We start from the raw sequence: 288358 nt of genomic DNA, 5'->3' as shown, positions 1-288358 counted from the left end.
GTCTTTCCGTTTTTTTCACTTATCAGATGTGCTATCTCTATGGTGAGTGTGTATGGATCAGATAGTTCCTGATAGTCTTGTTTGCATAGCATGACCTCATCTCTCCCAGACCATGCCCACTGTGTGGAACAGGTGAGCTCACTGACGCAATGGCACGCCCCTCACAAGCTCCAGGGCAGTCAGTGCTTCACCCCGGCACCAGCTGACAGTTCAGGGAGAACTGAAAAAGGAGAAACACTTCACTCCTATGGAGAGGCCTTAACCTGTGAATCTGTGTGATGATCTACAAAGACTTCTTGTTCTTCAATAGCACTAAACTAGTAAACTAAGCTGAGCGATTGCATGTGTTTGTGGCAGGTTTCCTTAAACCTGGCAGCATGCTGTGGAGGTCCTGTACACCTGAATCCCCTATACCAGGACACCTGCATCCTATTTGCTGTAACCTGTGACAAAACAGATACTGTAAACTGCAATGAACCATGACGCTGGACACCCTTTGTGTAAAACCCATCCTGTTCCTTAACCTGCTTGTGCATCATTGGAGTCCCCTGTTACACAAGGAACCTTGTGTTAACAGATGGGACAGCAGCACAGTGCCTCTAACCTTAACTGTAAGGGAAAACTGACCTTGTTTTTCCTTTTCAACCCGCAGACAAAAATACTATCAGCATATAGCAGAGATACTATCCTTTTCCCTAGTCTAATGGCAACCCTTGACTGGTCTAACATCACAAGTACAGTAACATTCAGACCTCCGTGTCGAAGCTTTTTATTGAGAGAATGATGGAACACAGCCACAGCAGATCTCACTGGAACTAATGCCTACACTTTGTTCTGTCTGCTTGATCTCTAAACTACACAGCACAGTTTCAGATGGCTGAGAGACAGATGGCTGGAAATCATTGTGATTGCATCCTAGTCTAGTGCAGTAAAAAAAAGAGGTAATGGTACTGTTAGGTACTCGGAGAAAAATAGTTTGATGCACTTTGGCTAGACACAAGAAAAAATAACTAAATGTCAATGGAAGTAAAATAGTGTTCAGTCCAGAGCTATAATAATAATAATAATAATAATAATAATAATAATAATAATAATAATATTAATAATAATAATAATAATAAACTTTATTTTATATAGCGCCTTTAAAGGTGGCTTCTCAAAGCGCTTTACAGAATGTCAACAATAATAAATAAAAATAAATAATAAAACACAATTACATTATACAGAGGAGACCGTGGATGGTGGTACTAAGAAAAGCAGAGGGGTGAAGAATGGAACCAGTTAAGTAAAGGCTTTTCTAAAGAAGAAGGTTTTGAGTCTGGATTTTAAGGAGTTTAGAGAAGGTGACTCTCTGATCCTTGGGCAGAGAGTTCTAGAGCTTGAGGGCCTGGTCACTCATACAATGTAGACGGGCTTGGGAGACCAGAATTAGAGGAGTGAAGGTTGCGAGGTGGGGAGTAGGGCGATAATAGTTCAGAAAGGTACTGAGGTGCCAAGCCATGCAGAGCCTTATAGGTGAGCATGTGGATTTTAAAGTCTCCAGGATAGGAATAATGTGATCACTTGTACTAGACCTGGTCAGGGTTCTGGCTGCTGAATTTTGGACATACTGCAGTTTGTTCAAAGTAGATTTAGATACCCCAGCGAGTAGAGCATTACAGCAGTCAATTTGAGAGAACACAAGTTGATCAGCTTGATCAAAGATGTTTTGACAATATTCTGCACATGTGGGTCAAATGTTAAGCCAGAATCGAATATCACCCCAAGGTTTTTCAATTTAGACTGAAGCTCAAGTACAGAACGATCTACAGATAGGGTTACGTGATTGGCTTTACAAAGTTGATGGGGGGTGCCAATAAGCATGACTTCAGTCTTGTCACAGTTAAGATGAAGGAAATTTTGAGTCGTCCGAGTTTTTATGTCAGAGATGCAATTAGAATAGAGACAGCCACATCAGTGTCAGGTTTCGTATGGGTGTATATTTGAGTATCATCAGCGTAGAAATGATAGCTGAGGCCATGTGATCTTAAAAGCTGACGTAAATGCTGAAGAGCAAGGGGCCCTAGTATTGAGCCCTGAGGAACACCAGACTTAACAAGACCAATTTCAGACCTATACCCATTAAGAGAGACAAAGTGACAGCAATCAGTGAGGTAAGACTTGAACCATTTGAGAGCAGTGTCAGAAACTCCAAACACAGTCTCAAGACAAGAAAGTAAGATGTTATGGTCAACAGTGTCAAAAGCAGCACTGAGATCAAGAAGGATGAGTATAGAAAGAGAACCAGAATCAGAAGCTATTAGAAGATCGTTAGTGACTTTGATCAGTGCAGTTTCTGTGCTGTGAAGTTGATGGAAGCCAGATTGGAGGGGTTTGAAAACATTATTTGCCATGAGGTAGTTACAGTATGTAACTGAAATGTGACAGCACATTCTAGAATTTTTGCAAGAAAGGGTAAGTTGGAGATGGTGCAAAAATTGTTAAGATTGTCGAGAGCCATGTTAGGTTGTTTTGACACAGGGGTAATGGCAGCAGTTTTGAGGACTGTTAGTACAATGCCAGTGCTCAAGGATTCATTTATAATATTGAGGACAATGGGACAGAGAGAAGAGAAACAGGACTGAAATAAAGTGGTGGGAATGGGATCTAAAATAGATGTGGGTTTCATGTGTGTAACTAGTTTATTGAGGGATGCTGAGTCAAAAAGAGAGAAGCTGGAGAGAAGTGAACCAGAAAAGTTGCATAAGAAGGGAGGAGGTATGGAAATTATATGCGTAGTGGAGAGAATGTGATGCCGGATATTGTCGATCTTGGAGCTAAAAAAATCTAAGAATGTGTTGCCAAGTTGTGATGAGGCAGGCAATGTGGTGTGGCAGTTTGGCTTTAGCAAGCTGTTGATGGTAGAGAAAAGATGTCTGGGGTTGTTATGGTGATTTTTAATGATGTGAGAGAAAGTAAGAGTAAGTGGTTTCCACTACCTCTGGTGGATCTGGTGTGCATGAAGCAGCTATGACCTCTGCTTCATGCACACTTTAAAAAGCTAAGCGCCCACATTCTCACAATTGAAGATAAAGAGGTGATCTCCCAGATCATATTCTATCTGGCAAATCAGTCAGCACATTCAAATCCCATCTTAAAACTCCAGCTTCATTCTGTTTAAACTACTGTGTTAATATTTAGTGTGTATGCTTGCCTCTTTCATTTCACTGCAAAGTACCTTGAGGTGATGTATCATGAAATACAATGTAAAATATAAAGATATATAGAGGCAGTATGAATGTCTCCCACATTAAACATTAATTTCCCCAACACCTTTTTAACAAAGACAAACAAATTTCACAAAAACATCTCAGGATGCAATGAAAAGCTCCATTATTCTTGCCTGAGCAGATCTCTGTCCTTACAAAGCCTGGCTCAGTTCAAAATTGAAACCTGTCTGATCGCCCCTATTGTCTCTCAGGGCATACCATTTCTTGGTCAAGACATTGGATGGGAAGTCTGTCGAATACTGTCCTTGTGTTTGTAAGGGAACCTTTTGAGAGAGCCTGCACAACAAAATGAAGCACAGGGGTGTATATTAAGGACAAGCAACTAAAAGTTGAACCAGGATGAACAAAGGACTTTTATTGCTATTTCTCAGATGGAGCCCAGGCATGAACTAGTGAGGCTGCTGACTCAGTCTTAAGTAGCCAGAGCTGTCAGCCCCAGGTGCCTGATTGGCTGACTGATCATTGTATCGAGAACAAAGTATTACATTGATGTGTCTGTCAATCAGGAAACTTCAGGCAGACCATATCTAGATAATTACTGTACGTGCCCCTGATTAAGGGCTGCCAAAGGACCATCTGAGCTGCACGGAGGTATGCTGAAAATATTGGTTGAACTTAATGATTCAATCTTTAGCATTTTTTTCTGTATTTTCTGTCATGCCCTGCCAATGAGAAACTGATGGTTCTCAATCAGCCTGGCTAAACAACAGCCCTCCTATCAGCACAGACGAAATGGAAACAGCCTACGGGACTTCTCCGTAGGTGCCATGTCGGGCCCTTGTCGGGCCAGCTGCTTGTTCTTTTACGGAGGGAGTTTCACAATGGCAACAGCAGGGTTAAGGCATCAGAGGGAGGACATTGCCAACTCACAGTAGCCTGGCACGTAATAGGGATCACTGCCGCAGAGCCACATCTAGCCAACAAGCAGCCCACACAGCCCTGGTAGAGCTCAGTCAGTCAGTAAAGCGCCTTGTGAGATTCCCAATGATCTCTGACCGACAGTTCCCAACACATGCTCTGAAAGAGACATCTATACATTAATTACATAGTGAAACACAGCCCAGCTCTCAGTATGTACTGGCACTGTCTCATTGTACTAATGTCCTTCTGTTTTAACACAACACTAGCTTGTGTCTGCCAATGAGCACAGCTTTGAGAGGTGTGAAGGCGACTATTGGAGCCAAATGTCAGAACTGTGAACACAACAATCTGATTGGCTTCAGAAGTGTCATCTATTAATTATCAGAAAGCTGCTTGTTCCTTGTAAGGGTCACAGCAACCCAGAGCTTCCTAGTAGTCTTATTTCTGGGTAAAATAAGTCTCATTACCAAATCCCTAACAGAGTTGTAGGAACCACCTACCATCTTGGAGGGACACAATGGGATCCCCAATATGAGTACAGGCCATAGTGCATTTGGGCAAAGAGTCTGAAGATGTATCAGAAAACATGACCCATGGCTGGAAATAATAAGAAAAGCTTTCTTCTTACAAGAATTTATAGGTAAGTGACACAGAACTCATTAGTGCTCACAGATATACTGTCTTTTGACACAGGCTGTGAAAACATGACGATGTCTCCAGCACATATAATAACTAAGCTATAAATATCCTTTTGTGACTGTAATGAGTGTCTGGATGTCTCCTTTAAAGAAGAAGTCTGCATTTTCATGCTTATACAAGCAAAAAGGCTTTGGTTGTACTGAAAGGATAATAGACTGTTAAGAGTTTTAATAACAGCATCTCATTGAAATGTGTCGGCTTACTGAAAAGCTTGGGAATGATGAGAAATTCCTTCATGTTCAGTCTGATCTTTGCCTAAAACCAACAGACAGCAGACATTTAAGTACAGAATTAAAAATAATGTGGTACTTTAGTATTTCCAGAGATAATTCTGTATGGAATTCAATAACACACGTATGGACCTAGTACTATGGGCTAGCTTTATAGAAGATCTTTGGTGACACAGCATGTGGCATGTTTCCTTCATAAAGTCTACAGAATTCTGGAGAATTCTATTATTTGTAAGGGAACTTTCTGTTTTCTCTCAGCACATTTTTCTCAGGAATATTTTATCAGCAAGGAAATATCTGATAGAAAATTAACTGATACTGTGGATCACCAAGGCAGATAAATTGTAGATCAATTTCCTTATAATCTACTGCTACACATTCAGTAATGAATACTTAAATCACCTTTTACAGGACAAAAAAAAGTCTTCTACTTGTGATACCTAAAACTGCGGTGAAAATCTGCAAAATGTAATTGACAAACTCCCGGCTTTGGTGGGTTTGTCTTATTATGCATTCATGCCTTGACTTCGGTCATGGCAAATGATCAGAAGACATTTGCAATGTGCTCAAAGCACAGTCCTGTCCACAAGCCTATGATATAAGGAGTTAACCTTCACAAGAGTATCAGAACTTTAGAGTTACACAAGGCCAAGCTACCTAATCGTGGTGTCTGTTCTATTTTGTGTGTGGTGTTGTATTACAACAAAAACACTACTATCATCACAGTGTGAATGCTGGACATTTTAATATAGCACAGCACTGCTCACACCCCAGTATGACTCCATTATACTGTGCTTTAGATCTTAGAAAGTTTCTTCTACTGAGTCTAGAATAAAATGACACTGAGTGGGCCTCTGTGTAATGACTTTGTTCAGTCTTAAATTTTCCTTGCATTAAATCTTCCTTGACCTCTCTTTAGGTAATGTGATAGCTTAGATGAGCTAGGGTGTCAGGTCTAGCTCCTGACCAGAAGGTCCCAGGTTCAATCAAAGTAGTGGCAAGTGAGGTAGCTTGCTCTAATTCCTTCTTGATGGGTCCCAGGTCCACTCAGTCTGCTTTTCAAATGAGTACCAGGAGTCAATCCTTCTTGGGGTAGTAGGCCAGTCGGAACGTGATGCTGACCATATCACCTCCACCTCCAGTTTTGGATTGTCAAAGAAAAATGGTGGCCCCTTGCCACCTATTCCCCATGGGCCTTTAAGGCCTGAAAAGGGACCTACCTAACTATTTAGCCAATATATAAAAATAGTATGCTTGTCTATAAATGGAAGTTTTCATTTTCCTTATCTAAGTACTAAGCATCATTAAAGCTTATTGCTCATACTCCCTCGTTTGTGCTCTGGACTCTGTTTTCTTCAACACTTAAGTGCAGATTTAAACCATGCGACATTCTGGGAGACCATATTCTCCATGCTGTTGCTCCAAGACTGTGGAATGAGCTATCATATCAGATCTTTTGGGTCAATCAGAGCTTTCTAATCCTGTCTTTAAAAACACAATTAATTCTGGCTAGTTTATGGTATATAAACATGTATTCATTCTAATGCTTTTGCTTTTGTTTTGCAGCAAAGTGCCTCTATACAATGCATCACGGTCGGTACTATATGAACATAACTCATTATATAATTAAAATCTTAATATAGACTATTATTATTCTATCTTCAAGCTAGTTACACTAACAAGATGTAGGAAGCACTTAATAAGGACTGCAAAATGTGAGACACCCATCTCAGCAATTTCCTCTGTATTTCAGTGCTAATGTAGATACCAGGAGATATAGGGTCCCCTGTGACCATTTACAAATGAGAAAAAACTACAGATTTCTGTGTCAGTTCACAGTTATTTTGGAGATAACTGTGCTGTTGTTTTGGAGATGTTATAGGGAGGCTTGGTTCCATTCTCTGTTTACATTTTGCTGCTCATGAAAATATTGTATAAACCAACAGCGTTTGTTTCTAAAGCTATTTGGTAAATTTGCTTATTTTACCCTGTTTCCGTATCCTTAACATACTGTATGAGCTAAGCTATTTAAGACCTTGCGCCTTAGGAACTGGAGAGGGGCCTGAAGGGGCATGATGAGAATCCAGACTGTTTCCTGTTCTTGCCAATTGCTGTTCCTGTACTTGTGTGTTGTGTACACCTGTTCTGCTTGCACTATTTGATGGTTACAGTGTCATTCTAGACATGCCTTTGCTGTGGGTAATCCTGGGGAGTACCGTATGGCACATTATGGGTCTGGTCTGTGTCTCGCTAAGCTGTGAGCCAGATGGGACCCATTAGAGTCCTGGTGATTTGACCCGACGTATGGAATGGTAACAAGACATGGTAAGAATGTATGAGAACCAGAAACCAAAAATAAGCAAGACAGCCACTTGTGTGCACTACAGGGGTTTGGTTAGAGTTTGTGCTTTAATGATAGGGTTCTCCTCAGTGTCTCTTTAGAATTAGGATTTCTGCTGAATGTTTCTCCCACATATTTACCTTTGCAGCCGGGCTTATATTGTGTTGCACTGTGTCTTAATACCAGGCATCTATTCTTCTATCTAGCAAACACTATTCTGCCTCCTCTGGTTTCTGAACCTTATTCCATATATCATTTACCTTTTAAAGTTAATATCATAACTGGTGCACCGAAAACTGGTTAACTGCCCTTAAAACGACACAAACATTCACCACCTTGGATTTCTGCTCAATATCAGTTCCAGTTTCAACACATGTACCCTTCAATCATCACAAACACTCTGTTCTGCTTAAGAAAGAGGAATTTTAAGAAACGACTCAGTTTTGCGTGTGTGGAGTACTTGCTTCCAGTGGTGTGGGGCTTGACAGAGTGGTGAATTAAAAGGATTGAAACAGCTAGATTAACACTTTTCATAATGTAAATCAAAATCAGAAAGAAATGACTTGAGGGAGCCCATAAAAAGCAGTTAATGTTTATCCAATACAGTATGTCTGCAGACTTTTGGCAAGTAAACTGCAAAACTGTTAAGCCTAGTAAATATGATATTGCTTGGTGTAAACAAATTGTTTTATTTAAAAAAAACATTTAGTGTTAATGCAATATAAGTTTTATCTTTTCTGTTTTGCTGTGACTGGATAAAAAAGGCTTGGATAGAAAAGGCTGGGTCTCCTGTCTTGGTCCCCTGGAAAGCACAACACTCCAAGTGACAGAAGACATTAATAATTGCTTACACTTATATAGCGCTTTTCTGGACGCTCCACTCAAAGTGCTTTACAGGTAACGGGGACTCCCCTCCACCACCACCAATGTGCAGCATCCACCTGGATGATGTGACAGCAGCTGTAGTGCACCAGTACACTCACCACAAATCAGCTATTAGGAGGAGCTGATCAGCTATTAGGAGGAGGGAGGCGAGCAGAGTGATGAAGCCAATTCATAGGAGGCCATGATTGGTATGGGCCATTAGGAAATTTGTCCAGGACACCAGGGTTACACCCCTACTCTTTTCAAGAGACATCCTGGGATTTTTAATGACCACAGAGAGTCAGGACTTTGCTTTTACATCTCATCCAAAGCACGTCACCTTTTTACAGTATAGTGTTCTTGACACTATACTGGGGCATTAGGACTCACATGGACCGCAGGGTGAGCGCCCCCTGCTGGCCCCCCTAACATTTGCTAGCACTTACATAGTTTTTCCACGGAGGTCTCCCATCCAGGTACTGACCAGGCTCACAACTGCTGAGCTTTAGTGGGCTGCCAGTTGTGAGTTGCAGGGTGATACAGCTGCTAACGACAATAAATGACTTCTTCTGCTAAATTGTTTCAAGCGTAGCCGTTTCTTGTCTTCCCTTACACACCTCGATTTCGATGTCTTCTTTGATTCCAGGGCAAGGCCTGTGATCAGGCCGTGGGGCGATGGTGGAGCTGGAACAGAGCGAGCTTGCACGAGGTGCCTTACCTTCCTGGGTGATCTCAGTAATGATCCTGGAGGACTTTTTCCTCTTGTTCGGGGCGGGGGTCCCTGACAGAGGCATGGCTGTAGGCTGAGGAAGCAGAGGTGGGCTTGAGCAATGGATTGTGTTTTACTACACATTTTCTCAACAGATATTTATGCAAGCAAATTACTGCCCATATATTGTACTGGTTCAGAACTCTCTTGGTACTCTCTTGTGTTGCTGCTGCTCATAATGTATCAAAGCAATGTATGTGGATTTATCTATTAATCACTTATTTCACTCTCATTAAAATCCCACTAAAAAAGTATTTTAATGATGCCTGTGAACCTGCAGAAAGACCTGTCAAAGAACAGAGCTGCTTGCTCATAATCCTACATTTCAAAGCACAGTCGGTGGTACAATGGAAACAACACTTTTAGACAGTTATTTTTACCTCATGGTCACTTTTTCAATATTCCCTGGAGCCTGCTGTCAGAACAGCACCCACCAAACAAACAAAGAGCCTCCCCCTTGTGGCTGGGCTGTGACACTGCGCTCCACTATTCTGACAGCACCAGCTCACTCGCTTGTAGCCTGTGATCAGCCTGAGCTGTGGCCTACTGCACCCAGAGTGCTCACGTCCAGCGTGCAAATATCTGAATTGACAAAGGTACTTACAAGCAAGACTTGACAACAAAAACTCAAAGAAGACTATTCTCTCATCTCCCAATTTCTAAAATATTTTAAGCCATGATTAGATTTTATGAGCAGTTTCTATTACAAATTCCTTTAATCTTCAATGGGGTGCTAGCTCTTTTAAAAGCCTACAGCCCCTAAGTCTTGGAATGGAGCTGCCTGTTGTGTTTTCCTCATTTAAAATGAAGAAGGGAAAGAAAAAAAATAACCTGGTAATTCAATGACAGTGTTATCTGTTAGGTGTATGCTGCTGTTCAGGTCCATTCGAGTGGATTTGCTTCTGGTGCTGTACGTGTTGCAGATATTGGCTTTGACATTTAGACTTTAGATTATCGTGTTGTTTTCTTTCAGGCTAGAAGACAAAATCACCTTGGCACACCTTCACAGCATGATCTCAAAGTGACCCAGCCTCTCCTACTGCCCTCATATGCTAAGGTTTGAAGGGAATTCAAAGAGCTTGGCAGTATAATCTGTTAAACAGATCTGGGCTTTTGCAGATTCTCCAATGGCATCTTAAGTATTGTATTGCATTGACTTGAAGGTAATTCTATCTTTCAGGGCTATTTTTATACTTTCCCATCAAAGCACAACCTTTTAGCGATATTGATGCTGGCAGTGGACTGACACACACATGACACAATGGGCACGCACACGCAGGCACACACATGCACACACAGACACACATGTTCACACACAGACACGCGGTGTTGAGGATTTGCTGAAATGTCCCACAAAGTTCTGTCGATGAAAAGTGAAAGCCTTACGCAGAATGAAGGCAGGCCAGCTCTCCGGGGCTCAGGTTACCCCAGATGGGTATTCCTGGCTTAACAAGCTATATAAATCTGGAGCAGGGAGCAAAGTGGGGAGGTCAGCAAATTCCCTGCACAGTCCATGCAGTGAGATGAGTCCTTAAAGCGAAAAAACACGTACCTGCAGTCACCTTTCATAAACAAGCCCCTGGGCACAAACCAATATGAAGTAACAGAAAAAGGGTGGCTTTAACACGCTAATGCAGAGCTGAAGCTTGTGGGGTGCAAACTCTCCCTTGGTGTCTTCAGCTGCTGCACTCTGTCATCATCGCAACAGCTTCCAAGACAGCTCAAGCAACTAGTGATCAGTGAGTCTGTGCAGCAGACTTACCTAGATTAAGGAATCCTTGTGTGAAAGAAGGGGCAAAAGTTTTCCTTGAAGTGAGCAGTAAGTCCGGAAGTGCTTGATTCCTTGAGCCCAGTGCGGCTCTCCCTCTACATCACAGGGTGCGTGCTATCCAGGTCTTCGGGGGGTCTGCACAGCACGGAGTGCTGATGTACAGTGCTGGCTGATCAGGAGATGGGCACTTTCTTGCAGATGCATCACAACCCTATATATAGAACAGGGGAGCGAAAGGGAGCTTGAGGAAGCAATCGGCTTGAAGCACTGGAGGAAAGAAAAACTCATTAGTGTGTCCCTTCCCCTTTGTTAATTAACACCCCTGGAGCAGGTTGACATCTCTGTGGCAGAGATAGGGGCCCAACACCTTGTGTTTTCCCTTCTGAAAGGTTTTCCCTTATAACTTGTGCTCTTTACTGTGGTTTTCCTCTGCATGTAACACTTCTACCACAATTCCACTGCTTCCACTGTGCTTTACTACATTCAGGCTCTAGAACTAGTTAATGGTGCCTATACGGTTGTGTTTAACTAATTTAAATGGAGGCATTATCTTCCTCTAATGTTATAGTGCACCATCTTGATCAAAAATATGCACTCCAATGAGATGACGGGATCCCAATAACAAATATAAGCCTCACATGTAAAGGTTATTAACTAATGTATTATTTGTAGTTTATAATGTCTTTACAAGATTTAAAGGAACTGAATCTCTTCAGTCGTAATTAGTAAGTAACAAGCAACCAGAAGAGAACTAAGAGTCAAATACTGTGTAGCCTCTTGTTTGCAGTCTTTCTGTGTCTTAACTACTGGTTTAAACTATACTTCTTTCTTAATTATTCATCTTCCAATTCTACCAGACACTCTTTCATCATGACCATAGTTACAAGACTTTTTCACGTCTCAATACGGTTGTCTTCTGTAGATTAAGACAGAGGGGTGCACTCTGTTATTACTCCTTTCTTCCATTCTCAACACACAGGGCAATCAAATCTAAAGACAATTTTCAGAGACAGCGTACTGTCTTACTTTGACTTTGGGGATTGTGTTCCAAATGGACACATAATTCCTTTACTGAGCCCTTTAATTGGGCTTCTTGCTTTTTTCTGGCATTTCTGAGGCTAGAGTAAGTTACGCAGGGTTAGAAATTAGCGAGAGCTGGGTCTCAACACCCCCCTCAGCTAGGCAGGCTATTTTCGTCTCAATGGCCAGGTGTCCCTCGGCCTGTGAAAAACTCAGGTGCAGACTTAGCCCGGACTTGGGCTCCTATATGAACTGCACATTCCCACCCAGGGCTTACCTTACAGAAAGACAGTAGTGGGCAGGAAAAGGACAGGACACCTTCACAGACAAGCCTCAGAGAGCCGCCATCAGATTGAGACCTTTAGGAACAGCGATTAGTGAGGGGGTAGAAGTGTTGATTTCAGCCAGGATGATAAACACTTCCTGTATCTGGTATTGTGATGTGCTATAAGCTCTATTCCACTTCAGTCTGGTACCTGTAAGCCTTTTTTTCGATATAAGTGGCAGATAATAATAATAAGGGTTAACAAACAACCCAGCTTTACAGCCTCCCTAATCTCAGCACTGCTAGATTGTTGTTTTGTAGTTTGAGAAGGGGAAAACTCTGAAAGGTTAACTATGACACAACAACCACTGTTATCAGACATAATTTGTTATAACTGACATCATTTGATACAGGGCACCATTGGCTTGTTAAAAACTTCTGCAGGGAAGCAACAGTTTGTTCAACACATCTGAAGAAGAGAAACCCAGGACAGAGTGCAGAGTCCCCGTAAAACAATAGCTTGGGTAGAATATGAATATGCTAAATCCTCTGACTGTGTTTCCCCAAGTTATCATGAGAACCCAACAGCCAAGTGAGTGTTTTTCCCATGTCCCATAAAAAGCAGTGGTGTATCTGGAACCTGGGACAGGCTGGAGAAGGCAGTGACACCTTTGCCGTTTTAAAAATGGACCCGAACTGGTCCTCTGAATCACTTTTCTCAGATTTTCTCAGATTTTCATGTTTTTTTTTTAACTTGGAGGCCCTAAAAGGTCAAGAGATGAAGATGGTGATGTCTGGGAGCTCATCACAATCTGAGGAGGGGTGGTCAGCCCGCAGAGATCTCAGGAGCCTGAAATCACTGGTTATTAATTCCTTTACACTCGTCACCCCACCTGGCCTCACTGGGGTTTGGCTTTTCTAGAACTGAGCCAGGAACAAGAACCCACAAGGTCAAGGCCATAAACACCAGGCTCCTCTGGACACTCATTCCGCCACCCCTCCTCACATCTCCGGAGTGGCCTTCTCGCTCTGTGCCAGGAACCCTCGCAGAAAAAAGCACAATCCTCATATAAATAGCTGAAAGTTAACAGCACTAAATATAGGTGTGAGAGCTGGGAGCCCTCACATGGAGTGCTGGTGCTTCTGCCCGCCACTGGGATGTGCTGTGGCACTGTCCCCTCCCTTCACTTATGGACACTGTACCCTATATCTGAACAGCAACACAACCAGCTGTTCAACTGAAAGAGTAATTTCCTTCATTGATTTTGTTATTGTGTTGTGCGACGAAACTGATTTTGAAAGTGCTGACATACTTTTACTTTTAAAATTTCGGACACAAAGTGTGTGGCCCTTGTATGCGTGTGTATCGAGTGTGTTATGTTGGTTTTCCATATTCGTTTTTCAATTTATGCGACAGGTGGTGCACAATTTGATGTGCGAGTTCCCTTCTGCTCTTAAAAATAGTAAAGAGGGACACTCCGTTTGTGAATATCTACCTTAAATAAAACTAAACAAAAACTTTTAAAATACCCTCACATGGATTCCCATTACACAACATTTCATATCTATTGAAAACTAAAAACAATTTGCCCCAAACAAGTTCAATAATAATTCCACTTTAATAGTTTATTTGCATATGAGAGCCGTGGACACTCCAGTGCTTGTATTACTATAACAAAGATTGGATTGCTGGTGCCAGGGAAATCACTGCTTGACAATCAGCAGGGGACAAAAGAACCAGGAACAGAACTGAAAGACTGGGAGGAAGAGTGCTAGGGACTGGCTATGTTCTTTTGTCCAGGGTAGGGGGGTCCACTGGGATTGTTCAGGAAGCTGCAGGGAAAGATTTTTCCGGTTACTGGAGACCCAAACTCCCTCAGCCCACACTGCCGCCAGAGCAAAATGAAACGCATTGCCAGCTGTGCTTGGGTTAATGAGAACAGCTTCAGCAGCAGCATGGGCGAATGACACCCCCCCAGATATAAAGGGCATTGGAGTGCAAAGCTAATCAATCTATCGTGAATTTAACCAGATACATCAGCATACAGCACCACTACAGGAAGCACAAAATTTAATTGCAAGCACCAAGGAGCTTCAGGAGAAGTTATACATATTCCATAGCAATATGGAGAAGTGATTCCAGCTCTGCAAGGTTAAGGGCCCAAGTGCCTGCCGGGGACACTGCTGCTGTAGTCTTGAACAAGGTACTGTACTTCACCCACACTCTCTCCAGTTCCCCTAACTGCACATATGCACCCTAGCACAAGGAGTAACCCTGTGATGGTCCAGCGTCCCATCTGGGGAGGAGTCATGTAGTTTTGTTCTGCTGAGACCTATGAAACCCAGGGTGAGCTCTGAGAGATGAGCTTCTAGGCTCAAGCATGGACTTTACTTACTTCTAGAGCTCCATAGAAGCATGACCCTGTGTGCACCATCGAAAGAGCTATGGGCCAGTTTTAGAACTGGCCTTTAGGAGAAGTCACATTTAAAATCCAAAGGTCACTGGCAAGGTCATTTTAGGTGCTCTATACTTATATTCGTATGTATGTTCCAGACTAACCATTAGATATCTGCATTAGATATTTTACTAACTTTACATTTGTACAGAAGGACAGGTCATATGTAATATGAAAAGATGTAATATGGCTACCAAAATATTGTGACCAAAAGTTGTAGATGAGGCTACAAGACACTAATCCTCTGTGATGATCCACGATCCTCCAACCCTCCGTAACCTTCCACTGCAGTCTTGTCGGATCTGAATAATGTCACCTCCTAAAGTACAGTGTCCTCTGTCACCATACACCTCTGGGGCATTTTTGAATTAATTTTTAAAATTATTTCAGAATTTTGATCTAGGGGAAAAAGCACCACCACCACCACTAGCAGGAATTTGTCATTGCTTTAATCATGCTATGAGATAGAAATGCTGCCTTGGTCTTATGCATATGGCAGTGTCTTTTGACTATTTCCCAAGTTTGGTAAAAATCCAACTGGCTGCCAAACCATGTGATTTTCAAGCCTCAGTTTTACTCAACACTTTCACGCAGCATTTCCGACCAGTGGTATGGATTTTACAGACATTTGAAAAATTGGAAGAACACCAAAATGAATAATTGAATCATAATAACAGTAATAAGCACTTTGCTTCTATTTTTGCCATAATTCATGCCAGCACAACGATAGTCTATGTTTTAAACCAATAGCTCTTTCTGCACATGTGTAAGTTTTAATGTTTTAAAAATTGAGCAGATAGGCAGCTGCAATTTAATTTGATAGTTGAGTCAGGGAAGAATAAATCCCACTATTGACTAATCTTTCCATTCACTTTGACTCCAGGTAATGTACTTACAGGGGTTTCTGAGGATCTAAGCAGAATTAGCCTCTACTTCTTTTTTTACAGCCATAATGCTCTGACGCCGCTCCAGACTCTGACCGCCAGATCAGAGTCTGTAATGCAACAGCGCCACCTTGTGGTTAAAGGTGAGACTTGAAGCGTAAATTGGACATTAACAATATTGCTGAGACCAAACCTACTATGGTCTCCACTAAATATACTGATACCGGACGGCACAACGATAGTCTATTGTTTTAAAACAATAGCTCTTTGTGCACGTGTAAGTTTTACAGTTTTAAATATATAGGTTATTGATTATTTTTGATAACCAAGTGATCTCATAAAAAGAATGTACTCACAATTTGGTAATTTAGTTAAAATTACCAAAATTAATCCATTCAGAAAGAACCTGCATAACTAGCCATTCAAACAGACATAGTTTTAATTAACAGAAGAATGGTGAAAGATAGCCTTGCCCTTTTGCCCTGAATAATGAAGGTGTCCTGCTTACTGTTGGTGTGTTTGAAGGCGTTGAGGTCTGTGAGGGAAGTTGCCCAGAGATTGAGATGTTCATCTTCAACAGTCACCAGACTGGTCCAGAGAATCCTGGAGACTGGCTCTGTGAGGCACAGGCCACAGGGCATCACCCCAGTGCCAGATATACCATGAGGCACTGTAGGCACAAGGCCTAGGGCCCACGAAATTTTTAGGGCCTACGACGGAGGGAAAGACTTGTGACTAACAAAAACAGGCTGAATAAAGATGCTGGCAATTGCTTTTATGTGCTCCAAATCAAAACTCAGACGCTATCTAACAGCTGTTCTAGAAACTAGAAGGATCGAAGTGACGGTCGCTCGACTCGCTCCATCAATCACGGGGTTTAGCATTAGAATACTTGAAAGTGCATCATGTTAATCAACGTAATTCAATTGTTTACCCCTCTTTTTGCCTACATACACCAAACTCCAGAACTGCGGCACCCCACTGTCGCATTCACACTTGGGGCGCAGTGGCCACAGAATGAGAACCTCCAGGAGGAGAGCAGCCCTGTGGCCACAGGACGACTGAAGCTCAGCGTCTGCTGTGAGGCTACCTGTGAGGGTCATGGGGCTGCTGAGAGGTGACACCCCGTCTGAGGCCTGAGAGCAAGGGAGGAATGTTGTACTGTGATACTGTGGGGAAAACAGCAGCTGACACTGATAGGGAGGAAATAGTAATTTCTTAACCCAAGAAGAAAGTCTTATTAAACTTATATTTTCAAGCAATGTGGACCAAATTAATGGAAAATATGTGATTGAACTATTGAGGAATTATGATCATAATGTGGAAAGGGTTAATGTTGATGTTGAACTATATAATAGTTGGTTCATTATATTTTAAACTCTCATTATAACTGTATAATAATAAGAGTTTATAATTTTGGAAAAGAAGACTACAAGGTAATGAGGCAGAGCTCGCACACAGTTCAGAAGTGGGATGGTAGTACTTCAGAATCATAAATGGCTCCAAACTAAGTCATCCCTGACTTGACCCGTTCAATGGAGGGAAAAAACAGAAGGAGGAGAATGTTCTGGAGACTGTGTAAACTGTATAGACTGAGCTACAGACTCAGCTGCAAAAATACATAAATTGCCAGGACAGAGAAGACTGGTGCAACAAGAAATAAAGCTAAGCGTTTTTCAGTACAACAATACAAAGAGCTGTAAAGGTTAATATAATGTTATGAGGTAACACTGAGTTGATAATGGAAGATTACTAAGTGTGTATCTGACGAAGATGTTTGCTATAGATGTTAATAACAGGTCCCACGTCACAGAGTCTGAGGGGTATTTTTAACATTACTGACACCAAGGTTCGGCAGGGTCTAGGACAGCTAAAACCAATAAATCACCGGGTGCCAGTATTTTCAGTATCTTCCCAGTCACACTATGAAGTCAAGGGCTCTGTCCATGGGCCCACATTTGATTTCTGCAGAAGGCAAACTGTGCTTCCACCCTGAAGAGAATGTCCTGAGAGAAAAGTATGTGCTGCAAAACAAACGTAGATGGATGACTGAAAAAAAGAGCTGTGTTAATAATCAATAATTAAGCAAGAGGCTATTGGCTGTATTTATTATGTTTTCTGCTGCCACATGAATCAGATATAACCTCCACAATTTGTATTTCCCCTATCCTGTCTGATGCTGTTTTACCGAGTCTTTATTATCTCCAAAGGGCAATTATTGTTACAGCTGCAGACAATACAGTATAAAGTAAACCCACAAACAAACATTACAAATGTGAATACACAAAATAATTAGTTTTAAGCAAGGTTATAGCCACAGGTATAAATGGGAACTTAAATGTAACTGATAGATGTAGGACAGGCAAGATCAGCACCAATGACTTTCTGACATAGTTTGACATCACTCCACAGTTTGTTCTTACTGCTCAAATTCAGATTCCCAAAACAGCAGATCAAGGTGAAGATTAAAACAGATTCAATAAAAGAATGATGAAACAATAAATGTTTGAACCTTAGAGTGTTTAAACTTCCTTTAGAAAAATAGACACTGTTGCCCTTATTTGAAAATAGAATCAACGTTTGCCTCAAAATTTAGTTTGCAGTCCAGGAAAGTTCCCAAACACATATATTTATCTACATTTCCACTGATTCGCCCCTGATGGACATTTGAGTCTGGGGATCCTTCCTGAAATCCTTCCTGAAATCAATTTCAAATAGTTTTGTTCACACCAAGCGGAAAACACATCTGCAACGGTCCCGTGGCCCCACACATCTCCTTGCAACAAACTGATAAATAACTGTTCAGTACAATTCTTGTGCATTGAGAAACTAACAGTCATTACACTTAAAATGTGATTATTATAGTCTTGTACTGTACTGGTTGTGCTAAGGCAGATTTGCACTTTGATGGGCTCTTAATTGCTTTGGCCTGTCCATCCAAGCAAATTGCCATGGTAACCTTTTGGATATTGATTTATAAAGAACAGAACCAGAGTTAAGAGTCCCACAGGACAGTCACAGTGTATGGACAACAAAGGAAAGAAACCAATTGTTTTTTAACGTTGTTGGACAATCTTTCCCAACTTTTGGAATCTCTAAGTATTGATCCATTTTTCTTACCATTGTAAGAAACCCTTGTCTCAGCATTGGAGAGGTGTACACTATTCCTGTATGTCCCTCAGTTAATAATCCAGTCATGGTCCTGGAGTACCAGTGAGTCTGCAGGTTTTCACTCTGAATTTCTTTAACAGCTTCTTCCAGTTCTTTTGGTGCCCCTCCCTTCAGTACCTGGAATGGACACCTTTCAGACACACCAACCCTTCAGGACCAGGACTGGACACCCTGCAGACACACGGCCCTCCAGGACCAGGACTGGAGACCCTGCAGACACACCGGCCCTCCAGGACCAGGACTGGTCACCCTGCAGACACACCGGCCCTCCAGGACCAGGACTGGACACCCTGCAGACACACCGGCCCTCCAGGACCAGGACTGGTCACCCTGCAGACACACCGGCCCTCCAGGACCAGGACTGGACACCCTGCAGACACACCGGCCCTCCAGGACCAGGACTGGTCACCCTGCAGACACACCGGCCCTCCAGGACCAGGACTGGTCACCCTGCAGACACACCGGCCCTCCAGGACCAGGACTGGTCACCCTGCAGACACACCGGCCCTCCAGGACCAGGACTGGACACCCTGCAGACACACCGGCCCTCCAGGACCAGGACTGGACACCCTGCAGACACACCGGCCCTCCAGGACCAGGACTGGACACCCTGCAGACACACCGACCCTCCAGGACCAGGACTGGACACCCTGCAGACACACTGACCCTCCAGGACCAGGACTGGTCACCCTGTGTCACGTTCGTAACCCCCCCCTCTTAAGGACTCCAGCCCTTCCTTGTTTTCTACTCATCCACCACACCTGCTCCCTGTTCCAACCCCCTTTTTCAGTGCTCCTTAAAAGCCAGGCACTCACTCTATTCCAGGCTCTCCCTTGGTTTCCATACCAGGCGAGTCCGGGACCTGGAAGCGCCTTGTCCTGTCAAGTTTTTAGTTCCTGTTCCGACCCGGTTCCTGTTTTTAACCCTGTTTGTCTTGGATGGACCGCCCAGCTTTGGACTTTTGCCTCCTCTTGGATTCTCCCTTAGACTCAGTTCTGGATCGTTTGCCTCGGCCACACCTTCCCTGATCACCAGCACACCACAGATACGCCCCCTGTTTTCATTCCCGACTTCCGCATTCTTTTTTCCCCGTGTTTTCCTCACTCATCCCCGGATTGTGTCGTCTGCATAGGGTCCGGAAAGAACGCTTTAGTTACACCCTGCAGACTCACTGACCCTCCAGGACCAGGACTGGACACCCTGCAGACACACCAACCCTCCAGAACCTGGACTGGACAGCCTGCAGACCAACTGACCCCATAGGACCAGACTGGACAACCTCCAGACTCACTGACCCTCTCGGACCAGGACTTGACAGCCCTTTGAGCTGGGGACCAGCCAAGTCTGAGTTGAAGGTACCAGCTTGGTCCAAGCAGAGTCTTCTGACGGTGCAGCAGACACATTACACAAGAGATAGAAATTGTTGGAGCTCAATGTAAACTGAGGTGTACAGTTGAGTCTGAGCATCAGTGGTCTGCTGTAACTTTGTCACATGACAAGGTGCTGTTCATGTATGAATCAGTATCCTCCTTGCCTTCTTCTGTGACTTATGCCAGAGTGCACTATTGCAGCTGAGTCATGCCCTGGGTGTGATATGTGATAGAGCAGGTCTCCAGGTACTCTTGGTTTGGTAACCCCACCTGTCAGAGCAGCTCACTTTATAATGGATCCTCTAGAGGATTCTCCAGGGCTTCTCTAGGCTGTGATCTTTAGAGTCTGGAGCAAATGACTCAGCAGGAGTTAACAACAGGGGTTTGTTTCAGAAGCAGGTCAGTGTGTTGTCCAAAACATCAGAGAGTAAAATGACTTGTTTAGGCCCTGTGTTTAACAGGGGTGACCATCCCTGGTCAAGAAGATCTACAATCAAGCAGGCTGTATAGGCTACAATTAAATCATCCATTGCTGGACGGAGGGAACAATTTCATTTTGACAAATTAAGCAATTCAGTATATCTGCTGTGTATTAAGGAGCTGCACCTGTGGCTGGAAGGTTGCCGGGTTGTATCCCTCGGCCGGCAGAGGAAGCCTACTCCGTTGGGCCCCTGAGCAAGGCCCTCAACCCCAAGTGCTCCAGGGGCCCCGTAAAAATGGCTGACCCTACGCTCTGACCCCAAGCTTCTCTCCCTGTCTGTGTGTCTGTATTTCTCATGGAGAGCAAGGTGGGGTATGCAAAAAGACAAATTCCTAATACAAGAAATTGTATATGGCTAATAAAACTATCTTATCTTATCTAAGGTGGAGGTGAATAGAAATATAAGGACATGAATGAGTAAGTGGATCCGGAGGAACAGCACACATTAGAAGATGAGACCAAACACTTAGAAGACACAGGAAGGCAACTGGGTTCCAAGTCTGTTTTTATTCCTCTGTTTTCACTCACCATAAACCTCCCTCCCATCCCCTCCCCTCCTTCATCTCGAATCCCTCGGCAACTCTCACAACTGGAGGAACGCACTGAGTGCTGGCGGATTTATTACGAAGCGTCTTCCCTAAAGCCAGTTTCTACACCACGCAGGGAAACGGGAAGCACAAAGACAACACGCCGGAGAGAAAGAAAAGGCTTAAAGTTTGCGAGCTAGCCATTGTCCTTAAAATGACAAAACAGCACCAGTAACCCTGCTTCGAACTCCCACAACTTCCTCGTTTACAGTACAGCAGCATGGCAGCCAAGTTCCTGTGTCTTCCGATCTAACCTCTGCCTGAGTCCACTGTCACGAGGCCTCATAGCCTCATCTTTCAAGTCACTTACTTCATGTCTCTAAGGGGTGGCTGGGGAGGAATTCTCTACAATCTACAGGAGGCACTCAAAGGAACTCCCCGACAGGAATTATTATAGTGTCCAAAAGACTTGCTGGATATCTCAGTCTACTACTCAATTCTCATGTGTAAAGCTGAACTGCTCTTAAACATCTTACTGTCTCTGATCTAGCTGTAGAGTGTGGATGTGCACCTGTGACAGGTAAAACCTGCAATGGACAAAACTTACTCCATAATGGGATTGGGATTTTTTTCCCCAATATCTGCTACCTCACCACCACGAAAGGTCAGGCGGCCTTCTCATTTTCTTCATCTTCCTCATCCTCTCGTGCTTTTCTGCTGCCTAGAAAATGTGTCCCCTTGGTCTCTCCCACAATGCCACAGCTCACCCTCTGTGTCTTTCACCTCTTAATAAATTACAGTGCCAGTGCCTCACTGCCATGCGTATATAACTCAATTCCACAATTAAAAATAAAAAATACATACTCAGCATCCTTACTGAATTGAACAGTCACTGGTTCCAAGGCCAACGCCAGTCCACTGTTTTCAGTCAAAAGTTACATCATCACAAACACAGCCACCCATGACTGCTACAAAGAAAGAGGCTTGATGCGCTGCAGTGTGCCTGGGTAGCTCATCACGTCAGTTTCTTTAACTAGAGAGAAAAATGACTAGTAAATGCACTTGAGCTAGGGTTTTCCTCAAAACCTTACATTTCTTTATCTTGGGTCACTGTGCTTTACAATGCTTCCAATGGTCTCTGCTACACTGGACTCCTAATTTAAATACATCATTGTAACATAATAAAATGTCTTAGAGTTTTGTTGCACAGTTCCCATACATATTTACCCAGGCAAACAATGTAGTTATCAAAATCTAATGCAGTGAAGCCCAATGATGACCTGATGCAAGTGTAGGAATATGCAATGAAAACAAGGCAAACTTGTACAAACTATGGGAAAGATGCAAAGTCACTATGTAAATTTAATAGAACATGTTTCCCCCAGAGGCATTTCAACCCATGCACACAGGAACAGACTGCACGTGGCAGAAGAGGCTGGGAGAACGAGAGTCTTGCACGGCCTCTTCCTGTACACGGAGCACCGCTCACACTTTCTAACTACCTGCAATAGCTGACAGAGCCCTGGCTCTCTGGGGGTGTTCACAGCCGGAGTGAGGGCTCAGGCAGACTCTCTCACAGCTGTCCAGGGATGGCCAGCGACTGTACTGAAGGAATGCAATAGCCAGGCTGGCACCCTCTGACAGACAGCCTCCTTCAACACCCCAGACAATGAAAAAACAGTTAACTCAAAACCTGTGACCTGGTGCACTCTAATTTGGGACATGTACAAACGGGACCATGAGTACACATGCAGACATCATCTACACTGGGCAGAGTCCTCTAGCTGAGGAATGCAGCCATCACGCAGGCAGCAGTGATGCACGTGCCTGAAGACATGCACTGCTCTTGTGCACGCCCATGCTGCTCATGACCGGGTGTCATTCCTCCACAGTGTGAATTTTCACACTATCCCATAATCCCTCTGACTGTATACCAATCACCCCCGCTCGCATCAGTGATACCACATGCACAGCCTCAAAATCCCTTCGCTTTCACTCTCTCAGGAAGCGTTTTGCTCATTGCAGCCTTTTTGCTATCAGTGCAGGAAACTCACCGAATCCTCTTGGGTGTCGGAATCCTTATACAGTACTAGTTTAAACACCCTCATGGTGCTCTTCTGTCGCTTCGCTTCTTACATGAATAGTCTGCCAGGTGTGTTTTGTGACTGTCTGCTCATGTGTCTGGCTGTCTGAAAAGGCACCCTGAATCCCAGTGAGAAGACACGTTGGTGTGTTGAATGGAGTGCTTTTTGTTCAGTAAAATGTCATCTGCAAGCTTTTTTTAGCAAAAGCTTTCTACGCTTAAGGCATAAACTGGTAAGAACAGAATTCTTAAGGATGTCTCGCAAAGCTAACTATTCAAACAATACAACAGGTTCTTTAAGATGCTTTTTCATAAATTAGTTTTAGCCAGAACCCTTAGATAGCCTGCATAGTGACAGCATACTAATATAATTAATGACTTACTGTTTCCTTATTGGTTTACCTTGCTTTGCTTATGGATAATTTTAAAATGATTAGCTGACATGCAAAGAGGTCTTTGTCCAAACGTCTGCCCCTTGCTTGTGTCTGGATTGCTGGGGTCAGAGGTGAAGCACGACAACAACAACCCCTGCCACCTCTTCTTTATAAGATGTGTTCCGAGACATGTTTGTAAAGAGACATCTGCCAATTTCAAAATAATTTAAGATAATTCTTCCACTTCTAGACAAACTACAGACACAATACAGAATACATAAACCGATCAGAACACGAGTAGGAAGTTATGATGTTTCATTTTGGCTTTGACGGGCAAGTCGAAGAGACCTAAAAGCAGAAAAAAATGACAGAAAATCCCTCCACATGCCTTGAAATCTTCACAGTAAAGGCAACGAGTAAGTCAGAAGGTATCAAGAGACTACAGCAGGACAGTATCACACATTCACATTAGCTAAAGGTGCTGCAGAACAGCTCTGTAATGACTTGCAGTCTCAAACACTCAATCAAAGCTAAGGGGCCTTAGTGAGAGCTTCACAATGGGGTTTTCGGCACTGTCACATAACAACGTGTGTTTACTTGAAGAGTGAGGAGGCATCTGCTCTAGGAAGGCAAGACAGCAATGATGTTTTTCTCTCTCTGACTTGTTTAGGGTTGTGTTGTCTCTCGCTGGTGAATGAAAACTATAATCCTTTCTGACAACCTACTGTATCTCAGTCTTCAAAACAGTACATAAAGACCCACTGTTTTCTCTCCTGTGATTGCAAATATCTAGTACTCTATTCTACCTCATTGCTCCTCATTGCAGCATAATCAATGCTGCCACATTGAGCTAGTTTCCACTTTGTTCTCTCTCCTTTACACGTCATGATTGAAAACAGGGCTCATCCCTTCAAGGTGCCAGACTCAATTGGCAGCCCTTCGTTCTGTTGTTCACCACCAGCCATGGAACAGCCCAAAAGCCACCATTAGGACTTTCAAATCTAAACTGAATACAAACTTTAATACTCTGAATTTTATTGACCGACAACAATAACAATTGCTGGTTGTTATTATGGTATGGAGCTTTATGTCATCTTTTTTATTCTCCCTGTGTAACTGCTTCTTTTTTCTTTAGAGAATTTAGATGCTACACATGAAAGGAATTGTGTGAAATCGTTTTGAACTACCATACAGCAAAAGGCTGTGTAATTGTGGTGTCTGAAAAGTATTACCTTAATCCAAATTCTTTGTTGTTTTTTTTGGAAATACTCTACAGTAAAACAATGAGGCCGCAAGACATCCTTAAACACTTATGAATATGGTGATTGTGGGGTTTTGTAAACTGATCTTCCAAAACACCAGCTCTTCAAGTCTGAATCCTTTCTTACATCTAATGAACAGCAATTTAAATATATTATTTATAACTGCTCAAATGCACAAATGATCCTGAAATCAAAACCTCAGAACACCACTGGAAGAGATACAATACAAAAATGTGAATACAGCGGTTTGTGATTTAGAAATGTCCAGAAATTCAACTCAGAACACAGCCCCAGGGAAAATCAAGAGGAGCTCAAAATGTCTCCGTAGCAGAGTATCCCATCACAGTGCAGAGTCCGTACATTTAAATCTCTCCCATTCAGAATTACTGTCACCCCCCCTGCACCTAATTGTGGATTGGAGTGTGTGTCAAGCAAATTCTTATTCTTATTCTTCACAGTAATACTTCTGTATCACTAACATGCTCAAGATGACAAGCGTCGACAGGTACAGCTCACAACACCAGCAGGCAGCTGATGGTCTGATGTCTCAGTGGATTGTGGGAATCACACACTTGGTATTGAAACTCTAGAAAGCGCACTGGGCTGGGATGGGAAAACACTGCTACAGGACTGCATGTGCAGGCATCTTCAGTAGCGCAGGGCGCCGGGTCTCCACACGTTGGACTGAATCCCGATCTTGGAGGCCTGGAAGCGTGGTTTGGGCACCTGAATGGTGGCTGCGCTGCTGAGAACAGAGGGTCGAGAGGGGCCTAGGGGACTGAGCTCGGGCGTGGTCTGGTACTGCTTGGCCTCCTGGACAGGGGTGCAAGCGGGGGCAGGAGCAGAGGCTGGGGGAGGAGCGGTGGTGGTGGGGGGGGGTGAGAAGGGGGTGGGAGGCGGAGAGCAGATGTTGGAGCGAAACAGAGGCTCTCCCAGGGTGGTGGCAGCACGCGGCGCGATCACAGTGGGCGTTAGCGATGTGGGGACGGACATAGGTGTCGGGGTCGAGAAGCGCTTGATCTCGTACACGCGTGCGGCTTTTACGGGGATCTGCCTTGGCTGCGTCAGGGAGCTGCCCATCAGGGGGGGCGACTGCTGTGCCACCGACGAGCTGCTGCTCCCGAAGCTGAACATGGCTGGGTTTAACTGGTATGGCTGTCTCCTGATGAAATCGATGGCTTTGATCCCCTCCTTCTGCGAGGTCTTTCTGCCGCTCCATGTGCCCGTTTTGGGGGCCTCAGCGGCCTTGGTGCTCCGCTGGGCTCCGGGGGGGCAGGAAGGAGAGAGCAAGGGGTTGTAGCCGATGGGAGGAGGTGCTCGGATGTTGGAGGAGTACTTCCAGTGTGATGGCAGGGAGGGAGTCGGAGAGGGCAGGCGAGGCCTGGCCGGGGAGGCTGGCTGTGAGGTCTGCTGAGGGGAGGTGTCCACCACAAACCGGTCCATGCGGCTCTGCCTGCGTGCAAAGAGCTCTGCCCCCTTACCTCCCAGCTGGGGTATCTCGGGCACGTGAATACGTGGCTTGGGGGCCACAGGTGGCGGCACTTTGTGCTTCTGTGCCTGCATGAAGTTGCAGGCCTCTGCTCCAAGGTTGAGGAAGTCCTCCTCAGGGCCGGACTCAAACCCTGCTTCTGTTACCCCTTTGGGCCTCTCGTCCAGGTTCTGCACCAGGGACAGCAGCTCTGGGTTGGGGGAGCTGCCCTTTTTCTCCTCGGGGCGGCTGAACATGGGCTTCTTGGTGCTGCGTCTCCGGGCCTCCTGCAGGATACCGGTACGGGCCGCCGGCACGGAGATCCTCTGCTCACGGGACACCAAAGCTTCTGTGGAAGAAGGGGCAGAGTAGGCCGGTGGGGCAATGGGGCCGGCCACAGGAGGGGCAGCTGCCGGGGGCTGCAAGCTGGAGGGGAGGGGCGCAGCCGGCGCTGGAGGGGGCGAGAAAGGAGGGGGTGGTGAGAGGACAGACAGAGGGGCCACCGCAGAGGCCGATCGAGCTGGGATGTACAGGGACGCCGTGGAGATGGCCAGCTTGGGAGCAGAGGCAGGAGGAGCAGAGAAGGGGGCAGGCACAGAGGCCATAGAAGAGGGAGGTTGAGAAGGCGTCTTCCTGGCAGAGGTGGGCCGGAAGATGACAGGTGCTGTGGCAGCCCGGGAGCTGACAAACCCGGGTGTGAAGGGTCGGGCAGTTCTGTTCAGCACTGAGCTGGAGGGCAGGTCAGGCAGCTGAGGAGAGGTCACAACCACTGGCTGTCTGACTGGCATAGGTGCCAGATGAGGGGGTGACATCAGCTCAGCACTTCTGCTCTTGGGACTGATGTCTCCATTCATCACGCTGTAGCTAGGGGGGGTTATGGGAGTGGACGGCTGTGTGTTAGGAGTGCCTGCTTCCCGTGGCGTCTGCGCCACCTCTGGCACACTGCCTGTCACAGTGTGCTCCTCTGCCCTCTTTCTTTGCTGCTCAAAGAGCTGGGCACCTCTCCCCGCAGAACCAGGCAGGCCCGGGCTTTCCGGAGCCCCAGGGCTGGAGGATCTCTGGGAAGCAGGGTCCTTTTTTTCCAGGATGTCCAGGTAGTCACTGTCCCAGGTCGTGTCAGCATCGGCAGCCGCAGCAAAGCCATCTTCGTCAAACTCAGACTCGCTGGTGGGGAGGACCCCGTCCTCCTCATCTTCATCGCCCTCCATGTCTGCCCGGAGCTGGTCCTCCTCCACACTGCCGTAGCTGATCAGCGTGTACTTCTTGGCGCGCTGGCGCCGCTTCTTGAACATCAGGACGCCCTTGGAGTGGGGGTTGGGCGCGTCGGTCAGCAGGGAGGCGATGGTGCGGCACTTGGTACGAGCTTCCTTCACCTGCTTCTCCTGCACACTCTCGCTGCGATGCAGCTCTGCAAGGGGAGACACAGGGCAAGGGTCAGGCCTCGGCTTGATGGCAGCAGGGCAGAGCTGGGCAGGTCCGCAGTGACTGACGTTACATTGCCAACAGCTGGGAGTCTCACTTCCTTTTTGTGCAAAACATGAAGATGAATGTCTCTCATCCACCAGAGACGTGAGCTGTTGGCAATGCACCATGAGTCATCAGGGGATTGCCCAGTAAAGAGCTAAAGAACAGTTTTCTGCAGAAGAACAGTTGTGGGGGACACCCTGATTGCTTAATGGTCCCAATTTATATCACACAAAGTGTTTATTATTACCATAGCTGGTTATTCAAGAGTGAGTCGGTGTTTTTCTTTCTGCTCAAAAGACACTTCACAGTCACCCCCAGCAGATCAGTATCTCACTGTGCACAGTCACCCCCAGCAGATCAATGTCTCACTCTGCATGGTCACCCCCAGCAGATCAGTGTCTCACTCTACACGGTCACCCCCAGCAGATCAGTGTCTCACTATGCACGGTCACCCCCAGCCGATTAAGGTTTCACGCAGCAGGAGTGATGAAGGAGAAAAGAAAGAACTCCACCCACCTGTCTATGCACATGTGCTCAAAACAGAGTAAAAGACATGAAATAAGCAGCATGTGATGCTGGCTCAGACAAAGGTAAAACCTGGAAGGCTCAAAGTGCCGTGCAATGGGAGCCTGATTGACCTCCCAGGCGTATCCTCCCATCGCTAGCTAGCGCAGAACTGGACCAGCATTGTGAACTACACCAAATCAAAACACTTGGGGAACAATATTTTCCAATTTTTATAAACCATATAGAAAAGGTGTCCCTGACTGATGCTGATGACCTATGAGATCAGGCTCCAAAAATACCCTTTTTTACACAAGCATCATCACTGTCATGAAGTTCTGATCCTACAGGAGCAGTGTTTTGCACACTACACATTCATCACAATTTCAGCCAGGCTTTGCAGGGAACCAAATATGCCCTCTGAGGAGATCAGCATGTCAGCTGTCCTTCACACTGTAAACGGGCAACAGGGAATCACATAATTAACTCCTTGCAGTAGGAAGCATCCTTCTGAGTCAACGTGCTCCTAGTTGTAGCTGACATTGATGCATTGATACAATATGACAAAAAACTGCAGGTTAACTTAACAAAATACAACAGCACATAATGTGTTTTTAGCTCAGCACAAGGAACCCCCTTCAGTGACAGCTTTTTAATGCCACCTCCATTTTTTTGGATATTAACTCCCAATTTAGACTTCTATGAAGTTGTGGTTTGAGGAACTTTGCTTATTTTTGTCTTTGACTTTCAGCATCTTTCTGGAGAGCGCTCTGGCTGCATAATTAGAATCAAACAGCTGTTACAGATTCTGGTTGATGAATATGGATCTCAATAAATCACATCACTCTTTCCCTATAAATAACTGACCTCATTCATTTCACATTCTTCTGCAAAGTGACCCTCATTGTTTTCCTCTTCCGTTAGGCTGTCTGACATCTCCCCTCCCTTGGTCTTATATGTAGTCTATTTTCTAACGCATTATGAAGGGGAAAACCGGAGAGTTTTTGCCAAACAGTCTCAATGGAATGCAGTGGCAGATGCAAGACTTTGTGACAAGTACAGTGCCTTACAAAAGTATTCAACCCCTTTCACTGAAGCTGCATTTTTGCCAAAATTACAAATGATTTATACAAATGTTTAACTTTGTATAAATATTATTAATCAAAACATGAATGCTCAAACAGATCCGTTTTAAAGGTGGAAGAAGCTGAATGTCAGCAAAAAACTGCTCTGCAAAGACTGTATCGGAGACAAGTTAACTTGTTAAGTGTAAAATATTAGAGCTCTGTAGAGCTGCAGAAATGAGTGCTGGCGCTCCTTGTTCTAACTATATTTCTTACAGATCAGTGCATACAGTAGCTTTGCTTCACAATCACAGCAGCCACACTTTTCAGTAGCAATATTCAGCAAAATTTGAAACTTTTCCCAATGGATATAGATTAACCATCTTGGAGCAGCTTCCTATAACCTAGTAAACTGAACAGTGAACAGTGAACAGAACAAACTGTAAAAACGAAACCTTAAATAAACCCTTGATTCAGTGGCCTTGAAAGAACTACAGGCCCACAGACTCTGTAGCTGAGCTTGAATGAAAACAGAGGTTTAGAGAAACGCTAAAGTCAGAAAGAAAATCAGAATTTTGAAAACGGTCACACTTCTTTAAAACATTTGGAATTAAGATCTCTTTCTTGTGGACACCCTGTCTGAAATTTGTCATTCTAATTATTGCCATTATAATAAGAGGGCATGCTGTGCGTGAATCAGACTTAGACTGATGTGGTTGCTTTCTTTATTTCTTAAGATGTGAGCTGAGACAGGGAATGACTCCACAGCGATTTGGAGAAACCTGAAGGCTCACTCCCAGCTTGTCTTGCAAGCAGACACAAGCAGGCATCATGGAGATGCTTCCTACACTCCTCAGCCAGCAGCAGCCAAGCCAAAGTGTCTCCCAGCTACAGCATCAGCAGACTTCCGAGGACACTCTCGCACATGACCTCACTTTGAAGCCAAACTGAAATCACAGGCTCACCCATTTTAGATATTGTGGAAAAATAATATGTATATTAAATAAAGATCATAATGCAAAACAGGACTATATTCCTAAAGTGGAGAGGCCCCTCCACAGCCAGAAAACTGTCCCTCTGTGTGACAGTTAGACCGGAACAGGCCTGCAATATTCCTTGTTCTAGACCCTGGAGCCCAGACCACAGAAAAAAGCTCATTCCAAGTACCACAGACCAGACACATCAGTCATCAGGCCCTTCTCCGTCCCATGCCAGCAGAGTTCCACAGATATTACAAAGCTGCGGTGTTTACCTGCGTAGATGGTGTCTCCAGCATGTCCACCCTTGTGCGGGGATGTGAAGCTCAGCATAGTGTGCTATGCCCCAGTGCTCCCTACCTTAAATCACTCTTAACACTACACTACTGGAGCCCTTCCAGCACACTGGAGACAGCCCCTAGCCCTAATTCCACAGCCCCCCACCCCCAACACCCCTGGAGGCTACCATACAGCCTTTTAAAGCCCTTTTGTCTAACCACAGGCTTCCAGGCCTAAAGAAACACATTATGTCACTCAGACTATTTTTATCAGGGCAGAGGTCTGCATGAGTGATGGACATTATCCACCTGTCTGCTGCTAAGACATGAGGGAAAAATACAACAAACTCTCAGCCAGGCTCCTCTTCTGACCACCCCCCCAGACTGACCCATTTGCCCTGGGCAGCCCTTGTCTCCCCCTCTCCCAAACCCAGATCCGGGGCAGCCGGCCTGGACAATCCGAGCTGCAGCTCCAGGGGGTGTGTGGTGGATGCTAAGACACAGATTCCACACTGCCCAGGGGTTGGACCCTCAGAAAACCTGACTGATGTGTTACCACGGTAAAAGTGTGGTAAAGCACAGAAGCCTCTAGTAAACAATAAAAAGTTTGGAAACCATGGCAAAGGGAAGCCTAGAAGAAAACTGTGACATTACAGGGCAGGTTTACTAAAATAAATGTTTGAAAGGAACAGCCAGTCAGGCTGCTGAAAACAGGGACACAGGGCCTCCTGTCGACAGAGAGCCAGGACTGACACCCAGCTGGGAGGTGTTTAACAACTAAACTGGGTCTGGATGAATTTTTACTATTTTTACCACATGTGTTATTTTTACCACAATAATCAGAGATCCTAATTTTTATAACATTTTACCATAGTTTGATCTATTTCAGATCTTGCACGCCATGGAAAACTCTTTAAAGTATATACAGTAAACTTGAAACACCACAGGTATACTGTATCTATCAATATATCTATACTCTACGCAAGACGTCCCCTCTGCACACTATGCCTCACTGTCTTTAACAGGTGAGCACACACTATCTGCTTCCCAGATCTTTTATTGATTAATTTACGAGACATGTTTCATCACTGCGGTTGACAGAGGAGAGCAGCTGCAGCTTGCAGTGGTGTAATGAATCTCTCTGACAGGCCATCCCGCCCCTGGGCTCTGCTGTAGCCACTCGGCCTTTCTTTTCTGGGGCAGCTGTCTATCCAGGATCGTGCCCGTCACGGTACACAGTGATATAGGACATTCCCTTTCATTACACAGGTACAGTGTGGGGAGAAAGTAAGTACTGTACACCCCCGGGGGATTTTGTGGTTTCAAAGATTTAGACATATTTGACATTTACCTAATGCTCACCAAGTCCTAGTAGTAGATACCTGTACAACTAAACTCATTTGATAAGTAACACACATAAATTATACTTTTGTATTATTTAAAAGAAACAGCCAGCATACAATATCTTTGTGTGAAAGAAAGCAGACATTTAGTGCTACCACCTCGATTACGTATGTAGAGTGAGGCACGCCAAAACATGTGCAAATAATTAGTGGATCATTAGGAAGTGATTCCACCTGTATATCAAAATAATAAATTTATTAAAAATCTACAGATGGAGGAAATTGAAATTCTACCCAGAAGTGGACAAACATTCTCCAAGATCTGGCCATACAGTATGATGCTCCTAGAGGTCTCAAACCCCCAGGGATCTACAGGCTTCTCTCATGTTGGTAAATGTCACAGTTCATGATGCCACCATCCGGAAAAGACTGAATTAGAATGACTTTCATGGAAGGACAGCCGGGAGGAAGCCCCTGCTCTCCAAGAAGAACATTGCTGCATGAGTTTTTAGGCCATCATGGAAAATGTCATGTATAGGAAAAACCAAACACTGCCTTTGACCAGAAGGACCTCATGCCAACCATCAAGCTTGTCTGGGGTATCATAGTTTAGGTCTGTTTTGCTACATCAGGGCCTGGATGCCTTGCTAGCATTAGGTCTACCATGAATTCCACACTATACTACACTATTCTAGAGGAAACTGGGAGAGCACCAGTCCAGCAGCTGAAGCTGAACAGAAAGTGGATCATAGAACAGTACAATAACCAAAAAACACACAAGCAAATCTGTGATAGAATGGCTACTCAAAAAGAAGAAATTCAGGATATGGAAGTGACCAAGTCAAAGTCCAGACCTAAACCCCATAGAGGTATTGTGGCAAGTGTTTCTTGAGGGGGTGTACTTACCTTTTCAACGCACCCAGCAGGCCACTAACAGGAGGAATCATGGGAATCGCAGTGGCCTGAGAGCCCCTGGCTCATCGAATTCAAAGATTTTGAACTGCATTCTATACGATTACGTATAGAACGCCACATTCTGCAATGAATCTTCCTACTCAGGGCTGCCCTCTCTCTCCCTGGCTTCTGAAACAAATACCCAGACATCCTACTCTAAACTCCTTGATCATGCTGGAGCAGGCGGTGACTCACTGCTGACTGCACCTGTCCCATTTACACTTCATTCACAAAGCCCTCCACACGGCAAACTCCTCTACTATCTTTGCATCATGTACCTTATTCTTTTCGGTGGCCTAGAGCACAAAAAAATGAATTTCTAATAAATGATCCAGTGGTGCACCCATCCGCAAAAACCTTATTCCTGATTGGGCCTAATCCATTTTCAGAAATCACTGAAATGTTTAGTTCTACCCCACATTAAAAGCTATAAAAAACAAGCAGTATGATATGGGTCCTTTCAAGCTCAGCCCCCTTTAACCATCATTAACTGTAATGATCTTGCATACCACAATGATAGAGTGGAGCTCTCTCATTTAAAACACCATGTAAAAAGTCAGCCACCACGTTATATAAAATATTACTGCTCTGAAATCCACCAAGACAAGAGCAAGCAGATACATTCTTGGATGTAAGAAAAAATATCCTACATTCACAGGTGAAGGAACTCAATCTCTTCAGTATTAAACAGACGAGACTACTACGACCAGCTCCAAGTATGCAAATTCCTCAAAGGGAGTGACAAAACTGATTCAGTAGATTTCTTCAGATTCAACAGTGAAATACAAATCAGTTAGACTGGCTGAATGGCCTCTCCCTTGTCAGCTTTCTTATGTTCTTATGTCCCTACACAAGACTTTGTCTTCCATTTCATTTTGAAATTAAAAGAAAGGTTTACCAACGAAAGAACACATTTCACAGAGGTTAGTCACAGAGTGAAACTATGACTGGACAGTAGTCATAATCCAGAAACAAGCTACAGTAGATCCTTGTTTAAAGCGCTGAAAACAGCTTTCTGTCAATGCAAATAAGATCGGACCTTCCTGTATGAAATATTTTGCCTTCTGTTTTCCAACACACTAGAAATCAGTTTTTTGTAGTAAAGTAACAGACCCAGCACATCTTTCTTAAATAAGTTTTGTGTTTGATTCCCCAATAATAACGGTAGTGGTAGTCCAGTCCGTCAGTGTTTGACGGTGTTTCGTCAAGTGATTAGATTGCAATGTCAGCCGGTCGTTATTTATAGCTCTGGCTCTGCAAAACGCCTCCAATACTATCTGCGAAAAAGCCTTTGAGAGGGTACACAGCGCTGGCCGCGTCGCTATCTGATACCAGACAGCAACTGGAAATACCTCTCTCGACTCTCCGAGAAACACTTGTGTTATCTGACTGAATCACACGGTAAATTTAGCCTCGTACTTAAGCACAGCGCTTAAACCACAGCGCTCACTTCCCGGGAGACTCGCTTCAGGAGCCGCGAGAGGCTTGCAAGCAGTTTGATGCACCAGGGCGCTCTGGTACCAGAACTAGCCCGGTCCACTGCGCTTCGTGATACCACGTTACCGGGATTCCCAAAGCGCATTCCTTCAGGGAACTTGCTTTAATTGGATAGCCCTTTTATCGTGTATTTAATTTAATTTTTCTGTTTTGGTTCCTAAACCGCACATGCACTAATATAAAAAAATATTTTTGACCACCCGTGTAACTCTTGAAAGGCATTGCGGATGTAAAGACACACCATGTAAGAGCTTCACAAGCTGTGCGTTTAAAATAGACCCTGGTCGTTGGGTCTTCATCTCAAGCCTCTGAAACTTTCATGTGTGATTTTATGTTTGTTATACATGTAGTATATACAGTGTTGAAATTAATTATGGACAAAGAGGGAAAAGTGGCTAAAAGTTGCAAATTAAACATGTTCAAAATTAAATTAAATGACACCTAATTTAGTGTTGCACTGGCCTCTATACTGTAGGAACAGTGCTTATATTCCTCCTGGGGAGGAAATCTAATAGTTCTTAATAATAATAGCTAATGACGGCTGCTCTTTTGACAGACTGCAGCTCAACATCACGGATTGCCCACTGCAGTGTGTTAGACTGAGGTGGTCAAGACTCAGTACCGCAAACAGTAGGAAAGAGGAGCCTTAGTATTCATTGAAAGGTACCACAATACCAAAGCAACAATAATCTACTGGTAAAATACTTAATCTGCAGGGAGTTAATATGTTTTAGAAATAGATGTGTTAGTGTAACGTTTGTTTTAATTTACACACTCTTGTTGCTAAGGCTGCGCAGCCCCGGTAGCTGCAGTAGTCCGCTGAACTGCTTTCGAGAGCACGTGTCAGCGCCCTCTAGTGACGGGAAAAGGGAATTCAGTTTCCTCAAAGCTTTCTCTTGTGCAGTCGAAGCAATAAGACCGTGAAGCAGAAGCTTTTAACTAAACAAGTAGGCTACTGAGGTAGACCAGGACCTGTGCTCATGAAAAACCTTAATGTAATTTATTAACAGCTGCCATCAAGTTCTGGTTTTCTAAAATCTTGTTAGTTTTTGGGACAGCATTGCGATTAAATCAAGACCTGCAGGGCTTTGACTACCACAGAGACAAGCCCTGCGACAGACTGGTCTACAGCAGGCTGGTGACTCGGTCCCTAAACCTGACTGAAAGACGAGGTGCTCTCGGCACAGACCCGCTGCTTGTTTCTTGTGTGCGTGTTGGGAACTGTAACTCCTTTAACCAGGAGTTACTGGTTAAAGGAATTAACAGACCACAGACTGCCCGGTGTCTTCTCGCTGGGGCACCTAACACCAGTGGTGAGGAGCTCAGCGTTCGGACGACACCTACTGGCTTGCTTGGCCTTGTCCATGTATGTGACGGTCAGCTCTTCGTCCACAGGGTTGTCCACTGGCCCCACCATTGGCACCAGCTGCCTGCTGCCCGACAGGAGGAGGGACACCCCCCGGGCGCGCTCAGGAGACACCAGCGGTGGCAGGGGGTTGGGTGGCTCCTGGAAGCCGCTGTCCACCTCCACGGCTCCCTGCCCATCCCGGGGGCTCTGGTCGTCCGTGCTGGCGGAGGAATTCTCTGCGGAGTTCCCGGCGTGGGGTGGCGTCTCCCCAGGGGGCTGCCACACACAGAAGCTGGTTTCCACGCGCCGGGGCTGGTAAGCCACCTCTTTCCTGGCCACAGCAGGCTGGGGCGCGGCGGAAGTCACCTGGGGCTTCGCCGGTGGGCTGTGCCCTGGGCCGGGGGTGGGCGGCTGCGGGCAGGCCTGCGTGTCGGGGGCGCTGTCGTAGCCACTCATCTCCGAGGTCTCCGCCGGCGACGCCTTGCCAGACGCCTTCCCCGGCGAGGAGCTGGGGCTGCGGCGCTTCTGGCGGCGCTGCTTCTCGTGCGCAGTGTCCGCGTCGCTGTCGGTCTCGCCGTAGTAGGCCTCGCTGTCGGGCGGGGAGGTCAGGCAGTCCCGGTGGGCGCGCTCCTCCGGCAGCGCCTCGGGGCCGCGGAGCGTGGGGGACATGAGTCTGGCGCGGGTGACCTCCGGCCCTGTGGGCTGCGGGGGCGACAGGGCGCGCAGGGCAGCCCTGTACTCCTTGTCGATCCGGGGAGAGGGGGCCCTGGGCACCAGAACCACGGACTGGAAGCCGGTCGGCGCCCTGTGGAGGACATCACAGCAACATGGCTTCTTCAGCAGTGAGCAGCGCACCCGGCCTGTTATATCAAGATTCAAGAGTACAGATCTGTCTACTGGGCACTGAGAGAAGGTTTACTGTCTCACTGGTTTCCCTTCCATGGTGAGTCTCACTCTCACCCACCCCCTGATTTTACTCTCACGGCCTGGATTCAGTTCTCATGCCTTGTGCTGGGCTGCCTCTTCTTCCACCACAAGCTCCCTCTCTGCTCTAGCTCCTCATACCCTCTCCTCCCAGCCTCTCTTCCCTTCCCTGGGAAATCAGTACGGCCCCATTGCTCATCTCCTGCTGCAGTCTCTTCATGACTCAGGCCTGCTGTCCATGGGGGCTTCTCACATCCTCACATCCTGGAGCTGTACTGCAATAGTGTCAGTCAGGAAGTCTAACTCAAGATCCGGGCTGAAACATTGCAGACCTGTTCTAGAAATGTAGTCTTACAATAATTCTTTACACTTATATAATTCTTTTCTGCACATTCCACAAAGTACAGGTAATGGATACTCCCCTCCACCACCACCAATGTGCAGCCCCACCTGGATGATGCAACGGCAGCCATAGTGCACCAGAACTCCTTCCACACACCAGCTAAAGGCTGGGGGGAAATTTGTCCCGGACACCGGAATTTACATCCCTACTCTTTTCACCTTTTTTACAGTACATTGTCCCCGTCACTGTACTTGGGCATTAGGACCCACACAGACTGCGGGGTGAGCGCGCCCTACTGGTCCAGCTAAACCTCTTGCAGCAGGAGACTTAGTTTTTCCCAGCACCTGCATAGCTTCAGTGGATTACCTGCTGTGAGTTGCAGAGTGATATAGCTGATGGCTATCATTTGTAATTTTGTAATTTCACAGCACTATGAACAGTTGTTCATTGTTAATAATTTTTGAACTTACACTCCTTTTGCAAGCTAACCATATAAGACTGAAACTTGCCATGGGTAGAGCTGTACAGTGACAGTGATAATAACAGCCGAGTAGTCCTTACCTCTTGACCCGGATGTGTAGCACTCCTGGACAGCTGTCAATCAGGTTCATGGCCTGGGCATGTGACAGCCCTCCACAGGGCTTCTCGTTGATTGATAGCAGCTCATCCCCCTCACACAGCCCCGCCCGGCAGGCCTTGCTGCGCTTCCTCACCTGTGCCAGTAGGGGGAGACACATACAGTGCACAACCCCTGTTAGACAAGGGCAACATACTGTATAATGTTGGCGATATTCTTGAAGTGAGTATTGTCATGATACATTTACAGCTTAGTTTTCCTAAATGCAATTAATCTACTCAGCTGCCTTCTCAGTCCAATCCAAAATGGACAGATAGTGGGCTCTAATCTGCTTCTCAATTATTTCATAATTATCAGGATCAATGAATGTGCTGGTTACATAAAGAATCAGTTAAATTGGTCAGGACTAAGCGTACCTAGAGTTCTGGGGTAGAAGTTCAATTAGGTATAGTGTGCACAAGTCCTCAGGTAACCTGGGAGATTCAGGAGACACTTTCTGGCTTGCTGATCCTGTCTCTATCCCTGTTACCACTTGGGGAATTCTGCATTGTTTTCCTGGAAATACCAGGGCCTCCGCACTTTCGTTGCCCCTGCCTGTGGAGTCTTACAATCAAAATGGAAGAATCGCCTTTAGGTAGGCATTAAAGTTAATTATGTTGCCAAGCCACTTTTAATTACATACCACAACACTGTCGCTGAGACCAGCTTAAAACCCGCACATCTGACAGAGACAAAATGTTAGCGGACCCATAAAACTAGTGAGACATTCCTGCATAGTGGAGTATGAAGTCAGATGTTTCTAGCTGTAGGAGTTGCTCAGCTGCATCTGCTACAGTCCTGAAATAAAACATTTCCACAGGGGTTTTGCTTTGAAAGCCAGAGAGAAGGAGGCAGAAAGCTTGCTTTGCCCTCTATATACAGACTCTCCAGAGACACTAACAAATGGCTTTGTGTGGAATCCTCGAGTGTGCTGAATGTAAGATGTGCAAATCCTAGCACTATCACCAAGGCACATTGCAATGACATGACACAGTAATTCATTTCAAGCTTCTTTCAGTTGAATAAAATCAATTCAACCACATTTGTTTTCAGTAAGGCACGCTGTTCCCTGTTCCTTACCATTAACCACTGTATCAGCCTATATCACACTATATCAAAGTGTCTCAGCTCTAACAACTTGTCTCCCTGTCTCACTGCTTCATTTCTAAACTTTAGTCCTTACTGCGTCCCTCTCTTAGTTGCTCATTTCTAATCTCAATCCACACTGCCTTCATCTCCTCATTACTAACCTCTAACCCTCACTGCCTCCCTCTCTCATTTCCTTAGCTATAACTTCTAATCCTCACTGCCTGCCTCTAATTACTCATCAGTTCACTAGCCCACACTGCCTCCTAGTGTCCTGGTCCCAGCTGGTTGTCGGAATAAGAAGTGGCCCCATCCTATACCATCAGGATCTCCTAAAAAGGCCCTTGGCCAAGAGCAACAGTTACTGGCTGTATATTTGTATATTGACAGCCCTACAGGTTCACACTACACATTGGTCCCAGAGCTGTTTTGTTTCAGCCACAGATTTGTTTCAGGAACACATCGTTCCAGATGCTAAAATACTGGAGACAAGTACGTTTTCATTAAAGTGCTGGAACATTTGTGCAAATCTGGAGGACCTCCTCATGAGAGACAACTAATAGATGTTCTGAAAAAAAAGATATTCTGTACAACTAATAGCATCTTTAAAACTATGAAACTTTGTTTGTTACCACCTTTAGTGGTTTTAGACTACAAATGAGTTAAATAATTTCTAACTTAGTCGAGGACACTCCTTTATTACTATTGTCTTGTACAATACAGATTCAGTTTTATATAGTGTCAGCAAATGATACCATCAACAATTCACTTTAGAATGTAGGAGTATGTAATTCCTAATTTATTGCAGAAGCTTTGAAATCAATTCAAAAACTTACTGGTAACCAATCCAGCTGACTGTACACATGGGTACTACTGTTCAGAAAGATGTTTGAATAAGTTATCTAGCAGGAGTCTAGGTGACAACGACTTCTTTGCTTACTATATCCTCATGACATTTTACGGGGTTCTGTCTACTGTTTGTTGTCTTCAGATATTCACAAGCACACATCTAGAGTCCATCACTACAGATTCTAGGCTGGGGGTGTAATTTTAGAGAACCTCATGACATATACAGTAGCCAGCGTGATGAGAGAGACACATGTTCAAATTCTGTAAAAATCATATTTCCTGGCAGTATCTTTTCAGCGTTGTTAAATCTGCAGCAGTGGAATGTTTCTCTCACTTGGTTTTAATGTTTATCCCTACTCCAGTACTCCAGGGAGTCAGCCTTGATCTTTATTTTAACTTAAAATCTCAGGGACCTGTCACCTACTGTACATGCAGTAACAGCTGAGTATGTACTTCATGTTTACACTTTAATTTATTTTCCCTATAAACCCCCAAATTTCAGAGCTTCTTCAAAATTAGCAATTCATAGCACAAACTGGTTAGAGCAGAGCCTGCTGGTGCTAGAACTGATAAACTACACCTGCCACAAAACCAAGCGTGTGCGAGAGAGAGTGGAGGGGAAGATAACAATAATGGTACGGTCAGAGTTGACAGGAATGAAAGGAAGAGCAGCACAGCCGATCACTCTGACAAAGGGAGTCGACATGGGCATGTTATCAAGACGGACAAGAAGAGAGAGATAAGGGGACTGTCCTGGCCTGTGAGGAACGCCACGGGGCACGCCATTTCCTGTCTCTGAATGGAGCAGCCATGTGCCGACATGACAGCACCAAGGTGTCACAGACAGTGAACACGTACCATCACTCGGCCTCTGCCCTCACACCCACTCCCTCAGCACATACTGCACCACCAACTCATGACCACAGAGCAGCAGGGCAAATTCCAGCTCTTGCACTGACTGTGGGTGACTTAATTCAATTATTAACCTCCTCACTGGAAATATTTCCAATTATTAGTTTTTACAGATTGTTACGAAAGAGGCTGTCCGTAACCTAACCGGAGCCGTAATCCTAGAATCTAGAATCCGAAAGTAAAAATTCGTCCTAAGCCAGGAAGGTACACAAGAAGAAGTAAACACTAACCGGGAGAAAAGTTCGACAGGTTAACGCAATACTGAATGATGTGGCAAAGGTAAGTTGTTCTAAAATACCGTGAGAGGAAACGGTGTGTCGGAAAATAAGTGAACCAATAGATAAGCTGATTTGGTGTGGTCTACGCCTTCTTCTAAGGCTTGACCAGGAGGCCGGGGTCGTAACACAGATATTTTTAATTTCCTTTACAATGGCGATCTGCAGGAAAGTTGAATAAGATCCAGCAGCTGTAGGCTGCTAGCACCAAAAGCTGTAATTAAAATTAAAGCTGTTCTCGCATAATAGCCCGTATGGGACATTAGCCAGCTGCTCAAATGCTCAAGCCAATCAATTATTTGAAATACTTGACTGACTTAAGGCCATGAGATCGTGATGCCTTTCAAACCACACCAGGAACAGACCTCAACTGCCGGGTATGCTCCATCTTCCCAATACACCGTATGGTATAAGGCGGTTTGGCAAATGACATGACATGACTATATAGTAGACTATTGCTTTCAAAATTGTTATGTTAAAAAACTGGGGTTAAAAAAATACAGAAAAATAAAGAGCAGTATTATCAATAATTAAAAATATCTATAACCCCTAGTTGTTAAAGATATGCCAAGTGTCCAAGTGTTTGTTATAGTTTGTGGGCCCATCAGTTATTTATTTTCTGGCACAGCTCTGGCAAAGGAGTAGATAATCAGAGGTAAACTAGGATAAATAAATATTTTTTTATAATAACACATAATATACAAACTACTCTATTTACAAAACAAGGCATCTCAGAGGCCTACTGTATGTCCTGACATCCCCATAAACCCAGACTGCTACAGTAACTCAGTACTCAGAAATCCTACAGTACGTAATGCCTAAACAGGCCAATAAGACAGTTAATCCTGTGCTGTAAATAAACCAAGAACTAAATCTCTCTTGCTATAAATCCAGATGCTCCAAAGTAAACTGGAATCCATCTCCCTATTTTAAATATGCATCACTAAACTGGAGAAAATGTCTTTAGCCTGGGGATTCCTCATTCCTCATGAAAGAAATCACTGAACATTGTCTCTCAAACCATCTATTGATCTGTAAACACCTCAGTTCCTAATCATTGCTTTGAAAGGGCAAATGTTGGCTTTTTATGATACTTACTAGCCATAAAATTATGGTAATATACAATATTGTAGACATTATATTTTATTTCAGTTATCCAACATGCAAAAACTGGTTTATTTTTTCTTAGATCAGCATAAATCCCCTGCATCTCCACACTCCTGATCCAATCAGTTACACCAGACGAACAGTGACCAATTTTCTCAGCTATGAGCAATTTCTCAGCTCAGAGCTTAGTGAAGTTCTCAGGTACAGCTCTTTACACTCTTTTGTTTCAGTTTTGGGACATTTTAAACCACTACCCTATCTCAGAATGTGCTGGGATTATGGGACCATATGGTCAGGATAGCTATAATGTGCCTCCTCCCCCACACACACACACCTGTGCTGAGCCATGACAGAAAACAAATTCAGCCAAACGCAACTCAGATAAACCCCTTGTGGGAGACAGGTGGTAATCTCTTTAAAAGGGGATGCAAAATCTATTTTTTACAACAGAAAAAATATGTGGATGTCAGATGGAGTGCACAAGGACGGCAGTGGTTGAAACAAACAGCCTGTACACAAAGAGATCCAGGGTCTGCATATGGTATGTCTGAAGCTGGGAAAAAAGTGATCAGGACAGGCTTTCTGAAACAGAGCACTGTTGTTGTGGGTGCATAGCAGTAGTTAATGGACTGTTGTAATGATAAGGGCTCTATCTAAGAACCTAGACACTGGCTGGCTCTGTAGCTCATGTTTTTGTATTATTTATTTAATCAGTATAGTTCAGAACAATTTCTCATTGACAGTTACCATTGATCACCACCAAACTGCAGTGTTTCCATTTGTACAGCACAGAACTTAGGAAGAAATGTAAGTGAAGTGCCATGCTCAAGGGTGCAACAAGTGGCGTCCGACCTGGGATTGGAGTCCATTATTCTCCAACCTTCTGCCCGTAGCCCTAACCATTATAATTACACTTCTGTTGGTGACCTGCTATTTTTTTAAAGCAGGCAAAGAGGAGAAGAGTGTCAGGGTTCTGTAGGACTGGGAGCTCAGCTGATCTACTCCAGTTGTCAGTAGCACTACTGAAATGTTGGAGAGACAAAGTCCAGCTGGAAGCAAAAGCCTTCCTTGACCTTAAGAGAGACTCTTGCGCTTGGCTGCTGCAAGACTCACTGCCCCCGGAATAGCACGCTGATCAGAGAATACGCATTTCACACAGTCAACACTTCTGCGTTTCGGAGGAGTGCGTATATTTACTGTACATGTATTAATATTCTATCCTGGGAGAGGATATGCTGAAGAGGAGATAGGAATCCTAAGAAATATTTGTGTAGTGAGGGCTGCCAAAATAATTAATGTAGAGAAGAACCTCCTCTCTTACAGGCTTCCCTTATGGGTTTGTTCCTTTGTTCTGGATATGCAGGGTGTGTTCTGGGGCTGTGGATTTTTTTTCTCGAGCTCTGGACTGTGTCCTGGAGATCTGGACTGTGTTCTGGATGTTTGATCTATGTTCTGCAGCTCTTGACTTTGTTCTGAAGCTGTGGACTTTGGTCTGAAGCTGTGGACTGTGTTCTGGGGCTCCAGACTATCTTTAGGAGGTGTGAGCTGTGTTCTGAAGTACTGGGGTTGTGTTTAGGAGGATCTCTATACTGTGTTCCAGAGGTTTGTTCTGGAGATCTCAATTTTTCCTTGGATCTCTGGGTTGTGTGTCAGAGCTTGGGATTGTGCTTTGGTGATTTAGGCTTTGTGGATGATTTCTTCTGTATAATTCTACATTTGATCAAAATTCTAAAGTTATAGCAACCTATTCCCATCCTTCCACTTGTTTTAATTGGAGCAAGTGAAGCAGATCTTTAATCATAAGGGTTTTGCTCAAAGGTGGGTTCAAACAAGTAACTGAAAGCTCAATGGGAGGATAAAAGCATGTGATCCCAGAGTGTCAAGAACCAGTGGTGGAGGACCCTGGATGGAGATCTATAACATGGGTCCCCAGTCCTGGTTCTAGAGAGCCCAATGCTCCTGCTTTCAAGGTCTCTTTAAGGCAGCAGCACCTGAAGAGCTGGGAGAAGCTGTTAAACCGGTCCAGTAAGCACAATAATGAACTGTTTGTGAAATTCCAACTAGATTGAAAAACATACAGTACCAGCCCTCCACGTCCAGGAATGGGGACCTCTGGTTTATAATGACTCACTCCTGCAAGTTGAAACCAGACATGTTACAGCCATTTAGCAAGAAGTTGAAATCGTGGCTGACTTCCAGGGGTTTCTGCGTTCATCAGACTCTAAAAGCACAGGATTAGTTCCAGCGGCAGGTTGTAATTTTGTTCCAACCTTTTTTTAAAACCTGGAAGTATAATTTTTCTATTAGCATTATTTTAGATCTGATGCTGGTGTAACAATGACATCTGATCTTGTTTAAGTGAGAGGATTGGTATGCAGTGTTTATTATATTAACTGGGTACTGCAGTTATTACTATGTTCTGCTAAAGGTCATTAAAGAATATTACAATCTAACAATCTGTATTTCTGCCTATTTACATCTATCCTGCTGTATATGATATAATTAGCAGAGATTAAAAAAGAATGCATTTTGGTGTTTTAAGAAGAAGGCTGCATTTTAGATGATGGTGACATGGTAATGATTAATATGTTATTATTCTGTGGATGTATGATCTGAAATGTGCTCTGCTGTGTGGGCAACACTTTCATCATCACGTTCATAGCAGAGAAAATGATAGGTACTGATTTCACACGGTTATGCACATTCCACTCCTGTTTTATTATTTAATCCTTTATTTAACCAGATAAGTCAATTGAGAGCAAACCCTCATCTACAGTGACAACACTCTCTGTCAGCAGGATGAGTATTGTAAAACCACGTCACCATTAGGTAAAACTAGTCTCTCATGCTCCAGCCTTAACCCAGCTCATCAGATCACGTTCCCTGTTAGTGAGTGACTAATGATAGGAAGAGACTGAAAAGCAATTTGCTGGGAACATTTGGCCATTACAAACCTCGCACCTCTGTGATAACTGTTTCTTACAACTGTCTTTATGACCAAAGGTTTTTAGAAGCAAAAATTATTTTGATAAACTTCAACTATCTCTTTTATTAACATTTATGTCAGTGGAACAAGATGTTTTACACCACTCTGAGGTAAAGGTTTGATTTTGTGTGTAGATTTGTGTTATTCAAGAGTCCTTGAATGGTTTGTTATTTCCTATTCATTTTGGAAGGGTTTTGTGACTTGCTCTTCCAAACAGGGGCTCTTCAAGGTAAATCTGCAAGCTAAAATTCTGAAGTGGGGTAAAACTGATCTTACAAATGCCCCAAATTTAAAGGCCATACCTACAAAATTAAGATAAAACATAATATCAGATAGGCCCTTTGTAAAATTATCACAGTAAGAGAGGAAAAAGAACTCAGTATGTCCATTGAAAAACCTGGTTTGGAGAGAGCAGGTCAGATTCGATTAAAACAGTCCACAGATTTGTCTAACAAGCTCTGAGGGGAGGCAGGGTTCAGACAGAGGTCGGAGGACAGCTCATGTGCTTGAAGGGTTCGCTGGGAGACGGTGACCTTTGTCATTCTAGACCTGGACTGGGCGCCAGTAGATGGAAGAGTCAGCCGCCCTGCAAGTGATAACACTGTTCTGGGGATGAAATCACAGAGAGGACCCTCCTGGCTTTCCGCCTCAACACAGAGCCACACTGCACTTCTTAAAGAAGCCACTTCATCACTGGGAAGTACAACTGTTCACTCTGCTCCTTAACAACTCCTGGGTCCTGAGTTCGATTCTGGACTGGAACACATTCTGTGTGGAGTCTGCATGTTCTCCTGTGCTTGTGTGGGTGTCTTCTCACCTTGCAAAGACATGCTGTCTAGCTTACTCAGTGTCTGCGTGTGGATGTGTGCCCCACAATGAATTAGCATCCTGTCCCGACATTCACACTGTTCTTCCTGGAAGAGGAACAAGTGGCTTTCTGCTTGTGAATGGGGCGATAGAACTCATCAGCATAATTTAAACTTTCGTATTGTAGATTAAACAGGAATGTCTGCACTTCTTTCATGAAATAGCCATCTCAGTTTTTCAGAGAACTATCTGACGATTGTTCAAGGCATGGCAGCTGAAGCCCATTAAATTCAGACCTATTTCAGACAGACATTGTTAGAATTACAGAGGTGTCTGCAGCAGTTTGTGAAAGAGGAAGGAGCTGCATATTACAAAATGCAAAAGGCAAAAGAGGTTCAAGTGTTTTATAACCCATTAGGCGCATGCATCACCATAAAATGTGTAATGTATCAGTTGCATCTATCCATCCATTTTCTAAATTGCTTTATCCAGCACAGGGATCTGGGGGCGTCCGGAGCCTATGTCGGCAAGGAACAGGCACTAGGTGGGATACACCCTGGACAGAATGCCAGTTTATCGCAGGTCAGAGACACAGAAACAAAATCACACACATTCACACCAGTGCCAGTTTTCCCAGAAGCAAATTAATCTACCAGCATGTTTTTGGACTAAGGGAGAAAACCTGAGCACCCAGAGGAAACCCATGAAAACACAGGGAGGACATGCGAACTCAACACAGATAACGCCCTAGTGCTGCAATGCAGCGGTGCTAACCTCTGCACCAGCACGCGTCCCCTATTTGATGCATATAAATAAAAGGTCACATGTTAGAAATTCTTTTGTTGAAATGGTTGTGTAATGCACATTATTTTTTATTGAATAAGGTACAAGATATTTTCTCTGCTCTGCCAATCTGTGCTTTATTGACACTCGACCTGACTGCTTTCTATCTGCACTGCTGTCCTGCAGGTACAAACACTGCTCTGACACACACGAGCCTCCCTATGGAACTTTACAACAGCATGTTTGCTCTCCTAGGGTATGTCCTTTACCTGGTAAATCTCCAAATTCCATCGTTGGCTCTGAAAAACGTGTGACTGTCAAAATTCTGACTTTACCAGGTCACCACATTAATAATACAGATGATGGCTGGCTGTAATTGCTGTCAATAAGGCAAGATAATAATCACCTTCTGGCCTGAGGGATTGAAAATCAACCACAAAGAGCTTTTCACCTGACTTCTTAGCCCCTAGCATGTTAGCTAAGTTACTAAAGCCTTACTGATGTTACAGCTAAGTGTAGAGAAATATTTGCTGTTATTATTGCCAATCTCTCTTAATGCCATTTTCTAAATAAATATCTTCATATTTTCACATTGGAAACCATGCTGCATCATATACTGTATGAAGTCAATGACCCTGATCCTTTTAATTTAAGCTTATTATAAAAGATAAGATGCCTCACCAGGGTATATTATTTTAGCTTTTTGTGCTAATGTCTCCCAGCAGACCACTGCAGGTCTCATGGCCTCAGCTCGCCTGGCCACACTCACTGCCCAACAAGGACTTGGTGTCTGGAGCAACGACGCACAAGCTAAAGACCTGGACCAGCCAAAGGAACCAGAAGAACCAGCCGATCGTGTCCGTGCAAAGATACTTCGAAATTGAAAAACAAATCTCGCTGCAGAAATGAGAGGTGCCTCCACTCCACCAGCTTCTCTCTCCCACAGCCTCCTACCTTGGCCACCAGGAGCGGCTTCCTGTGATCGGCGCCCCCCTGCAGCCGAAAGCCCCACGGCGCTCCCCCGGACAGAGTGATCACCGCCTCCTCGACCACCATCGCTGCCCCGTCTCGCCTGCCCCTGTGTGTTTCTCCGTCTGCGTGCAGGCGTCCTCAGTGCTGGCGTGCCATTTCTAATCGTGGGGGGTCTCTTGGTGACCCAGCTGTACTCTGGCTGTACTCGGGTCTGTACCCCAGGCTCTGGGCTGGCACACGGCTTGAGCCTCTCTCTGTGCAGAGGGCTGGGAGAGTTAAAATAGAGAGCAGCTCAGACAAGAGCTGTTAACACTTTGGAATGCTGTGCTGCCTTGGGGGGGGAGTGACAAAGCCCCCCCCCCCCCACCCCTTAACGGCCACACTTGCCCTGTCAATCTGTCCTCTGGTCCTCTGCACTGATAGCTGCTCCAAAAATAGCCCAGCTCCCCGACACTGCTTTGTCTCAGCCCTTCCCAACCTGCAGCTGAAAGAGGGGGGCTATTTTAAGGACGTGATTCTTTTGAGGACTGTCAGGCACAGTAGAACAGCAATGCACGAAGAGATTAAGAAAGACTGGAAAAAACCTCAGTAGTCAGATAAACTTAAATGCCATAAAGAGTCTGGATTAGTTTGGCTGCAGAGACAATGATGTTGAAGCTGGTACAACGGCATATTTCAGGAAACGACTGATTGAGATCCTTAGATCATCCGTCAATTTTCTAACTGCTTTATCCAATTCAGGGTCATAGGGTAGTCCGAGCCTGATCTGGCATGCAACGGGCACATCAGGGATGGGCAGAATACACTCTGGACAGGATACCAGTCCATCACAGAGCACACAGACAAAAACACAGACCAACACACATATACTCACACGATGACCAATTTTCCCAGAAGCCACTTAACCTACCTGCATGTCTTTGGAGGTTGGGAGAAAAGAGGAGCCCTGGGACCCACAAGAACACAGGGAGAATATACAAAACCCACATGTTAATAGAACCACTGTGCCACTAAGCTGCCCATCCTCAGATCAATTGGCTACAGTTTACCGAGGCTGAGTGGACTAATGGAACCTTTCCTTTTTATTTCTTATGTCTTCAGGCAGTGCAGACTGGGCCCCACCAGAGAAGCATGTCTGGCTGCTCTGTTACAGCACCAGGAACCCCGAGCTGCTTCCAGGTACAGAACAGTGAGAGTCTGGAGTCCACACAGACACAAAAAGAAAGAGACAATGGTGAAGTGTGATCTTCTATTACAGACCAGAAATACACAAAATGGAACAAACGCCCTATGGAAGTACCTTCACCGAGAGTTATGTGAAACCATTATCTAGGTGTGAAAAAAAAAACACCCAATGAAGTGCAGGACAGAAAATAGCAATAAAATATTGGCTACACCTAAAAAATAGTAACCAGAGCTCCTACCACCACAAGGCCCTGTTGAGCACAGACAAGAGCCCCCTCAGCCAGTTGGTCTTAAAACTCACTGCCCGGAGCCACATTGACACCAGCCAGCCTCAGGACAGTACAGCTAATACACTGCAAATCAGAGTCAACCCGATCATAGCACAAGTCAAACAATACTACCTCACCCACAACACAAACTGGAATGCTCCCATGATTAAAAGATGATAAACACTACCCAAATATGTTACTCTGACAAAGTACAAATTCAGAACCCCAACCTGATCATAGAAACTAGACAACATAGACAGACATGGCTGCCCAGAGAGAAAAGGCTTAGTGACCACAGCCTGGACATAGAAACTGGATACAGACAAATCTGGTTGTGCAGAGAGGATAGGCTTGGTGACCACAACCTGGTCAGTGGACACAGACTGACCTGGCTGTCCAGAGAGGACAGTCACAGTGGCCGCAGCCTGAACATAGAAACTGGACACAGACAGACCTGGCTGTCCAGAGAGGACAGGATAAGCTCAGTAACTGCAGCCTGGTCAAAGAAACCAGACACAGACTGACCTGGCTGTCCAGAGAGGACAGGCTCAATGTCCTATTATATTGACTTATAAATGTATGAATACACAATTTTTAAAGTTAATATTTATAATCATAACAGAAATGCTCAAACTGAACTCTTTTATGAGGGAATCTGAAGGGGGGTTAAATGTTAGCAAAACCAGAAGATGTCAATATTTGTGCTTAATACAGTGTAGTAGCAGAGAGACTTGAGACTATTCAATATTGTGTGTCACTGAAAGTTGTGGTTTGTTTGGTTGGGTTTAAGTTGTTTTATTTTGGATAATAAGATGCATATACATAGGTATACAAAACATTCTTATCCTTAATATTTAAGATGGAATAGAAATAATAGAAATATATAGAAATATTATCACATGCTGATTTTGGTTTATTTATTGTGCTGTAAATCAGACCCCCCTGGTGCAGGATCAGTGGTGTTCACCAGACAAAATTATTTTTGCCCTGTTGGGAGGAGGGCAGCTGCCATGGCGACGAGTGCTCAGTCAGCCCCTGCTGGCAGGGGACAAGAGGAATAGAAGGCTGATGCCAGCTGGTGTGAGTGGACTCAGAGTGGAGGGCTGTGACATGGGGCCTCCTGAGGGGCAGCAACTAGATTGTGCCTGAAAGGGTGCAGTTACTTCACCCGGTGAATTAAACTTCTGGACTTGGAGAGGAGTGAGCACATTTTGAAGAATCATACATACAGTAACATATGATCACTTTATTGGCCATGTCCAATGTCTTGTATTAGGAAATTGTCTTTTTGCAAACCCCAGTTTGCTCTCCATGAGACACACAGGCAGGGAGAGAAGCTGGGGGTCAGAGCGCAGGGTCAGCCATGTATACAGCACCCCTGGAGCAGTTAGAATTAAGGGCCTTGCTCAGGGGCCCAACAGAGTTGGATTCCTCTGCCAGCCTTGGTGGCCACTGCACCACCCCACCTGGCTCGGAACAGGTTTTATTGGAGACGGGGGTTGGAGATGGTATTGCTGGGGTTGAGCTCGTTTTCCTGGGATACTCTGTGCTGCCTCCAACTGGCTGACAAAGGCATGACTGTATTCATAAGGGTTTTTTAAGCACACTGTTTACTACCATTCCATCTAAAAGGAATAAAATACATCCATTCATTTTCTCACTGCTTCTCCCAATTCAGGGTCACGGAGGAGCCAGACCAGGAGCCTAGCAAGCCAAGCAAGAAGTAGAACACACATGAGTATCTCATTCTGAACTAATGTAGCTTCTGTGGACATTCATAGCCTTAAGAAACACAATAATGCTAAACCTAATTTGTACAAAACACTTTGTGAATATATGACACAGCTATGCAGCTCACAGATATTTCATTGCATCTCACTAACAGTGTTTAAACACAATTTTTCCTGCTGCTTTCATTAACTGGGGAACGGTTTTGTAAATGGTCAGTAGAGGGTTGGGCCTAGGTAATGTCTGATGACACCAAGCTGTTGCTCTGTGGCCACATTCCCCAGACTCCTGGGACAGATTGTGCATCAGCTTTGCAGGAGGAGCCACACCCCCAGGCCAGCAACACTTCAGTAGGGCAGGACAGCCCTACTGCATCCTTAAAAAGCCAGTAGCCATATCACCCTGCAACTCACAACTGGCAACCCACTGAAGCTAAGCAGGTGTGAGCCTGGTCAATACCTGGATGAGAGACCTCCTGGGAAAAACTAATGTTGCTGCTGGAAGAGGTGTTAGTGGGGCCAGCAGGGGGTGCTCACTCTGAGGTCCATGCCCCACTATAGTGATAGGGACACTATACTGTAAACAGGTGCCGTTCTTTGGACATAAAACCGAGGTCCTGACTCTCTGTGGTCATTAAAAATCCCAGGGCATTTCTCGAAAAGAGTAGGGGTGTAACCCCGGTGTCCTGGCCAAATTTCCTGTTGAACCTTACCAATCATGACCTCCTAATAATCCCCATCTATGAATTGGCTTAATCTCCTCCCCACTAATACGGTGAGCGTTCTGGTGCACTATGGCTGACACTGCATCATCCAGGTGGATGCTGCACATTCGTGGTGGTGGAGGGGAGTCCCCATTACCTGTAAAGTGCTTTGAGTGGAGTGTCCAGAAAAATGCTATATAAGTGTAAGCAATTATTATTATTAATAAATCTCTTTAAAAGACACAGCCGTCTTTTAACAGTGATAGAGATGATAAAAGCATCCCCAGCACCCCTGTGGTCATCTGCTGTTTTTGATTCCCTCTCCCATTCCAAAATAAGCACTGTCTCTGTCCCCTGATGTAGCTTTACTTGCATACTCATTGAAGGGTCCTTATTCCTTGTCCCAAAAATCAATTACTGAGTTCCTATGTGACATCAGAAAATAGTTTTTTACTCAGATTTGTGTGTACAAATGGACGCAAGCTGAAACTATGTGGAAGTGCATTTAAAACTGGGAGCAGATCAATTATCTACTAACTACCAATCAAGTTCAATGGGCCAAATGACTTCCTCTTGTTTATTGCCTTTCTTGTGTTCAGATGTATGGTATTACAACTGGATACCTGGGAGCCAAGAGAAGCTGGAGTCCAGTCCTGGTCTTGGAGACCCAGAATTTGTTGTAGCTTTTGCTGGAAACCAAGAACCACATGACACACGTCCTTTTATATAATGTATCAAGCTGCGATTGAATTATATTATTATAAAGGTATATAAAATAAAGATATATTAAATATTTGGTAGTACCACATAGATTTCCGTTCCAACTATAAATGGAACATTTATAGTTCTTGGTACAAATGTATAGGTGGTTTGTACTGCCTGTTTTTGCCGCCGGTTCTAATCTCTGCGAGATTTGATCAGGTTGCACCTCGAAACCTGTTTTATCAGGAGAGATTCTTTAACTTGCCGCCTACGTTTCTTCCTTTCCCCGGGTGGGAAAATACTGACCCCGCTGAAAGAATTAGTTACTACACCTTCTTACCCATAACAAACTCACCGCAACTCGATTGTAGAACTACAAGATTTCAGAATCAGGCTTTGGCGGTATATGACTGAATTTCTCTATTTGGTTAGTTCTTCTTTGTTAAGCACATTGCTATCTCTCTTCGCAAGCCTAAAGTTTGCATAGAAACAGAGGACGCGAAACCCCAGTATCTCCGCTGGTGACGGTGTGCGAGTGCGCCGGCGCAGCATCCGGGTGCAGACGTGGCAGACAACGGCGGAGCTTCCGGTGTGCGTGTGTCCGCGAAGGAGAAACCGAGGTAGGGATTATCAGTGATCTCACTCTGGGTCGAGTGGAACCTAGGAAAACAAATTCGGCTTGATAAAACTAGATACATCCCGAAGCCGATCCACGACGAGGGACAGCGCAGTCTGCTGGGCTTGTTAGCCACGCCATTGAACCCGCTGGAGGTGGGTGCGGAAGTCTCTCTCTGACGATTCCCTAGAAAAAATAAAGGGATAGCAGCACTATCAGCTCCGGTGATTCCCCGTGTGTCACTGTGCAACCCAGTGGGTAGGCCCGACTGTGAACCGGAGGGAGGTTTCTCCCCATACAGTAACCGTAGACCCGCTAGCTGGGCTGTGCATAGTGAATTTCACCCTACCAGTGTGATCCTAGCACTTAACTGGCTATTCGCCTCAGGCTGGTCGTGTTTTGGTACACAGTATTTGGGGCAAAATACAGTTTGTCATGTAACCGGTGTATGTTACTTATTAACAGTTTTTGACTTCAGATTAATGTCTTGCGAGCTGGCATTGAACGCATGAACTTTCTAAACGTAGGCGATTAAACCGCATTTGTAAATTTGAAGGGAAGAGATAAACTGTTAGACATTGCCTTTAACGGGTGTGTATACACGGCGTTGGAAATGGGTCATTCTGCAGGCCTGTTGGGAAACAAGCTGTACTACCACCTTACAGCGACCAAAGAAAAGTGAAGCAGTGTCATCATCGGTTTTTTGAGTTTCAGACTGTCGGGAATATCGGTGTTGAACTCCGGGTAATGGGTGTCACCTGCGTCAAGCCAGCGAAGTACCTGTACATGTGTGTACAGGTGCTTTAAACTTAAGATGCAAACTGGATGTTTCCGTGGTGTGTTGGACGCTTCAGACATGACAGCAGTCGGCTTTGAACCGGTTACTGCGTATATTTGACGATAAACCTAAAGTTCATTCTAACCGTCGAGTTGCCGCGAAGACAGGAAGTTCGGGGTGATCGCGTTCTCTTTGCAATACCAAAGTCTGGTAGAAAAATGTTCACATTCGCTTCTCTTTGCTCTTTCAACTCGCTGATTTGCTGATCTGGTCTTCAAAGGGTGCAGCTCAGCTGTGGCGTTGTGAGTAAAGAATACACGATTACTCCTTAAAAGCTGGGAAGTTTTTTTAATTTTGGCAGACTTAATCGCTGTGAGGGCAGTTAGATACATTGTGAAAACGGTCTTCTTAATGACTTTGTATTTAATATTTCAGCATAAGCTTGGTGGCCTTTAATCCTAGCAATATCTTCATGAAATCTTTATTCTGTATTCAATACAATCCAGACAGATTGTGCATGCAGGTCAGTGTGTGAGTGGTCACCCTAGGTTTGGCAGAGTTGAAGTAGAAATATGTCTGATGAGCTACATCTTGCAGCATCCAACACCCCCTCATGTTTGCACCTGGATACAGTAGTTTCATTAACTTTAAGCTGTGCTTGTGGACCACAACAATCTGAAGTTAAATAACAAAAACTGCAAATTTGTAGCTGGGAGTATCAATGCAAAAAGAATGTGGTGCACCTCATGTTGTGTAAAATGTCCTTGTGGGGTTTTGCTTATTAGAATGGTTTTGCAGGCTGTGTTCTGTTGTCTTCTCAGTTGAGAGGGATCTGGTACCTGTGGTCCTGCTAATGTGATGTTCTGATGCTTCAGAAATGTTTTCACCACTTAGGCATTAACATCACAGTCTTCTGCACATGTAGAGCTGAACAAGGCTCACCCCGCAGAGTGCGGAGCTCTGGTGTGCGGTGAGGCTGATGGAAATGTGCAGTGTATATGTAGCAGTCCTGGCCTGTCTGCTCCAGGTGCTTCTCTAGGCTGGGCTGATGAGGTTTGGTATATCTGGCTGTGCCAGTGGTTCACATCAGGGTCTGACTGTGACGATGTATACCAAGTGAATATGCCATGCTGCTTCTGCTTAAGTTTGTTCAGGTGGTTTTGAATGCTGTTCAATATGCAATTGTGCAATTGATATGAAGTTACATATATGAAGATATGAAAGCCATGTGACTTAATCACAGCGCACAACTACATTACCACTTTCTGTTCCTGGAGAAAAATGCTGTAGCTAGGCGATGTGCTTGACAATGATAGCTTGTGCAACTCTATAGGCATCAGCTGTCACAGACAGGACTATGGCGACCCAATGATCAGACCTGTCTGGAACCCGCACTGGGAATGGAGATGGACTGGAGAGATCAGGCTGCCCTTGCTCAAGATCCCAGTCGAAGGTTTTTCACAAACTCTCAACCATATGCAGAACTGAGGTTTTGAGCTCTGTCGCTATTATGGCTTGTCAAGATATACATCCATAGATATATTGTGAAACCACAGTCTTCTAAATGACTTTGAATTTTAGATTCCAGTATAATCGTGATGGCCTTTAATCCTAGCAATATCTTCATGAAAATAATATATAACCACTTCTTCCAGTTCAGGAGTGCCGGGGAGCCAGAGCCTATCCTAGCAAGCAACAGGTGGAAGGCAGGGTACACCTTGTCCTGTCACCTGTCCATTGCAGGGCACATGCAGACACACTCACTCCATGACCAGTTTTCCCAGAAGCCAGTTAATCTACCTGTATGTTTTTGGGCTTTGGGAGGAAACTGAAGCGCCCAGAAAAAATGCACGCGAACATGAGGAGAACATACAGACTCCACACAGATAGCAAACCAGATCTGGAGTTGAACCCAGGGCCCCAGTGCTGCCAGGCAGCAGTGCTAATCACAATCTCAAGACAGTTTTTAGTTGAGTCTCGATTGCTGTGTCTTACTGTGTGGGCTCTCTGTCTGTCTCAGGGATGAACTGAGAATGAATGTAAACCAGCAAGCGCCCATGGCCTCTCCGTACGGACAGCCACAGCCTGGCTACCAGGGGTACCCCCAGCCTGCCTACGGGGGACAACAGGTGGCCCCAGGCCCCCCCTCTCAGTATGCGCCCTACAATGGACCCAATCCTGGATACCATCAAGGACCCCTGCCACAAGGTAATAACACTTCTGTCCAAGTGCCGTTTGTGCTTTTTTTATTACTAGTTATGCATGTTTTTTTAATGTTCAGATGAGTAAAAGTGCATCTTTCCCAATGGTGTGAAAACACAACTCGTGCAAGACTTGGTTCTGCATAGTGAAATGAGGGTTCACCTTTGCAACAGTTCCAGTGCTCCATGCACTTTGGGCTCTGTTCATCAGTGCTTGTCAGTACAGACAGAGACAACAGCGCAACAGCATGGAAAGATATAAAAACAGAAGATTCTCTGCTTCTGAGCCTGTGCTTACATGATGTAGAGTGTGACATTTTAATATAATGCAGTAGTTCTCAATCCTAGTCCTGTGGAACCACTGTCTGGTGGGTTTTTCTCCAGCAAAGTTCTAAATCGCAGGGCAATGGAATTCAGTTTCACTATTATAGGTGTGTATTTAAATTGAATATCCTAAAAAGTTTCAATTTTCAAGTTTCAGAACTTCCCTACTTACAGTATGCGAGTCCTGTGTCTGTTCATTATGGACTGATCACGTATTACAAGCTGTTTAGTCGGAAATAAGGCAGCAAATTATTTATGCGCTGGTTGAGGAGGGCCTGCACGTGTTATGAATATTGAAGGGACTGGAAAGGATATAGTTTAATAGGGTATTTCTAAAATAAAGGCCCAAGTGCAGAAAAAAAAAGTCTTAACAAGCAAGCAGATGATTTAAAGGCACCAATCAGCACTGGTGATTAAGGGCTCATTTGGGATGAAAAACCAATTGGATGCAGTTTACCAAGGGCCAGGGTTAAAATCCACTGCTGTAATTTGCAGACTTTTAAGTTATTTTTGCAAATGATACAGCAACAATATTAACTTTTTATTCCATTTGATATTGTATCACTAAGTGCCCAAGCGGCTGTGTGACTTTAAGAATTCGTAGAGGAATGCATTTAAGAATTCGTAGAGGAAAGCTGAAGCTCTGTCATTGCTGCTGATTCCTCCTGGTGTTACCCATGTGAGTTTGCAAGGCATCTAAATGTTAAAAGTCTGTGTCTTTTTAATTCGCATGCGCACATCGTTATACGGTTGTGAGATTCTTGCCTTAAAAAGCAAGAGCTGTAAAATTCAAGACTTTTAGGATGCTGCACCCACTCGGCTTGTGGAAAGTGTGAATTTGGTGGGGACATGTCTCCAAGTCTGCAATAGAGATAGTATAATCCCTGCCCCATATAAAGGTGAAGCAGCGGTAGAGGTTATATGAACATTGCAGATTGTCAATAAAATGATGTTTTGTTGTTTTTTTTTCTTGGGTGCTGTTTTCTTGTGTTCCAGGATATTCTCCTTATTCAGGCTTTTCCTCTAAGGCTCTTCCTGCTGCTCTAGTTTCTGACCTGTCTGCCTCCTCCTGTCCTCTTGATTTAGGTAACTCTTGTGCTGGGCTTGCCCACTCTCACTGCACTCCTGCCTCGCAGCTCTTTCCCTGCTGTTCCGAACAGGGCATTCCTGTTTCGAGTTCATCAGGAATTTCTCAGTGTATTTTAGTATTCCTGCTGCATTAACCTGCTGGGCTGCTGCTCAGAAGGAAACATGTTAAAGATGGGGTCTCAAATGCAGTTCTGGGGGGTTTTAAATAGCTGGGCAAATGAAGTGAATTTTTGTAGTACTTCTATTATGAAGTATTTTGTAGGTGCTTGTACCTTTGATGAAGGAAATGTTTTGAGTAACAAAATAAGGTGGAAGACCTCAATAAAAATTCAACGCACAGTCAGTTCCGCTGTAACAAGATCGTTGCATTCCTGAAGATACTTGTTATAATAAGCATATATTTAATGGGAATGAAGGGGTTAAGGTGTAGATGTCAAGAAAAAGCCATCGTGATTGAAATGTTTTATATACAATTTTGAATATTGCTCTTAGTTGTAATGGTTTATTTAATCGTGTTTTTTCGTATTCATTCGTTGAACACAACCACGAAAACATTGAAAACTGTGCACAGGGCAGGTGTGGCGTGACAGCTTTGTCACCCAGCGATTGGAAAGGTAGCACTTGAGAAATACGTAGGGTGAGAGAATGCAATGAAGGTGGAGGATGGATCTTGAGGATGGACCTTTTAAAGTAAAAACCTTTTTCATCCAAGACATTTCTAATCTAAACGGTTACTTTTGGGTGTGATTTTACATCGACTTCCTGCAGGCAACTGCATACCTGTTTGTTTCAGCTCGTGTGGGACTGACTCATTTATATGCACTGGATTGCGTTGTACAGAACTGTAGTTGTAATCAATTCAGGTTATCTGCATTATATCCAATTATTGCATGAATTCACAGCGCTATATAGTGGAACTGACTGAATGTCTGTAAGAAACTGTTGTTGGACTCTTCAGGTACACTAGGCCCTACAGGAACTGAGTTTGAGACCCCCTGGCTGAAATGTTTGATCAGTACAGAAAAGTGTATTGATCTAAGAATCCACAGTCAACAAGTATTTATGTGGAGCTGTTAGCCTAGTGGTTTTCATGTTAGTTTGAGAAATTGTGCATTCCCTTTTTCTTAAAGTCAAAAAACAAATACTTACATAGTTTTCCTGCTCTTTTCAGAATAAGACTACCTCTCCTGTAATCAGACTCTGTGGGGTCAGTACCTTGTACTGATTTTGTGTTATCCGTTCTTATTTACAAGCTTAAAAGGAGCCATAGTCAATGTATTTATCTTGGTTATTATTAAGTGCGATATGAAATCAACCTTAAGAGTTAGCCTTGAAAAACCTGGTTTGAGGGGGGGGGGCAGAATGCAAATATCTCAATGCAAAAATGTGACCCATGCTGAGTTTCATATATATATATTTTTAAAGGCTGTCTTCTGTGTCTGTTTAGGTCCAATGCGGCCGCCCCCTACCTCAGGGGCACCCCCAGTCTCCGCCCCCCAGACCTATAACCAGTATGGGCCAGGGGAGGTGCAGAACGGACCCCCCACCGTGACCAGCCAGTCACAAAGGTGAGTGTCGACAGCACATTGCAGACCTGCTGTTGTCTGTACCTGGACCATGCCTACCCTACTCTGACACCAGGGAGTGCTGTCCAGCAGGCTTTCCAGGTTTCTTGAATCCCTTTCCAAATAAGCAGAAAGTTCAATGTGGTAATTAAGGGCCCAGTGTCAGGGAAACAAGTAGGCTTCTGACCCTGTAGCCAAGGATTGTATTCACTGAAAATAGATTGGACCTAGAGTGCTATCTGTGTGGAGTTTGTATGTTTGCCCCGTGCTAATGGGTTTCCACTGGGTGCTCCAGTTTCTTCCCACAGTCCAAAGACATACTGCTATGTTAATTGGCTTCTGGGAAAGTTGGCCCTTGTGTGGTGTGTATCTGTGCCTGTGTGTGCCCTGTGATGGACAGGTGTCCTGTCCTAGGTGTACCCAGCCCTGCTTGCCAGGATAGGCTCTGGCTCTGTGTGACCCTGTATTGAATAAAGTGGTTGGAAAAGTTCCATACATTCCTTCATTGGACTTAAATTTAAAATAACAAAAGTTTCCTTTAAAATTCCTTTCAAATGCTAATGAGCTAGGAGCTTTCCAGATTCTCTGTCATTCACTTGATTTTTCTGTTTGTCAGCCACTCCGCTGGTAATGTGTGTATTATGACTTGATTCTTGCTTTTGGACAGGCCGCCAGTTTCCCAGCCGTATGTCCCAGGTGCAGCGCCACCTGCTGGTACGCAGCCACCATACCACCAGCAGTATGGAGCTCCACCCACAAGCGCACAGCAGGTGGCCAATCAGATGGCAAGCATGCACATCAGCTCCCCGGCTGGCCCAGGTTATGGTATGTCCCAGAGAGCCAATACAAGGGATCTTTATTGCACTAAATCTACCTATAAATATTATCAGCTTGGGTTTGTGCAATTTTCTTCACTTCTGAATGAAAGGAAACATTCTTGCATGAGTTTGCATTTTACTAAAAACCTTTAAATAATCCCATAGAAATGCTTAAATAAGCACTTGTTCTTAATCAGTGCTTACTATAAGGCATCTCACATTCTTTTGCTCTGAAAAGGAAACACTTTTGCACTTTAAGTGTATACTTGCGGTATATATTTTGCTTATGTTTAGTAATTAACTTTCGTGTTGTTGTCAAGACTCTATAGCAACAGGTCTAAACTATTTGAAGAAGACTGTCCAGTTCCTCCAAGCCATTATGTACATTGTAGTTTAGTATTTGCATCTCAGATATTTTTAGGATGTCACCTGACTATTTTAAATGACTGACTCACAGACAGAATTTCTTAGCAGCCTTTTTGTTTCACACTAAGAAAAAGCAAAAACAATGTGGTGACAGTACCTTTCATGCAGATCAAGCTCTTATAGTGTATTCTTAAATAATTTGATTTCCCAAAAGTTACTTTTGATTATTTAATAAATGATAAAAATGCACTTGTTACATTTTTCTTTGTGGATGTGTACTTGTGTATCACAGTCATTTGTGTTAGAACAAGAGGTGGTAATTCAGCCCATCTAACCTACTTCCTTTTTGGTAATTAGTAGTTAATTGGTCCAAGGATCTCATCAAGCCATTTCTTGAAGGGTATTGAATTCAACAACATGGCCGAGCAGCTTGTTTCACACTCCCACAGAGTTGCCTCCTGTTCTCAGTTTCAAATGCACTTCCACCTATTTTCCACATCTGCCCTCTGGTTTGTGTTGATTGTGAGGAATTTTTGAATTTTTTGGATCTGCTCCCCTGGTAATGTTCTCTGTTCAGCTGTTGTGTACATGTTTTCAGTTTCTCTGAACCAGTAGGTTTTATGGCTTCGGAAATGGTTTCATTCATTGATGTCCTTTATATCAGACCTGAAGTCACTACTTTGTGTTTTTGTACTCTTGCATGGTTGAGCACCTTCTTGTAAAGATGAGGTTGTACATCACACATCATTTCCTCAATTGATTAAGTTTTCTTCTCTTTCAGTTGCGCCATCCTCTCAGGCTCAGACCTCTGCTGCTTTCACATCCCCTGCACCACCCTCTTTCCCACTGCACTCTGCCCCCACCTCACAACCCGCTCAGCCTCCTTTCTCTGCAGCGCCCCCTCTTTCTCAGCAGGCCTACCAAGGAGCTCCTTCGCAGCCTCCTTTTACTAGTGCTCCCCATTCGTCTCAGGCCCAGTTCTCCTCGGGTCCCCCGGCCTCCCAGCCCCGCTTCTCTGGAGCCCCCCAGACGCCCTCTCAGCCTCCCTACACTGGTGCCCCAGCTCCTCAGCCTTCTGTGTCCCAGCACTCCCCCTTCCACTCCGCCCCCTCTCCCGCCAGCGGCTTCCCACCCCCTGGAGGTGCCCCCAGACCTCCGGGGATGCAGGGGCCACCCCCTCTTCGCCAGCCTATGTCAGGACCCCCGTTGTCACAGGCCAATCACATGTCTTCAGGCTCTACACCACCAAGCATGTCTGGGATGCCCCCTGGCCCTCCTCAGCAGCCCCTTGGCCTGCAGGGGCCCCCTCAACAGCCAGGCCTGCAGGGGCCCCCTCAACAGCCAGGCCTGCAGGGCTACCAGCCCCAACAGAACGGTGAGGCCCCCTACACGTACAGTGCCATTAATTTCAACAGCCAAACTGGTATTCCTTTCTGGCACTTCTGCTTAAGACCGATATTGACCTACAGACTACCAGAGTGTTCATTGTGAGTGCAGCTTTTAAAGTTGTTTGAAAGTGATAAAACATGTCCCTTACCCAAGAAGTCCTCATCCAGACACTGCACCATTTAACCACATACGGAAGTATTTTCAAGATGTTCAGATTGATCAGAACCCAAAACAACATTTAGTTTTATGAAGGGGTAAAACTATGTCAGAGCCTTGCAGCCACCCAAAACCTGCAAAACATGGACAAACCTTCTGACTCTGACTATTGTTTTAATTCAGTCACCTGAACCATTTAATAAGTACAAAAAAGTGTATTATTGCAGGGATGTTTAAGTGGATGTGTTAGGCTTGTTAGACTAGGTTAATTTTGAGAAGTAGTATTACCTGTTTTTTATAGTCTAAACGCCTATACATGGGACATAGCTTAACTACTGAGCTCACATCAATTTCTTACAATTATTTTAGGGAGGATATTGAGGTTCTGCTTATTTTGATGCGCATAAATAAGCTCCTCTTATTCATGCAATCAACATTAAAAAGTGAAATATACCATTGATGAAATAATAATCATGAATGGTGATGACATGTAACATCCTTATTTCTGAGGGTTTAACCCCTCATGCTCACAGAGTTGAACTTTTTCAAAGCTTTCAGTCCTTGCTGCATAGTTTCATGAGCTATTTTTAACATTATTTGTAAACAAAATATTTGACGTCTTGGTAAGATTTTCTGAAATCATCTTTAGCCTTCAGAAGGGCAGTTCCCTCTGATCAAATCGGAATTTGGTGTTGTTCATGAAGGGCTGCAGTGTGATTCTGATGAGTACAGGTCTGTCGTGGCGAACAGTGTAGTGCCTGTAACCAGATCTGGCCAGCGTAAGTTTCCGTGATGAAGCAGGCCTCTTCTCCAGTCTCCAGAGGATGCTCCCTGTATGCGTCTCAGGTTTCCTGCAGGATAGGTGATCCAGGATTCAGTTACAGAACGACGAGTTGTGACGCTTCTTGTGCGTTTCTTTCTGGTGTGGCCTTTCGGTCATTTCTCTGTGTGCCTGGCACTCGGAAGCACACAGTTGGATTTTGCTATAATCCTGCCTCTACACCTTCGAACTAATTCAAGTGACTTGGAGAGTAGTTCAGTTTTCCATAAAGAAAGAATAAAAGATGAATTTCCGCAAGGGGAGTAACATGAGAGAACTGTGTGAATTCAACATTAGAAGCATTTGAGAATATCTCCATAATTCAGAACTCAAGCAAAAAATAAGCGTTACTATTCTTACCGCACTGAAAGTCAGTCTAGTGTAATATTACAAGGGCATATATCAAGTTTGTTTTTAGATCACAGCCCATATATCTATCCATTCTCTAACTGCTTCCTTCAATTTAGGGTTGGAGGAGAGCTGAAGCCCTGGCAAGCAGCGGGCCCGTGGCAGGGTACACCCTGGACGGGACGTTAGTCCATCACAGGGCACACACAGACACTGAAGCACTCACACCCAGGGCCAATTTTCCTAGAAGCCAATTAACCTCTCAGTGCGTCTTTGGACTATGGGAGGGGCCAGTGGCGTAATGGATAATGCATCTGACGACAGATAAGAAGATTGTGGGGTCTTTGGTCTGTGAGCTCCTGGAGGAAACCCATGCCAACCTGAGGAGAACATACAAACTCCACACAGAAAGCACTCCAGAAATAGAACCCAGGGCCCTAACGCAATGCTACCCACTCTCCCACCGAGCTGCCCCAGAGCATGTATATATATGTTTAAGATGGACATAGACTGAAAAGTAAACTATTAAGTAGAACTAGATTTTCTTTTGTGGTTGTTTAAAAAAAATGGGATGTTGAAAATCTGATCTGTTACCTTAAAACAGGCCAAGCTGCTGAATATAAATTTTCTATTCAAAGGTGCTTTCGGGCAGATGAGGGGACCCCAGCCTGGCTATCCAGGTTCCTATCCAGGTCAGCAGAATTTTGGGACTCAGCCTGCACCCCCTCCAGGGCCACCGCAGAAGCGCCTGGATCCAGACTCCATTCCTAGTCCGGTAAGTGTGCTCTGACCTCATGACCCTATGTCTGCAGTTCAGAGCAGAATGATGCTGAGATAAGTGCTTCTCTGCCCACCGAGCTGCATTAAGGCCCAGGGTTAGAGCGAGTCCTGTTTTAGTGCTTCGGGTGTAGGAGTGTGTTCTGTGTGCATTTGGAGAAAGTACACGAAGTAGCAATCATAAATTAGTGCTCCATCATAAGGCAACATTTTTGGTACGTTTGTGTGTTTGGCTCCTATATTCCTGTGGTCCTCGTGTGTGGTATAGAATGGGTAAAGACATTGTTCTTGCACAGGTATCACTGACATAAAGAACTAAATTATTGTTAGAAAGCTTTGCTCATTAACATACATCTGGGTGCTTCCTGGGTGTCTCATCATTTTTAAGTGCTTACCTAAGCGCATTTTGAGCTCTGTGGTCACAGGTTCGTGCTTGGGCCATGTCTCTGGCCAGCTATGACCAGGATTCCCTTGGTGACACATCACAGTTAGGGTGTGATTAGTTGACCAAGGGCTCCCTTGGCATTAGTGATGCAGCGCACCCTGTAGGGTGAGGGTACATGTTAAAATACAATTGGCACGAAGGTGAGCAGGGTGAAGAGTCTGTCTACTCTTCCTTATCCTCACCTGTGTGCAATCACAGCTTCACAGCTAAGAACTAATGAGACAAAATCACACAATTATCTTATTCAGTGGGTACAACAACCACCATTGTCGATTGTAGACTATAAAAAGAGGCTGGTTATTTCAATTCTTAGATTGTTCAGAGCTATTTAAGTGCTTTTAAGTTGTCTTGTGAAGCAATCTTAGTCTCGTCATTCTCAGTCCAATAAATTCAAAACTTTGGAATTCAGTAGTGACTTTCATAGTTGAGTGTAATTACTGTGGAAAATCACTACTGTGGAGTGTTATTAAATAGCATTTTATTTTAAAATGGTTCAGATTCTGTCATCATCTGTATCCTTTATCCATGGCTGTCCCTTCCTGTTTATCTTCCTGTGCACCTTAGTTCTGCACTGCCAGTAAGTGGCATCCTGCGTGAGAATGGTGTCACCCCTTTAGTGTTGTTGAAAATAGAAATTCTAGACTAATGGGGAGCAAGAACCCTTCAGCATAGTTGTGGTCAAGCTCTTCATCTTTTCTTTACAGTAGCTAGCCCTCAAAAGAGGATTGTCCCACATCTCCAACTACATAGGAGATGGAAAATAACAGATACTTCTGGGACCTATCAAGCCAAGTCGTATGTGTGTGTGTTACAATAAGGCTTGTTTTCAATTATTAAGATTGTATGATATTTGCAATTGTAACTGGAGCGAACGTGAAAGTGTTGTTTTCTAGTCCAGTGCCTAATTCTTATTTGCATAGATTGAATATTGATTAAGTATAGGCTGCTGTCTGCGAGTTCGTATTATGAAAATGGTAGTGGTAGAAATAAATTCTTATGTGTGATGGTAAGATAGTTTAAATAATTTCATATTTTAATCTGATCTTTCAACTGTGTGTTTTCTCTAATTGTAAAAATGAAGAGATCCATCTAAAGGTTAAAATGTTTGATGATGTAATCCTGTTCTGGATGCGCAAGAGATGTCTTGCGTTCTCTAACATGCCCGTTCTACTGGGACGGTTGTGTTGTAGACCTGTGGTGAGGAGAAGCTGCCTCTTGCTGCTCTCACACAGTGCTGTGCTCATGCTTGGATTTCTGCATGCGCCTGGCGTACGTTCTGTGGTGTCTGAAGACATGACTAATCGGACTTTTTAGGATGATGGTCGTCTGGGAGAACAGAAGTAACAGCTGTTACTCTTCTGTTTTTTTCTCTTTTTTTTTTCTTCTGTCCCCCCTACCCGTCCCCCTTTTTTGTTTTTGGTTTTATTTTTGAATTTGCGGGGGAACTGTTAACCCTGTAAAATTATAAAAGCAAACCACTGAGCTGCCTCCAGTGCAGAAAACGAGGCATAGAATAGACCCAGACGCAATTCCCAGTCCAGTAAGTGCAGTGTGTCTGTCTGCCGTCTTGTCTGTCGCAGTAATGCCCCCTCTAGCCCCGTTGTTTCCCTGACCCTTCAGCCCCCAGTGCCTGCCTCTCAGCATGCTGCCTCCCCTTCCCTAATCCCTCTCCTGGCCCCGGCGGCCTGGGCTACCGGACGCGTCTGTTCCCGTTGGCGAAGGAGGGGCTGTTTCAAATCATTTTGGTTGAGCAGCCACAAGGCTGAGGCTCAGGGAGAATGTTAATCCTCACATCTCCTGCCGAGAAAAGGCCTTGATCCAGCTCTTCCAGTTCTTGCACAATGGGAAGGTACTGTGAGCTTTTCCTGTCCCAGGGATGCCATCAGGGTGGATCTTCAGAAGTATGTATGAGGATTTGGGGAGAAATCAGCTGTGCTTATGTTTAACCCACGCCTGGTGTGCCTGGCCTTGTACAGGTGGCATGGGATGAACAACTATTAAGCTACTGCCATAATTGCATTGAGTAATATCTGAAGACTGCTGCTTTCTAACAGTAGTACCTTTAATAATGGTTACACCCATAGAAGTAATTGGCAGTTCATATTCACGTTGGTGCATTTGGCCACGGACTTTTACTTCTCATCCTTCCATGCATCCTGTGGAAGGAACACACTAAGTTGAGCAGCAACACTAAGGGAAAGTGTACTCCATAAATGTTGTATGAAAACCAATTTCAATTAAGTAAACTAAATAACTGCAGGAAAGCATTTTAAACAGCATTTTCTTAGGAGCGGGTTAGTGACTTAAGTTAGATTGTCATACAGGCCTTGTGAATACGTTCAGCCACCACCACTGGGCAGGAAAAGCTGATTGTACCTTTCAGTGCTTGTAACTGTGAGATTAGATTCCATAGAGAGCCCTGGTATAGGATTATCAGAGATTGACGTGTTTGTGCTCAGATTGAGTGGATTGAGCTCTATGATCCAGGCATTGCAGGTTTGAGCCTTGGCCAGGTCACTAGTAGACTGTGACTGGGGTTCCACAGGCCGAGCTGCACAATTGGCACAAAGGACAAACACGGTGATCCCTGAGACCTCCACTGAACTTGCAGCCTTACGGTGCTACTGCTGATGGATGTGCCTTTCTTCCAATCGGTGTGGGACTGTGATATGCTAAAAGATGATTGGCTCGAAGGTGGGCGGGGTCGGAGGAGTCTGTCTGCATTTCCTCATTCTCCCCTGTGTGAGATTGTAGGGTTCATAGCCGAGAGCTGTTCTGGTGTTTCAAAAAGCCAAGTGGGTATCGCTAAAAAAATTGGTGATTCTAAATAAAAAAATTAGAAAATAAATATTGGTAAATTTCAATGATGATTGTATTTTCCATTTAACATTAGAATTGTTGAATTGTCATGTCTCATTTTGAGCACTGTAATACTACTGACTAGTAACAGTAGCACATTTAAAATTGTGTAACAAATCTTCTTTTAATAAGTTGATAGAACTGTCTGGTTGAGTTAGAAACAAATTAAATGCTCTTTAATCATAGTTGCATCAAACTGCTGTTTGACCACAGAGCTGGGTTAAGGGGAATGCTGGTCCCCTAGTTTTAAGTACACTAGGAAAGGTGAAAGCATGCATGTGAACAAACCAGGTATACTACTCGTAGTCGGGAACATGCTCCCTCACTCACTTCAGTAGAGGTTATTGCATTACCAGGATGAGCATGACATTGTTGCTGAGCCTTTTTTCCCCATCAAAGCCAGATCTTTTTAGTTTCTCCTTTGGCTTTAAAGAAAGAGCTTGTGGGTACAGCGTTTCTTCGAGGATGCTGTGCGCATGGTGGACCTTGAAGGCCGTGCATAAATTCCTGTGAGCTGAGGCTCTGGCCAGCCCTGAAGGTCTCGTGCTTATAGCTCACAGTACTTTCTGCCATGGCCAAACAGCTCTTCTGCAGGGAAGGGTTTCCTCTTGGGTGCTGTTTGTGAAGGTTTCTAAATGTCTTGCTGCAGCTGCAGTTCTCTGGTCCTACATGACTAAGGATTGTCAGTAGTTCAGAAATCTTAAGATCTTAAATCACTTGAAATCTTAAGATTGAAATTTAGATATGTGCAGCTAACTAAAATTCAGACATTTAATGGATATGTTGTCCTGTTCATCTCATTCCTTAATGTTTCTAAGTAAAGGTTATAATAGATTAAGTGCATCAAAACTATAATGTAAGCTAATTTCAGCTTGTTACAGATTACATATTGAAACCCTTTGAATGTCTCCACACTCATTCACCCTTGCCATTTCAGATCCAGGTCATTGAAGACGACAAGGCTAACAGGAGCAGTGAGTCGTTTACAACTGGGGTGAAAGGTCAGGCACCTCCACTTGTCACAACCAGCTTCCAGGTTAAAGATCAAGGTATGGGATGCCTCTAATAATCATGAGCTACACTTTTTAAAGCCTTATGCAGTGTGTTGCTCCAGCCTGGGTCCATGTATGGTTCCTTGCACTCCTGTCTGTGTGAAGACATGCAGTGTTCTGATATTTCTTGTGCTTTCCCAGGGAATGCCAGCCCCCGCTATATCCGGTGCACAGCCTACAACATGCCCTGCACTTCAGACATGGCTAAACAGTCTCAGGTGCCTCTGGCTGCAGTCATCAAGCCGCTGGCTACGTTACCAGCTGACGAGGTGAGTGCTACAATGTGAGCACGGAGACTCTCTGCTCACTAACTAGTTGAAGGATCTCGTCTCTTTTTCCAGTTTGTTCCAGGCTTCCACTACTTTTGTGTAGACAGGTACCTCTTACATAAGAAACATAAGAAATGTTGCAGACGAGAGGAGGCCATTCGGCCAGTCTGGCCAGTTTGATGCCAGGATCTAATCCAGCTCTTTCTTGTAAGAAGCAAGGGAAGTTTGTTCCAAAGTCCCTCAACCTTTTGTGTAAAGAGGTGCCACCTGTTCTGAGTTTTAAAATGCACTTCCACATAGTTTCCACTTGTATCCTCATAATCTTATCTGTTCAAACCTTAAACGGTTCAGAATTTAGGTTTCTCTGAACCACCAATGTAGTTTATCAGCTTGGGCTTATTGGACAGTTCCATTGAAGGTTTTGAATACTTTAATTTGAATCCAATCACAAAAATTGTCATTGTTTTGTCATACATGACTCGACTCTTATGCTTTTTAACCCCTTGTTCTGTACGGAAAAAGGTCCTGGCCCAGAGATGTGCTGCTCACTTCTCTCTCTCTCTGACGAGACGGAAGCAGACCCAGTATCTGTTGATACTGTTATTAGAGACAGTCATCAGCTTCTAGCTATCATTAACAAGCAGTGTATTACTCCACTACTCACAGCTTGTCATACAAAATAGAAAAATAATACAAAGGAGCTGCGCCATCTCTCTGAATCAGTTTTTGTCAGTAAAGTGTTATTTTCTGCTTTCTCTTTGACAGTGGTATTGTTTGTTGTTAATTTGGGAACATGAAGACATCAGCTGTTGTAACAAACACAATAGCTGGACTGGTGGCTAATTTTACAGACCTAATTCTTGTCCTGATTGTGTTGTGTCCTTCATGACAGCTGTCCCTCCCCAGGCAGAATTACGGGCTCTTGTGCCCCCGTGACCTTGGAGCACCCCACTGGCTCTCTGGTTCCTCTTAATGCTAGTCTCATGGTTTCTTGCTTGCATAGCATTATAGGAAGTAGTGCCAAAAAAAAGTCATGTATTGAGTCTTACAGTAAGTCTCACCTGGAGTAAACAATTCACAATATCACAAAGTTCAAAGTAATATAAGGGCCAAACCATAGATTCTATTCTTTTAATGACTTGTTCCCTCTGTTTTTCTCTCTCTTCTTTTTGGCCTCACTTCAGTCCCCACCCCTGCGCTCTTTCGGCCATGTCTGTGTTACTAATGATAGCTGCTCACTTATCCCCCCCTGTGCTGCAGCTGTTGGAGCAGATCAGCTGAGAAAGGCGATCTCTTGCCTGGGGAGGTGCTTTCTGCTGTGCTTGCCAGTAGCACTCCCTGGAGAATTGTTTGTGAATTGCACTCATGGAAGAGAGCAATACATACTTGTTTCTAGGTTTTACAGTCATCTCCAAAATGATTGGCACATTTAATGAAGATGTCAAAAAAAGGCTGTATAAAAAAATGCAGGCAGGGAGCTATATGTTATGGTCAAAATTGTATATTATATTGAGTATTGCCTTTTCCATATTCTAAATCAATGTTTTTTTGTTAACACTTTGATACTTGTATTTCTCAGAAAGATAGGTTCCACCCTTTTTTGTTTCTGTTGATGTAAAATTTTGCTTGAAGACATTTCTGGAAATCTTCGGCACACTTTTGAAGTGTTTTGGGCATTGTACTTCTTCACTGGTGTCATGGGACATTCAATTACATCGTGAACTTTCATTTGTAAATACCTTTTAACTGTTACCACAAGAGTCTCTGTAGACAAAACGCATGTAGTCAATTTGTTAAAAAATGTGAAATATTTTTTGTTTCTAAAAGTTTTAGGTTTTCATATTCTACCTAATGCGGATGCCGCCCACATAGAAGGAATTAATTAATGTCCCATATTGCTTTCCCCAACACAATCTGTGGATTGGAAGAAATGAGACTTTCCACAAAGTGTTTCTGTTTCCTGTATTGCTGAGAACTGACATTCTTCTTTTCACTTTTAAGAGAATTTCTCCTTTCATCCATTTTTTATACACTTCTGCAGTTCAGTGCTGCTGGGTAGCTGGATCCTATCTCAGCAAAAATCCGGGCGCAAGGCAGGGTAAAACCCTGGCCACAGGGCAGACAACGCGCTCACACTAGGGCCAATTTTAATCCTTTCAAGCCAGTTAACCTACCAGCATGTTTGAGGAAACCAGGTTCATTAAAATTTTAAAAAAGGGCGACAGCATGAATAAGGTGAATAAAGGTGCATAACGTTTTCAGGTTCCTCCATATGTCGTCGAGCATGGCGAAGGCGGGCCCATCCGCTGTAACCGGTGTAAAGCCTACATGTGTCCCTACATGCAGTTCATCGAGGGCGGCCGGCGCTTCCAGTGCGGCTTCTGCAGCTGTGTGACAGAGGGTGAGTGTCCTAGGCATCAGGCTGATGCAGCCGACAAGCCACACTCATCCCGAAAGTGACTTGATCCCCTCTTCCCTCCCAGTGCCTCCCCAGTATTTCCAGCACCTGGACCACACTGGGAAGCGGGTGGACTGCTACGACAGGCCAGAGCTGTCCATGGGCACCTATGAGTTCTTGGCCACAGTAGACTACTGTAAGGTGAGAACCAGCTCAGCCTTTTCAGTGTCAGCCTTCGGGAGGAAGACTTTTCTGGGGCAGTTGGGATAAAAATATAAAATCTATGATGGGACAGAAGCAATCTGCACTGCTGTCAGACCCACAGACCCGTCTCTCTTCCCTGTGGGGCACCGTGAAGAACTTTTTGTGTTTAGTCATCTGCCCTTTTAACTCTGACCTAAGATGAGGTGCCCCTAGGTTTTGTTCTCTTAATGACAAATTTCCCCCTATCTCAAAGAGGAAGGGCTGAAATGAACTAATTAAAAACATCTTTACAAGTTATATATTTATATAACTACTTACAGCAGCTATAGAAGTCATTGCCAGAAAGCCAAGACTTAAGGCAGTTTGCAATTCTTGGTTGGGTGGCTATACAAAACAAAAAAGGGATGTAGTAACTAACCTGATGGTGCTGTTTTTAGTTGCATAGTACTACCCTCATAGCATATGGGCAGGAGTGGGGTTGTGCCTGCAGGTTTGGTCAGAAGGACCTCTGCAAATACTGAAATAATCAAATAATCGAATTCCTTCCAGAACAACAAGGTCCCAAAGCCCCCTGCCTTCATCTTCCTGATTGATGTCTCGTACAACGCTGTGAAGAGTGGCCTGGTCAGCCTCGTCTGTGAGGAGCTGAAGACCCTGTTGGACTACCTGCCCAGGTACAGCCTAGATCAATTGTAGAACACAGTGTGCTGGATTATAGAAGTGTAATATGTATAAACTAGGGCTAATGTTTTTCTAAGACGGATAATTTGTGAATGGCATGAATGGTTTTGATACAGAGTGGATGTTTTCGGTGTTCTGTTCTGTTTGACAATATGCTGCCCTTTTCTGGTGATCTAGGTGTAGATCAAGGGTAGGTCTGGAACACAAAGGATGCCAGAACGTGCTAAAGTCAGAATTTCTTGTCTTGTGCCAGCATTGTACAAAAGGTCTAAAATGTACATATAAGGACATATCTGTCCATCTATTTTCTGATCTGCTTTATCCAGTACAGGATCACAGTTTAGCTGGAACCTATCCTGGCAAGCAACAGGCGTTGTATATCCTATGCCAGTCCATCACAGGACACAGACACAAACACACATACTTACACCAGGGCCGGTTTTTACAGAAGCCAATTAACCTGCCAGCATGTCTCTGGACTCTGGGAGATCGGAGCACCCGAAGGAAACTCCATACAAACTCCACACAGATAGTGCCTCAGGAATTGAACCCAGGCCCCCAGCATTGCAAGGCAACAGTGCTAAGCTCTGTTCCCCCTCGATAAGGACGTACTGCATGCCTTGGTTTAAAGAAACCTGTAGAAGGTCTTTAGGAGTACTAGTACTCGTAGTTCACAACTGAAGTCACAACTGGGATAGTCAAAATTGTGAGAAATAAAAACTGCATAAACGTTATTTATAAATCTTAGTTTTGTGGAGTTCCCAAAGTGTAGTGTCAAGGAGACAGAGGCCGAGCTCTGAAGACTGCACGTGGGGGTATTGAGCCTGGGGGACGGGGGAAGTACAGATGTTCAAATTATGCAAGTGTGCCATGGACAGAGCTGAGAACCCCTGATCTAGAGCCAGTGATCTAGACCAGAAACACAAAATGGTGGAAGTGCATCATCTATGCTTTGTAAGCAATCTGCTTCACTGTTTTAAAGTTTTATTTAATTGGGGCATTTTATTTTTTGTAGTTGATTTAATATTTAAGAGCTTCGAACCCCAATGTGTAAGCTAAATTCTGTTTCCCTGTCGGGGTACTTTCTCCTCCTGACACAGACTGTGTGGCCTGCTGTGCACACACCCCTTCTTGTAGCCTGGCCCTGCCTCCAGCTGGCAGTAACACCAGCAGTCATGTCACCGATTTGCAAAGGGTCCTGGACCCTGGCCCTTTTCAGTTTCTAGATTCTGTTTTGTTTGCCAGAATAGAAAATGGCATTGCACATATGACTTGATACATTATACTTGTAGATCCATTCTGATGCCCATGCTATTTGTAAGTATGCATCTTGTTTATACAATAAAGGACCTGTCTTGTAACAGTTGTATCCAAAGTGTTCATGGACTATGTATACCATTGTGATTTTCATGAATGGCCCTCAAACTAAACTCACCATGTAATGTCCAAAAGCCTTTGATAGAATCACAATAATTTCAGCAAGATTTCATTAATAGGCAAGGATGTTACCTTGTATACTCTTATCAGAGTTTTACAAACCAGGTGTAATTAAAATAGTTTAGGAGAAGGGTAGTTCATCTTTGCTGTGACTTTAAGTTAATTTTTGTTTGGTCTATATGGACAATGTATTGACCCCAAATACCTTTCAATTAATGGCGCGATCGACTCTTTTGTGTGCAGAGAGAATCCAGAAGAGGACTCCCACATCAGAGTGGGCTTTGTCACCTACAACAAGGTGCTGCACTTCTACAATGTGAAGAGCTCACTGGCTCAGCCCCAGATGATGGTGGTGTCTGATGTGAGCGACATGTTCGTCCCCCTGCTAGATGGCTTCCTGGTTAATGTCAGTGAGTCCAGGACAGTAATAAACAGGTAAGACACTGTGCCACACCAGCACTGTCATTGTTACTCCAGCAGAGACTCCTGCGATTCCTTTCTTTAGCTCTTGACTACTCTAGGGTAACTTAAAGCATGATTTTCCATTCTTTACCTTACTGTGTTAGGAAACTAAGCTTGTAATTAACTTACATATTTCTTCATTTAAACTCTTCTAATTATTTTTGAAGCCCATACAAAGTTTCAAGTGTGAAATTCCTTGTGTTGGTTAATCTCAAGCCTCCAACTGCTTTAGAAATGAAAACAACTTTTAATTAAACAAATTCCCAGCGAAGTAATGGAACACGGTCCAGAAGAGAATTTCCCTGAACAGGGAATATCTTGCCCCAGTGTGTCTGTACCTGTGCTTTTCCTTAGTAACTTGAGTGTTTGCCCTGACACCTCTCTGCCATTACTGTGTTCTGTGTTGCAGTTTGCTGGACCAGATTCCTGAAATGTTTGCTGACACACGGGAAACGGAGACTGTGTTTGGACCAGTGATCCAGGCCGGTTTAGAGGCACTGAAGGTGGAGATCTCTACCTTTCTTTATTGATCTATTGCAAAGTTACAGATGGGTCAGCAGAAGCTGGCATTTGTTTTTGCACCAGTACTTCCCTAAAATTGCTACAACAGCCTCTATCTTCAAAAAAGCTCTGCCAGATGCAGATGTTGCTTACAGACCCTGGAACTGTTCCTTCCTTAAATCTGTAAAGTAGCCGCTAGACCTGTAATACTCCCTGGCAGTGGTTGACATTGGCATACATGCCTGCCATGTTGTGCCATGAGTGCCTGGCTGGGCTGAGTTCATGCCACACTCAGTGTGGATCAGTGTATGACATGGATTAGCACAGGAAGCCTGGACTGTATCTTACCAGGATGTGCCAAGCCAAACATCCCTGTTGGATGATTACAGGGTTGTAACAACAGGTGGTCCACATCTGTTCCATATATTTCCATATACAGCTTGTTTTACAATGCAGACAATTCCTAGCCTTCTTAAAAATGAGACCGTCGCTGTTGTCTGTGTGAAAGAGGCAGATCTCATGTTCTCTTGAGTGAGAGTGAATGGTTTGTGTCTGACTGCAGCAGGCATGCCAGTGGATTGAGATGTTTTCCTGATGTTTTGCAGGCAGCAGACTGTGCTGGGAAGCTCTTTATTTTTCATTCCTCTCTCCCCATTGCTGAGGCTCCTGGAAAACTGAAGAACAGGGAGGACAAAAAGCTTATTGGCACGGACAAAGAGAAGGTACCTGCTGTCGTGCCCCACAGCACAAGCTCAACACTTCTCCACTCTTTATTATTTAAAAATAACAGGTTTCTCTGAGGAGCTCCTCTCTTAAGGAAAGCACTCTAAAACCATTTTTTACTCTTCATCCGGATTCCACAATACATTAAACAGTGTAGACACAGCTATTGCAGTTTCAGGTGCTCTTTCTTGTTAGAAGATTCAAAAGGAAGCACAATTTTCAAACCCATGAGGCCAGTGACCTCATTCTGAAGTCACATTCTTAAAACAGAATTTAAGTTTCATTGCGGGATGTGTCAAAAACATGCTCATAAATGTGGAAGCAAGTCTTCAGATAACATAGAATAAGGATAAGGAAATACTGCACTTTCCAAATCCAATGTACTCCAGTGCAGGATACAGCTGCTACCAGTTCTGTGATGTGAATGTCATAAATAAATCGGTTAATTAAACAGCTGTCTGTTCCAAAGATGGAAGGAATTGGGAGTGACGGTATTGGACTTAAGAAACATGCTGACACGGTGTACCACATGTGAGCTCTTTTTTGTGGGTTGCTATTGGGAGGTTCTGTACTAGCGTGGCTGCTGTGTTTTCCCAGACCCTGTTCCAGCCCCAGACCAGTTTTTACGGTAACCTAGCGAAGGATTGTGTGGCGCAGGGCTGCTGCGTGGATCTCTTTCTCTTCCCGAACCAATATGTGGACGTTGCCACCCTTGGCGTGGTGCCCTTCCAGACTGGTGGCTCCATCTACAAGTACACCTACTTCCAGGTATGCAGGCATCTAGCCATCTGCGCCTCCTGATGCCACGCAGGGGATCAAGCAAGCAGCTCGCCCTGGCTGTTGTGCTCCATTTCCCCTTCCCCGAGAATTTCCGAAACCCCCCAGCACCCAGGATCGTAACACTGCGCTCTTGCCCGCTCCGTCTAGGTGCCAACAGATGGGGAGCGCTTCCTGAATGACCTTCGCAGAGACGTCCAGAAGCAAGTTGGGTTTGACGCTGTCATGAGAGTTCGGACAAGCACAGGTGAGTCGTTTCGGGGTGGGGAGAGAGACGCATAGTTAGGCATTGTAAAGAGAGCAACAGAAAACTCCAAACAAGAGACTGCCATAGCACGACATGAAAAATGAAAAATGAGATTGGCACTGTGCCTGACACAAAGCTGAAACAATAGATCATCCTTGATCCAAAGGAACAAGTAATAGGTTTATTCCATGCTGAAAAAAAAGAAGAAAGAAAACACACCTGAGCTACTACATCCTTGGTCCAATGCTGTTGTTGATCTTTACATGAAATGCCATGATCCAGAAACTACATTTCCCACACATACATTAGGCTTCCAAGGCCTTTGCTAAACACTGAGAAATGTTGAAATCTCAGGTGAAAGTTTCACAATGATTAGATTTATACTAGATATTTGGTGCTCTGAAGAATTGCATATTCAAAGTGATTGCTCATTTCACAGTTTCTTCTTATAGTGCTTACAAATCATACCATAGTGATTTTATAATGTCTGGTTTCAGCAGGTAATCATTCAAACTTTATTAATAAAAAGGTTGTTTTTTCAATTTTGTATACAGATGAGACTACATTATTCTGTTCACGACAGTGAAAAATTTGTCACTGAAAGGTTGTCCATGGGCAGTTCACGAGTGCCAAGGCACTGCTGCATGAAGCAAAGCCTTTTTTGCATCTTTTTGTGCCAGCTGGTGATTTTCCATGGTTTCCACAGAATTCTGCAAATTTTGGGGAGGAATTTTGGTTTTTTGTATTTAGATTGTGGGGCACTGCTGGGTTTTGAAATCTTAAACATGGGTGTGGCTGTACACCCTACATACCCTCGTTTTCACTACCTGCTCATGTCCAGCATTCCTGTTTTTGGATGACTGTACGAAGAGGTGACTGCTTTTTTTAGCTGGTTCAATCCCTGAAAATGAAGCAGCGCTAAGACTGGTATTCTGATAGCAAGTTTGAGGAACAGGACTCTAGGGGGCAGTACTCGTCAATACAAAGACATGAGGCAGAGCCAGCACTGTTAGCTCGATCAGTGATAAACAGTGAACTAAGTGAAGCTTTAAACTGAGAACTGTAATGCCCTTTTTATGAGCTGAGGCATCAGTTGTAACTGATGGTATCATGGTTTGAGTTATTATTAATACTTTGTACTGTAGTATTTTGTTTAAGGTAGTGTATGCTTTTTAGTTATCTAAATTGTTGCATATCTCTTCTTTTCACATATCCAGCGTTACCTCTGTCCTCAGCTGGGCACGTAAGCACTGTTGCGTGCAGCAGTGTGAGCTGTGGTGCCCTTTTTTAACCCTGTAGCCGCCTCTTATTTACAGGACTTGGCTTATAACAATACCTTAACTGATGAAATTTGAGGTGTTGTGAAATTTAGGAAACAATGCTGCTGGGTGCGGCTGTGTTTACTGTAATGCAGCATTGAAAGGAAGACAGCGCATCTGACTCCTATCTCTTTGGGTTTTGCTCCTGGGCCACACTGTACTGCAGTTTTTTTTTGTGCCTCTTCAGTCGAGAGTGACGGTTAAACTTGCGTTTCAGGGATCCGCGCCACAGACTTCTTTGGGGCGTTCTACATGAGCAACACCACGGACGTGGAGCTGGCCGGGCTGGACTGCGACAAGACCGTGACTGTGGAGTTCAAGCACGACGACAAGCTGAGCGAGGAGACCGGGGCCCTGATGCAGGTGAGGGCCAGCCCTGGCCTCAGCCGTCAGCGATACCTGAATCTGGTCTTGTGTGCATTAGAACAACTGTCTGCAGGCCAGGCCTTTTCCGTACGATATATGTGGAATTTGTCATCTCGTTATGAGAAGTCTAAAATCCCATATATGATATGTAATAACTAAGGCTAATCAGGAAAGCCAACTCAGATTATACAGTCTATACATTCAAACAAGAATGCCAAGGCATCCTTTATGAAAAGGTTTACCTTGATGGATTGCAAAATCAAGCCCTTTCTCTGCAGTCGTTTCTGTGTGTATTTCATGCCGTACTTGAATGAATAGCCTTGCTTCTGTCCAGAAATGTGTTGACATCATCCTTGAGGCACCACACAGAGAGCCGAGGAGCTCAAAGACACTGGGATTGCAGAGGTCAGGGAAACCGCTCGTTGACTCTGCTGTGGTGTGCAGTCAGCGGTGGATACTGGAGGCTGATAGCTGTGAAGTATATCCAAGTGATCAAGCTGTGCAGTGCTTGCATCTTGAGCCACACCTCTCCTTTGCAGTGTGCAGTGCTATATACCAGCTGCAGCGGGAAGAGGCGGCTCAGGGTGCACAACCTCGCTGTCAACTGCTGCACCCAGCTGGCCGACTTGTACCGGAACTGTGAGACCGATGCCCTCATCAACTGCTTCGCCAAGCATGGTACGTCCAGTGCACTTCATTTGTGCAGCTTCAGAATATAGGACGGCAGAGTGTTTTATATTTTCCACTTTTTAAATCATTTCACATTTATCATTACACTGTAAGTTAAGCTTTTGCATTTTCTCAGCAAATATATAATATACCTGTAGCAGAAATTATATAACTGGGAGCTAGTAGGAGAAACTAAGTAATGCCATATTAGGCAGTTGTCAGTAGGCACTGTCTGATTCTCATTTAGGTAAACTGATATAACATTTACACTGACTGACTGGGTTACACAGTAGATTGAAATATGAATGGGAATCTTTTGCATTTAAATTTACAATCCTATGTGCACAGCCTACCGCAGTGTCCTGAGCAACCCCACCAAGACCGTGAGAGAGAGCCTAATCAACCAGTGTGCACAGATCCTGGCCTGCTACCGCAAGAACTGCGCCAGCCCCTCGTCTGCAGGACAGGTATGGTACTGTTACATGAGTGGCTGCTTGCAACAGCTACTTTGTCTAGTAGGAAAAGGTAATCTAACCCCAACCCTGGTCCTGGAGAGACACAGTCCAGCAGGTCTTATAGATTAGGGGTTCCCAACCCTGGTGTTGGAAAGACACACATCTGCTGATTTGTGTTTTAACTATGTTCTCTGTTATACAGTACAACTGTTCTTTAATGTACTAGTAAGATTAACCTTAACTGTTTAACTGCTTTCAATTCTCAAACTGTTTTGGGGTTGCCTGTTAACTCGCATGTCAAGAACAGGATTGGGAACCCCTGTGTTAGTGTCTTGACGTAGCCTCCTCAGCAGGGTAGCACTGTTTGTGAGAAACAGGCCAGCTGTAGTTCAAATGCTAAGTCTGAGGTCAGTTGGTTACTTTGTTGCCATCTCTCTGTAGAAGAATGGACAGAAGAATATTTTCACATGTCCTGGGGAAATCACTATAATTTCTGAATGTCAAGGTAGAAATTGCTTTCTGAAGTGAGCCAAGTCTAACCGGTGTAGCAACCAGCGTGACATGACTGGGGCTTCAGCTCTCAGAATTTCATTCACAATTTGGAAAACATTGGGCTCTGAAACTAAGGATTTTAACTAAAAAATGTGAATTCTGTTTCAGAGGCAGGTTTGAGTTTTGTGTTTTCAGTGAAGATGCTTGGAAATCTGTACACTAGATTCATAGGTGTTTCTTTGTCTGGTGCTTCAGTGCCCAGGATGCTTGTCATGATGAATAACCGCTGGGTACTGTTCCCCTGTCTCTGTTACCTATTGCCTTTCTGTTATTCTGGGTCTCCTCTAGTTTTCCTGGCTCCAGTGTAGTACCAATTCCATATGTGGACTAGATGGTTAAGGTTTAGAGACTGTTTATAGTCAATACTGTTTTGTTCCAGATTGCTTTTTAAACAAGAAGTTGCTAGTTGCATGTCCCATTCTGGTTGCAAAAGTCCTGGGAGCACAAGGCAAATATTTCTGTGCAGCGGATCATGTTTCTTTTATGGATTCTGTAGTGAGTTCTGTAGAGAGTGGTAATCATTCTTGTCTCCCATGTGAAAGATCCTTAGTTTGAAACCCCACAGGAACATGTTTAGTATTTTAGAGTTTAGAGTTTGGAACAAGTTACCCTGCCATGTGGTTGAAGATGATACCCTGGCATCTTTCCATAATTTGCTGAATGCGGGATCAATTCACTACTACCAACCAAACAGGCTCGATGGGCTGAAAGGACTCTTGTTTGGGCCTATCTTATGTTCTTGTGCTTTTGCCTGGAGCTGCCTGGAGACTGCAGATCACGATTCAGAGGATTGTGTTCGTGTTGGGCCATTACACAACAAAATCATTTGGAGGAATTCTGTTCACTTGTTGTGCAGAGAAGGGGAGACATTCTGTAAACCACTCGTCTGTTCTCAGCCTTCCGGGTAGCGGATTTCAGATGTGCTCTGCGCTGCGCTGCGAGAGTCTATCCTCACTGTGTGCTTGCTTCCCTGTGTAGCTGATCCTGCCTGAGTGCATGAAGCTGCTCCCAGTCTACCTGAACTGTGTGCTGAAGAGTGACGTCCTACAGCCCGGGGCTGATGTCTCCCTTGATGACCGGGCCTACCTGCGCCAGCTCATCTCTTCCATGGACGTGGCAGACAGCCATGTGTTCTTCTACCCACGGCTGCTGCCTCTGGTAAGTTGCCTCGCAGTCTCTGTGGTTAGGACGCTCTCAGCGGCTCTGGACAGTGAAACGCAGTGCTCAGCGGTGTTGTCATGTAAGGCCTCGTCCTCCTCTCTGCAGCAGAAGCTGGATGTGGAAAGCGATGCACTGCCAGTGGCCGTGCGGGACTCCGAGGAGCGGCTGTCCAAGGGCGGGGTGTACCTGCTGGAGAACGGGCTGAACCTCTTTCTGTGGGTGGGGGCCAACGTGCAGCAGGAGCTTCTCCAGAACATCTTCGGCACACCTGCCTTTGGACAGATAGACCCCACCATGGTGAGCCTGAATCACACCTGTGGCTTGACTGACCAGGGACTCCCTGTGACTGGGCAGTAGTAATGTTCCTCTTGCACTCCGAGTGGCTGGGGAAGAAATACACCTGTACGTTATTACATACACAGCATCTGCAAGATATGGAAATAGTATTACCAATCGCATCTTTAAAGAAATACATTCAATATATCTTAGTGATGTGGAAGAAGAAACAAAAATAATATTGTACCCAGCAGTTAAAGTTGCTTGTATTAGAATAGTGATCTTCGTTCACTTGTGAATTTTGTAAAAACACAAAGTCGCACTTAATCTTTCTGCAGACAAACCTGCCTGTGCTGGATAACCCTTACTCCAGGAAGCTGCGAGGCATGATCGACACCTTCAGAGCCCAGCGGCCGCGGTACATGAAGGTGAGTACAGTGTTTCTCCCGTGCATACACATGCACAAGTGTACATGCACAAGTGTGGGATACTCTCCCCATCCTTCCATCCTTTTACAATTGACGTTGAGTTCCTCTAAGTCTCCTAGCATTCGTATTTCATTCATAGCAAAGAGAAAGTTTCTGAGAGAGAAGAACTCAAAAGTGCACTTAGATTGCAAAAGTGGCAGTTGTCAGGGGGATTTTGTATTGAAACAAATTCTATTCTTTCTACTTTGTCGTTGTATTCAGTTTTGTTACATTCAGCTTGTGAAATGTTTAAATAAATGAGGTTTCAGTGTTGAATCAATCTGCAATTTTTAGCCTGGCCCTCAACACAAAGAATTGCATACAGTAAGATATCAGTACTGGCACTCTCAGTCAGATAATTTAATAGAGAATAAGCGTCAGTGACAAATATTAATTAACAATCTTTATCACACTTAATGAATTAGGGAATTTAAGAAGCAGGAGGAGAGAACAGTAGGTGATGATTGAAATTGGCTTCTAATTACAAGCAAACAAGACAGAAGCGTGGAGCAGCTCTTACAGCTGTGAACATCTGTGTGTCAATCTTGACAGACACAAAGGTACTTGGTTTGCAGTGGGCTGGTATGTGGACCGGATGCAGGACCTACTGAAAGAGTCCTACGTGTCCCTGTGCAGGTCCTGGTTGTAGCTATGCAAGTCATCAAAACTGCAAGGTTAACAGCCTTTTCCTTTATAACACAGCTGATGGTGATCAAACAGGAGGACAAGCTGGAGCTGATCTTCAGGCACTTCCTGGTGGAGGACAAGAGTAGCAACGGTGGGGCGTCCTACGTGGACTTCCTGTGCCACATGCACAAGGAGATTCGCCAGCTGCTGAGCTAGGAGAAGGGTCACGCCCCCTGCCTCCTCCAATCACAGACTCGCTTCTTTTAATTGACAGAAGAAACAAGTGGAAACCAACCTCTCCAACCAAATTGTCTCTTTCCCTTCTTCTCCCTTCTTCTGCATCTAATCCTACAAGTTAAAAAAGAGGCTGATAAGTTGCACTGTCAAATCGCTTACCCCTACAGGGTTAAGCTTCATTTCTTAATTAATCCAACCATTCTGATGTGTGGGACTGCCTGTGTCGTGTCTGATCAGTCACATGTGACAGGGACTGATGCTGATTGTAGAGTGTTCTGTTTGAAGACACTAGCACTGAATGATTTCTTGGTGGGAAACACTGGTTCTGCGATTGCGAAGCTACATTTTGTAAGAGGCAAATCTACGCTCGACGGAAAAAAATGGGAAAGTTACGATCTTGCAGAAAGAAAAAAAAAAAAACTACATAAAATAAAATTCTGGTTTTCATCCGGAGATTTATTTTTCTATTCTGCCTCTGGCTTTCTCTGCAACGGCCTTTCTCATCCCATCATGGTTATTAACTTCCTGTATCTTTAGAGCGTGTCATTTTCATTCCTCTGGGAGTTTTTATTTTCTTTTAAATTTTGGGACAAAAGAGTGCTGCCATCTCACTGATGGCTTTCCCTCAGTGTAAAAGGACGGTTAATCATCACTTTCCAGGGATGTTTGAAATGGGGATGATAAGAAGAGTGCGAGTGGCCAGTCAGTTATGTGCCTGAGGCTTAGGGTAGCCCAGCGTCTGGATTCTGTCAGGACCCGTGAGTCAGTGTGCAGGGTGACCCTCTCTGGGTAGTCGGTCTATCGGATATCTCAGTGACTAATTTAATTCTCAATGATCACAGCGCTGGTTGTGTGAGATCCTTGCAGTGAAAAAGATTTAAAGATCTTGATAGATGACTTCTCCAGCTTTGTAGGATCTGTTTGTCATTTTCACACTTGAGAATGACAACAGGGTTATGACAGCAGCTATTCCAGGCCCCGGAAGAGACTGAATTAGTGCTCATTCTGTGGTGTTTGCAAGTATCCCTTCACTGAACAGAAGGAAGCCCCCACTTTTTCAGCTTTATTACAGCTTACTGCATTGTTTGGGTTTACAGATTAGAAATAAAGCGGATGAGAACATTCTGCTAAATGTACATTATTGTTTTGAGTTGCCGTAAAGTGGTCACGCTGTTTATTCCTGTGTTCCTCCATGCCAGGCCCACTGCTGTGCTTCTGAACTCTTCCTCTGCTTTCTGGTAAAGTGAATACTGTTTGTCATTGAAAATCAAGCGTCTCTCCTGTATATCAGTACAGTGAAGTAAACAAATGCCCCTATATGCGTAGTGAAGAGAAGTGGTACAGTATGTATCGCTGTCTAGACTCAGCCCCCCTGCTGTCCCGGGAAGAGATGGTGAGGTTAGGGAACCCTGTGCAATAATGCACAACACACAGCGTTCCATCCTTCTAGTCAAGCAGAGTACCTTGCCCCCCTACTCTTGTGCCGGAAGATCAGCCTGTTTTCCTACAGCAAAGGAGCTAACCAGCACAAATTTGGTGACTGATCCTGGTGAATTTCTGTACAGAAACTGAGGGTTCAGGGACTTGGAGACCGAATGCTGCACTATTATGTAGTGATCGCTCCCTTTTGTGTAGCTGCCCATGCTGTTGCAGCTGGAATGTGCTTTTTAAACATGAATGACTACTTGCAGATTAAACATGTGGTTTTTGCACTGCAAGTGAACTAATTTTGGACAGTTAAGAGTAGATTTGCACATCTATGTCATTGGTAGTGTTTACCACACAAACCATCAAGACCTCTTCAAACTGAAGCCACTTTTTTTCTCTGTTAAACGAGTTAGTCTGTATGCTATAAGAAACCATCTTGTAAAAGAATATTTGGTTTGAAGATTAAGAACATCTGTAGGGCTCTCTGTATTGATTACTTCAGATGTGTAAAGTTAATATTGTGGTTTTAAAATGGTGTTGAGAAAAATTGCAGGCTAATTTCAACAAGCATTCCTTCTGAAATCTGCATGCTTCAAACAGTGAAAATGAGAAAACTCACCCCAAGATTGTTTCTCCCTGGTCTTCTTGTTTACTTGTGACATTGATACATTTCAGATAAGCAGTTGTCAAATCCTTCAGCCATGTCCCCATACTGAGGAATCATGTGCAAGTCTGTCCTGTAACAGCCAAAATCCCCCAACTTTTTGCTTTGTGCTGAAATAAAGTATTACTTTTCAAAGCAAGTAATTTTGGAGGAATTATATGGCTATTAGGGCTTTGTTTCACTCTGTGCACAAGTACCCTAATTAAAATTGTAGGACTGCCCCAGTAGAAAAAGAGAATTGGGAATTGGGATTGGTTGATTTCCAGAGTGAGTTTTGTTTCTCATCTATAAGCTGTGAAGATTTTCCAAAGACATATCTGATGAGAATGAGTTTATTACATCACTGAGACTACATTGGGATTAGAGACATAATGTCCCCCAGGGTAGACAGAGTAAAGGACATAAACCAATAGAGTCAGGCCATACCCAGCGCAGTGTTGATTTGCACTTGAATAATTTCCTTTTATTTAATTCAAAGAGATCCATTGCCTGTGTTTACCTCTGATTTGGGGAAATAAAGTAGACATACGCTCTTATAAAACCTGACTTAATGGTTCTTTCTAAGCCAAAAACATAATACAACCTTTCAAGTGTGACTGGGAAAGAACTGCACACAAATTGTCATTTGTCTGATTCAGTAAATGCTTTCAATTTGTTTCCCCTTTCAGATATCACAACTCTGCCTGCATTCAATTTAAACTGATCCTTACCTTAGACTCCCTGCGAACATTACTGGTACATGGCATGGCTTTTATTAACAGCCGTCACATAGAGTTTAAACGTCTATCGTCAAACAGGACTAACGCATATCTGGAGGTCAGAGTGTTACTGGGAACTTAAGTGTGTAACAGGCTCTTGTGCTATGGAATCGTACATTGTAAAGGCTTGGTTTACGCGCCACGATGTAAATATGTTGCCTGGGTGCTTAGCTTCAGGTAAACTGTGTTGCAGGAAGAATGTGGAAGCAGCAGATACTTGTCAGTACCTTTCTCACTTTCATCCCAGTATATCACATACCAGAGGCTGTCGGTACCTTTTGTTCCGGGGCACATGCTTTAATGGTGGTTGAGTCTGTTTTCCAGGTTGTTATTAAGAGGGTGTTTTCTGCACAGAATTTTGCTACTGGGCTTGTTTAATTTGTGGAGTTAAGTTAGGCTGAATTTCTAAGTCTCTTGTTGGGTCCCCACTCTTCAGGCTGTTTTCAGCATCTCCTGCTATGCAAGACAAACACTAGGCTGACTGGCCTGGTGTGTCAGACCCTTCCTGCTGCTGCCTCCTCCGCTCTGATTGGGGATGGTCAGATCAGCAGACGGGGAATCGCTGTGCGTCACTCGCCATTCTCCTGAGAAAGCAGTGGCGTTGAAGGAATGGAGGCAGGTGTCGGCTCACGCAAACACTCCGTGCCGTCTCCCCACAAGCGTCTGCAGGGGGCGATGGTTTTGCAGCAGGAAGCAGCTGAAGGAATTCTGGTCTGGCGCCCAGCATGACTTCACGCCTGCAGGGTTATTCAGTGCCTCTCTTAAAAGTGAAGAAGTGCACTGACAGGCCCCCTGCTGCCTGATCTTGGGCTGTTTCTTCTGCACCTTTCCAACTCCCCCACCATTGCAGTTCACATCTGGACAGGGCTGTGTGGTTTGCCTTCATTGCAATCGTTTTCCCCACCTATTTTGTGGAAACGAACCTTGTCACTGAGCAGGACATCAAGAGCACTGTAAGTCCCAATGGAGCACCAGATCTAAAATGTGTTTAAACTGATGCATCCAAACCGGGAAAGAGCAGAGCAAAGCAGTTTATTAATATATATATACCCAGTAGTTTTAATTCTGTATAACCTGAATGGTTTATACCATTATGGGCTAAATCTCCCTAATTATGGAAATGACAGATTTTAAAGAAAAATGTGATAAATATTAAAACTAACCCTGTCTCCCTCCTCATTTTTTTAAACCTGTTTTTTTTCTTTCTTGGTTGTGTAACTTTTTAATATGCAAAATAAAATCATATTGTTTATCCTTTATGCCTTGTGAACAATGCATCAGTGCCATGGCCTGTATGGATCTTGCCAGGTTGCATTATGGGTAGTGCTGGGGCTCGCGCATGCCCCACTGTGACTTCCTGAGCATAAGCTTGCAGCGTTGTCAGAGACAAAGACAGATCCTCCAGCGGGCATCCCTGTTCCCTCCAGACCCCCTGCTGGTGAGCAAAGTTGATTAATAATAGTGGAATAGTGTAATTTCAAATTAGAGAAGGAGGAAAAATGTTCTTGGACAGTTCAGCTTTGGAGAAAAATACCAACCCTGTGTGTTAAGAGGAGTGCTGGTCTTGACACTCTCTGTGCGTCCGACTGGGGAAGCTCATCGGACAGACGGCGCTGCTGGTGATCTCCACATAGACCAGAGCCGTCGGGCAAGGCAGCCAACTCTCCCCTGCTCAGCACTGACCTTCCTTGTCGTTGCAGTTCCTGGAATAAGCAGAAGCTTCTATGAAATCACTGAGAGCTCACCTTGCAGCACCCCTGCCCTGTAATGTCATCGCGTCATCTTTTATCAGCTGAAATAGACATTTCCTGTGTCTTGGTTAGGGACTTGTGTGCTAACTGTGTCATGGTTTTTCAAGCGATCTATCTGGTGATAGTTGCAAAGCTTATACTACTGTATATGTCATGTCTTATCTTTTCCCTTAAACTCAACCTTAGCCCAAGATTTTATACTTTTTAAATTTCAATATAACATTTCTGTACTGATATTGTCATTAGACTGGGAAGACTTGGGACATCAAGTCTGACACGATACAGACTCCACAAGGTTTGACATCAATCTGTGTGTATTTTAGTATGTGCCCATTTACATTCCAGTCATTCACCTGCGGGTGACAAGGTGGCATGACGTTTAGCGCTGCTGCCTCCCAACTCTTGCAATGTCCTTGGATTGATTTTGGATAGGGGTATCCTATGTTTGGAGTTTGCATGGTCTGTGTTCATGCAGGATTTCTCAGAGTGCTCGGGTTTCCTCCCATCTTCGAAAGACAAGCTGACCGAACGTTAGTCCCCAAGGCACTGTTCTATTTGCATGTGATCCCCGTGACCTCTGAGTACAGCACACTGATCTCCCTCAGCACTCGGCACTGGGAAGAGTACTGAACAGAAAACACACATTCAAGACTTTGTAACACCTTGAATTTGGGAAGCTTTCCGATGCTTTCACTTTCCCGTTCCAGTTCTGTGAATGTGAAAGAGAGTGTTTGGGAAATGAGTCCATTCCTAGGGCCTGTGCTTTCCGTGAGTTGCTGGCCAGCAGGTGAATGAAAAGCTCCATCTCTACCGTGTCTGACAGAGGGCCCTAATACACATCTCCAGCTATGTTTACAGGTGCCTCTACATAGACGGTCAAACTCTCGGTGATCATTTTCTGCTGGGCTCATATTTCTTCGCTCTCCAGTCAAACTCAGTCCATTAACAACTGTGTTGGGCTATGATCAGCAGACATTTTGTTGACCCACCCAATGATATTTTTTGTGCCTGTGCTGGCAGCATGGACAGCTTGGCCAGGCTGTAGCCCGTCCCATCCCAGTGTTTGGGACCACCTGCAGTAGAGGTTGTGGATGGTTTTTGAGCCTATGGGATATGCTCTGCACATTCCACAATTTTTAAGCAGGACAGAGATTTGGCAATCCTTCAGGTCAGACAAGGTGATGCATGCTGGTCTCCTGCTTCTCAAGCTCAATCGTGCATTTCCTGCCCCAAAGACAATCCATTCGTTGGAGGGAGAGGGATGAATATTTTGGCCAGACAGGTTCATTTAAATTGAATGTGTATTGAACACATCCTTCAAAATCCAGTTGCTTTTCTAAGGCTGGCTGCTGAGCCATGGATAAACAGAGGTAATTGGACACCTTTTAAGTAATCACGCTAAATATGATGTCAGAACAAAATGTGGCTCCATGTAGAGCTGAGCTCTACCCCCAGTCTTTCAAATTCATAAAGGAGTCAAGGATATTTCTTACTACTTACATTTCTGTGTTCAGCAATGAAGAATAACTCCAGCAGATGGCAACAAAGTTTTTTCAGAGGTTCAATGATGCTCCTCTTTGGTGTAGCTAGGAGAAAAGCAGTCTCTGGCATTTTCTGTCTTCCCTCTCTCTTCCCTCCACTGTTTTCCCTGATCTGTCCACTTCTTTTGCTTCTCTTTTCTCTTTTCATCCTTTTCCTTTCTGGCCTCTCATTGCCCTGTTGCCCAAGATGTTACTATAGTGCTGACTGAGGTCCCTGCGCTGTTGGAGTTTTCAGTTACCATGATTATTGAAAGAAAAGCCATTTTGTTGCCTGATGGATTTGAAGCATGCATCTCCCCCAGTCTGCATTCTGGGTTCAGAACTCCCAGCGCTGCATTGTACCTCCTCACTCTGAGGTCGTAACATGTGCCAGTGGTTCCCCGGCCTCATCCCCATCCCCCTGCTGTCTCTTGATGTTGCTGTGTAAGGAGCCCCAGATCTGGAGCGGTGACCCCAACAGCAGAAAGGATCCGAACCTGCAGAATATGAGGTGCTGAGCCAACATTGTGAGAGGGCGCTATTTGTCCTCTTCATCTGAGTTCTCTAGTCTCTTCAAAAACTATGGGCTCAAAACTATGAAGACTGATCTAAACCGACAAAAAGAGAAGTACCACTGGTCCCAGCTGCAGACATGAGTACAGGCACCCTGCATCTTACACTAATTCAGCCACTAGACCATCCTAACTCACACTTACTCAGAAGTGGCATCATTGACCAGCTTAGTTTTTAAAACCAAATGTTTATTATTTCAGCCACAGTGACTCAGTCCTTCGCGTGGGCCTTTGCTAGAACTGCTCTGTGTGGAAGGTTTTCCTATGTGTCCCACTCTTTTTGCCCACTGTATCGTACATTTTACAGCACAGATCCTGGAGACAGTGGCCACCAAAGCCACCTGATGAATCAACTCTTACACACCGCTGAGCAGGGTGGTTTTTGGCACTCTCAAGAGTGAGACCTTAAACCACTAACACTGCTCTCCTCCTCTCCTCCTCTTCTCCTCTCTTGTCTGGGATCACCACACACGGTTCCACTCTCCCCCTGTTGTCTTTCAGACCCTTCAAGAAAACACCTCTGCCACTCATGGCCCAGCAATGTGCGATCACAGGCTCTCAGGATCTCAATAGGATCTCTTCAAGAGTGGGACATCCTCCACTCAGGCAGAACGTGCAAGGAAGCTGTCCATATTGGACCTGTCTGCCATCTCTACTTGCTGTGTCTCAGACAGCCCAGACAGTTGAGAAAGAAGTGAGTGTTTACAGAGAGACACACAGATGCCAAGTTCTTCAGCACCTGGGATCAAAGAGACAGGAACCTCCTCAGCGCTGAGCTGGAAAAAGGAAGGGACAGAGGAGCAGGTGGTGTTGAAAGTGAGGAAAGTGAAGGCAATGTTAGAACAAGAGCCAGAGGACACAGGCAGACCTGATTGGTGTTTTTGGAGGGGAGATCAGAGAAACAGGCAGTCATAGAGACAAGGGGCTGACATTTCAATGGACCTGGCAAGCCCTGGGTCAGAGGCAGACACCCGCAGGATTTTTCTAGGGAGTTCACTAAATTTCATATCATCCCATGTTTTAAGTGGTACTGAAATACTGTGGAGTTTTTCTACAGTCATAAGGTTCTGCACATAAAAGTTTGGCACGTAAGTGGAGAAGAATCTGCCATTTGTAAAAATGATCTGTAAACCATGAATGTGCTGTTCATATACAGAACTCCTGAGTTCTATTAGTAATAGACTGTTTCCTTTTCCTTTTGTTTCAGTTCTGCAATCCCTATGTCAAGACTAGTTAAGAATAGTAGGACTCAAGATTTTGCTAGTGCTTTATATATTTTTCTTGTGCTTTTTGTTGGAATACTAGGATGCCTCACGTCTGAGCTTCCTCTAACACTTGACGAGATTATAAACGTGTTACCTTAACATTGCTGTGTTCACTCATTAAAATGCTGTTTCTTTTTAGCTGTGTGAAGCATGGAAAACAATGAATGCATCTCAGATTGTTTTTTTAATCTAAATGTTCTTGTTATACTGTTTATCTTCTTTTTAATTAATAATATATTGATCAAATTTACAATTCCTCTCCTGCAGCAGATCAATAACATTGATATTTTCTTTGCTAGGTGAGCCTTGATAGAACAGCAACAATTGCTGTGCACATGAATCAAGCCACAAAGTCAGTTTAGAAAAGTTGTAAAGCTTAAACTGCATGTTAATTTCTCTTAAAGAGGAGAACAACTCTTTTAAAGGGTAGCTTTAAAATCTTGTGTTGTCTTAAATTTCTTTTGGTGATTATGAAATGAATGGTGATGACCCTAACTTGTGATTGAGCAGGATGTGTACAGAAAGCACCGAAGAGAGAGTCTTGAAACATTAGAGTGAGTTTACGTGCAGTTTATTTTCCCATTTCTCGGATACCAATCGCATCTGGGGACACTTAGCTTTTCTAGCCAATCGGATCTGGAGGCAGGGAGACTTTTTAACCAGTCCAATGTGGGGTTGAGGTACAGTAGGCTTTTTAGCCAATCAGATGTGCCTTACCTGTAGAAAGGATGTGCCTGAGGCTAACGACGGACATGTGGCATCTGGCACAGCAGCAGGCAGGCTGGGACCCTGACTGGGACTCCCTGAGCCCCAGGCTCATTTGTCTTCCCCTAAGCAGATGGAGAGAGAGATTGCAGCTACACACCTGCAGCCTGGCACTAGAGAAGCATGTTCTGATCCGGGCCGGCATTCGCCTGCCGCTTGAGACGGGTCTCTTGCTGGCCCACTGCTGAACTGTCTGAACTAGAGCCAGACTCACAGGGGCCAGACACGTCCTGATCCACCTTCACTGCCTCTGGCTCAGAAGAGCTGAATGTGAACTGCTGTAAAGGAGAAGAACACCATTCTGACAGGCTTCGGTAAAGAAAATGTAGACTTCAATATGCATGAGACGGGTATTTATTCCTTTGAGAAATAGAAAATGCCGCAACAACTTCCACATTTTCTGGGGGTTTTAACTGACTGACTTTTAATGATGTCTTAATTGCAGCTCCTTGCGATTCTGCGGTATGTTTTTTTTTGTGTTGAAGGCCTTTTTTTCCATTCGAAAGAACCCTATAGGCAGGTGTTTGGCCTTGAGAGGGAACACTCATCACAGGCGTCATTGCTGTGGTTTGAGATGCAGAGAAACAGTTGGTGGTTTTGAGTGGTAGAAAATGATAAAAGGGAAACTCCTTGCATGTCCTTGATGTTAGAATAATGAATCTCTGCTTTATTAATGTGCTTTTTATAATTAATTATAATTATTGCTTACACTTATATAGCACTTTTCTGGTCACTCCACTCAAAGCGCTTTACAGGTAATGGGGACTCCTCTCTAACAATACCAATGTGCAGCCCCACCTGGATGATGCGACAGCAGCCATTGTGCGCCAGAATGCTCACCTCACATCAGCTATCAGTGGGGAGGAGAGCAGAGTAATGAAGCCAATTCATATATTTATTGCTACTTTGTATCACAGACATTAGCAAGTCTTTGTAAACATGCGTGTGGACATGTTTACCACTCCATCTGACAAGTTTATTTTCCTACAGACATGGCATGACAGACATGACAAGCAGACAATGTGGAAACATCTTCACTATGTCTGTTCCTGGTTTGGTAAACCACCAGACAGCTTTGAGGTCTCCAATTGCCAGAGCTGTTTGTTTTGGGTCTACCTATAGCCCTTGTCAGGGAAAACAAATAAAATAGTAAAGAAAAACTAAATGAAAGTCATCAAAACATCCCACAAAGATGTATCCTTGGTATCCTCAGGTTTGTGTTAGTTGATTCTGAAGAAAATCACTGGGTTGTCAGTAATACCTCTAATTATGTTGAAGGAACAGGTTTATTCCATGCTGAAAAGAAAAGATACGATTGCAGGTTTTGAATTCACACTTCTCGTCCAGTTCTCCCTGGGTGTATTGATGCTCCATCTCCCCTGCTCCCCGCCTACTCTCATCTACCCTGTCTTTTGTTCTCCCAATCATTATCAGATGCCAGTTTCCCTCTCTCCCTCACACCTGAAGAAGGCTCCACAGCCAAAGCATGTTGATTTTATTGAATTTGCTCATCCCGGGCAAGTGGTATTTCAGATACAGTATGTGCTTGCATTTGTAGAAAGCTTTTCATCCGAAAAGATCTCAGAGCTCTTCACATGAGTGTAGCAAATTGCCAAGGCAGCCCAGTTTTATTTTGTGACTCCCAGTCGATAAACAGGGACTGGTACTGTACCTTTAACATTCATTTAGGGTTTCATGTGTGAAGATCTGTAGGGATCTACCCCAAGTGGGAATCTTCCACACTAGAGAGTGGTGTTCACCACTTCTGACTATGGAATGGGACTCACGAAGGAATTAGTAGTGCAGGGAGAGAATATTCAATCTTTCAAGATCAATCTTTTGTTGTTCTTTCATTACTACAACACTGCTTGTCCAGGTGATACAAGTTTGGCAGCTGCTGTAGACACACACAGGTCTGAATATAAGTTCATTATGCAGTTTCAACAACATCTGTTCAGACTTCCCTTTGTGTTTCCCACATTAGTGAATAAATAGTCAGCGTCTTAATATGTGTGCCATATCCTGTTATTTCATTTCTACACCCCCCCCCCCCCCACACACACACAGAAAAACCCTGTGAAAGTCTGGTAGTTCTTGGAAACCTCTCAGGAAGAGAGCCCTCTGCAGTGAAGACACACCCTGCTCTTTTGCTAAAGAACAAAGTGCTCTGAGCCTGGCTCTGCAGCCTGTCTGATGCAATACCATATCCAACCAGCAGGGGTCACCATTATACAGTGGTGGCAAGACAGGAAAACGTAGTGTGCTGAACGCAGCCCAGACAAAACTATTGTATTCACACAAAGAATTGGGATTACCCTAAGTAAAGGCTGCACTGGAAATTGATCCATTGTCCTGAACAAACAGGCTGCAATTCACAGACAAAGGCTTTTGGTCCATATTTACTCTGCATTTTTGAACTCCAAAAAGAACCCTACTAAAACTCCAAAGCAAATGATATTTTTTCCTCTTTCCTAGATTTGCACTTTAAACCTTAATAATGGCTTTCATCTTAAGAGTGTGCTGATGAGGAGAAAGTTTAAATCAATCTGAGTTTAATAGAAGTAGAAATTGTATACTAGGACACTCTCTGGTCAGAGAATCAACACATTGAAAACAGTGGCTTAAAGGTTTATGGAGGTGCACTATGGCATTAAACAAGAAAAGCATACAAAACATAGAAAAATTCCCCAAATACCAACTACATGAACAAAGGTAAACCTTAATAAAGAACGGGACTAATTAACAAGAGTAACCGGCTGTTACCACATTTCCTCTGTTACTGCTGTTCTGTTTTTGCCACAGGCCGGTGACTGGTGACTCCGTAGTCCCATAGGGTTCAAATCGGCCACATCTCGTCCTGCTGCCATCTTTGTTTGCTCTTCAATCAACTCGTTGGCCTGGTCTGAGGACGTCACCCAGGTAGCAGGGAAGAGAAACAGCCATTAGGTTCCATTTCCCACTCAGCCTTGCACCGCACCTCAAATCGTCACCACTCAGCTCGACAAGGGGCAGCATTGAAAATCACACTGACAACTGCCAGGACGGTCACTTCTTTTGACGATGGCATGACTTGATTGGGCATGGTGGCACTGTTCCCTTTGTGCCTGCCGGACAGATCGCTGGCGCACCTTGGCTCTATCTCAGACCGTGGAAGAGACTGCAGGAGCCCCAGTCGCTCGTGGAGCCGTTCTCACGGTGACGGCATGGCTCATTATTTCAAATTATTTCCTCACGCACAAACATCCGCTGCAGCCATGGGGTGCGTCTGTAATGAAAGTGTAGGGGAAACGATTCAAAGCAGAGAGAGAAGGGAAACCAAAGTCAGACGCTTGTATGAGACCGCAAATGCTCCTCAGTGAGTTTCATACTGAGAGGCCTTGATACCTCTCCCCCTGCGATGAGGCTTAATGGACTGGACTGGTGCTTGGATGATGGATTGAAAGTGAACAGAAGCTGGAGTCCCACTAGGGCTGTGCTGAATGCAGATGTTTGCTGTTCACTTACGAATGTCTCTCGAGTTTCCCCGAGAAACAAAAATCGATAATTGAGTTCTGCACTCACCTGCCAACAGCAGCACACAATATTAAGTGTGGAAGGCTTTCCCCCAATTCCTGTTAATGGCTATTGTGATCTATTACGTCTGAGGTTTCAGAGCTTTGGATTAAAACAACAGCTGAATACCACAAAATGTTTCAAGGCAGAAAGCTAAAGCAACAAAGTGCATACACCAAAATTATAATCATTATCCTATGCAATCAGTTAGAACGCTGCATCGGTGGCAGATGCGCCTGTGGTGCATCTTTGAAGGCAACAGCAGACTTGGCTAATATCAACTCTGACAGACTTAAGGATTTACAGGCCAACAAAAACAGTTCATCAGGTCAGGATCCATTAAGCTCCTGATCAGTATTAGCTGCTGTTAGAGAGTGGCTCCATGTCTACAGACATCTGTGAACATCTGCTGCTGTTGAGATTTTTATTGCTTGTTTGGCAGGACAGTATACAATAGCTTTCGCTGCAGCACAGGTCTATCATGAGAAGCAGTATTGTTTTAGAATGACTCCACAGTACTTCACAATAATACATAATAGTTTTCAGGTTTATCACATCCATTCCATTGCTCCTACATAAACAACAATATTCCTTACGGCTGACTAATCAGCCACTTTGAGATGTGAATGACTTTCTCAAAAGTCCCTTAAAACTAAAACAGGTTAACATACAAACTGGCCTTGATTAAAGCATTGGGATTGTTCTTGGTTTTCCAGCAAAATCATCTAGACATCCACACAGCTGATCTGGGCTGCCATCACATCTGAGAAATAGTCTTTGTAAATCGGGATTAGAAATGAATGAACAGTGGATGACAGCAATTTTGCTAAATCAGTAAATCGGGATTAGAAATGAATGAACAGTGGATGACAGCAATTTTGCTAAATCAGTAATATCTAAAGAAATCTATTCATAGAACCACTGGAAATGCAAGACATTTCCCATAAGAGCACAGAAGGTTCAGACAAGATGGCAGCCTTGTCCAGACCACATTCCCCAGAAGGCTCTGGGGACTGAGCTGCTGCTCTGTCACCTGACTGGTTGCAGCAAGACAGTTGGTCAGTTGACAGTTTAAAAAGCAGGAAGCAAAGGCTTTCTGGGTTGGTTTTGAATCTGCTTTCAGGAGATAAGAGGGCAAGTCCTCTGTGTACAAAGTCACCACTGAGAGGAGGGACCAAAAGAGAGGCTGTGAAACTGAGGAACTTTTGATTTCTGCAAATATTTGTTGTCACTTATTCTCTCTCTGGAATATAGATTTTCCAGAACATTCATATTCTTAAGCCACTCCAGTGTAGCTTTGGCCTGGCACTTTGGCTCATTGTCCTGTTGATGGGTGAATCTGTGTCCCAGGTTTATTTCAGAAGCAAAAGGAAGCAGGTTTTTCCCAGACTGTTTCATTTAAATGTTTTGTTGCAAACCCCATGTGTTTTTTTTTTCAAATTTATACAAAGGCCCATTATAGAGTGCCTGGAATATTGACTCATGAACATATTCTCCCATCTCAGCCACTGAACTCTAACTTGTCCAAAGTCACTGTTAGCCTCGCAGTGGTGTCTCTCGCCTCTTTCCTTCTTCGGAGGGATAGCCTGAGGCCAGGTCAGGTAGCACTATTCACCTTCCACTTCTTCACTTCTCTGACTTCACCATGATCATAGAGATGTTCAGGGTCGTTGCAATATTCTTTTACACATTTCCTGATATTTGATTTTTTACAACTTTTTGTACTGCTTTGTTTTGAAAGTTACTTAGTCTTCATGGTTGAATCTGGATTGGAATTCACTACCTGGTCAAGGAACCTCTGAGAAGTAGTTGCTCACATGATTTTAGGATATATTTATTATTTCACCCAGACAGAGGCCAAGAACCAATTGCAACTCATTAATTTATTAATATTCATGAATATTAATTATTTACTTATTTTTGTTTGTTACTTTGAATGTGTGGACTAGCTTGTATATATAGCACAGATTAATTGCTACTTCAAAGTGTCACGGCTGCAAAAGCAATAAAATGTGAAAACTGTGCGAGGGTCCGAATACTTTTGTAAGGCACGGTATATTTACTTTGAATTATAAATTGTTAATGTCTTTTCAGTTTAAAATGTGAAAAACCCATCGTAGCTCACAATGCCAGGTTGTTCTGGGAGCAGCTAGAAATATCCATCAATTATATTATTATTTTTATTATTATTATTATAAACTCCACATAAATAGTGTGGACAGATAGTGCCCAAGGTCCACAAATAAACCCAGGGTCCCAGCACTGTGAGGCAGCAATGCTGCAGGTACAAATATAAACAGCTGAATTCTGATTGAGCACGTGCAAGACCAAGCTATCAAAAGCTGCTGTTTTTCTGTTTTGATTTTCCATTTTGGTTCTGTGCCATAGATGCACAATATATTTTGTGTTTTGTGTTTTGCTGTGGCTGCTGAAAGATGCACAACCAGAAAGAGGAAGTAGTGGCCATCTTCCCCTGTATGGTATTCGATGATCAGAACATATTTACTTATTGCTGGTACAGTTCCTCAGCAGGAACTACAGGAATCAATAGATTTCTTCTTATGTTGGGTTGATGTGGTTTGGTCTGAGGCTTTCCTGTAAGAACTCTTGCACCCGATAAAGCATTCTCTTTTAAACAATAACTATGGTGTACTATCATAGTAAAAGCAGAGAAAATGTGCAACAAAGTACAGGAAGCACAATAAAACTTTGTTCACATACAGTAGTTGGCTGTGTCTTCACTTGTGGGAATCGTGACAAAGAAAAGTTAATTAAAGGTATAACACCGAAAAGCCACTGGAAAAAGGCAGAACTGCCTTGCACGTGTACCATGGGAAGCTTTCAATGGGGAATGAGGAGCACCTCCTGCAGTGGCAGCTGGAGGCTTGTCTGTGTGTCTGTGCTCCAGGATGAGGTGCAAGAGGCAGCGCCAGTTCCTTTACCAGGGCCCACACACTCCTGCAGGCGCTGGCTGCTCCCTGCTGGCACAACAACGCCATGCTGAGCTGCGTGATCCTGGAAATGAACCGGAGGGGGATGCTCCAGGAGCCTGTGATCATCTACTCCTCTGATTAGGAGGAGTATTAGAATATTACAGTATTAGAATTTAATTTTAAACTGAGAACAGGAGGCACTTTATGCAAAGGGTTGTGGGAGTGTGGAACAAGCTGCTCAGTTATGCTATTGAAGTTGATATCCTGACTTCTTCGAAAAAATAGCTGGGCAAGCTCCACTGATCAATTAACTATCTAATTATGTAATGGCTAGATAAAAGATCTCTGCATCTTTTTGTATTGTTATCTTCATATGCAAGAGATGCTGCAATAACTGTCCTCTTCCTTGGTGTGGGCCGCTGGTGTCCTCTGTTTTAGATGCAGGTGTCTGTTCTGTTGTGGATTTCCATTCTCTGTCAAAGCTCATGTCTTCTGTGTAGAGCCAGCTCCCAGAGTGATATCGGAGTCCCAATGAAGAACTGCTTTTTTACTTTCCTGTTTTATTACCTGTGTTTTCTTTAAAAATTCTACAAAAAAGAAAGGGAGAAATATATGCTCTGTGCCAGCAGTACCTTAGTGCTCTGCTCTTATTGCATAGAGCAATAATCTCAGTGATCTCCTGATCACTGTACCTGAAATCTTTCCTCTGTATCTTCTAGTACTGTCTTCTAGACAGAATTCCGTTAGTGGAGAGTCCTCACATGTTAATGTGACAAGCATTGTGTTACACACCATACCACTGAGGAAAAACGCAAAGTCTGAGCAAACAAGCTCAGCAGCAACTAGTAACTTGACTCTAGTGCAAACACCTGATGTTTTAAAACAGACACTGAGGTGATGGGGGAAAATTGGACCAATGCAGTATCATTGTCTGGCTCTGATCATGTAAAGCGTTTTGCTCGGATCATTGCTGCAATAGCTGTGGGTTTTGGGTTGTGCAATTTGTAATCCGATGTGTGGTGAGCAGCGACAAAGCTTGTCATTGGATGAATGAAGGCTGTCAATGTACAGACATATTTTCTGTCAGAAAGCACTCCTATGGAGGGCCTCTGCATTCTGTACATGACACTGCAACCCTGCCTTTCTATTAGCGGAAGGTGGTGTGGGTTAAAGAGACATGAGGCTAACGATCTTGATGAGTCAGTGGGGATTTGTGTGTGAATCCCTGTACGGTCTCAGAGCCATTAGCACAAGTCTGACACAGCTCTTCTGCCACTATACAGTACTATAAAGTAATGCAAACCCATTAATAATGCAGAACAAGGCTTTTGGTTTTACACTGTTCCAGCAGGGGTATGGGGGGCTGCACGATAAAAGGCGCTCAGCAAGCTGTGGGGCACAGAAAGAGACCAAACAAGTCATATGCTGTTCATTCTCTCCCTCCCTGGCTCATCTCTCTGGCTCTCTCTCCCACTCCTCTCTGGCATTGCTGAGCTCAGCTGAAATCATGCATTGGATTTTTTTCAACCTTGGAAAGCAGGTCAACCCAGACGCAATAGTGAGGAGGATGATACAGACAAGGCCTGGAGTGGCTTTTGTACAATGGCGCTGACCTGTCACGAGCTGGGCCGTAGTGCCCTCACCAGGGCCACAACCACACAGCCCTTCAGGGCTGAGGGCTGTGAGGGCCTCACTGTTTATAGGTGTTGACACACGTAACTCTAAAGAGCACACACATTATAGACACAAATATATCTTCATACATTATCAGCAGAGCTAATAAAATGTTTTTTTTTTTTAATTTTAGCTATCCCCATAGTCAGACCTGTTACCTTCATCAGTTTTCTCTGCTGTATATAGTCTTAAAGATAGTGGCACAGTGGTTAGCACTGCTGCCTTGCAGATCTGGGGCCATGCATTCAATTCTGGGGTACTATCTGCATGGAGTTTGTATGTTCTCCCAATGTTCTTGTGGGATTCCTCTGCGTATTCCCGTTTCTTCCCATAGTCCAAAGACATGCTGGTGGGTTAAGTGGCTTCTGTGAAAAATTGTTGCATGTCTGAGTGCGCCCTGCAAGGCACAGGTGTCCTATCTCAAGTGTATCCTGTTGCTTGCCAGGACAGGCTCCAGCTCCTCTGAAATGCTGTACTGGATAAAGTAGTTAGGAAATGGATGAATATAAATCTTAAGAAATTATTTTTAGACATGCAAACTGATTATACAGTACCCTGAGCATCTCAACCTGTGGTTGCACTGGTGCAGTAATCTAGACAGCAGCAACTGGGATCTCCCAACGGCGCCAATAGTTCTTCCTGTGCCACATCCCACAGCGCCCCCCACCCCTTCTCCCAGCAGGCCTGTGCCAGCTGCCTGTGATCCGCCATGTTACTGGTGAGGTAACTGAGCATCTCTCTTCCAATCAACGGTGAAGTGAGGTAGCCTGGTGGTGCCCATTTTGGAGGGCATCCACTCTGTGCCAGCACAAAGGTCATATTGAGCTGAGCTGGCTGTCAATGGAGGGCTACGAAAAGAAAAAATCATTTCTACACACTGCAGACAATATACATTTCTCCGCAAGCAGTTGCCAAGCACCATGACATAATGGCATTCAGCTATTGCTGATCACTTCCAGCTGTTTGGGATGGGAGTCTCACTGTATTGTGCTAAATAGGAGAGCAGCTACAGTATATGTCCTCTAAATTCCCTCTGTGAGTCAGGTTGGGGATCTGGAATTGCAGGACTTTTCTCCCTGCATTTCTAAAGCACGTTCAGAATGAACAGAGAATAAAATGTTTTCTCTCTTTGTTGAAGAGTAATTAAGTTTTTTTCTTGCCGTTAAGCAACCAAACTTTACTGTTCCCAGCAGGTTTTGTAAACCAGTATTAAATCAATAATTTCATTGTGATTAATTAAAAAGGTGATGTCTTAAATTAAGTAATTTAGAGATTATTTAGGGCTAAATCCTAAGTACTCTTCAACACTCACGAACCAGGGTTTTTTAAATTTATCAAATTACTTGCTTTTTTGATTAAGAGCTTACATATGTCTCCAATCTTGAAAAACAGGTTACCAAATACAGAGAGCAGAGGATTGATCAGTTCAGTTTTCTTCACAATTAGAAATACCAACATGAGAAAAGTTACAAAAAAGAAGAGACCATTCAGCCCATCTAGCAAGTAGTTAACTTTCTTTGAAAGAAGTCAGAGCATTTGCATCAACAACAAGGCAGAGTGGTTTGTCCCACACACCTGCAATTCTTTGTGTAAAGTAGTTTTTCCCAGACTTCTGCAGATGCAGCACTGCTGCTGTGTCCGCCCTCAGCTGGGTTCTCTTGCAGTTGTGCTACCTCATTGTCAGGGTTTTGTTAGAGTGCTGGCTGTATGCAAGAGCAGTTTCTAAACCCTGAGCACTGTGACCACTTTCTTCACCTTGGGGTCATGTGGGACAGAGCAGACATGACAGCAAGCGGAACGTCAGCACAGTGCAGTGCTGACATGTCGCCTATTCAGAAACTGTTAGTACACTCAAAACCATTTTGATTGTGGTTATTCCTGTTTGAGAGTGTTGGCACCAGCAATAGAGCGCTAAGTATAAACAGATCCCTGTGTGTGTGTCTGTGTGTGTGTGTGAGAAGCCGTGTGTCCTCTGCACACACAAACCCACCTCTGCAGAGAGGTCTTCCTCCCCTGCAGGCCGCAGTGCTCTGACTAGCTCACGTCAAGCTGAAATATTTCACAAGAGCCCACCACCAAATTCAGTGCTTCTTTAAAGGAGCAGTGTGCTTCTTAACTACCACTTTGGTCCTTTTCTATGTTCATGTTTTAAAGCAAATTCCCAAAATTTTAAAGTTTGCCTGTGTGTGCCCTGCGATGGACTGGTGTCCTGTTCAGGGTGTATCCTGCATTGTGCCCGTTGCTGTATTGCATAAAGTGGTTAGAAAATCTATGGATGGATGGTATAAGAGCTCACATGGGGCACCCCTATCTTGTATTCACACCTGTAGGTTCCTGTAAGAATGAAAAGGGAGAGGAATTTAATTGGTTTGTCCCACAGAATAATAAAAATTTATTTGGGTCTGTGGATGTGTGATGGCCATACTTGTTTTTTTGGGTATTTTAGACTGTTTTGTTTTTCATGAAAATTATCAGTCATTATATTCGTTTGCCTAATAAGATGTGATCTGTTTACTGACTTTCTTCTGAAGCTTTCTGGAATAGGTCAACAAGAAAAAGCTGATGTTTAAATGTTTAAATAACATGTTTAAATAAAACTAACATATCATAACAGCACTGTATTATAGCAGGATGTATTATAACTGACATACTTATTACACACTGTTCTGGATATGAAAAACTGTACCAGATGTGTCTGTGTCCCTTCTCTGTGCATCTGTTACATATTGAAATGTTTACATTTTTTCACATTTATCAGAGAAACGTGAATTTTGCTCACCATATCATAACAAACCTACTTACAGCAAAATGGGCTGCCTTAGTCTTTTATGTGGTGCTGCAGTATAGACCAGCTACAAGAAATATACTGCACAGAAATGTATGTATTTCCAGTGCATATCTGTTGAATCTGTAGAGGCATTTGTCTAAATATGTGTGTGCATGCATGCATTTATAGCTTAATTAGAACTGCTGTAGTCTGTATAGCTTATCTCTGTTGTTCTGCAGTGTGTTGTCAGTATTGCTAGACTGTAAGAAGCTTACACTGAGAGCGTGGCGTGTCTCCATGTGTTTACTGTTTGACTGGATAGTAATGACTGTTTACCCAGGACTATGGAGGGAGAACTGTCAGGGAGAGACAGCTACCAGTGCAAACAGTACAGCCTGTTTGTCCAGGGAGGGGCATCTGGAGTGTCCCACAACGTCAAAGAGAGCTGCTGGAGGATGTTCAGTGTTCAGAGACCTGATGGGCGATGTTCAATGTTCAGGGACCTGCTGTAGGATGTTCAGTGATGAAATAGTTGCTGGGGGATGTTCAGGTGGATGCTGGAGGATGTTCAGTTGTCAAAAGCTGCTGAAATCCCCACAGAAGAGTAGAGTACTCAATTGAACCCTTAACAGACCTGATCATCAGCCTGATTTGAACTCTATAATTCCTAAACAGGATGTAGGATGTTAATTACTGTGGCCTTTATAAATAACTTAAGATCCCCCAACTTTGAGTAGAAAAAACACAGGTTGGAATCCAGCAATGTGCTGGTTAGGGAGCTCAGCTGCAGTGAATTTGCAGCAAATAGTGGTGGTGGTGGGATTCCTAGGACCAGGATTGGGAACATTTGCTTTCAGGGGTCTCTGCTCACATTCAGATGGAAACGACCTATTTAGAGGATGATCATAAAAGCTGCTTGCCCCAGTTAAAAAAAACTACAGATGAGCTCTGACTAATTTTTCCAAAATTGATTCTGTGTGAAAAAAATCTCCTCTCCTTTCTCTTCACCTCTGAGAACTGCTGGATCTGTCTGTTATAACTGTGTGCTTCACTTGAGAAGTGGGAGGTCAAGTTCCTCTGGAGAAAAACTTTGAAAATTACCCCCAAAGACACTTTAAGATCTCTTCAATCTTTCCATGCAAACAATAGGATGAGAAACGTTTCAGGGCCAGTTTAATAATCAAGACTATCTTAATTAGTAATTAGGAGTGCTTACCTGACTTCCCCCCGTATAGACTGCTGTCATGATAGATCACAGTCACAAAGCAATTGACCAGTAGGTGACACTCTTCCCTGTGGCTCTGCGTACTGACAGAAAGCACTGTGAACCCAGAGCATCATCTCCCAGGTGTCTGGCTAAATTGCAGTTCAAAATAGTTCTGAGTCTGGATTAACTAAATACAGCCAGTCCCTGTCTACAGTATGTAGCCTGATCAACTATGCAGATAAACTACTGTATATTGCCCCCTCCGTTTCCAAGAGGGAGCTGTTCTTCAGCGCAGAAGAAAGGAACCCTTCAACCTGCAAAATGCCTCTGGATTTAAATGGAAGATAAAAAAGTGGATATTACATCCATCCATTTTCTAACCTCTTTATCCAGTTCAGGATTGTGGGAGATATTACAGACATAATCACATAAACTTCAGTAAACACAACACTTTACTCTCATCAGCAGGCAAATAATTGGAGTATTTCTCTTCCTCATCAGCACGTATGAGAGAGCCCTATCCAGACAGGAAATCTATAACAAAGTCCTACAAACTGGGTAATGTATCACTGTTTGTGTAGTGCCTGAAATTATATCCTTTCATAATCCTCCTCTAACTTTTAAGAAAATGTTGTTGTTTTTTTGCTGAGCCAAATTGTGTTTTTGAACCTGTGAATGGTTTCAATTTGTTCACCCTATCCTCCTGCCGGGAGAAGCCTCTTCCCAGGTTTATTGCAGCAGCTCAAAGCCCTTGGGGGATTATCCCGATTCTATGAAGAATCTGTGGTGAATAAATGACTAAAGGTTCACTTGAAATCCACTGGGAGTGCTGGGACTGTAGCAAGAGCTTGGGAGGGATTTCTTACAAGTGAGGTGGGCTCTGATGAGTCCAAACTGTGTTATATCATTTCCCTCTGGCCTGTACCAACCATGGCCTCCTAGTAATCTCCATTTTTGAACTGGCTTCATCACTCTGTTCTCCTCCCCACTGATAGCTTGTGTGTGGTGAGTGTACTGAGGTGGGGCTGCACATTGGTGGTGGTGGAGGAGAGTCCCCATTACCTGTCAAGCAGTTTGAGTGGAGTGTCCAGAAAAGTACTATATAAGTGTAAGGATTTTTTTCAAGTAGCCACTATTTTACAGTAGTGGCTCTAAGGCCCCCTGCCTCTTGTTTCTAATACTTCCGGGCCCCATGAGATTTGCTCTGGACGCTCTCTCCTGCAGTGCAGAGAAGTCACGAGTAAGTGAGTGCAAACAGTTTCGGAGCTTCAAGATGTAAGAGACCAGCTCAACTGACAGAGCAGGAACAGAGGGCCAGATGGGGCGCTGGCAGAATCAGGCAGGCAATGAGATTTAAGGATGTGTAGCTGCATCAGTGCTGTTTTTGAGGAACAACAAAAAACCCAGCCCTCTTTGGAACCTGCTTAGTTTAAGGGGAGAAGCCATTGTGCAGAGGCTCCTGATTCAGACCCTGGGTCTGCCTTTGACTGACACCCCCAGATTCCATATTGTAATTTAGATACATAATAAAAAAAAACATATTTGTAATACTTTGTCAAACCAAGTGTGCTTTTCATGTCTCTGAGAATTGGAGCGGGAGCACATCCCTCACTGACAGCACTCCAAGCCTGCAAGCACCCAGGAGGCCACAGGGGGCGCTGTGTTGCTGAGAGATCCATGACCAACTAACGCCACTCCACCCCCAGCAGCATACAGCCAATACAGCTCCACTTGGGGAATCCAGGTTCAAAACCGTGTTCATACTGAGAGTGAGTTCAGTCACACTAGGGGGACAACCTTTTCCAAGTATAAACATCATGGGAACACTAAAGGTGTTTTTTCTTTTACATGATGTTGTTTTCTCATTGTCTATGATGTTAGAGAAGATGCTGAATGGTGCAGTTCTATATTGAAGAGCCTGAGGTGCTAAGTGGGAAGTGCTCAGAATGCTGTGTGTAGGAAAAGAATTTAGTACTCAACTAGCCAACATCTGTGGGTCTGTGTGCTAACATCCGTAGGTTACTTTCCAGGTTACGAGCTGAAAGTGAATCCTAGGGGAGAGGCTGCTGCTCTTCACAAAGAACTTCAGCCTGACGGCTGGAGCATCCGGAGTTCCTGGCAGCCTGTCATTTTCCTATCGTGTCCTATCACAAAAATGCGCTTTGCATGTTACAATTCCCATTTTCCCAGCCTGACAAAAGATCAAATGTTCACACTTTGAATATCTTCGCTTTGCTGGCTCAGAGTTCTGGATAAGGGCTGTCACACTTTGCAGTGGTCAGGTTTGCAACACGGGAATGTTTTATCTTTTCGCAACGGACAGCGTGGATATGTGTGCATCGGGTATGGAAAGGCTGCTGCTCTCATTCTCTGAGGTCCTGTTGTGTTGTGAAAGTACTGGGTCAAAGAATGCAACATGCAGCCTGAGAAGGCCTGCCTCCTTCTGGCTCAGTACATGGCTTGAAACGCAGAAGATGAACTAACTGGATGTGTGCAGAGTGTTCGGATGAAACAGATCCCAGAAAAGCAGCTGCAGCCCAAAGTCCCATGCATGTTGTGGAGTGTATTCGTAAATCTGGATATGGGTTATTAAGCCCACATCCTGATTAAATATTTACAAGATGCTCATTGCATGTCAATCATCTAAGGCAAATGAACAGAAAATGTCTCCCATCACTGCACCAGAATGTTTATTTATTTAATGGAAAGATTCAAGCTGATGATTCCATCATCACAGAGAGACAGACTTTTCACAGCAAAATATTGTAGGAGGGAAAATGGGGATGAAAAACAAAGGCATAAATGCAAAGGGCATCAGGAATTAATTTCAGTGAAAGCAGGTAAGCACAGAGCTTTGTCAGTAATGTGTGATGTGTGACACAACACCAAGCACAAAATAGAGCAGGCACTAACACTGCTGTCCTAAACCTCATCATGTAGGGCCTGATACAGATGTGCATGCAGAAGGCTTAGATGTATACCATGGGCAATGATGTGTTGCAGTACAAATTGGACCATTCTGTTGTATTTGTGTGTGAGGTCCTCATTTTAACAGCAGGCCTTTATAAGAAAACTGAGAAAATAAACTCAGGCTTCATATGTCAAAATGAGTCTATATAGGAGTCAGCAGCTCAGGCTTGCCAGTTTGCAAACTGTAACCAATTTGCACAGCATGCAGGCCCGTTCCAGAACCTATTAGCTTGGCATCTCTGGAGGGGAGAAAGGGCTGAGTGGGGGATTTTAATGTCTGAAGACAAGGAAAAGAATAAGGCGGCAGCACACTTATTTAAATTACTCCACACAGCTGAGTACACACAGTATCAAACACGGTTGTTGCTTGTTTCAAACTACAAGCATAAACATTTCCTACATTAAATTCATATGTAACAACATGGGGGCTGTCCTAACTGTTAACACTAAAGGTGTTAGATTACATATTCATTTCACTTTGACAGTTTATAAATCACAAATCTGATCTGTCTGTGTCACAAAAACAATCGCACACCACAGTAAAAAAATGACTTTTAGTAACAACAAACCTTCATTTTCACATTTAATACATCCATCCACTTTCGGACCATTTCTCCCAATTCAGGGTCGCAGAGGAGCCAACGCCTATCCTGGCAAGCAAGAGGCACAAAGCAGGGTACACCACTCCACTGCAGGGAAGACACAGACAGAAACACAAACGCTATCATCTAGGGCCAGAAACCAATTCACCTACCAGTACAGTATGTCTTTATACTGTGGGTAGAAACCCGTGTACCAAGAGGAAACCCATGTGAACATGGGGAGAATGTGCAACCTCCACAAAGATAGCAGCCCAGGTGTGCACTTTAACCCAGGGCCCCAGCACTGCTAACCGTTGTGCCATCATGCCGTAATATATTAAATATATTTCAGGCTATATGCTACATCACGAACAGAGGCTCCCACAGGGACTAGGTCTGGTGCCAGGCATCTGAGGACAGCCCCTGAGCAACAGTCCTGTTGCTCCTGGACTGTGCTGCCTGATGCGGAGTTCCATTCAAACACCCAAGCCAGTAGTAGCTGAAGGGTAGCTGAAGCCTATTCTAACAAGCAATGGGTGCAAGACAGGATACACCCTGGGTGGGGTGCAAGGGAAAGAGATCCCTTAATCGAAAACTTGTGGTTTCCATGGCACAGACATGTGATCTATTTCAGGGCTTCAGAGCTGCTGGCTCCTGTATATAAACCAACAGCAGGAGATAGGTTGTTTATTGCTTTCTACCTTAAATTTGTGTGTAACAGTGTGAGGCATTGAAATACTGCTAAACCTGTGTGGCTTTGATAAAAAGAATCTGCTCAAGTTTCCTTCTGTCCGTGATAAGACACAAAGATGTTTAATCTTTTTTTATCACTCAGAAATACTGAACTTCAAAGCATTGAATTGCTAGAGCAGTTTTCTAAGACAGGGTTGAAAAACAAAGAATATTTTCTTAAACTATACTAAACTTTCTTAAACAGTTTGGTAAGTTAACTTGAGCTGATTACATTCCTCTTTCCAAAAGATTTTACTGGGTTCTACAGTATATAGCCACAGTACAATCAGGACTGTGCAATATAAACCTGTTTACATTTGTATATATAAATCTATTTTAATATATTTTAAATATAAATCTTTAAATATATATTGCTAACAGCCATCTCACCTTGCAACTCACAACTGGCAGCCCACTGAAGCTCAGCAGGTGTGAGGCTGGTCAGTACCTGCATGGGAGACCTTCTGGGGAAAATAAGGTTGTGACCGGATGAGGTGTCAGTGGGGCCAGTAGGGCGCGCTCACCCTGAGGTCTGTGTGGTCTTAATGCCCCAGTGTAGTGATGTGGGAAACTATAATGTAAAAAAAGGCCATCCTTCAGATGAGATATAAAACCAAGGTCCTGACTCTCTGTGGTGATTAAATAAAAATCCCAGGGTGTTTCTTGTAAAGAGCAGGTATGTTATTCAGTTGTCCTGGCCAAATTTCCTACTGACCTTTATCAATCATGTCCTACTCATAATTCCCATCTATGAACTGGCTTCATCACTCTGTTCTCCTCCCCGCTGGTGATAGCTGGTGTGTGGTGAGTGTACTGGTGCACTATGGCTGCTGTTGCATCATCCAGGTGGGGCTGCACACTGGAGAGGAGTCTCCATTACCTGTAAAGTGCTTTGAGTGGAGTGCCCAGAAAAGTGCTATATAAGTGTAAGAAATTACTATTCTTCTTAAATCTTAAATACAGAATCTGTTCAGAATACAACATAGAGAGTAACAGAAGCAGCCATTTAAATAAATGAAAATCACAAGGTCTGAAGAATCCATGCAGAAAGTTCAGAGTGCATGGAAGCTACAGAATAAGTAAAATCATATTATTAATCTTTGTTTTGGGCTCAGCCTTGAAGATCATTTGCACTTTTTGGGTCAGTTCCACATTAAAGCAATTGTTTCTGGGATACAGGTCATGAAAAACACAAGAGTCGAGACCCCTACGCATTGTTGAACAGGTCAGCATCTGATTAAGTATGGATTGTTTCAGAGCACCGGGGACAGAGATGCTACTTCTACGGATGGGCTATTCAGTGAGTGAGGCACTAGTAGACATCTGTGCTCTGTGGGTCTGTAGAACACGATTTTTCCTGAAGTAAAGGAATTTCTCATCATCTTTGAGAAAAGCACAAGTAATACAAGCTACAGGGCGGCTATGGGCACTTCAGGTGTGTTTCTGATAAAGATTCCTAGATGAACACCTTGCCCCATCCTTTTCCTGAGCAGGCAGGGTTTCAGAAAATTGTGTGCGAGACCAGGGGTAGGAGAAGACTGGAAATTTCTGTCGCAAAGCATCACAATCCAACTATGATTCCTACCCTATCGCGACAGGTGTTTTTTGTTCCTAACAGTTAACATTCACCGATCAGAATGACCAATATCCGGAGACTATAAAACCTGACAGAAGTGACAAGAGGGCAGAGTAAAGAGAGACGCTGAGAAGTCAGTCTTCTCCAAATTGCTGGAGGTAAAAGCTGTTATCGTGGTGCCAAACAAAATCAATGTTTCAGTACCGTAGTTATGGTCAGGTTGTGATATATTCATTTCCTAGAAAACATGAATTCAGTGTCTCGTTATATTTAGGCCTAAATCACCATACACAGGAGGAATAAAACAGCACGGATTTTGTCTGGCTTTATAATAGAGGCTGTAAAATGATTCTGTATTTAACAACTTTTAAAAAAGGATATAATACAAGAGAACAGTCAGCTTCTCCTTCTAAGAAAAAAGTCTTTCTAACTTAAAAAAACCGAAACGCTTGTGCTCTGTGGCAGACAGGCACTGCGCCACCCCAGCCCAGCCCCCTCCTCTCTCGGGCAGCTCGCCTCTCACTCGGCCGCCGCTGTGCCAATGCAGCACCTAACCACACAGCGCGTCTCGACTTCCCCGAGCCGGTCCTCTCTCCTTTCTCGGCACAAGGGAGAAAATCTCGCGTTGCTGGCTGTTTTTCTCTCCACCTCCATCAAGCCCCCCCGCCTCCTCCCCTACTGTCTCTATCGCTCCTTCTCCGAGTGTGTGAGACTCGGAGGCTATCTCCTCCCGAAACCTGAGCGCACCAGTCACCGAAACGAGAGGCTATACCCCCGCACAACATGGCTACAATCGTAACCTCGACCAGGTTTACAGACGAATATCAGCTCTACGAAGAGCTCGGAAAGTAAGCAAGGAAACCAACGCCGTTGTCTCGATATGTGTACTTTTTGCTCTATGTGCAGCGCGCTGCCTAGTGGGATGTTGAAAGGATAGAAAGGTTTTCTTTCGCATGTCAAAAATGTATAAGGCTGACAGTAAGCGAGCGCAGGACTGAATGCATCTCGGAGTAACTTAGCCAAGATGGACAAATTACAGTTGATGTTTTTTTTTGTTCTGAGGCGATTTCTAATTAGGGGCATGCTCGTTTTACCGGTACACGTCTAGGTGTTTTCTAGCTGGGGTTGTAATTGTGTATGCGGTGTGTATGAGCGCACATTAAAGGAAGCGTTAGCTCACGGACCCCATTTTAACATTAACTGGCTACTTCTCTCTCTTTGGCCGATACTTGCGGTTTAAGATTAGTCCTTTTGTGTCGACTGGAGAAGCGCCACGCATGTAAGAATTGCATGCTGCTGACTTGTGTAACGAGCCTGCTGGCTGTCTCCAGGTGCAGTACGCACAACGGCAGTTTTTTTTTCTAATATGTGCATTGTGTTAGACAGTCAGAATTTCCACACTGCTTCTTCGTTTGTCTTAAACGATTAAACAGTTTATGACAGAGATCAGGATTACAAGACGAGGTCAGTGGTGACTGTTATCATTCGATATACTTGTTCAGAAATAATACACCACAGCTTCTTGTGTGAGATTGTGGCACGTACGTGCAAGGAGCTTCCTGTGGGGCTCGTCTTGTTGTCTTTCCGTCGCTAGTGCACCAGTTACTCGGCTCTTGTTATTTCATTCTGCCTCTCTGCTCTGGCCCTTGACTCTACCAGATCCTCTACAGTTCTCTATACAGTGATCGCACAATCATGCCGGTAAACCAATAGTGGAGTTATCGTATTAAACACCCCACCTCTACTGTGAACTTTAACGCCGACTGCATACGTTTTAAAAAATAAAATGCGATCAGCCGAGGATCTTTGCTTTCTCATTGCTGTACATTCACTCAGTGAAGCCATGAAGATGTTCATTACAGAGCCACGCGCCGTAGGCTTTTCGGATGGAATTGGAAGCGTCCTCGGCGCGCGCGTTGCTTCATCATCATCGTCATCATCATTATATTTGTGTATAGCCAAGAACGTTGAACAGTGCTGTCTCGCATAATCAAGCCTGATTGCTTTCTATTCTAATTGATATGATTTCTCTCTCTCTTCCACTATAGGGGTGCCTTCTCGGTTGTTCGGAGATGCGTTAAAAAATCTACCGGTCAAGAATATGCTGCTAAAATTATTAATACAAAAAAACTTTCGGCGAGAGGTAAGGAACTGTTAAAAAAATCACTAAAACATCCTTATTTTCTTTAAACGTGGGTCATGTGTTGTATACAATCGAATACATAAACCAGCTGTATTGCAATGAATAGGTCTTGCTTCCTTACCGAAATTCGTGCTGCTGTTGTGTGTGCGTGATCCGTAAAAAATAATTTTAAAGCTCCAATATTGTGGCATGAGCCTTTTCCTGTTTGTTTTTGTTTGTGTAGTGTAAATGATTGAATTAACGGTCTTGGGGATCATTGTAGGTTAGTGTTACGCTAGCTTGTCCTAAAAATGCTAAGAGGATATGCTTGCGCGTATTCCAAGCCACAGGCATTTCTAAACAGCTGCAGTTAGCAGTTAGCTCCTGCTTAAGGGACCGTCCGCTACTTCTTACCTTACCAGGCGAACGTGAAATGAGCAAGGGTTAAACTGTCGAGGGCCCGTTTCGACATCCCACCCTAAGTGTGCCGTCAGGTCGCAGAAATCGAAAATCTAAATATCCCCTTGACTGCCAGAACGCCTGCCATATTTCATTTCGGGGTCTGAAATGGAGATGACCCCGCGGTCTTTCCGAGGGCCCATGAATGTTAGCAGTGCGTTTCCAGTACTGGCCTGTATCCCTGAAGCCTGTTGAATACAGCCAACCTTCTACGTTTCTATTTGTCTCATACATGAGCGGGGAAGGAGTGCTCTTTCCTCGGTCTTGAACTGTCAGACACCTTGCTCACTTGGGTGGTGATCTCACTTGTTTTCTTGGAAATAATCCTTCCAAGTCTGCCTCTCAGGTTTACGTGAAGTGTACCGCCGTGTGGCCCAGAAGAAAGTGCACAGTCTCCTGAAACCTAGCGAAGACTTGTGACAGATCGGTCGCTGCAGCGATCGTGTGAAGAGGTTCTCAGGTCAGGGTTGTACTGTAGCGCTGTGCTCTCAAAGTGAGGTGATCCAAGTGTCTAATTCTGCCATAAACCGTCGCCCCTGCTCACCTCTATGGCTATTGAAAAGAGTGCAGAGTACAGAGACTGAGCAGTTGTAGTTTTATGTGGCTCAGTTGACCTGCTGTTGATTTCAGTGCTAAAAACTGCAGTTGGGAACCATCTGAGTGAAGTGGTAAAAAATCAGCATTGAGGCTTTGAGTTTATCAGTAGATCTTTAGGTCTAGTGTTTGACAAGGACCGGGGCTGTTGACATATTTTGTCAGAATAACCCAGTGCATGTGTGTGAGAAGTGCTGCTTGATTTCAGTTCTCACCGCAGTCCTTATTTCTGTGTTGCTCCTCTCTGGGTTCACTCTGTCCTGTTTCAGGATTTTGAAGGATGGTGTTCATTCCCCTCTTGGTCTTCTGTTAAGACTAAAGCACTGCAATTCCTTTCTCCTACCTGTGGACGACGTTCTTTTAAAGGCAAGGTTTCTTTACTGGAACTGGTTTCAGGGCGGTGATGCCCCTTTTTGTGACGTGGGGACCAAGGTAGACTTCTGATGGAAGTCCTGGGTGGGTTTGCAGGGGTAATGCTTGCATGGGTGTGGAGCCTTTCATTCCAAACTATCCCAGGGAGCTTTACAAATTGGAGTGTGCCACTTAATCCACTAGTGAAGTGAGGCCCCACCTGGCTGATGAGCAGCAGTGATTGTGTATCAGCTGAATGCAAGGGGAGCTTTAGGGAGGTCAGATTGTAAGCCAAGGGTGGAACTGAGCCTGAACACCAGGGTTAAGAGTGCCCTCCAATCTTTAATGCTCAGGTAATCAGGGCATCATCTTCCTGTCTCATTTGAAGGATGACACCTCTTGCTGCAGCAATCTGATTTTTCCTGGAGGTCTCCCATGCCCTCACCAGGCTCAGCTTGCTAAGCATCTGAGATCCGATGAGCTCAGGCTACCATGCAGTTACAGAGCTTTATAACATGACATTCTGCATTTTCCACAGCATTCCTTAAATCTGTGTGAGCCAAACTGCTAATTTGGTGGCAGCGGCCTGTTGTGTGGTGCGGTCTTATGCAGTAGGTTAGTAGTAGGACTGGGGGTGTCAGTATATTAACACTGTGTCCCATGTCTTTCCACGGGGTTCATTTTTTTCTGCCTGGGCAGTGTACCCACTGCTGAGAAGGAGGTGAATTTGAGTTCTGTGTGCAGTGGAGTCTGGAGTCATCGGGAGAGCTTGCTCCCGATGTCAGTCTTTGAGTGGGTTTTACATTTTTATTGTTCTGTCACATGTTTCTTTTTTTACAAACATTTTCACGACAGGCAGAAACCCTGAAGGTGTCCTACTGTGTTCAGTAAGGATCTGAAACGATTATCTGGGCAAAATCTGGGCTTAAAACGGGAAACCTGTTTGTCTAGGGAATCGGATTCTTGAGGGCTTCCAGTATGTTTGAGTTCAGGCTTTGTGATGGACAGGTTTCTTCGTGGGCACAGCCATGATGGGAGATACATCTGATACAGCTGTCTGTAAGGGCTTTCTGAAAGCAGGATAATACGATTCAGTTACCCAGCACCAAAAGTGGGTTTAAATGAGAGCCTCATGCTTAAAGAATCAACATGGATCAAACTCATCTGTTGTGGGTTCACGAGATGTCAGTTATTGAAAGGCTTTGAGTGGGGATGTGCTGGTTTGTTGGCTGTAGAGTAGCAAGTAAAGGTTGATTCCAAGCTGAAAAGTAGAAAGGTTTTGAGTGTTGAGCCTTCCCGGGTCTTCACACGTCTTTACACAAAGGGTTCTGGGAGTGTGGAACAAGCTTCCCAGCCATGATGTTGAAGCAAATACCCTGCTTCATTCAAGAAACAGCTTTGGGAGATCCTGGGATCAATTAGCAATAGTAACTACCAGATGGGTCAGGTGGGCTGAATGGCCTCCTCTCGTTTGTGTCTCGGGTTCACACCTGATCCTCAGATTCCGGGGTGGAAGCGGAATCAAAGCGTAATTCAAAGCGGACCCGAATGAGCAAACCTCTAGCACCTCCTGGTGGACACATGTAACAGGTGCCGCTTTGAATGGAGCAATCTGAAACTCTGCCCTGAAGACTGCAAGACCTTGAAAGCAGCAGGATCCTGCAGCTTTGGGAGTTTCCTCTTATCTGTCCACTAACACAGAAACTGGGAAAGTGTGGGTTTCGGAGCAGTGCCCAAAAGAAGGGCTGTGGCCCTGGCGGACTGAGTGCTGGGTGCCCTGGCTCTAAAGGGAGCTTGCCTTTCACTTTTGCTCTGAGATCTGGCGGAGGGAGAGGAGACTGCAGGTGGAGTGTTTGGGCTGCCCAGCTCTGCCTTTTCATCTTTCCACTTTGTGCTTATCATTGGCTGTGCCGCGGGGAGAGGTGGAGCGTGTGAAGGAAGTTTTCTGTAGATAAGGTTCAGAACGAGGAAGCCGGGGCCTCTCGGAGGCCGAGCTCGTCCTACTGGTGTTCCAAACCGCTGTAGTGGAGCTGTGAGCCGGGACTCGAGCTAGAGCCCTGTTCTCTTCTGAAAGAGGGCAGTACTGTGTGAATTCAGAGCGAAGTGCGGGGCGGGTGGCAGGGTTGTTATGAACAAGATGAGCCCATCGAGGTCTTGTACCTGGTTTTGTGCAGATCTTATGATTTTGTTGGAAAAGCCCAGCAAGAAGTGAGAAACCTGGCTCGGCAGTCCTTGTGTTTTAAATTGACCTCTTCTGGGCTTCACAGCCCTGTGATCCTGGGTTCCATTCCCAATCTGGGGTGCTGTATCTGTGGAGTTTGTATGTTCTCCCCGTGTTCGTGTGGGTTTCCTCCCACAGTCCAAAGACACTGGTGCTTTAATTGGTTTCTGGGCAAATCTGGCCCTGGTGTGAGTGCAGGGCGCCCATTGTACGCTGGGATAGGAGAGGGGGATTTACCATCTCCTGATAAAATGATGTCCATTTTTTATCGTTTTGCTTGAAGAAGTTTATGGGGTTGACTTCGGCAGCTTGTTGCTGGACTTAAAATACTTGTCTCTTTTTATCTTGAGGTGGAAACAGATCTTTAAGGGGCTGTGTGTGTGTGGTCCTCTTGTGTGAGATCTGGTATCCATACAATAGTTTGTGCAATCCAAACAATTTTTACAATGTTGTTTTCAGTGGTGTTTGAATGGCTTACATTTCCGGTCTCTCCACCTTTCAGATACAATTGTGTTGGTTTGAGCACTTTTGTCTCCCTGTGTTTAATTACAGAAAGGAAAAATTTGCAAGCAACTACCCTAGGGCTGTACACAGATATCCCAGCATGCCGCTGGGGCTCACCTTGAACAAAGCGTTAAGTCTGAGCAGAGCAGAGAGACTATATTTATTTGAATTTTTTTCCCTTTCCTTGGGACGCCTGCTGAATTGTAATATTGAGTTTTTTGTGAGGGTCCCCATGGAGGGCCTAATAAAGAAAGAATTTATTTAAAAGATCCTAAAACTAGCAGGTAATTAGATCTGCCCCATTTGGGAGCTTTGGCAGAGTTCCTTGGAGTAACCAGGCAACTGTTTTCTTCAGACTGTTTGACAGTGGCTGTGACTGAATGAAACAACGGGGACAAAGCAAGAAGCAGCTCAGCCCCCTCAACCACCCTGTATGCCTCTGTGGGCTGTATCAGAATACCAATATCTGAAAAGGTGACCGCAAATAAATAGGGGTTCTTGATGTTTTTTGCTCAGATTTGCGTTTGCCTTGTAATGTCCTCAGGGAGGTATTGGTGTGAATATAAAATAAAGGCAGAATGCAAAATTTAATTGTCTTAATAAGATGAGCAGTCTTTGTTGAGGAATAATACCTCAGCAACAGATTACCTAACTCAGAAAGGAGTGGTCACAAACATGCCTTGGAGTGTCTTGTAGTTTGGTTTTCATTGAGGATGCCCAGTGAAGTGGTAACGTAGCGACTCTGCCCAGCAGGGTGGGGAAAGGCAGAGTAGGATGAGATTAAAAAATGTGGGCCCTGTTGGGTACTCCTGGGAAATCTCCATGAATGTTTTGTTCTTTCAGGGTTCTGGGCATGTCGGGAGGTTGGGACAATAGACCTTTTCTATTTTCCGGGAATCGTTTCAGGGGTGTGTGGACCACTTTGCACATTTCTGTCCAAAATACGAGGGAGAGCACGCTGTGTGGTGCAGTTTAATCTTTATCAATTTCTTGGGAGACAAAGCAGAGGAGCAACTACTGAGGGTTTATAGTCCTGCTCTGTGGCCGGACAAGGACTTGACTGCGCCTGGGGTTCTGGGACCAAGCGTCATGTCTCTCCTAGATGAGCGCAGGCTGTCCCTTCTGCCTTGCCAAGCACCTGCCCTTTATGAAGACAAAGACAAAGTGTCCTGTGGTGTATTGCAAAACCCTCATGGAAATACATTGTGAAAGGTCCAGGGTATATTTGCTATGGTATTCCCATGGTCAGGTGTGGTAAACCATAGTGGAGAGAATCCTTGGAGACAAGCCGCAGTCAGACAGTGATGAAAAGGTGACAGTCCTGTGCTACATTGGCCATGGTTAGCTGTTATAATTGAAATAAGGCCCTTACACACACCACCGAGTCACTGGCAGTAAGGAGAGGTGTTTAAAATCAGGTGATATGCGAGTGTGGGGTTACGGAGGTTGTACAGAGAAGGACGGCTAGTGAGAGGGGAACAGATGCCAAGCAGAAACGCACAAGGCACCTGCTTCCTTTGTTGGGACAATCTGATGAGAGACCTGCCCCTGACAGTCATCCAGCCGGTGCTCTAGGCTGTGCCTGAGCCTTTCAGTGGATTGCATAAGAGAGGCAGTTTGTTCCTGCCCGTGCCCGTGTAATTGCCTTGTGTTTGACAGCCCAGCGCGCTGCAGGCCCGTCCCATTGTCTGCTGCACGTCTGCAGGGCAGAAGAAGAAAAGTGGTGGGGGCCAGGGTCAGGAAGGGGAGGCTGCCTCACGCTCTGCTGTGGGATGTTGACAGTGGCTCTGCTGTAGAGGTGGATGCTGTGCACAGGTTCCCAGATTGTCGGTTGGTAGATAGAACGAGGCTCCTAAATAATTCAAGCTCCCAGGCTGTGGCGCTGCATTAAATGGAAAGTGAAGAATCCCCTGTCAGTCAGTTCTGTAATCAGCTTGTGCATCGTGGTGCATCCCTTTATCAAAGCCCTGGACTGCGCTCCTGGTGCTCATTGGTGGAGACCGCACCGGTCGGTGTTGTGAATCTTTAATGAGACAAATGCGTTGTGTGAATTTTTAATGAAAAAAAGCCGAAAGGCTGGGGGGCAGCTGGGGTGGGGCTGTCCTCCATTTCTTTTGCAAGTAATTATGCCCCCAAGAGAAGCTGTTTGGTTGCTTTTCCTTTATGGAAAACAGCTTTATGGGTCCTTTTTCAAATATTTTTGTAATCGAGTACCATTGGAAGCATCCCGGACTTTTTCTAAAATCCTGTTTCACCTCAAGCTCATGCCGCTGATGTCGGGGCAACAAGATGATCATGATCTTTGACAATTTGGCAAACACTGTTGATAATTTCCTTTTTTTCTTCATTTTGTAATGTGTGATTGGTGTTTCTGATATAGTGGGCTTCCTGGGTGGCACATCAGAAGTCAGGTTGATCACGTGTCCGAGCCTGTTTCGTGTTACTAGCCGACTGTGACCAGGATTCCCCTGGTGGTGGCGTATAGTTGGCTAAGGGAAGAGTAGAGCTCTTGAGATGTTAGAAGTTGACTGGCTGTAAGGAGGGCAGTAGGAGGAGTCCACCTTCACTCCACTGTGTGCGGTAACGGGGTTTGTAGTTGTAAGTCAACACAATTGCTGATTCAAAATCACGTTAAGTAAGCAAAGTTATTGTCATTTCTTAAATTAAATAAGGCAATATCATAGCTCTAAACTGAGTGAGATACATCCAATATGTTTTTACAAGGGGAAAGGCACAAAGTGAGTAAGCAGAGATATCCTGAAAGTAAGAGACTTATAAACCCAGTTAATAGACGTCCCACTTTTTTGTGCCTAAAGGCCTCATAAGATACTTGCTGGAAGTAGTTTCTAAGTTTCATTAGAAAGCAGGTCAGAGTATCAGCAATTAGGGTTTTAAATTTAACCCTTGAAGCATTGTGAGAAGCATCCATCTGGTTAGTGATCTGGCTAAAAGCTGGTCAGTTCACAGACAATCATCCCAGTCCCTAACCACCCCCATCCCTCATAAAACGCCTCCTGATCCTGTAGATGCATTACAAGCAGAACACCGCTGTTCTGTTTGTAAGGGGTTAATAGGATATTGGTGACCTGAGTGTTATCTCAGCTGTAAAAAAAATAATCAAATGGAGTTCGAAGACATTTGCTTTTTATTACAGCAATAACAGAGCATGTAATTTGGATTCCCAATTGGAGTCTTGCAGCATTGTGTGTCAGCAATCACAGGGTGTAAATTAGTCCTCATTCATTTCCTGGTTACAAAGCGCAGCAAACAGGTTCTTTGTTTCTCTTACCTCAGTCTTTTCTAACATTTTTAGTAAAGCAAACTACTGGCTTTAGAGCTCCAAGGATTGATACAGGTGGCTGACAGCAGTGTTATACTGAAATTGGTCTGGATTATGTGGTAACTGTCTTCCATCTGAAGTCAGACTTTTAAGTGCCTAGAGTGACTATGACTTAACTAAATAACCTTTACTGTATCTGCCCCCCCCTACACACACCTCCTTCCATTGAGGTTGAGCAGCAGATTTCCCTAGCTTCACTTTCAGGAAGTGTTTTTTTGTTTTGAGCTATTGAGTCATGTCGCGATGGCCTTGTCAGCTTTGAATATTAGATCTTAGTAAAACAACAAAGCCCATTTCAGTCTGAGAGCTGAAAGTGTGGGGGCACTAACATCCACCCACCAACTTGAAACTCTCACGGTATAGGAATAGAAACTCAGAAGATCTCAACGGGGTTATGTGCTGACACAGGGAGAAAACTGTCGGTTAGTATCCGAAGGGCTCACAAGAACAATGTGGCTGAAGTGATCTTTCAGTACTAGTTTTCTCCCACGTGAGCCATGTTGCTGTAATAGACTGATTATGGTATGACTGGACAGTTCCCCTTGCTGCCATCTTCACTACGCAGGGGCAGGTGTATAGTGAAGGTACAATGAGCGCTTGTCTCGGGTATTAAAGGCACTATACTATTATGTGCTCTAATTCTTGTGAACATTGGAGAATGAATAAAGGTTGTGTGTTAATGCCCGTTTTGCCTCACCTGCTACAGCTTTCTCCCTTAATATCTGCATCCCTTCTGAAACTCTGTCACCTCCTCTTTCAGGCTCAGGCAAGTATGAGCTGCAGTACACTTGGACCAGCATCCTGAATGCAAGAACTGCGTTCTCCAAACAGCACAGGTGCTCAGTTTAATGTGGCAGATGCTCTAGGTGCTGTAATGGCCCATACGAAGGCACTTGCAGCATAGCCCTGTGCTGGGATTGACGTTCCCGAGGAGAATTTGGTTGTGGCCTCTGCAGAACTCTGGTCTCCTTCCAGAGGAAATGGACTCGTTCACTTCCTACCTAGCTGTTTGCTGTGCAAAGACTGGCACATGCGGCTTGTTCTCTTTAACAATGTAATAACCTAAAATCAATCTTAATGCTTCTGCCTTCTAAGAAGTCAGTAAATCCAAATCGGACTAAGCACTGGTCGCTTGTCTGAGGAGAGAGACGTCTGGCCCTTTTGGGTTGGAGGACACAGGATCCTGCCACAGGCCATCACAGCAGATATTCTCTGTAGGGCCTCAACTTGTAAAGGTGCTCGCTGTCCAATCCAGCTGTCCAGGGTTCGAGCCTGCCATGCCCCTAGCCGGCAGTGACTGCTTTGTGAATCTATCACAGTTGGCCTAAGCTCGAACCCGAGATCAGATTATCAGAAATGTCAGCTTGACAGGAAATACTCATTTCCAGCATGATTTCCTGCTTTTTGAGGTCTGTGGAGCCTTGTTGATAAAACAGGGTATTATAGAAAGTGTCCTGAATTTGTCCTTCTTGGACTACAGATGAATAGCCATCTATAAATTGGTTTGGAAGATGGTCTGTAATGCTGTTTTCTGTAGAGGGATAACAACCAAACTGAAGGTAGGGTAGGATTAGATGAGCAGAGCCCTCTCAAATGCAGCAACCCCTGTGACCTCCTGGGCACATGAAGGTGAGGGACACGTCTGTCCTCCGATCACCACTGATCTTCCTGCAGGGCCTGTGCTGTCTGTGGTGTGTTAAAAGGTGATTGGCTCAAAGGAGGATGAGGGGGTGGAGTTGACGCTTTCTCTTTCTCCCCTGTGTGTGGTTGTGAGGCTTGTAGCTGTGAGATGAGACACAAAACACGAAGTTGGCATTTCCAAAAATCAGGTGGGTATCGTAAAAAAAAACAATGAGCAATTTACCCATGTAAAGAGAACACGCAGTCAGGAGCGGTTCCACATATATAATGAATGTTTTCATTGGAAAATTGTGATTTTGGAAAAAAATAACTGCAAATTTGCTCAGTTAATCCACTGAAAGACCAGCAACTGGCATCGCAGAGGTGTTTTTACTACCAGTCAAAACAAATACCAACAGAAGTCTGAAGAATAATCTTCCGAAATCTCTGTCAGCGCATGTTAAAAGTTGGAAGAATGTTTATTACCACTTGGCTATGGTGGGAATGTGACGAGATTCCAGAGGATGGGCTTACAGATCTTTTTTTCAGTGTTTGCTGGGGTGACGGTGGAGTTGTAGGGACTTGCTGTCAGTTTGACAGCAGCTTGAAGCCAGGGGCTCTGATCAGAAGCAAACATCCTTTCTTCTTCATTGACTGTCCTCATCGGGAGCACTGGCAGGTCCTCTCCGACTTAAATGAATCGCACTTCACCTAAAAATGTGCACGCGGCCTGCAGTTCCTGTTGTATCTTCTGTTCCATGATGCCGCTGTGTGTTTGCAGTGTTGCCCCTTTTGTCTCGACTGAAAAGCATTCTAGTTATGTGAAAGTACAGTTGTATCATTAAAGTATTACAAATGAACAAGTAACAGGTTTATTCCATGCTGAAAAGAGAAGAAAGAAAACACAATGTTTCGGCCGTGGAGCTGCCTAAAAAGGGCTCCACGGCCGAAACGTTGTGTTTTCTTTCTTCTCTTTTCAGCATCGAATAAACCTGTTACTTGTTCCTTTGCAGCCTATGCATACAGACGCAGCTACCCACCTGAATTAAAGTACTGTACAATGTACACTGTGTGAATATTGTAATATTGTGATTTAGAATTATTACAGACCTGTAATGATCATGGTGAGCTCTAAGTGAATGTGCTGTACAAGAGTGTATTTTGACTTGCTTGGGGTTGTCAGGAGTGTAAGTCTTAAGGTTAGGTTAGAGTACCTGTAGGGCCAATTTTCAATTTTCACGTCCTCAGGCCTAAATTATTCTGAGCCTATCCAGTGTGAGGAGAGTGATAGGATGGCCTGTAAAGGTGTTTACATCATTTTGCAGATATGCATGCACATTTCTCCCTGATTCTCAGGTCTTGTCCTTTAAAGATCTGCTACTCCCTACGCACGCATTGTAATCATAAAAGGATTGGATACATTTAAGGCTTTTCTCAGGTGTGGATGATGTCTTCTTCCGTAGGCAGTCTGACAAGCATGCCCATCTAAGGCCAGGTGTTTTTTTGTGTGCTGATGGTTGGGGATACCCTCTTCCTGAGACCCTCTGCAGGTTTAGAGCCTCCAGGTGTGGCTGTACTGGGAAAAGATGTTGGTGCTTTTCGTATATCATCAGTGGCACTGTGCAGGAGAGCACAGTTGGCCCCTCGTCTGTGTTGGTCATCAGGATCTCGAACTTTGGGAAAGACACCGCTGGGATGTCTGCTTCTTTGTGAGGTGCTCTCACTGGAATCCCCACAGAATAGCCTGATGTGGCCAGTGGTCTGGTAGGTGGTGCTCACCAGACAAAATGTGTTCCAGCAGCGTTTGGAGAATTCAGCTCAGTCCTGCTTTCTTCTTCCTGCTGGTCCCCATTCTGTTGAGGTTGTAATGAGCTTTTGAGAGACTGGAATTTCATATCCCAAAAGGTCAGGCAGTTTTTGGATCGAGATGTGGGAATGTCCTGCCTAGGCAAGCTGACAGAAGTCTGTCTCAACCCCCCCCAAAAAAAAAAAAACTAGGACCACACATTGCTTTTAACTGGGCATCCCTAATAGCTTGGCCAGGGTGTGTGGCCAGAAATGTCCTGATGTCACTGATGATCCTCAGCTGGCAAATGTCCACTTCAACAGTGAGATTACTGGCGTGACCTACCATCTGCATTCCCTTCTCTGTTGTGTCCAAACTCATTCAGATAAGACTGAAAATTGTGTCTTGGCAAAGATGACAAAGTCCACTTACTTGCAGACTTTAATGTGACACATCTATGGGTATAGACCGTTTTTATTCAGATGCCACGATAGGAATGCTTTCGGAGAGGACCCTTTGCCTAATTCTGCAGCTCCAGAAACATAAGCCCTTTCATTTTTGTTTAGTGACCAGTCATCTTACTGTTTGCCATGGTTCGGTTCCAGTTACTGGGCTTCCATCACCCACATTGCCTCCCTGGAGAAATCCATGCTCTTGCCTTCAGACTTCCAAAAGAAAGGCGTTCTGTTTATTTATTAACAGAAGGTGTGTGCTTCTGTTCTTGTCCTTATTGGGACTTTTTCAAGTTGGGTCAAGTAGCAATTTGCACAGACACTTTGTGGTCAGAGAGGGAGTTTGTTCTCGGCTACTAATGAAAAGCACCTCCAAGCACAGGACTGTACACGTGCACAGACAGAGGCAGTCGTGCTCCTGGTAGGTGTTTAACGAGAAATTAATCTCTCTAGAGTTAGCTTGCCTGGTCACGTCTTCTCTCATTCTCAACTCTCTTCTCTTGAGTTGTTGCCCCTCCTTCCTGCCTTCATCCATCCCAGAAAAAATAATTGAAATGCTTCACTAACACTCTTCCAGAAGATCTTCCGAACATGCCAAAACCTCTTCAATCCCTGAAGGTCAATGGCGAAAGCCAGCAGGTGTAGCGCACATTCCAGCTGTCTGCCAATCTCTGATCTCTGCCGCTTATGAAGGGTTAAGTTCTTGACCTGTTGTAGACACAGGGGAACAGAGCCCTGCCATTTTAAAATGAGCAGCACTGACATAATGTGAATGAGACAAAACTCAAAGCACAAAAGGGCAGCAGACAAGACAGCTGCATCTCGTGCATCATGCAGGGCCAGGTGATGCTAACTGTGTTGGCCATGTGTCCCAGCCAGAAGGAATCTGGAGCTGTTGGTTTGCTAGCAGAACACTTGAGAAACATCCTTGAGATAAATGAGCCCCTCAGTCTTGTAAAGGATGACCTTATACCTAGGTTTTCAGTACGGCAGGTCTCTGGCCTCTGCTCTTAATTATTAGTTTGTTGGTGAACCATATGTTAGGCCTGTTGATTGTATAGATTGAAATCGGTGGAGGGAGCCAAATGTGGAGAAACCTGAGAGGGACGCAGTGATGCTCTGTTAAGTAACTTTGAAATTAAATGTGATTTGTGACATCCTGCCAGTCACCTGTTCCTTAAACAAAGAGCAACAGTTCTCTTCTTCCACTCTGAATTGAAAATAGCCATTACAAAGCAGGAGCTGGATTTAAAATTCATTGTGTTTTTGATTCCTGAGGATGTGGAATACCGGTCTTTTAAATTTAAATTGCCACTTTTACAACTTTAATGTGATCCTCTGTATTAAGAGCTGAATTGTAAAACCACAGAATCATTGGAGATGGATTGCAGGGCATTGAGATGTGGAAGCGTATGGTACAAACTCTGACAAAGTACTGTATATAGATGTAATCATAGTAAAATTATGGGCGAGCTGCATACCTCATACTGAGGGTAATAAAAGATATAATATGAATTTTTAGCCTTGATACAGGTGAAGAGCTGATAACACCTAGCACAAAATGGAGCAGACACAAGCACAGCAGTATTTCAGCCTCTTTCGTCAAGCCTGGCTTGATGCATTCTGATGGATCTCTGGGATTTAAACTGCTATCGATGGGACATCTGTGCAGATCCATTGATGTTCATTTTTTAATGTGGGGGCTGTTCACATTTCTGACAGCGCTGGATCTGTTCAGAGTGAGCCTGCAGTAGATATCGCTGCCCCCCCTCAGCCCCTACAACTATTATCAGGCCAGGTACTGATCCTATTAGGTGACTTGTTTCTTACGTCTGAACCTTCTCACTGTTTCAACTCCTTATGACTGATTCACTTGAAGGAACTACGTTAAAATCCTTGACCTGATTTTTTAATTTTTAAGGTTTATTATTTTTGGCAGCTTCTGTTTTCTGATGAAATGGAAAGGGGTGGTGTATCTGGGAGGACACTGACTCCTGGATGTTAAGGCTTGAGGAGTTATGTTAGGGGTTAAAATCCAGGAGGAGGTGTGTGCAGGTCTGCACATTAATGTTAACTTCCTGTGCCTCCCCAGCTCTGGTACTAGTTCTGCAACGGAGCAGTGCATGAATGCACAGAACGTGGAAAGTGCTGGATGCGTTTTGATCAAGATCTCTCATCGGACTGACGTGGTGCTCTTTAAGCAAAAGGCATGCTCAGGCACCAAACCATCGCAGCAAAGTCGAGCGTCGAGACTTTGTGTGCCATCATCTCTCTTTCTTTGTTTTTTATTCTCCCGCTTCATTCTTTGGGCTGTAAAAACATGATTGATGTCGCTCTTGCTTTGCTGTCCAACCCAAGCTGTTTCTGGCAAGCAGTGTTTCCAGTGTGGGATGTAGTCGAGGTCTGGGATTCTGTTGAAAGATGGCCAGATCCCTATTAATCTTCATCCCAGTTGTAAAACTATGAAAGTGCTGATTTAAAACGCCAATCAGGTTACTGTGTAGAGAGTGGTATGTAGTACAGGACCCACTCTGTAATGCAGATGATTGTGCACTTGTGAATTCTGTTGAAGTAGGATCAAAACTACTGAGCACTTGAAGAGGTTGGACCTATCATGGGTTTTGGTATAGCAATAAAAACTACTTAGACACACTTAATAAATCCAACCAAGGTCTTTGAAAAGCAGAAGGAAACTGGAGCACCTGGAGAAAACTGAAACTCCTGGGAGGAACATGCAAACTCCACACAGAATATCTTCAGTCTGGAATCAAACCCAGCACCCAGGAGCTATGTGGCAGCAATGCTCAACACATTGCCTAAAACAATTGAGTTTAACTCCAATATCATCTTATGTTGTTGATATTGAAAAATATTCATGCAAGTATCTTGACTCCGTAAATCCGAATCTGCAGAGTCACAGACAGTGTTGAATGTGAGTTCTTTTAGTGTCCTTTTCCAGAGCTTGTCAGTATAATAAAGAAAGAGCTGTGCAGTGAGAACTGATCCCTAGGAGTCTGGTTTTGGGAATGCAGGTCACATAACTCCCTTTTAAATATTTAAGAAAAGTTACATATGAGAGGACGCCATCCAGCTGATCTTTTAAGATATGAGTTTATGCTGTTGCCAGATGTCTTGAATACGTCCATCACTGATGGTATAACCCGGTATAAACTCACCAAATTGTGGTTTGGATTAAGTTTTTGTTTTTAGCAGACTCTTAGCCTTCCCTAGGCTTTGACTTGCACCTGTGCAGAACACTTCATTGTTTTCTCAGGTTCTTATTGCTAACCCATCTTCCTTAAAGCTGACATTAAATGATTTCAAATAATAGTGTACGGTGGTCAACGGTGATGTATTTAAAATGTGTTCAATGTACTCAATTAACTTCCAAATATTTCTAGCAAACCACGAAGGTTAGGTAACATCTACATATCTCTGGTTTCCATCTGTCACTGACATGTGGCAATTGATAGTCCTTTATGACACCTGTTGGCTTATTTGTGGTTTTAAAATCCTGTTATTTTTATATCACTTTAGAATTAACCACCAGCTTTCAGGTGGAAATGAAGCACTACTTGTGCCCTGTGTACAAAAACAGGTTTCCCTATAGGAAGCAGGGAGTGCGGTATTGAAGTGCTTGAAGCAGCTGATGCCTGATCATGCGAGAAAGCAGCAAAGCAGCAGGTATCTTCGTCAAACCCAGCCGAGAGCGCTCGGCACAGGCAGGCCGCACGTCACGGACACCTGGCTGTTTAAAACAGACCCCACTCAGTGTCAGCCTGCAAGTCCCTCCACAATGCAGGACGCCCATCTGCGTCTGCATGAGGAGCTGTCCTGTACACTCCAGCTGGGCTTTGCTTTTATAATCAAGCCAACATGTTTTTGACCACACTGTATTTTGATGTGAAATTGCTGAGGCAAACAGTGGTTAACATTGCTGCTTCGTAGGGCTGGGGCCCTGGGTTCAGTTCCAGACCTGACTTGACTCCTTTGTCTTGACATGGTTTGTTGGTATCTAGTTTCTGACCTCCTAGGTTTATTCTGGATTTTGCAGCTCATCGTGGAGAGGCCCCTTCCAAATATGGTATTGTCATAAACAATATTGTTTACTACCAGATACTGAGAAGGCGTATCATTGTGGGGCTAAGAAACCTCTTTATGCTCTGCTTTGGGAAGCTACATGACGAGAACATGGGAGAAGTTGCAGATAAGCAGGGGGTCGGCCCACCTAGCTTGTTCCCTTTGTAAATGTATCAGAATTTCTATCTCAGCCAGTTGTTTCTTGAAAGGTATGACTAACATGACTGTGCAGGTTGTTACAGACACCCACCACTCTTTGTGTACAAACTTGTCTCATTTTAAATAATGCTAAGCCAGCTGTGATACACGCAGTTTGGTTACCAAGTCGACCAGTGCGAAATAGCTCCTTTCCCATGTTCTGCTTAATGCTTTAAAATACTCCCTGACTGGCCAATAGGTTTTTATGCTACAAGGAAGGAGGGCTTTCTATGCTTTTGTTTCAAATGATCTCTAAATTACTGAATGTTTGCTGAGCTTGTCAATTATTTGACTTGCTAATACAAATTAAAAAAACATGACTTCTCAAATGTATGAGTGCTTCTAAAAATAAAAAAAATCCCTGATGACCCTACTTATGCTTAACGGGGGGATTCAAATGCACAGAGTGGTGGTTTAAGGGTTGCATATCCACAGTACAGTGATGGGGTAAGAACTGCTGCTCTAAGGTGCTTCTGAGTCAGACCTCACTAACCCTGAACTTCTGAGGACAGTGTAGTGGATTGTAAACACTGAAGCACTAGAATAAATATTCAGTGCTTTCAAAGCACAGAGAAGCCAGCTCACTGCTTCCTTAACCCTCAGTTCCCCTAACTTATAACTTCTTATATGTTTCTGTTCTTTTTTTTATCCCTTCAGCTTTGTGTTGCTGTCTGCCTGGAAAGGTTTGAATTACTGTAGGCTTTGACAGAACAGTGAAGGAGCCCTGCTGTGCCAGGTTGTCATGGAAGATACAAAAGCTCGTTCCCTGGCCTTTACGGGTGATAATGCTGGGTATCGAGACAGAGGCAGCGGGCCTGAGGAGCTGCGCCCCTTGTGGAGCTCCGCAGTGCCCTGACTGGGCAGCGGCAGCGCCAGCAAGGCTGAGCCGCACTGTTGCCAGGGCAGTGCTGGTTCAGAGTACGAAAGCCCCGGCCTTCTTCGGACTTCATTTAACATGTTTCCCAGTCTTTATCTGCTTGTTAACAAAAATAATAATAAGCTATCCCAGGGCTGCAGCTGACAGGACCCTGGCGTCATGTCTTTTCAGAAGGCCGGGGCGCAAGCGGTTTCAGCATCCTGACTGCTGGACGGCCCGGTTCCACAAACGCTAAAAAACAACTCAGAAGAGCTCTTTGTAATAAGGTTCAATAAGGAATGTTATCACTAATTCATTATCACTAATGTCACAGTGATCACAGAACAGCACTTGGTGTTGAAACACATCAGAGTGCATAAACAGTGTTTATTTATTCCAACACATGGAATGAGACGATATTCATAACTGTTTTTACAATTATAAGTCTATTTAGAATTTCTTAAGTTATTTAATAAAGAGTTTATTACAGAAGTGTTGCCATTATTAATTTGGTAGAAACATGTCTAATGAATAGCTGCTAGCAGACATATGAGTTTTTTAAATGCAGTGTAAAGACAAAGTGAATTGGCAAGGTGATTTCCCCTGGACAGGAGTAATGAATACAGGGTATAGGAGCAAATGAGGGGATAGTCTGTATTGTGTGCAGAGCAAGCCTGGCTCCTGCCATTTCTCTGTGCAAGACTTGCTAGACCACATTACAGGGTTTGACACAAGACTTCAGTTCTTTTGTACAACACTTACACTGCTGTGTCTGTGCCAGCGTAGTCAGAATATGGTATCAGGAGAGAAGTAGCTGCTGTGTGCTGGATAATGCAGAGCAGCCTACAGCTGGTCAAACCTGGAAAGGCTCAACCTGCTATGCAGTGGGATTCTAATTTCAGCTCCTTTTCTTGTGTTGCTGCTTTAGTTCTGTCGTGTACCTGAGGAGTCTTAGGTGGTAGGGGGACTTATGCTGTAAAAACAGACACAGATCAACCATCTCAGAAAGAAGCAAGAGGAGCAAAGAAGGTTGTAAAAGGTGCCACCAGATCAGCTTTTTCTGTCATGTCTTTCCAGTGTTTCCAGATCCTGTTGTCAGGCCTGTGTAAGCAAGCAGCTTTCCAACGATAGAATACAGTGTGGATCAGGGTGTCAGTGATGCTCCAGTACATCAGATAAAACCATGTGAGGTGTCGTTTATTTATTTCTGTCCTTAATATATAAATAAAATAGCAAGATGGATGTCTCTGATCCATGGCCGCTCCTGTAGTTTCTTGTAATGGACTGCCTCCGTTCAGCAGTCACATGGTGTATTTTTCCAGTTGAACTCTGGAGATCTCGAACTGTCAGACGAGGCGTGTGTGTCTGTGTGCGGTATTGATCACATCACGGAAAGAATGCGGCACTGCTGATAAGTAGGTGTGTAGTTGCAGGGTCGGACCCCTTTTTCTCCCGCACAGTGGAGGGGAGAGAGTCCGAGCATTCCAAAGGCAATAACTTGGAAACCCAGCAGTTCTGTAGGAGTGCAGGAGAGGTGCTGCGTTATTGTGAAAATAAGGAGCTAGTGTACAAGCCCAGCCCAGACTCCCAGCATGCACTGTGTCATCTAGGCCTTACACAGTGGTGGACTCTGCTGTGCCAAAAGACCGGCAAGATTCTGAACCATCTAGGTTTCAAAAGGGTGACACCTCTTCTGTAACAGGATTAGTGTTCCGCAGACACCTGTGTACCTCCAGTAGTGAAAGGGCCTTGTAATTGTGGCATTGCAGTTCCGACTGTGATTATGATCCAAGTCCTGGTTTTGTCTGTCTAATTTAGTTAGGAGAACATGGAGAGAAGAAAAATAAAAATAAGGAGAAAGACCCCAGTGTGCCCCCATGCATTTGTCTAAAAAGGAGAAAAAATGTTCATCGTGTGTACTCCAGCATGGTCCTTGCACTGCGGGGTACGTTGCTTGAAATGTCAACCCCTCTGTGCCTTAGGAGCCACACTGCCGCAATCGAGTGCACCTCTGTGGCCATGGAACATGTGCCGTCAAGCCCCACATTGCGGATACCTTATTTTTACACGGGGAGAAGGTAGCAGGGCTATTTATCATTCTCTCCATGCTATATATATATTAAGCTGGAAATGAGATCTGGCACCCCTGTGTCTTAAATTAGTTCTTTTAACTATTCTTAAACGACAGTGTCTTAGCGACCACTTGCTAGGATGAGCAAGTGTTTAAAAAGTTCAGATGAATAACGAGTGGTGGGGTTTAGGTGTGAATATAAATAAGGATCAGGCTGTTTTTGTCACTCCACATTCGGCCTGAAATGCCCCCTCAAGCCCAATGTTCTACGATTAATAATTACGGAGTCAGAGGAGTAGAGACTGAATCTGCTGCATTTATTGACGAATCTCCTTCACTGATCAGGCAGAGAACTGAAATGTCTGTTTCTGCTATGAGTGCATGCATGGAGGTTGGATGGTGTCATCATGATGTGTCATCAAATAAGATAAGTTACAAATAATTTTAAATTTATACAAATAAGTTCAACTAAGAGCATGATGATGGCTTCCAAGAGGGCACAGTGATCATTCCTCATGTTTTCTTCAGTCTTTTCTGCACAAACCTCTTGATCAGGGTAGACATGGACGCAGACTGATTCGTGGGCGTCTCGGGCAGGTGCAAGTCTCTCGGTGTTCTCGGTGTCTCTCTGTGCCTTCGTGTTGGGAGGCTTGGAATCTGTGGGTGTTCTGGTCCTATTTGCCTGGGAAAGACATTGCTCCTACTGCTCTTTACCATTTAACGAAGGGGCTGAAAGCCGTGTTATCACTAGCGCTACATTGGAACTTCAGGTACAATGGACCTGAGCAACCAAAAACTCATCTGCCTGCATCTCCTGGTGAGAGGTGAGGCAGCATTGTGCTTCTCTGGATTCCTTCAGCAGCAGAGAATGAAACTACGTCAGGGTCCACAAGTCCATCACTGCCCACACAACCTCTATCTTTATCTTTTTTAACATGTGTACGTTTTTCCCTGTGAATGTGGATGGAACCCCATTACTAGACTTCGCTTGCACACAGACTTGTGTGTAAACCCAGCTATAGTCAAGCAAGAGAAGATGAACGAATCAGCGTGTTGGTGTGATAAATTAACGAATCTCCTTACTTCAGAAACAAGTAGTGTTTGTGCCTGCAGCAGCCTTGTTCTTCATGCTGAGATGCTTCTTTGAAGGGTATGTTGTTTTGGTCTTCAGGTTTGCTGGTGGGCTTGTGATGCTGGCAGAGGGGCATGGCCTGGCAAGGCACGTGAGATGTGGGAGGATCCGAGTGTGGGTGTCTGGGTTATGGGGTGGTGTTATGGGTGGAGCCTGATGGATTGAGGGTGGGGCGGGGTCATTTGGGGTGGCATTGGCCTCCTGCATAGATCACTGGGGAATAACAAGTGCTATCACAGCTGCCATCCTGCAGCATGGCAGGAGGTGCAGGATATGGCGGGACAAGCCCAATAAAGGAGAAAGTCTTGGAAGCAAGACAGATGAGCCCCATGTAGGGGAGAGGGTAGCAGTGAACTTTGTTCCCAAGTGTTCAAATCTTATTTGTAGACTGGTGATGCACAAGGAGGAAGCTGATCAGTGAGAAGGTGCTGCTTGTACAGAAGCATGTCTTCAGGAAGCAGTGGAATGAAAGATGATGTAGAGAACAATGACTGCAAGAGAAAAGAGAAGGGTGAGCTGCTCCCTGAACCGCTGCAGTGTGCGCATGTCCAGAGAGAGTGAGGTGTGTGGGGCGAAATTCAGCTTTTGACGTGAAACTGTAGAACCAGACTTGGACTGCACATCCGTCGATGAAGCACGCCTCTATTAAAGTTTAAATCCGGGAGATGGGGTGGGTTACTGTACAGAGGAAGTCCAGGCTTTTCAATGTGCAAGTGTGTGAAATACAAAGCCGACTTCGGGCTGCAGGGTTAGAAAGTGGCAGGGGCAGAGCTACCCCCAGTGCAGGGATGAGCGCGGGCTTCCTTGTGTGTGTTCTGGCAGGCAATTGCGGAACACCCATTCTGTGCTGCCTTTATGAGCTCAGTACCTTCAGGGTCAGGTAGTACAGTGTGTTCCAGCAGAACAGAAGATGACAGACCTATAAACCAGATCTGTGGGAGCGGAGCCAGCTAGGCAGTCAGCACCCCCTGTTTCTCTAGGGGGTCGTGTGGAGGGTTGTAGGATTTGTAAAGATGAAGTTCAGTCATTCTGCATAGAGCCTGGGGCCACTACTGATCCCTAGGCTCAGGAAGGTGTCCTGCTGGGTGTCTGACTTCTTGTATTCTAGCAGGATGTCCACCGAGTTCCAGCTCCGGATTTGGAGCAGCAGGTGGTGGCTGGTGGACCTTGGTTTCAGACAAGTAAAAATAACTCCTAAAATGACTGACTGCAAATGTGATTTGCTTTCAAACCTTTAGAGCTGGAACCATGAAAAAGGTAGCTTCTGAAAATGTTAAGGGCTGTGAGGCAGTGTTGTTCCTTGGTAGTGTTCAGTACTGATCAGCTCAGGGCCTGTGCGGTGCTGCAGGGGTGTCTCCTCACAGGGCTGCTGGCCGGGCTGGATGACCATTGACCACTGAAGGGACTGTGGACTGTGTCCTGGACACTGTGGACACGCAGCTTCAGACTGCGTACTGCCCGACGGGGCATCAGCACAGCACGTTTGCTTTGGTCTTCCTATTCAAAAGGCCTAACAGGTGCTGTTCAAGTAAAGAAGCCGTTCCACGAGCTTCAAAATGGCTCAGGTTCTTAATTGCAGTGGAAGTCTGTTTCTGGCGATCATACCAGTCTATTGCAGACCTCCTGTTCATGTCTCTCCTTTTTTGTTCTGTTTTTTTCCTACCTCCCACCCACACCCCCCTTTTGCTGTTCCTTTGAGTTTGTGAGCTTTTTCCTCTCACTGTGCACTGAAGGAGAGCCTGGAGGAGTGTGACAACGCCCGCACTCAGCTACTGGTAGAGAGACATGCTTCCTAGCCAGAGAATGGGGTGAGCTCTGAAACCACCTGCTGTGCTGAGCTGGTTTAAGGCCTTCTTGTCTCTCACACTCTCTACCTCTCTCCTTCTGTCCTGTCTCTGATGGGTTTTTGGTTTCCCCTTTGACTGTTGGGGTACTATCTTAATGTCCTGGTATTCCCTCTCCAGCTGCCTCTCTGCTGGGGTTCAGTGTGGAGAGGTGCAGGGACTTCACAGTGCTGTGGACGCCTGCCTTTTACATATGGATTATCATTGCTTTGTGCAGCATTTCACCTGCCGTGCCGCACCTGACTGTGATGACACACTGGTTTAGCCCAGGAAACCTATTGGTCAGCCCTTATAAGCATGGCAGATCATGGCAGAATCACAGGCAAGCACAGCAAGATCAGTTAGTGTTCAGAAGTTGAGGGGATCCACAGAGTGACATTTCTGTGGACCTTTACATAGCGAGAGAAGAGTAATGTGATGATCTAGATTGGCCCTGCCTTGTGGAGAGAGCCCCTCTGCACTTCCCTGACTGGCTCTTCGGCCTCCCCTTCTTTTGGGCTGCTTCTTCACACCATCTAGCAGGTGTCTGGCACCACCTGGAGCTGCAATCTTCACCCTGTCCCACAGAGACCCAGTCTGTCAGGTTCTTGAGGTGTCTTGAATCAGGGTTAACAACAATGTTAATCTTAAGGTTGTCAATCGAAAAAATAAAGTAATTGGCAGGTGGCTTTGAAGACAACAACAGTTGAAAACGGGGTATCAGCTTCAACAACATGGTTGGGTAGATTTTCACTCTCCCACGATTCTCTGGTTGAAGAAGTGCCTCTGTTACTCATGTAGATTTAAATGAACTTCCATGTAGTTTCCACTTATGCCTGGTGGTTTGTGTTGCACTGATCATACTGAGGAAGTTCAGGGGTCACGTGTCCCTGGAGGATCTAGAATATCTGGATAAGGTACAATCCTCCTGTAATCATCCCCCTTCAACATCACAGAGGTTCATTTCCTTCAGCCGGCAGGTAGCAGGGCAGAGAAGCAGCCCCAAAGGAGGGTTTCAATCCTCTGACCTAAAGGAAGATCTTCTGAGTTTAGTCTGTGTTGTGACAGAGATGCCTGATCATGGAAGAGTAGGAGGGTAAGATTATAGACGTATCTAAGGTTGTTTTCCTGATTCACTGCAGGGATGTTTTGAATGCTATGTAAAAGAAGGACAGTGAATATCAGGAAGGAATTGGTGCTGGTTGGGATGAAACCCTGGACATCCTGCAGGTGGATGCAGGAGGGGAGGTGTAATTGTAGAGCCGGAGGCGGAGTTCCCAGGGCCGTGTGGCGTTGGCAGTGTGGTTGAGGGTGAGTGGTGAAGTTGAGGCGGTGGGAACTGCTCATGGTTCCACCTGGTAGCACGACAGATGGCACAGAGATGGTTGGCATACTGGTAGGGACCCTGGTGGGTGTGGTGAGTCTGCTGGTGCCCAGTTTGTCTTAGCCCCCCCCCAGAAACAGCACCCCGATGAGAATGAGTGTACCCAAGGCCGAGGGGTCATTTGATGGAGCTCTTCAGAAGGGTGTGCGGCGTCGTCTGGCTCTTGGGCTCCGACGTCATCACCTTCTCTCTCCGAATGTGCCACCCCGTTACTGTGAGAACTCGGCCTCACACACCCTCTCGTTCTATTTTTAGAGCTGCTCTCCTTGGATACTGTATCTGTTCACAGGACTCCAAATGTCACACAGGCCTCCCCAGGCTCCTATCCGAGCCGCCCGCTCAGCTGCCTGCTTAGCTATTGTCCTTCTGCAGAGAGAAGGAGAGAGCAACAAGCACGTCTGAGAGAAGCATTAGGATGCAGAGACACTGTTTGCCTCTCAATCTCCCTCTCTCAATGCAGCATCAGTCTGCAATTTTAAAGTCCCTTTTCTGTTCATAATTGCAGTCTCTCTTTGAATAAGCATAGTACTGTCACGTTCTCTTATTGTCTGCAGTCCAGGGGTACCTCACCCACAATTCCACAATTTGGTGGCAATGCTTTGGAGCCCATTTCACAATTTCTTTTGTCTGGGAAGACAGATCTTGCCCTCTGCACGGAGAAAGAGAAAGACAAGATTTCTCTTTATACATCATTTTCATAGGACTTTTCTGTAAAATCAGGCACTGGATCTGTCATGTCTGTTAAACTTATGTCTTAATTTGTGGCAATTGTAGACATATGGGGTTTATAGTTTCTGCAGATGGTTTTGCATCCTCTCCAGTTCTGCGCTAATAGAGTGCATTGTGTCCAGTAGTCTGCTGGTTCAGGTCTGACCTGTGTCATGAGCCAGCTGGGAGAAGGCTTCACCAAGCAACAGGGTGCAAGAGGGGTTGAGCATGCCCCTTGGCTGGGGTGGAGGGCTGATATCACCCAGTGACCCCTTTGGGTCACTGAGGGCTGCACCAGCCCTCTCTCTGCCTCAGGGCCAGGGATGGCATGGAGAGAAGCAGGTGACAAGCACAAGCACCTCTTGATCGTCCTATTGAGTGGTGAGCTGCCTAGTTCCATGACGCTGAGTGTCACGTGGTGGTGTCCTTCTTGAAGCCCCAGCACCCTGAAGCTGCGCTACCCTGACAGCTAGAAGGGGGCTTCATTGGGCTGTAGTGCCTCCAGCAGGTCACACAATATTACTATTCTCTCCTTTCACCCTGACCTAATTGAGTCTGGTCACCCTGAGTGTCTGTGGGGTGCGCTGACAGTGGGTAGTGGTTTGTGTCCATGAATCCTTCATCAATACTGAGAAACGAAAAAGATCAGCACTGATCCAGGCTGTTATCCTGATGAACCCAACTGGAGTCCTTTGTGTTGACACCTGGAGGCTCGTCTTCAAGCTGTGCTTTGCTGCTAGTGGAGAGCAGTAAACCACAGTGATGTCATGCTGAGAGCATGCTAGATTGCTGTGCATGATAATGCATAATGTAATTCGTGGGAAACTACTATAGTGTGTTGGATACGCGGCAGAATCTGGAGAATAAAGAATGAAAATTCCTTGCAAATTTCCCATACTGACGTTGTTCAGTGGTGTAGCAGTGAAGAGAGACGACGTTCGTAGCAGCATGCTCCCCTTATACTAGGTCTGCCGGTGGTCCAGGTTGGACTGGCCTGGTACGGACATCCTGGCAAGTCCAGCTCTGTTGGGGAAAAAAAAAAAGCAAAATGCAACATGGCAGGCAATACTCTGCCGTTGTGTATCTGGTGTCAGTGGGTGAGGGGATCCCTGACGGTGCACTGCAGCAGGCGTGGGGATCCCTGAGTGGGTGTGGATCAGTTACTACAAGTGCAATGTCTTTAACAACTAAACACTCCAGCCCAGATCTTTACACTCAAACTTTAACTGGTGTGTTGTATGCCATAAGTGTGTACTCCTGTGCCATCCTTCCAGGTGGACACCATCCCTTGATTAATTCCTAAGCAGGGCTTGTCTCTACTGTTGGCTAGTCCACTGAAAGTATTGTCTAGCACACAGAAGGCTCAAAGGTCTCCTTCTCTTCAGATGGGGGATATTAGTTCCTTTTCCTGTTTTTCCCTTTGTGATTTTCACCAGAATTGACATTGAACAGGTTAATGCACCTCATGACCTCTGCATATTCATCTCTCTCACTACTGTGGAGTTTAATACCTATAAAGAAGTCAGTCGCTCATGTTTTGTGGTCAGTCACGATGGTCAATTTATCAAAAGGAAACCAGAAACCATGTAATGGATATCCAAATTCTGTGTACTGTGTCATTTTTAAATCCTACATATGTCGATAGGGTGCTGGGTTTTTTTCTGATGCTCAGCGTAGTTCTGGTTTCAACAGGTGGAGCGTGTGAGTGCTGTGACTGCTGCCCACTCACTGCATCCAGCTGGCAGTGCTGTGATATTTATAGCTCCAGCCCACTCGCGCCTTTGCAGTGATGTAATGGGATGCAGTCTGTCAGAAGGTGGGCTGCACCGTGGAGATAGCGCACTGTCAGAGGGAGACCGGCATGGTCCGACTGCGCTGGCCTGCTGCAGGTCTTAAGGGGGCTGGAGCTCAGAGGCACAGCAGCTGCAGATAAAGGGAAAGAAATCAACTAGAGCTTTTTTTGGTGCAGATAATGTTAACAAATGCAGCCTGCGAGTCGAGTGTGAATCTTGGATGCATCCCGCTTGTTCCTGTTTCTTCCAATACGTGATTTCAGACACTGTTGGTACCCTGCATGTGGGGGGAAAAAAGCTCATTCTCTGATGCACCAAGTGGACTAAATAGTTTTGCTAAGCTTTCCGGGTTTGTTAATGATAGGTCTAGGAAGCTTCTTGAAAATGTGACTGTATTAGCAGGCGGCAGTGAAGATGCCGAAGTGCGTTCACACTTGAGTGATGCTCGATGGCAGTACTTCTGAGGACAGCTGTGTTGTAAACTGCGCAGATGCTGCAGCTGTTGTCGTGATCATTTTCAAAACAGCTCTGAGGTACGACTCACTTTGAGCGTGACCAGGTTCGCAAGTGTTTTTGAGCTCCAACAAAACAAAACTTTGTTTTTGTAATGCAACACCAGAGGCGAGTGATTCATGGTGCAACGCTGTGTCCTAATTTGCTGTTCTCAATGTGGTATCACACCTACAGGCAGCTGTTAATCTGACTTGAAGAGAACTGGAGAGTTGTTTCAGGAACTATTCTCCATTTCACCTCAAGGTTGCACCTCTGGCGTCACACAATTGGTGGTGTGTTATGAAGCAGCACTTGTCAGTAATTACAATAGTAGAGTAATAATGGTCCTAGTGTTGACTAGTTAGGTGTTATTTTTAATAAGGAAACTGATACAGGGAACTTCAGACTGATCTGCTTCTTACAGTACCCTCCAGAATTATTGGCACCCTCGGTAAAGATGAGCAAAAAAAGCTATGGAAAAATGTCTTTGTTGTTCATCAGCTTGATCTTACACTGAAATAATGAGAGAAATCGAACCTTTAAGTAAGGTAAACTTATTCAAATAAAAAAAATCCTTATAAAAAAATAAACATTTTTCTCAAAAACACATGCGTCACAATTATTGACACCCCTAGAAATTCCTATGAACAAAATCTAATTGACATATATTCCCATTCATATTTAACCTTTTTTAAGCACGCCTGAGTCTTTAGGAACTCTTAAGAGGTCATCCATGACTTCCTGTTTCACTGGGGTATAAATATGAGGTGACAAACACCCTTAGTCATCCATCAACATGGGGAAGATAATTTGATGGTCAATTGTGAAACAGTTTTTTTAAGAGAAATGTTTTTTTATAAGGATTATTTTTCTTTGAATTATTTTACCTCACTGAAAGGTTAGATTTCTCTCATTTTTTCAGTGGAAGATCAAGCTGATGAACAACAAAGACATTTTTTCATACTGTAGCCTTTTTTGCTCATCTTTACCAAGGGTGCCAATAATTCTGGAGGGCACTGTATGTCTTATAATGTTTTCTTAAGCCTAATCATCTACTTCGTTGTGCAGAATTTGTCCAAATAAGCCCTAATCGTGTATATTTGGAGGTGAAATAATTCATTTCGAGCTTCGTCTGATATCTGATGACTTCTGCTTTGTATTAATCTAGAAGCAAGATTAATACTGTCAGTCCTACTCTCAGTGCAAAGCTTTGTAAAGTTCCAGCTCACTGCAGGATTGTTTTTTGTCACTGATAAGCACTGGAAGAAGAGCCACAGCTGCCTGGTTTTGTTTTGTTAATTGTGTACAAGCTGCATTTAAAAATTGGTGTTTGTACCTGGAATGTGAATTGGGTGGGTGGTACAGTGGTTAGCATTGCGCCTCACAGTACATTGGACCTTGGGTTCAGTTCCTGGGGTGTTATCTGTGTGGAGTTGGCATGTTCTCCCTGTGTTCACATGGGTTCACTCCAGGTTTTCTCCCACAGTCAAATACACACTTGGTTTCTATGAAAGTGTGGTGTGTGTGCATGTTCTGTGATGGTTTGGTGTGATCTTATTTGCTGGGATAGGCTTGGACTCCCCTGTACTGGATAATGCAGCTAAAAAATGGTTGGATGTCAGCTGGGGAATTTCCTTCAGGAGATACAATTGTAGGAAAGCAGGTCAGACATTCCTTCAATTGTAATGTTCCTCTTGTTCTCCTGGCCTTCCCCCAGAACATCTGTGTCAAGTGTTTCCTGTTCCTCAGCGCACATCTCAGTAAACCTGTGGACCCCACTCATTGAGTTGGTCTTCGCTGGGCTGAGTTTTTCTATACCTTTAGGACTGTTCATGCTGAAGGACTGAAGCATATACCACAGATACAAGAGAAAACTACGTAGAAGTGTATTGAAGTTACCCAGCCATGTGGTTGAAGTACATACCCTGGTTTCTTTCACGCATATGAAATCCTGGGCTAGATGGTGCAAATGGCCTCTCATTTGATCTTTGTTTTGTTCCTATGAAAGGCGTCCTGGCATGCTCCTGCAGCCTTTACAGGTTGTAGTATTTGTATTACAAACATGATGTAAAACAGCAGCTAAAATACTGGGTGTATGAGCAGCCGGGGAGCTGTATGATGTGCAGGACCATTGTGCTGGCAGGCCTGTTCGTGTCCTGGGAACCCCTGGGTTTTTGGGTCACTCTTGCCCCTGTTTCAGAGCACACACAACACAGTCAAACAGCTCGGTCAGCTGCAGTGCAGAGTCTGTGGTCCAGTGTTGGTGATGGGGAAAAAACAGGAAACCAATAGACATTGTACATTTAACTGGGCCTTTTAGTCTCAGAAAATAGCACTTCCTGAGTAGCAGAGAGCAGTTGATGAGGTCTGAATTCATTTCGAAGTTCAGTATGTGTATTCTTGATTAAGGTACATGATGTTTCCTTAATTGTTGCCATTGATCCAGCTGTATAGGCAATGATTGTGAGGCACCTGGTCTCAAGACCTGTTGTCCCACCTCAAATGCACTGCTGATTAATCCTCTGGTGCTTTGGAGAGTTTGCCCGGTTCTGCTTACAGGACTTTGGGTTCCTGTTCAGGTTAGTTCTTTAGGGGGAGCTATTCTTTGGGCATTGTTGGTGATCCTAACCTCAGCATTTCTCTTTCATAAGGGATTGCTGTTAAAAGGTTACCTGCTTTCATCTCCAGTATGCTCTTTCACCGTCACACAGGGATCAGAATTCATTTTGTGCTTAAAACTAAAAATCGTCCTCAGTTTTTTTTTTTACCCCTTTAAATTCTCTGCATTGAAAATCCGCTTAAAACGTTCTATAATAACGGGGCAGGACAATGGCATTCTCTTAATAAACAAATAGTATGGTCTGTTCCAACCCAAATGCACAGCTGTCACTCTGGCTGGAAGGAAGATGAAGTGCTATCTGGTTACAAATGACATTATTGCGTCGCAGTGTGGTTAAAGGATGCTCGTTTAAGGCCTGGCTGGTGCTGTTGTAAGACCAGCAGTACCAGTTGTAGCCTGATCAGGATCATCAGGTGTTGGAAGCAAAGCAAAGCTGGGTCTGGTAAGATTGCTACTGGGTGTGATGTAGATGGAGGTCAGTGTTTCCAGACCCGTGAGCCAGTCAGGTGACGTGGGACCCTGTGCTGTAGGAAGTCATCTTTCGGCTGAGACGTTTACCTGAGGTCCTCACTGCTTGATCATTAACAGTCTCCTGGCTCTGTGTGTACACATATGGGTGTTAACCCCAGTGTCCTGGCTTAATACTTTGAACTCTGAGCTCTATTCAAATCCTATGAATTACTAAATAATTATAAAAGTCAGATGGATGCCCTATCAGAGGATAAGAGGATTGAACCGGGAGAAGGCAACTCTTGTCAGAAGATGACTGTTTTAATGACGTAACATCCTTGAAACTGCAAGCTCACTTCTTAATTAATTTTGAGATCCGTTAAGCCTTCTGTTATCTTGCATGTTGTTTCTGGAATCCCCAATAATCTTGTGGTCATGCCGATGAGATGCAGAGAGCAAATGATTTAAAAAAAGACATTTCATTTATCCTTGTTCATCCTCCCATGGCAAGGATTTGGAGTGGACAGCTTCTAGACTGACCAGCGTGACTGGAGAGTGCTTCACTGCTCCAAGAGGTTTGTTTTTAGTTTTGATGTGCAGTGTGGTATTTAAACTGCCTTCAGGGTTTTGCTTCAGAATAGAAACACTGGTCTCTGATAGTTACAAATGAAATTCAGATTCCCTCACCTTTTTTTTTGTAATCTCTGTGGCGTCTCTGCTGTTGCTGCCTAGAACACAAAAGCCATTTGATCAGATGAAGACGGTATATCCGCAGGTCTTTGTGATGATGTAATGCAGTTCAGCCACAGGAGACAAAACTAGGGGGAGGTAATCAAGCTCAGAATTATCAAACAGCTGGCAGGCAAAAAATACCAGGCTTTGGAGATTTTAGAAAGGTTTTACATATGCAAGTACTGTTGTTCTTAGATTTTGGTAACAGTGTGTCTTTAAAGTTACACTCTCAAACCCCAATGTACTAGTGTGACTGTAAAAAATAATATTTTCCCTTATCTTTTCCTGGGATTTCTAGAGTTCCTAGACATTCTCTTCTCTTCTCTGCTTCTAAATCTCAGTACTGTCCAACCTGACTGGGTTACAAAAAACAGCTTGAAAAACGAGTACTCCGGTCTCAGGTACATCTGCAAGAGCATCTGAATCTGCCCCTGGAACCAGCTACTGCTGTGTGACATTTCCTCCTTTTTGTACTTGGTGTTGTGCTTTTCATATGCTATCTCTGTGCCTGCTTGAATTGTGTTAGTCACAGTTGCCAGATCGCACGTGGGACCATGAACTTGTTGGCAAATGAAGGAATTTTCCTCTGCAAGACTTGATTAATTTTTAAGTCTCTGAGAAATGACTTAGGTAGCCAGATCGTTTAATTAGAAGGAGAATTGTGTTTAAAGTAATTAGCTGGATGTGATGGCTGCGAGGCTGAGAATTAGGACAGTGTGAATTGGCAGAGCAAGCTGTGGGGCAGGGAGCCAGGCGGGGTGCTGCAGGGCACCCCACTTCCCCTCTCTCGGGAGCACGATTTCACTCAAAGGACCCCTCCATAAAATTAAGTAGAAGTCGCATGGACTCAGGTGCTTATATTGATCAGGTAAGAGAAACATTAGTGCAGGGTAGTAGACATCTGCAGTAAGTCCAATCAAAGTATTTCTGATAAGAAATGGCCGACAATGTAAGCGCAGCGATTTTGTTTTGCCTGCCTGACTCTACTACTGCCAGGCATTCTTGAGGACCCCTCCCGACCCCCATTTTTCTAGCTGTTGAGTGGGAAACTGCTTAGACTTTGGGTTGGAGGGTTTGTTTTGTGTCCCAGAACGTGGAAGTGTTTTTAATACACACAGTGTGAGGGAGTGAAGATTTTAAAGTGACTTGATGCTGGTTCAGTCCGTTGTGGACTTGCGGCCTGAGCTGAGACCCATGAGAGGCAGACTGCGGGGTTGTGGTACGGGGTTGGACGGCGAGGAAGAAGGCAGAGGGGTGGGTGCAGGGTTTTGCCCGGCCTGGCAGTGAGAAACGACAAGCAGTGGGGGTCTGAGAGGATTCACTTTGGGGGGAGAAACGAGTCAGTGGGAAATGTGGCTGTTGCCATGAGAACGTGTGGGCATGTCCACAACAAGCATGGCAGACCAGTTGGAAACAGGAGGACCTCATCTTCTGGGAAGCGCCATTGACTTTGATGGACAGCCACCATAGTGGGACAGTGGATCCCAAAGACGTACCCAGTGAACCTGGGACATGAGCTACATACAGTATGTACATCTGGAAGCCACTTGGTTGGGTAACTTTTGAAAGCTGTTTGGTAGTTGTTTTTTCATTTTAAATCTCTGTTCCCTTAGTTGTGTAGTGTTCCAGTGGCTGGGCAGTGGTTTTCAGATGTGTGTGATGTGGGTATGGCAGCCTGCTTTCCGGGTCAGGGGGGGAAGGATGAACGATTCCTGATCTCACTAGGCCCTCCTGAAAGCGGGACTACAGTAGAGCAAACGCCGGACGTACCAGGTGCATGGTTTTCAGCTCTAGTACAGCAGGTGTCTAGAAACGAATCTAACTAGTCCCAGGGCTACAGTAAAAAAAAAAGAGATCAGAGGGAACCTTGGCTTATCAGCTGGTCTATTTTGAGTACTGTCTGCTCCCCGAGGTCCTTTAAAGACTTCAACAACTCTTTATTTTTCCTGAAATGCCTTGGGATCTTGATTTTGAGCAAAATCCCACCTGACTGTCTTTAGGCATCACTTCCTGCTGTGGCAGGAAGTCTCTCTGTAATGACACCTCTTGTAGGGTAGTTCTCCGAAGTTCCTTTGCTGTATTTCTGTTTAGTTTCAAGCTGAAGATGTTTGTGAAGCAGACAAGGTGGAGTAGGCAGCTTTATTTAGCAGCCAACTCTACCTCCTCTCTGCTTGAGCAAGTTGGCCACAATGTTTTGCGGCCTCCTGGTTCTGCCTAGCAGGCCTCAAAGCCTTCTCTTGTTTTCTTTCGCTTTCATCAGCGACGTCGCCCTTCTTTCCTCTCCCTCGTCTCTGCCCTGTCAGGCCGGGCTTGTTCCCTGCCTCCCTCTTGCTCGCTGTGCCCCCGCTCTCCGCAGAGAGAGCCTCTCTGGTTGCCCAGGCCTGTGTGCCAACCCGGCGCAATGTGTGTCTGTGTGTTCGTGTTTCCCAGTTGTCGAATGCTGGCTGAGTCACCACTAAGCCTGGGGATTGGTGTATTTTTAGTAATCCGGGCTGCGCTGACCTCTCCCTCAGCCGTGGGTAAGTCTCTTAAAGCTCAGATAAACAGGGTAATCTCCAGGCGATTTCCTGCTCATCTGTCGCTCTGCACCCATTGTTTATGTCTCACAGACCCCTCCTCGCCTCACCTCCTGCCCCCTCTGTTGTGGGCGAAAGGGAGCCCCTCCCCCCCCCACCAGGCCTGTTCCAGAGACGTCACTCTCGGATCTTGCGTTATTCCTTGAAGACGTCTGAAAGAGTCGGCGTGATCCTCTTTTCAGGTTATCTGTTGTTTTCCTGTCTTTGGGAGCTTCAGTCTCCAGCCGCTGGGCTTTGTGGAGGAGCCGGGCTGCGGCAGAGGCCTGCTGAAGCCAGGCCACGCTGTCTGATCCCCGCTGTCTTTTAAAGAGGACCATGGGTAGACCAGTGAAAGCGTCCGTGTGGTTTCATGACCTACAGTTGCCAAAATCAATGTCATGTACCTAATGCTGAGTCAGGAGGGTGTGCCTGTGTACCGGCAGCACGTATTGCAGATGAGGACTGCGTTTATTTCTGCTCCGAATGACAGCAGCCAAGCAGGCCCAAGCAGGTTTAGGAACCTGCACACAGAGAAAGTGCTGATAACACAGACCTCATTACCTGAACCGCTGATCCATGTGGCCATCTCTCCGGACAGTGTGCAGTGTATCATGGAGGGGTGTGTGAGGGAGACCTGCTCAGAGTCTCCCCATCGCTACGGTCCGACAGTCAGATCGAGTGGGGTGGGTTCCAGCGCAGTGGTTTGGCCTGTTCTGAACAGCTGGAAATGCAGCACAGCCCGGGTAAGCTTGTGTCATGGAGATGACCTTCCTCCCAGTGTACACAGCCCTGTGGTCAGTCCTCTCGGCCTGCAGCTGCTTTCGTAACTAAGCTGCTCTTAGCTATCCACGTCAACTATAGAGGAGCTGCAGTTCAAAGTTGAACACTTTCATGTGTCCTTTATTTTTGTTCTTTCAAATCGTATTTAATGCTTAATTTTGGAATGTTTTTCTCTTGAATTGAAACCGCAGCTCACTGAGGTTTGCAAACATAAGCACTTAAAAGACACTGTATCAGAAGTTTGTCATAATTCGTACTAGCTTATGCTTTGGTTTGAGAATCTCACTCTTTTGCCTAGTGACATGCAGAGTGTTACAATGTGCCACATAACACAGAAGAGTCTCCGCTGTGCCTTAATTCAGTGTTTCCCTTGGCGCACTCCTTAATGGAGATGTGGGCTGTGTTCTGTTAGGCATGAGGTTTTACGGAGAAGTGGTTCATGCAGTTAAAAATGCTGGCGTATGTTTCCTTGGTAACTGATGTGAGCCGCAGACTTGACCTGACATTTTTAGAAGATTCACGTTTTCTGTTTTGCACAAAAACTGAAGTGTTAGAAGCAGTGTATTTTTTGTTGTGTTTTTCAGTTAATTTGCCTCCCTACTCACACTCCCCACAGTTTGGGCAAACCTTGTATGCATTCTGGCACTGAGTCACAGTTAAGCCTAATTTATTGTGTGGGCAGAGTGTTACCTGTGGAGAGGAATGGGTTAGCGTGGTAAAATATTGAAGAGAATGCACCCTGTCTCACTCCTGGTCTTCTCAGGATCTAGAACAATTTCCAAGGCCAGTGGAAATAAATGTTTTTCCAGTCTATTCAGCCTTTTTGATCTCTGCTGGGATAAGGAGGATACCGGATTGCAGATGGTGTTAGCAAACATCCTGGAACTTGGATTCAAAGTATCGGCTCATTTCACTCAGTCGGATTTTGTCACTGGAGTTTTAGGATGGGACAAATCCTGTTTGTTCTTGCGTGCTGAAGTCAAAGGACATTTAACCTGAGTACTCTTCTGAGCTTTCAGAGAAACAGCTCTGCCCCGTTCTTTGAGGAATGTCAAAACGTTTGTGGTTTGTTTTTCTTAGCTGTAAAACATGTCACTTCAGTATGACTGAGGCAGAGTGAGGCAAGACATTGGTGAAGCCTTCCCTTTGAGAGGCTCTTCATTTTCTTCGCATGTTCAGGGCTCGCCTTTGACTGCGCCACCAAGAATCTAGCATTTTCTGATCCGCTGTTGCGTAATTGATTAGATTTTTGGGAAAATTGGGCAGAGATGTGTGGTTTATGTCAAAATGTCTTCAGTCACGTGGCCTGACGTTAAGGAATTACATCAGGGCCTTTCTTTCTCTGAAAATTGGACACCATGTACTGTATGCTGCGTCACCCAGAGGCAAAGATAACAATGAAAAGCTTCATTTTGTATCTCCATGTTATGTGAAAGATATCTAAGTATGGCCTGAAGGGGTGTTTGTGGAGGATCACAGGGCTGTATTTGCATACTAACAGACTGCAGCTACTGTATATGGTATATAGAGGAGGAAACCTTGAAAAGAAACTATAAACAATGTTTTAGAAACCCTTTGAAGAAAAGTGTTTGTTGATTATAGTCTGTATTCTGCAGGATTTGTATATCTTGCCGTCTGACTGTGAACACGCTTATTTAAAGAGCTCTCCTGACTGCAGAATTAAATTCCACTCCCCGTCAGGCTCTTGCTATGGCGTTGTTTTATTGAATTGTATTTGCCGTCTCTCAGACTTTCACTAATAACGTCTCAGTGGTGAATTGCAGTTTCTGCATCTGCAGTTTCTTTTTCGGATGTTCTCTAGACCACTAAGCGAGGCTGGAGCCAGACTCGATCAGCACTGGGGCAGGAGATCTCTGAGGAAGCTGTCAGCGGTGTTAGTGGATATTTAAAGATCCCGTGGCTCCGTTCAAGGCAGTAGAGGTGTTACTGCTGTGTCTTGGCTTAAAGCCCTGCTTAATCCAGCCTTCCTCCTGAATTCATCTGATGAAGCCCATTTCTCATTTCTCCCTCTGAATTGCTGAACGGTGGGGCTGCACCTTAGTGGCAGATGAATTTTTACTGTATATGTAAAAAATTGTGGGATCTCTTGGGGTGAGAGTATTTTGTAAATGCATTGCAGTTTCACAATGATGAGGTCTCTCTACTGGCCTGCTGTCAGCTTCCTGTCCAGATTCTCCTGTCTCATGTGCTAAGAGAAGGTATTGTGAATGACTTACAGCGGTTCTGCAGGCTGTCTGGCTGATGACCTGCATCTTGTTTGCAGCATCTTTCTTTCCGGGAAAAGATTTGGGAGTGCCTACACCTGCAGATGCCACAGGGATGAGCAGCGAGGTGCAGTCTGCTTTCAGGGGGGGCCACGTCCCAGGCTCCTTGAGAGGGAAGAGGGTGGGGAGGGTGTGTGCTACTCTGGTTTCTAACCTTCTGTTGACTGTGGATGTGGGTTGAAAATCTGGCTCTGTTCAAACGCGTCCAGGGATCTCAGCATCCGGTGTGGAGACAGAATGTCTGCTTTAACATCTGTCCGGGGAGGGGACACCTCTGACATGATGGAATTGTCCCTCCCTGCTTTTTTTTGCTGGGCTTTGCATCTCCTTCGCCTCAAATATGTCACCTGCCCCCTGTCAGCCCTGGGGCTGCAGTTTTCCCACAAGTCCCAGCAGCAGCCAGGCCCATCCTGGATTCGCTTCAAAGGCTGAGGACGTAGGAATCCTGTGAACAGCCACTCACCCTGCCTGGCTTTCCAGATGGCTCTGGATGCTGGCTCTCGGACAGTCGCCTGCATGTAGCATTAATTAAGATGAGCTAGAGAGTTAAAGGGCAGCAATCCCAAACAGCAGCATAGTGCCAGAAAGGATCTTCTCATTTCTGTGGTAAATGTTAGTTTAAGGGGGAATCAGATTTATTTTTTCGCCGATGACCTTAATAAGGCATCTCAACAGCCAGCTCATCATCCAGCGGGTGGAGAGCCCTGCAGGGGAAGAGCCAGCAAAGAGAGGTTGTGCCAAGGAGACAATATCTCCCTCCAAACCTGAACAGATAAAAGTAGAAGCTGCTTGACAGACAATTGTTTTTTTTTTGCAATTGTGGACCTGAAACAATCTATTTAAGGCCCAGTAAAAGCCCACTTCCATTAACTCGTAGACCTGCAGGTTGTGCTTGGGTGTTGGTGTCAAAATGCAGACTTAAACAGTAAAAAATAAAAAAGCAGGAACTGGTAATACAGATGAGGAATCGAAAGAATCAGAAAAAGTTTTTTGAATGCTCGAGCAGAAAATTAAGTGGCTAACAGCTTCTGTGCGATCCTCCCCAAATACAAAGAACGAATGACGACAAAAAGTTATTTCCTAAAAATATAACAAATGCAGGATTGGTATAAATGCATTTATTTACAAAGAAACAAGATTGAAGTAAATCATAACAGCTTTTATAAAACACCCAAATGATTGTCTTTTTCAGAAGCAGTAATTGCCTACTTGAAGAAGTATAATTACAGGCAGGACCCTACTGCATTGAGGAAGACAATGAAAGCTGTCAGTTCTTGTTACACAAGAACCTTTGTGAAGAAGACGTCTGAGCAGCTCTTATAAATGACAAGCTAGCCTTTACCAATTCAGAATAATAGTGGCCTGCCATATAAGAAATAAGCGCCCCTCCCCCACCCTCTCCTACACCAGCGGTCCAGTTGTGCTGCAGTAATTCTCCAGCCATGAAGTAAATCCTAGCCTTGTGCATGACTGTGAGACGTCTGCTTGATGCACACAAGACTAAGCTCCTACTTCTGTGAATACTGTGTTACTATAGTGTCTGCTCTGTTTTGTGCTTCATGTTTTGTTGAATGCTCTGTATGGGCTGGTCATTTTAGTCCAACGGGGCTCAGTTCATCAGTGCAGATGTTGCATAAATAGCAAAACAATTAAAAACAAGCAAGTCTTAAGATAGAAAAATCCAGTAACAGGATGACACATTGAACAACTTCAGTCAGATACAAAATATCGACTGGCGGGTAGATGCAGGTTGTTTTTTATAACTGCAGCACAGAATGAGTAGCAGAAGAGAACAGGCAGGAAGGAGTCTTACCAAAAGTGGATTTTTTTAGATCATCTTCCACCCCCTCAGTAATTTGATTGTCGTTGTCTTCAGGTGAGACAGACATTCCTACTTGAGTTACCATTTAAGGCTGCAGTTAAGGCATGGTTAGACCCCCAATCTGAGGCCGTGAGGAACAGCTCCGCTCCCCAGGGAGCTAGTGACAGTCCACAATTTTCATCCAGCTTACACCTCATCATCCATGTAAAATACAAACTGCTTTACACTGCATTTAAAACACCCACATATTCTGGGACCTTCTCTAACTGTAGAAATTATTCATCGCATCGCTTGTTTCCACAAGCAAAAAAACATACCATATCGTTTTGTAGGAGCTTCATGCATTGCGGCTCAGTTTTAACTCTGCTGCTTTAGAACTCTTGGGTCTTGGGTCAAGTTCTAACCTGGGACACCTTCTGTTTGGAGTTTGCATGTTTGTTCCCTGTACCCCTTGGGTGTTCTGCAGGTGCTCTGGTTTCCTCCCAGAGACATGCTGTCTAGGTTCATCAGTGTCTAAATTAAGCATGAGTGCCCTGTGGTGGAAAGTGTCCTGTGTGGATGTGGTCCTGCTACAATATACGCCCTGTGGTTCCAGGATAATCTTGGGGTTGACGAATTTCTGGCTTTCTGGTCTGGGATAGATAGTTAATAAGAAGGGGTAAAATGATAGATCCGGGTATCAAGGACTAGTAATTGCGGTCAGCCATCACTCGATGGTGATCCTAATCTTTTCTGTTCACACTGCCTACAGCAGAGATGATGCTTACAGGACGACGGATGTTGCTTGCACTGATCACATTAAGCTTGCAGGTACTGAGCCTAGCCACGGGGGGTGCTGTTGGCATAAAAACCACTGGTGCTGGGTCAATGCCTTGTGTCCTTGTGTCTGGGCGGTCAGGGTCAGCGAGCAGACAAGCCCTGACTGAAACCCATGATGCCCGGGCCTGACTCGAGTCCAGACCTCCAGAGAAGGTCCACACTCCACCCGTCCTCTGCTGTGTGATACTAGAGCCCAGCCAGAGCTGCAGGATTCAGGAGGCCCCGTCCCTGGCTGGTGGCCGTGATGATTGTATGCGAGTAGGCTGTCCTCTGTGAACCCTTGTCTGCCATGGGGGGTGTTTCCTCTCAGCCCCTGCCTCACCCAGCGATGTCCAGTGCGTGTAAGAACAGGAACGCCGGTGATGTTGACCGCAGTCCTGAACATGGCGGAGCTGTGAGTCTCCTGCACAGCCAAAGCAGGTCAGCCTCGAAGAGGGTTTCAGTTGCTGTCGCCTCCCAGGTCTAATTGGATTAACCGATTAAGAGGGGTGGAGTTGTGAAGCAGCTCAGAGCTGCTCTCCTCTTCACAATGACGGCTAGACAGACTGAATATGGGAAAAAAGCAGCTGTTGTGTTGAGCATCATGGGATGTGATGGATGGCACCCGAAGAGGGCATATGCACATATACACACGCACTCTTTGGGCCAGGCATTAGAGATCTGCCTCCGGCTGAGCTGCGAACCAGTCCGTTCCAGGTTTTTGCCAGCTGTGCATTGAGGCACACGAAAGCTAGCCTTGCTGTGCTTGAGTGTGTGGTGAGCAGACAGGTGTGTTTGTGTCTGCTCCGATTTGTGCAGGGGGTGGTGTAGCTACTGTCTACACTGCTCACTTCGGTGTTCATGCAGGCATCACGTGAGTGCTCTGAAATTTCTCTTCCCGCCAGCCGTTTCCAGCACACTTGTTTTTGTGGTGGTGTTTTTTTAATCTCCATTTTGGAAATTGCACGGTCCGCAAGACGCGCCATATTTCTTTACTTTTCAGGATTTATGTTGCGCCCAAGCCCTCAATCCATCAGAGGGACTAATCATAAAACAAATGAACGCGCCTGTCCAAGCCTGGAAAAAGGTCTATCGCTGCTGTTCCTTAAATTGTCTTTTAAATCATCAGCTTTAAAAGACCTTGACAGAAATATTGAAATATGCTCACTCAAGCTGATATTTGGATCACTTCAATTAATTGAGAGGTTAGATTTGAACAAAAGCCAGTCCAAGCTGCTTAAATTAATGTCAAACAGAGGGACCGTGCAGGGCTGTTTTTCTCAATGGCTGTATGGAGAAATTCACTGAGAACTTGCATAAACCAGCAAGAAGTGACCCAGTTATAATGATCCCCCCTGTTTTTAATTGTCTGTATTCTATAAGTCCGACACCCCTGTGACGGAGTGAGGAGCTGCAGCTCTGTGCTCTTCTCTCTTTTCCTGGGGAAAGTCTGAGCTGCTCTCATGAAGCTGGCTCAGTAAAAAGAGTGCTCCTAACCAGAAGCTCAAAGGACCTGCCATCTGCAAGAAGTGTGCTGAGCCCCGGGTTCCCTCAGGCATGCAGGTCATCTTTCTTTGTTTGTGTGACAAAGTCCACAAAAAACTGGTCCTGACATCCTGCTGCTCCTTTTATTCGCTGAGGTGCATTTTCTGCACCTGAGGGTGAGTTTCAAAACAAGGCAAGGATTTAAGAACAATGGAGGTCATTCTGCTGGAGTCGGCTTCAACAACACGCCTAGGTTGCTTGCTCCAGACTCCTACCACCCTTTGTGTAAAGAAGCTCCTCCTGTTTCTTGGTTTGAATTGGTCTCCCTTTAGTTTTCCACTTGTCTTCTAGACTTGGGTGCACGTTAATGCTATCAAAACTGCCAAACCGTTGCAAATTGCACATTACTGTGTGCGATGGTGAGTTGCAGGTCAGAGCCCTGAAACCTCTCACAAGCGTAATAGCACTATTGGGGATAAGGGTTAGGATTACAGTTGTGTAGTCTGCACACTGCCGCTGTGGTTTGTGACTGGCAGTGTGCAGGTGGGTTTGGGTCTTGGTTGAATGTATGCCTGACGCTGCCATTGCCCTGCTGCTTGAGCCATGTCTGGTTTTACAGGCTGTGGGCTCTGGTATGGTGCCTTGTACTGGTTGTTTCATTCTTGTCATCCCGGACGGGCAGAGGTCTGGAGTTAAAATTGAATACTTCAAAGCACATCAGTATTTCTGCTATATTTTCTTAGTATGGTCCTGGCTCGTACCCCTGTGCATTGGGAGTATTGATTCCTTTGCCTGCTGCAGTGCAGGGGGATAACTGTGACCACTGGGCGGACGCTGTGCCCATTACCCCAGACACCACCTGGTCTAAATTTCAGCCAGTGGGAGGATTCCTGACCCTCAGGGCCTGATGATATTTACCCATCAAGCCTTTACTTGTTCTTCTTTGTAGGCGTTACATCCATGGGAGCTAAGCACAGTGGCATAGCTCCTTCCTGCTTTCCTGTCCTGAACTCATGTCTTACACTGCTGTGTTCAGTCACCAGAAGATCACCAAGGATCACCAGACTAGACTCAAATCCAGGACCCACGAGCTGTGAGGCAGTAGTGCTAACTGCAGATCCTCCCACTTTTTTGCAGTCTGATTTCTTGAATTAAATAAAGGGTGATAATGCTAAAACTAGAGCAAAAAAAGAACCCCCACCTTTTCTGGCACATTTTAGTGTTTACTTTAGTTTGCATTTAGAGTTCGCTGGAGGCCTGCACACCCATTGTTGTGTGGTTTGTGTAAGATAATATTGATTTTGGGCTGGGTTGTAGGGTGCAGAGAGTGGCTGAGGGATTATGTAGACTTTATTTGTCTCTGCCCTTGGCTCCTAGCTGCAGCTGCTGTACTGCACATCTGGGTTACAGGAGCAAAACATCTGCCGTGGCTAGCTGTGGCTGATCTCCGGTCTGCGACCTGCCTGCTGCAGCAGTTCCACCCGGCCTGGGTCATTGGCCGGATGGAGGACAGGATTTAAGTATAAGCAGGGAGCCTGATTTTAATTTGAAGGAATTGAATTAATCTCTCGGTGCAACTACATGTAGATGTTGGACCGATGTCTAATTCTGATTTTTGCCTGGCTGGTTCAGGGTGCTGTTGGAGTTGACTGAGGTTTTTGTCAGCTTGGGGGGGGGGGGGTGTACTTGTTTTAGAGGCATGCCTGTATATCATGGCTGTGCAGAGCTTTTGGCAGCAGTTGACTGGGCAGTGGGGGTTAACTTGAAGTATGTAATAAAGGACTTTGCCATGGATTTGTAATGCTTTCTCACAATTTATTCTCCCCTCACTCCAGTGATTTAAACTACAATCAAAAGGAAGACATTTGGTCAGTGTTGCCGTTTTGGTAGTTTAGAATCTAAAATTTCATCCACCTGTTTCTTAAAAGATCCCAGAGTGTGGAACCCAACCACTTGGCTGGTTACAACTCTTTTTGTAAAGAAGCACTTCCTGTTCTCAGTTCATGCATCCATTGTTCAGTAACTTGGTCTGAAGCAGGTGATCTGGTCTCTGAGGAGGGGGGACCAGAATCAAGTTGCATTCGTTTGAAGGAATACAAAATGAGGTGGGTCTTAGAGTTGATGTGCGCTTCTTGGTCAAATGTCACACTTCTCTTATTATTGCTGTTCAATGTCATTGGCAGCACAGCTTCCCTTCCCCACAGTAGGTAAGGCGCCAGCATAGAGAAGAGGACTGGCCAGGCTACCCATAAACTGTCATCAGTTCTGATAGGTACTGTAATTTAGAGCAAGGGTAAGGAATTAAAGACTAAAAGAGGATTTTTTTTACAGAAGTGTGTCTCAAGTGTAAAGAAGTGGCTGGTTCATTCATATTTGTTGTCTGCTGAATTGCACTTGAAGCATATGGGGTGTCTTTTAGTTGGTTTCTAATCAACTTTGAAAGGACAAAACTGGCTGTCTGGAGTGGTTTAGGAGCTAAACCAGCTTCACTGTCACTGTTGTGTTGTGGACATTGGATAGATGGGCTAATTATGTCCAGGAAATTGTATGTCTGACAAGGAAAAAAACGTCAGGCAATTAGAAATGTAAATCAGTTCCCTGTGGGAGTGTCAATACTCCATTACACCTCAGTTATTTGAGTCGATGTCAATGCATGGGTCCAGAGGGATTTTAGTCATTATTGGAATCTTAAACCTGCCACCTGGAGAAAGGCTCGGAAGTCAGTGGTCGCAACAACTCGTGAGTGGTATCACCCAGCTCCTAGGGTGTTATCTGCTAATTGATGAAGTATAATTTTCTTACAGTGCAGTTATTTTTCAGCTATAACCTCTTGCGATTATTGAACAAACATTCATCCAAGCAAGTGGTAGATTGGTGAATGTATAAGTCAGTACCTACAGTACATCTGCATTTGGAATCTTGGATTAAGAGAGGATGTGTGCTGTTTTTCTATGGTTCTTCCTGTGATCATACCTTTTCAGCAGGTGTTAGTTTATTTACTAAAGTCAACGTGTCTGTTTTGGTTGATAACAGTTGGATTTTGGGCACTGCTGACCACAGGTGCACTAGTTCCCCGTGGTATCTGTGCCTAGTCCATGATGGGTCCCTGATCAGTGAGGTTGGATGTTATTGGTGGAGAGCAAGAGGGAGGCCAGCCAATGACCGGAGGCTTCTGAAGCTGTGCTGTGTGCGCTCAGCTCAGGAGGTGCCAGGGAGTGGAGGGGTGGCTTTTAGCTGCAGAACTGGGTCAGAATCGCTGAGCCAATGACTGGATTAGAGCAACCTGCACAAACAGTAGCTAATAGCTGCTATGTCACAATATCACACAAATGCCACAAAACTCAATCCAGCCCTGACCCAGTTAATTTTTGCCTCTCTGTCAGGGCCGTGGCGGGACACCTCAGCCCCAAGCACCCAAACATCCCGCCACACTGTCATCATTTCACTTTCCCTGGACTGTAGGAAACAAGCACAAGACACTGCAACTAATATCATTTTCACAGTATGCAAAGTAGAAGAGTTTTGTAGGCAGTACGTACAGCTGCGTCAGGCACAGTTCTACAGCTCTTGGATGAGGGACGACTGAAACAGACTGATGAATTGTGGGGTGCTCAGGCCTGGAGGAGAGTGCAGGAGTGGGGATGTCCTTGGAATGTTGCCTGAGGCAGGCCAAGAGCCACTTTCACAGTGGCTGCAGGCTGAGATGCACTTGATGTGCAAGAATTGACCCAGTCCCGCATTTTAAAATATATTTAATTAGTCCTACAGCACACTCATCTGTCTCTGTTGAAGTCTTGAGTAGCCGCCATGTAATTACCAATTAATTGAAACAATAAAATAGTGTTTGGAAATAAGGTTCACGTATAACCTTTCAAAACTTCAGAAAGGGCTTTGTCACAGTCATGAGAAGCTAAAGGAGTAAAATAATTCCTTCTTAAGATTGCTTGGTTCATCTACAAAGTACTGATTGGACAGGAGTCTGCAGCTCATTAATCCTGACATGAATCCTACTGCTCTGCTATAGAAGTCTTATTTCATTTCTGTAGTAATCCATATGCGTTTTGGGTTTTAATCGTTTAGCGATTCACCACTCCTGTGGGCAAGCAGGCTGTTACTGATGTAAAATATCACCGGAAAATCACTACTGAAGTATAATATTGTAGAATATTATGCCAACATAATCTTGAAAAATGACTTGGGGTGCTATGTAAACCTATCCTATTCTTAAAGTCTCAAGCTGAAAAGACAGATATGCAAACCACAAGGCCCCAGAGTCTCTTGTATTTGCCAGTTTTCTACCCCAGGGATGGCCTGTGTACTCTCTGGTGGACACTAGGGATTGTGGTGCCCTCTGGTGTACTGCTGTTCTCCGTGGCAACCAGTTCCCCATGGTCCCAGGTGGATGTGTACAGCATGTCATGACTGTGCAATTCGGCTTTCATGGTGCAGGTGTTTTAAAAGGCCGTGTGACTACAGTACATTGTGTACTTAAAGGAGCACCCAGCCAAGAGAGGTCAGTTTTCCAGTTCAGCTTTTCATTGACTACAGCCCAGTTGCTCACATTTATTAATGAGTTGCCATGAGATGGCTCTACTGCTGTATTTAAAATTCAACTTGAAACCTGCCTCACTGTAGCGTTTTAGCTCTAACACTTCATAGTGTAATTATGGTATAAAATAAGTTAAAGTGGTTGTGGAGACCGGCTCCAAGCTGGATCTGTGGTGACCTGAAAAAGAGGTTCTGAGCAAGTTTAAATATTGTTGAGGAACACTGTAGTCATGGTTCTCACTCATATAACTTCTGATCTATTCCAACAGAAATATTTCTCACACTGCTAGGTCCTATTAATCATCTAATGATGAACTGGAGTTTACTTGGAGAGTAGCAGACCTCCTGTCCTGGTCTGTAGTTCTCCTTGCTTTCCCTGCCAGCTGGTATTGTTTCCAGAGCGCTGAACAGTAGCCAGATTCATGCTTGCTTTGACGAGTGAATGAGTGATTGTAGAAACATACAGAGCAGTTCCCCTTTTCTCCAAGTGACTGACTTTTTAATTAACCTGTCTCACTGGGCTCTCTTTGTCTGTGGAATGGTGGTACGTCTGCACAAACATGTTCAGAGAAACTGAGAACTTCTCTGAATTGGAAGACAAGAGTTGAACCTGTGTCCACCCGCGGACACGACCTTGATGTAAACAGGTCTTTTCCCAGCTACAGAGTTTTTCTATGATTTCAGTAAAGCAGGATTAGAGCGAAATTATTTCCACCTTCAGTTTAAGTCTTGGAAAATGTTAGATGTTCTGGACAATTTAAAGAATCTGAAGTTTAAAACAAAGGAGGAGTTGGATATTTGGATAAAAAAAACATGGTCTGGAATAGGTGCACGCCTTTACTAAATGATTATGTCCTTGTTACTGGGAAAACTTTGTGAAGTTCTTTGTGGGACAGAATATTGGTGTATTTATAATGTGCACGGTGGGCTAGTGTCCAATACGTGCAGGCACTTTGTGCCAGTGTCCAGTAAGTTGCTAGGCTGGTGGAAATTGCTACATGTTGCTGCCTGTGGCTTGGAGATGATTTTGTCTCTTGATGCGTAAACCTGCCTAGCCTCTTTCAGGACACAGAGTCCCGGCTGCTTCAGAGCTGCAGTACAGTTCAGTTCAGGACGGTCTGCTTCCTCCTGCTTTCAGTTCAACAGAGCTGGACTGTACCAGGTGTAAAAAGCCCTTTGTTGGATTACAAGGGTGGAAAAAAAGGTGGTATTTACTGGTATTTCTAGTTGAATGTGTCAACAGAGCTTTTCAGAAGTACAGAAATGCCATGCAGAAACCTAAAAGTGTGATGCAATAAGATGATCAGTACCCCACCATTTGCCTTGGGAGAAAAGGCAGTAATATTTCTGAGTTTGAGCATATCTGAAATCTCCTTAAAGTGGTGTTTTGTTGATTGTATTTAATTGCTGCAGTCAAACTTTGTTTGCCCTGAATTAAGAACTATTCAAATCACGATGGTAAATGGCAAGAATGTATTTATTTTATTTTTATTTCCACTTGACATCTTTTTAAAATACTAATTAAGCTCTTAATTGTCATATCCAAGCAGTTGAATACTGTTGAAATTTCAGAGGTTTGGGGATGTGGCTTATTGACTCCCACAGGGCTAGTGGTAGAAGTAACAGAATGTTGTTGGTAGCCCTGATCAAAGACAATAGTTCTCTCACAGTCTAGGAGCCATGAGTGTTTCTGTGAGGTTTTTTTTTTCCTTTTTGAAAATGTGGCAGATACGCATGTAGCAACTCTGTGAAATAGGCAATTCCCAAGTCCTTTGCTGAAATTGAAGCTCTGGGCTCGTTTAGTTAGATATAGCCTCCTGCTGGAGTGGATGCTGTGTGACACGGTTGTATTTGCAGCACAGGCAGCAGGCCTTTCCCTCTAGGAGGTCTGGGATTTTGCATTCAGGGCAAGAGCACAGTGCCCCGAGATCCAGGAACTCTTCCCTCAGATCCAGTGTGCATTGCAAAAACTGCCAAAAGGTTTGAGCTCCTGGTGCTTGCTTTGCTACAGTATTTACAGCCTGAGCTGACCCTAGCGCCCTCAGACACATGCTGATGAATAAGCTGAAGAGAGGTACATCCCCACCCACTTCCTCCAGTCATTCATGAGACCCAAGTATCTGCACTACAACCAAAGAGCTTCATTTTCCAGCTGCACAGTGAAAATACTTTCTCTGCACCGCCATTCGTCATGATGGAGAATCTGGAGTTCTTTTTCGGGGTATCTGTTATTTTTTCACATGCCCTTTCTCTTTTTTCCCCAGATCATCAGAAACTGGAACGAGAGGCACGAATCTGCCGCCTGCTCAAGCACCCCAACATCGGTGAGTGTGTCCGTCCGCCTGTCCTCCCACCCTGCCTGCCGCTAGCTCAGCCCTGCTCTGAGAGGGGCCCACAGCCAGCTCTCAGCTCTGCCCAGCTGTCGTCCAGGGTTTGCAAATTGCCGTCATTTCCGAGAAAGACCAGCTTGGCTCTGAGGCTCGAGAACTAGCTTCACAAGCAGAGGTCATGCTCGGAGAGTATTTAGAATATGTCTGGTCTTGAGGTTACTGGCTAAAGTAATCACCACCGATAAGTGCAGATTTTTCACACAGTATGTTCAGATTGCCATCTAATGCGGAGAGTGACTAGGAAGTGTTTGGGTTTGTTGTGGGTAGAGTTCTTGCTTTCACTCAAAAGGACTTCAGCTTGGAAAGTGTAGTTTTGAGCAATTAATTCCTCACGCAGGAGGTGGCGAAAACTGTGGATATCCATGTAGGGATGGAGAATGCTTACAGGCATTTGTGTGTGACTTAGTCCAGTGTCTGTGGCCGGGGGGAAGAGATATAAAGATGGACAAAGAGGCCTTAGCCTTAGCCCAAGATTTCTGGCAGTGGGTGAGTGTAAATGGAGCAAGCCGGCGTACTGATTTAAGACAACTAAAGGTAAGTCTGTGTTAGGGGTAAGGCCACCTGCAATGCATTTTCCATTTTCTGCAGTATAAGCAGGTCTGCATGCAGTGAGGTCAATGAATGCTAAAGAAAGATCAACATTGACTTGACTTATTTGACATTTGCAATGAGTAGGAGTGACATGGACATTATTAAAAGTGTTCTCTTTTTAAACCTGCTCATAATTGTTGTTTTCCTTTCACTTTGTAAGACAGAGCTGTATTCTGTTTTTCATGAATACACATTTAATTTAGGGGCTTGAAAGTGTCCCTAAATTAAAACAAGAAAAATGGGATCAGTTTCTGTTTCAGAGGACCTTAGAGTAAAGAGGCACAGTTGCTACTGCTACTGATTCCACTTGCATCTTGTTCAGTTTTGCTTGGCATTCAACATCAGAACAGTGGGTTTTCAAAGTTAAAAAGCTCTAATTGTTTCAACCTCAATCACTGAGTAAATGTCAGTTTAGCCAACAAATCTGCTGCTCACCCTCGTCCTTGGTTCCAGGCACTGTCTGTCCATCAGTGGGAATTCCTCCTGGAACCACTCCTGCATTCCCATGCGGATCCAGGAATGTGGCTGCTGTGTTGGCAGTTCCTGGAATAAGATTGATATCGAAAGACAGAGTGAAATGGTTTTCTCATCTCCTTTGAATGAAGCATCTGAAAGTTACTCACAGTGGATATTAAACTGAGGGTGACATCCATCCATTCCTTCTTGCAGTTCATGGCTGTGGGGGAGCTGGAGCTGATCAGCAAGCAATGGGCACAGAGTGGGATACACTCTGGGCAGGATGCCAGTCCATCGCAGGGGACACACACACACATTCAGACAAGAGCCAGTTTTCCCAGACTAAAAAAATTAGTAGGGAGCCACTGGCCAAATGACTTTTTTTAGTTGCCAAACTACAGAATCAAAATAGTTCATATTAACATAAAAAAGACTTACTGTGTCCTCTGTTCTGTGCCTGTAGGTCTGTCCTGGTCACTAACCATCAAAATATCAGTGTCACTTGGCCATCCTGTATACTGAGGCCTCCTCTTCCTCTTGTTTGAGCTGAGCCAGCACCTCACACAGGGCTCAGGTTCACACTGCTCAAGTGAAGGGCCTTCTGAGCTGATCCTGATTAAATTCTGCAACATTGAGATATTAAGTGAATTTCATACTTTTGATTTAATTCTGTTTTGTGCAGCTGATATGGGTAGCACATGATCTGAACTACATGCCAAACATTCCTGAAATCTGTACAGTAAGGCTCTTTTGTCAAGATGGCCTCCCACAAACTACTGTAGGACATGTCTGCAAACTGGCCTTTAATGATCCTTTGCAGTCCCAGTTAGTGTTTGCGCTTTAAGTTAATCTGCATTTTTTTTAAATGTAAGATATCACCAGTTGAAAAAGCACAAACACCTTATAGATGTGCAGAGAATTAACAGTTCACTGGTGTAGTCAAGAACATGTGCTGTGCCCGTGTATTTGAGTGTTAGTTGACCAAGATCAGTAGCAAGCAGGGTACTACGATAACCAGGCCTAGAAAAGACAATAGCATCCATTGACTTTTCAGCCTGCTGTACTTTACCTTGTCATGTGCCAGAACTCTAGTTATAAGAGGGAAGAAATTTAAACCCATTAATCAGTATGCCATTGTTCCTATGGGTCTTAAAAAATAGTGCAACACTGATGCTGTGAACAGTGTTCTCAGTCCTGGTCCAGGAGTACACTAATGTCTTTCTTTTAACTGGGCTCTTAATCACCAGCGTAGTTATCACTTACTGATCTGCTTGCTTGTTTAGCATTTTTTGCACTCAGGCCTTGGTTTAAAAAATCCCCCAATACAGTGGTTCTAAAGCCAGGATCTGGGTCACTCATGTCTTTTGCTCTAGTGAGTCCTTAATCACTTATTCGTCAGGAGCTTTATCACCCTGCAGCTCACTACTGGCAGCCCAGTGAAGCTCAGCAGGTGTGAGCCTGGCCAGTACCTGGATGGAAGACCTCCTGGGAAAAACTAAAGGTTGCTGCTGGAAGAGGTTGTTAGTGGGGTTTTGTTCCTGCAGTCTTTGTGGGTCCTAATGCCCCAGTATAGTGATGGGGACACTATACTGTTAAAAGGCACTGACCTTCTGATGAGTCGTAAAACCAAGGTCCTGACTCTCTGTGTTCATTAAAAATCCCAGGGTGTTTCTTGAAAAGAGTAGGGGTGTTACTCTGGCACTGGGCTTTAATAATCCCCATCTATGAATTGGCTTCATCACTCTGTTCTCCTCCACAATGATAGCTGATGTGTGGTGAGTGTTCTGGCGCACTATGGCTGCCGTCGCATCATCCAGGTGGATGCTGCACACAGTGTTGCACACTGTAAAGCACTTTGAGTGGAGTGTCCAGAAAAGCACTATCTAAGTGTAAGCAATTATTATTATATTATCTGTCTGTGTAAAGTGCAGCAGAATATTGTGGATTTTACTTCTACAGCCCGAGACAGTAGGGACGGGTGGTTTTCCGCAGTTTTCTGCAGGCTGGGGGCAGCAGGGATGGGTGGTTTTCTGCAGGCCGGGATGGCAGCAGGAACGGGTGGTTTTTATCTCATTTTAGAGAGTGAGAGCTTGTCTAAAAATAGGCGCTGAGAGCACGAGCTGCGGGGGTGATGGAGGTAGGCTGGTGGCAGGGGCCGAAGTGTGGGTGGCATCAGAAAACATGGAATTAAAAGCCTGCCTGCCGCAGTGCTGAAGAGACAGCTGACAGGACTAAGATCCTCTTCTCCATGGAGGGGGTACGTTCTCCCCTCCACAGGTAGGCCGTGCTGCAGAAATCTCTTTCTGATGATGGAGCTGGTAGGGAATGGCAGAGGTCTGCTGTCTTGGCACTGTGTGATAAACCTGTTCTATTCTCTTCTAACCCTCAATTCTGTCTTTGTGTCAGTCCAGGTGCCCAACTGCGCTGTATCTTGTATCTGTGTCTCTCCTTGGCTCCAGACGTTTCTCTCTTGCTCATTTTCCACGTCCCGGTTTGTTCTCTGCCCCCTGGAAGCACACTCTCTCACCTCGCCTCTCCAAGCACTTGCTTGTCGCGTTTTCCGCTTCGACTGCAGATAAACTCTGAACAAAGGCAGCGGTCGGGATAGCTGAGCATGCATGGCTGCGGGTTTCTTGGCGTGCCTGGTGCTGATGACCCCCCCGCCTGCCTTCCCATCTCCCTGATGGGCACCCTTCTCTCCATGTAGCTCCTCTGAATTTTTCTTTTAATTACAGCTGGGTTCTGTTAACTGTGACATAACAAAACGGAACAACCAGTTTTAGGCAGAGCTATATCTGTTTGCTTGGCCCAGTGTGTGATTGCGGGGAACAGGGCTTGACAGTCAGGCTGAAGATCAAGCTGCAGCTGCAGGAGGGCTTTGGGTACTGCAGGATTCTCCCTGGGTGGGACACCCCTTTATACAGCTGAAGGATTGGAGCACTTGGGGTCTCTACCCCTCAGGTCGTGGCTTCAGAACCCTAATTATTCTGTTCTGCCCCCTAGTGCATTTGTTCAGAAACTGTGGTGGTAAACAAAGTAGATAACAGTTTTCTCTGTATGTACGTGAGCAACACTCATCATGTTGGAACATGAACTGAGTGGGCTTTCATTTACTGTTGATTGATCTTCCTACCTCCTTGACCAAAGCTCAGAGGACCTGCTATCCTACAGAAGGCTGGCAGGCTGTCCTTGCTTTTTTAAGCCACGTGTGCTGACTTCAGAAGCTGGCTTTGGGATATGCACCCCTCTGGACAATACTTAGGGATGTGTGGCCAGACCACACTGTGTGGGGGAGAGGTGAACAGTGCAAGACCACAGGCCCTCCCTCTGCAGGCCTGGAGCTGTACTGAGGCCCTGTGGACAAGGTGTCCCTTTTCGTCCCAATTCTGCCACATCCAGTTCAGGTGTGACTTACTGATTCATCTCAATTCTGTTCCACAGACAGGGGTGCAGTGTGTTGGCTGCTGGATTTGGGTTCATTCAGCTGGTTTTGGCCTGGTGCTCTTGTTTCTGCCTATACAGATGCAGCCATTCAAAGTGCGCGGTACAGACACGTACCAGAGGTAATTGGCTACGGCATCGCGCATTGTGACGCATGATGACGCACGGTACCGCGGTACGTGATTGATTGACCGACAGGGGCACTCGTGGTCCGTTGGTCTGTCGTAGAAAGATTTACAGTAAATGTCTTTACTGTGCCCGTTTTAGTATTGAATATTTATATGGAATTTTACCACTGAAGGGAAATCTTAGTAGCTGAGCATAAAAAGAATAGGAGCATACTGTAATGCGTGTGAAGGCCATAAACAATATTAATTTTGGAACATAAACATGCAGTATATGGCTGGTCTTGGTACTTTAAAGAAAAAATACACACCAGTATTCCATTTCTCCCTAAACATTTTAAGCATCAAAGTCTTTAACAAACGAGATACCGGAGTCAACAAGCATACTTTTAGAATTCGATCATGTTGTGATATTTTGAAATATAAAAGTCAATTGATTGTCTGTAATATTGCTATTGTATTTTTTCGAAGAAATGTTTGTTAAAAGAAAAGTCACAGCGCCAGCTGGATTTGAACACACAACCCGTGACTTGGTAATCAGGCACGTAGACCAGTGGGCTACAAGGGAAGTTGCATGAAGAGAGAGGCGAAACAGCCCTACACAGCCCTGTTATAGTACACGAATATAATCATATTGTTATTAATTTCTTTAGATGCGCAATTCCATATTATATTAGCAGAAAAGCTTAAAACTACCACTTTTTCACATGTTAGTTAAATACTTCAATGCTTAAAATGTTTAGGGAGAAATGGAATACCGGTGTGTATTTTTTCTTTAAAGTACCGATTCCTGGAATCTGACTGGCTGACACCCTTCTGATGTGGTTCCATAATATCTGGTATACGGAAAAGAAAGCGTTGATAAAAAAGTCTGGATTCTCATGTATCTGATACAAGTATCTTTTAATACAGTCTTTGCTGTGCTCTTGAGGATCCTTGTGATATTGTGAGCTCTAGTCGAATGATAAGTGTCACATTTTAAATAATTTTCGTAGTTAGAAATTATGAAACGCCCTGTTAAAAGCAAGGGAGTTTTTATGTCTGTTGAAGTAAAAGAAAATGCCTGACAAAGTAGGGCTTGGACAGATTCCAAGTGCTTGTACAAATGTGCTAAAGAAATTATACTTTGAGTCTACAGCTTGTCCAAAGTCATTCATTATTAATACTATTAGTAATATCTTCGGTAAAGGCTTTGATGCATAAATATTTCTGATAAAGGTAGGTTGTGTACTTTTGTCCAACTGAGCAATCTTGCTTTCATAAAATATACCAACATTTTAATGACTGATGATTAACATGCTGTAATACACAGTTTAAATTTAAAAGCTCAAATGCTGTACATGAGAGGTTAAGCTTTATTGGCTCCTCCTGGCGGTTTTACAAGCTGATGCCGGATACTTTCCGGCATGACGTCAAATGACGCGATTAACCCTGTGATACTGCATGATACTGCGACACGCCCACCGGGGTTACTGCGAAATACCCCACCCATTTTGAATGGCTGCATCTGTACCTATGTGGCGTCAGTGTGTCAGTGTTGTGCGATAAGAGCCACTGCTGCTGCTGTAGGATGGCAGTTGTTTCATGGTTTGACTTTTAATTAAGGGACTGTCATTTGATCTGCACAGATAAGCTGTTCTCCTTCCAGAGAAATTATTTGAAGAAACACTGGCTTTAGCTAAATTCGACCATGCTGCAGGCTGTCCATCAAGGAACATTGTCCTGTCGTAACATTCAGGTGAAATAGGGCCTGAAGCTACCTGGATCACCACAAGTGCAAGAGGAACCCCAGAGAAAAATTTAGCTTTACAAGCTCATAATTATTCCAGGAGATTGTCGTGGATTTTCATTTTATTCAAACCACTCTTGGCAGATAAGCTTGATTAATGGGGAATGGCAATAAAGTACTTGACTGGGAATTATCAGTGTTTATTGTTCTGTGGTTATACAGGGTATGCAAAATCAAATGTACGTCATTCAGCACGTGGTGTATTCACAACAATGCACTGACTTGCCCTGGCTGGGATAGCACACTGATAGAGCTGTTCTCTCTTGCAGTGCGACTTCATGACAGTATATCCGAGGAAGGCTTTCATTACCTCGTCTTTGACCTGTGAGTATCCCTTGAGTCTCTGCCTCTCAAACACGAGGCCACACTGCAGCTCACAAGCTAAAACACTGAGCTGAATCCTTGGCACCCCGTTCCTCAGCTCTGATCGCTAGGCCGCAAAGCCTCCATTTCCTTCCCTTGTATACTCATTAGGCTATTTGACCCTCTCGCACGTTCTCACTGCCTTCATTCAGAATCCCCCACTAGATCACTCCAGTAGATGCCTTCCTTCCAAATGCCTCACCTCCATAACTGTGACCTTTCATATCGCTTTAAAACCACGTGTTTGTCTACACCAGTGGTGGCCAAGACAGGCACCTGAAGTCCAGGCCATTAGAGTCTAATTCTTAATTAGCTGAGTGATCTAGAGCACCTGGGTAAATTAACCAACTTAACTTGATTGGGTGTCCTAGAATGACGTGGTATTCAGGTGCCGAGGCCAACCCCACTCTGTCTAAACAGATACACTCATGAATTCCCTCATGAAGAACCGAGTGAAGAAACGTTGAGGGTGTTGAAAGGTCTGTCCCAGAGCAGAGAGGTTTATTACAGCGTGGCTGAACTTCATTCTGTTCAAGCTGCTGTGAAAAGGCCACTGTCAGAGCCAGTATGACATATTGAAGAAGGGCAGGGGCACTGCAAGGGAGGGTCCAGTAGTAGCATCTTACTGCTGCAGTAGGCGTGGCCCCTTTTACATGTTAGATGGACAAAAATTGCAATTATAAAATGACAGACGATTTTTTTCCTGAACTATTCCCCTGATGTTGCTTTCTTTATAGCTGTATCATTTAAGATCTGTGTTCCACCAGCTGAATGTGAATAGCACCATTGTAATGCACTACGACATCTTCTAAAACATATCAGGATATCTTGTTCGTTTTTACAATTATCTAGGGATTAGAACGAATATAAGGCTCCCTGACTCGATTCCACTGAATAACCCATGTGAGCCTGCGGTAGATTCAGAATTGAAACCATAGCCTGTAGAAAACTGTCTGTTTAAGCTCTGGCTGTGAATGTGGCTAACCCATATCAATGATCTTGATCCAGTGCACCTTTTGAGAGGTAAGTAAATTATGGTGATGTCTGTGCTCCTAAAAAATGAACAGAAAATTAACAAAGAACTGAGCCTCCTTATAAACCAGGTGAGCGGGGAAGTGTGGCCTTCACCTGACAATCAGGTGAAGCTGTGTTAAGCTACATTACGCATCCTAAACCAAGTGCTGAGCTTCCACTGAAATAACTAGCCTCTGCACAGTATAGCCCTTCCAGGCAGCACGTCTATGCTGCAGCTCAGGCCTCACTTATAATCTGTTACACTTAAAGAACAAATTCATCCAAACATTCGTCTGCAGGGAAGAAAAGGTGTCTGTTCCTGGCTTGTGATTTGGTAGAAGCAATTTCTGTTGCCATGAGAACAGCCTGTTGACCGGCAACAGGATTCAAAGTTTTTTTTTTTGCTTTTGTCTCTGAAAGAATGGTACTGGTATTGTACCAGCTTGTAGTTTGTGGGAGGGATTGTTCCTTATTAAGATGTCTCTGAGAAGGTTCTGCACCAGCCTTTCTGTGCATGAGCCAGTCGATAAGATGACAAACTTGACATATTCTGCTCCTGATGTTGCCTTCCAAACAAGAGTCTGCTGCAGATAAGACCCAAAATGGATGAAACTGCTATGAAACTGGAATCCTCCTTCTTTTCCTGTGATATTGTGGGGCCACGGCCACACTTCCCTTGGCTCCTTCAGGCTGTCTCTCACCTGTTGCCTCTGCTGTGTGCTCAATGTATGGTAACAGTGTGTGTGTCTCCACAGTGTGACGGGAGGCGAGCTGTTTGAAGACATCGTTGCCAGAGAGTATTACAGTGAAGCTGATGCAAGGTGGGCACTGGAATTTACTGTTGCTATGGTTACCTCACTACTGACTGCAGACTGCAGGTCAGAGCTGTGGGAGATTCGGGCCTGCTTATCCCTCTCTTATACACACACACACAAACATAAAACAGCATGAAAAAACAGTATTCACAAACCAGGACAATATTCCAGTCAGTTATCTACAGGTTTACCTTGTTTGCTAAAAGCAACAATATAAAACTCTGGTGACGTTAAAGTCGTTTAAGGCATCCAAACGGTGATGTTTTTGTAGAGTTGAAGCGGAAAGATAGACACTCGCAAAAGGCACAGATGAGTCTCTTCAGATGGCTTTCCTCAGACGTCAAAGTGAACTGCCATTTTAATTTTGGTACAGAAAGGCCACTGGGTGTTTGAAGTTGTGGTTTTATTACAAAACATTTTTGTTCATTTAGCCATGTGCTTTTCCATTTTTTGCACATTATTTTGTGATGAAAATTGCCAATGGAGATCTTCGGTATGCCCTTTGCTCCCACCTCTTAAACTGCTGTATCTCCTTGTTGGTTCAGATTTGCCACTTGGAAAATCACTGTCCTGGCTTGACAGTGCTGTTCGAGATGAGATGTTAAGCCCAGGACCTGATACTGGTCAATTAAGGTGCAATAACACTGTTCATAAAAGTTGATCCTGGTTAAATTCCGCTCTGGGCTTGTACTGTCTGGCTTACATAAAGAACATTGGTTTTAATTCTTAGGATTATGCTAAAATTCATTAAATCAGTTTGAATTAAATATACAGTGGTGTGAAAACGTGTTTGCCCCCTTCCTGATAACACAAGTAAACACAAAATGCAGTTTTTAAATGAAGGTTTTTATTATTAAGGGAAAAAAAATCCAAACCTACATGGCCCTGTGTGAAAAAGTGATTGCCCCCCCCCCCCTGTTAAAACATAATCAACTGTGGTTTATCACATCTTTGGAAAGCTGAGTTCAATTTCTCTAGCCACACCCAGGCCTGATTACTGCCACACCTGTTTTCAATCAAGAAATGACTTAAATAAGACCTGCCTGACAAAGTGAAGTAGACCAAAAGATCATCAAAAGCTAGACATCATGCTGCAATCCAAAGAAATTCAGGAACAAATGAAAAACAGAGTAATTGAGATTTATCAGTCTGGAAAAGGTTATAAAGCCATTTCTAAAGCTTTGGGACTCCAGCGAACCACAGTGAGAGCCATTATCCACAAATGGCGAAAACATGGAACAGTGGTGAACCTTCCCAGGAGTGGCCGGCAGACCAAAATTACCCCAAGAGCACAGCGACAACTCATCCAAGAGGTCACAAAAAACCCCACAACAACACCCAAAGAACTGCAGGCTTCACTTGCCTCAGTTAAAGTCAGTGTCCATGACTCCACCTTAAGAAAGAGACTGGGCAAAAATGGCGTGCATGGCAGAGTTCCAAGACGAAAACCACTGCTGAGCAAAAAGAACATAAAGGCTCGTCTCAGTTTTGCCAGAAAACATCTTGATGATCCCCAAGACTTTTGGGAAAATACTCTGTGGACTGACGAGACAAAAGTTGAACTTTTTGGAAGGTTTGTGTCCCATTACATCTGGCGTAACACAGCATTTCAGAAAAGGAACATCATACCAACAGTAAAATATGGTGGTGGTAGTGTGATGGTCTGGGGCTGTTTTACTGCTTCAGGACCTGGAAGACTTGCTATGGTAAATGGAACCATGAATTCTGCTGTCTACCAAAAAATCCTGAAGGAGAATGTCTGGCCATCTGTTCGTGACCTCAAGCTAAAGTGCACTTGGGTTCTGCAGCAGGACAATGATCCAAAACACACCAGCAAGTCCACCTCAATGGCTTAAGAAAAACAAAATTAAGACTTTGGAGTGGCCTAGTCAAAGTCCTGACCTGAATCCGATTGAGATGTTGTGGCATGACCTTAAAAAAGCGGTTAAGGCTTGAAAACCCTCGAATGTGGCTGAATTACAACAATTCTGCAAAGATGAGTGGCCAAAATTCCTCCACAGCGCTGTAAAAGACTCATTGCCAGTTATCGCAAACGCTTGATTGCAGTTGCTGCTAAGGGTGGCCCAACCAGTTATTAGGTTTAGGGGGCAATCACTTTTTCACACAGGGCAAGGGTTTGGATTTTTTTTTCCCTTATTAATAAAAACCTTCATTTAAAAACCGCATTTTGTGTTTACTTGTGTTATCCTTGTCTAATATTTCAATTTGTTTGATGATCTGAGACATTTCAGCGTGACATGGTGCAGCACCCTGGGTCTTGTAATCATGATTGGACAAGAGCCCAGTCTCATCTCCGTTGAATAAAACCATTGCATTGCATTGCATACATTAGACAGTTCTGAACATGTGAAAACACTGCTTCACTGCTCTACACAGAAAGAGGTAAAAATGAGGTGTGGCTTACTTTTCATTTTTTTAACAACAATTTAAACATCTTTTAAAAATCCAAATTGCTAGGCTCTTAAAAAGCAATCGATGTGTTTCAGGCAGCATTCGCAGGAAGGGGTAGTTTGTGTTAGCATGGCGTGGCGACGGCGCGGGTGTACATGGGGGCGGAAATGGAATTAGAATGTCCAACCATCATGTTATTTCTGTGATTTGTCACTTGGACTTGGGTGAAGGAGTTAGTCATCCTCCTGAGGCCGCAGCAGGGAAATGGAATGTGAGGTGCAGCCTTCTTATGGCCACACCCCTGCAGTGGAATTCAGGGCAGCAGAGGACCGCAGGTTTGAAGAAGAGCACTGAGGCCAGCAGGAGGTGTGGTAGAGACAACCGAGGACAGCACAACAGTGAAAGACGTATATCCAGCGCATTTTATCTGGACCATTCGTATAGAAATTTAGAAAACTAGTAAAAGTTTGTCTTATTATACAGTGTGCAATATGCTAATATAAACAGGTGCAGAAGTAAATTGGAAAATGTGAAAATCCTACAGATGGAAATCATTGCTTTAGCCCACGGTGCCTGGTGTATTCCCTCCTCTCTTGCTGCATCTTCCTCTGTCTGGGAGCTTATTCCAGACAGGGGGGCTGCGCCGGGCCGTTCAGGTCACTCCATTCAGCTGCTTTTTAATACTTTTCAATAAAACGAGCTTTAAGAGCTTGGTGTTGTCGATGCTGCTGGTTTTAATACAGCAAGCTCTACAGGGCGAAGGACCCGACCTGACCGTGGGACTTACAATTTTCAATCCTGAGCTGAACGGTGTTTTTTTTCCAGATGGAGAGAGGATAGGTGCTGGTATCAGGCTAGCTGTTGTACCAGTGCAGTAAAGTGACCAAACCCCACTGCAAGGCGATAGGGTACACGGCACCCAGCCTTTCCACCCTGGAATAGCGGCCAGACCATTCTTCCCTTTTTTTATAATATACAGTATATTACAACTGTATAGTATATTATAACTGCTACAAGCCACCCCCATGCCTGCAAGTCCCTGAAGATGGTAACTGACATTAAGAGATTTGTGGAAATGAAGCAGTACTGCTTGCTTGTCAGCAAAAATGGTGTTTATTGGAATAATGAAAATTGCCACAGGCCAGGATTTTAAAGTTTTTTTTTTTTACATTGGCTTACAGTAGCTATGTTTTAGGATTGAAATTGTACTTGCAATATGTGTGCTTGAAAAATCACACAATGATAATTATACCTATACGACAGCAGGGACCAACAGAAGACATCACAGCTATTAAATTTCATTAAAGACTCTCATGCCTACATAAAATCTCTAATCAGGGATGAAATAATTCATGGTCTCTTTACACAAAGCCCATTTTTTCCCCCAATTAGAGACAGTTAAGCCACTCATTGGTAAGGTATGTACACGGTCCCCTCCAAGCCTAAACCCCTTCTGTATTTTGCAAAATGCACTTGGCCTACCATCAGGTCTGAAGCAAGGTCTCGTCAGGTCATGAGGCTCTGCTGTAGATGCCTGCGATTGTTCCATTTGTTCTGTAGTCCGTGTGTATTCACAGAGCCCAGCTCTGGCCCAGTGAGTCCCACCGTCGACCCACTCCTGGGTCACTGAAACCACTGAGCTGGTGTTGTGGGACTGTTCAGGATGCACACGTGTGCCAAGACCCGTACTTGAAGAAAATAGCCTCACCTACCCCCAGCCTAGTGCTGGGGTATAGCAGCTACTGACTTCCTCCTGTGTCTTGCCACAAGCCAGGATGTCACAAAGCTGGTCGACTGCTGTAAGGCACAGCAGTGTAAAGAGATTATTCCATTCTTCTGTTAAAGTGCTCTATGCATATGTAAGTTCCTTGCCTTATCTGAGGTATATAGTGGAAAACTCACTTGTCCTCTCCCTCATTGAAATCTAGAGTAAACCTTCATTGCTTTACTGTGACCAAATTACACTGTTGATTATGTTCAAAGAGCATGCATTTAAAATGCACTTAAAGTGATAAAAGGTGACTGTTGGAAAACACTCGCTTGTTGGCCTCAGTTCACCAGTCCAGTTCTGCACCACAGGGCTCAGGAAAGAGAGTATCTCTTTCTTATCATTACATTAGCGGTCAGTGGTCACCCAGCATGACCAGCGGCCATGTGAGGAGACACTCCTGCAGCTCCGCACACGCCCTCAGGAGGGACTGGGAGCACAGCTCAAACAGAAAACCCACTGGTTATACCCTGCCTACCACACCTCAGGAAAAGTGTCATTAAGAATGTCTATAACTAAAATACAGCATTGGAAGGGCCTCCATAGCCCTGCTGTCCTCTTGTGGTTGTGGCCCTGTAGGAATTGGGAAAGGGGATGGAGTGGTTGAATTCCCTTATTCGGCCCTGTCTTCTGAAAACAGGAATCTGATGAGGTGTAAACGTTTCTGGGAGACTGCTTTCTCAGAACTGGGAGAGAGAGAGAGTCATTCCTGTTTGCTGGGCACGGGCTCTAGTGACTGTCTAACGGGATGGAATGCAGGATGAGGATTTTGCCAAATTTGGGAAAAAAATAATGCTTTTCTCCCGATAACTCCAAAAGAAAACATTTGCAAATATTTTAGTCTCTCTCTTTCTTAACCTCACTCTCGCTCTGTTCTCTCCCAGCTGTGTGTGCGCTAATTACCTTTCCCTTCTCCAGGCCTGTTCTTTTCTGATGTGCTGTCTGAAAATGCTTGCATGTCAGAACAGTTGCACACTTAATTGTAGTTTCTCGTCCTGCTGTTGTATAGTGCGGTAAAGCACTGTCTTGTAGCTCTATAGGGGAATGCTGATTTTCAGTTGTGAAGTGATTGTGTACCGGTACCAGGGTAACCATTTGTGATGCTGGATGATAATTTAGGCACTGTACCAATGCTGCTCTTTAGTGCGTCTTGTCCACATCCAGCTGAGGGCAGGCACAACCCCTGAGACCTAGACTAAGGCAACGAGTAAAGGAAAAACAGAGCAAGTGTGGTCACTGCATGATCCCACAGAGAGGGGCAGTTCTGTGGTGACATTTGGTGAAAACCTCGAACGTCAAGCGATCGTGGAGTGGCTTATAGAAGTGTGTTAAACACCAGCAGCAGCAACTGATAGGTGCACAGCAGAACTCCAACCAAGAGCCCTGCAGAACTGCCACAATGTTATGTGACTGATTAATACCTGCAAGAGCTCCACACAACAATTCAGGCAACATGCAGATACTGTATATACTGTACAGGTACAGAAAGAAATGAGTGAATTTGAAAATTCCACAGATGGAAGTGCTCATTTTGACCCGCAGTGCCTGGTGTATTCCTTCCTCTTTTCCTGCACCTCCTGGCGTCTAGTAGCTTATTCCTGACAGAGGGGCTTTGCAGGGCCTAACTCCATTTGGCTGCTGCGAGCTCTCCCGTGCCTCTTGCCTGTCATTTACAAGTGCTGATGCAGGTGCTCCTGTTTCCACAGCCAGTGTATCCATCAGATCCTGGAGAGTGTCAATCACATCCACCAGCATGACATCGTGCACAGGGACCTCAAGGTGAGTACCCATCGCCACGGCAACCTCACAGATTAAGACTGCATCACCCATCGCCATGGCAACGCGTTGCGTCACATTTCCAGCAGCCTTCACAGGGGACTGATTGCTTTCTGATAGAAGGCAATAAAGTGTGTCTGTTGCTTTGGGTGCTAAAGGCTCTTTCCCCAGAGTAATCGTGCCTGCGCATTGGTATTTGCTGTTTGGCTAGTCAGTCTTCAGTCTCGATCTCATCCATTTGTACTTCCTGGGTTTCTCTTGTAATCTGGAGGTCATACTGATTAAACCCCTGTCCTCACTGCCTCCCTCCCCCGGCCAGTCGCCAGTGCAAGCAACAGGAGTAGACTTGCATTGCACAGCAGGATTCAGGCCTTTCAGGTTTTACAAACTACAACTCAGTATCGGTAAGCCTTGCTGCAGGACATTTCATTCCTTTGCACATATTCTGCTTATATTGACATTGAAGGAATTGAGGTTTGCTGTTTCTGCTCCTTCGGCATCAGTGCGGAGTGACATTACATGGCTCAGACACTGCATGGCGCGGAGCGTGGTGGCCCTGCCCGAGTCGACATGCTTCCTGCGTCAGTGTGGGACGTGAGCTGAAGGTAAAGAGGGAGAGATGTAGCAGGAGGTTGCCATGGCGATGCGTGACATCACAGCTGCGCCAGCCCCAGACCTCGGGGGGACTCATTATGTCACCTCCAATTCATCATGACGGCGACGTGGCTCCTCACTCCCAGAGAGGGCTTAACAGAATCGTCACGTGTCCGCTGTGCAGCACACCCCCAAGGTCACCCCAGTGCAGTGGGTACATAGAAGAAACATTAGATACCACTCTCCCACTGTGGTGTTTCTTACTTTCTTCCTCTGTCTTCCATTTCTCTCGTTCTCTGTCTCTTGCCTTTCCTCAGGGTGAAAGGGGCCCTGTCTCTCTGGAAATGAAATCCAGATTCACTGTTGTGCTGCTGTTTGTTTCCTTTCAGGTGTTTGTGAGCTGCAGAGCCCGGGGTAAATTTTAGATTGGGAGTTGCGGAAGCAAACGTGTGAAAAATGAAAGTGACCTCTACTCTCCTGGTGAGCTGGATGGCTTCAGGAACCCAGCTCTTGATCTTGGCTTCCTGCAGTGGGAGAATTTGTCGTTGTCCCTGTTGAATTTAGGGTTAAGACCTCTGCTTGATCAGTTGCTTGAGTTAGTGCATTCTGAAAATATAGTTGAAAAGCTTAGGAAAAAAGGCCTTTTTAATGTCTGAACTGACTAGCTGAATGTTTTTCAAGTACAACGTTTGAGTGCTTTATTTTACCTGGTAAGGCATTTGAGAATGAATTCTCATTTATGATGTTAGCTGGAGACCCATGCATAGAGTAGGGCTTTTACTTGAGCACTCTTAAATTAAAGCCCCTTGCTCAAGACAACAAACAACTGTGTCACCTGAGATTTGAACTCACAGCTCTCTGGCTCATAGTCCTGAGCACTAACCACCACTCTGTGGCTAACATTATCATGTGTTAGCCCCTCAAGTTTATACATGCTCCAGTGCTAGATGGTCTGTTAACATGTCTGAGTTGTATAGTTTGAGAAAGAAGAAAGTGAAAGAATACTGAACAATGCAATAGAGCAGAGCCTATGTACAACAGAAACTTGCTCCTGTTCTAGGATGAAACTGACCTCCGGTGGGGGAAAGAGGAGGATCACTTATACCACAGGACGGTTGGAAAAGTGCTCAATGTGGAGAAACCGGGTGCATAGGAGTTTCAGATTTCAGCACTTGATCGGCGCCCTCTTGTGTTTCTGAGTGAAACATCACTAGTCTAAAAACCAGACTGGACTGCAAGTGGGGCCTGGTGGCCTGTGTCCTTTCTCTAGTCAGGCTGTCCTCTGCGCAGTGCACAGGCGGTGCCACCAGACCGAATTAAACCTTGGTGTACTGCACAGCCGCCACACAGGCTACTCTTGAGCTGGGACGCGTTGGTATTCTCGCCGTGGGCCATGATGTGCTGGCACGCCAGGCCCTGTGAGGAGGCCAGCCGCACTGCGCAGCGTGTCCGTCCCGAGTCGCACTGTAGCTGTGAAGGGCAGGTGTGAACGAGAACAATTCTTGAACCCACTTCCTCCTCCAGCCCCTCGCGGCCAGTCTCCCCAGCCATCTACACTGTGGAGGATGTGTGATCTTGCGCCGTGTGGCGTCTGTGCGCACTTTCGCTTTTGCTTCTCTCTCCCGCACTCGCAGAACGTGCCTCCTCTGTGCACTTCCTCGGTTCACACTTGAAACCTCAGCCCGGACACTTGCTCCGAACATTGTGGTGCTTTTATAATAAATCCCTGGCTTTTGTATTTGCTAAAATGGCAGCTGTTTCTTGAAAAAAGCCAAGGGCAGCAGCTTTAAAAATAGGGCTGGGTAGCTTGTTCCACACTCCCACCACCCTTTGTGTAAAGACGTCATTTTTAAATGCATTTCCACATACATTTGCTCTTGTTAACTGGTTTGTATTTCAAATGCTGATTCTGAAAAAGCCTGCTGGGATGATTTTGGCACTGCTTTTGAGAATTCTGAATACCTGAATAAGATTCTGTGTTCAAGGCTAAGATGGTCCAGGACCTTAGGCCTGTCTACGGAGGAATCCTGATAAATTCACCACTGTGAGGATCCGAGAGTGACAGGCAGCTGTGTGATTGTGCATAAACTTGTCTTCTTCTCTTTCAGCCTGAGAACCTCCTCCTGGCCAGCAAGCTGAAGGGGGCAGCGGTGAAGCTGGCTGATTTTGGACTGGCCATCGAGGTGCAGGGCGACCAGCAGGCATGGTTTGGTAAGCGCACATCCATCTTCAGCACCAGCGGCACTCTGTGTAAACCTACAGCCCCTACTTCAGTGTAGCAGTGCTCTGTCTCCAGCTGGTGCTGCTACAACGGTGCCTTTCTAGCAGGCCTCAGTGAGATCAGGAAATGCTTAGTGCTACACCTGGGGAGTCAAGGACAGAAATGGTTCATCAGGGTGCAGTGGTGCCCAGCCCTGGTACTGGAGGAACACTGTGCTTTCTGGCTGTTGCTTCATCTGAGCTCTTAATCACAGGCTCATTGATTTTAGTTTTCTATTTGAGGCATATTTGCAAACTGCTTTCAGCCTCTGAAGGACAAATGGCATCTGTAATGGGTATCAACCTTGTAACAACGTCTGAGTTTTAGAACTGCCTTGTTTCTGGTGTGCTGCCTGAAATGTAACCAACTGGACCTGCAAAAGGAGTAACCACTCACTGTGGGGGTTTCTGCTACAGTGTCCTTCCTGCTTGTGCCTGTTTGCTAACAGTTGATCAACTAGCAATAGCTGTTCAGTCCAAAATGATGACTAGCAAGTTGGGGAGAGACTGAGTGAAATTCTGTGTGCTAAAGCTGATGGAAACACTACTCCTGAAATTGGGGATTTTTGACAGTTAAATAATAGTTTAAACAAGTGAGCAAGTGAAGCACTGGAGATCAGTCAGCACTGGAGATGCAGAGCGCGGATGGAGTGAAAACCAGCAGACTGCGGGATCCACCACCATATTGAAATTAAGATTCTTTAAAATACTGGAATGGCATACTTGCTCTTGTAGTATGTAAGTGTATATACAGATACAGGCAGTATAGTGGCGCAGTGGTTAGGATTGCTGCCTTGCAACTCTGGTGCCCTGGGTTTTATTCCTGGAGTGCAATCTGAGTGGAGTTTGTATGTTCCCCCCATATACATGTGGTTTCCTCCCATTGTCCAAAGACGGACAGGCAATTTAATTGGCTTCTGGGAAAACTGGCCCTGCCGTTAGTGTGTGTGTCTGTGGCCTACGATGGTCTCGAATCTCATCCAGGGTGTATCCTGCCTTGCGCAATTTTTCAAGCTACTATTTGTACTCATAAATACCAAGCCATCATTTAACTCCTCACATATTTCTGTGAGAATGTGCTCAATAGAAGATTGCAGGCTTCGAAAATCTGGTAGTAGGATTAAATGCTCAGATCTGAAATGGATCTGCCCGTTTTTTACTATCAAGAGCTTTGTCACATTTCTTCGAAGTGACAGCAGAACGGTGGTAGGAGAATCTGTGGCTCATCTCTTTACTTGGCCTCAATAAACCTGCTCCTTACTAAACTTCTTAATTGGAAGTCTGCTTTTCACTCTGTTGTCATGATTGTCAGTCTGCCATATGCCACTTTAACTTGTACCACGGTGAAGTTTGAGAAGTAGGACCTAGAGTATTTCTTATCTAATGTTCTAGCTTGTATTTCAGCTCCAAGAAGTGCTAATTTTAATGCTACTTATTATACAATCATCCTTTTGTTGTATCTTCATCTGAATTAGTTAATACAGCTTAGGCATAAAGGCATGTACTGACACTTAACAACACATCTATTGTATTCAACAGTATCACAGATGATGTGCCATTAAATTAAAATGATTATTAGAACTCATGGGTCGACAGAATAGTTTTGCTTTGTTTGAAGGAATGAAAAATACTATAATCAGGAAATGAACAGCTGACATAAAAATTGGATAAAAGGAATAAATAAGATAAAAGTAGTTTGCAGTGAGCACATAAATATCACTTCCAGATCAGTGAAAGAAAGCGTCCAGTGTGTTGTCTGTCTCCGTGGTTTACCTGTTCTTCTTTCATGGAGTGACGTTGCTGTGTGAAAAACAGCCCACATGAAGAAACACTTCCTTCTGTACCCACGCATTTATCAAATTGCAACAAATCTTTTAGCCTTGAGGTGTTGAGTGGGAATAATTATCTTGCTCCATTCCAAAATTCATCCAAACACTTTTCACTGCAGTTTTCTTGTGCGTATCTGTCCTCTTCAGATCTACATTCATCACATCATCAAGTCTGAAATACTATCGATGCATACTTGTTTGGAGTAGAATATCCTGGCAGCCTTCAGAGATCAATGAACAGGTTGAATAGAACATGTTTTTGTTTTAATTTTTCTGGTTTTAAGTGTGCCGTCAGTTTTTCAGAAAAAACAGTGAAAGTTTTAACAGCAAGTCTGTACCTGCTGTCCCAGTGCCCTGTATTCAATGTTAGATCAACCAAGCTTTGACATTGAATGTTTTCAGCTCTTTAAATACCGCATTTTGGTCTATTTATTTTCTACAAATACTGGGATGTAGTGGATTCAGGAGACAGGTTTTTGTGTAGTTCATTCTAGAGTAAAACACATGTTGTATATAAAGTATTTTGCTGCTTGGACAGTGATTAATAGCCTCTTTCACAATTGCTATAAGCTTATCTGTTTTGGGGATATTATTGCCTCTATATTGCCCAGAGTGTCTGCTATAGGCATTTATTGTGAAATTTACAGAATTTGGCAAAACAAAGTCTCACATAATGTCATTGTATGCCTTGATCATGTAATTGGCACTGTCTGAGACAAATCCAGTCATGTTTATCAAATCCACTTCAACGCATTTAAGCATTTCACCACGGAGTAATTCAGAATGCAGATTAACACTGTCTGCTAGAATAGTTGGCAGTTCACTGGTACTTGACTATTCCTGGTAGAGCCAATGAAATGTACATTACATAGTGATCTTTCTCACCTGTAGAGTCGTTACTGTGTAGGTGATTTGATGAGTTCTTAAATTTTGTTATTGCGCAGAGCAACAGGCTCTAGTAAACCCAACCACTGTTATGGCGAGTTGCTGTCACTGGTAAATCCTGCTGTTGACCTCACGTTTGTGCCCAGTGGGACAGGAGTATTCCACATGTGTTTGTTTTGACAACACCGACAGGCAGTGCTGATCATGATCATTTTGCCCACGATGGGGTGCTTCGGACCCTGAACAGAATTTCAGCGCAGCAGCTCAGTGGCCTTCAGTCTTGACCACAGGACTGCGTGACCCTCTTGGGACACACCACAGACCCTCACCAGGTCCTGCAGACACGTTCCGGCAGCATCAATGCCCTGCCCACTTTCACTCCCCGGCAATCGTGTGGTGCCCTCAGCGATGCCAGCAGGTTCAGTGCCAAGAAAGAAGAGATGAGACATTGGTGCAGTGTGTGTGCGCATCTACTTGGACGCCCACGGAGCATTTCGGTCTCCTCTCCTGTTCGGCTTCCCGGGCCGATTGCCAGTGTTCTCATCTCCCGTCACACACTAAATCATACAGGGCTGGTGCAGAGTCACTTGGAACACATCCAGGTTTAATTGCAAAAATGCCCAAAAGCAGCAATGTTAAATCCTATCAGTGTTTGTGAGTTTGTTTCCTGACTGCTGCGGGCTGTGTGGTCAAAGCTTCAGTTCAGTTTTGTTTCCTGAGGAGGTTAGGGCTTTAGCCTTGTGAAAAGCCAATGGAAAAAATACATAAATTGCAGCTTGGCACATCCTGTCTCTGAGTCTTGATCCGGGATTCAGTACAGAACTGTAGAGCTCTGATCTGCCAGGGAGATCACTGGATACTGCCATGTGTGTTACAGTGACAGTGCGTTAAATCACAGCCTCATTTCTGAGACGTTATTTCACTTGATTGATTTGTTTCATCGACTGATGTGCCAAATGCCTTTATACAAGGAGGTTTACAAGGCCTTTGATAAGAAACCTTGTGCCATTTACAGATTGTTGAGGGTAATAGGTGAGAAGTGTGCTCAGATGTCACATGTCATCCCAAACCAACCTATAGGACTGGTGCCATGCAGGATGGCACAGAATGGGTTGTGGGGCATTCCAGTTACATGGATTGGCACAGACTGAAGCACTAACTGACCTGCTGTTCTCTGCTCAGGTTTTGCAGGCACCCCTGGCTACCTCTCCCCCGAGGTCCTGAGGAAGGACCCTTACGGCAAGCCAGTGGACATCTGGGCCTGTGGTAAGTCCTCCAGCGCTGCTCCACATGTCCCAGCATGCTTTAGGGCACGGCCTAGTGCTATCTGATGCTGCTTGTCCATCTTCTGTGTAGGTGTGATCCTCTACATCCTCCTTGTGGGCTACCCTCCCTTCTGGGACGAGGACCAGCACAAGCTCTACCAGCAGATCAAGGCGGGCGCATATGACGTGAGTATGGGCTTCCCACACGCACACACTCGCACAACTAGCACAAGACTGCTCTTTAAAAACCAGGGTCAGTCATCCTGCAGCCCACCTCCCAAGCAAATCTCTTCACTAAATGTCCAGCTGTAATCTGAGAAGGTCAGGGTATTTCCAGGAACAGTCTAGGAAGGCCAGAGAAAGTGATCTTGAGAACGAAGCTGGAAGTGTCAGGACTTTAGGACTTTGAGACCTGGATGGAAACATTAGGTGACATTTTTCTTGTGAAATTATTATTATTAGGTCTAAGACTTTGTTTAGACTTCACATTGAGTCCCTTGTTTTCAGCATTCCTGAACATACGGTAAAATTAGACAAAGTGCTTTCAATGTGTTTTGAGTTTCAAAAACAATACGGCTTTTTTAGCACCTTATCAGTGTAATCTGTGAAGTGCATATCCATGTCATTTTGGATATGACTTTCCCTCTCATGACCTCTTTCTTTTTTCTGTTTCTTCTCTGTTTCCTGCTCTTAGCACCCTTTTTTGCCATTGTAGACTTTGCCGTGGAAGTCGTTTGTGTGTCAGAAATGTTCAGTAGACAGCTCCAAAACATTACAGGATGCCAGTCCAGCAAGACTACATTTTGCAAAGAATTTAAACATTTCACAAACCTTACCCAGGAGAGTAAATGTTGGTGAAATCCGTTTTGGTAACCTTCTCTTATTAATGAGGTCTCAGTTAGAAGCAATTTGTCTGATTTGTGATGAAAAGAGTCCTTTCTGAAATGGTACATGCCACACAATGGCTTTATTTCAGAAGTTTGTCTTTACTCAGATTTTATTTTTCGTTGGAACAGAAAGAGAAACAGAAACAGAAAGGTTTGACCCATCTAGCTTGTTTGGAGGTTAGAAGCTAATTGATCTGAGGATCTCATCCAGCTGTTTCCCAAAAGAAGGCAGAGTATTGCTTCAACAACATGACTGGGTAGCTTGTTCCAAATTCCCACAGCCCTTTGTGTAAAGATTTGTCTGTATAAAAAGGACTGCCACATAGTTTACACTTGTGTTCTCTGCTTGTGTTTCACAGTTCATTCTGATGCTGTCCGTTGGGTTGACTTTGTCAGTGCCTTTGAAGATTTGAAAACTTGTATCAGGTCCCCTTGTAATCTTAGAAAGGGTTCAGTTTCTTCAGCTTGTCAGCCTCAGAATGTATCTGTTTGCTCTTCTCTGGACTGATTCCAGAGCAGCAGTATAATGTTAAATAAATATAGAATAAATAAGTACAATTTCTATAATCTGTTGACCAAAACTATACACAGTATTTTCAATGAGGCCTTACTTGAGCATTATAAGTTGCATTCACTTACCATCTCCTGATTTCAATCTACACATTTATCTATATACAGTATACTAACATTATGACCTTTTATTTTGTCCCCACAGTGATTATATTGTGTCAATATAAATACCCTAGTCTTTTTCATAAGTAGCATCTACAGTCCCAGTATTTCCCATTTTGTACCATTAGATTTCTCTATCTCTGTCCTCATAGTGGCGTCCCATCGCCTTCTCATCCAAATGTGCAAAACAGCTCACAAGACACCATCAGTCTCCAATAAAACACCATTTCCTTTGTTTTCTCAGGAAAGGGGAAAGGTGTCTACTGGCAGTTTTTTGGGATGTTTCTTGACACAATGGCAGTATATCCACAACAGCAGAGTGAACAGTATGTCAGTTGTCACATCCTCTGCTTAGACAGATTCATGTGTACTGGACAAATTTAAATTTAAAACATACATTCATGCCAAGATGCATGGCTGTCCTTGTGCCGCTGTTCACTGGCACTTCCTGTCCTATGCTAGATTAAACTGATACCTCAAAACCCACTGGCCAAAAAGAAACTGAGCAACCTTCTGGGCTGCTGATCGGTCGCTCACTCAGGGCAGGACAGGCCAATACTTAATTCAGTGGCATGAGTCAGTGACATTGTGCTCATTGTAATATAGCAGGGGCTCGTGTGTGTTCTTCCCAGCCTTCGGGATACTGGGATCAGTCCCCTTTTGCCTGCCAAATGAGGACCCACATCCTCATTTGGGTAGCGTCCTCACACACAGTCCTCCCCCCACTAGGGAACTGGGCGTTGGTATTGATCTCATTACAGGGAAGCATCTGGGCTGCTAAAGGGGCAAGATTGACGCCCTCGTTAATTTTTAATTGGCCACAATTGAGAGCTGTGCTACTGCTATTGATCCTGTCAGGGCTGGAGACGCATTGCGGACGAGGGGGAGTGGTGTGTGTTTGTGGTGGGGGGATGTTGGGCTGTGTTCCTCCCTGAATTTTATAAACTGGGACTCCTAGGCTGTTGCTTGTAACTTAAGTAGGTAGATTTGAATTATTTTTGCACTTCACTTAAGGTTCCTGGCTTTCAGCATTTTCCCTGACGGCGTGAGATTGGGTTTTTGCAGTTGTTATTGCTGCTGAACTGCCTCGTAAGATGGACCAAGGCTCACGTTTTCATTTGCCAGCTGAAGAAAGGCCCTGTGTGTGCTCAGGAGACCCGTACGTTGGTATCTGGCCAGTCAGAAACGGGAATTCACTTCCATGTTGCATAATGAAAGCCTGCCCAGTGTTTACGCTTATTGCCTTTGTCCAGTTGGCAATTTTTGCTAAAAAGCTTAACAGAACGGCAAGAACGTTTGTGTGAAACAGGGATCTTGCATGGCTGTGTGAGTGTGTGTCGGTGATGTGTCTGCGTGTGCGTGCCGTTGTTAGCCATTGTATCCGTTGTGTGTGTAACTGTTCATTTATTCACTGGAATAAATGTCACTAGAAAACCTAACTAATCGTTTTCAAGGGACAGGTTCTGCATGGAAGAACAAAGAGCTGTTTTCTTCCCTGTCCTCTGACAACCCTGATTAAATTGCTCTCTGCAGGAGGGTGCATTGATCTGGGCCTCTCGCAGCAGGCCTGCTGCTGTCTCGCTGTGGGAGGAAGGGGCAGAGTGCTCTTAGTGTGGATTTGAAGGCGTATCTCAAAGCCCCCACGCTGGGTGCACACCCCTCCAGGGAGGTCAGAGCAGGAGCGCTGGAGTTCTCTCTCTGTCAGGATCTTCTCATGACTTGGCGTGATGCCCCACATTGTGCCTCTGGACCAACAATTCCAGGAAGGAGATTTTAAAGCCGAAAAAAAAACACCTTTCTGCCTTGTTTTTGACAGATCCTATTTGTTGTTTCTATGAAAAGAGACACAGAACTTTCCTTTCTAGAAAGCACAATCTTTTCTTTGTACCCCTTTTCTAAATGTATGTAAATCATACAGTATTGTTTAGAAACCTGCAAGAATGCAGCTTCCTGAAGAAACTGGTTTGGCAGGGTTCCATTTCAGTGATGGTGACTTGGTTAAATGGGATTGTGGTTCTTCCTTGGAATCCGTACGTCTCGACAGATCAGTGTTGCTGAACACAAAGGCCTCTTTCTGTACGTGACTTATACAGCTGACTGGGGGACGGTGGTAGTCCTATTGAAAACGTGGTAGGTGTCTGGTACAAGCTATACGCAATGTAGTTGAAAAACACCCTTGGTCCTTTGACAAATGGCCGAATGAGATTTATAAGCAAAGAAACAAGACTCTCAAGAAGAACAGCCTCCTGCCCTTTATAACCTATTTTATGTAATTATTGAAAGCCTGAGCTGTGTGTTCCTTATTCTGTCTCTCTCTCGATCCCAGTTCCCCTCTCCAGAGTGGGACACTGTCACCCCTGAGGCCAAGAACCTCATCAATCAGATGCTGACCATCAACCCAGCCAAGAGGATCACTGCTGACCAGGCTCTCAAGCACCCCTGGGTCTGCGTATGTACTCTCTCCCTTTCAGACTTTCACCCACTCTTAGTTGCTTCTCTGTTTGTATGGACAATGCCGCCCTCTACTGTCAGACTTCTGACTGCAGAACCGGGGCCCTATCAGTAGACATCCCCCCCACGGGCTGTGCAGAAACTAGTCATAACAAGAAAGCAAGCACAGCACAGTCCTTGGAAATAACTAGGTTATGGATTCCTCTTGGCATTGGAAATGTTTTTGTCTGAATTTATGTCGAATTAGGCTATTAGCTGTTTTCAGGAATGTATGGTGACATTAGCATGGAGGAGTCCAGCCCCTGCAGTCCTCCCCAGTAAGCATGAGTCCTCCCACTCTGCCTCATGCATTTCTTGTCTTCTTTCTCTCTCCTTCAGCAACGTTCTACTGTGGCATCCATGATGCACCGCCAGGAGACAGTGGAGTGTCTGCGCAAGTTCAATGCCAGAAGAAAACTCAAGGTAGCCTGGCCTGTCATCTATTTCTACAGAGTTCCCCTTTCCCTCTTCCTCCCCATCCACGCCTGGGTTCCTACAGATTCTCCTGTTCTTTTTGAGGGCAACACAAACACTGCGTTTTCTGATCATTCATGCAGGCCCTGAAGCAGATGCTCGTGCAACAAGGTGTTTATACCACAAATGTGCAGGGTCTGCTTTAGTGACATTTGCTGTACAGTTATGCCTGCTACAAGTTAATCTGCTGATTTGCAAATACATTGCAATTCTATGGACGCCAAGATTCAGTTTCTTTTTCCCAGTGCTTTGCATCAATGTACAGTAGATCCAATGATGAAGTCATAAGGTAGAGCAGACAACAAGCACTCATGAACCTGTCGTGTGTTGTCTATACTGTTCACAGTCTAATGCACTGTTTATATTGCCATGAGGTCTTCAGAAATCTGCACCTGTGCAGTGCATAGGCAGAAGTGTAACCATTTATTGTAAAATACCTTTAATTCCGCACTAAATATTACACCTGAAGCAACAGCAGAACCTTTCACTAAAGAGCATCTTTCATCGTATGCACTGTTACAGCATTAAAGAGAAGAATAAATGTACCAAATACTTCTTATATGACTGTGTAGACAGTGTTCTGGGACTGTCAAATCACACCCACCCTTTTTTACATTAATTTTCATGCCGAAAATTGATTGGTCATCCATTGATTTGCTATATGGTGCACTTTTCAGGAGCACGTACCCCACACTTACAGCTGTGTTACCCTTACTTGACATGCTGGGGAGGCTGAGCCTTTGTTGCCACTGTGTGTGCCAGCTCACATCGAGTTAGAAGTGTCTGTGGGCAGGGGTGTTCTGCTGTAACTGTGCAACAGCGGCTCAAACAGATTAACACCAGTCTCTCTATTTCAGGGAGCAATCCTCACCACCATGCTGGTCTCCCGAAATTTCTCAGGTGAGTTCTTGGGAAGATCTGTGTTGCTTACGTAAGAGATGAACGTCTGCTGTTCATTCCCACCTCCTGCTGGGATGAGGGATTCTTTTCCACTTCTCCTCAATTCAAGCGACACGGATGGACTCTTTCTGTGGTTTTGTTTGAGGGGTAGAAGGTTTGTTGAACAGAAAGTACTGAGCACGGACATAACCACCCCTTATTCTCCCTGTCTTGAGGGAATTATAGCCTCTCAGAGGGCAGCCTGAATCGGTGTGTGGGATACGGAACTATATATTCTGCTTAATGGCACAGGAGTGCAATAAAGGTTGCAAACAAGAGATGGCCATTCTGGCCATCTTCCTCGTTTGGTTGCAAGTAGCTTATTGATCCAAGAAATCCACTGATTAAAAGGTCTTGCAGCTGAGAGTTATTTAATGGTTTGTTGGAATGAAAGATTGCATCCGCTCAGCCTAGTCTGAGCAGAGCTGTCCTCACCCCTTCTCCACTGAGGCACTCTCATACTCATGGTAGGATAGTGACCTCTGCTGTGGGAACTGGGTACTGCAGTCCCACCCTTGTAAGAAGAGGCTCCGCAACACATTTTTCCCTGGACGCTGCCTCTGCACTGAGGATCTCTGATTGTCGTTTTGTTTTTACTTTTGGTAAAAATGGTACTTCTTCTGGATTCCGTTTGAAGGGATCTTATAAGTTCTCATGTAATGGAACGAGATTTCCCTAGTCCTGGTTTCAGCGTTGCAGCTGTGTGTGTGTGGTTTTGTAGTTTGGCCTCTTGCTGTAGTGCTTTGGGGGTGTATCCTGCACTGAATGAGCCTTCCCTCAGGTGATGATTACACTAGGATCCCTATGATACTGCAACAGTTTCTAAATGGTTACACAGGGCACTGAGACCAGTATCTAGAATTGAGCTTCAGGGAATGGAGACACAGACCAAAAAGAAAATACCCTGAACCCCATCTGTGTAGTCCAGACTGGACAGCCTTACTCCTTTTACCTTCCTCTGTAGTCCATTGAACTGGGTTTCTATTACAGATTCTGTTCTATTACAAATTGATCAAACTATTGTAAAACTTACAGAAATATCTAGTTTTAAAAGGCTTACCTTATTTCTGTATTTCTATATAGTTATAGAAATATCTAATGCAAATCACAGGAAACTCCACTGTGAATGCATTGCAAGGGCGTGGCAATACTTGTTGGAGAACTTGAATTACTGCATTAGTTTACCATGGTAAAAGATTGTGGGGGGCTGACCATCTGGACTTTGTCAGGCCTCTTCATCAAGAACCGTTACAAACCAAACAAGCTGTTCTGCCCATCGTGTCCCTTTGTTCTGTCTGTAGTGCTCCCCCATCTCCATGTCTGTAGGGCCCCCCCATCACATTCAGCTGTTTTTCTGGTACCGTAATTGATGTCCTTCTTGTGCCATGTTTCTGGCTCTGTGAAAGAAAGCATGCCATGGCCTCTGGTGAGTATTTCTTGCTTGCAGTGTGAAACTGCTCTCAGCAAGCCAGAGTTCAGGTGTGTTAAGCCTCTGAGCTTCCCATAGGAGCTCGGAGAAGGCTAATCAGACGGCAAGCTCCCAGTTTGTAAGGGAGGCTGCTGCAGCCATACACTGTCCGTGTCCGATGGCTCCTCCCAACTCTGCGCCTTTCTGTCCACTAGTGGGCCGGCAGAGCACCGGCCCTGCTGCTGCCGCCACCACCAGCACTGCAGCGCTGGCGGAGCAAGGTACGTCCCCACAGCGGGGGGGGGGAACCGCTGCCCCCCACTCGTCCCAGCCAGCATGTCGCCTGGGAGCCTGCCCTGCAGTCACACTGGCACGCATGCCCGCTCTGACACAAATGCTCACACACACGCCTGCTTGCCCCCAAGATTCTCCATTCGTTCACCCGCTTGCAGGCGGCAGTCAGACTTCCACAGAGTCTGATCCGCTGCAGGCTCATCTATAAGCTGCACTGGTTAGGCAAAAAACTGTCAATTATAGGTGTGCAGTACCCATTGCCAGCAGGTGACCTGTGTACAAGAACCTGCAATTTGTTAAAGTGAAATAGTACGATCTGCCGTGCAGTGGGAGTCTGATTGCCTTGGCACCTTCCATCACCTCCCTGTGCCCCCCCCAGCTTCTGGTGTCCCATGCAGATGCCTGGCTAGCAGGGCACAATGATCTTTGCGCAGTCCCAGACTATCAGCTTGTAAGACACCCAAAGGCCACTGTTATAGTGAAAGACTAGAGTGCAAGATCGCAAATTACAGTAGCTCTGTGTGTTCCTCTTCTGCTGGTGGATTTCATCAGTGAGCTAGACTCAGGTGTCCTCTGTCAACATAATGCGTCGTTCCTTCAAACCTTTTACAGTTCATGTGACCATATCATCTGGCCTGCTAGTAAATACAGCAGGGTCTGTGGTAAACTCACCTGTGTCACAGAAAAGCAAGACCAGAGAATAACATACAAAAGCATTTAAATCTCTTGAGATAACTAATGCCTTCCAGTTATAAGAAAATGCTCCATCCAGTAAATTGTTCTGCTTTATAGCCTGAGGTTTAACAATTTAACAAAACACATTAAACATCAGATCAGATTAATGCTTACATCTATCATTTATGTTCTTGAACAGCATCTGTGCTTAATTTGTAGTAGTATATTATACATGTAAATACATATTAAAGAGAGGGATTTTCAACGCATCATTGTCGACAGAGTATTGAGAAACAATAAAACACTGCTCATGTGAGTAGTCCCAGCACTCTTCTTGCTCACTGTGACTTTGATAATGATAAGATGTTTTTTAGTGATCTCATACTGTAAGTAAATGATCAATTGGTTTATCTTCAAATGCTCAAAACAGTAGTTTTTTTAGTTCTGTAATAAGGAGTGTTAATCAGTTCAAGGTGCCGGTTTCTTTTATATTATTGCTGTTCTTTGGTTCTGAATTTGTGCTTAGTTGTCTTTTCTATTTGGCCAAAAGAAAGCTTTTGTTAACCCTATGTTTGCATAATGTAGACCTTGATGACCTTATATTGACAGAGATCTCTTATTTTTGAGTGTAGTCACCCAAGTACATTATGACAGAGGGGCAGGAATATCTTTGAATATGATCCTATCTGCCCTTTGAAAACTGTGAAGCACACATTTTAGTAATAGCTACCAAAAGTATGCTAGTAAAGTCCTCCAGCTTCTCTTACAGATTTTGTGCCTTGGTACACTGCTTTAAAGAAAGCCATTAGCTATCTCCCTCTGAGTCTGGAGCCTGTAATCAGTCTTGGCTTTCCCAGAGGCGAAGGGCTGTGCTCTGTTCTCTGGGCCACGCCACTGTTCGGGCTGTCCTCTTCTCGCCCCCTGGTATTTCCCACAGTGCCTCTGCAGAGGTAGCAGTGATTGGAGACAGGGTACATATCTTACCGACTACACCTGCAGTCTTCACAGGTACTGGGTGAGTCTTAAGGTGCATTGTGTTGTGGTCAGCAATAAATGCAAAGGCCAACCAACAAACCTCAGCTAGCCCTGAGTTAAAGATGGGTCGAGCCAGCACCAGCTGACTAATGGCATAAGCCTAGGCTTGACCTGGGGGCATGTGTGCAAAGAGTTCAACCTGGGTTCTGGTACAAGCACCATGGTTCTGTTTCCTTAGCTCTAAAATTTAAAGTTTAAAAGACGTGTAAATTCAGTATCACTTGTACTGACTGGTATTAACGACCCATTCATTCATGAACACCACCACCACAATACCTCTTTAATGGAGTGGGATGTACAGATTTACATTCAAACTCAACCGTCCCTCCACCAGGTGAAGAAGCTGATTTAATACCATCCCACACTGCATTGGGTTGGAAAACCACAAAAACAGCAAGCAAGCATGCGCTGTCAGATTGCATGGAAATCAGATGCATTTTGGGTTCCACCATTTTTCTGTGGTTGCTGATCTGTCCTGCTTGCTGGTTTCATCTGGAACGAACATCATTGACTGCTTGTGTCCTGTGATGGCTGGAGAGAGGCGCATGCAGTCCCTCAGGTCCCTCTGCTGGCTGGTAGAAACTGGGGAGCAGCTCTTGTAGTAGCTGAGGGTAGAGGCCATCTGCACAGGCCTTGCAGGTCCAACACCCACAACAGGACCCTCTTAACCACTGTGTTCTTGACCACTGGAGGTCCAGGCTGCTGGTGTGACCATGTACTTACATGCATTTGCTTTGGAAAATTGTGATTACTAATGTATTTTGCTTTCACAGTGGTTTTCTGTGGCTTTTATTATGAGGGCACTGTGGTACTGCAATAAACCACCATGACTTGCAATAATAATTAAGTAAGGGTAGAATTGCAGGGCCTTACAAACACTCAAGATGGAAGATCATGGTCTAAGAGTAATCTAGTGTATTAACACTCAGTAAACAAAAGTACTGATGATGTTATGGTAGTAACTGGCCATGCAGGTTGCCCTTATGAAACGTTCCTCAAGGGATCTGTCCTTGCCTTCAGAGTTCCCAGTCTGACTCAGACTGACCTCTGGGCTGGGCTCTACAAAGGGAATAATGTTAAGAAGTTAGTGGGTTTAAGAAGAGCCAAGCTTGTTCCCCTGGGGTTCCCACAGTAGATGATGAAAGAGACGTCCACCAAGCATGAGGTGCTTAGTAGAGTTGTTGAAATGCAAATAGTAGCGAAGATGAGTTTATTTTTATCAATACTTACATATGGTATTGACTGTATGAACTCATTGGTGAGATGACACCTCTCTAAAAGGAAGAAGGGGTTGTGGAATATGACCAGTCTTCCAGCTGCAGTTTAAAATGAGGCCGGTAACACTGGAAGCTGGTCGGAGAAATGAGCCCTAGACTCCCTCACAGGCAGCCATGAAAATGGGGAAAGTAAGTTTGCTGAATGCCTCCAGTCAGTATTTTGCATATCCTCCCACTGCAAATATAACAGCTTTTTATTTAAGTGGGTTTGTATATAATCATCACATACGTGGTCTTGTTTTTTGGTGTTTTCAGGCAGCTCAGGCAAGCTGTTTTAGGGTGTTACAAATGTTGCTCTCGTCTTCTGCTCTGGTGGATGCCTGTAGTCTCTCCAGGCTTTCAGAATCTCAGGCTGTGATAGACAGGCTCTCCTAGGTCAGTTTGTAGCAGTAGACGCCTCACTGAGCTTTAAAGAAGCAGTGTGTGCATCTTTGCTACTGTAGTTTTGCAAGATTAAAGAGTTGCAATATTAAAAAGTAAGCAGACGTGCCAGAGTCTTAAATGTAGCTTCACTGAGTTGGCCACATCATGTCTGTGATGGTTGTTTAAAGGCAATCCAAGAAGGTTAGAATACTTTCCTACATTTAATTATTTTATTACTGGGTAGTTTAATCCTTAGTCCTGGCTAGTCCTGACTCTTAACATCTATGATAAAAAGAGCCCCTTGTTGATACCTTTATTGGTGACTTCAAATGCTGTGTCCATTTCCTTTAGGTCCACCCATTCACCACATCACAGTGTACAGATCCCCGGCACTCTACAGTAGAGTTGGTCTCTGTGGAAAAGGACTCTTTCAGAATTAGGCCCTGACCTTGAGCATTCAAAGGACTATCAATACTCATCACCAGCCCACTTTGTCTTCATACCTGGTCAATAGGCACAAATTACAATTTGTCTTTCATTTGTCAGCTTCCTTTGTCCAAGACACAAATCACATGCACTATTGTGTGTATACAACAGAAGCAGAACAATTGCAGTCCTGGATAATGCAATTTGTTCCATTATGCATCTTCAAGTGTTGGCTATGCTCTGTTCATTCTGCAGTGAAACCTTCATAGGCAGGAGAGTGAAAGTGAGCTGTTCATGTCACAGCAGTCACAGAGCCCAGCCCTGTTCTGTAACGAGCAGCTTGGTAAAGAAACATTTTGAGCACCGGCACAGCAGCGGCGTCTGAAAGCTCTGCCTTATGGATCTCGCATGGCCAGATGTTGATGCTCATGCACAAGACTATTTCCAATGCATGGGCAGAAATGTTGGAAAACCAGCTAATTCTGTTTTTATTTGGGGAACAGGTGATTTTTAATTCTGTGGGAAACTTAGATCCAATTTTCAGCCCCTTGTACTGGCAGACAATGGGGACTGTGAGAAATGCTCTCCATTCACAAGTTTACACACTGCTGGTTCTGCAACAGTGTTCTAGTTTGTATTGGTTGGAGGAGGCATACAGCTCTCACCAGTGACACTGCGGGCTCAGAGGTTCTCACTTATAGTAGTAGAAGCAGTAGTTGAGCAGTTCTGGTAGAGCCGCCCCAGTTCTGCTCAAGGTCAGCGGACGTTTGGACTGCAGGGCTCAGACTGAGTTTCAGGCAAGTGCTTTTACACTTGAGACCTTGCATCTTTTTGCTTTTTAAGAATTATTTTCTTCAGGTTTGCATGCACACTTTATTGCTCTGCGGGTTCAGGGTGAAGATAAGTCTGCTCAATGTCTGGGCCTTTTCAGATTTTTACAGGTTGCAGTAGTATTTGCTCCAAATGCTAGATATTGTGTTTTGTGCCTTTTACTGACAGTTGGCTAAAATATGGTGCTTAAAGTGATCAACCCATCATGGTCAGTTTATGAGAAATTACATGTAAACAAAGGGTTTTCAATCTGGTATGGTGCATATAGGGCAGAACTAGTTGTGGTCAGTGTCCCATGCCCTCTGCTGTCCCCTGTCCTCTGTGCTTTTCACTAGCAGAGCTGATTTAGGAGTGCTGTTGGAAGAGATGGTTGTCTCCCTTTTGTGTGAGTCTAATAAATGGTGCACCCTGGGACCTGTAGTTTCAGTAGTGAAAGTTGCATGTTGAAGCCTTTGAGATATAACCCAAACATACTGCCCTCCACTTCATTCTAACTGCAGCATGCACCACACGGGAGAGTTTTGATTGCATCCTTGAAAAGATTTCTTTTTAACTAAGTGTTATGAATCTTGCTTTTTATTTTTCCTGCTTTTCTCTCCTTTTTTTCTGTGGAAGGTAAGGATCTCTCAGATCTCACTCTGGTATTTTCTGTTCCCCTTACCATGCCATAGTGAGTTTTACTCCCAATCCACCCAGCTCAGAGTAGTTTTTTCCTGAGTTTTTACATCCCAGTGCAGGGCAGGATCCCATCTGGGCTTCTGCTGGACCAACCAGTCAATCTGGTACCTTGTTGAAACCACCAGAGTGGGTGGTGAGAATTGGTCTATTTATACTGTAATCCTGTTGTGAACCTCAAATGTTGAAAAAGATGTTCCTATTTATTTACTGTTGAAATGCATTGGGTGATGGCGATGTTTTTAATAAACATTCATCGTTTATTCACCCAGTTTTTTATGTCAATTGACGGAGGCAAGGCTGATCACTCAGTGGTGTGTGACAGCTCTCTACATACAAAGCAGTGTTTCTTATCGAGAATGATTTTCTAACAGCTGTCTCTTCTTTTGACATTGGAGTCAAGGTTCAGAGAGCTCTAGATGAAGGATCTGTTGATAGATGTCATATCTTGCCATATTTTGACCCATACGTTCTGATTTCCCATGCTGTGATCTAGTGATGTCACATGATTCAGAATGCTTTTTAAGCTTCCTGGGTGGCTCGTGATTGCCTGTTATTCACTGCTCTTTACTCTTGAGAATGCAACGTGCTCTGTCCTTTAGTTGTGGAGTTCCATCCGTCTCCTTGGACAGCTGTAATTCTATGGACCTGTGTGAGCTGGCAGTGTGCCAGAACAATGTGGCACTGTTGTCTGTTATGTCCCTGCTCTTTGACAGAAACCCTTCGGCTTGGAGGACAAGAGCAAATCTCTCCAAGAAGGTGCAGCGGAGTCTGCATCATCGAAAACAATCCACGCTGTCCTACTTTTCCGACCAGCGCCCCCAGACTAAAATTTCTTAGAAATACAGCAAATTCCCATGTTTGGATGCAGGCAAAATAACCTGTGTTTTGATTTTGAGTGACGTACATGTTTAGCCCAGTCTGTGTGCCTTGACTAATATCCCAATTAAATCTGTAAAGGGAAAACATGAAACAGCAGGGGAGTCGCATGTGCTATGTGTGTGTGATGTGATTTCTCCCACACTAAAACTCTTTATCTTTTTCTTTTTATCTTACAGCAGCCAAAAGTTTACTAAACAAAAAATCGGATGGAGTGAAGGTAAGGGATTTTGAGGAAAGTGCTTTGTGTAATTCACTCTGTCTCTTCTCTTCGGTCTTTCCTGCCTCAGGTTTCTCTGCATCTTCTTAGCTGTAATGTCTTTCTGAGGAATCTGCCCTAACTGAAGGGCATGGTGAGTGCTGGCCAGCTGGCTGGATGAGCACTTTTCAGATCCCTCTGCCTGCTGTCACAAAGGATTGATTCACATGAAACAAGTTGACCTGTGACCCTCGGCGTATTGTATCGGTAAACCTGGCTTAATAGTTTAGTCCACTACACGCACTTCTGATAATGAACGCAGAGCTTTGTTGATTTTGTTCAAAATGTAATCAGAAAAAGTCTTCTCTGTTGCCTTATATTGCCCTGGATTAGAGCCTTGTCCTCATGGCAAAAGGGCATGAGAACGATGAAGCCTTGTCATTCCAGTTGTAGCCTGTGCACACAGGATCAGGTTGCTCAGGACGTCAGAGATGGAGATCACAATGTGCTGGTGCAGAGCAGCATTTTCAGCCTTGATTTGCATGCTATACTGCCATTGAGAGGAGTAACATGTCTTTAGTAAGGAGGGCTGAAACTGTGAACCAAGGAATTTTGCAGATATTTCAAGTTAACAGTGCAGGGGCAGAGTGCATCACTGCTGTGTCAGCAGGATGGCGAGAGTTCAGATAATGTATGTTTAAAGGGGATGCATAGTTACTGAAAAACTGAGAACATTTTTGTGCCTTTAAATACACAAATGACATGACGTTGTAGTGCAATTTGCACACTGGGAGGTATAAATATAAACACAAAAAATGAGAAAAGGTTTTTTTGACTTCTCTTTTTGCTGCTTTGTTTGGGGTCTGATGCAGTCTTTGTACCCAGAGCAGACCTTCCTATTAATCAGCTGGCAAGTTTGGTAACCCCTACAAGACTTCTGATTGGTCACGGGATTCTGTAAAACACGGATACCATGACTGCAGGTGCCTGTGTAATCCGAGCTGTCGCCAAAATGAGCAATTTGCAGCTCTCTGTGGGATAGCGCTGAATAATGTAGACCGGCGCAGAGTTTCCTGGCACCTTCTGTTGTCACCTTTCTCCATTTTCCCAAAATGTGTGACTGAATAGCTCAGCATGCAGGATAATTACGGAAAGGAGAGAAATGATGCAAAATCATTTCATCTGTTGATTTTCCCCAGCGACATGCCTTGGTATCCCATACTAGGGCCTTGTAACAAGGTGTCAGTATTTCAGGTAGTACACTTCCCTGGGCTTGCAGATCCACAGGAGGTACCCCTGAGCTTAGGGACAGTCTCCAGGGTGCCTTGTACTGCACACACACTGGCGTGACTCTGACTTGTATTCTCACCAGAAGTGGATTTAGGACTGTGTACTTTATCTGTAGGAATTAATACTTGCTCAGTTGCTGTGGACGTGCTCTCCAAGTCCTGAGAAAGCCAACTGTGCTTGAAGTTAGTATTAAGAACTGACAAAAGCTGGCTCCTTAACTTCCTGATTCTCACAGCTTGAGTTCTTAACTCCTCTGTCTGGCCAGCAAAAACAAAATGCTGAAACAATGACTTTTACAGTTTAACTACAGACTGTTTGCACTGCATGTTCCTACTGTACCACACTTATCTCCGAAGCAGAGGAGAAAATTAGTTAATTCTGAAATCACATCTGTGCTCTGTCGTCTCGCTACTGGGATGATGTGTTGTTAAGAAACTACAGCACTTTTTTTTCCCAAGTGTACTGTTAATCTATTTTGAATGTTACTCATATATGGTATCTACCAATAGCATTTAAGTCTGTTTCTGCAATATGGGCATGTTCTATCTTCCTGCAATATGGGCATGTTTCAGGTCTTCCTGAAAAGCATTAGCCAGTGTAAACCACTCTGGTTTGTTTCTTGGGTTTCTTATTTTCAAGGATAAGACGTGAGCTCGTTGTAATCAAGATTCTGTTGGTTTTGTTTGTAAGGCGCCCCCTTCCCCTTCTCTTCGTACTTCATTCGTCTCTCTCAAAGTACTTGTCCTTGCTTTTTTTTTCCTTTCTGTGAACTCTTCTAACCAGCAGCTGTGTTTTTCTGTTTTCTTTTGTTATTTCTTTTTATTTTCCTATTCTTTCTTCCTTCTGTTGTGATCTGTTCAGAAAAGGAAGTCCAGCTCCAGTGTGTATTTAATGGTGAGCTCTGTTTGGTGTCTCTTGGTGAGATGAAGTGGTTTGTGGGGTGTCGGGTCATGTGTGTGGCGGGGGGTGGGGCTGTCTTGTTGTTGGAAATTCATCGACTCCTGGTTCATCTGACATCACCACACACCACCCCCCCCACCCCCTCCCTGCCACCTGGCCCACACAGACATGTCCACCCCATGTGCCGTCATTGTTGCAGCGTTCACTGCTTCGTCTGTCTCTGTCACTCATCAGTCTCTGTGCTACTGCTAGGCCAAGTGCTCCTGCCCGGCCCCCCACACCAGATAGCTGGTGTCGCATGTGCCCAGGGGCAGCCCACCGACGCTAAACCATTTCTATTAAAGCAGTTCAAATCTGTCACCCCTTTTTCAGTTCTAAAGATGTTTTCAATACATCTTTAACTTCTCTCTAGAAATGAAGCACAAAACCTCCCCCTTGAGGAAAATCCAAATGAATGCACAGCACGCAAGAGGTTAGCATAGCCCTTTTCAAACCTGACACTCAAAAGACAGGATTAAATCAGTGAATTGTCCTCAGAAGGCCCCCAGCTTCATTCCTGGATCCTGCCTGGTGACAGCAGAAGGAAATGCTGGCTGTTGGCTTTGGCTGTGAGAAGGTCAGCTGATTCCTGTCGCCATAGCGATGGTAGTGCGGCTCATGACAGCAGGCTTGGCCTAGTGACAGGGGAGGGGCATTGCGATGTTTTTCTTTTTTACTTTGTTTATTGATTACATTTTAATTTTCTAATTTTGCAAGAGCTGTCTCATATTTCTTTTAGTTTTTTCCCCCCCTCGGTTTCCTGCCAAGACTCATGAGCAGTAATGCTTCAGACAAGAGAAAAAAAAACATAAACGGAAATGACAACAGATGCAAAGGTGTTGCACAGCTGTTACAGGGTGTCTTAGAACACACATCAGAAAGACTCCTTGAGTTCTTTGTTGACTCTCTGTCCAGACCTTTTCTGGGATGTGTCTTGATTACACCTGGTTGAAGTGCCATCTTAGGTCAGGCTAGGACACAACATGCATGTCCATCACTCCCCACACACAGCCCATCTCCAAGCCTCACCTGGACTGGCCTGCGGCCCCTCCTTCACTGCCCTGGTACAGCTGCTCCCACCTGCCTAACCCCCTTTGAAAGCTCCAGAGCTGCAGCAGCGCTGCCCATCCGAGAATGACTTCACGAAACGCCAAAAATCCCTCAGGATTGCAGGGATGGAAAGAGCATCCCCCTTGCCCACCAAAGTGAGCCATTCCAGGTTTAAACTGGCTGCAGCTTCCTGTGTCAAAGTTCACACCTCATCCTGGGTGTTTTAAAGTAATTGTGTGAGATTTGACAGGTTAAAATACCTGAACCAGACTGCCACTCTGCTTCATCAGTACAATACCTGTGACTGGAAATTCCTGGAATGGATCAAACTGGTGTCCAACAGGAATCTTGTTCCAATCCTTGTATTTCTGCCTTTTTTATGGGCTTCATACTATGGGATTTTGAAGCTATATTTTTTTTACATGTGTGTACATTTTTGCATGGGTGCGAGACCACTGTCGGAAGGCTCAGAGAGGGCCGAGCGGAGAAAGAGGCGATTGTCGTATGGCACATTCACCCCACTGTATGCACTTGAAGAAGCAGTGCTGTGCTCGCTCTGTGCCCAACCGTGCTCCAGCTTTTATTGTATTCATACACGGCGTTTGTGCCCATGTGCCACCTGACCACAATACAGTTCCTCCCAGTCCCTCTTTTCCTGCACACTTCCTTCGGATGAGTCATAAAACCAAGGTCCTGACTCTCTGTGGTCATGAAAAATCCCGGAATGTTTTTTGAAAAGACTAGGGGTGTAACCCCGGCCAAATTTCCCATTGGGCCTTTACTAATTATGACCTCCTAGTAATCCCCATCTATGAACTGGCTTCATCACTGTTCTCCTCCCCACTGATAGCGGATGTGTGGTGAGTGTACTGGTGCACTACTAGCATGTGCTCAACACAGCAGCGTGTGGAGATTGTGTGAAAACAGTAGTAACAGGGACACTCTGTTATTACATGGTCCTCATTTTAACTGTAACAAGTGAGCGAATGACCATGAAACTCAACTAGGTGAGAACAGTGTAAGAGTTACTGAAGGGCAGAGATGAGGGACCAACGTGTGCAGGTCCTGGTCTCTGGACCTTCAGTTTTCCACTGAGTGGTCGAGGCGGAGAATGAGGGGGGACAGGGAGAGACTGGAGGGTGCAGAGTGGTTGAGAGAGCAGTGGGTGAGAAAGAAGGTTAAGGAGAGCAATGGGGTTACAATTTAATTTTGTATAATTTTGTCAGGAAAATTCTTTTTCCTGTTTTTTGGAAAACATGGTGATGGTCAGTAGAAAAATAATACTTGTTTAGAAGGCTGAAAAGATGTTACAGAAAAGAAGGCTGCTGCCCACTAGAGCTCAACCGCTACATTTCTATCCAGGAATGAAGTAAGATTAAGGTTATTTTAATCTGATTTCATAAAGTGCTGTGATCCCCTCCAGTACATACACGTACAGTATATTCAGAAATGACATGGCATTTATTGTATTTATCAAAATACAGTATAAGCTGTGGTGTTTTCAGTGTGTGGGTCCATAGCACTCCAGTGAGACTCCAGCTCTCTGGGGGAGAGTGTTGGCTCAGGTTAAAGCTTGCTGTGGAAAGCAGGCACCTGGCCCATTTCCCCAGATCTCTGCACCTGAATCCTGCAGCCAGCCTCTGCTGTTGTAGATGGGATTTATAGTGCACGGAGCTTGTGGAGATGTAGAGAGCACTGTGCAGCTGGATGGCTGAAATGCTTTATATCTGAAATGTTTATATCTGAGCTGCAGTACTGCTTGTGCTAATACAGTATTAATAAAGAATGGTTTACATTAGTTATTTTTTTGTTTTGCTAGAAATAAGGGTTTTGAAAAGGCTATTGAGAAGTATTTTTCTTCTCTACAGCTCAATTAGCTTTGGCACTATTGGGACTTAAAGACAATTTCAAATACCGCACTGCTGCTGAAATGGAACTAAAGGCGAAATAGTGTTTTGTAAAAGACCACTGAGATCTTGAGTCAGCTCTCCTGCAGTAACAACACCCCACAGCACACACTGCTTCACCCCACACAGAGAGTCAGGGTTAGCATCGGTCACAAAGCTGTGTTCTGCAGTCACCGACCACAGTAGCACATCTGCACCCTGGAAAGGCAGGCCTCCTGAGGCTCCAGCTGCTGACCCGTCTGAGTTGAGTCCAGCGGAGGCCCTTGCAGTGAAAGTATGTCAAGTGGACATTTCCAGGATTCTTTGAAAGAGCCATTCACACAGCACACCTGTTATTTCCACCACGGGTTTATCCCTTTCACAGTTAACCAGGTTCCAACACTTCAGTGTTTTTATGGCTAGTAACCTGCAAGCCTGTACAAGAAGCCTGTTATTGTACAGTTATAACACCATTCATGCATCACACACACATGCAGTTGTTTCTCAATGTGCATTTGCTTTCTCGTGAGCCTACCAAGCAGTTGCTGTGGTTCTTGTGCCCTCTGGTGGTTACCTCACCCAGGAAGTTTTGCTGTAGTTTTTAAGAAATCAGCTCTGAGGTGAAGCCAGTGAACATGTAGTGTTAGTGTCGGGTGGAGTGGGATTGCCCTCTGTCATCTCCTGGCCACCTACAGAGGTGCTTCAGGGTTGTGATACCTGTCTGAGTAGGTCACTTTGCACAATATGCCACTTCTGAATGTTGTGAAACACCAGAGTGGCTCTTTGCGAAGGTGGCTCTGGTTTTCCTGTCCTGTTATTATTGGGGTCTGCATTTTCTAGACAAGCTTGTAGAAGAAACAACCTGCCTTTTCTGTATCTTTTATGTAAATTTTAGCCGTGTAATTTGTCTTGGGAAGAGCACCATTGACTGGAAGGTGGCATTTTGAATAGTTTTCACTTGGTAACGCATATGAGCCTTTTTTCTGTGTTGCAGGGGTTATCGTTTAATAGTTCTTTACTGACTGTCTCTGTTATAGGTTGCTCTGGCATGCGTTGTTTTGTACAAACACGATGATGATTGATTATTGGGTGAAAGTTTTATGGTGAGTTGCTCAATTCAAGTCATGAGTCATCCCAGCTAATTTTCAACTTACACTGTAGATTTCTCACCCACAGAAGGTATTACTATTTAATTGTATTAAGAGTTTTAAAACAAACAGGTAAAATGTAGCTGAAAGGGAAAGTAAGGCTAAGCATGCTTTAAATCATTCAGGCGTAAAAATAACAAGCAAAGGAGTGCAATCATGGAAAAAAGGAGAAAGAAAGTCATAAGCTTGTATAAGAACTTAAAGAGCTGGGTGAGGAAGATGCTGCAAAAGAAGAGCTTCTGTGAGAAATTCTGTTCACGTTGTGAAGCTCAGATTGAGTCTTGGTGTTAATGGAATTTCTCATACAGTAGCAGGTTATCAAGCTTCAGAAACAACTTAAATCATCTGTCAAAAAGTTTAAAGTTAAATGTTTGCATTCCAATGGTTTGAGCAATATAGTTTAAATACAAACTTGATTTGAGAAATTGTCCCTATCCCTGTCCTTTACTAGGAGAAATTAGATTTTAGTGTTGTATTTACATTTTGATGCTTTTTACAAGAAAAACGTTTTTATGTGTAATGTCATTGTATTTATATATAAATATAAAGGTATATGTTTTAAGGACATAGTAAATATCATGGTCATATTCTTATGGGAGAAATACCAGTTCTAACAATCCCTAACTCCACCATGGTATTTGCATGTTTTCTAATATAGTATATTCTGTATGTATTCTTATATAGTGTGTTCTAAGGGAGGAGTGGAAGTAGGGGAAAATTCCCTCCTATATGGTGTTTCACTTTATGCCTTTCAATCGCTAACCCAGATGTATAACAGACCTCCTGTATTCAGTTGATTAGCTGTTGTGTTTGGTTTCATAGGGTTGTCTTACAAGTAGCCTCGAGCTGCATGTGTCTTAGAGAGTCTTGTCAAGGATGGTGTCATAGCAGAATATCTCAGTGTTCTTGATTTCTGCTTTTAGCCAGCAGTCATATCAACCCTGCAACTCACCACTGACAGCACACTGAAGCTCAGCAGGTGTGGGTCTGGCCAGTACCTGGATGGGAGACCTCCTGGGAAAAACTATGGTTGCTGGTGGAAGTGGTGTTACTTGGGCCAGTAGGGGGTGCTCATCCTGCAGTCTGTGTGGTCTTAATGCCCCAGTATAGTGACGGAGACACTATACTGTAAAATGTCCTTTGGCTAAGATGTAAAACTGAGGTCCTGACTCTCTGTGGTTCTTAACAACCCCAGGGTGTTTTTCAAAAAAAGTAAGGGTGTTTTCGAGAAAAGTGCAATCTAAATGTAAGGAAAAAAAAATTAAGGAAGAGTTATGTGGGGTCTTCACCTGCTATACTCATGTCAGCTGTGTGAAACAGGTATTGTCCCCTGATGAGACCAGCCTGAATGAGTTTTCAGAAACAAAACGTGACTCGTAGTTGGACAATCTATTATTGTAAGCCGGTAGAAAAACACACAAATGCAAGGAACATGCTTTGAGAGTATTGTTAAAGGAATGGTTAAAATTGTTCAGCTGGTGTGCAAACTCATTGAGACAACATCGTTCAACTGAAACACCAAAGGTTGTCTTAAACTGTTTTTACACCACATTCTTTGTTTACTGTGAAATAAAGTGGCGTGCTGTTTTTTATACAGAATCCTGGGCATTCTGAAAGAGAAACCCAGTCTCACAGAGACAGACATTTTTAGTGGTGCAGGAATCTTCCATTCACACTGGCTGCGCACACAAGCTCACACATGTACACAGATGACCGCACTGATGCACGTCCTGCGCTTATTGCTCTTGGAGACCGGCACGTGCTTCAGGGGCCTCCTGCTGTGAGGGACGTGCAGACATACATACACACACTCACACTGCGTGTTCCTGTTTTCTGTGAGAGACTGGCCGACCACAGAGTTATGGTTCCAGGTCAGGGGCCTGTCTCTTGGTCCGCGGGTCCTACTGGGTCTGCGCCAGGAGCTGAGGCGGGCGGCTGCAGCTCCAGTGACATCTGGGAGCCAGGCACTCCTGCGTTACCATGGTGACACCGGACCCTGTGACAAGTGTCTCTGGAATTGGGGGGGAGGATGGGGGTGATTTTCTGGGAAGTTGGCAGAGGAAGAGGAGAGGATTACCTGATGACCTGGCCCCCCAGATTGGCCTGGGTGTTCTGCTTGGATCCTTTGGTTTGCATTTCTCTAAAAAAAATCATTTTGTGTTTGTTTTTTTTGCCCAGCCGCAGACAAACAACAGTAAAAACAGTGTAGTAGGCGGCAGCAAAGACAGCAGCATTTCATCCTCCGCACCAATGGTATCTCATCTAAACTTGGTTTATTTCCTTGTTTTTTACTTGGCATTGTTCTGTTTTTCGTTTAGTTTTTGCTTTTTTTGTTTGTTTTCAGTTACTACCCTCTTGTTCTGTTTTGCCACCCCCCTCCCTTCTTCCCCACCTTCGCCTCCATCTGGAAAATGTGTGATATGGACAATGTTCTGGTTCTTTAACAGACGCAACTGATTTGCATCCTGTGACCCACACCTGGTTCCCCTTTTACCGAGTCCCCGTTCCAAAACCTGCTGAAATAATTTGGAGTCCAAGTGCAGCACTTAAACTTCAGTGTTGGTAAAGAAATTAAGGCCTGACATTCCCTGGTTTTCGATGGGACAGTCGCCTTCTCATTTTCCGAGCTCTGGCCCAGTTGTGTCCAGTCTGTTCCAGATGATCTCCCTAAATCAAGCACCCAGTTTCAGGATGAAGTCGAAGAACTGCAAGACCATGACACCTGCCCTGGGAGGGTCTGTCTCTTTCTCGCTGCTCTCTCCTTTGTTGCTCAGAATGCAGGGACACTTCAGGCCAGACCTTGGAAAGAGAGAATACATCTGTTTGGTCGAAAAGTGTAGTTTCCTTTACCAGCACTGGAATCCTTGTTGGTCAAGTGAAGAGTGGGGAAAAAAGTGACGCAAAAGCACAGTACTGGTCTAGCACCTCTTTTATTAGTGTGTCAAAGTGGGAGCCAGGGCTGTCAGGAAACGGAGCTTTGCAGTTGCAGTGAAGATGCAGTCCCTCCTTTATCTATGTACAAACTACTCAGTGGTTTCCTTTTAAGATGTGATTGGCACAGTTGCAGCTCAATAGTCATTAGAAATCCTCAGGGACAAGGCATTTGAAGCACTGTAAAGGTGTGGGGTGTCCCTCTAGAAAAATAGCTGGCGCTTTTAATGGGCAAGTACACAGATTTGCGTGGAACATCTCGAAGTTCTCAAGCTGGAAATCTTACAGTTTCTAGGAAATGTTTCAATTCTCACAGCTCTCAAAGAGTTTGTTGCAGAAAGTGATCTGGGCTTGATTGCCAGATAAGAACCCGGTCACGGGCGGAAGAGGAGAGGGGATAGCTTAGGCCTGGAGAGGAAGAGAATGCTTCCTGGAACAGACAGCCGGGATGTAAAATCCCAGGAAGAAATTTCTCCTGCTTTGGTGCCCAAGTTCCCGAAAAAGCATAAGAACAGAAATCAATAGAAACCAATTTGCATGGAACAGCGACTTTCTTGACCCAAGTGTTGTGTACTTGCTCTTCGATGTGCCTCGTTATGAAAGTAGTTACCCAGGGCCCTTTGCCTGAGGGAGCGCTCTCTCTTTGCGTGCTGAGGTGATATCAGCTCCCTGTTGTGATGTGCCAGTCTTACTTACACACAAGAAGGAAGAGGGCAAAGCAACAACACCCTTCTTCCATCCTTAAAACATTCTTATCAGTATAAGGGCTTGCGTAGGTCCCTTATAGTGAGGGGGTCCTGTGTCTGAAAGCCCCAATCTGGATTACTTGCATCTTTGGCAAAAGGGACTCCTTTCTAAGATTAAACTCTTGGGGACTGCATCTTTTTGTCTTCTCAAAACAAGCTTACTGTGCGTGGGTCTTCGCAGTGTGTGTGTGTGGGTGTGTAGGGAGGAGGGGGTGACAGGACAGTGCATTGTGGGTGCCTGGCTATGACGTAGTGCTGAAAGCAGGCGCTTGTGAGGAGGGGAGTGTTGCTCTGGTGACAGCACCCTGGCTTTGCTGAGGGCCTGCCTTGGCAGTGCCAGGGTTGACGGGGGGAGTGGGCACTGACAAGTCTGAGGCCACTGCTCTCCCACAGTAAAGCCCCCCCGCCCCTGCTCCCTTTATTTTCAAAGGGTTGTTTTTTAGATTTATTTTTGTAGCCTTTCCCTTTTAGCTCTCCACTTCCGTATGGACTTTTATCTTTCCCTTCTCTGCCACTTTTAAATTATTGTGCTTTTCAGCTATTAATTCTTTGTTCCAGTATTTGCAAGCCCCAGTTCTAGAACCCTCTTCTCTCCTAATCCAGAGCCCCCTGCTGTCCGTCCCTCCCTCCACCTGTCCATGTTGTGTGTGTGTGGTCCTGGGCTCTGAAACAGTGAGCTGTGCCAGGCTGTAGGGGTTCGCTCTCAGAGTGTGTACCTGCTGGGCGCACCCCTTCTCCCTTTCTCTTCCGCTTTCTAAAACTCTGTCTTGCTTCCTCTAGGAACCACAGACCACTGTCGTGCACAACCCGGCTGATGGCATCAAGGTGAGACGCTGCTTTCATTGCAGAAAAGCACACAAGCTCATTCACAGGCCTCACAAACTGGTTATGTCCACATTGTCAGTTAATTTGTAGTTTCTTTAGCCCAAAGGAGAATATTCAGATCCCTTCCACAGAATGAGCAGCCTGGACCAGGGGACACAACACCAAGCATTAACAGGAGGAGGTCATGCTGAAGGTTGTCACATAGACCAGCAATGGAGGAATCACCGTGGGGAAAAATGGTGATAATTATATTATTCTCAGGAGATGGTTCCTGAGAAAGCTAGAGTCAAAGCCTTCTTCTCCAGTGCAGAACCTGCCACTCTTTCTCCATTTCCACACTAACAGAAACTGCCTTTAATTGAACACAGTGTGGGATTTAATTACTCTTCCCAGAAAGTCAACTTGACTGACTGAAGTCTTTTGGGAAAGCCATGATGAGCACCTTCCCTTTGGCGTGTGTTCCACTGCAGAAGGAAAGAAACACTTGTGTGCGTGCCAGTTACAGGGTCATTCCCACAGTGGGTGTGTCTGAAAGTGTCACTCCTGCAGGGGGTGTGACTGACAGTGTCACTCCCATGATAGTTGTGTCTAATATGATGACACTACCCTGATGGGTGTGCCTTATCCAATGTCTCTCCCACAGAGGACTGTCGTTGCTGGGACCTGTGAGCGCATGTGTGTGTCAGTGCCACAGTCGGCCAGTCTGATGAGCTTTCCTGTCTTATCTGCTTGTAGGGATCCACAGAGAGCTGCAATACAACCGAGGAGGAGGACTTGAAAGGTAGGGTTTTCACCTCAGCTGGTCTTCTGCTCCAGGTAGCTGGGCCATCACAGAGCAGGCCCGTTCTCCAAAGATACAGAGCGGCGCAGGCGTGCAGCTTTGTGACAGGACTGCTGCGGTTCACCTCGAGTTGTCAGCTCATAAACTGGGGGCCAACTGCTCTAGATCTGCCGAGGGACGGGCTGGCCAGCTGGGTTCTGAGCATGGAGTGTGCAGTCTTGGCCCGAGAGCCCCTCCCTGGTGCAGCAGATTACTGCAGAGGTAATCCCTGCTCCCAGAGAGCCCCAGTCCAGTTATTCTAATCAGTCACACTAAATCACCCGCATTTAAAGATTATAGACACTTGTTGAAACAAGCGATCAGTTATTCAAGCGGTGTTTCGTTGAAGGGAACGCTGGTCCTTGAGGACTGTGGAATATTTGGATTTTTGTTCCAAGTGCTCTCTCTATTACTTTATTGAGCACAGCACCTTTTTAATTGGCTCAAGTAGGTAGTTGCATCAGCATGCATAGGCTGCAAAGGAACAAGCCTTCATCAGGCTCCACAGCCTAAACGTTGTGCCTCTTTTCTTTTCAGCGTGGAACAAACCTTTACTCTTGTACATTTGTAATTGATCAACTAGAGATTGAAATTGAGATCCAGGCTTTTAGAAATTGATGACCTGCTGGAACTGGGCTCTGCAAGACCGGGATTAGAGCCTTGTGCTGTAATGTTGCACTATAGGGTCCATTTCGTGCTAAACAGACTAGGGTTGACCTTGCATATACTGTAGGGCCATACTTTACAGAAGATCTGGCAAAGACTCAAATGTTGGCTGTAGTCTCACCTCTGATAAACAGGCATGACAAATTATTATATGTTGCTGACATTGTGCTTGCTCCGAGTTAAAGCTGGTCAGAGTAACCATAGTTCAAAGTGTTAATGGTACAGGGAGAAGGTCAAATTCCCATTGCTTAAAAGTCTCACCCATGTGTGGGTGACTTTTACACAAGCTTATTTATTTCAAGCCTGTTGCTTTTAAATCTTTCGCAGATGTGTAAAGTTAAAATAACATGAAATTTATCATATTTCTTCCTTTCCTTCAATTTTTTCAAAAGCCCACATCAATACTGTGTAATTGTATTAGGATATCAAAAGAGGTTGTGTTTTTTTAACATTGCCACAAAACATAATAATTTATTGGCCATGTCCTAAATGCCGCACTAAGCCCTAAGTCCTTCCTCCATGTACGCACTTCTGTGATGTAGAGCAAGCAGTTGTTACCACAGGGTCATGGGACACCCTTGCATGGTGTCATTCGCTGGTTATGGCTTATGGTCAAAATGCTTTCTGTTGTTGCTGCTTTTGCTCTGCCTTTTTTTCTAGTTTATACAGTACCTACAAAGACTTTCTTAAATGATTTTTCGCTAAATGTGTTCATGTTGAGCAGGCTCGACTCAAAACAGGCAAACTAAACAAAAAAAAAAGGAAAACTTGCCAATACGGCTGTTTATTCAAAGCTTTGCACAATTAAGTGTGTTTTATCTTCTCTCTCAGAACAAAAATGACTGTGGAACTTAAATGTGTTCATTAAAATTAAACAGAACTTGTTGGCACAGTAAACTAAATTAAGTAAATTTGGCAATACCTCAAAGCTTTGTATTATTAAACATTTCATCTTTACATGTATAAAATTCACCCCAGGTATATGAATATTCATCAATCGAAATGGGATGATGAAATAATAGTTTTATATCAACACTTCGTATCTAGAATACATGTCAAATCCAAAGTAGCCTAAACAAATTGTGTTTTTGCATTTTGCTAGCACTTGAATATTTTGTCTACGGCAATTGATTTGAATGGTAAACACATGAAACGTCACCGTTTTGCAAGTAATTTAGGGTAATTCCCTTCAGTGACATCTGCTCCGATGCGGACCAGAGAAGGTTGCATGGAGGGCCCATTGGGGACACTCATGGGCACCCCTGTTAAACACAAATAAGAAAAGGGACACCCGAAGCCCTTGCAGGCTTCAGCAGGAACGCATACTGTATGTGAAGGGCACTGGAACGCAAGTGTGCATACTGGGACACGGCCATCGTTGCATAACGTCTGTTTTTGCCACGAAATATGAATCTGCTGGCTCTCCGACAGAACAGTACAGCAAAGTAGACTCAAACACTGAACTCTACACTTTTGACATCAGTGCTGCTCAGTCCTTTTAAAAGAGAGTGGCACTCTCTGCTGTCCTGGGTGAGCGTGGCAACTTTCATGTGATGGCAGTAGGTGGAGAGGTGTACTGTGCTGTTTTCAGTATGGATGTTGGAAAGATTGTGTGTCTGGTAGGGAAGCACAGGACACTATAGCAAAGCCCCAACATAAATCTGCTGACAGCCCTCAAAAGCACTTTGCTTCTTTCCGTAACCTAGTTCAGCCCGTGAGATGTTATGATGTGTGATGTTCATGGCGCTGTGACTGCTGTTTGGTCTCATGTTTGTGGGAAAAAATTCACTTCTCCTTCAGACGTTTTGCTGATCTGTCTGATCTGGGGTCTTTGAGAGTCAGTGATTATGGCCAACTGTGTTGTGCAGTGTATACTGTATACACATAGTGACAGTGTCAAGAGAGGGACAGTGTGTGCTGTGAACAGGACCTTTCCCCAACACTGCCTCTGTAGTTCTGGACAGCTTCACACAATTAGATACCAGCAACCCAAAGGGGCAGATTCATTTACTTTTAATTTAATTCCCTTGAATGCGTTTCAGTTGTGGTGGAGGACAAGTTAAGCGTGGAAATGAGTCGTCTTGGCATGGCAGCTGAAGCCACTGCAGGAGCTCCAGGCTTGTGTGAACGTCGGCGTCAGGTGCTGTTGGTCTGTCTTTGGTGCCTTATTTGGTGAAAGTCTGCAAGGACAGGCACAGTGAGATACCATTAATACAGGAGCCTGCAGCCTGCCGGGCCCCAGATGGACCAGTCAGTTTTCGCAGCTCGCTGTCTTCTCTCCCTGCCTGCCCCGGGCCTTGTGCAGCCAGCTGAGACACAGGCAAGGAGAAGGGGAGGTGACGCCCTCAGTCTGTGTGGGAAGGCAGCCCGGCGTGAGTTACAGGGAGTGTGAACAGGAGGGTGGCGGTGTGTGATGGTGTCTTGTGTTTCAACCCCCCCCTTGTGTTTCTTTTTGGCTGGGCCAATGGCGGCAGTGTCCGGCCGTGGCGCTAGCTGCGACAGCGCGGTGGTGAGCCAGTGCAGCGCCGCGACTGAGGACCTGACAGTGCAGGTGGGATCCGCTCAGTGTCCGCCAGCCAGTAAGTGAGCAGCCTGCCTCCTTACCCACAACCCCCAACCCGGCACACGTCCCTCGTGCCTCCGCTCTGATCACACCCCCCACCTCCTTAACAGCTCACTGTGAGGATCCAGCTCCTCAGCCCTTACCCACGCTGCCCTCTCCTGCGTCTCTCACCCCTGGTTCTGTAGTTCCCTGAACCTCTAACCGATTCATAGCTCCCACTCTCTTCAGATTCACAAGCACCACTGCTCATCTGTGTGTCCTCCCACACTCTAGACCAGCCAGCCTCGCTCTGAAACTTCTCCTCTATTCCCGTTAGTTCGCCCGCGTCTCCCCGCCCGACCATCTGCCAGGAATGGCCCTGCTGTCTTCACCTCCACTGCCCTGTTCCCCCAGTGTCACTGCCTGATCATCCTGGCACACATGCCTGGCTGTATTCTGTCTCCCCTTCCTTTATCTGACCATGTGCTGTCCACGTATGGATTATCTCATCTTTTCTGTAGACTCCATGCTTTCTTCTTCTGTGGGTTCTGTTCCTCCCACAAAATCAATAGGTCCTTACCTGTTTATTCCATGATCTTTGCATGTGATCTGTGCACCCTTTTGCTGGGTTCAAGGTTTCCTCTTGATTGCCCGAGCAGCGCCACCCTTGTCCGCCCTTGTGCCCAGTTCCTTTTGGCGCTGTCCAGCCCAGCCCAGGTCAGCCCTTCACAAGTGCACCCCTCCTTCCTTATGCTCTTAATTCTCCAGGTAGCCTTTGGTAATCCCAGGAGGATGCCCAGTGGACTGTGTTATTTTGTAGGGTTGCTCCTGTTTTTGATTTCCCTACTCCCTGTTTTTTTTATATCCTTCCTTCCGACATGCAGTGTGATCACTGGGGAAGCCCGTCTCTGTGGTTTCCTTGAGTCACTCTGGATGTCTGAAGGTGTGGAGCCAATTTTTTATCTTTTAAGCACGTCTGAATGATGCCATTTGTCGTGATCTGCCACCAGACAAAAAATGTTTCCTCAGAATAAAGCTTTAACAGTGAATTATTTGTATATTCTGTTCTCTCTGTTTGTGCCAAAATAAACGATGTTTGGTTGTAAAGAAGGTCTAAATTGTATGATGCCTTCAGAATGTGCTTAAATATTATCTTCAAATTTCTCTGCCACAGTTTTGAAGTTAAAGGGTATCTGGTGTGTTGTGAAATTCATGTATGTCACTGTGCGCCAGGCCTGCCCTGCTCTCCCTCAGGGTGAACACAGTGGTACAGAAGAGCTGACTTTTCAAAGATCCAGGAGTCCTTGCATTCATTAAACACTCAAGTATTAAATATTGGGGACCCTAATTCACAGAAATATAGACATTGTGTTTCCTGGTTTGTTAGTTATCCTCTCCACTCCTGTGTTGTGGGATGATTTCTGGTGTACTTTTACGAAGATGAGACCCTTGCCAGTGGCTTTAGGTCACAGTGACGCCATTTAAAGGGTTCACTCTCTGAAGACTGACATCATCCCGGCTTTTATTCTACATCCATGGCCCTGGCCTGTTTCTTAAATGAATTTCTATAATTTTTAACAAAGATGAAGCTACCTCCTTACAAAATTTTATACTTAGGAATTTTCCACATTTAATCCACATTACACAATATACTGTATAAGAAAGGCAACTAACAATAGCATCCATTTGGGCCATCCTATTGTTATACAGCTTCTATTCACCCATTTTTTGAAAATTCCAAAGAACTTTACCAACATGGCTGGTTAGCTTGTTCCTGACCCCTACAAGTCTTTATGTGAAGTGCTTCCTATTTAAATGTTGTCCAAATACACATCCTCTAAGTGTCTCCTTGAGCCCCAGGTTCTGGTGGCACTTTTAATACAGAAGTAGTCCTTTGGATTAACTTGGTATAAATGCAAACAGTAGTTTCAGGACTCGAGAGGCTCAGTTCCTCCATCTTGCCTATATGTTTTATTTGTATAAAATGAGGTATTAACCTTGTTGCTTTTCTTTGTAGTGGTTCCAGAGCAGCACTGTACTTCTGTAAATGTGGTGTTCCAAATGGCATGACTAGTATAATGTGTTAAGACCATAAGATTGTACCAGCACTGCCTAAATTTAACATCCCTTGGTTTACACTCTCTGTTTTCCATTCTTTTGATTGTATTCTACACTTGCTTACACTGTGTAGTGTCAGTTGGCTTGAAGGTGTAATGAAATTGTCAGATTTGGTGTGCGCACACGTTTAATACAAACTTCAGATCAGTGCTCGAGGCAGCCTCAGGGGAGCAGTATCTTGTCTGGCACTAATGTGGAAAAGCGCTGTTTGTCAGGAGTCGTAAGCCATTAGCACAGCTCTTCCAGCAGTCTACTGAGGCAAGCATAGTTGCCACCTATAAAAAGGTTGATAAAGCTGGAAGAGGTACTTCAGATCAAACTAACTTTTTTTACCTGTAAGATTATAGAAACAACAATTAGAATTAAACCAGAGCATCACCTATATGAAAATAGGATTCTAGGGAACAGTCAGCCTAGATTTAGAAAAGGTAGGTCTCCCTAAACTTGGACTGTTGCACCCTGTCTGTTGCAATTGAGATGTTTAACACAAGGCCTGAAGTAAACCAGTCTTCTACAGAGCTTATAACTCTTTAATGCTAACTGCATATTTCTACTGAGCTAATAACACTTTAACAACTGCAATTGTTATTGTGGTATTATGTGTTTTGCCGGTGCTTTATCAGGTGTAGCAGTATTCATGGTTATTAAATGATACCAATTCACCCTTTTCCAGAAACCAAAACATTGAAAATGTGTGTCATGTAAGTTAGTTTATTGTTAGCAGTGGCAAAAATGAGTCTTTGAAGGCCCTTCGTAGTCCTTCATCAGATCACAGTTGGTGAAAGGTAGCTCTGAAAAGAATCACTTTCTGTGGAAGCCTGTCCAGTCCCTGTGTCACACAGATGCTTGCCCAGGTCCTCTTGGATTCGGGCAGTGTTGGTCCTTGCTGTTGAGGGGTAGTGTAGAGAAACTGTGCCTCTTGTGGAGGAGAAGGCTGTCTTATTTCTTCATTGCACATGTTAGCATCCAGATGCTGGATAGTACATATTTTATACACATATATACTTATGTTTCTGCCTTATTAATACCATGTGGCTTGTTGCTCATAAAATGTCAAGTGCATCAAACAGCTGTACAGCAGTAGCCTTACTTCTATTTCTGGGTAACTACCCTTGGTTAACCCTGGCCTCTTTTGCCCATTGGCCTTTAGTTTAACAGCCTGAGGCTGAAGGGGAGCTTGCAGGCTCTTCTGTCTGAGAGAAGATTACAGGACACTTAATAGTGACCTTTTCTGGCTTTTTGTCCTGTTGTCTGCGAGAACATGCTTCTTCTTAAAACCGCAACAGGGTTGATTTATTGCACTCAGTTGTCCACCTCTTCTCTTGCTTCGTGCTGACCTCAGGCCTGCACCCTCCTGGCCTCTCCTGGGCTATGAGATATATCCTTACAGAGAACATCCTGCTCTTTTCCTGCCCTGCCATTATCTGCAGACAGGGAGCCCTGTCCCAGAAGCCCCTAATGTCTCTACAGAGCCCTAGATCTCCCTCTGCTTGCTGTGGGATGCTGCCTCCTTGCATTACGCTAGTGTGTTTCTTTTTGATTATTAACATTTTCTTTTTCTCTTCATGTTAAAAACTTTCTGTTCTTCTATGGTTGGTCCCAACATCTTATTTTGCTGTGCTGTTGCATGTCGCGAGTGCTGTGTGTCGAGTGCATTTTGGGCACATGTCGGCTTTGTGTTTATTTTATGTTGTGTCTTTCAGCTGGCCCACTGCATGATGTGAAGCGAATTGCTTGGAACAGTTCAGGACAGGCTTCTGATTTAGATCACTCTCAGTCCGTAGCCTCTGCTGGGGCGCTTGGCAGCAGCAGCACACAGCAGTGTAAGTGCTGGCCCAGGTGTGTGGGAGTTTTCCTGATGCTCAGGCCTGGTTTACAGTGCCAGGCAAGCACACCTTTTAACACTGCAGAACCTGTTATTCCCTCACCTTCCACAGCCTGGACTGCCTCCTTCCCCAGCAGTCTCCCAGATAAGCTCAGGTGAGATCAGGCCAGTTTACATTCAGTCATGTTTTACTACCACGTCAGACAGGTCCTGATGCTTCTCGGATGTCCTTCAGGCTGTGTCAGAATCTGTTGGGGTTTGTGTGAACGTTGACCTCTTCATCTGTGGCTCAGTGTTGAGCTGGTGTTGACTAGTGTTGACCGGTGTGAGCAGGTCATTGGAGAAAGCTTCTCTTTCAGTGTGTTCTACGATATACATTTCTTACACTGTGGGTGCCTTCAAATAGTGGTGTTTTCTTCTCCATCCTGCCAACATTGAGAATGAAATCAAATTAAAACAGTTATTTAAGGAGCGCAGTGCCGGTAAAATATTTCAATAGAAGTTGCCATGAAGTTGTCCTTGCAATAGCTAATGGCTAAGATGTGATTTCAGTTAGATGAGATTTCTGTGAGTTATTTAATAAAGCCAAGTGTTAACTAGCAAAGACAGGGCTCATAATAAGTGAGAACTACAGTCCATGAGCCTGTGGCAGTGCAAGACAGCAAATGTTGACGAAGGATAGTTCGAGGGAAATTAAGGGAACTTGAACAGGTTAGCTTGGAGGAGTCACCGAAGGATCGTGAGAGCCAGAGGGTCTCCAGAAGCAGGTTAGCAGATCAGAAGTGAACACAGCACACACAGCAGGGTGACCTTTCTTTGACAAAGACGCGCTGGTTTATTGATGGGGTCAGAATAATTTTTAGGAATTCCTGCTCTACTATCTGAATGATTTCAATCAGAAATTCAGAAAGAGTTGTTGTACTCAAAATTAGAAAGCTGTGATGAAAAGCACAAAAATAGTTTAGTTTTCAGAACCCTTTCCTGCTCTTTTAAAATTGAAACAAATACTGTATACTAAATGTGCAGTAACTCATTATACTGTACATTTTTACAATACAGTAGGGTCTGGCATAATCTACTATAATATATGTATGTATGGTTTAAAGACATAAATAGCCCTTCCTTATTTGATTACTAAAGTACTAATGCGTTGGGTTCTTGTTATTTAAAATAACATTGATCAACTAGATCAAACAACAGTAATTGCAAACTTATATTAATCATTTAATATATACAACAGGCTGCCCTTTTACAGTATGTGGCCAGCCTGCACTCTCTGTGTCTGTGATCAACATGTCCCGCTGTAATGAAACGGCCAATAAAACTGTCAGTGAGCCTGTCCCCACTCCAACGCCACAGAACCAGGAATGTTCGTTACAATACGCTAAGGTGAGGATACTGGACAGTGTGTACTCAGGCAGGAGATAGGGAGAGGCTCACTCACTAGCTAGATTCGTCTCACAATCCTAAAATGTTGTGCTGCTAATTTGATAGTTGAGGATATCAACCTTTTCAGGTTTCATCCTGCTTTGCCCTTCTTCTTACAATACCCCCCCCCCCCATCAACCAGACAGATCACGTATGCTTATAATTCAAGAATGTTAAATTCACACATGTCAAGACCCTACTGTTAACTACAAAAACTGTACAATACCCATCCAGACTTCTGATTTATGTTTCTTGGAGCTGTGGGCATAGTGCTGTGCAAGTCATTGACCCAGTTCAGGAATTCTGTGTAGAACAGACTTTAAAGGTGGCCTGTCTTGTTTCTAATGCTGTTCAGCTCCTTGCTTCAGCTTGGCTGTTTCCGCTGAATCCCAGCACAATTGTTGGGATTCGCCTGGGTGTCTCTACCCTCGGTACCCCGAGGTACAGCAGGAGGAAACAGATGGCAATTTCCAGACGGCTGACGAACAGGCCCTGCTGGCCTGCCTTCCCTCCACGTTCGCGCGTCCTCTCCCTCTGGTTGACGGAAGGGCTGAGGAGTGTACTGTATGTATGTGCGTCCACGTGTAACCGAAACATCTCTCTGCTTCTGTTCCCCTCTTTCACCCCTCCAGCCCGCAAGCAGGAGATCATCAAGATCACCGAACAGCTGATTGAAGCCATCAACAACGGCGATTTTGAAGCTTACACGTGAGTACCCCACAACTGCTGCTACGCGCCTTATTTCGGCAGGAAGAAGACCCCACAACCACACATCAATGCTCCCTCTAAGATGTGTGCGTGTGCGCGCGGACAGAGGTTATGAAATCAGTGCACATAGGAAATTGAACTGCGCACAAAAAAACTAAATTCCAAAAATAGTATGATAATAAAACAAACATGGACATCAATTGAAAAATGCTAAATTGACCACATGAGACTGGCTGCGAGAAGCCCAACTTGGCTGTGTGCATTATTATTGCTACTCGATAATTGATATCTATGCTCTCGTAGTCTCGTACCTCACTACTCATGCTCGCGCCACACAGTCTCTGTGACTGATCTCTATGCTTCTATGAGAATACTATATTAAAAAAAAATTAAGTTCAGGTTTAAGATTTTACATACACACAATTTAGTGCGCACAAGTTTTTGTCACTGGGGAAATAATTTGCATTACTTGAAATTTTTGTGCGCACAGGCCATAAAAAATCAGAGGGAACCTTGCCACATGTGTGTCTTAGATTTTGTGGTGCTGATCGGGGAGCTGTCAGTGCCCACAAGTCCTTGGAAGTGTCCAGTTCTAGCTGTGGCGATGTCCGGTGTATGAAGTGCGTGGCAAGATGCGTGGCACAGCGAGATGTGAGGGACCAGTTAACACATTGCAGAGGCTTTAGACCAGATCCAACAGTGCTGCTCTGTCCTGGACCAGGGCCCTCAGTCATCCCTGACACCCCTCCCAGCTGTACAGAGAGTGTCTAGCAGTTTGGGGGATTCAACCTTTGTTGAGTGAGAGTCTTGTCCTCTCCATTTTCCTGTCACTGGAGGTACCTGGAGAAGCTCCCTTGTGTGCCATTTGGCACCAAACTCCAGGCTTGGTTTTTAAAGATTTTAACATTTTAAAGAGGTTTTTCTTTAGCTTCAATTCAATTCAACTTTATTGTCATTAAACTTACACAGGTGCATAGTATAATGAAAAGTGTTTCTCATTAGTCACTCAGGTGCAATATATAAATAGGACAGAAGATAAGACAATAGACAGTAACACAATAGCAATAACAGTAACATGTAATAACATAACATAAATAACATGTAATCAAGTAATCAAAACTGCAAAATTCCGCAAACAGAGAAAATATAACGGGAACAGTGCAAAAATAGTATGGTTAAAAATAGTATGGTTAATTAATAAATATTAAATATTATTATGACTGGTACAGTTTTACTGGGCTATCGAAGGGACAGTACAATGTTGGCTTACATGTGTGTGTAGTGGTGTAGGAGTACAGTCATTGTGGGTACAGGAAGACGTTAGGAGAGATCATAATATGGTCACCCATAATAGCTTGGGTGTGCTTTTGTGTACAGATATGCATGTCTAGCTGCCATATTGCAATGAGTGTTCTTCAAGCAGAGATCATGGATACTATATGTCAGACAACACCAAGCATCGCAAAAGGCACACAGACTCTCTGTCGTGTGCTAATATTCAAACCGGTGGTGCATCTTAGAGTGAATTAGAGAGTCTGAGCATTAGCTGGGAGGAGGGGTTATGCTTTCTTTAACATGCGTGTAACGTGACTGCAGAGAATATCGGGCTTTTCCTCCAACAGGAGAATCTGTGACCCTGGGCTGACCTCCTTTGAACCCGAGGCACTGGGGAACCTGGTGGAGGGCATGGATTTCCACAAATTTTACTTTGAGAACTGTGAGTGGCACCTGGTCCAAACCCATTTGGGTCAAATGATTTTTTTATATTTGGGAAAAAGAGGAACATAGCACCGGTGTTATCATACAGTGGGCTTAACTGCCTCTCTGTTCCTGATCAGAAAGGGCTTAGGGGCCCTCTGCATGTCCCCTGATGACACCCAAGGCCTGGTCACCCCAAGACAGACGAATCAGTCTCTGTTTTTTGCATTCGTGTCATTGATTGCACGTGTTGATTAATTTCCACAAGTACGTTTATTGTTGCTGTTCTTCACTTGGCTTTTCTGGCAGTTTAAAGTGGGGAGGGGCTGCAAAGACAAAGTGCTTGAAAAGGATTTAGGAATCTAAGGGTATCTCCACCTTTTGCTATTGATCCCTTGCGTGGCAGAGTGGTGTATTCACTTGGACTGATTAACATCCCAGGAGTCCACTTCAAAGTTGTGTGTCTGCCTTGTGAGCTGTGTGCTTCCTGAGTTTAATAAGATAAGATGTTGTGAGAGAGTGTTATCATCCTACTAGGCTTGTTATAGTTTGACCGCAGTTATGCTTTCTTCTGGGAGCTGTGCAGCTACCTCATCACAAGATCCAAGCAGCTGCACATATACTGCCAGACCCTAGATTTGAAGTGGCATGTGGGGTACCCTGAGTACCAGAGCCACACAGCCTCAAGAGAGTATCAAATCCTCTAAGTTAAGAGGCCTGTCTCCTCCTGCGGGATTCTTCACTGCTCCTGAGAGCCTAGGGATGTGAGATCACGGAGACATAAGCATGTGTGTGTGTGCCTTGGTATTGCCAGTCTCGACATTGACCTGCACTGTCTCTCTGCAGTATTGAGTAAGAACAGCAAACCTGTCCACACCACCATCCTGAACCCCCATGTCCACCTGATTGGGGAGGACGCCGCCTGCATCGCCTACATCCGCCTGACGCAGTACATCGACAGCCAGGGCCGGCCACGCAGCTCCCAGTCTGAGGAGACCCGCGTCTGGCACCGCCGCGACGCCAAGTGGCTCAACGTGCATTTCCACTGCTCAGGCGCGCCTGCCGCTCCGCTACAGTGAACCCCAAGGGCACAGGTGAGGCGCCAGGCGTAAGGGTTTTTTTACTGGCTTAGCTTGAGGCACTTGCCTTAGCAGAGGTTGAGCTCTGGTCACGGGTGCGGGCCTGGATCATGTGACTAGCCAACTATGACTGAGATTCACCAAGCGCAGGCGCACAAGCAGAGAGGTGTCAGCTGTAAGTGACACAGTGCCCGTTGTGGCCTCCTGGACGAGTTCAGGCAATTGGGGCTGTGGGTGAGAGACACACTTCTCCAGTATGGGGCGGTACTTCCTGTGGTGTGTTAAAAGCCGATTGGCTCAGAGGTGAGTGGGAGGAGTCTGCGTACACTTCCTCACTATCCCCTTGTGCGGTTCTGGGGTTTGGAGTTGCGATCTAGTTGGCAGTTTCACATTGGCTAGGCATAACAAAAATACTATATTTAAACAAAGATAAGTATATCAACAACAGAGTGCAGTTAGAAAATGTTTGGAGGTTACTCAGTAAGAATTTGGAACCTTCACAAATGAATAGAGCCCATCCAGCCCATCCAGCCCATCCAGCCCATCCAGCCCATCCAGTAGTCAGCAGTTAATTGATCCCAGGATCTCACCCAGCTCCTTTTGATGGCTGGGTAATGACATTTAATCAAGCATGTGAATATATGATTATCTGACTATCATTATTTAATCTGATCATCTTTGCAGACAGTATTTTTCAGGAAGTTAATCTCCTGAAAAAACACACCCAGGACTGTTACTTAGAATTAGTGAATTAGAATTAATTCAGAACAATCATGATAGATACTTTATTGATCCCATGAGGGAAATTGCAGTGCAACAGCATTTTAACACAGACTACACAGCAACAATGTAACAAATGATACAATAATAATAATACAATACATACAATACAATCGGTACAGTGAGAAGTGCACTAAGAAGAGTTACTCACAGTCCAGAACACACAAAGAACAAACCAGAACAGATCAGTACACAGAAAAGTCGTATTGCACAATATGTTTATAAATATAAATGTATTGCACAGGTCCCTGGTATATATTGCACAAAAATGGTTGTAAATGGGAAAAGAAAAATAACAGATGTAGAAGTATACTGTTCAGTCCAGAAACAGGTCACTGTCAATGTTCCCCCTGCCCAGATGCAAGGTGGATGCGTTGTACAGTCTTATGGCAGAGGGCAAGAATGACCTTCTGAGCACTCCCTGTCGCACCGTGGATGAATCAGTCTATTGCTGAACGTGCTCTTCATTCTCACAAGCATGTCATAGAGGGGATGGGAGATGTTGTCCATGATGGCCTCTAGTTTGGACACCATTCTCCTCTCAGCCACTACCTCCAGGGGGTCCAGACCAGACCCAATGACAGAGCTTGCTCTACTGATCAGCCTGTTAGAATCCACTGCTCTAATCCCAGAGCCCCAGCATACCACTGCGTAGAAAATGGTGCTCGCTACCACCGACTGATAGAACAAATGTAGCATCTTACTACACACATTGAAGGACCTGAGCCTCCTCAAGAAATAGTCAGCTCTGACCCTTCTTGTAAATGGCCTCGATATTCTCAGACCATTCCAGTCTATCGCCGATGTGCACTCCCAGGTACTTGTACGAGTCCACCATCTCCACACCACTCCCATGGATGTAGACAGAGTAGAATAGAATGGACTTTAAAGTTTTCGCTGCTGCTTTTTCTTATAAGTCTCTCTTATTTTTCTTATTATAGTCGTATGTTTTAACACCCATATTTACACACTGAGCACTTATTGGCTTTTTGAAAACCATGTGTCCTTAGGTTATACTGGTTATGCCAGCCAGCGCCTGCACTCTGTCAATTCCAGTGGCTCACCATCTCTCTCTCTCTCCCCCCTCCTGTCAGCTCGCCTGGATTCTCAAGCTGATTGGAGCGTTTCTTCTCCGTGGTCAGATCAGCGCCGGGAGCCCGGCCAGACGAGACCTCTCGAAGTTTAAAACAAAACAAAAACAAAATTCAGTACAAGCCAACAAACACCACCAACCCAGTTCAACCCTAGCCAGCCGCTGGGAGCCCGTGCGACAGTGGCTCTGCTCTCGGGACGGTGCATGCTTCTCACGCCCACTGGGGGCCGCTGTCTTCTTGTTGTGTTTCATGGATCCATCTTTTTTGCCCGTTTATGCTGTCCAGAAGGTGTTTAAAAATTATATATATATTACAAAAAGGAAAAAAAAAAGATGTACCGGGAGAAAAAAAAAACCTTTCTATGAGGAAAGAGAAACAGAAGTGAAATGATTGACGTTTTAGAAACAGGAATGCCAAGTGGACACACCCGGAGTTCTAGAGCCGGGTGCTACAGACAGTTTTTCTTTCAAAACCTAAAACCTATACGTGTTTGATTTTTGATGTTAACGTCAACAAGAGGGAAATCTAGACAAGTTACTATATCAGAATTATAAAGCACCAAAGTGAAGACTTGAGGCATTGAAAGGAGGCTGTTTTAGTGTTGGTTTTATTTTAGGGGTTGGGGTTTTGGGTAGAGGGGCTGCGGGTCAGATGTTTAGTATTCTGTTGTGTTCTTGTGGAACTCTTTGATTTTTATCTCTGAATGATGCTTGTATTTGAGACGTATTTTTTGTTTTTGCGCCGATTAAGTTTAAAAGGGGATTTTTTTGAATATGTATATATGAATATATATATACGGAGAGAGTGGAAGTAAATTTCACTTTTGAGTATTGGGGAAAGGGGGCTTGTATGTATCCCCATCCCAGCTCCCGCCCCCCTTGGGCTGCTTGCTGTGCAAAATTGAGAAACCTCTACTTAAAAAAAAAAAGGCACAGACTTTTCAGGCCCTTTTTTTGTGTCCCGCCGGCTCGACCGCTGACATCCCAGCTCGGGCCTGCCTGCCTCTCCAGCTCGGCATGCAGTTGCCACAAAAACCTGAAGTAACAGAAAATGCAGACTTGCGTTTTCTGGTATTCAAAAATGAGAACCGTCCTCCCCCTGACAGCAGGGCAGCACTGAAGGCTTCTAGAATGTACGCAACGTCTGGAGGGCACCAGACCATTGCTGAGGGTCTTCAAGTCTCTTCTTCTCCTCCTCCTCCACCTCTGTCTCCTCACTCCTGTCATCCTCACGCTCGATATCTCGGTCCGGCCTAGTCAACCAGTCCTATTTTCCCAGCCTTTTCCTTTTCCTCCACCCATTTGTACAAACCAACCCCAAATGTGTCCCGGTGTGCTTTGAGTGGCTTTGAGGCTCTGTGCTCTTGTGTCCGTCTGTTTGAGCTCTACACCTCACCTTCTGAAACTTCTGGGTGAGGTAATGTGATGTCCTCCCAGCAGCTTGGAAAGCACAACTGCACTAGGGCAGTTCATCCCTGTCCATCCAGCTCTTCAGAGGCTCAAACACAGTTCCTTCAAATTTAGTTGTCTTTCCTTTCTCTCCCAATGACACATTTTTAGGCCCGCCGGTGCACGGCTTGCACATCACACTTTCTTTCAATTATGTTTCTTTTGCTTTCATTTTTGTTACATGACGTTTCGGCAGCAGTCCCAGGATACATTGAATGAAGAAGCAGTCAGGCAGTCGGGCCTGTGTTAGGCCTCTCCACCGGGAAACTCTAGCAAGGAAGCTGTCACCAAGCAGCTTTTTTCTAAAATAGAAATTAGACCACGGTCTTCCCCTGAGTTTATAGAAGAGACATGGGTGGTGGTTGTAGGCGAAGCTGCAGAAACAGTTTTTAAAAAATAAAACTAGAAGGTGACGGCTGTCCTGGGCAATTGAAGGGTCTAATTCTTTTATCACTGTTTATCTTGTTCTTAATGTTATTGTTTTTATTAGCATTCTAGTTGTTGTTGCCGTCATTATTTTAATTTGAATAGTAGATACAATAGTAGAATCGGGTGAATGTGAGGTTTGAGCTCAGGCCCAGGGGATATGGCTTAAAATTTAGTGTGTGGCCTCAGAGAGGTTGCAGGTCGTGACCTCTTATCTTGTCCCACACATGCACACAATTGCCCCAGAGCTGCGGACTGCCCCTCAGCAGACCCCTGCGCTTGTGTACCTGCTATTAACACCATGAAGGACTCAAACCAGCTGCTACTCTCAGCAACGTGGCGACAGTTGTCATGACGATGTCACCACAGCGGAAGAAGTGGAGAGAGGGGAGAGAACTGAGGGCATGGCTGCACATTTTAAAAAGACAAAAAAGAGGTCCCTTTAAATATATCCTTGTTCATGGCAAAATCTGCCAAAATAGCCTTTGTTTTCACTGTGCTCGGCAGAAATCTGTGTGAGGTGTAAATGCTGGGGCCACGCTCTGTTTTCAGGAGGGGCCCAGGGCCCGTTGTGCTGCGCCACGTTCTGTAACAAGCTCCGCGACGCATATCCAAGACGGGTGGGGGGAGCTGAGAGGCCAAGAAAGAGGGGCAGAGAAAATCGAGCATCTCTGCGCTGACATACAGTACCTTGTGGGATTCAAACAGGATCCCGTGGCGCTTAAACCTTTAAAGAAGAACAAACCGAGCCCAGCCTTTCTTGCACATCTCATGTTAACACACTGATGGGCTACGTACACATATCAACACCATGACACTGTGTCATCTACACCGCAATGCTATTGTAATAGACAATGTGATGTTCTGTTTTTAAGTAGTTTGACTTGCGCTGTGGGAACAGACTACCTTGCCTGGCCAAGCTAAATCATGAAATCACAGCCAAGGGTCTTTTGTGGAAGATTACAAACCGCAGGTTTACTCAAAAAAAAAAGGGGAAAGAAATTGAGACACTAAATGCGAGAGAAGGACAGTACACCCGAGATGGTACTTTTACAGCTGCCTGGAAACGGAGGGCCTTGGCTACTTAAAAAAAAATCTTAAAAAGTCACAGTTAACAAAAAAAATATATATGCAGTTTTACAAAAAAATATGCATGTCTACTTTCTGGTAAATATTTTTCACCGTCTGTGTTTACTTGATAAAAGTTTAAAACCTATCTATGTTAGTTGCATCTTTGCAGTAAATGAAAACTGCTCAGTCTCAGATATAAGTGATGTATCACATTAAAATGAAAAAAGAAAAATGTAACAAAAGCCTTAGCTTGGTATGTTCCCATTCTTATTAGTAAGTAAACTTATTGCATTGTAACCGTATACTATGGGGCTACATAAAAATATACTCTGAATTTTAAATTGGATGCTGGATTTTGCATGATCATGTTATTAATAAACCATGAATTTAAAACTATCAAGTGTTTGTTTGAATGTTAGTAGGTCTTCATCATAGCTTTGTTATTCTTGAAACTTGATCTGAAAGTATTTAATAAAAATAACATTTAAACAGTGTCAGCTGGTCGCCTCTCTTTTACATTCGTCTGCTTTGAGATAAACGCACTGTTTAGAACAAGTACTGTGGTCTCCGTGGTCAGCCTGTCCACATTGTGTCTTCATTAGGACATGAAGATGGCTATGGGAATCTTATTCCACACTCCCACCACCCTTTGTGTAAGGTACATCCAGTTCTCTATTTTTAAATGCACTGTGCTGTATTGCCCACTGGTTTGTGTTTCAGTGTTGTTGCTGAAGAACTCCACTATGATTGCCTTTCAGATTGGGTCTGAGAATCGATGTTCTCCTGTGTTGCTAGTTTAGGACATTTCTTTGAGCCAGGAAATGTACCTGGTTACTCTTTTCTGTCCTAGTTCCAGAACAGCAATATCTTTTTTGTGTTTGTCAAAACATGTTTACACTATTCAAAATAAAATCTTAATAATGTGCTTTTTTAAAGTTAACATCCATTTATTTAAATTCTATATGCTTTTTAACTATACATATTCAAATTAATTTTTTTTTTAGAGCTGCTCCCCTCCCCCCCATTTAAAAACTGAAAATGATGTCAGTATAAAATTCAAATTCTTGCACTCAGTGCTTCCTATTATAGATTTGTTGCTTCTGTCTCCGCAGGTAACTCCCTCTCTCTAGTGCTTTAAAAGTGTTAGACCGCTTGCCAGAGCGTAGGGGGGAGGACAGTTTATGGCCGGGATGGTTGGGATCATGATTGATGGATTGGGCTTTGTGGATCTCACCGATTGATGGCAGATCACATTCTATAATTCTCTGTGCCGTTGCCATAACCCTTCGTAGTGCATCTCTGTCATGCATGGTAGTATTACTGTACCACACAGTGAGGACACTTTCTATGGTGCTGTGGTAAAAGTTCATGAGGAACTGCTTCCCCAAACCGCATTTCTTTAAGCACCACAGAAAGTGCAAGCGCTGTTGTGCCTTTTTCAGACTGGCTACAGTGTTGTGAGTCCAAGCCAAGTCAGTGGAGATTTGCAGGTCAAGGAACCTGAAACAGCTGATAGTTTCAACTGCTGTGCCATTGATGCTGGTTGGGGTTAGGAAGATCAGAAAGAGTTCTGTTGGAGCGCACTCAGACTCCTTCCTTAAGTGAAGTGGCTGCTCTGCAGGCAGCTACTGATGAGAGGGAACAGGAGTCTTGGGTGGGCTCTGGTTGCTGTTATAATACTGCGAAGGGACTGTGGGTCTCCCACGCTGGCCGGATGGTGGCATCCCACTCTTTACTCCCATGGCTTGCCTGCTGGGCACACGATCATGGGCCATACGGGCAAAGGGCAGATGTGTCAGACGGTGCAAACTCAATGGTTTGCCCCTGGATTCACTAGTGTAGCAGAACAGCTGAGCAAACAATGTGTAATCTGCAAGCAGCACAACCCTGGAAAGGGTCCAAAAGTTGCCACCTCTGCACACCCTCCACCATGGGGACCTTTTGTACATATATAGATATATTTTGTACAAATGCCAAAGTGTTGTGGGTACGAATATGTGTTAGTGATTGTGGATATGTTTTGTAAATGGGTTGAGACCTACCCTTGCAGAAAAGCTGATGCCATCACTGTTGCAAAGGTTTTGATGAGCGACATGGTACAATGTGTAGATTTGGGATCCTGGAGATGATTTGTAGTGACCAAGGAACTAATTTCACTGGACAAAGCATGAAAGAAATGTGTAAGGCCTTACAAATAAAGCAGTGCCTACACTGCCCATTTCACCCTCAGTCTGTAGGAGCAGTAGAGAGACAAAATGGAAGTCTGAAAAACAAATTAGCTCAAATTTGCGAACAAACTGGCCTCAAATGCCATGATGCGCTGCCCATTGCATTAATAGCCATGCGGTCCACTGCAAACCAAAAGACTGGACTCTCGCCAGGTCCTGATGGGCAGGCGTATGAGGCTGCCGGTATCTCTGCTCTTAACACTGAAGAAAAAGGATCAATCAAACGGATAACGTAATCTTGTCCTTTTGCATTGGTCTAACTTGAGCTGTCAAGGCTTTTCATTTGCAGGTGCTGGCAGTGCAGGCTGAACCAGCAACCGAAGACTGTCACTCTTTTCAGCTGCGTGACTTTACGTGACCAAGGACCACCAACGAAAGAATGCACTGCAACCTAGGTGGGAAGGCCCATACTACTACTACTGCTACTGTATGTGCTACTCACCACCCACCCCGCAGTAAAATACTGTACCAGGGCAAGACAACATGGATCCACCTGTCTCACTGCAAGAAGAGGGAGTGGTGGAGATTCCAGTCAGAACCCTATCACCCCAGATTCCAGTCTTCATAGTTTGCTTTCCCCTTCTGTGGGAAGGAGGAGATGAAACTGTTCCCTGACCCCAGAAGCACTGCTGGCCAGATCAGGAAGCCCTGAAGCAAATGGCATCAGTCCCATGCCACCAGGATCACCACAGGCCAGGAGTAGCAGCCCAGAAGAAGATGAAGGCAGGATGCTTTCTAAGCACAGACTGAAAAGATCACTCAACCCGCAAATTGATGAGCATACCCACGATAAGGGAGTGCAAGGGATAAATACATTTTCAGCTCTGTTGTATTTGTATGCAATCCGAGAGAATCAGAGTTCATGTTGGGTTTGCACAGCGGTGCCCCACACTGCAGTAGGGGGGTTACCCTTGGGAGTGTTTCCCCTAGATGCAAATGATTATTGTGGTTTGTTTGCTTATAATAAGATGTTTGGCAGGAACGGAAGAAAGAGAAACTTCACCACTTCAGCTAGAATAGTTCTGCCAAACGACACAGCTGCAGCAGGGGGACAATGTGTATACTTTCCTAACAGTTATTACCCAGCTGTTGACCCATCTCGTAAACCTCCCAGGATTATACTGGGCTCAAGCCCACAGGGGTTTATCTGTGCTGTAAGAACTAATGGCACTAATGGCACCTGTTGGTTTAATTTCACGATAAATGTAATTGAGACTGATGACGCCTCAATAGCAGGTGGAGAAGAAGTCACCTTTCCATACGGTCCTGGAAATAATAAGACCTTTAAGTTGACTAGATTTAAAGCATCTGCACCTCAGCCATCCTTAACGGTATTTTTGGGATTTGCGGGGAGCATGCCTACCGCTGGCTGCCCCAGGGATGGTTGGGATCTTGTTATCTAGGATATGTGGTGCCCTATTTCATGTTACAGAAGCAAAGCCTCTTCCAGTCTAAGCCTGCTAGCCAGCAAAGGAAGATCATGGAAACTGAACTGTTCTTTGCTATTGCCTTTCCGCCTTATGGAGTAGCAAAGTTGGCCCATGAAGCTATAAACATGGCTGATTCATTGGAGGGATTGGCAAATGAGACAACCGAGGGTCTTCGATCAATAAATGCCAAATCGGTGGCACCGAGTACCGTTGCAATGCAGAATCGTATGGCAGTGGACTACCTTTTGGCTGCCCAGGGCAGTACGTGTGCTGTGATAGGCTCTGAGAGTTGCACCTATATTCCCGATATATAGGTGCATATATAGGAACACACATATCAACAACCTGGCTGAATACATAGAGGGAGAGGGTAAGAAATATCACAACTATAATCCTGATGGTTGGGGAATTGGTAGCTGGATGAAGACTTTATTCGGACTCTGGGGTACTACCTTAGTGCAGTATATCTATTGTGATTTTGGTTATTATTATTGTTATAGTTGTATGGTTAAAGAAGCTATCCTCACTATGTTTTGTCAAAGTAACTAATCTTATGCTCGTCCAGCTATCTTAGCCTCTGCTGAGACTTTACGAAGGTGTAAATGAAGATAAAGCATTTTTTGAAATGTGTGCTATAAAAGTGTAAAGAGTGTAGTTGTCCTTGAAAGGACAAAAGGGGGGAATGAGGAAGAATCTCTTTTCTTCAACATTGTTGATCATCCCAATAATAGTGGTGTCATCTACAAACTTAATGATGTACTGTAGTTGCTGCTGTAAGCAGCTGTATAGTCGTAGGTGAACAAGGAGTACAGCCAAGGACTGAGGCAGCCTTGGGGAGCTCCAGTGTTTAGGATCACTGTAGAGGAGAGATTGTTGCTAATTTTCACCTCTGCCCATCAGGAAATCCAGTATCCAGTTGCAGATAGAGTTGCATAAGTCCTTTTTCCTGAGTTTTGTGACCAATTTGGCGGGAACAATTGTGTTGAAGCTGAGCTGTAATCAATAAACAGAATTCTACCATAGGTGCTCCACCTGTCTAAACATTCTAGGGCACTATGTAATGCTAGAGATATGACATCATCAACTGACCTACAGTATTTGGGCAGTAAGCAAACTGAAGTGGGTCAAGGGAGTCTGGCATACAGCAATTTATATATGACAATACTAGGCTTTCCAGGCACTTCATGATCACTGAAGTGAGTGCCACTGGGCGGTAAACATTCAAACAAGTTACCTTGTTCTTCTTGGGCAGTGGCACAATTGTGGTGTTCTTAAAGCACTCTGGTACAACTGACAGGGACAGAGACATTAAAATTGTCTGTACAGTATATACAGGAGATAGCTGTCCTGCACAGGTTTTAAGGACACGAGGGAAGACTACCTGGGCTGGCTGCTTTATGGGTTTTCACTCTCTTAAAGCCTCTACACACCTCATGTTTAGAGAGCTGTAACACAAAGTCCCCTGGTTCACTGGGAGCCTTGATGGACTCGGTGGTCTCAAAACATGAGTAAAAGGTGTTCAGGTGACCTGATAGAGATGCATCAGTGGAGGAAATACCTCTGGTGTTTGCAATAGGCTGCAAGCCTTGCATTGTGTGCCACAAGCTGTTTTTCTAATTTGTCCTTGTATTCCTGTTTTGCCAGTTTAGTAGCTTTCTCCAGGTCGTACCTTGATTTTTATACAGTTCTCTGTCTCCTGATTGGAACGCAGCAGACCATGCTTTAAGTTTAGAGCAAATGTCTTTGTTCATCCAGGGCTTCTGATTGGGATATACAGCATCCAGATCTTCTTAGTAGGAACACATTTATCCACACAGTAGTTGATGCAGAATGTGACCACCTCTGTATACTCTTTTAGATCAGTGGATGAATCTTTGAACACAAAAATAAAATCAGTAATTACAAAACAGTCTGCGAGTTCTTTCTCAGCAGTGTCACCTGTACTGTAGGTGGCGTACTCTTCAGCTTCTGCTTGTACACAGAAAGAAGGAGCATGGAGGCGTGTTCAGACTTCCTGAAATGTGGTGGTGAAATGGAGCGGTATGCTCCTTTAATGGTGATATAGCTGTGATCCAGTGTGTTATTGCCTCTAGTGGGAACAAAGACGTTGAAAATACTTTGACGTAGTACTTTTTTAAGGCTACAGTGGTTTAAGTCCCCCGCCACGATAGAAACAGCTTCCGGATGTGTTTCTGTATTTGCCGATGATGCTGTACAGCTCATTGGGTGCCGATTCAGCATTAGCCTGGGGGTGAATGTACACAGACGTCATAATAACAGCCGAAAATTACTTTGGTAGGTAGAAAGAGCCACATTTAATAGTGAAGTATTCCAGATTAGATGAGCAAGATCTGTGGAGAATTTCTATGCCAGTGCATCAAAGATTATTAATCATAATAGTGAAGTATTCCAGATTAGATGAGCTAGATCTGTGGAGAATTTCTATGTCAGTGCATCAAAGATTATTAATCATGAAACACACTCCACCACCTTTCTCCTTGCCAGTAGAACCAGCTGTGCGGGCCAATCTGGACAGCATGAATCCAGCGGGTTGTATAGCGGCATCGGGAACATTGAGTTTCAGCCAGGTTTCAGGGAAACAACGCAGCAGTCTCTCAAGTGTTGAAGCGACAGTGAAGTTCATTGATCTTACTGTCCAGCGACTGCACATTTGCAAGCAAGATGCTGGGGAGCGGGGCCAGCAGGCACACTGCCAAAGCCGCGCTACCACACAGCTTCTGTTACCCCACTTCCTCTTGCGTTCGTGTCCCTGTTTGCTCTGCGCTTGAGAAGCAGAGCCATGTGCTTTCAATTCCAAGGCTCTAAATCGCAGGTCCAGGAGTGTTTGTCGGTTGGAGGTGATGGTCACACAACTATTTTTTGCATATAAAATGAGACATAATAATGGTACCAGATTTTGGTGTTCCAGGCCCTTGACACTTTCACTCCAAAATGCACAAAAAGAGGGGGGTAAATGCCAATCCAATTACTTTGATTACTTTGATTGACATTATGCAGTTTAAACTATTAAAATGACTGAGGGATTTGCACAGAATGCCTGCACACCCCTGGTTTGCTATCAACATGTTTATTTACCTCTGCTCCCTGGACTCCTGAAGGGGTTACACACACACAGGTTAAGGATTAAGGAGGGATACTTCAGTTTATGTGGGTTACAAGGACAAAGCAGCCAAAACTGACAACTTTTTACAATGGCTCCTCATAAACTGTCTACATTATTTACACTGCCAGGTCAATCTCCGGTCAACACACTGACCAGCCCCTTGGCCGCTGCTCCCAGCCTGCCTTGCGGGCCCATAGCTAAGGGGAGGTGCAGCCGCTAAAGTGACAGGTGCGGGCGCTACACTATTCTAATGCTAAAGCCCTTGATTGATGGAGCAAGTCAAGCGACCATCACTTTTGATACTTCTAGTTTCTAGAACAGCCCCTAGATAGCATAGGGTATTGATTTGGAGCACCTAGGGTTGATCGCAAGCTTGTTGTTCAAGCTCATTTTTTGTTAGTCACTAGTGTTTCCCTCCTTCGTAGGCCCGAATAATTTCATAAGCCCTGCATTAAAAATCCGGCACTGCATAATAAATAAATAAATGAGAGAACTACACTTGAGATGTTGCCATTGAACAGTGCCATCTTGAAGTGTCAAGATCAATTCAATGTCATGTGCTAATTTTCTTATTTCAGTTGTTCAATCCAATTCTAATGATGAAACAGGCTAATGAATGTAAGGGAAAGCATTCTTAATACTGTGGTTTTAACTCTCTATTGCCTGAAGAAGTGATAGTGCTGGTCAGAGATCAGTGCTGTCACATCTCCCCTCACTTGAGAAGATCGCAGGGAGAAACTGCTGCAATGGTGATGCTGGGTGGAGGAATGGGTACAGCATCCTGCATGACTGCCCGCTCTTGTGCTCTTGACTCCTCAGCTGCCTACTTGCTCAGATCAGTCCTGCAATGGCTTTCTTTATTCCGAACCACTGTCTGCTGTCTTAGTTCTTCAGTCTCCAAAGCTCGCCTGCTCCCCGGATCTTCCTCAAGCAGCAGCTTGTTTTCATCCCCGTCACCCACCTAGAGCACCTGTGGTACGACCACCTTGATCTAGGTGCATGATCTGTAGCAACCAGCCCAGCAAACAATATGATCAAAAAGAGAGTGAGCTTCCTGTGATGAGTGTACCGCAAAAAGATAAAGCAATTAAGATTCCGTGCTTAAAGAGGTTTCTTTTTTTTCCTTTATTATTTACATTTGCAGGATTCTCCAACTCTTCATATGATACAGACAGAAACCTCAAAGGTGCAGGTCCTGCGTGGAGGGACTTGTGGGAGGTTCACAGCACAGCATGATAGATACATGTCTAGAACAGAGCTCTCAAGCTCAGCTCCTGCAGTGCCCGTGTCTTTGGAGTTTGGTCCAACCTGAGTAGTCAACCTACAGTAACTATTTTTTTAAAGTAGATGTAAAGTGGCATTTTTCTTAAGGTCTTTTACAGATTATTATCACTGCATTAAAGGTACAGCTACGTATAAAGTACCCTGAAGCCAGGGTTGAAGTATTATGAAGCCAATTAGACCTATTATGTAGCGGAGATTAGGCCTCCAGGAATTGAGCTGGAGACCCTTGAACCAGAAGATCACATCAATGGAGACATCAATCTAGATGGTATATGCTTTTGTCAACCATGAAATGGGAGCCACAAGGCTTCTTCAATGAAGGCCGAAGTATTACAAATCTCTTCCAGCCCAAGAAATGCCCAGCTTTCAAGCAATATTTCCTGTGGCTAAGCCTTCGATCAGTGCTGGCTAAAGCAGCGCAGAGCAATTCCTGATGGAGGTGGACCGACAGGCCGAGTGGGGGCTCAGTGAGGCCAGTACAGCCCCTGAGACAGGCTGGCCCACTCCACTGAAGTGCTCTGCAAGGGAACAGGCTCAGGAGAGGAACTGTAATTGCTGAGATTTTGCTGTAAATATAGGTCTAGTAGTACAACACATATGTCAATGTGAATGGGCTATTAGCCTGAAAAAAAATTGGATTGTTGTTGCTGCTCCCGTTATCTAAATTATCTAAAACTTTGACTTCCCAGCCGTTCACATTTAGCAGTTCAAAAATCATAATCTTTCCTAATGTCATTTCTCAAAGCTATACAGTATATATACTGTAATACAGTATGCCAATCCCTATTCTCTTTTAATTGCGTCTTGTACAGCTTTCAGCAGGCCCTGTGCACCTGCCACAGTGTCACTCCTCGCTCTGTGTGGGGTCCCAACCTCCTTGTCCTATGACCAGGGTACTGGCCCTCAGCCAAGCAGGTTCAGTCAGATTACTGGAGAAACTGGAGGATCAGTTTCTCTTCTGGTTTTGATTCTGGGCTTGGCCTAATTTTCACCTTCATTTGCTTCACCTGACCTTGTTGTAACGGGGCTTTCAGCTGTCGACAATGTGAACAAGATGTGCTATAATCACACTATGACTTCCACATTAAGAACATAACAGCAGTTACAAAGTCATCCCCACCAGCCTGTTTAGCAGTTAGTAGCTACTTGATCAGAAGATCTCATCCAGTTTCTTTAAAGGGGCCAGGGTATTGGCTCCAATAACATGGCTTGGTAGCTTGTTCCGTACTCCCATCACCCTCGGTGTAAAGAAGTGGCTACTGTTGTCAGTTTTTAAGGCACTCCTATGAATTTATTAAGTTGTTGTATATCCACAAGCTCAGCTAGAATGAAGACCAGAAGACCTTGTCCTCTAGTGATTTCTTTGATTCCAACAGGAGCCAGGATTAGGTAAGCTCTATGGACACTGCATTAAAAAGATGAGAGTTAAGACAAGATTTCCCAAATTCATGAGAATTTAGCTGAAGCACCACTGATACATAGTCTTTTGGTTACACACTTTACAGCATTCTGGGCAGCAGGCACAGAGACAAGCTCATGAATTACTCCCTGAGTTTTCCTTCGGTGTGGAAATCTTCCTAGAAACACACTTCCTGCACTTGGCTTTCTTCAGCTTCTTAGCTTGAGCGAGAAATTCAGACACACATGCAAATTAAAAGCCACCTTTATCTACACACACACAATGGTCCAAGTCATTCCACTAGTAGGAGAAATTATCATCAATAAAAATGGATGCTTTACACCCTTTAAAAATGCAGCACCATATATTAAGACTTACATACAGAATGTATCAATATAGATTTTGACAATTAAAGTCAACTTTCCTGGCCTTTTAGAGCGACATTGTTTGAATTGCTCATTTGGTATATTTCAGAAATAACAATGGCAAGACTTACCGGTAAAGAGAACACAAATGTTCCACAGCTTCTGGACAACATAGCAACTACTCCTAAGTGTATATATAAGTGATCATGTTCATATGCAACCAGAAAACAGAAAACTCATCACAGTCAACTATGCACTGCTTACATTACAGTGGAACAGCATCCATACAAAGACAAGACACTGAAAAACTACTACTGGCCAAACTTAAACTGTCCTCAGCCAGGGCGGCACATCACTGTACACAAAATGTGCCGCGGTGCTATAGTTTGAAAAAAGACAAAAATGTGTCATCTTTGAAGCTACAGCAAAATCTACACCCTGCATTTATAAACATCACCAATTCCCCACAGAGTTAGCGCTTCTGCCTAATGGCTCTTGGACTCAATTTGGGACTGGGGTGCCTTCTGTGTGGAGTTTGTGTGTTCTCTCTGTGTGTTCTTGTGCACTGTCTCCAGATGCTCCAGGTTGCTCCCATCTTCCAAAAACAAGCTGGTTCAGTTGAGTGTTGTGTGCTTATGTGAGGCATGAAACAACCCTCCTGTCCAGGGTGCCGTGCTGCCACAGCGCTTACCAGGAATGAGCATTCTTCTGTTGCTGGATGGATGGGTAGCTCATGACCTCAAACCCCTGTGTTCATGACAGGACAAAGACATGAAGCTGTCTGCCCCCTGCAAGCAGACCCTGAGCCACTGCAGGGCGGACAGTTTAATTTAGGACAGTAGTAGTTAAAAACCTGTCACCTGGCCTGAGGAACAAAACAAGACAGAAGCAAGAACAGAATGTAGTTCTCGCCAATGACCTGACAATTATGACATTTTACCACACTTGATTGAGATGCTGTGTTTTTCACAGGTCGCCGTGAGCCCATCTCGCCGCTCCCTCTCTCTGACAGCTGGCGGTGCCATCGTGGGCACCGGCGATCTAGAACCGCAGAGCCTTTGGCACTTCCCAGGGGAACTCCTTTCTCCCAAAGTGTCCGTAACACGCGGTCTTTTGGTAGATTGGACGTTTGAGGTCCAGGTCCCTGACATTTCAGATAAAACCATGGTTACCTCCTACATCAAACACATTAGCAACTTCCTCCAAATGGATTTTGCAGGATCGGTTTTCTTAGTTTCTGATATTTTTTAATAAACCTTTTCTGTTCAAATAATTGGTTAAATTAAATAGTTGGATTTCATGACACAAGACAATTCCTGGGTTCTAGTATTCATTTTACAGTGGATAGAATTAAAACAACTACAGTGTGACTGAAAACTGTTAATTCCACACCGCACAGTGGCAACTGAGGAGAAACTCATCGTGTCTGAAGTGAGAAGACCTGAAGAAGCTAAACAACCAGATTGTAGTTATATTCTTCACTTTTGACTGAATTAACTGAATTTGACTGAAGTGATTAATTAACTTCTACGCCATCCCTGGTTACTCGGTCTTCAAGCATTCTGTATCACAAGAAAAAGTGAGACGTTCACCTGACAATGACCCCAGGTCGGAGGTCAAAGTTCTTGTCCACAATCTCCAGCAGTTCCTTCTCGGTCCTTTCGGAAGAGCCGTAGGTGAAAAGGGAGATGGACAAGGGGCGTGCCACTCCTATGGCATAGGACACCTGCGCCACAGGGAGAGAGAAAGAAAACTATTTAAAACAGGAGAAGGAATTTCTCCAGTATATTCTCTCATCCATTTTCAGGACAGACAGTTCAATCAGAAAGACTCAGCTTCACAATCCCTGTACTGCACAGGGAGAATGAGGACCTGCAGATGTACCACTGTCAGGACCATCTGCATTGCGGATGCAGATGACCTCTTCACGTTAAAATGAGTAGCAGGGACCAGCAACACTTTTAGAAAAACCAACTTTGCCACGACATAGAATCCTGAGTCTGGCAGGCAATCAGCAGCAGAACAAGAAATGAATGGTACTTGTCCATGCTTATCCTCTACCAGGCACTGATGAGCATGTCCACACTACGGGCTCCGGTGGGAGCATTTATGCCAGGCCCCGCATGATCGCACAAGGCTCAGGAAAGTTCAGGAAAACGTGTGTTGTGCTGCAGGCATGTCTGTGGCCAAGCTGTGCGTTTTGACCTGTCAGAGCTGGTCCTTTTGGAAGAGGCACTTTTCAAGCACTGCTGACAGGAGCTCACTGTAGCAGACGTCTGGAAAGAGTGAACTCACCTGTACCAGCACTCTCCTGCACAGCTCAGCCTTGACCAGCGACTTGGCCACCCAGCGGGCAGCATAGGCAGCCGACCGGTCCACCTTGGTGTAGTCTTTGCCCGAGAAGGCCCCTCCTCCGTGCGCACCCCACCCCCCGTATGTGTCCACGATGATCTTCCTGCCGGTCACGCCCGCGTCTCCCTGCACAGACACAGAGACAGAACAGGGTTTATCAGCTGGCCCATAACGAAATGTGTGTTTTGAGCAGTCCCACTTTCTTCTGGGAAATACAGAGATACAGGTGACCATGCTGGAGAGTTACGTTGTACTGTACTGTATGTACACTGGAGTTCCAGACCAGCACAGAGTCAATGCACATTCCCATTCACAGCTACATTTTCAGACAACTGCTCTTAGACTAGGGTTTTTTGAGAAAAAAGCTTTTTAAATAATGCCTATCCCATTTACATCCCCTGAAAAGTTTATCAACTTGTGTGATGTTTAGTTACTACAAAACTCTTACTCATTTCAGGGGCAGACTATAGCCACATGACACACAGGCAGCGTTTAGAACAAAAGCTAAACAGTTGGCTCTTGTAAAGGAAGAACTGCATTTGTTATCTAGAGCTATAGGTCAGTTGGAAGTGCAGCTTAAGGATCCACTTTCAGGGTTCAGCAGTTTGCAGATTTCATTATATCATTTGAATGCTTTTGGAACCAAGGAGTGATCTTTCTCCTGTCCTTTGAGCATGAGGCACAGGATAATAGAAGATAATAGAAGATACCTGGAGACTGTACTGTAAATAATAAGAATTAAAACAGGTTTTTACAGCACTGTGATATAGCGATGCGTCTCTTCACAGGAATAAAGAAGGGCTCCTACAATGTTGTATGGCAGAAAGGGGTGAAGACACAGAATCAAAAAGCAAGGAGGGCAGGTAGGTGGTGCACCTGAGGTCCCCCAATGACGAAACGCCCACTGGGCTGCAGGTGGTAGACAGTCTTGTCGTCCAGGTACTTGGCAGGAACGACGGCCTTGATCACTTTCTCCTTCAGCACCTGCTGCATGTCCTCCAGAGTCACCCCGTCATCGTGCTGCACAGAGATCACCACTGTGTGCACCCTCACAGGGATCACCGCTCCCTTCTCCTGCACGTAGTGCACCGTCACCTGGAGCACAGGAAGCGGACAGCGAGAGAGGTGACACAACCCAACGCCACACTCAGACTGGAGCAGGACATCAGAGCAAGGATTCACGCCCTAACTTCTGGGGAGATTTTGCACAATTTAAAATCAAGACTGTTCAACGGTGAAGTCTCTTGAAATCATCAGTGAGAAATCAAGAACTGGGAAAATCTGACAAACCGAACCTCCAAAGACACTAATTTATGCAATTAATCTTGGCCAGGACCAAGACTGGACCATCCTGTTTTGGTGGTCCACAAGTAAACACCAAACAACAAATCTAGTTAAACTATTTAGTGCCTATTCACACTATTCAAAGTCAGAGAACCCCGTGCCACACACAAACCACAGGGCACAAGTCGGAACTATGTGGAAGTGCACCAAGTGCAGGAGGTTCTTCTTTACACAATGTGTTGTATGAGAATGGAACAAGCTACCCAGCTATGTTGTTGATGGCAGTACCCTGGCTTCTTTAAGGAAACAGCTGGATGGGATCCTGGGATGAATTAGTTACAGTATTAACAACCAAACATGATTGGCCAAATGGCCTCCGTGTCCACTGTAAGCGTTCCTATGTTCATACGACACTCCAGGACAAGGGTAGAAGGATGCCATTTCATAGCATCTCCAAACTGGACCTTTATCTTGAAATGACTTCAATCACTTAGTACTGATGTTTCAGCTTTCATGGCTAGAACTAACTTGGACATCTGTGTTTCTTCAATGCCAAGAGAAACAGGTGACAACAGCAAATTTTCAACTACATGGTTGGCTGATGAAGTGTTATACAGTATGCAATGTGAGAAGTTACTGAAAGGTTCATGTCCCAGGATAGGAAGGACAGTGTAGCGGCGAGGCTTATTAATAAGAAAGAATTAAGTGTTCTGAGCCTTCCCAAATGAGGCCCCATTTCTCTGTTCATCTCTGTGGTGCAGCCACAGAGAAACCATTCATGCAAGATGTTTTCTTTTGATATGGACAGCTCACAAAGGGGGATGCACTTAGCTAAGCCTGGCTATCATGATCAATGGTCATCAATTGGCGCCTATCTGTCTAGGGAGTGCCAGTTGGACATCTGGACTGCATTACTAAGTGTCAGGACTAAGTGACTCATATCTCACCTTGATCAACCAATCAGGGACTGGTAGGGCCGAGTAACCCACGTGGGACTCTGATGCCCATGGAACTTTCAGCCAATCAATGAGCTGAAGTTCCTCCAGGTAAAAACAGGCAACACAGAGAGCCTGTTAGATTCAGGGATTCAGTGAGATTCAGTGGACAATTCAAAAGCACCTCCTGACCATCCTGAGACTCAGCCCGGACAACCACGGAACGGCCAGTGTGTCCGAGTGCCAGAACTTTCCTTTGTTCTAAGAGTCTAGAGTGGAGGTTGCCAGAGAGTAACCAGCAGCAGGCCTCGTGAACAGGTCGGAACTGTGGACAGCTGAATTACTATTCAGAACTAGCTCTTCATCAGGAACGAACCGGTCCTCTTCCTGACTTGCTGGGACCCACAGTCATCTTTTCTCCTGTGCACAAACTTTGCTAGTTAAAGCCAACAGTGAGCATCAGCAGCGCACCGTCGCAAGCCGCACAGCACAGCCTGTCACCGAGCCAGAGAGCGCGGATTGGACAACAACAGCCTGCAACTGTTTCTTTGTGCCCGCAGGAGATCTGAATCCCCAAAGATTGGATGAGTATTCAACTTCAATGCATACAGCTCGAGAATTCAATTGTTATCCAAACCAGTTGATATCAATTTAATTCCTAAGAGTTATGTACTTGTTTTGAGAATCTAATGTAGAAGTTGTAACCAAGTTCACTTTACGAAACGGTCTTAATGAATGATATACTGAACGTATGTCCTCTTGATATGTGTAACTCTTTGTAACTGACCGAATATACCTTTTGTATTCTGATAACCCTCTCGATAAGATCTGTTAGGTTTACATGCATATTCTATGTATTAATAAATGTATCCTCGTGTATTAGTACCTGTGTGTGCGCATTGTTTGAGTTATGTCGCATGGTTGGATTCTAAAGCCATCAAAAGAATCAACTTTGTGATTTACTGCTACAATTAATAATTGTCTCAGTAAATGCCCAAACCCTACAGAACTGGTGCCTTCAGAGAGCCACTATGATTACATATTTGGCGTCCCTGAACCGGTTTTCCCTACAACAGGCACCGGCCACAGGCTCCCTGTCTTAGAGGCTGTTGGTAAATCAACAGCCCGCGATTTAAAACACTGGTTAATATTGTATTGGTATATCTTCCCAAACTGGACTCTCTCAATGTTAATGAATGTGGTTAAACGTTACAATCCCCGGACCTGTGCATGCACTCCTCCAGCACAACCACTGGGTTGACAGCCAGCTGATATGCTGCAAGCTCCATAGCGCCTACAGGAGAGTGCTGGTCTCATGGGGCATCTCTCATTGACAACACTGCAAACTCAAATAAGTGGGGTCACTGTAAAATGTCAGGCTGCAGATACCATGAACCCAGAACCACTAAACAGACATTCTAAGGAACCTTAAGTTGATTTCACAGGCTTCAACCAGTAACGTACTCAATCTGAACTCCTAGAGTCTTTACTGGCTGAACCACTGCACTACCGCCACACCATGAGTCTCTTTAACCTTACAGTGGTCAGGTTCAGTGGTCTGCAGAACTGGAGCTGAGAAAACCTACTCTATGTTTCCATGGCTTTCCACCATGCGGGACAAGGTTTTCTGCTCCAGCTTGACAGGACAATAGGACAGTTTGATCAAATTCTCTACCAAACACACCTGTCTGGTTCTACGCATAAGTTCTGTTATGGCCCGTGCTATCTCTTTCCATGTGCTGGAGCAGCACTGATGTTGACAGGGTGTTCCAAGCGATGTTAAGAGAATCAGCCTGACTTGTCTCTCTCCACAATGATGCTCCTCAAATTGTAGCTCTCTATCATGCATATCTATGAATTTGTAAATAATATTTATAAATATTTAAGCGGCATCCAGGAAGTTACATTTGACAGAAGAAATGTGGGCAACTGAAATAAAAGATAACAGTCATTGCAGAGGCCAAAGTCCAGCACCATTTCATTTGTAGAATTATTGCAAGCTGAGAGAGGGACACTCGCCTGGGTTTTGGAGTCAGGGCGCAGCCAGGGAACAGCCCCATTGCGTCGCAGCTCTGCCATCCTGGCGTTCAGCTTGTGTGCCAGGATGATGGTCAGAGGCATGCACTCCTCTGTCTCGTCCGTGGCATAGCCGAACATCAAACCCTGCCGAGACACAGAAACAGACCATTTCAGCACTCAAGAACAGCTTGCTTCACTTCCTCTGAACTGGGACAGTGAGATCATCTTGCTCCTACTAGAGATCTCCCTGGCTGTGAGGAAGGCCTACGGCTTAGATCCGCCTGACCTGTCCAGCTGCAGCAACTGTTCAAGTAAAGATGTCTAAAAAGAGTAACGAAGCTCTAAACTATGTGCTGCCTAGAGAGAGGGAGAGAGAGAGAGAGAGAGAGGGCTGAAAGAGCAGATGAGCAAGGTGAATGACTTGAATGTAGACTTTGGCTACATTTGGTTGGACTGTTTGTTGATTCTGTAAATTCAGCACATCTGGGTGGATAGCAAAGAGTGAGTCAGCTCTCTAAAACCACTGCATTTTGTGTTTTGGCATTTGTTGGGGGTTAATAATAAGTAAAATCACCAATGCTGCATAAAAGTATTCAAATCGTTGCACAGTTTTCAAATTTTCTTGCTTTAAAGCTGGTAGTTATGACACCGGACACTAAGCAGCAATTAATATCCGCTATACAATCTACTCCACACATTCAAAGCAGTACATTTAAGGAAATTAATACATAACATGAAAATATGTAAAAGTAGTTTTCACTAATGATGATTTTGAAAAAGTTACAGAGTACAATAATAAATGGCACTGTGGCTAAAGAGCAATAGAGCAATAGCACTGTGGCTAAGGATTTGTGCCTGAGGCTTGAAGGTTGCTGGTTCAAATCCTGAGGCTGGCAGAGGAATCCTACTCCGCTGGGCCCCTGAGCAAGTGTGCCTGTGTGTCTCATGGAGAGCAAGCTGGGGGTATGCAAAAATACAAATTCCTAATGCAAGAAATTGTATATGGCTAATAAAGTGATATTATCTTACCTTACTATGGCTGAGATGTGAGCAAAAGTCCATGTGTCAACAATAGTCCAGTCACTCTAAAAAGTGGGCTTTTAAGGAGCTGAAAAAATTGTCTCTTGTCCCAGTTTGTTTGCTACAAAGAACGTGAGTAAAACTCAAAATGTCAGAAAAAAGTGTTACATCTGACACAAGTCAACAGTATCCCTGCTGTCAAGAATGGTAGTGGAAGCACTGTGCTGTAGATCTGCTTCTAATCAGCAGAAACTGGGAAACTTATCAAGACTGAAGGGAATATACAGTAAATGGAACAAACTGCAAGTGAATCACAGTGGAGATCTTGCTTCACAGACACAAATTCATATTCAGCCGGACAAACATCTAACACACAAGAATAAAGTGACACCGAGTGGCTCAAGAATATGAAAGTGAATGTTCTTGAGTAGATCAGTCAAAGTTCTGACTTGGATCTGATTGAAAACCAGTGTAATGACTTGAAAACTGCTGTCCATAATAGATCCCAAAACAACTTGAGCAATTTGAGCAAATCTGCCAGGAAGAATGAGCCAAAATTGCACTATGCTGGTGTGCAATGTTTGGAGACTTACTCACGTCTTGTGGTAATACAGTAAGTGCTTTGAAAGGTGCTTCCAGCATTCACAGGTTTGAATACTTATGCAACCTACATATTTCAATATTTATCTTTAGCTTTTATTGATATTTACTGTGACCTACTTTACCCTTAGAAGTCTTCAATTTGGGCATTCAGGTTTTGAATAAAACATTTAGTTTTAAAAATATATATGTAATTTGTACTTTGTGTAATTTCACAAAATACTTTTGTGAGACACTGTATACCACATTGTCCTGCTAGTCTCCTCCACTTCCCATTTTCCCTCTGTCACTGAGCTGTGCTCTGTCTCCTTCAGTGTCTGAATCATGTCTCCATCTCCGCCATTACCCTATCTTTGCCTCTGTACCTGATCCCCAGCTCCAATGTCCTCTTCATTCCTGTCCAGGTGGACACCCTGTGCAATATCAGGAGACTGCTGCTCCAGAGCTACCAGCACATTGCAGGTCTTGAAGTCAAAGCCTGAGGAAAGCAGAACAGAGGTCCATCTCTGAACACGAAAGCACAACACTTGTAGATGTTCTGCACAGGCTCTCAAAACACTAGCAGACACTCCCTGTGCAACTGGCCTAGTCTGAAAGCTGAAAAACGTGATTCAAACTCCGCCTTTTTCTTTGTTAACTTTCTTAATGATAATGTCTGGACAAGAAGTTTGTACTTTGAAGTGCAATGATTTAATGATATCAACAGAATGAACTGAATCTCATTTGATTAAATAGAATCAAATGAAATATGACTTCCAAAGAGAATCAAATAAGTACTGTAGATCTCCTGCCCTGTTACTGCTCGCCATGGTTATGTGGAGTCAGTACTATTATCTACCATATATTCTATTCCAGACTTTGCATGTTAGTAAATCACTCAAAATTTGGTGGACTCAATGAGGTCTCTAAGCAAATTAAGGCAATGACAACTCTCATAACGGCGATTCCAAGACACAGCCACACCATGTCAGTGACATCCTATAAATCAGAGGTCACACAGTCAGTTCCCGGGGTTTTTACTGTTGAGGCTTGTATATAATTGTAAATAAGTGTGTTATTGTATTTGTATGTGGGTGTTTAAAAGTTCTCACAGCAACATCCTAAGGCAGCCATATGCTTCTTTTGTAGATTTCAGCATATGGAGATTCTTTGTCGAAATTAGCCTTTACTCAGTGAAACATAACTCCCAAGTTATGAAACATGCTCTTGATTATTAAGAGATTCATCATGAATCTGAATTGATGGTGCTGGGGTGTGTGCATATTACGCTTGCTGATGGAGATTTCATTCTGATGCCTCAATAACCAAGTTGACAATGGTCTAAACATTCATTTCTGTCCAAGAAAGTGCATCATCCGAGAATGATGGTAATGAAATTCTATGACTGATGTCAGAGGTTTAATGGTTAGGAAATCAAATAATTTATCAACCATTCTGATACAATCAGCTGCACTCCAGCAGTGAGAAAAATGGAGCATGGCACCCCAAAATATGGCAAATAGAGTTGGAGCAGTGACACACCCTTGTTCACTCCAGTCCAGGCTGTGTAATGGATCCATTAGTTAGGATTACCATTCACATCATCATCATGATTCAAAGTTAAACATCTTTGTCAAGTCAAAGAATGCTAAGTCGAAAGGCTGCTGTGGCTCCCGGTATTGTTTCCTCTAATTGACAGGTTGTAAAAATCAAGCTGGCCTTAAATCTTCAAGGTCTGAACCTACTCTGGTAGACTCCAAGATAAACTCTTAGCAAAAGCAAAGAGACTATTTAGCAGAATTCTTATTCAGATCCCACAGGGGCCACTGGAGAGATCCCTCTGTCAGAGTTGGCTTTTTCTCCTTTTTGTGAAGATTGTGAACACCATAATCATAGCATGGTTTAAATAATTAGAGGATACCTTTTTGGACAATTAGCGCTCTTTCAAACTGACCAGCCAGGCTTGTGTGCCCAACACTGTACATACAATGTCAAGGGCCAAAGGAGGAAGTGAAGCAAGGAGAGAAACGTGAGAGCTCTCCAGTGCTGCAGAGTTCCTAATTGACAAACCGAAGCCTATCAGGTATAGGGCTCTGAAAGGAGTTATGTATTTCAGATTTGTAACACTGTTTAAGTTCTCTTTAAGATTTACTTATATAGTTTATATCCACCTGATAAAGTTTGTCACTCTTCCTCATACTTGGATACATTCTTGTACAGTGACCAAAGGTCTGTCCCATTTTTATTACCAGTTCAGAGTGTGGGCTCACCCGTGGAAGTTTATTAATTCTATGAAGTTCAAGTCATCAAACAGCCGATGCCCCTGTATGCCTTCCAGTATGGGTCTAGTGGATCTAGTGGACTGATGGGATAACTCTGAGCTGTGTGCGTGCAGCAATATCTTGCCACCTTTTTCAAGCAATTCAGCTCTCACCTAAGATGTTAATAGCCTGCCTGTACAGCCATGCCCAGCACGTGGCTATTTAAGTTATTTTCTTAGGAGCTCTGGAATTGCAATGGTATGATTCTGCGCAGGTTCGGGAGCTTAGAACTCCCCACGCCCCTGCACCTAGCAAAGCTGTGGCTGACCCTTTGCTGAGTCGTCATAGCCGATGTGCTTGATGGTGTCCCTCACCACCTTCTGGTAGTCCACCACCGCTCGAGAGGTGATCTCCCCGCACAGCAGCACCATGCCAGTCTTGCACACGGTCTCTGCAAAGACATACACACACACTGCATCAAGACGTGTCCTAAACACGCCTCCTCATTTATTGGCTGAGAGTAATGATGCATTTTCTCACAGAAGTGTTTTTAGGAGGTGGAATGCTATTTTAGAATTTAATAATGCGTGACGTCTGCAATCAGTCATTAAAATACACCTTTAAAATTGGTCTTTTATCTTTTCATGTATAATTTATATAATCCGATATATCACTTTTTACCGGGTGGTGAAAATATTTGGGTTGATCTTGTATCTCACAACACAACTGAAGTGTGGCGTTAGTGCAAACAGCAGTAACACAAACCTGGCCTGCCAGATTGCTTCAGTATACAGCTTTGATTTTTCTGCATAAAGATCTGGATTCTAAATAACTGATTCTTTCCATTCAAGCAATATAGTTTAGACGTTTTCCACAACCTGGGTAGGCTTTTCTATGGCTCTGGTGTATGGTGACATAAATATTGACCTTCTGGATGAACATCTTCATCACATCAGGCCCTGTGTAATGTGAAAAGCCGACCTTTACCAGATTATATGTTTGTGTCTGCTCCCTTATAGGTTAAAGCTGCTTGTTTTAGCTTGGCTGAGTATGAGGATCTTTTTTCCCCATTAACCTCCTAACCCAGAAGTTCATTGCAGGATGTCGGTAAAACTCTGTTTTCCTCTTGAAAAGGTCCTGATACAAGAATCCAATGGCTGTTGAATTGTGTGCAAGATCTTCAACAGAGCCATCTTTGTTATCAAATATTACTTTAATATGACTCTCTCATTTATAATAGACAGAAAGAAGCAGTTTCTGGAGCAGTGGCCAGAATCCTGCTCTCATGTGCGCAAGGCAGAAGTGAGAGCTATATTAACACATCAATGCATTAGTAATTCAGGTGCTGCTTTCTTTCTAGAAAGCATCCCCAGATATTTCCATTGTACGTCTGCCCCATTCTGAATCATCAAGAGAATCGAGAGAGTTAAATTGGGATTGAAAGAGGTGCAGATTCCTTGTGCTGGAATGGCACAGTAAAGGGTATAGTATCTGACATGATATGAGACCATAATTGGGCTCGCAGTTTCCTCAACCCTTCTGCAGTTTATTAAAAAATGAAAACAATCCCTTATGCAATCGCTAAAGAATTTAACTTCAGGATGAGTTCCAGGTGCTATGAGTTCAAACCTAGGTCAGGTCACTGGCTGACTGTGCCCAGGATTCCCGAAGGGAGGGAAGGAGTGATGTTAGTCAGCCAGGGTTGTCTTAGTTTTCAATGCCACTGCAGCGTCCTGGGGGCTTGCAGGCACCCAATGTTGTCAGTGAGAGGCGTGCCTCTCCTCCAATCACCCCTGAACCTCAGGTAGGAGGCTGTGACTGTCTCAAAGATGGCTGGGTCAGAGGAGAGGCTGCAGGGCTGTAAGCTGAGATATGAGAAGCACGAAACTCACCGTTCCAAAACCGAGTGGCCATAAAACAAAAACATAAGGAAGAAACTGTTGTTTGTGAATGTTTTTTTTTAATTAATAACATATCTTCAACTAAAACATCTGTCACTAATACAACAAGTGGGGAATCCCGGTCGTCACCCCTTCCACCCCCACACAGAAAAAAACTGGTAAACAAAAGCAAACTTTCCTAACAATTCAGTCATGCTTTTAAATATTGGGAAATTCAATCACTACTCAAATCTAGCGTTGTTAGAGATCATCATGTTATCAGCAAAGAATGTCTTCCTTGCTCAGAGGAAATGCTGAAGTTGATCTTCCTCTGATATTTCATCATAATTCACTTGTATTTACATTTACTGTACATCACAATTTGCTTGTAGTTACCTAATGGCCTGCTTCTTCTTGTTTGAAACCTTTCTTATGTTTTAATGGGAAACATCAGAACTAACCTTAACACTCAACATCCTCTTGCAAATTGTACCATTTTCTATAAGAGCTGATTCAACCCCACGCACAACACGCGTGTGGAACATGATAATAACGTGCTTTGTGGAATTAACATGAAAAAGAACAAGAGCTGCAACAGATTAGTGTATGTCTGGCACTAGAAAGATCATGTGTTGGAAATAATTGTATAATTGTATCCACTTAACCAGTGGTAATGAAGCCCTGGAGGTTAAGAAACACTTGTGAGCAGTCACGTGGGAAATCATGGTCAAAGTCAGCTAGGGACATGACTTGGGTTCAGACTTGTGAGATATGAATTCTGCCTTCTTGCACTGGTGTCTGTTGCTCTTCCTAAAAGTCAAAGCTTTCTTCATCCCTCCCCTGCAACCTAAGCATGTGTTGAGCCCTGCATGGAAGCTAAGCGATATTTGTCTGGAAATGTGCAAATGCCAGCTTTCCTGCAGCTCTTCAGAACTGAGCAGGATCACAAAGCTGAGAGTCTTATGCCAACTGTAAAAACGGATCAATCCATTAACGATAGTGTCCAACACTAAGGCAATGTCAGATTTGGCAGTGGCAAAGACAGTGGTGGTAAAAATATTGTCTCCAACTCACCACAAGCAACTTTGGCATCAGGGTCTTGTTTCAGATGGGCATCCAGCACCGCATCACTGATCTGGTCACATATTTTGTCTAGGGAAGAAAGAAGGGGAGAAAATCCTCATCCTGTTTGTTGTGCATCTTTCCTGTGAGCAACAGAGCAGATGCATTCAATAGCAAGAGCGGTGTTTGAGGTGGACTGACTACTCCCAACACAAAAATATGTACTGTAAATGGGACTTGTTGCTGGGTTTCATTCCTCATTCTATCACATTCTGAAGAGGAAATATGACCAGTTTCCAAATGTGCACATGAAGGCCCACACCATGCATGGAGCTGGGCCTTCCTCTGGGTAGCATCTCTTCTCTCTGCAATGTGGACAGCACAGTTCTGGAAGGTAGAGGCACGGTAAAAACACATTTGCTCTACTCCAAAGGCAAAGGTACCCCCTCTGCAGTGTCACAATCTGTTGCCTTGTTCTGAACTCTGCCAGTTGCGCTCTCTGCTGTCCTGACAGCCTGCCTCCCTCCCTCCCGTGGTCAGCTGCACACACCACTGCTGCCTGCTGTCAGCTCTCTCTGGCTCAGGCCTTGTCTCCTCCTGCATCTGGATCCACCTCCCGCCCTGGGCGGCTACATCCCTTCAGGTTTGTTCAACAGTCCTTTACAACTGTATTCTACATTTTTCCCTCCGGAGACAATTCAGGGAAGGTAATCATGCCAAAGCTTTTGGAGTGCTCAGCTATCTTACTGCCCTCTAACACAGAGCACCCTTCCTCTCTTTCCCTGAGCGTTAGACATGCTGTGACAGATCCTGTATTATAATTATTCTGCACCAGCCTTCTATAAAGACAAAATCATTTTGTCTATTCATTTAAAATATTTCTTTCATGTTCATGATCATTTTTTTCTGTATTGTGTTGTATTTAAGCATGCTATCCAGTAGCACTGGTGATCAACACTGTGCCATGGTTGAACACACCTGATTGAAAAAAGGAAGAATCGCCATGCTGCATTCTAATATACAGTATTTTATGCTGTGTCTATGTTTTAATTAAAGAGAAAAGCCTTAATCCAACTAACAGGGTGAGCTGAACCATGTAGGTCAATGAGAAGCACACAATAGGACAGATGACAACCCAGGATGGGCACCCACAAAGCCCACCCCAGTGTTTGCAACCCTCCTGGCTGACACAGCTAAAGCTCATGCAGCGGACAAACAATGATGCTGGTCAAACACACGGAGTGCTGAGGGATGAAGCAACTTGGAATGGGCATTGCATCAGAAAGAGCATTCGCACTGCACAGCAAGCCCAGGACAAACACCTGTTATCTGTCCTGGTGTTTACTTTTCCTTTGAATAATTCCAGGTTCCATGTTATTCTACTCTGTGCTGGAACTACTGGATGCCTGGTGCTTCTTCTTGTCAAGCCGGTTTAGTCACCATATTCCTAATACTTGAAATGTTCATGTTAGGGCAGTGTACCGATATTCACTCCTGTGCATGGAAGGTGCCATGTCTTCTAGTCTCCTGGATTCCGTCAAGAAACACCTGGATGAGATCCTCAGATCCATTAACTACTACCAAGCAGGCTAGATGGGCATAATGGACATCTCTCATTTGGACCTGTTCTTTTGTCCTTTAGTTTATATATCTTATGTTAAATTTATGATGTTAGATTTTGTGACGGATTACATCTGGGAGAAAGAGCCAGAATGAAAACAGGGAATCTTTCTTACACTGCATTTATAAACCAAGTCTCAAAGTGCCTTTGTTGAACTTTGTTGTCCTTTTTTCTCTTCATTGGCGTTGCACGTGCCTTGCTCTAGTGTGTACTTGACCGAGCCAGTTAATCTTAGCAATCGAAAACGGCCTTCAATGTGGCATTAACACAGATATCTTCCGGACTGATAATGGGAAAGGGTCTGGTTAGTTCCCACAACAACAGCCTGATCTTATTTCTGTTTCTATCAAACTATCACACCCCCGTCTATATGATAGTGCCAACAATTTTCCTTTGCCTATTACAGAATCCATGAGATCTCAGAGTTCTTCTGAGACAGAGCTGGTGCTTCACAATCACAAAGCTACATTTGTGTTACAGCATGGGAAATCTCAGTGCAGTATTATAGACAGAATCCCACTTGTTAATTGATTTTAGCAGTTTTCTTGTACTACATAGCCAGAGGCTGCAGCAAGGAGGCTCATTAATATGAAAGTGTGAATGAAACATATTTTGGGGAGATGGCACCCAATATTCTGACCATCCCTAATGAACACTTCTGAGTCAATCAGCTATTTTATATACAGTTAAATTAGTCATTTCTAAATAACAGCCAAATCAGGGTTTTCCCAACCCTGGTCTTAGGAACCCCTTCACACCTGCCAGCTGTCATTCTAGCTGAGCTCATTACTTAATTAAAACTTAATTAAACTAATGAGCTGTTGGACTGGAACCTTTTATCTTTTTTATACTAAAAAGCTGAAGGTACTGAAATGCAAAATGTAAAGGCAATCTCCGTCCTGATTAGGAACTGAAATCATGAATGGATTCAAAAAAAAATCCTATTATTAAGTCAATGAACCAATCTGAGAGGCTCAGGCAGGAAAGAACAAGAATAACCCTACTGTACATCTGGGGCTGTCAACTTACCAGACACAGCATGGCCAACACGGGCACTGAGCAGACTGCAGTGTGTTACTGCCTTACCATGCCACATCTGTTCCTGGGATTCACAGTGTTGTCAGAAACACATGGCTGCTCCAGATCGTGCTGTCCTGAAACACACTGTGGATCTCACAGTGTGTGTCAGACAGAGAGCAACCAACAGTGGGAAAGTTGGATGATGGGGTTGGAGAGGTGACTTCAAATCTACATACTGAATTCAAATCTTCAAAAGAATTATGTTGCAACACACTCCACATGTGGTCTGATCATTTCTTAATTTGTATTTTTCTAATGCAGCTTTTTTGGAAAGACACCAGCAGATGCGAAGATTAAAAAACCTGCTAAATCACAATACAATGATTGTCTTTTACACAAGGCTTTGAGAAAATCTAAGAAATATGAAGCAAAACCCCAATGATCTCTGTTACAGGCTGACTTGGTCGCATCCTCTCTTATTTCAGACGTGTGAGAGAACTGTGGCCAATAACGGTGCAGGAGCAATGAGGTCCTGTGTTTACACGACAGACAGAAGGCAGCAGAGGCACAAACATTCATGATTGGCCTGTGCCAGAGGGTGGGCAGGGCGAGCCATGCACTATTGACTTGTCGATATGCCCGGGAATGAAGCTTTGTCTTCTAGAGGGAGCTGCCAAATCAAACATACTGTATGTCCCAAATGGTAAAAAAAGCCAAGTTGTTTCAACTGGTTTAGGGCCCCATGTCCTGCAAACGTCCAGGTAAACAGGGGTCCGGGAAAACTCCTTTAAAAACAGAAATTCATCTATTGCAAACAACATGTATACTTTTCACGTTGTGCAGAAAGATTAATCATCGACGAAGGAGTAAAGTAAGGCAGGCCTGCTCTCTTTGCACTTGCAATGATCTTATTTTGACATTCAATGGAGCCTGAAGTTCTTGTCTCTCTTTGCTCCCAGACTATCAGGAGTCCTGTGAACCAAGCAGCCGGCGTGAGTGTGAAACTGTGTCATTTGAGTGACATCTGAGCTGACTGGCACAGCACACAATTGAACCTAAGTTGTAGGTGCCACAATACATCCTTTCATTTGTTAACATTTAAATGGGCAAATTATCTAAGGGGCAACATGGGCATTGTAACAGTAAAAGGGAAATTCGTTTTAATTTAAGCAGAGCTATGGGAAATTAGCTGTGGTGCATTTGAAGTTAGTGAGTATGGAGCAAAAGGTTTTGAAAGACATGCTCATGGTGGTTTAGCCAGTGAGCAGCTCAGCCAGATTTGAATGGCATAAATTTAGCCAAATACAGCTCCCTCCAGCCCCTGTACAGGAGGCATACTCTGGCCATGCTTATACAGGGAACTTTCTAAACACGCCTGCTGCAATTGTGCTCTCATTACAGTGCACATGTTATACAATCCACATGAACTCCTTTTGGTAATGAAAAAGGTTCTTACTCACCGGGATGCCCCTCTCCAACAGACTCTGAAGTGAACATGAATGCCCCATCCTCATGCAAGGAGTCAAATAAGCCATCTGCTGGACCGTTCATTTTCAACCAGAGGATTCTGGATTACAAGGAAAACTTTGGAAAAGTATTATTTTTTGTCAGTGATGGCTCAAGCAGACCACAAGCTGCTCTGCTCTGTTTCCACTGTACAGTTTAAGAAGTTCAGAAAGTTAGCTCTTCTCTGGCTGGATGGCTGCCTACCTCATAGGACTCTCAGGTCTCATTCCACTCATGCTCCTATATATGGCTAAGAGCAACAACCCCACATGTCATGTGAACTAGTGGGTCAGACCATTCAGCACAACAAGCGAGGGGGGTCTCAATTTTCCATTGCATTTTTGAATACTTTATAGCTCTACCATTTACATAGCTTTATCTATGTTTCCACGAGTTTTGCTCCTGATCTCTCATGGATCAGCTGCAGAAATTTAACTTGGCTATAAGACTGAATCTCTGCAGGCTTTAAGGACTGAGTTTTTTCCTGCACACATCCCCCCCCCCCCCCCCCCTCGTGCTGGGACACGTTTTCCAGACTCTGATTGTGCACTCCAGAGAGGAAGGCTCTGGGCACTCACTCCCTGTTATTCAGGAAAATGCCGAGTTGAAAAAAAATCCAACGCTTTAGATCGACCTTATGGAGAATGGAATCCATATTAGCCCCAACTGAATCATTTTTTTGCAGTTCTGACAGATGTACTTTCCTATTTTCCACATACATTGCAAAAAGCCTATGAAGACACAGTGTAAGGAAAGGACCATGCAGTAAAACTAACTAAGTTAACTAAGTTAACATTCACAGTATAGCATTGTACCATATTAAATATTCCAAGATAACCTCATAACAAAAAGTTATTAGCATTCATTGTAGTAATAATAATGATTTTGAATTACAGTATGTACAGTATAAATATAAAATAAAGTCCTCCAAAGATAGGTCAATTCAGACTACTGCATTCCTTGTCTGTAAATGACATTTACAGTATAATAAAAACTCCAGGCAAAACATGCTGCCAGACTCTCCATGGTAGTCCTGCTTCTTGAGGATTTCCTTAGCCAACTGCACAACATTTCCGGCTTAACACCCCAGAACAGTGCAGGCTGACCAAGTTTGAGGAATACTAGAATTTAGGCAATCCAAAGGCTTCTTAATACACCAGTGCACCACTGGGGCAGACAGCATGGTGGTGCTGTTGTCTCACTGCCCTGGGTTCATTTCCTGTAGTGTTTTCTGCATGGAGTTTGCATGTTCTCCTCAGGTTTACAAAGGTTTCCTCCAGATGCCTCAGTTTCCTCCCACTGCACATTCCAGTGACATACTGGTAGGTTAACTTGCTTCTGGGCAAACTGGCCCTGATGTGAGTATGTGTGTGCTTGTGTGTGTTCCCTGCGATGTACTGGTGTCCCAATACAGGGTCTACTCTGCCTAGTCCCCACTGCTTGCTGGGACAGTCTCCAGCTGCTCTGCACTCCTGTATTGGATAAAGCAGGTAGAAAATGTATGAATGGAGCAGCTTTGTCACTGACACACTCCATACTGTGACAAAATAAACCAAGCAGGAAAGGAAGCAGATGTATACACATCTGTATTGGGCTGCATCGCTAGTCTCATAACGTAGGTAGGGCCTCACGCAGAAGCTTGCCTTGAGAGGTCTGTCGAAAACCTCACTAGATCCTCTGTGTTTTGTATCTTCATACAGAATTGACCAGATTTCTGCAGTGCACTTCACTGACAAAACAGGAGAATTGGAGTTACATATTATATAACATTCCTCTCCTGTACAGAGTTCAAAAGCTGGATTTAGTATAAACAAGAGCAGTAGCTTTCCATGGGGTAGGGTTTCACAAATATGTCTAATTGCTAAGGCATGATAAATACTAAGATACAGTATAGCTGTATGTTTGTTGAGAAAGAAAATAAGGGTTTAGAAACAATCGATCAGATCACCTGAAGTGGACTCCTGCACTCTTTTTAGTGTCACCAAGGAATACAATTCATGTCATCCACAAGTTACAAACAACAGTAATGATGGCAATGAGAATTGCATCGATATTTAGAACAGCACTCAGCTTCTGGTACCTAAATTATAGGGAGGGGCAGGAATGAGACAAATAAGATTTACTTGTTCTTCTTCAGCAAGATCATTCTGACTGGGAAAGAGGAGGACATCTGTATCCGAGCTTCAAACATGCCAACATCTGACCATGGCAGACAAGGTCAGCCTTATATGACATGCAGGACCTGTAGGCTATAACACACCATAGCATGAAGGGAGAGATCTCATAGTACTAACAGGAAACAAGTTAAAGACCAGCTTTCCAGTTATGGTTGAACTTTCAAATAAAAACATCTAAGACAAAAAATTCAAAGCAACTAGACTTGCCGTTCATTAAAATATTCTCATGACTGCTTGAATTGAAATTCTGCCCCATCCCAACTATCTCACGCCCAGAATGAAATATCATTACTTGCATCTCAGTTTCCTGCTTAGGTTCATTGGGGATTAATGTATTGTGAAATGTTTACAAATATGGGAAGCACACTATTTAAAATTGTGACCGAGAGCCATAGCACAGGTAACTTGAATTGGACAGACACTATGATCCTGAAATGCTCTGCCCAACACAACAGCCCACATAGCCTGTTACATATACAGTATGTTTGCTCCAAAATGACCAACCTTTCTTCTCTTCACTCGTAATCATTCTACTGTCACTCAATTCTAAACAAAGATCACAAATTGTGTCCTTGTAATTCTTCAGGTGTGAGTGAAGAATGCTCTGCGGCCAAAACGTTGTGTTTTTTATTTCTTCTCTTTTCAGCATGGAATAAACCTATTACTTGTTCCTTTGCAGCCTACGCATGCTGACGCAGCTACCAACCTGGGTGTATTTGGCCTAACGGCCGTTACCAGGATAATCTCCAGTTCCCCTGCGACTCTGAAGTGGTTGAGGTGGTTAGAAAATGGATAAATGGATGAATCAATACTGGTAAGTTTGAAGGAAAATGAATTTCTGTAAAATGAGAGTTCTTACTTTTATGGGAACTAATTAATGATGCAAGGCCTAATCCCCTTCTGTGTGATGTCAGTTGTGGAAGCTTGAGGTGACAATGCTAACAGAACCCAGAGTGGGGAATCAGAAAGCACACAGGAATGTGAACCATTGTAGAGTGTTTAATGAGTAGGACAGCAGCCGTGACAATTAAAGACTTGGCGACATGGAAAAGTACAGTGTCGAACCTTTGCTCAGGAGTGGGTGGCTACCATTCTCCTCCCTGCAAGGGGTCAGAGCAGGCTGGCCAGAGCAGAAGATCTCTGGTTATACATTCTTCAGCTAGGTAAAACAGTCACTGCCACTTGTTTCTTCTCAACTTCCTGCTGTGTCATTTTAGGGGACTTGTCACGTCAGTGGCAAATAGGACAACTCTCAGGCTCCAGGGCCAGTTATCCTCCATGGTACCTACTCCAGCTTTGCTTCCATTAATTTACCGTTTTCTTTTTCTACCTTGTATAAGTCAATTTAATTTCAAATGCAGAGGTTCACAATGGGTTTTAGAAAATGAAGAGTGAATTTAACTTGGGAGCAAAAAATACAATTTTGTAACTTTTTTAAAAGCCACCCAAGGGTCTGGCCATTGGGTATAGAGTTTCAAATAGTTCTCTCCCTCTATCCTGACAACTATATTGTTTCCACTGATCCATTCTCTCCACACACCACACTAGTTTGTACTGTACCTCCGTGTGTACTGCTCCACACCCAGGTTTGTACTATACCCCAAATCTGTATCGTATCACACCCGCAGTAGGTGCTGTACCCCCAGTTTGTATTGTACCGTTACTCTGTTCTGCACCACACCCTGGGCTGTGCTGTAGTCCAGAATATACAGTACTGAACCATGCCCCATTCTGTAGAGTACCTCAGAATATACTGTACCAGACCCCAGTCTATTTTATCCCAAATTGTAATCTAGATTTCAATATTGTATGTTGGATTTTAATCTTTTGACCAACTGATCACAAAGTGAGAGTAAACAGTTTTATATCAAAGCAGCTGTGTTCTTCCAGTGGTCTCCCCAGGGCTGTATGCTATCCCAACTCCTGTACATTATTCACACAGACAGCTGTAGAAGCCCTTTTGAGGACAGACACATCATTAGATTTGCTGATGACGTTCTCAGTGTCCTCTAAATTGCAGACACTGATCAAGATCAGGAGCCTGTAGCGGATTATTTTTTTGAATGACATAACAACTCCTTCCTTGATCTAAATGCAGAAAACCAAAGATATGATATTTGATTATGGAAAGCATAAGGCAATTGCAAAACCAACAGTTAATGAGGAGTAAGAAATTGAAATTGTTATTAGTTACAAATATCCTGGCTTAACTGTTGATTACAAGCTAACCTTTGAGGAAAACAGAGATGCGATACTGTATGTAAGAGGAGCCAACAGCGCTTGTTCTTCTTGAGAAAACTCTGCTCTTTTAATGTTTGTACTACAATGACCTTATTCTGTAAAACTTTTATTAATTCTGTTCTAGCATTCATTGCAGGAACCTGGTTTAGCAACCTGAATACACACAATTAAACAGACTGAACAGGATAGTGCAGGTAGCCAACCACGTTATTGGTGGCATCCATTTATACCAAACAATAGTGCAGAAGGCCAATAATTATTGACTATCAATTCCACCCCTTGCACAGTGAATCTGAGCTCCTTCATCAGGTTGTCGATTTAGACTATGCAGATTTAACAGCAATTCTGCCAAGTTATCCTTTATTGCCATGGCTATTAAGCTGTTTAAGTTGGACAACTGCTTGTATATTTAACTTAATTTTTTCAATATGCATGTACAGTATCTATCTCATACACCAATTACCTAATTTCTTAATTTTTGTTTGCACTATTCCCAACCTATACTATATTGTGCCCAGCTCTCTGTCCATTACTACCTGTAGTGTATTTTTTTAGAATAAATAATAATTCAAGAATGTATACAATTACTACAAAGAATACACCTCATAAAATATTAAAATTATACAAATTACTAACTACAACTAACTATATATCTTTAGCTGTAGTGTATACCCTATACCCTACGTTCCATTTCACTCCCACTAAATTGAACTCCAGTTTGTGCTACTGTCATAACACCTCACTCAAAGTATGTCTTGGTAGTTACAAAACTAGACCCAGATCAGCTGGAGATCCCTTATGGTGAGAGAGACAAGCTCCAACACTCTGTGCCATTTCTGTGCCAGAAATGTGAAATTCACCAAAAAATTAAGCATTCATAATAATCTGTAGGTTACAAGGAGATCCCAGAATTTCTCTTTCCCCCTTGCAATGTCTACAATAAAACATATGACATCACTGGTGACATCATCATGGTAGGAGAACAGTAAATCGCTTATTTAAACAATTCTTTAAACTGTAATCAGTTCTGTAAAATAGTAAAGAATTCTGAACCTGCCCCAAACTTGACCAAACAAGATTAGATAACTAGATCAAGGATGCATGCCGTCTGGATACCGGAGGCTGTAAACGCTTGCCTTTTGGGTTCAAGGTCACTCTTTGCCGGAGACAGTGCATGTTCACGTGTGAAACAACCTGTCCACACCTGCCGTACTCCAGCCTCAGCGGTTCAGTGGAGGTGGGCTGGATCATGGTCACGCCAGGTGGAGGCAGCTGCAGGATTGCAGGACCGGAGACCGGCTGAGCTTTACGACAACCTGCTGCTGCTCATCTAACCTCTCATGTGTGCTATATGCATTATGTGCTTTTACTACAGTATCTTATGGGCACTCTAAATATCATCATACTGCAAACCATTCATCCATTTTCTACCTGCTTCATTCAATTCAGGGTCTTGAGGGTAACAGAGTCTATCCCAGCAAGTAATGGGCACAGGGCGGGGTACACCCTGAACAGGACACCAGTCCATCGCGGGGCATACACAGACACAGGCACCCACACAAGCCAGGACAATTTTTTACCGGAAGCCAATTAACCTACCAGTGTGTCTTTGGACAGGAATCCATGGGAAAACGGGGAGAACATGCAAACTCCACACAGAAAAAACCCCAGGTCTAAAACTGAACCTAGGGCCTACGAGGCAGCAATGCTAGCCACTGTGCCACTGTGACGCCCATATACTCCAGTCATTTTCTCACAATGAAATTAAGACCAATCAGCAGACTTCTAGATGATACTGTATGGCACAAACAATTAAAATACTGTAATGCTGACTTAGGATTCTCTGAATAGGAACAGCACTAGATTTCTATGAAGTCATGCGCATTTTGTCATCTGTGTTGCTATTCTCTTAGTATTTTAAAATTCCTGGAGGCGTTAATTAATTATTTAATTAAATTAAAAATGTAAGGCATGAATAGAAGCTGTCAATCTGTAATCCTCTATCATGGTAGTGTGGCAGCTAATGCTGCTGCTTTATAACTCTTGGACTTGTGGATTTGATTCTGGCTAGGGTCACTTTTCTTGTGGAGTTTGCAAGTTCTCCTCCTGTTTTTTTTTATAAATGTCAAAACTATTTTACATTTTACACCAACAGCACATTGTTGGTGTCCGTTGTGCTTCTGTGAAATCTCCAAGGATTAATTTGCTGATGGTGGAAGCTGCCACACCTTTTTTTGCCCCCATTATACTTTAAGAAGTAAGACAATTGAGACAAATCCTGACAGCAGCTGTTATTAAAAAAAGGTTTACATTCCCGTTACTGTTCCAGCATGTCTTCAGCAAGCAGCTCTCTGCAACTTCTGTACTGCAGCACCCTGCAGAAGACACAGAGCAAGGCGGGGCAGTGTTTCTCTGATGTGTGATTTGCTGTGTCTGACATTACTGTTCATTGCATTCCTCAACACATCCTTTGGTAAACATGAATGAGTTTGCAGCCTGCTTCCCTTTTCTGTGTCTGTTACGCTGATGGGACAGAGGTGGGTGTGCTCAGAAGCAGCCAGTAGCTGTTAAAAAGCTTTCCGCCTTGTAGGCGGGATGGGAGTCCCAGCCCGTGATTGGCCGACTGCTCCTGACACTCCCCATTGCTGTTTGTTAAAAAACAGAAGAGCAATCCAAAATGAGGGGGCAGATCTGGCAGACCCTGCATCTTCGGGACCTGAAATCATGTTCACAGCTGGAACCTGGAACCCAGCCTGAAGCGTGTTTGAAATTGAAGCCCATCTGCTGCAGGTGCCAAGCGAGTGAGCCACACTGTTCAAAACACTCAGCTTTGGCATCGTGGTAACCTTTAAATAGCAAGCAGTGATACAGTATGACTCCTTGCTCTCCTCCTCAGACGGCTCCAGATCTGAACTCATGTGCTTTCTTCTTACATTGCCCGGCATTTTCCTGAAATGCAAAGTCCGTACCACAGACAATAGCAACAGTTTGCACGCTGTGCATCAATGACTGGGGTGAAATTAAAAACTGCCCCCGTTCTGTGCACACACAGTTACAACTTGAGATACACCAATACTCATGTATATTCCAGCTGGCGAAAAGCCAGATTTGTACTAGCTACTGTATGTAGAAGGACATCTCTTTTTCATTTGATAAGACTGTAAAGAGCTAACAGCTTGCTCTTTCTCTTTATACAAATCCTGAGACAGTCATGACAAAGTCAAGACGACTCCCTTCGAAACACTATGCTACTGTAGTTCCCCCAGACCCTGCCTTCTTTCCTCCCCTTTCCACCCCATTACCCTGATTGTGCCAGGCTGCATGTCATCTGTTGGGGTCCCCCAGTTTCATTTCAAGAAAAGACTAGTTTGAACAGAGGGTAGAAAAATCACAGTCCATAGGTTCATGAAATAATCTGCCTAAAAAATAACAGAGTATGTGCCAACAGGCTCAGTTAGGACTACACAGATCAATTATCTCGAAACCAAAGGTCAATGCAGAGCTGTGCGCAGAGTGTTCCCTGACAATATAAACAAATTCATGAATCCTGTTGGAAGAGAGCAGTGACCTACAGAAGAAACAGGGTGGAATGAATGCTGTCCTTCTGTCTGGAACCACTTTTTACTAAAGGAAGAAGACAAACTAAAAGAAACCACTAGGAAAATAAAACACAGTGATGGAATAGTACAGTACAGTACAGTTTTCATCTGGGAAGTAAATCCAGTCCCTGCTACCAGAGCAAAACTGGTTTAAAGGCTATTTGGACTTTCCTCATGAAGTTCCCACAGAATTCCTGGGTCCCTGAGCCCGTATCAGTGATACCCTTCATACCCCAGGCCCGAGATCCAGTTTCACCTTCTGGCACTGTGGAACGCTGCAGCTGCTGTCGGGCGGGGGATCTCCTGGAATCTTCTCTCAGCACATTCCTCTCCAGCTGGCCAGCTACGGATCCACACCACAAAAGCAGGGAATCTTGGATTTCACTGAGAACTTGAAGCACCTAAAAATAAAACGGAAAGGGACACCGCGTTTATCGAAAGACACCATATTCTGAGTGCAATAGTAAGCGAGCTGAGCTCTTTACACGGACTAGGTGGTGACCAATGCATCAGCAACTAGTTACAACACCATCTTGGATTTATGTCCCATTTGATGATCTGAACACAAAGTAGTTCAAAACACACTCAGGGCGACAAGTCAGGGTCAGTGGCAGAGCCAGTGCCTGAACTTGGAATCTCCCAGTATCAAGACTGCTGTTGTGACCACAGAGGTATATTAACAAGGTGGGGTTCCTTACAGAACAGGAACAAGGATTTAAAGTCACATGTAGAAAACCTGCCCATAGGCTCTGCAGACACTGGTGCCGAAACTCCGAAGCAATGTCTGTATCTGATGGACACAATTTGACTGACTCTTGATATCAGACTGAAACAAGTGGGGATAATTTGAGGTTAAAATGAATACAGAAGGGGCAGCATGGTGGCTCTCCTGCAACCCTGTACTTAAAAGGAGAGGAGTGATTTTTGAGACTGGCATCCTGGCACTATAGAGATGTTTCGGGGCTCAGAATGATCAAACTATGACACAAGTACATTCTGAACTACAGTTGGGTATACTTTATATCTGATCTTGTCTCTCACTGGGTTTGAAAAAACCAGGCTAACACCACCATACCACACCAAGGACCTACGACTATGTGGCCATGCTGAAAGATATTAAATGTTAAGTTCTCATCGTGTTTCACAGATTCAGGCAGGCAGCAGTAGGAATTTAAGTTGTAAAGGCCTTTTTAGTCAGCTGATCCCACCACCCACCAGTAGTATAATACATCCATCCATTTTCTAACCACTTGGTCCAGTATAGGGCACGGGAGAGCTGGAGCCTATGCTGGCAAGAAATGGGTGCAAGGCAGGGTACACACTGTATAGGACACCAGCCCAGCAGAAGGCACTCACAGATAGAAATACCAACACACCAGGGACAGTTTTCCCAGAAGCCAAGTAACATAACAGTATGTCTGTGGACTGCAGGAGGAAACCAGAGCACCTGCAGGAAACCCACATGAACACGGGGAGAACATACAATCTCCACTCAGATAGCACCCCAGGTCCAGAACTGAACCAGGGGCCTCAGTAATGCTAACCATTGCGCCACTGTGCTATCTGGTGTTTTACATTTATGTTTAAAAATACTGTTTGTATCTATCAGACATAAAGTAAGTGTTTAAGCAGCTAAATACCACTAGGTGTCAGGACAGATAATTCAGGAGCACTTACAATACATCAATTTGTATCCAGTTTTTAGTTTATGCATTGTGACACTCAAATTTCTATTTCTGATAAACTTTCATGTTCATATTCCAGTATATCATTTTAGATCTCTCCAACTCATCAAAGTTCCTGTAATTAGCTTGTTGTCTTTGGCTTCACATTTAAATTTACTGACATTTACTGACTACCTGACAGGCAGACCACAGTCTGTGAGACTTCAGAACTGTGTGTCTGAACAGGTAATAAGTAACACAGGGGCTCCTCAGGGGACGGTTCTTTCTCCGTTCCTCTTCACCCTCTATACCTCGGACTTTAAATACAACTCAAAGTCATGCCACCTGCAGAAGTTCTCAGATGACTCTGCAATTGTGGGATGTATCAAGGGTGGGCAGGAGGAAGAGTACAGAGGACTGGTGAGCAGCTTTGTGGAGTGGTGTGGGGAGAACCACCTCCAATTGAATGTAGCAAAGACTAAGGAGTTGGTGATAGACTTCAGGAGGAAGAGGGTCCAACCTACTCCTGTCTACATCCATGGGAGTGGCATGGAGATGGTGGACTCGTACAAGTACCTGGGAGTGCACATCGACGATAGACTGGAATGGTCTAAGAACATCGAGGCCATTTACAAGAAGGGTCAGAGCCGACTTTACTTCTTGAGGTGGCTCAGATCCTTCAATGTGTGTAGTAAAATGCTACATCTGTTCTATCAGTCGGTGGTGCAAGCGCTATTTTCTACGCGGTGGTATGCTGGGGCTCTGGGATTAGAGCAGTGGATTCTAACAGGCTGAATAAGCTCATCAGGAGAGCAAGCTCTGTCTGGCCTGGACCCCCTGGAGGTAGTGGCTGAGAGGAGAATGGTGTCCAAACTAGAGGCCATCATGGACAACGTCTCCCATCCTATGACAGGCTTGTAGAAATAAAGAGCACGTTCAGCAGTAGACTGATCCATCCATGCTGCGACAGGGAGCGCTACAGGGGGTCATTCTTGCCTTCTGCCATAAGACTGTACAACGCATCCACCTTGCGTCTGGGCAGAGGCAACATTGACAGTGACCTGTTTCTGGACTGAGCAGTAAACTGATACATCTGTTCTTTTTCTTTTCTCATTTTAAAACTGTTTTTGTGCAATATATGCCAGGGACCTGTGCAATACATTTATAATTTATTTATAGTCATATTGTGCAATATGACTTTCTGTTCTGGTTTGTTCTGTTCTTTGTGTGTTCTGGACTGCGAGTAACTCTTCTACTGATTGTATTGTATGTTTTATATTACTATTATTGTATCATTCATTACACTGTGTCTGTGTTGTCTGTGCTAAGCTGCTGTTGCACTGCAATTTCCCTCACGGGATCAATAAAGTAACTATCTACCTAAATGGCCCAAGACAGTTGAAACTCACGCTTTTTTTTTTTCAAAATTAGGAAACATTCGGAAAGTTGCAATCTCATACATATATTCCAGGATGCAAGTTTAAGCAGGTTAAGCCAGTTACATTTGTAACATTGAGTGTTATTTCCTAAAAAATATTTCAAACTTAACATGAAAGAAAATGTCTTATTTTCTCATTATCAGTACACACATATTATAGTTCAGGTGGGTAGCTGCGTCAGCATGCGTAGGCTGCAAAGGAACAAGTAATAGGTTTATTCCATGCTGAAAAAAAAGAAGAAAGAGAACACAACGTTTCGGCCGTGGAGCCTTCTTCAGGTGTGAGAGAGACAGGGCAGTAGGCAAAGGTAAAGTAGCGGGAGAACAAAGGCTGGGAGGGAGGAGGAGTGAGAGGCGGGAGCAGGGGACAGAAAGAGAGGCCAATCAAGAGGTGTGAAGTCAGAATGGGTGCAGAGAGGTGTGAAATGAAACTTCCAATGAATGGAGAAAATTTAAAAGAACAGTAATCTGTCGTTAAGGGAAGGGAGAATGTGTGATCCTAACTGCAGAATAATTTTAGTTTCGGTGGTCTTTCTGATGTATGAGTTCGGAAAACCGTCTTTGAGAACACAGACGGAGAGATTAGTGTGGTCGTGGCCGTCAGAGGTGAAATGAGAAACAATGGGCTTGGAGAGATCTTTAATCTTCACAGCCCTGACGTGTTCTCTGAAGCGGTCTCCGAGTCTCAGACAACACAGACAACACAGACACACATATTATGTTCAATATAATGTATTAGTATTTGGTTTTCAACTTGTGCTATTGTTTCCTTAAGCAAGGCACTTCACTCGAGACTGCTTCAGTAAAACGTCCAGCTATATAAATGGGTCTGAATGTAAATTGCTTTGGATAAAAGCCTCAGGTAATATAATAATGGAATGTGGTGATGCCGTATGAGTACAGGGGAGGAATCGATCTGTTTGTGTTCAAAGTAGTGTGTCCAGACCAGTCCAGTTTGACTTGGCTGGACATGGCCAGACATCACAAACAGAAGGACACTGTGGCCGCTGCAGGCTCAGCTGCTATGTGCCCGACCTTTGTATCAATATATGGTGGAGCCAACTCTTGCCCACACTTTCAGATTCTAACACTGACCCGATAGCATACAGCTGTATTGTAAACCCTAAATATTAAGGCATGCTTTCATTTTTTTATCAGTAGCTCAAGGCATCTGCACTGAAAGGTACAGTATAATCTTCAGGAATAATCCTGACCCTTAGCCCAAAATCCTTACAAAAACGGAGATTCCAAAAGTATGAATGTGAGCCTAACTTGCAGGACTAATATTGTTTTGCTCTGTTTAGTTCTGTTTTTGTTTGTTTTCCATGTTATACAAAGTGTGTTCCCACCAGCTAAGATAACACTAAAAACAGATTAGAGTAGTAGTGCTAAGCGAGTTGATTCGTTACTTTTATCCACCCCTGGGTCTCCTCGTGTTTACCTGCACCTAACATTGCATTTGCCAATAAAAAGTTAGCAGTATACTGGGTTTAGTGAATTTTGAAGGGGGGTTGTGTATTGTATATTGTATTAAAATGCATGGCGTCTTTTTATTGTAAATGTAATGAAATGCTATGTCATTGCAACTCACTTTAGATTTTCTCCCATTTAGTTTACAGTTTACTATAGTGTTTACACTTGATTTGAGATTAGAGAACGATTGGGATACTAGATAAATTATTCAATACAGAACACAGTCATCAGTCTTATTTATTCTGAATCGATTACTAAAATGAATTTTGTATTAGTACGAATTAACGTTGTTATTAACAGCAAATGGGATTATATTCCAACCACAGCACAAATGTTCCACGTTATTAACGTTAATTTACATTAATATATGACACTTCATTACAACAACGTTATGTTCATAATCATAATTATGTCATGAATCTTTAAAGTGTGGGGAAAATACAGTCCTTTTAAATGAAAAGAGTGAGTTAATGTATAAACCAGAATCAAAGTGTGGCGTTTTAATCAAGAGTAAAACGAGACATGCGTGTGGAACACACTTTGTAGGTGATGTTTTCGGAGGGCATGAAACGATGTAGCACTGTTTCTATGGAGATTAAATAAAGTTCCGGACGCTGATTGCTTGTTGGTGTACAAAAACAGCAACAACTGGGGTTAAGTATTTTTGTGAATTTATAAAGTATAACAGAAAAGCTTTTAAAAATATGAACAATGCTTAAGTACACTGTATTGTTTTATTATTGCTGTCGTAAAAGTGAAATTTGAGAACATTATGATTTTATCTGCCTGTATGGGTCGGGTCGACGGTTTAATGCCGTTAACCTCTTGATCGTTTTATTAAACTGGCGATTGTAGTTGTTACTGAAGCTCGGATTCTCAAGCTCCGTGCCGCTCCGACAGCTTGTGACTCTCCTCAGCAGCCCGGGTCTGCGCGATGGACACGGAGTACCTGAAGAGGTCCGTGGGGAAGTGCCTGGTGGAGGGGCTGGCCGAGGTGGCGGAGCTCCGACCCATGGACCCCATCGAGTACCTCGCTCACTGGATCTATAAATACAAGGAGAACCTGGACTACCAGGAAATGGTACGGTCTTGCCATGACCTGCTTGTGTCTGTTTTATTTTTTACAGCAGAGTACTGTTCGATCTGGCCATGACTGATATGACTCTTTTAATAACTAATAATATGATGTCATTGATCTTGATAACAGTCGTCTAGTGTGACTCATACAATATTTGATATATTTATTAAATATTCCCTTTTTGTTTTATCACCTGTAATATCTATTTTACATTTTTCTTATGCTTTTTCGTGATATGTGTTTATATTCCTATATTCTGACTAAAGATGTAAAGTAGCTTTTAGTTAATCTTAAAAGCTTGTGCACTGTACCTGTTCAATTAACTAAACACCTGAAGGCTCCACGGCCGAAACGTTGTGTTTTCTTTCTTCTTTTTTTCAGCATGGAATAAACCTATTACTTGTTCCAGTTAACTAAACTACATGCAAAACATGAGCTACCTGATGTGTAGAAGGTGTTTTGGGTCACCTTTCATAAAACCTTCAGATACTTTATTTTAAATTTCAGCGCAGAAACTAGTTATCTCAGTCAGCCGCTTCCTGTTCTTTCAGTTCTGCGGCAGTCAGGTACCCGGTGGGGTAGATTTAAAAGTACTATACTGCTCCCCAGCTAGGCCGCATTTATATGATTATTTATTATTATATTATTTATATGATCAAGCCCATATCGGAAACAGAGTAGGCTAATAATGATGATTGCCACTTTGAGTTAGTATTTTTTCGCCATGAAAATCGGTTACCAAGTTCTGCAGTTTAGGTGGCGTTCACTCAGTTTCCAGTAGGGGGCGATCGAAGTGCACTGCGCTGTGGCTGACAAAACATCTCACTGTTAAATGTGATATCCCATCAATAATTAGTTTGTATAGCTTCGTTCGATGGGGATGTCAGAATAATGTATGCATGTCGTTGTTCTTTGTCATTTTAAATTCTAAACGTAAAAAAACGACATATACAAAATGTTGCAACCTATTAAAACGTTTGACATCAGCTGGCTGAGGCTAATGGCGTCATCACAGTCCAGACTCCTGTTGCTTTCCTGACGGTGTTTCGCGGATCTCTCCCCAGGTGTTATTAAAATTAATTGTTCGTGTTTGTTATTTCTTAATAACATGCTATTATGATAAATGAGTAACCTTCCGGAGGAAGCCATACAGTTTGAGCCTGTTAGGCTATTAGTATGTGATATTCTGCAGAAGTCGCCGGTTAAGAAGTCGTATCTGGTTCACTCCGATGTTCTGTACTAATAGTGGCCTGGTCAAGTCTCAGAAAACTGTCCTGCCTTCATGAAAATGAGCACTCGGACAGCTGTCAAATTAAAATTATACTGGCAAGCAAAATGACTGATAAAAACGTAATACTACTTTCCCTATTAACACGGAAACATTGACATTTTGTTAACTATCAATATGTGAAGTAATTTATTTAAATGCCATATTTACAGGCATTCAAAAAAATATTTGGTTCAGAATGATGCACAGGAACTAGGGTGTTTCGATGCTAGGGGCTTTACAGCAGGAATTAGTAATTTCATTCCTTCAGGGCCAGAATTATGCAAGTACTTTTTAATTAGCCACTGCTTAAAGAAGAAAAAAATGTAATTTAAAACATTAGTTCAATTAAATAATTAAGATCACAGATGGAATTAAAACCATAATGTTGTGGAAACCCCAGGGCTGGATTTGCCCTTCTCTGCTCCACAGAAATATACAAAAGAGTTTAACAAGAGTGAAGAGGCGTCCTCTTCCCAGGAACTGTTTGTGCGCAAAAACAGCATTCTCACATTTCTCACTAAGAAACTCTGGAACTTTTACCCTGCGTGATATTGTTTATCATGAACTTTCACGAAGCTCTGCAGTTGTAAACAAGCAGCCTTGACACAGTGAAGATAGAACTGCAGTACAATACCCAACACAAAATGGAGTAAACCTAAGCACACCCTGGCCCTGTGCGTCCTGCGGATGGTCAGGCAGTAGGTCTCTACATGTACTGGAAGACCCATGGTAAAATCTGACAAGGGCTTGTAGGGAAATAAAGGCACCCTCTTGATAACGGCTTGTGTTTGGCAGAGGAAAATACAGCAGCTGCAGCTGGAGCAGGAGTTGCAGCGGGCCAGGGCTGAGGCCGCACTCCTGGAGAGGATGAAAGAGGAGGAGGACAAGATCCGCCAAGCGGAGCGAGAGTTAGTGAAGGTAGGTGTACTGAAAGGCAGGCTCTTCCGTTTGCTAGACGGAAAAGATAATCACCTCTCCTCGTGTTCACTCGTTGCACAATGTGCAACATTAGCATTGATCTTATCATGCAGTCTTTGATTTTCAAAGTACTTCAGTCGATTTTTTAGTTTGTTTCATAATGACTGATGGAAAAGTAGCTGTGTAGCCTTACAATAGCTGTTAATTTGCAAAAAAGAAGCTCCTCATTGCTTGTTACCTGTCATCTACATTGTTTTAAATCAACAAATTCTTAGCAAAGCTGCAATTGAAATTGTCCTGTTTCTGAAAAAGGTTTGAAATTTCAGTATTGGTACTTTCCCCATGTTGTTTAAAGCAAATCTGAATTTGGTAGCAGTTAAAGTGCTTATTCCCTTTGTCTGTGAAAGTTGTGACTTAAAGGAAGACAGATGTTTGTTTTATCTGAAGGGTCTTTCTGTGTGCGTCACAAAATAATCCAAGGTTCAGAATTAGAACTTTGTATCACTGAAATGCAAATAAAAGTGTCCTTGTGACAGGAAAGTGTTTTGTTTTCTGGGAAAAGCTTTTGTTTACATTTTAATTTAGGACTGAATAAAACATATGCAATTGAAGTTCATTCAGCAAATGAGCCAAATGAGGGAGGCAAAAACTGTCCATTCTTAAACCAAATAATCTTTATTGTCACTTTGAGGCAGGAATTATCCTGTAAATAATGGCACCCATTTATGTTCAAGTAGGTAGCATGCTTATACTGCAAAGGAACAAGTAAAAGGTTTATTCTATGCTGAAAAGAGAAGAAAGGCAACACAACGTCCACATCCGAAGGTTTCATGGCCGAAACCTTGTTACCATTCTTCTCTTTTCAGCATGGAATAAAACTTTCACATGTCCCATTTATGTTCTGTGTGTCTCCATCTCAGAACCAGGAGGAAGGATGCCAGTGAATCAATTGATTTACCCTTTTTAAAAATAAAGTGTTAAATTACTGTTTTTAAATTAACAGTGCTCCTTTTTTTAGGACGCTGAACCTGTCTTACCCCCAGATAAGACATTAGCATCACTCTCAGATAAATATGGAGCTCCTAATCTTCCGTCTGTGGAGGAAAGAGATGAGAGCATTGCTGAACAAGGGGTATGTACTGCATTCTTTATAGTGTGTCTTCTTCCACTGAACGCCTGCACACCCTACTCAGTAGCAACCATTCTTGTTTCTTTTTGTAGCCCATTTATTTATGTGCTTGGCTACCTGCAAAAGATAAAGACATCTTTATGATGTTAAAGATAATGGCATGCTGATGCACTATGTGTCACACAAGCCTGTGGTAGATAATAGCAAGATAAATACTCATCTCTAGCATTCAGTACAAACAAGTGGTATTTTAATGCTGACTTACAGGGTTTTTAATCTTATAGATACAGTATGTGCACAGGGTGTTCAAGAATTACGAGCTAAGAGATTTTTTTAAAAAAATCTTTTAAAATACCTAAAAATAATCTTCTTATATCAGTTACTCTTTATATCAGATAATTCATAGGAAATATACGTTCATAACATTTATATATCTTTCGGTCCCTAAAAGCATCATTAAACATCTTGCTTCAGTATTTGATCAACCTTTTTTATTAGCTTTCATATTTTTGCACACCTTAAATGGAAAACGTGCAGTTATGAAAAAACACAGACTTTAAGCAAAGCTGTAACTCAGAAGATATTTTTTAAGAAAAACATGTGGTTCATATAAAGCACTGGTGATATTTATTTACCAAGTAAGTGTTTACTAGTGTCATTGGAAGAGGATGATCTGCAGGTGCAGATCTGGAGAATTCAGTACTTGTTTTAATCAATTATTTAATACCTCATCAGGACATTAAATAATAAAAAATCTAAAAACTAAAAACTCTAGTTTTCCTTTTCCCTTTCTGTTCATGGATAATCGCAGCCACGGTACCCCCATTCTCTCCTCCCTGCTCAGTTATCTATCATTTGTTTTATAAACAACACTCTTCTGGATTTGCTCCCTCAATGCTTCACATAATGCAATGGCTACCATTGTCCGTTTCCTGCTCGCATTTAAATTAGAGCAGATAGCTTCAAGATCAGCTAGCCGTTTTCATACCGTTCCGTAAGTACAAGCAGAACAGCTGTGTAACTCAGTTTGGGATTTATACTCTCAGGTGTCTGAAAGTGCCACAGTGGATTCCACTCAGTCCATTCAGGCAGAGCCAGTAGAGCCAGAGAGTGAGGCTGTCAAAACAGAGAACTCCTCTGAGGCAGAGGGGCACTCCGAAATGGCACAGGGAACACCTGGAGAAGTGACCTCTGAGGACCACACTGAAGAAAAGGTAACAGTTCAAAATCTATAATGCTTTAACAAGATGCTTGTCTTTATGTGTGATCCCGACTCAGAGTATGAGCATTACTCTGGAATGCTAAAGATCTCTAAATGTTTTTTTAATCTACTTTGTTTAATCAACATGTCAACTATTTATCAGGCAGGAAATAAATCTGATTCTGCTGAACCTACTCAACCTGTTGAAGCTGCATCTGCAGCAGAGTCTGAGAGCCAGCCTTTGGAAACGGAGGAATCTCCCTCCTCTGATCTGAACGACCCTGCCGAAACAGCACAAAACAAGGTTTCTGAGGATTTGGGTGAAAAGGAGGTGACAGCAATGCTACACCACTGAATAGTGCTCTAGAAATAACTGCTTGGGCTTGGCAATTTCTGGGCTTGTGCAAAAATCTGATCCAATGGCGCTTGGTAGTACTGGCTTGACTTATCTAAAAGTGGACCATTCAGTTATTTCCGTAGATGATCTTTGCATAGCACCCATTTTGTCCTACCTGCTGATCTGTTTCTTGTACTGCATTAATCTGGGTCTGGTGCCCCAGTGCTTTGCATGATGCCATCTCTTTTCTCACTGCTGTCAATTAAAACGCAAGGAACTGCAGGTGAGACTCAGCTTGTTATTTCCAGCATTAGATGCAGCAAACCCAGTCCCATGCAGCCCACTGAGGCAGAACCAGCAGAGAATAGAAACTTGAAAAGTAAGGCACTGTAAGAACAGAGGACATAAACTGACTAAACCAGCTGACTCAACTGGTAAAATGCGACCACTTAAAATCTATAAGTAAAACAACATTGTGCTGAAGCTCAACTTTGTGTCTGCCATGACTCAAAATATAATTGTTGCCTGGATTAACTTGCAGCTTTTTATGGGGGAGGTTCTTAAGGCTGGATGGTTAGAGAGTATTTTCCCATTGAATTTAAGGACACGTTATTACTCTGTTACTGTGAAGTAGTCACTTCTGAACAGATATACAGTTGATCCCCCTCTATATAGAAGATAGGCTGAGGTTAATCCCTTCTAAATTTAAATCCTTTAAGCTTCTGGCAGTGGAAGAGTGTTCTGAGCCCCCGAAACTGTAGGCTCTGAGCTACAAGGACAGTGGTTTTGTTGCATTTTCACATTTTCTATATGCGGCATTTAAAAGTAAATGTTTATGTTACAATAGCTTTGTAGCACAAATGAGCAGTTCCAGTCCTCAAAGATCACATGTTCTCTGTTTTGTGTTCTAACTTGGTTCTATATTACTAAATTAAACCTAGCCAAGCTAATTGTATGGATAAGAAATTAAATCAGCTCTTTTTAAAGTCTAACCTGGTGACTAAGAAGTCTTGTAGAAATATTGGGATTTCAGTCCTCTAGCACTGGTACTCCCCACCCTTGTTCTATAACATCTGTGTTTTTTTATAGTTCCAAGTTGACACTTTCCATCAGATAGTTTTGTCCAGCCAAAGACCTCTCCTGCTTCTCAAGACCATAAGAAATTGTGCTGTAAAACTATTACATTTATTTTTTTTATCTTTTAGGAGGAAGTTGAAGATGGACAAAAATAAAGAATAAAGCATTGCCGTATTGATGCAATCTCCAATATCTTCATTGTCTTCATATTTAGTAATCTTTAGATCTCCATGATACCACAAAAGATTAAACATACATGTACAGCAAATAATGACCCACTTTTCCTATATTTCTTTGTGTCACATTATGCTTGTTTGTGAAAATATCTGCAGTAATTTAAAAGATTAAAAATTGCGAATCAAGTTTTATTTTAGGTATGTTCTTTTCCAAGCTATACTTTTGATTTGCTGTCATTTAAAAAAGTGAGATGGCAATGTTCTTTCAGGGTTACCTCAAGAAAATCAGTGGAATCATGCTTGTAGCTGTCATGGTTGGAAAAACCTTGTGTTTGATTATTTCTTCTTCACTACTGTTCAGGGCAACACAGGTAGTACATTAAAGATTGTAATACATTGTTTAAAGTAATATGTTTATGTGTGTATATAAGTACACACATACAGTACATGTAGGAAATTCACTCCCATAATTACAAAGTACACTTACTTATCTGTTTGTTCTGAACCTTACAAGCCATGGCCTAGGACTTGCACCAGTGTGCTATTATAGCAGATGGTTACCAAAGGACTGTAACCTCTAAATGTCAAGATTCTCTGGAATAGACTAGCTGTCTAAGCCAAGTTATCTGCCCAAGTATCTGGTAAGGGCAGGGGCTTTATGTTAGATAGTCCTAGGCCACAGCAGTCAACAGAAGGAAAATTAATTGTGTATCATAATCCAACCATCTCCCGGGCAATTGCTAGATACTGTATAACAACATTAGGCCATGTGTGGGGTATTCATTAGTGATCCCACAGAAAACATCAGGGTCTTAGCTACCAGGTCTGTACAAAGAATGGTCCTGCAGACCACAATTATTGGTCTCCACACAATATGTAAACATGTTAATGCCTTGCAAAAGACATGGTCAGCACCTCCGGTATCAAAACTGTAAACATTGTTTCTTATCATTTTAAATATTTGAGAAAAAACATTTGCAAATATAAATATCAGAAAATACACAGAAACATACATTATAAAAATAACAACTTACTACATAGTAAAATAATCACAACAATAACCACAATACAATTATTGACTTCCTCTACCCCTTACTAATCCGTACATTCAAATTTCATCCAAAGTTTGTTTTATATCTCCCCATATACTTTTAAATTGTATTGTTCTATATCTTTCCACTGCCCAACTTTTTATAGTTCTTAAATTAATACAGTAAATAAGATTTCCAATCCTCCATACTTGGTACTAAAATTGAGTGGAGTGGAGGATAGCCAGCTTTCTAATTGTACCCACTCTGTACATACTTTCCAGCATTACCAAAATGAATCAATTAGTGAATCACTTATTTTACATTAAATACATATATCTGTCAAATCTTTATTATAGATGTATGTATGTCTATGCATACTGTATATCTATGTATAAAATCCATATATTTTAAAATCTGTGCACATTCTGCCAGTGATGCTTATAGTTTTAGAATAAACTGTTGTACTGTCTAAAGACAGTTAATACTCATATCTACATTGAATAATTGTTTCTCTTGTTCAGTTGAAGACTGTTCAGTCTATTTGTCATATGCACACGTGCAATGAAATGCTTATTTGCATGTAAGCTCCATTACAAAGACAACAAGGAATCACCATAAACATAAACACAGAACAGCAGCAGCAACGAGTCAATGGTAGGGGTAGATTTCAGCTGTGGAGAAAAGAAATACAACGTTTCGGCTGTGGAGCCTTCTATGGGTGTCTGGCTCCACAGCCGAAACGTTGTATTCTTTTCTTCTCTTCTTCAGCATATTATCCTTTACTTGTTCCTTTGCAGCCTATTCATGCTGACGCAGCTATCTACTGTACTTGAGTTGTGAAAATGTCCGCAGTAAAGGGGAGCTGTACTCCAATAATGGACAAGGCTGACTTGATCACCCCCTGTAATGCCTTCTGGTCAGACAACAAGCTGCTGCATAATCACACTATAATACCACACTTGAGGACACTCCCAATACTCTCCTGTTAACCATAGTTTGAATAGGGTTTTTTGTACATTGCATTTTTGTACATACTTTTTTATACATACAGTGGTACGTTTTTCTACATGCATAATGTGAGATTTTTGTTAATAAAAGTAGGCATTCCAATAGTTTAACAGGAAAAGTACTCCCTCCAGCTTCCCCCTCTATCTGAGTACTGCAGCACAAGAAGTTCTTTAGAAGTAAACCCTGGCCTAAAGTATAGTTTAGTTTGCTAAATAAAAATTTTACTATTTACCAAGCAATACCTACACTTTCTGTGCATTGTTCCAAAGACTTTCTTGTACAGCAGTACACAGCAGCGCAAAAAGGACTGTTTTCTTGGTATACCCTTGAATGACAACTTGCACATAATGATCCACCCGTGTGGCTATAAGTGGCCATATTATTGTGTGTGCTCAGGAGGAGTGTGAGGTAGTTATAGACCTTAGTCCAGCGGTCCTTTTGGTCTATCAGCAGCCATATCATCCTGCAGCTCACAACTGGCAACCCACTGAAGCTCAGCAGGTGTGAGCCTGGTCAGTACCTGGATAGGAGACCTCAAGATTCAAGATTTCTTTATTTGCCATATACAACAAGTGTATTGAAATGTTTACTCATTCAGCTGTACCAGGTAACATTAGAGAAAAAAAATAGGCACAAATGACAAGCAGACGTTAGAATACAGCCAACAGGACATCATAATGCAGTACTTTAAAGCGCAGGTGCTAATTTGAGCTGTTTATGATGCGGACTGCTTGGGGCAAGAAACTATTTTTGAATCTATTGGTCAGTGTTCTGATACCTCCTACCAGAACCCAGGGGTGAAAACAGATCATGGCCAGGGTGAATTGCGTCCCAAAGTATAGCTCGAACCCTGTTGTGGCAGCGGTCAAGATGTATCCGATCAATGGAGGGTAGCTCAGTCCCTATGATTTTCTGCGTCCTGGCCAAATTTCCCACTGGTCTTTACCAATCATGGCCTCCTAATAATCACCATCTATGAATTGGCTTCCTCACTCTGTTCTCCTCCCCACTAACACTGATAACTGCTGGTGTGTGGTGAGTGTACTGGCGCACTATGGCTGATGTTCCATGATCCAGGTGGATGCTGCACATTGGTGGTGGGGGAGGGGAATCCCCATTATCTGTAAAGTGCTTTGAGTGGAGTGTTCAGAAAAGCACTATATAAGTGTAAGCAATTATTTATTACTTTTATCACAAGAGCACGGAGAGAATATACTATGAACTGTATAAACATATATTGAAGGAGATCAGATGGGTAATAGGTTTATTCCATGCTGCAAAGAGAAGAAAGAAAACACAGCTTTTCGGCTGTGGAGCCTTCTTCGGGTGTAAGGAAGGCTTTGGGTGCTCACACCCAAAGAAGGCTCCACAGCCAAAACGTTCTGTTTTCTTCTCTTTTCATTATGGAATAAACGTATTACTTGTTCCTTTGCAACGTACTGTATATTGAAACCTATTATGTATTCATTTAAACTTCCCTTAATGTTTTCATTTTTATATTTAAAGTACCTTCTTTTATTTATATAAACTTAAGAAGATACCTTTCTTAATATTTTGCCACATTGTTTACTGTAAATGTCAAAATAGGATTTTTAATCGTTTTCTCCTGATTGATTAATTTCCCTAGCCGTTGATCTGAATCGCATCTTGTGCCTTCGGCTGACTAGGAGCTTGTGTAGCTTCTCTTGTACAATAGTTACACAAGCGCTTCGCCTGCGAAGGATGATCCTCTGACACTTCTACAAGGGGTACTACAGTGTGAGTTCTATAAGGCTTTCTGTAGTATAAGGAAAATGTAATGTTTCTTTGAAGATCCGGTGCTCTGTCCTGTAACTCAATTGAGTTAGCTGTCTGTAGATTGGCTTGCCTCGTAGCACAGTTGTATATTGAGTTATAACATAGTAGAATATGGCATTGCCGCTACATCGTGACAAATTGAATGAAATGTGTTCGTGAAATCGATGTCAGTAATACGGTGCACTTCTGAAAGGTTTAAGAAAGCTGATAATTGGTATTAATAGCGTTGTGTGTTAACAAAATGTTCTATCTGAAGAACAAAACGGTGGTGTCGGTTAGTCCCTGCAGTGCGGTGGAGTTCGACCTTTCGTTTTGCAGTTGACTGAAATGCACAGCTACAGTATGCCCAAGATAGACTATCATACAGTGCATAAAGAGCTGAGAAGTGTCGCCTTGACCTGAGCGGTTTTTGTTTAAATGAAGCTCGAGGTGGGAAATATGATCTTTGTGCTTCTATGTTGTTAGAAAAACACCTGCAGTTCAAATGGTCACATCTGATGTAATCGGAAGTAAAACTAGAGGTCTGTCCTCTGTGACGCCTTTTGCATTTATGTGCGTTACTGGATGAACACTATTTGGGTCAGGTGCCTTTCGTCTGTTCTAGTTTCTCTTGTGAAGGACAGAGACTGGACAGACATGAATGAAGGAGATGGTGTGGGGGAAATGAGAGAATATTTCAATAAAATGCGTGCAGTGTACTGTAACAATTTGTTTCTGTGCAAATACTACATAAATCCCCCTAATGTATACAGTACATTTAGTCTTTTTAATACAAAATGCGTTAATGCTGCCACCACCATTTACAAAATCTGGACATTTGTAATAATAATTAATAATTGCTTACACTTATATAGCGCTTTTCTGGACACTCCACTCAAAGTGCTTCACAGGTAATGGGGACTCTCCTCCACCACCACCAATGTGCAGCCCCACTTGTATGATGTGACGCAGCCATAGTGCACCAGTACATTCACCACACATCAGCTATCAGTGGGGAGGAGAGCAGAGTAATGAAGCCAATTCATAGATGGGGATTATTAGAAGGCCATGATTGGTAAGGGCCAATGGGAAATTTGGCCAGGATATTGGGATTACACCCCTACTCTTTTCAAGAGACGCCCTGGGATTTTTAATCACCACAGACCACAGAGAGTCAGGACTTTGGTTTTACGTCTCATCCGAAGGGCGACGCCTTTTTAGGGTATTGGGTCCCCGTCACTATACTGGGGCATTAGGACCCACATAGACCGCAGGGTGAGCACCCCCTGCTGGCCCCACTAACACCTCTTCCAGCAGCAACCTTACTTCCATTACTGACCAGGCTCACACCTGCTGAACTTCTGTGGGTTGTCAGTTGTGAGTTGCAGAGTGATATGGCTGCTTTGTATGCTACATACAAAACATATTGAATCGTTTATAGTTTTTTAAATAATATATTCCAGGGCATCATACTCCCACAACAGCTTGTGTAATAAAGTACATTCTGTTCTCAGTTTAAAATGCACTTCCCCATAGTTTTCACTTGTGTCTGGTTGTGACTGGTTCTTCTTTCACACATACTTGTACTTCAATGTGATTAACGTCTACAGGGAGACTTGTGCTCTGATTTCATCAGTTTATGATGATTTTGGTAATTTCCCTAAAATTCCCCATCCATGTGGCATTCTGAAACTAATCTCCCTCATGTGCCAGATAATCTGCAAGCATTGTGTTAATACTGTTTCAGAACAGTTTTCTGTGACTCATGGTTTGCCCAGAGGGAAATAGAGAACCATTTATCATTGTAGTCAGTTTCAAGTTGACTTCCTGTTTAAACCTGAATAGTGCTACATTTTCTCACCATTGGTGTGCAAAACAGGGGAAAACATTTTCAAGGTTCCAATTTTATTAATTGAAACAATTGCTTATTATCATTTTTAACACCTAAATGCTTTGTTAATTGAGTGCCTGTGTGGTGGCTGTTTTTCTAAATGTATTTTATACAAAAGTAAAAGCACCAAAGTCATTCTCTCAACAGATGATAGATTAATCAATCCCTCTTCCTCTCTTGAAGTTAGTACTGCAGCCTCCTCTGCTAAATTTTCAAGGTTAGATGTCAAGAAGCGATTCTAATTTGAATGTGGCTTGCTCAGACTGGTTAAATCAGAAAGAAACCAATTTTCTTTGATCATTATGCAAGGACTGAATGCATGTGGAGTACTGCAGGGATCCTTTTAGGGCCCACTTTAGTTTTTTATTCATAATTCTGCTCTCTGAGATTACTACACATTATTAAACAGGACATGACATTTCACAGCTGTACAGATGATGCACTGTTCCATGTCTCTGACGCCAAGGTACCACTGGTGCTGTAAGAGATTTAATTAGGGGTCTTGCTGATATTAGAAGTTATACCTCACAAAATACATTTTAAAATGAAATGAAAATCAGTCAGATGTTGGTTTTATTTGGGAACAGAACTCACAAATATTAACTTGATGGTTTTTGTCACAAAACGTTTAATCTGAGATATTTTTTAATTTGTGTGTGAAGCATTTAGCACTCCAATTCAGATCACCATGTTATAATAAATTGTTTAGTTTTGTCCCATGCCATAATGAGCAATATTAAAACTGAAGGGCTATAGAAGAGCTGACTTCCCCACCACGTTGACAGTTCCTTATGCAATGCTTCTTCAGCTCTTCTTCAGCTTCCCAGCAAAGTGGGTGAACTGAACCAGTGTGTTCATTGGTTTGAACCTTGCTGCCCACGCCCCCAGGCAACGCAGCCAGAACCCTTATTGGCTGGTGTTTGTTTTATGCAAATCCCACTTGTTTACATAGCACATCTGGGCCATTCGCTGGCTGTTGTTCAGATGTTCAGGCTGCCATTGCAGTGCAGCAGGGTTGGTCCTCTGGATGTGCTTCTGTAGATAACTGTTTCTGAAGCCAAGAGAATCTTAATTTCTTCTCTGAGGAACTGGGACGCGCCTGTTACTGAAAGTCAGTATGATCTGGTTCCTCTGCTTTGGTTACACATGATGATTATTATTGTAACTTCCCTGTGTTTCTTTTCATCGTTTGCAGTCTTGGTAGGATGCTTGTTCGGTTATGTTTAATCTTTCAGTTTCTTCAGATCACACACAATAGAGGACTTCATACTTACTGTACACAGACAGAGCTTTAACATTATTCTTTTCCATGTTTTAATAATTTGTCATGCTCTTCTGGGGAGTTTTAACTATTATAGTGTATTAATATATTAATTAACGGGCTGTTTTATCGGCAAACATATGTATATATAAATATAAATTACAGAAGTTCCTTATTAAAAGAGTTATACAAATATATAGTTTGATATATCAGGGAAGTGTGCTTTAGCTCATTAACACAGGATTGCATTTGTTGTGTGAAGATGACTAACACTTTAAACTTCAAAAAGCCACAGACACTGCTTTGTTTTGGGCTGTGCTCCTCTTTCGTTGCTTATTTAACTTAACTGTAGTTGTGAGCTATTGAGGTCAGGTGTAAAAACTGAAAAATCTATAGGCTCATTTCACCTATTTTGCCAGTTCTAGATTTTCACCAGCTTAATATGTACAGCACTTCAGTGTAAGAGAAGAAACAATGTTTACTAAGACATTCACCGTACTTTTTTAGTGTTCACATAAGTAGTGCAGAGGTCCGAAAAAGAACGCAGCTCTTTTCATAAAGCTCCGCAGTCAGAAGTGATGATTTATGTTACAATGATACAGAAAGACAAAATTCCTTTTGTAAGCTGACTGGATGCCTTTCTGATTCTACTGGAGTTTTAGAGCTGTCTAATCATAATTGGTTCTGGCAGATGCCTGTTTCGATTGAAACCATATCTATACCTTACCAGTGTTTATTTGTTGAGGGCTAGAGGTAGCACTGAGGTGAGGTGAATAACCATCTGCTTTACAGCTCCTGGGTTCAGTTCTGACTTGGGACACCTTCTGTGTGGAGTTTGTATGTTCTCTGTTTGTTCCACACCTCATTTCCTCTAGGTGTTCCAGTTACCTCCCACATCCCAGTGACATTTTTTCAGGGTGATTGATGTCTCTAAATTGCACCTCATATGATTGTGTGTGTTCTCTGCAAAGGACTGGATGGACTTTTAGGCTCCCCAGTAAAGCAGGTACTGAAAACGGATGGAATGATAGAGGTCAAAGGCTGTATAGTGCAGGATTCTTAGTGACAGAGGCACTAGTGAAGCCTGCTTATCCGAGATATTTGTTTGGGTGTGACCCTCTGAAACCATCTGTTTCTTCTAATTAACAGCAGAATCGCCAAGGATATGTATCAATATCCAATGTTTTCAACATATCGTGTTTATCTCATAATTTATTCTCTTCTTTCCTTCAACAGTACAAGTCCACGGCACTATTTTAGCAGAAAAATGGTTATAAAATTGAAATCCAATAGTTAGCTACCTAAATATGTAAACTTACAAAAGTAGTACACAACAGCAACATAAAGTGTTACTGGTTTAGACAATGTTCTCTGTGATGTGGTGTTCTAACAGTTTTGAAAAAATGCCTTATAGATTAATAGCAGTCTATCTTAAATGGAGTTTATTTAACTAAAGTTCGGGAGGGATGCCAACAACCACGCTCAATCATCCCCAGCTGTCAGCGATTAGCAATCACTCCCTTCGTCCTTCCTCACCAAATGCTATAAATACCAAATGCGATCTCTCTCTCCCTCGCGTGCGACTTTTGCATCTCACCTCCACCCCAACTCCACCTCTGCAGCTGCCCCTTGGTTACCTTGCGGGGGGTTCCTGGCCTCCTCGTCCTATGGCCAGGAGGTCGGCCCTCAGCCAAGCGGGTTAAGCCAGATATTCACTCCACAATAGTTCACCATGCTTTGATTCTGGGGCGTTGTCATTCCCTGTGAAACTAAATAGTAATATCATTTTTTCAAATGCGGACTTGTTTGCCACTTCATATTATAACTTACATCAAAAAGCTGGAATACTGATGTATTTCCTGATTGGTTAATGTATAAGAGGGCAGTGATCATACGTGGCCAGCTGTTATGTGCATTAATCTGACTGTGGTATGTACTCTATATTGGTGTGCACTCTATAAAATACAATAGTTCCGTAGTAGTTAAGTATGCTAATAAAAGTAGTTCCTTTAATTAAGAAAATATACAGTTTGACATATCAGGGGAGCGTGTTTTAGTTCGTCAACATGTTGGATCTGCTCAGAGAGCTTCTTCTTCCTTGATGAGGTGGCGTGATGGAGTACTAAGCTGTGCTCCTTGTTCCGACACTTGATTCCAGCTGTTGTGGAAAGATCTAAGACTAGAACATTGCCAAGGTTTTACACAACTCTCACCACTTCGCAATCATGACAATCAGACATGGTCAGAGCCAGCGGACAAGAGCAGCTTTTATCTCCAGGGACTCTGCACTTTCTGCCTCCCGTTGTCAGCTTGCAGCTGTGTGAAAACATGCACAGTAGGGTTTGTGAAAATCTGGAGGGCTCTGTACATGCTAGTTTCACCATGAGCAGCATAAAATTGCAAAAGAGAGGAGGTTATTTAGCATATCTATCACATTTTGTAGTTAAATTGATTTTAGGATCTAATCCAGTTTCTATAATGATGACAGGGTATCAGATCTTACTTGGTAACTTTTGCCTTTGTGTAAAGAAGAGCCTTCTATTCTCAGTTTTGAATGAACTTGTGTCATTTCCACTTGTATCCTCTGGTTTGTGTTTCACTGTTGATTCTGCCACTAGGTCGACTTTGTCAGTGCACTTGAGGATTTAGAATAGTTTAAAATGAATCCTAGTCTTTTCTGTTCAATGTTTAAAATCCTCAGTTATTTTAAATTGGTTTGTGCAGGACATTCTTTTAAGCTCTTTATTGCAGTCTGCATGCCGAGTAGATGGTGGTTGGTTCTCTGTGTGAGAAGGGAGAAGTGATAAACAAACCGGTCATGACACAACACACTGCGTTCATACTGATTTGTATCTGACTTTATCTGATTTTGGTCAAAAAATCATGTCAGACACCTCAGTGCAACAGTTTTATTACCATGGATCATTCCTTTGGTAGATGCCTTTAAACTACAGAGGGCACAGTGTTAAAGCACAATAAGGACTAGATCCCAGTCCATGCTTTGTCTAGAAGGAAATATCAAGTTACTGAAATGCAGCCAACTGCCTACTGTGGTAAAGAGTAGACTTATTTACTGTGCACTTGTTTGTATTGGCTGAAAAACCTAGGGAGACTGTGAAGTGCTCTACCCGGAACCAGGCTCTTCAAGGTCAGTTCTCAGTGTGAGCTCTTTATCTTACTGACAAGCCCTTACACAGGGCTTTAAAAGAGACCTGGTGTGCTGTCGACAGTCTTCAGTACTTACAGTAGCTCTGAGAGCCTTGTTGTGTATTGTGCCATTGATACTGTCAGACATATGACTAGTTACAGGCCACATGTGAATGTATAGTGCCAGTGAGCCTGGCTAGAGCGGTAGTCAGCTGGGCCTTGGATTCCTTTAGCAACAGCTTGCGACACACAGAGTGGGGCTCTCTTGGTTCCCAGAAAAACTGCACCTCCAGCAAATGCCCACCAGCTTTCAGTGGCAAGAGTGAGAAACTCTTTACTGCCTCTTGCCTAGATCTCCTCAGTCAGCTGGACGTCTGGTGCCTGGTGACCCAGTAGCTCTGTGTTTGTGTTGCAGTGATGCTCTGGTTCCTGGAGGGGGAGCTCCTGTCAATGGGAATGTGGTCTGTGGGACTGGGGGCACTGGGTGCTGCCGTTGCTGGGATCCTACTGGCGAACACTGACCTGCTGCTAACCAAGCCAGCCCAGGCCAGCCTGGATTACCTGGAAGACACCGACCTCAAAACACTGGGGGAAGGTAAGAGCCCCTGTGGACCCTGATCATTTCCAGGACTTGGGAGCTGCTACAGTACCTGTACCTCTTGTTCACACTGCAGTCAGGAGTTACAATCACAGCATATCCTTTTTAATCCCACACATCCCTCTGTGTTAATTGAATCAAAAAAAGGAAACGAGTCATCTCTTATGTGAGTCTACAGAAATATCCTTTATTTTTTGCTTCTATGTGTAATAACCTGGTAATGAAAGATGTCTGTCTTGAACCCTGCTCTCTTCTTGCTTGCTCTAGATGAGGTGACCTTTAAAGCTAAAACGCTGTGGGACAGGACAGGAGCTGTGATCATGGCTGTCCGCCGGCCTGGATGATTTTTGTGCAGAGAGGTATTGTCCTGCCTAACATGGTCTTTTTTTATTCATAGCCTGCAGTTCTTTTTGTTTACTGCTTTGAATATGTGGTGTAGGTTGTGTGTGTAGGAAGTATTAATTTCTACTTCAATGTGTCATGACTGCAAGCTTTAAAGCAACAAAATGTGGAAACCGTATAAGGGTCTGAACAATTATGCAGGGTGCTGCATATATTTTAAGTTAAAATAGTCCTATATTTGGTACAGAAAGTCTGCAATAAGTTTAACAATTAATTCTAGAAAGAGTAACACAGTGAGCAATATTTAGTTGTGCAATTTGAGTTGCCTAAGATCTGCACACAGCTCTGGCCCTGTTCCATGAAGGACTGAGTGGAATTCGTAGGGCAAAATACTTACAATGTCAGTGCTAAGCATTATTAAAAACACAAGCCAGCAGCGAAATGTGTTTAATTCTTTGGGAGAAACCGAGCTTCAAGCAGGTCTGGCAACAGCGGTTTGCCACTGCCCCCTTCCCCCTTCCAAAAGATGAACTTGTTCCTGCAAGGGGGTGGCGGTCGGTCCTGGGTCAGCTGTGCTGTGCTTGCAGGAGGCTGCAGAGCTGTCCTCTCTGAAGCCCCAGCTGGAGGAGCTCGGGGTCCCCCTGTACGCTGTCGTCAAGGAGAACCTCGGCAGCGAGATCAGGGACTTCAGGCCTCACTTCAAGGGGGAGATCTTCCTGGATGAGAAGGTGAGGGGTGCACCCTGGGAGGATGGAGCCATCAAAATATTAGAAACTGCTGAATAACGTTTTGGGGCTCTTCAAGATGAGAGAGCAGCTCGAACAGGTTTTACCAGACAAGGGATAGTGAAGTATTCACAGCCCAGTCATGTTGAGGGTGACTGTGTGGGGACTGAGCCCAGTGTTCCAGCTGTAGAATCTGATCTGTGTGCTTGAGAGGGTTCATTCAAAATGTGCTCTTTGCAGGGAGGCAGACATCTGTTGTATGAGACATTTTGGACTAACTGAAAGGCATGAAATGACAATGATCAGAAATAGCCACTGTGCCACGCGTGGAAATCTTTGTATGGGTTTTAATGAATATGCAGGGATCCCTCCTGTACACCCATTTGTTGCAACACTTGAGATTGACTGGGGCTGTACTCAGATTTTTTTTAAAAAACCTTGAAAATGCTGGAATGCATCCACAAAATGACAATTACAGGAAAAAGCATTCCTGTGGGTTCTCCAGAGAATGTCAGCTTTCGTAACAAACTAAATTTAAAACTCATTTCAACACTTCACTGAATTGCGCTGTGACAGTTTTGCAACCCTACACTGCAGTTCCGCAGGATTAAGAGGACTGAGATCCGGGGATTGTTCTGGGCAGGGAGGGTGATGGGAAGTCTGTTTAAAACAGCCAGCTGCCTGTTACTGTACCTGCTACTGAGACAATGTGGTCATCTGAGTTCTGGGTATTGTGGCCAGTGAATGTACAAGTCCAACTACACCTGTCTGCTGTCATAGTATGAACTGTTAAAAAAATATATATCATATGAAATGTGTCTCTTAGGAAATTATTTTTTGTCAGAGGAGTTTTATGCAGAGAAGGTGAAAACTAAGTAAAAAGTAAAAGTTAATTCCACTCTGAAAAGTACAAAGAAGAAACCATGTTTGCACCTTCTTCAGGTGAAGGAAGGGAAGGCTGGGAGATAAAGCACAGAAGGACAGAGTGGCAGAGAAAGAGTGTCCAAAGGTTTGATCCCAGTTTAAGATGATCTTGGCTTCTGTTAACCTTTATTTGTTCCTTTGTAGCCAGCGAACATTGCCACAGCTCTCCAATCGAAGCCAGTGTGAAACTCATAATAATAATAATAATAATAATTGCTTACACTTATATAGCGCTTTTTCTGGACACTCCACTCAAAGCGCTTTACAGGTAATGGGGACTCCCCTCCACCACCACCAATGTGCAGCATCCACCTGGATGATGCGACGGCAGCCATAGTGCGCCAGAACGCTCACCACACATCAGCTATCAGTGGGGAGGAGAGCAGAGTAATGAAGCCAATTCACAGAGGGGGATTGTTAGGAGGCCATGATTGATAACAGCCGATGGGGAAATTTGGCCAGGATGCCGGGGTTACACCCCTACTCTTTTCGAGAAACACCCTGGGATTTTTAATGACCACAGAGAGTCAGGACCTCGGTTTTACGTCTCATCCGAAGGACGGACGTAACTCATGTTTGGTCAGAGTGGATTCGCTCTTTGGCTGGCAGGCCTTGACTCCAAGGATATGAGTGTGTCATTTTAGCACAAAATACGTTGACAAATCGGAACAAATAAATACCGGGACCCCCACAGCAGCACTACAGAGACGAGACAGCTGGGCAGTGTGGAGGGCTGGCGTGACGCAGGCGTGTCCCTTATCTTTCACAGCGGCGGTTCTATGGCCCGCAGCAGCGCCGGATGGGCCTGACCGGGCTCATTCGGCTGGGCGTGTTGCACAGCTTCCTCAGAGCCTGGAAGAAGGGCTTCGTAGGAAACGTGGCCGGAGAAGGCTTTGTTCTTGGAGGAGTCTTCGTCATTGGAGCTGGGAAGCAGGTATGACAGGGTTTTATAAGGACTCATTGCTTCCTCTCCCACCACAGAAATTGTTCAATGGTATTTTCTTGTTCATTAACATGTGCCAATTTGTTTCCTTCCTGTGTCCATATTCTGAAGCAGTTTTGAAATGTCTTCGAGCTGTGCCTCTCTCTGTGCTTCTAGTAGGGCCATATTATTCAAGAGACACAGCAGACACTGTGCCTAGGGCTTTTGAAAACTAAAGGTCCTTTGAAGAAATTTCTGACCATGTTCTTTTATTTGTATGATGAAAACTGTTATAAAGATCTTGAATACAAAGGATTTTGGATAAATATGTACATACAGGATAGGCTGTCTGAAAAAAAAAAATTAAACATAATTTTGACTACTGGACTACACAAGGAAATTAACACCCATTAAAAATGCAAGGACCTTGATCCAGCCCTAGCCTCTGGCAACATGTGTTGTGAAATACAAAGAGCCTGGGTGACACACTCTTACATCACACTGAGTCTCCTACAGTGTGACCTGGAATGAAAGCAGAAGAGAAACAAAATCGCCCGAGATCACCTGCTTGTCCTCCTTAACCCTCCCCAGGTTAATCATTCAGAATTAAGCTCCCTCATGTGGACAAGATGCACAAGAAAACTATGATTGTCGATATCAGGTCTGTGCGCTGAAGGTACGAGAACTTAAAAAGTCAGTCAGTACTCAAGCACAGCACCTGTGAAGCAGAAGTCCTGAGATGGGTGGGGAAAGGATTTGAGTTTGTATCTTTTTTTTCTGTAGTCGGTCCCTGGCAGAAAGGTGCAGTGGGGTGAAATGTTCTCTCCTCTTGTTAACAGGGCATCCTGCTGGAGCACCGTGAGAAGGAGTTTGGGGATAAAGTTAACATCACGTCTGTGCTTGAGGCTGCCAAGAATGTCCAAGCCCAGAAATAGGTGCATAGGAAGAAACTTGTGCACTCGCTATGAAATAGGTTTGCCGCGTGCTCAAGCTAGAGTTTTAGCTGACACATTCATTAAAAAATGGGGGAGTTACAAATTCTGCACGGAAGTTGAAGTTGCACAATTAAATGTTATAAGTAATTCTGTTTGTTGCAGTTGTAGGGTGAACAGTCATGTAGGAAATGGAATAGTCTGGCTCTGCAGTATTAAATACTAATACTTGTGTCTGTCCTTCTCCATTTAGTGTTATATCCTGCTTTTTTCAGAATGCTATAACATGTGCCTGTTTGGCGAGTTACATTTTTGGTCTTCGTTTGAGTTCTGCTTTGAATAAACAGATGACCACAGTGAAGCAGGACCCTGAGGACAATAGATTTTAGAGCCGATAATCTTTACTGCGGGGCTAAAAAACACAAATAGGTGCAAATTCAGTCTATGCAGATTTTGTTTTTCTTTCATTAGGTGCACTGTACAAGTTTAATGCTTCAGACTTAAATTGGTTTGAGATGCATATACAGTGTTCTTTCTCAGAGAGGGTGGTGGTTGTCCATGCTGTTCGATCTGAGCACCAGTGTGCAGTGTTCTCGCTGGGAGCTGATGCTCTGCTCCAGACTGCGCGATGGGTAGGGTTCCCCAGGCTGGTCCAGCCAGGTTGGCGCTGTGGTTATGGCAATGTGTTCATGATAGCCTGCTTATAAACTCCACTGAGGGAGCAGGCTTGATGCCTACAGTACCTGACTAACAGGCCACAGCAGGGCAGCCCACCTGGGGGCCTGCCAATGTAGATCCTTTAATAATAAAACAAAACCTGATTCAAGCATTCAGCTGTCTGTCTGTGTGTTTTCCTTTGGTCTGGTAACAGCCCACAACACAGCCTCCTAGCATTAAGACTGAGCCACAGCTATTTAGGCTTCCTTGTTTTCAAGGTTGTTTTATATTCAGTATCTTTCCTGCCTTGATTGTGCATTATATTTGTATTGTATTGACCTTGTCCTGGGGTCATTACTCCTGACCTGGTGTGAATGGATATTAAACCAAAACTGCTGAATACGACATGGCAGAAATAACTGTTGTAAGTGACATCTTAGAAATAACTGAAATGCTGGGATAACATTATCACGAATAGCCACTGTGCCATAAGTGCTACATTTTCTTTGGTTCCAATATGAAGGTAATCGTCACTCATTCATGGTAATAACATAGGGTGACCATGGCTGTACTCGGACCATAAAAATCTCTTTTCTCAAATCAATTTTCATTACAAATTATAACTCATCTCAAACCGCATTGTGACTACTGGCATCCCTAAAACATTGCTCACTGAACTTTGTGTTGTAATGAGCAGTATTGACATGTACAGTAGGTTACATGGTTGCAATATACAGCACAGGCACAAACCAGAGCACACATAAACACCACAGTAACTGGTGCAGCAATCCAGGTAGGAATAATAATAATAATAATAATAATAATTGCTTACACTTATATAGCACTTTTCTGTTAACTCCACTCAAAGTGCTTTACAGGTAATGGGGAATCCCCTCCACCACCACCAATGTGCAGCCCCACCTGGATGATGCGACAGCAGCCACAGTGCGCCAGAACGCTCACCACAAATCAGCTATCAGTGGGGAGGATAGCAGAGTAATGAAGCCAATTCATAGATGGGGATTATTAGGAGGCCATGATTGGTAAGGGCCAATGGGAAATTTGGCCAAGACACTGGGGTTATACCCCTACTCTCTTCGAGAAACGCCCTGGGATTTTTAATGACCACAGAGAGTCAGGACCTCGGTTTTACATCTCATTTGAAGGATGGCGCCTGCTGGCCCTACTAACACCTCTTCCAGCAGCAACCTTAGTTTTCCCAGGAGGTCTCTCATCCAGGTACTGACCAGGCTCACACCTGCTGAGCTTCAGTGGGTTGCCAGTTGTGAGTTGCAGGGTGATATGGCATGCTGGCCAAGAAGAGGGGTGTGGTACTTTCCATCGGTGTTATTGTGATGGAAGAGATTTCCATCACTGGAGCAAGGTCGAAAACTCCTGCAAGGTCTGTGATCTCTGGAGAAAATTGTCTCTTCTAATTGTAAAGTTCAAGAACATCATGTCCTAGGGTGATGTCCAGTGGACACAGTTCGAAAGCTGCCCATCCTGAAAGTCTGTTCTTCTGGTCTGGGCTTCCCCCTGAGCAGAAGAGACTGTCCTGGGCCTCCAGCACTGAAGTGATGAGCCTGCTTTTGAAGTGGAGGTAATGGGGCTAGCAGTGGCAAAAGACTGAGTCCCTTTGATGAACTGGCACAATTCCTTGCTTTGGATTGATAATACCAGTCGAGAGGTGTGTGAAAGGGTGAATTGTTGAAGGTCTAAGCTGTACTGGGGACAGAATGTACTTTGATAAGCATATATCCCAAAGGGAGAATTCAGGGTGCCCATACAGTACCTGAAGATGATGTAGAACATTTGTTCTCACACGCTAGAACAAATGCTGGCTAGTTATTGTAAGAACTTAATAAGAATGTGTTTCGGAGACTGGAAGAACTTAGTAATTGGGGAAGCATCCTGGCTGATTAAAGTACACCTGTGTGGATGAACATGCAGACACTGCCAGGGCAACGACAGGGGCTTGAACATCGCTGTAGAGGAGTGCACTACATTGAATTCACTAACCTCGCTGTGCTTCAGCTGCTGCTTTCCAACAGCAAAGTCAATTACCTGGTGAGACATCAGACGATTGTTCACAGTCTCTGTCTGGGGCTGCTGTTGTTTATGCATTTGTTTTTCTGTTTTATCAACATTTTGGCTAGAAAAACGAGTTTATTTAGCCAACACTGCATTCCACACAGTAATCAACTACATGTGTTAAGTCCCAAACACGCCCATCTGTCAGTTTATTTAATTCCAAAGAGAAAAATGACCAACACAGACAGCACTGCTCGGAGCTGAGCTGCTACTCAAGCAGCCTTTCGTCTCAAGAACAGTCTTGTTGCCAAAACCTGGAATCAACTTTTTTTTTTACCTTAATTTTGTGCAGTTTGCCTGAGTATCAGGTGGCTCTCTAGAGTGTTTCATCCCGTTTCCTGGAACTGTAACAAACTCCACAGGGTCTACAGCAGAACAAGCATTGATTGGAGCAGGTGAAAACAAGATCACAGGCACTTGGCAAATCAGAGGGCTTTCTGTGGGTAACTTGTTCATTACCAGCGCTGGCATTGCTCAGAACTGTACTGCTTCTGCCACTCTGGAAATCCCCCTGACAGTCACCTAATGGAGTATAGGTATAAACTCCAAGAAAGCCTTTATTTGTAGTTTCTAATGTAATCCTCTTTTACAGGGGTCTGTACCCCTCTAGTTCTGGAGACCAGAGATTGCAAAAAGCGCAGTGTGTATTGAAAACTTAAGTCAGTGGGTCAATGCAGTCATGCTGCAGCTCACCTAGTGTATTTCAGATGGCCTGTTTTCCAGGACCAGGGCATACAGAGGAAACACTGGTGCAAGTTCATTCATTCTTGCTACTGACTGCACATTGCTCAGTATCAGATTGGATTATTGCCCATATACAATTTCTTGCATTAGGAATTCATCTTTTCACATACCCCAGCTTGCTCTCCATGAGACACACACACAGACAGGGAAAGAAGCTTGGGGTCAGAACATAGGGTCAGCCATTTACACAGCACCCCTGGAGAAGTTGAGGTTAAGGGCCTTGCCCATGCTATATGGTATCAGTACCCTCCTTTCAGCACGTTTCAGAACAACTTTAAAAAACAAAGAATGAAATGTTTTCCAAAATACATTTTATTCTGTCACTTACATTAAATCTACACCCTGAACGCGAGGCAAACACTCCAGTTTAATACAGAGGAAAACATACTTGAGCTCGCGTGCTGAGCAGGACAGGTAGCAGCAGTGTGCGCTTTGAGATGAAGAGCTGTCGCCCAGTCAGAGCTTCTCTGGACACGCTCCCATCTCGCTCGGCCCGGACTGCGGAATCTGTGATTGTCCTTGGCAACATGAGATTTACCCCAGAAAACAAATACTGGAACATACAATACACTGGGTGATCAGAAAGGGAATTTAATTACCTCTATTCTACAAAGGTGCTTGCTTGTAAGTGAATCCTACAAACCTTTTTAGCTGATTCAGGAAGCTTTTCAGTGTTAAAAAGTTCAATGTTAAATCCGTCCACAAGCTGCAGTAATTGTAAAAATCAGACTGTACAAGAGATTCTGTGTGAATATGTTTTGGGCAAGAGTCCCTACTGCAGTCTTTCCACTTTTACCAACCAGACACTATATATACAGATTGAATTTGCCCAGCTGTTGCTCTTTAATTCTGCATTATTCCTGGGCTTGATTTGTTTGAATTCAGGATTTCCAGATCGTTTTTCATTCCAGTTTGGAATGGGCAGTTATTAGGTAAGTTGGACACTCTGAAACTGCACATGGCAAACGAGGACAGTGAGAGCACTCATGCTGCAGTCAACGTGCCTTAGAGGAAAGCCCATCTTATCAGGAAGTACAACCTTGACTGACTCCAACCTTACGACTGTAGTTGTAGCAACCGTCTGCCTGCAGTGAGCCGGAGAATCCAGCTCACAGCAGACTGGTAGCGTTTGCGCTAGGAACGAACGCCCCCTAGTGGCGAAAGAGCCACTCAGCAGCCCTCTTGAATTTCCGCTGTTAAGAACGTCACCGTGAAGAATGTCACAAGAAAGTGTCAAAGAAAAAACAGAAATAAAATCTCCGTCTTAAATGAGGTGTTCAGACAGGGTTTGTTTCAGTTAGGAGGAAAGTAGAGCAAACCCAGTACAGAAGTAAAAGTTTTCTTAAAGAGAAAATCTACATGCAAATAATTCAAATTTGCATTCATTCTGTATTTTTTTTAAACAGAAAGGATACAAGATGTCTGTAGACTCTGCATGTTAAACTATATTATATATAGGTAGGTTAGGAGTGCAATAAAAAATGAACCCAAATATAATAATTATCAAGAAGATGAACAATATGTGTGCTCTCCGTAAATCAGAAGCAAGGATAAAATAAGTTTGAGCAGTGGAACTTATTGTACCAATGTAACCTTGAATAATTATTAAATTATTTTAGGCAAAGCATAATCTCTGAGCTACCAAAGAGATACTGTAACAAAAAGTGCTGTGAACTGTAACAGTCTGTATCTCCTTCACTCAGAACCAACGTCTTGTTTACCCTTGTTCTGAGGCTCCTAAGTGACACGTTGTCAACACAACCCCTTCCACGCCTTGGCAGAGACAGGGGGTTAAGGTGAAACAGTACGGACTTACTGCACTCACACACTAGAAGGAACAAATACCGTTGCTCCTTAACGGGGGAATTAGTGTTAAATAAGAGTGTGCTTCCATTACTGCCTGTTGGTGATGAAAATGTGCAGAATTGAGGGATACTGAGCTGACCTGTGCAATACAGTTTTTTATATTTCATATAGTGTTATATATGTACTGTGTATAATAGGAGCATGTCCATCTATGTACTGTTGGTTTTACACTTGTATAAATAGGACCAATTGATTTTCTAAAAATGTCAGACTAAATTGCACATGATTTCACTGCTTCTTAGGCTGTTGGATGCGCCTTGAAGAGAAAATAGCCTCATAACCCTTGTCTAATAAGAAAATAACATCACTGATTTCCTATCAAAGCACAGCTACATACTGTACGCATAAATCACTGACACACAACATGACACTACAGCAAAGAATAATCTACAACAACATCAGTATGTAATAAAATGTTAGCTTGTTCTAAACCGCTCATAAACAAATGATTTTTCTTCTCTTAAACCCTCTTAGGCTCTCACCAGACATACAAACACACTCCGGGCTTGAAAACCATGTCACATACTGACTACTGTAAAAACATGCCCCATCTAAAGCAGGCAAACAGAACACTGTTTAGGATTTAACAAGTCAATTCGATAGCTTTGGACCGATTGCAACATGCCCAGGTGAGATCACAGCCACATCTCCAGGCATGTAGTCAAAGCCACTGCTAAACTTGTTCTGCAAAAAGACCAGTGCCTTTCCATGCAAAGTCCAAGACTCCTCTGAGTCCTGAGAGCTGTTATGACTAGAACAGTCTCCTCCTTTACTCTAGAAACTGTTGCTCTGTGTGAAGTGCTCTCCGCAGCATGTCCTTTGAACCCTCGCTCCTCTGTCACTTTTCTACCTAAGAGCAAATACACCCACTGAGGCTTCCCTGGGTCAGAAGCAGTAAGGGCCTTGGGGATCAGTGCATTGTAGTGAAAGGGTGTGCTTCTCCTCAAGACATTCAACAATAAGAAAAATACAAACATCTTAAAACATCAAACCTACTCAGGCAAAGAGTCAAGCCATCGTACGTCAAGTTGCATATTTTGGTTCTTCGGTGCTAAAAGAGCAGATGACCAGACGCTGGTTTTGCGGGGCACCCACTGATCACAAGTCCACATTGTGGGGGGCACAAAAGGAGTGATATACATGAAAAAACAGGGACCATAAACCTTCAGAATTAAAACTGACACATACACTCATCTGTCAAACATTTGCTCACAGCAGAGCCCAGTGCTCTAGGCATCCCGAGAACTGGTCACTAAAACAGCACCCCCAGAACCTGAAATCCTCAAACATTCAATAAAACCACCTACAGAAGGTCAACGCAGGGTGCCCTGTCTATTGTGTGTGTGTGCACATTTTTACGAAAGTGGTTAGCAAATCTCCTGAGTCTAAACAGACACAGCATTGCTGCTGTACGCAGTAATGGTCCATATT

The 288358-nt window shown here is 44.1% G+C and overlaps 8 protein-coding genes and 1 long non-coding RNA gene across 38 annotated transcripts in view; 5 read left to right on the top strand and 4 right to left on the bottom strand.

Annotated features, from left to right (window-relative positions):
- The window catches only part of myoz1a (myozenin 1a), a 16349-nt gene extending 5354 nt beyond the window's left edge, over positions 1-10995 (bottom strand). Inside the window, exons 1-2 of the mRNA XM_006630850.3 lie at positions 10796-10995; positions 8983-9067 (exon numbers count right to left, since the gene is read on the bottom strand). Of these exons, the coding sequence (XP_006630913.1) occupies positions 8983-9058 (76 nt within the window). The 5' untranslated portion in view covers positions 9059-9067; positions 10796-10995. The remainder of the gene's footprint in view (positions 1-8982; positions 9068-10795) is intronic.
- A 6520-nt stretch (positions 10996-17515) lies between these two features.
- LOC102682707 (synaptopodin 2-like protein) lies at positions 17516-47629 on the bottom strand. The gene is made up of 4 exons (XM_006630898.3): positions 47240-47629; positions 37426-37577; positions 35594-36402; positions 17516-27573 (listed from the first exon to the last, which is right to left on the bottom strand). Exons 1-4 carry the CDS (start codon positions 47339-47341, stop codon positions 25346-25348), a joined length of 3291 nt encoding a protein of 1096 aa, XP_006630961.2. The 5' UTR covers positions 47342-47629; the 3' UTR covers positions 17516-25345.
- On the top strand, positions 42191-47244 carry LOC107077414 (uncharacterized). 2 transcript variants are annotated; one of them, XR_011189466.1, is made up of 4 exons: positions 42191-42250; positions 45243-46084; positions 46472-46541; positions 47008-47244. It is a non-coding gene; the product is annotated as an uncharacterized lncRNA (long non-coding RNA). The 2 variants fall into 2 exon arrangements; XR_011189467.1 differs by lacking the exon at positions 42191-42250 and adding an exon at positions 43776-43960.
- Positions 47630-52359: 4730 nt separating the features above from the next.
- sec24c (SEC24 homolog C, COPII coat complex component) lies at positions 52360-85384 on the top strand. 7 transcript variants are annotated; one of them, XM_015347754.2, is made up of 25 exons: positions 52360-52464; positions 55259-55446; positions 56760-56849; positions 58300-58420; positions 59085-59242; positions 60383-60976; positions 62953-63089; positions 65008-65076; positions 67333-67444; positions 67589-67716; positions 69979-70117; positions 70200-70315; positions 70868-70992; positions 72680-72871; positions 73308-73401; positions 74005-74121; positions 74720-74890; positions 75050-75146; positions 76683-76828; positions 77371-77509; positions 77849-77967; positions 79486-79665; positions 79774-79965; positions 80283-80372; positions 81114-85384. In XM_015347754.2, exons 2-25 carry the CDS (start codon positions 55272-55274, stop codon positions 81252-81254), a joined length of 3642 nt encoding a protein of 1213 aa, XP_015203240.2. In that variant the 5' UTR covers positions 52360-52464; positions 55259-55271; the 3' UTR covers positions 81255-85384. The 7 variants fall into 7 exon arrangements, with proteins under 7 accessions (XP_015203240.2, XP_015203239.2, XP_015203238.2 ...); XM_015347753.2 differs by having other exon boundaries at positions 52390-52615; XM_015347752.2 differs by lacking the exon at positions 52360-52464 and adding an exon at positions 54623-54691 and having other exon boundaries at positions 79777-79965.
- A 23222-nt stretch (positions 85385-108606) lies between these two features.
- Positions 108607-220359, top strand: LOC102691337 (calcium/calmodulin-dependent protein kinase type II subunit gamma). 15 transcript variants are annotated; one of them, XM_069189281.1, is made up of 23 exons: positions 108607-108838; positions 110039-110133; positions 156316-156375; positions 163113-163167; positions 164976-165041; positions 170922-170994; positions 173694-173796; positions 177741-177824; positions 177915-178009; positions 181709-181831; positions 182212-182295; positions 183204-183246; positions 184909-184974; positions 191328-191368; positions 193499-193531; positions 202118-202162; positions 202898-202943; positions 206123-206227; positions 210012-210131; positions 212194-212269; positions 213892-213986; positions 214814-215061; positions 216921-220359. In XM_069189281.1, exons 1-22 carry the CDS (start codon positions 108774-108776, stop codon positions 215044-215046), a joined length of 1806 nt encoding a protein of 601 aa, XP_069045382.1. In that variant the 5' UTR covers positions 108607-108773; the 3' UTR covers positions 215047-215061; positions 216921-220359. The 15 variants fall into 15 exon arrangements, with proteins under 15 accessions (XP_069045382.1, XP_069045384.1, XP_069045381.1 ...); XM_069189280.1 differs by lacking the exon at positions 193499-193531 and adding an exon at positions 199839-199913 and having other exon boundaries at positions 108611-108838; XM_069189283.1 differs by lacking the exon at positions 193499-193531 and having other exon boundaries at positions 108609-108838.
- Positions 220360-227753: 7394 nt separating this feature from the next.
- mat1a (methionine adenosyltransferase 1A) lies at positions 227754-247464 on the bottom strand. Its single transcript, XM_006630865.3, has 9 exons — positions 247189-247464; positions 243100-243177; positions 240474-240596; positions 238271-238383; positions 236286-236429; positions 232924-233142; positions 231991-232173; positions 231288-231421; positions 227754-230839 (listed from the first exon to the last, which is right to left on the bottom strand). The coding sequence occupies exons 1-9, from the start codon at positions 247277-247279 to the stop codon at positions 230737-230739; spliced, it is 1188 nt and encodes a 395-aa protein (XP_006630928.1). The 5' UTR covers positions 247280-247464; the 3' UTR covers positions 227754-230736.
- Positions 247465-260376: 12912 nt separating this feature from the next.
- Positions 260377-267110, top strand: dydc2 (DPY30 domain containing 2). Of its 7 annotated transcripts, XR_001478444.2 has the most exons (8): positions 260377-260479; positions 260747-260907; positions 262970-263092; positions 264111-264224; positions 265268-265435; positions 265586-265726; positions 266068-266138; positions 266965-267110. XR_001478444.2 is itself a non-coding variant. In XM_015347674.2 (7 exons), the coding sequence occupies exons 2-7, from the start codon at positions 260761-260763 to the stop codon at positions 266989-266991; spliced, it is 720 nt and encodes a 239-aa protein (XP_015203160.1). In that variant the 5' UTR covers positions 260377-260479; positions 260747-260760; the 3' UTR covers positions 266992-267110. The 7 variants fall into 7 exon arrangements, 5 of the variants coding, with proteins under 5 accessions (XP_015203160.1, XP_015203157.1, XP_015203161.1 ...); XM_015347674.2 differs by lacking the exon at positions 266068-266138; XM_015347671.2 differs by lacking the exon at positions 266068-266138 and having other exon boundaries at positions 265586-265753.
- A 3589-nt stretch (positions 267111-270699) lies between these two features.
- selenou1a (selenoprotein U 1a) lies at positions 270700-282400 on the top strand. Of its 2 annotated transcripts, none has more exons than XM_015347900.2 (6): positions 270700-270809; positions 277542-277721; positions 277992-278083; positions 278654-278794; positions 280485-280649; positions 281477-282400. In XM_015347900.2, the coding sequence occupies exons 2-6, from the start codon at positions 277544-277546 to the stop codon at positions 281570-281572; spliced, it is 672 nt and encodes a 223-aa protein (XP_015203386.1). In that variant the 5' UTR covers positions 270700-270809; positions 277542-277543; the 3' UTR covers positions 281573-282400. The 2 variants fall into 2 exon arrangements, with proteins under 2 accessions (XP_015203386.1, XP_006630964.2); XM_006630901.3 differs by lacking the exon at positions 270700-270809 and adding an exon at positions 273688-273829.
- Positions 282401-285355: 2955 nt separating this feature from the next.
- Positions 285356-288358, bottom strand: part of sfxn3 (sideroflexin 3) — a 17908-nt gene continuing 14905 nt past the window's right edge. For both annotated transcript variants that reach the window (XM_015347873.2, XM_006630866.3), the window contains exon 11: positions 285356-288358. This exon is cut by the window's right edge and continues 301 nt beyond it. The gene's annotated coding sequence lies outside the window, so the exon portion shown is untranslated.

The sequence above is a fragment of the Lepisosteus oculatus genome, chromosome 4 (genome assembly GCF_040954835.1).
Source record: "Lepisosteus oculatus isolate fLepOcu1 chromosome 4, fLepOcu1.hap2, whole genome shotgun sequence".
Classification (NCBI taxonomy): domain Eukaryota; kingdom Metazoa; phylum Chordata; class Actinopteri; order Semionotiformes; family Lepisosteidae; genus Lepisosteus; species Lepisosteus oculatus.
The sequence above is the reverse complement of the archived record's forward strand: the minus strand, read 5'-3'. Positions and strand labels throughout refer to the sequence as shown.

Coding starts and splice junctions, on each gene's coding strand:
- mat1a (XM_006630865.3), bottom strand. CDS start 247,279: ATGAACGGTCCAGCAGATGGCTTATTTGACTCCTTGCATGAGGATGGG. Junction 240,597..243,099: donor TGATGCCAAAGTTGCTTGTG/GTGAGTTGGAGA, acceptor ATGTCTTTGCAG/AGACCGTGTGCAAGACTGGC. Junction 233,143..236,285: donor GCCCTGACTCCAAAACCCAG/GCGAGTGTCCCT, acceptor CCTGTGCTCCAG/GTGACGGTGCACTACGTGCA.
- sec24c (XM_015347750.2), top strand. CDS start 54,639: ATGGAGATGGACTGGAGAGATCAGGCTGCCCTTGCTCAAGATCCCAGT. Junction 73,402..74,004: donor CCGGTTTAGAGGCACTGAAG/GTGGAGATCTCT, acceptor GATGTTTTGCAG/GCAGCAGACTGTGCTGGGAA. Junction 77,968..79,485: donor GCCCCTCGTCTGCAGGACAG/GTATGGTACTGT, acceptor TTCCCTGTGTAG/CTGATCCTGCCTGAGTGCAT.
- dydc2 (XM_015347671.2), top strand. CDS start 260,761: ATGGACACGGAGTACCTGAAGAGGTCCGTGGGGAAGTGCCTGGTGGAG. Junction 260,908..262,969: donor ACCTGGACTACCAGGAAATG/GTACGGTCTTGC, acceptor TGTGTTTGGCAG/AGGAAAATACAGCAGCTGCA. Junction 263,093..264,110: donor CGGAGCGAGAGTTAGTGAAG/GTAGGTGTACTG, acceptor TCCTTTTTTTAG/GACGCTGAACCTGTCTTACC.
- LOC102691337 (XM_069189280.1), top strand. CDS start 108,774: ATGGCTACAATCGTAACCTCGACCAGGTTTACAGACGAATATCAGCTC. Junction 182,296..183,203: donor ATGCCAGAAGAAAACTCAAG/GTAGCCTGGCCT, acceptor TCTCTATTTCAG/GGAGCAATCCTCACCACCAT. Junction 199,914..202,117: donor TTTCATCCTCCGCACCAATG/GTATCTCATCTA, acceptor TGCTTCCTCTAG/GAACCACAGACCACTGTCGT.
- LOC102682707 (XM_006630898.3), bottom strand. CDS start 47,341: ATGGTGGTCGAGGAGGCGGTGATCACTCTGTCCGGGGGAGCGCCGTGG. Junction 36,403..37,425: donor CTACACATCCGGGTCAAGAG/GTAAGGACTACT, acceptor TGTCCTCCACAG/GGCGCCGACCGGCTTCCAGT. Junction 27,574..35,593: donor GGACAAGGCCAAGCAAGCCA/GTAGGTGTCGTC, acceptor CTCCCCTTGCAG/AGCTGCATCGCAGCGAGAGT.